The sequence below is a fragment of the Apis cerana genome, linkage group LG6 (genome assembly GCF_029169275.1).
Source record: "Apis cerana isolate GH-2021 linkage group LG6, AcerK_1.0, whole genome shotgun sequence".
In the NCBI taxonomy this organism is placed as follows: Eukaryota; Metazoa; Arthropoda; class Insecta; order Hymenoptera; family Apidae; genus Apis; species Apis cerana.
Genome location: NC_083857.1, coordinates 14,850,310 through 15,094,102, shown reverse-complemented (window position 1 = coordinate 15,094,102; position 243,793 = coordinate 14,850,310). Strand labels below are relative to the sequence as shown.

Sequence of the window (243,793 nt, the reverse complement as noted above, 5' to 3'; positions counted from 1 at the left end):
AGGTGAATTCTTAAGTGTTCCTAAAAATATTATTAAAGTTTTCGAGAATGAGATGAGATTTAAAACAAAGGAATGATATATAAAGACATTAATATCTTTTTCAATTTTAACGTTCAAAGAATAAGAAATTTGTCTTTGCATCATCTTTCATTTTTGAACAATTGAAAGAAACGAAGCTCAAAATCACATGAAGATCATGACATTATAGATCATTGAATCCGTTTCTAATAGCTCTTAAATTTAAAAGGACATTAAAATTTTAAAATTTCAAAAAATATAGCAACCGAGAAAAATTATTTTCTTAATTGTTATAATATTATCTCTTCGAAATATAATTTAATATTTTTTTTATATTTTCTTCCTTATACTTCTTTAACATGGCAATATTTGTAGGACGGATGTCGATTTGCATACAGGAATGTTAATATATTCGAACTTTCTTGGAGGATCGATTCTTGAGGCCAAAATACACACACAAAAAAAATCAAATCTTATTACAAGTTTCAATATCCTTGTACATCTTTTTATCTTGCTTCATTTAACTCTAAATAAAAATAAAAAAATAACTCTAAAAATTGGTTATCTCAATAAACAAGCAACTTTTATCTATACTGATATCGATACCTTCAAAAATGTTCCATCACGTATACAAGCTCAATAGAATCTTTCAGACAAACGATAAGATCTGAAAGATCCTATTAACTTTATACGTACATCTATATTCCTATAAATATTGTAATACAAGTGTTGAAAGAGACCGTGTGAAAGAAGCTTTAGTGTGCGGAAAATGATTGATAAAGTGGTAGCAAGAGGCACATGAAAGACCAGAGGACGCGTAAATGAGCGGGCGTCGGTTTGTCGACTGGTCGACGCCGGCGTCGTTGAGCGAGGAAGGTGTTCAAAGCGCATGCGAAGGAATTAGACGGGCGGCAAATTCTTCGGAAGCGCGGATTGCGTTTCCAGTTTATCCGACGTCGTTTCTCGTCGCGTGACGTTCCGATTCTTCTCTCGTCCCCGTATTTATTTCTCCAAAACGTGAAATCCTTCGTTCGAATCGTCGATAATTTGACAATATCTACAATTCAATAATTACAAAATTATAAAACGAAAAAAAAAAGATTATTACATATTTATCATTTTTTATTAATCGGTTTAAGAAAACTAAATTGAACTGTATAATTTAAACAAATATATATTCTATAATTGTATGGATTAATAATAACAACACAATTATAATAATATTTAAATAAATGAATAGTGAATACAAGTTTGTTCAAACCTTTACCGGTTTACCATTCAGAAAATATGAAACGAATGGCAGAGGATTTGCGTAAGATTTTTGAGATTTAGATAATCGAGAATGACTTATGAACGTTTCGTTGAATTTTAAATTCTCCATCTGAAACAATGTGTAAATTAGTAAATAATAACAATAACGATAATATTGAATAAATAAATAATTAAATAAAAAGTGAAAGAGTTGAATTAAAATTTTGGCTTTATTCGAAGATGCAGGGATAAAAGACAAAAGGCAACAGTGGTAAAAGATTCACGCGTATACATACAAGATGTCCAAAATCGGGAGTGGTCCACGAGAGATTTGGTCGAGTCGTTGAACTTTCGTTTACGTATAAACTTTCCTTCACCTTATCCGGCCACCAAGTTGAAAATTTATAGAACGACGTTACACGCCGTCAAGGCCAACCGACTTCAAGTGCAGTGATTCTTTACGAAAAAATTCCACGAGTATCGTGGATAAAAAATGAAAGGATCCAGGATCAGAGGTGAACGTGGCTCTGGTAGATCAAACGACGCGTTGGATCCTCGATGTAATACACGAGGATAAAATAAAATTCGATTCTTCGATGGACTGTTGATCGAGTGTGAATCGAGTATAATTTCGAAGAGAATTTAGAAGATGATTTTGTTGCGAAACAACAAATATTGTTGAGAAAACAAAATCTGGAAATTTCTTAAGAATTTGAATATTAAAAATTTTACAAAAAAAAAAAAAAAGAAAAATGAAATGCATATATTTCGAAAATATTCAATGATGGCTAATATTAATAAATATTTAACTGCAATAGTTATACAATAATTCTCAATTGCATAATTTACGAGTGATAAAAGATAATATAATAAAATAATTGTTTAGTAGAAAATATAATTCTTTTTAGAAAAAATATTCTAATAATAAACTAATATTAAAAGCGTGAACGAAATAAGTCCTAAAAGATTTTTGAATAATTTTTGAATAAAATTTCAAAAAAGGAAAAGTACATAAATATAAAATATAACGAAAAATTTAAAGAGAAATAAAACAAGAAAAAGGAATAAAAAGTTATGTATTTATAAACTTTTCAATTTTCACGTGTCGATGAATAGAATAAACAAATAATCGATGTTGATTGTTTAGATATACGAAAATAGTTCGCACGATCTATCGAATCAATAATATTTCGATCGAGTTCTCAATCGAGTGACGATCGAGGTAAGCCTTATTTCGGGCATCCTCAAGATCACATGGAAGAGGAAGTCAATCGTCTATCTTTTTTCCAATTCAACCTATTTGCGTATCTTACACCGCCATCTCGTTTATCCTCGAAGGAAACGAGGGATCGAATCGATGCATCTCGATAATTTGTTACCTCGTTCCGTGATACCTAGCTCTGTAATCGAACAAGCGGCAAAACTATGAATCAAACTCACTAAATTTTCGAGCGAGAGAGATTTACCTACCGATGGTACTTGGATCGCTATTTTACGGATAATTTCGAATGTAACGAGTCATAGACGAAAAACGATTAAAATGGACATGATGTAAAGATGGCCTCTATTTCGTGGTAATTAAATACGTCGAAACTGTTTCGTGGATCATTTAACAGAACTCGTTGGTCGCACAAAGATCAATTATACAGAGGGAATTGGAGGATATCGTAGAAGATCTTCGAAGAGGCTATTTTCGTGATCGACACGGTACAGTTGTTGCTCGTTTCGCTCAAGAGATTTTGGAGAATTTGATCTTATTTTAACGGACTGTTGTAGTGTTCCTTCTATTCCACTTCGAGATATTTCGTGTCCAATTTCTAAAGCACTGTGAAATATCGACGCAGTATACTGCTTTGGGTCATTTTTGTGCCCATTTATCCATGTCCAATTCTTCGAGTAGAAGAAATTTAATATTAACAAGACATCTGTCCGTGAATTATTCGTAAACATAAAAGAATAGAAGCGTTTACTGAACATATCGAATGTAATTGGTTTATGTGGAATAATTGAGAGTTTCCAGAGATCTGGAAATATCAAAGTGATCTTGCCACTTTTATGCAAGCGGTTAGAAACATTCGATGTTTATTGACATTGCCAGAGGAATTTAAAGTACAGATAACGGGAAAAATATTTGGAAGCGAGTAGTTGTAAACACTTGCCATTCATTCGAAAATTCGATACGTTTATAACACTGTTGAAGTGGACGAATATTTGTAAATAAATTATTATATAATATTTTTGATCAAAGTGATTGGTATTTATACAAATATTCTGAGAAATTTGAGCACATACTTAAAAAATATTTAAGAACATTGAATAAATAAAAATAATTAAAAAAAATACCTCGAAAGAACTTCTATAACCATCAGAATTGTGGCTGTAATAGAGTTAAAAGGGATCCATATCAACAAATTCGAACTTATTTAATCTGGAGCTTATCGATTAAAAATGATCCAAATATCGAACATATCAATGATCAATTGTCATATAAATTCTAAAATTGAAATATCGAAAAACAGCTGCAAGTAAACATTCAATAAACTTTATTATTTACACTGAACGACTTATTTTCTGAAATATTTAACAATATTAAAAAGTGGAAGAACTAGTGATCAAAAGAACATTTTTAAACGAAAATTTATTATTATATTACGTTATAAATTTAAAATAAAATAAATTCTTTTCCAATTTAAATTTTTCCTCAATATTCAAATCAAATTAAATCGGCAATTACATAGAGAATTTTTTATCTGACGAAGCGACGTTATTTTGAAATTGTCAAAGTAATTTCACGCAAATATAATAAGTAATGAAAACTGAAATACGCTTTCAAAGTGTAGACGGCGAGTAGTTAAGTCGTTCTGCTACATCGATTCGGAACTTCTATTTAAATTTACCTCGTCACGCAAGAGCAATTAGTTGTTCGTACAATATAACAAAAAAGTTTCTTAAATATGGACAGAGGTCAGATCATTGGATACGAATTCGAAAAGTCAAGAGATTGCAATAGAGAGAGATCAACATCAGCTATCTAGTAAAGATTGACAATAGATAATTAATAAAAAAGAATTCAAAATTTTGTTTGATGAATGAAAGAAATGTTTTAGTTCATCCATAGCAAATCTTTTAAATGAAATACGATTAATTAATGAATAAATTTATATTCTATTAACATAGAAATTTTTTTTTATGAAATAACGAAGATTCGAAACGAGTTAAAAATGTGACAAAAAGGATACTTCTGATTTCATATTATGTGAAGAAAGAATGCAGCAAAAGAAAATTATAAATAATTTCCAATAGTCGTCCTTTTGGATTTTTCTTTAAAATTACGAAGTCTTGGGAGGTATTCTTCCAAGTATCACGATAAATGTTTCTTTGATCATTTTGATAATCAAGGAAAACTTTTAATGTTTCTTTAATACTTTCATCAAGAAACTTTCTTCGGCAAACGAGTGTATATTGACCTAAGGAAAGAATAAAAAAAAAAAAAAAGGAAAAATCATGTTACCCATCACGTCAACATTTTACTTACACACAAGATGCGAGCAAGAATCTTCAAATATGGACGTATCTTCACGTTCCAGACGATCTGTGTCACCAACTGTATGGGCCAATTTAACATACCACGGGTTTCGAAACAAAAGTATCGACCCGGGATTAGATCTCGAAGAGAAATTCGATAATACAGCAATAGAAGCTTGTCATTCTTTGTATTTTCTATTAGACTTCTTTCATCAGTACTACATTCCTTCAATCATATTACTAGGATTGATAGGCAACCTGTTGTCTTGCGTTGTGTTCCTAAACACACATCTAAGGATACGAAGTTCCAGTTACTATTTGGCCGCACTGGCCACGGCCGACTTCACTTTCTTAGTTACATTATTGTTAGTTTGGTTGAACAACACGTTAGGATGGAAAGTGTTCAATAAAGATGGCTGGTGCGAAACATTAGTCTACGTGAGCGCTGTTTGCAGCTCTCTTAGTGTATGGTTAATCGTTGCATTTACCGTGGAGAGATTTATAGCGGTTCAGTATCCTCTGCACAGACCCCATATATGCACCATAGCGAGGGCAAAGACTATCGTATTGGTGTTGGTGATTTTAGCATTGGCCAGTCATTCGTACTCATTCGTGACGGCTGGAATGGTTATGAACAAAGACGGAGAAGAATATTGTGATATGAAAGTCGAGTACATGGAAACAATGAAGATAATCAGCATCATCGACAGTATAGCTAGCCTAATTGCGCCACTGGTTCTTATCATTGTGATGAACACCATGATCACGAGGAACTTGTTGAGGTTTAGCAGACGATTCAAACAAACATCAAGCACGTCTACAGATTGTCCAAGCAGAGAAAGATCTGACATCAATTTGAATCAAATTCCGGTGAGTAAATGTTATTTAATGTTGGAAATATGATGGTCCATCAAAATGATGGATTTTACATTTTTTTTTATTTACTAAAAATATGAAAATGTTTTTACCAAAATTAATATTTTATTTTATTAAGAAAAAAATGTAATTATGTATATATATAAATATATGTTAAAATTTGGTTACAAAGAGGTTAATTGGTAATAATATCGAATTCCGATATTTTTATGATAAAAGTAAAATGATATATTTAATTTATAAACGATATATTTATCAAAAAATTTTAATTATTTCCTGGAAATCAAATTTAATTAATTTTATTAAATGATTCCTTTCATAACATCTATAATTTTTTAAAATCCTGATTTTCGTTAAAAGTTAATTCATTTTCATCCTTTTTTTTTTATAAAAAAAAACATAAATAGACATATAAAACGTATAAACTAGTGATTTATTTTAGTGAATTACATATGAATCGTTTTTTAAATCACAAAAAGATTTATTGATTAGCATTATCTTTTTTTTTATCTTTATTGATATTTTATCTTAGTGAGTGAAGTATAGATATCCTTTTAATCTCAAACTACAAACGAAAAATCATTCTATATTTTCTTACAATTTAAATTAATTGTATCAAAAATAATATAGTCAAATTATTTATTAGCTTGGATTTATTTATATTTGCATATATATATATACATTCTTAGTAGTGAAAATTAAAACGTGAAACTTTTATCATTTATTCATATGATCTTACTGAAATCAATGTCAATTATTCAATTTTTTTTTTCTATTTAAAAGAAGTTGGAAAGAACTCGTAATTTTAATATATTTCAATATTTTTTTTTCGACTAAAATATTTAATAGTATGTGTATATATATTTTAAGCTATGAATTGCGATGAATCATGGCAGCAAAAAGCGACGCCCTATCGCGTTCAGATATTCGACAGTTAATGGACGTTACTATTTTCAATGCATACCATCGACCGGGCTTCAGTCTCGTAACTGGACTATCCTGTTATTTTTCTTGTGTGCAAAACAAACATTAGACGTAAAATGCACGCTTAGGCATTTTCTCTGTTGAATTATTTTTCAAAAAAAAAAAAAAAAAACCAACAGAACGCGTCAAGTTATTTTTTCTAATCTGTTTCAATTATAATCAAATAAAAGTTAGTTTATATTCATTCAAGCATAAAATTTGTTTTAAGCAATATTTATCTTTATCATTTATTAGAAAGAAAAACGTATTATTATTGTTTTGAAGATAATATTCTCTACTATTGATACATGATTATAAAGTGAAATAATAAAGTGAAATAACTTTCTAAGTCAATATCTACGTTGATATTTTAAAATTCATATTTAAATCAATTTCATTTTATTTCGATTTAATTATTTTTTTACTGATGATTTTATAAGAATGTATATGACTTTTATAAAAAATCCTGCTTTTAAGCAATTCGATACGTAACGAAAAGGTTAAGGAATATTTATGTTGGTACGCGTGAAGAAGGCACCAGTAGTTGGTCAAAGTTTTCCAATCACGAATCTTCTAAAAATTTTAGCTACAGTAAATTTGCATAGTTAATGTATACACGTGTAATATATAAACAGATAATAGATTATACATTGGATTTTGTGAATGCTTCGTAATCAACGAAACATTATTTCATATTTCGCTATTAAATTGTTTGCTTGGAGTGGAGAAAATTTTATATTGATAATCAACAAAATAAATTATAACTATTTTGAAGCTCAATCATAAAGCAAAATACGCAGATTATTCATGAATTATGATATTATGATTCAATGAAAACAACGTTATATACGAAGTTATGACAACTAGAGAAATATTAATACCTCTTCAGTTTATATGTATCTGGAAATTGTTCAGTTTATACGCTATAGGATTTGTAATTCGACATATGTAGTATAAGACACTTCATATAATTGATTATAATTTCGAAACGATAAAAAATTTGAAAAAAAATATAATACATAATTTAATGTTTTATATAAATATATAACTTTTTTCGAAAACAATGATATTTCAAAAATTTTAAATCATTTTAATTCACTTTTTATCGTTCTTTTTATTTCCTATATAATATCTGTTTATATAAAAAAGAAAATACATCAATTAGAAAATGAAAAATTAAATTTTATTAAAAAAACACAAAGTTAACCTCGAAATTTTGTATATATATTATTATAGATCACAATCAACAATGTTTCTGTATTATTAAAGTGGTTATTGTCAATGCATGCAATTTACAACTTTATATTTATTACAATTAATAATAATTAAAATTTTGTGTGAAAAATTTTGAAAATGAAATGTAATGGAATATAATAAATCAAAAAGAAAACGATAAATAATATTCTAATTTTAATAGATGATAAATATTTATTATTAATCTAAATTTTTATTTAAAATCCAATTGTAGCGCATTTAAATTAAATGGAAACAAAAAGAAAAAGAAATCAAATATGAAAGAAATGAAATGAAAGATTTTCCATTTAAATATGTTTCGAAGATATGTTTTTAACAAATTTCCCATTGGAATAAATGTGAACTGATTTTTAATATTTTTATTTGTTTTTCTGAAATATATGGAAAAAAATAATTGTAACAACAAGTAAACTAAATTTTAATTCTTTTCTCTATATGCAATTATTAATGCAAAATAAAATATAATCATCAATATTAAATAGAACAGAATAATTTATAAATATCTTTCACATCTATCTTTCATTTTTTGTTGAATGAAATATCTTATTTGAAAATTTCCATAAAAATCGATCTGAAATAAATTTGGTCACGTGATATGATCACATCAATATGCAACATTATTGACTCTATTATGATGTTTATAACATTCTATTATAATCCTAAATCATAAAAATAACAGAATCTTTAAATTCTTTTTGCTTTTATTGTAATTATTATTAATTATCGTTAGCCTTATATTTAAAAATATAAAACTTAAAAGATATTTTTATTTTTTCTTCACATCATAACATATCCCGTAACCATCCATGGTATCGGATCGCTATTTTTGATTCTTGTATAAATATCTCTTGCTTGCGTAATCGTCACCATTCATCTTTGCAGATTCAACTTGCATCATCTTCGACTTCTTCACAGATGTCAATGTACTATTACTGTTCCAACATCGAACCATGCTATAACAACTATTTTAAAATATATCGATATATAAATCTTGATCGAATTTCTTTCTTCTCCTATCTTCCTATATCCTTTCCTTCTTTTCTTCTTATGTCTATTTTTTTATCACTTATTCATTTATGTTTTCATTTCATAACCTCACTTTTATAATTATAATATTAAAAAGTATGACACAATTAAATATATTTGAAAAAAAAAACAGTTAAAAATGAAATATTATATAATGTTTCAACAAGTTAGAATTTTAATGGATTAATAAAAATTAATCTGTAACTGTTTAAAAATCTATGTAAAATTAAAATTAAAATTATGTTAAATAAATGATCATATTCAAATATTCTCTTCTCAATCTAATCTAATTAGGATTTTCTCTATGATATCACATTGGTTATTTTGCATAGCAAATTACTTTGTCTTCGATACGATAAATAGTGGGTGGATAGAGGGGCGGAAATGATCTCGAATGAATTGTAAAATAATTTTGTTTTTTTAATGCAACAATGATATATTCGAATTCAATGTCGATAATTTTTTTCCATTCTGTCAACGTCACTAAATCTGTCTTTAGGGAATACCAATTATTTTTGATAAATGAAATATAGCAACAGAATTGATGTTATTAAATAGAAAAGAAAAAAATGCCAGAAAAATATAATACAGACAAATACACACAAAAAAAAGATTAATTTTCAAGAAAAAATTTTTTTATAAATAAATAATAAATCATACATTTTCATATATTTTCCCATTTACTTTGGGAGATATTTAAATTTAAAGAAATGAATAAAATAATATTCATGAGAAATGAAAGATGTGATATAAAAGTTCATTAAATATGAAATGCATTAAATCAATAACAATTCATATCATGTAATATTTAACAGACTGATCATTTTAATATAAATTTAATGATGCGAATACTAATATTTTATTGTATGTGAATGCGTCAAATATAATATTTATATATTATATATCTAATTTTATGTACCTAATATTACAAGTATAACATTACAAGTATAATAATTTTCATATTAATATTAATACATTAATAATATAGTTTATACATAAATTTAATTATAAAAATAAATGATACGTGTAATCTGTAAAAATAAAATTGAAATGTAAAAATTAAATAAGTTGTAGAATATTTGATAATTAGCTAAATAAGAAATTAAATGATCAGTTTGATCAATTACTAAATATTCAAGGGAATTGCAATTCGATTTATGCAGTAGAATTTTAATAATTATTCAATGTCGGATCAAATTTAATTATAATTAATATAATAAATTAATAAATAAATTAAAAAAATTATCTCCATATAAAATATAATAAAAAGATATATATATAATAAAAAACGAGGAATAAAAATATGTGATTTTATATTCAATTGGCTTTATATAAATTGGCTTTTTAACTTTTTTATTTTTCTTTTATTTTACTTTTTACTTTTTTTTTGTTCTTTTTTTTTCTTAAAATGCATGGAACAAATTTTCACGTGTATTATTTTGAATATATCGTGATTTCTAATGTAAACAAGTTTCTTCAAACGTATAATGTTACGAATCAAAGAGAAAACAGTGAGAAAATTCGCTCAATGTGCTCTTTCGAACAGTAATCATCTCGTCTATACGGAATGACACGATTGTATTATTATGAAACAGTCGATTCGTTGATGGAAATATTTCGCCTAGATAGCGCCACTTATATTCTCAGCATGATTATAAACATGTGTACGTGCACTGTGATTACTTGTGTAGCTTTCTGATTGGAAAGATATTTGTGCAGTGAAACACACGATAAAAAAGCAGAAATCGGCGTACACTCAGTTCACTTACGTACTACTATTCTTGACTATTTCTTGACTATTTTTATTTTCTTTTCATTCAAAGTTTTATTTTTGTTTCCGATATTAAGTTTCTTTCAAATTACCGTAAATATATTTATTTGCTTTTTGAATAGAATACTTAATTTTTTCATTTTCCAAATAAAAAATTGATCTTTTTGATTTTTTCTTTTTTTTTTTTATTCAAAAAAAAGTGTCCTATTTATGAACATGTAAATTAATTCACACATGTGTGTAAATACATGTCATGCACATAATAATATATTAATAGTACCTTTGGACGAATATTAATAATTTATAACTTCAATATATTCCTTCTAATAATATTACACCTGCAAGTATTTATCGTCATCATAAATTACTCAAGTAATATACGTTTACAGGGTCATCCAACACTTGATTATTAATACCATGCAATCTGGTTTAAGTGGCGTAACTAGTTATACACCTATACATATAGCTCTTTCATAGTTGATATTACCATAAAATCTGCATAAAGCCTGATTTCACACTTGACGAGTGCTTTTTTGCCAATCTTTGAAGTGATATCGTGGAGCTTTTTTTCTCGGTTAGACCGTGACCTGATAGAAAAAAAGAAAAGAAAGGAAGAAAAAAAGGAGAGAGAAAAAAATTATCTGCCGAATCATCGGTATAAAAGTGTTTGAACATGTTTGAATTTTATTCGTTTCACGGTTGTGGGACCTCGAAGTTGCGCGGTATTGAATTATTCATCGTATCATTCGACCTTAAGAGACTATCTGAATTAACGAGATTGATTGATTGAAATTGATTTTAATATCGTTTTTTAATTTTCTTCCTTTTTTTAAAATTATTTCATGCAATATATCAGGAATAATTTTTGCCAGGATATTCAACAGCAGAATCAATACTTTAAAAATATTTTGTGAAAGAGAAAAATAATCGATGATAGCTTTGATAGCTCTTTGCACATTTTTCTATATTAATATTCGTAAAAGTATCAATTCACATTCAAATAGATTAAACATTTATGATGTATAGATTGTTGCAGGTAATATTCCTTCAATTTAAATGGAATTTTTTTGTATAACTTCATTCATTTACAATTTAGACTTCTCACTTTTTGATTTTATACAATCCATATTCATAGTTTTTCATTGTTATTTACATAAATCATTTGCAATTAGATTAACTTCTAAAACTTTCAATCAGAAGATGATTTTAATAATGCATTTAGAAATAATTTTTGTGATAGATTAATAATTATATCAATTTGAAAATAAATAGAAAATGAATACTTTAACAAAACAATTTTCTCTGAAAATACATCTGAAGATGGATAGAAAAGTATTTCATTTCTCACGATGCTTATTAATTTAACCTAAAATATGTTCCTCGTTTTTTTTTTATTATATCATCAACTTGTAGTACGAGCATTTAGAGAGATTAAGATAAACAAGGCACCCTATACAATAGTATCATTTAGTAGCCCTTGGATAAGTAACGTTCGTGTGGAAAATAGATAGTATCCTATCTAACCATACTGATAACGACTGAAACAAGATACTGTGGCTGAAAAATGATTGGCTTCCCGTGGATCTTTATTCACAGTAGATTATCCGTTGCCAGTAGCGTTGTGTAATTGAATCAGCTACTTGATATTTCTCATTTCTTGGTAAAAAATATTCTGTAACTTTGATGTAAATAATATACATATATATATATATATATAAATATATAAAAGAAATACAATTTTAATCAAACAAAATACTTACATTTGTTTTTAATAAATATCTTTTTTTCAATGTTTCAAGATTATAATTGATATATGTACTGGAATTCGAGTTTTATTTCTAGCTTTGACTTTTCAATTCAAGAGGCACCATTAAATTTCTACAAAAGATTCTTTTTCAATTTCTAGAGTGGTAGCAGTAGCAACAACGGTGCCGGTGGCATGAATCTAGGACCAATGGTCGGAGGTCGACGGCCACCCTCGCAGCAATCGTTTCATTCGTCGAAGAATAACCATTCTCATCATTCTCGGCATCAGACTACGTCCGCTCCGCCATCAACACCGAGAAACGCCTGTCAGCTACCCGAAATAGGGAATCGTTGTATACGTAAATATATATATATACATATATATATGTATGTACTACGTATAGCATTCGTATACATATACATCATCATTCACAAAAGTCTTCGTATACACAGAATGTATTGGACCGAATTGGTAGATAGAATATGTAAGAGATGATTCTAGAGATTAAAATAAGCACAGAACTTCGTATGAAAAAAATGTTCATTGAAATTATTATTTTTAATTTTTTTTTCTGTTTTTTTTTTTTTTAGAAGCAATTCAACTTTCCATTAGATGAAGAAAGATGGAAATAGAGATAGTTTTATTTCATCCAATATAAAAGTTGCTTATAATTTAGAAAATAAACTTCAATATTTTTTGCATATTTTTTATCTGTTCGAGAATCACTTAAAGTTTTTATCTACTACATTTTCTAAATACATTGTATACAAGAATTTGATACTGATGAAAATTTTATTTTTATTAAAACTATTATTTAATGATATAATAAATAAATATTTATATATAATTATTCAATGAAATAATCATATGATATTTGAATAAATATATAAATATTTTACGTTTAAAAACTATTTTATTCTAGTTACATATAAGATTTTGGTGCAGAGATTACAAATAAAACAATGATCAAATGAACAAAAGTATTATTTCAATTAGTCAAATAAATTTCTTTATTAAATGTAATTATCTCTGTTAAATAGAGGAGGTTATTTGTAATAACTTGTTAATTAATTAATATAATTGAATAATTGATGTCGAAAGAGATATAAATACCAGAAAATACTTTTATTTTTCACAATCTCTTTTTGCGTTTTATTATAATTTCCAATAGTGAATTCATATTTCTTTTTTTATTAAATTTACTTGTTTTCTTTAATTTTTTTAAAAAATAAATTGTAATATAAAAAATATAACGATTAATTTAAATTAAAAATAGACTTAATTAATTAATGTACTAAATGTAGCTATAGAGATTCAAATTTAATTCGATAATCATCAAATGGAAGAAGTTCGTTAAAATTAACATAATGTAGCTTGATTCGATTATTGAACTGTCGGAAAAATGATTGATTGAACTACTAGCTGACTAGTTTTAAAATCGTATTTCATTTCTCTTATAATTTAGTTTTTGATTCTTCGTTGAAAATTTCTTGACAAATATGGACTTTATTGATATACCTTTATTAATTTTTTTAATTTTAAAATTTGTATTTGACTTAAATTATATTTAAATATAACTTTGATTTAATTTATGATAAAACAAATTCAACTTAAATAGATTTGCTAGTTTAATTAAATCTAAATTATTTCAATTTGGAATTGAACTATGAATGATAAATATAGGAAACTAATGGATATAAATTTTGAATTATTGAATTTTTGATTTTTAAATTGTCATTTTTGTTAAATAATATTACAAGAAAAATCAATAATTAGTAATATAATTTAAAATGAAAATAAGATTTTCATTTGATTTTTGTGTTATATTATTGAGAAAAGATAGGTTATCTCCGCATTATAACACTTTTTAACTTTTAATTATTGTTGATAAAACTTCTCAAATTAGCTTAAATTTCAACAGCTATTGCCAACTATATAGAAATAGAAAGTTAAACTATTTAAGTTAAATATTAAATAATATGGTTGCAGGAATTTCTACTAACGTTTTATTGTTGTCTTTCTTGCATTTCCTTTTCTCTCTTTGTGTTACAGATATTAGATCATCGTCGAAAAACCTTGTATCCACAAGAAATCAACAAAACATCACGAAAATGCTGCTTTTAATCAGTACCGTCTTTATTCTTCTCAATTTACCAAGGTAAATAATACGCTCATACCGAACTATCTCTAATTTTTTTATAATTATAAAATTTGAATGAAATATAAATAGTAATATAGGAATATAATTATTCTTATTCTATTCATAATTTTATATTATATTTTTCAAGTATAATATAGAAATAAAGGAAGCTCTTTTTTCTATCACTACTCTAACCTGTTCAATCTGATTTTAATGCATTTCTTTTTATTTCAATTCTCACTCTTATAATTGCAATTTTACAGTTGTTAGCTAAATGTAATTTACATATTTTTTTTTTTATTTTCCAGTTATGTTATACGGTTATGCGTATTCTTCTTTACGCTCGCCCGCAAAAATACACCTGACCTGCTTTGGTGTATACAACAGTTTTTTATGCTTCTTTATTATACCAACTTCAGCATCAATTTTCTATTGTATGCAATGTGTGGTATCACGTTTCGACGTTGTTTACAGCAATTGTTACGCAAAATATTGAAAAGCATGACCAGATATCATTGCAATCCGCAACGATACATATAGAAATTATAGAAACAATTTTTGGACAATCGTACAAGAATCACAATTTCAGAAAGCGTGATATGAATAGTGTCACGTGACTATCATGGCGCTTTAGTCACGTGGTTAAATATACTACTTCAACGATATCTCGCATGTAAAAAGATCACGTCTCAGTCATTTATAACGCTGATTGTATGTAACGTATATAGGTTATGAATAAGAGTTTCTGGAAATATGATAATTATACCGATTTACTCTAAGTACAGTTAGTTTCTTTCAATGTATACTCAGTGAACAATGTATTATTCAGTGATCTCATATTCCAGTAATTGCCGTTTGATTATTTTATGCTATTGAAATAGGAAATAATGAAAAGGAAATAAAGTAAGTACAAATCTCTGAATGCTTGACGATTGTTGGATTAATAGAATAGATTTATTTCATTTGTATAAATGAGAATTATGAAAGGTTATTCATATTGTAGATTAATTTCAAAATTTTGTATGTATAATATGAATGATAGTCGAAGGTTGGAAAAAATTTCATGCGTGATTATTTGTAATGATTTAGATAAATAAAAGACAAATATACTTATGTATATTTATATTTAGATATTTATTTTTAAAAAAAAATTCAAAGTCAGTGAACAAAAGATCATTGCTTATTTTACACTATAACGAATGTTATGCTTTCAAATAGATAATGATCTTACTATTATTATATGTAATTTAATTTCTATATCCATATAAAGAATAAAAAATAAGAATTTTTTAACATATACAGAAATAATTAACTGTTAGAATTATTTCTATTATTATGAATGTTATCTTTTATAATTTCATTCTATATTTAATTGTTCGATATATTTGAAATTGTGTTTAAAATATAAAAAAAATTGAAACTTCAAGAATAATAAAAGCATTTTTGTTATTAATAACGAAACTGATACGATATAAAATACAGAATAACAACGAAAGAAATTCATTTTTAAGAATTTAATATTTTTTTAAAAAAAGAGTGATTAATTATATGTTTGTAAATTTCTAAATTATAAACAAAAACAAATTTTACAAATGAAATATATTTTAAAACATAATAATATTTAATATAATGTAAAATTATTAAAAGTAAAAGAATTTGTTAAAATTTTAATATTTCACTAGTTGATTATATTATTTTAAATTATAAATTGTTTATTTTATATTTATGAATAACATAATTAACAAAATATCGATAAATTTGATAAATAAGATATGAAAATATAATGTATAAGGACAAAAATAAAATAAAACTTGGTGTTTAATCGATGTTTTGAGTCAGATTAATTAAATGTGTGATATATCAATCATTTAATAATATAAAAGCAACAATTTTAAAAATATTTTATTATAAAAAAAATATCATTTCTTTCATCAATCTGATCGAATCAATATCTATTTTAATAAAATTCTATATATTTGTAATATTTGTAATTTTAAAAAGTTTTTAGAGTATTGGATTTCTCTGCTGTTATAAATATAGAGAAATGAATATGGACAAATCGATTTTTTTTATTTTCATTCGATATATTGCATGTATAGGATATTTCTTATGTAAATTCTCTATGATAAGAAAAATTGAAATTAAAAATTTTGTTATTATTTTTTAATCTATGCTTTTATTTTTTATTTCTTATTTAATATGTGAATTATGTAAATCATAATACAATTTCATTTTTTATATTTAATTGTAGAAATTATTTCTATTTTTTAAAATAGAATAATATACATATACTTTTTAGAAATTATAATATAAAAGTTTTTATTGTAAATATTTCAATAATTGTAAAATTTAAATATAAGAATGCAAATACTTTTAAATATAAGATATTCAAAACTAAACATGGAATAATTTGATATACCCAAATCTTAAAATATATATATTTACTATTTATACTATATATATTTATATATTTACTATATATATTTAATATTTAAAATTTTTCGTTTTTTTTTGATAGATGCAAACGATTGATCCTTATATAAAAATTCATATAATATGATCAATTATAAGACACAAGAAGAATATAAAGCGATACAAGAATATTAAATATATTAACTTAACCTAACCTTACTTTCAATGAATTAATTGATTAGATTTCAATAAATATAAGAACATTCGATTCATTGAAAAAAATATAAAATCAATTGCAAAATAGTATTACTGAAAATATGAATAATTGATATTTTTAGAACGTATAATTATAATTAAAATATAAAATTTTAATAATTAATGTTTGAAAAATCATAGATTTTTTTTTTAATATACTTTTATGGAACATTAGAATATTCTAACTTATGTGAAATAAAAACTATTAAATATTATCTATCGTATAATTTATTTATGAAAAACAAAAAAAAATCGTTAAAAAATTAATGATATTGAAGGTATAAAAGCTTGTCATTTCAACACACGATTGGTAAGTACATCAGATTAAAGAATTGAATTTTTTTACTCGTTCATTAAATTGATATCCTATCGTATAATTGTTTAAGATACGTGATTGATGTATTTGATACTTGATGATATTTGTTTATGATATGTTATTTCGTCATTTTTATGAATTGATTTTGGAAATGTATTACAACATATAATATTTTGTTACTACGAATTATTAAATATTATTTCCATTTAAGAAATGTTTTCTCGATTAATACAATTGAAACATCACAAGAAAAAATTTTGTTTTAAAAAAAATTTGATCAATGGTTATTACAGCAGAATTTTAATATGGATGAAAAATCTTTTTTTTTTTCTATTCCAGAAAACTCGTTAAAATTGATTGAATTTGTTAAAGCGAAAAAGAATTTAACATGCCAATTTATTTTTTTAAATATATCTACCTTTACATGTATACATTTAATTGAATTCATTGAATTCGTCACAAATATTTTATGACATTTCAAAAAGAATTTGTCAATTACAAGTGAAAATGATAAAAATGTATAAGTGATGAAAAAAATTTTGAATTCAAAGAAAGGTATGATCAATTAAAATATAAAAAATAATTTAAAAATTAATTTTAAAAATTTATCCAAATTCAACACACATTTTAATTAGCATATAGATAAATTCTTTCTATAAACTTAATTTTGTCTCATTATTAATAAAAAAATAAATTCATATTTTTAAAAATAATTATTTAACAGATATGTTATTTTATAATGAATCTGTACGAGAAATAATTATTTCTCATATACATATTGATATTCTTTTTTTTTTAATTTGTTAAATAAAATTAAATTCTACTTTTATTTTTAAATTACATGTTGCGTTACTTAGTTGCATGAGATATATCGGAATATATACATGGAAATGTATAATGCATATAAGAATTACTGCATATTACTTCAAGGATTTTTAAATTGTCACGTATTATGTTTTATTTTTAAAATAAACAGAGTGTTTTTAAAATCAATATACTTAACTTGTTATACAGGATATTTTTCGTAATTGAGTTAATTTAGAACTTTACAACTTAGAGAACAGATAAAAATTGCATTAGGAAAAATAGTAATAAGTGATGCAGCATATTGTATATGTGCTTTAGAAATAGAAGTATTATTAAAGATTGTAAAATAGTGTTATCAAAAAGCAAAAGAAGTAAAATATATTCTTTACGTAAATATAAATATATATTTAAAAAATATATTTAAAAAATATAAATATATATTCTTTACAGAAAAAAATATAAATATATATTTAATCAAATTAATATTTAATCAAAAATTCACTTTTGTTAATTAAATATTATGCAAATTATTTTTTATTTAAAATATTGCTTGTTATTATTATAACCGTTTGATATTGTAAATATTAAAAAATATTTAATTAGATAGTTTCTGATAGATTCTGTTTTTTATATATTATCTAAATCTACTTAAAAATAAGTTCTTCATTGTTTTATAATTAACAAGACATTTGTTTATAATTAACAAGACTATTTGAAATCGACAAGAATTTTACTTTGTTAAACTATGACAGTATTTTATTATTCTATGATAGAATAATAAATTTATAAAATATAAAATATAAAATATAATATATTATAGAATATAAAATATATTCATTTTAATTTTTTTCTTTGTTCAATTTGCCAATTTATAATTTATAAATGATATACTTAATATCACAAAGGATGTTTTGTAAAGATTAATTCAAACTAATTCTTCAGTTAATATCATTTAAATGTCACTTACCTTTGTCTTCCCCGACGCAGTTGGACCAACGAGCATTAATCCGTGTCTTACTACTGTCGTTTCATATAATTGAATAACTTTTTTCACAAATTCTGCAATTAAAAGACGTAAAGTTTAATGAAACATTTTAAATCCAAACAAAATTCCATTAAAAGATTACACTACTGTGTATTTTTTCAAAAGAATACATTTTTTGAAAAAATATATTATAGATATATATTATATTATAAATTCTATATATTTTATATATTTTTTTTATTTCAAAATTCATTAAGAATATTTTATAAATACTTTGATATTAATTTAAATTTTCTAATCATTTACGTCCTTTTTATGCAAAAGCTACACTTGAAAATTTATTATGCTTTCCATGTAAAGTAGAATTAATTTCAATATTTTTAAATATATTGAATATAAATATGAATATTAATGAAAATGATACAGCAGTGCAATCAAAGAAAAAGTGTTCATTGATAGAGGATAATGATTAATATTTTTTTTTTCTATTTATTCAGATTTAATAAGACCTCTTTAAAATTCGATATAACTGTAGAATTAATTTTAATCTCCTCTCTTTTAATGAATTTGATCATAAAGCCAGAAAAGTAAATCTTTTGATACGTAATACTACTGCAACGAGATCCCTTGTGTTTATAACGTAAACTTAGAGAAAGTATGAATATTATGTTATTACATAATAATTTAAAAAAAGCAAGATAAATAATATGAATATTTCACTGCGGAAATTATTTTTGAAATTTATTTTGTAAAATGGATCAGAAAATTTATTAAAAAGAATAATTCTTTATTAATTAAGAACTTAATTAAAGAATTTAAAAGAAAAAAAATAAGAATTAAAGAAAGCAAATATATACCATCAACATCTTCCAGACCCATTCTCAAACTTGTTGCGCGAATTTCTGCTTCCAAAATTCCATAGTCCACTGGTTTTTCCTCCAAACGAGGAAATAAATCGGATACGATACCTGAATAAAATGAAAGTATATTCTCGTTTTGAATTATTGTAAATTATTATTTTTTTATAACATATAATATGAAATTATTAATTTATAAATTAACGAGAAAAAATAAATTTTGGGAAATTTAATATAATTTAAAATAATAGTTAAAAAATTGTATTAAAAAATACATTTTTTTAATTTAAGAAATATTCAAATTATACAATATATATAACATATATACAATTATACAACAAATAAATATAATGCATAAAAATTATTAAGAAATATACTTACCATTGAATAATATAAGATCGTCTTTTAAAAACTTTGGAACGTTTACATCTTTCAAAGCACGTAAACAAATCTGTTGTTCGTTTAAATCTTTTTGTTCTCTTTTCAAATTTCCCGCCACAGCAATAACTGTTTTCACCGCTCGCATTCCAAAGTCATAATGATCCTGGATAAAAATAAATCAACGCGAATTTCTAAATAATAATTCTATACTTTAATTAATAGCCAAAAATTTTTTGAATTCTACATTAAAAAAATAAACAAATGTAGAATGAAATCTTTTTTTCTAAAAAATGTCATTTCTGAAGAAAAAAAAAATAGTACAGAATTGTATAAATATATCATTAAAGATAAATGTATAAAAAAGATAAATATATAATTAAAGAATTATTTAAATTAAATAAACTTGTAATAAAATTAATTGTCGTAGTAATATCTATATGTTTTACCTGTGTACTTAATTGTTCCGAGCTCAATTTGAATGTCGTTGTTATTTTTCCCGCCAAAGGTTTTGCATCGCAGAAACCATAAGAAAATAATGAAATTTCAGCGATCAATGAATAATCTGGCACCATCATAGCGACTGGACGGAATAGAGCTTTCAAATTGTCCGGTAATTCCGTTCGTCCCGCATAACCAGGATTCATAGTAATGAAAACCGCACAAGATGGCTTCAAAACAATTTCTTCTCCTTCGAAGATGAATCTGAGAAATTTCATTGTTATATTTTATACCAGTGTTTCCCAATCTTTTTTTTTTAAAAGTCATAATTCAAATTTATAATAATCTTTTTTTCTTTATATAAAGTAAACAAAATTAAAAGCAATGAACAATGATTCGTTTGAATTAACACGAGTTAATTGAGTTAAATAACGAGAAAATTTTAATATTCTTGTAAAATATAAAAATATTATTATATTAAAATGAATATGTAAAAATCTTTCAATAAAAATAGCGACCCCTTTTATGAGCCTTTGAATCGCGATTCGTAAATTGAGAATTTACATTTAAATAATTTTAAATCTAATATTTTATAGATATACCAAAATGTGTTGCTTGCTTATTTATGTACTCACTTATCAACCCGCATTTGTTGCGCTTGTTGGATTGTCATAATTTGCTGGGCAATGACGGACAATACTTCGATATCTATCCTATTAAATTCGTCAAAGCACGCCCATGCACCTGCGCTATGAGAATTAATATCAAGAACATGAAAAATTACTATGGAAAATACAAAGAACAAATACAATAAATAATTAAGATTGTAAATAATAATTAATAAATGCAATGCCTGTCAATGCGAAAAATTACATTTTAATTACACGAATGCAATGAAGTTGACATTAATAACCAATTGAAAACTTTCATGAATTTGCTAAAAAAAAAAACCGATATTTTCATTATGAAATTTAATGAAATTTACAATTAATAAATTTCAACGAAACTATATTTATATTATAATAATAATTTTTTCTTATACCTATAAAAAATTATCTATATTTATTTATACCTCATCGATAAATATTGACAGTAATATAATCGATAAAAATTATTCTCATCTGAGAGATAGTGTTATTAATATTCAATAAAAATATATATGTTTAACTCTGTTAAATAATTAACAGAATGAAAAGTAAAAAAAAAAAAAATCGAAAATGCTTTTTAAAACTATCACTTTTGAATCTTGATTTAAAATATTAATCCTGAAAAAAGTTACCTTGAAAGACCTTTGAAGAATTTTCCCATTGACATAAAATCTAATTGATCGGAACAATTGAATACTACACATTGTATGGCAAACGCTTTAGCAAGATCTTTTGTCGTTTCCGTTTTGCCAGTCCCAGCAGGACCAGCCGGTGCACCACCGAACTTCAAGTGCAATGCCCCAGTTAAGGTTAAGTAACATCGATCAGTTAGAGGAGTAATGACTAGTCTTCCAGTATTTCCTAAATACTCGTATCTTTGATAAATATTGATAATTAAACATTTAATATTATTGGATTAATGCCATTATACGAAAGAATATGATGTATAATACATACGTAAGAAAGAGATTAGAAAAGAATAAAAAATTGATATCTTTCTGCATATTTGTTTTCTTGTACACTTATCATTCGCGAAAAATTGCCAATATATATAGTTATTTACATACCCATATTGGAATTCCGCATTTACAGCACGAATCTTTAAATCTGAATCATCTACCCAATAATAGCGGAGCTGTGAGATCCAATTGAAATCGTTTATGTTAGTCACTTTGTCCTTTACTAATTGATACAGAACGTCTCGCGCGTGTACTTCAATCGTTATTACTGCTTCCAGCATTAGTCTCTGGATTTCGGTTTGAGGACTTCGTACTAATTCGCGTAAATCGTCTAACTGTACAATAAATTTTCCATTATTTTATTATATTAAATAATTTGAATGCGAAAAAATAATTAAAAGAATATATATTTTAATTGTTTATAAATGTTTAGAATAAAAATTACTATGAAATAAAAACTTATAATTAAGATCATTTTTGTATACTTTTTTGAATATACTACATAAATTAATAGAAAATTTGGAACTTAAATATTATTAATAATATTTAATCATTTATGTTTATTTGTTAATTTAATAAAATGATCTGATGTTTAATATTAAATTATATTCACCATAAAAAGAAATTTTATAATAAAAAATATATACAAGATAAAAACAATTTCAAATATATTAATGCTTTTGAAATAAATTTAAATTGAAGTATTTTCATATATTCCCATCTTATATAATCACGTGTAAAATTTCAAATATTTCAATTCAAACTTCATCATCATATTTTAATTAATTATGTTAATTAATTAGAAATTAGTTCCTATTAACTTATATAAGTTTTAAAAATAAAATTCATTATACAAGTTTAATTTTGAGACTATTATAAAATACTATTATAAAATTATTACAAAATACTAGTTATAGAAATAAATTTTATTTCCATAATATATTTCATTATTTGTTGTTTATAGTTGCATTTTTATGCAATATTTAAAGTAATTATTTTTTTAAAATGAATTGAAATGAAATAAAGAAGTCATAACACTATTAAATATTAAAAAAATATTTAAAACTTTAATAATTATCACGTAAAGAATTTAGAATAATAGAAATGTACAATAACTATCAAAAATTTTCAAAAGCTGTATTATAATTAATTACTCAAAAAATAAAATGCGAATGATTAATAAAAAAAAGTTTCATATTATTAATCTGTTCTCTTGTATTTAATACAAACTTCATATAATAAAAAATACTCATCAAACATATAATTATGAATCCTATTAATAAGTATCATTACTTAACATTTTTGATTTATGATATTCCATTTATATCCCAGAGAAGTTATTATAAAAGGAGCAAAGAAGTGGAAAATTTAAATCAAGATAAAATTAAACCAAATAATAAAAATAAATTATAAAAACGTCTCTTTCTATATTTCCATAAACATTCCATTCCCTATGTTAATCTAAAAAAAAAAAAATTGAAATTAAAATAAAAAGTGTGTCTTACATTTCCCAGTAGCACTTGATAATAATCATCAAGTTTTTTCTTATTGATCGCATTCTCCACTTGTGCAGCCCAATAAGTTTGGCCACAGCAAAGTGTCACTTGTCCCGGCCACATATAAACCCATACTTTCCTTGGAGTTTCATGGATGACTTTTAATGCTTTGCGAATGATCTCCTTAATGGTATTACGCATCACTTTCTCGAGATCACCCAGCCAAAACTCAACACTTCTCTCCGGATACATCGGTGGATCAAATACCACCTCTTCACCTTCCGCAGAGTACATTCGGGTAATTTGTAGATCTTCTTCGAATCTTACTCTGTATATATTCTCGAAACACTTTCTGAGATGTGGCTGTACCGTTTGTACGATCTTCGCATGGGACAAAATCTCCAATAGTTCCTCGTCGCTGAGGAAATAAAATCGGGGGAAAATCTTTCGTTTTATTTCCAGATAATTGGATAAACCTTTTTGTACAACTTCCAGGAGACTTAAACATTCTTGAAGGCTTTCAAGCAGATTTTCATCAGGGCATATTTTGATAATCTGTTGTGAAAATGTTTTTAAATTAAATCAGATTGGATTAAAGATTCAAGTACCTCAAAATTAATCTATATTTAAATGATAGAAATTTTGGAAGTTTTTGTAATTTTCAATTATATTTATTCTCGAAAATAAATTACTTTTTAAGTATATGTGAAGTTATTTACTAATTTTTTGAATGAACAATTTTATCCATAATTAATTTAATCTGAAAAATTGGTAATTTATTATCGAAATTTATTATTATCATTATGGAAAATATATTTATAAATATTTTATAGGATAAAAATAAATATTTTATACTACAATACCTATTCAATTGATAAATCGCTTAATTATTTATATTAATATCATGAATTTCAATGATTTAAATTACATGATGAAATAATCTGTATATATGTATTCATAATTGATCAAATATTTCAATTTTCAATCGTATTAAATATCGCACAATAGAATATATGTTTCATATGATAGAATATATTAAAATTAAAATTACGTAAGGATTTTCATAAGCATTTTTCATGATTCGTCTCCAGTTTCGCTCCATGGCGTTGTATTTCCTTGTTTCCAAAGGTAACTGAACTTTAATATCTTCCGAAGTAAATATTGGTTCCAGATACATCCACTCTCTATAAAAATCAAGTTTCTTATCATCAAAACAAACAAATCATTCCATATGATTCTCACCTTTGTACTTCTATCCATAGATAAAGAACTTTTTGTGTCAAATTTAACTTCCTCTCCCATTCATTGATCTCGTCCTCAAAGGCAGTCTTCAGTGGACTGTATGCAAGCTGTTGCACGTTAAGAATATGATGATCTAGCATCATCAATATTTCCTCCGCGACCTTTATTATATACGTTCCTGCAAAAACATAGAATTGTTTAATAAAAAAAAAAATTATCCAAAGATTGCAATTGGAAAATTTCGATTCAAATGATGTAATTATAATTTTATTTTTCCTTGTAACTTTTTCTTACAAATTTTCAAATTACATTTATTACACCTCTTATAGGGATGATTGATTAAAAATTGTGAAAAAAATTATTAGATTTGAAATTGATACAAGGAATTCGAAATTAAGAGTTATGATATAATAATTAAAAACTGGATAATCTAAGTCTTTGAATGATCTTATTTAAAAACTTGTCTATTATCTAGAATAAAAAGTTAGTAAAAATTAAATAAAGGAAAAGAAATATGATATATATAAAATGTATTTCGTTAGATGAAGAACAATAAACACTGATTAAGTTCATTTGTGAAAAGATATTACGTGTATTTACCGGTAGTTTTGTATGGAAGAGTCTCAAAAACAATCGTTTCCCATTCTTCGATCATTTTATTCAATGTTCGTTCTGTAGCATATTCTTTGGCCGCTGTATCGGCGACCATTTTCACCAATTCCTCAAACTCTTTAATACCGAGAATTAACAGGCTTTTAAATGTTATGGTGGGTTTAAGAGCCATTAATATTCCAGTTTGCGCGCTCAATTGCTCAAAATGGCGATCCTTCATTCCTGGCTCTCTGAGAGCTTGTATCAGAGGTATAAACGGTTTGAATTCATCTATTTGATCCCTTATCATAATTGCAACTGCCTGCACCTCTGCGTTTAGAAAAAAAGAAAATTATTTAAAAATATCTATTATAAATTATTTAAAAAAATATCACGAAACTTGAGCAAAACTTTTTTTCATCAATTATGAAATATGTATTAAAAAAATTCTAAAAAATATAGGAAAAGCTTGTTCATCAAGTTGATTGAATAAATTCAATAGATTCGTGTAAACGTATTTAAGAAATATTTTCTTAATATTTTTTAAATTCTCCTTTTATATAATTGTGCAAGTTGTAAAATGTAACTATTAATATGATATGTAACGTAACAATTTAACATCATTTCACAAACTATATATATTTTTAAATCGAGATTCTGCAACAACTTTCATTGATAATCATCAAATTATTAGATTACTTGGAAATTCTTGGAATGTTCTAATTGCTCGTGTTATTTGCCGATACATATCAGCAACAAGACCTTCAATTTGAAGGCCGTCAACATTCATTAAAGGATTATCCATCCATATGTCGTACCATTTGAGCCAATCTATAAATAACAAAGAATTAACTCCATAAGAATTATCTTTAGCTTTTAATAATTTTTTACAAATATTTTTAGGAAATTTTAATCATTTTCGAAAAATGAAAATTCTGATAACACCATTGTTTTAAATGAAATTTAATTTTTTGTATTCTATTCTTAGAGGAATAAAAAGAAATTCAAATTAACATTAAAGTTTTTCTTTGATTCATACTTTTATAGAAAATATAATTACAACTTTTATTTCTACTGTGAAAAGTTCTCAGTTCTAAAAATTTTATAGACAAAAGATAAATGTGTGTGTGTGTGTGTGTGTGTGTGTGTGTGTGTGTGTGTGTGTGTGTGTGTTATAATCTTAAATTTGTATTAGAATACAATTTATGAATTTATTAATTTCAATTATTTTTTACTCTTTACTCAATTACTTTATACTCAATTTTTACTTTTTACTCAATTATTTTTCACTATACTTCACTATAATTTATATCTCTGAAAAAAACGCTATTAAAATGAATTTAATAAAATAAAAATGGACAAATAATTGGATGCTTACCCGAAGCCGTGATCCATAAGTTTTTGTAAGGTTCGAATTCTTTTATGAGTTTATTTAGGTGTTCGAAGGGCACTACTTTTAGGCCAAATAATTTTTGTCGTTCGTTGAGCAATAAACCATTTTCTCGACACTCGAGCATAATCTTCCATATCCGCTTCACATCTAAAGCTATCTCGTGGATACGGGAGACATCGGTTTGAAGAGCAATGTTCGCCACATTGCTCACCAAAAAGTCTATTTTTTCCAACAGTAAGATCTCATCCTGTAATTGGATCTTATGGAATTTTTCTTGCTCTTCTATAAATCGTTCGTTCGTTTCCTGAATCTAGTTAAATTTTTTGATAGTTATTTCGACGTGTTAAATCTTGAATATAATTTAAAATTTAATAAATTTTGAAATAAAAAGTGATTTATATACATAAATTAACATTATTTATTTCTATTCCTGAGTATCAAAATTTCTTTGTATCTTGTATATTATTTTATAATAATTTGCAAGTAACTGTGTAATCTTGTTTTTTATAATATTATAATGTTTTATAATATTATAAAATATACAAATATAATGGAAAAAAGGAAACTAGAGAATTCTATTTTCAGAATGAATAAAAATTTTCACGGTACGCTTCACGTATTATGTAAATATATCAGAAAATATGGAGTTTTAAATGTAGTTTTATGAACCTCTCGAGACAACTTCCAATATCACCTATGAGGCATAAAATATATATACACTCATGATATTCTATGATACGTAAAAATATAACATTTATTTTATTATTATTATTTTAGCCTATTTTATATAAAATTGTACAGAGAACAGCAATTAAAAATTTATTTTTAGTAAATATTTGCTATTTTTATGTTATAATGTAATACATCTTATTTAATTATCAAAAATATTTTTGATATATTTCACATTATACACGTTGTTAAGATATTCGGTTATTTTTGAAAAAATAATGTAAATTGAGAAGCAATTTATTTTAGAAGCACTTGTATGTATGCAATCGATCGACCGATAGCTCGCTTAATTGCTAGGCGTTTATTAACAAGGTTAATGAAAAATTACAATTAAATCGTTTCTAATTTAAAATTTAAGTCTTATTTGTTACTCTTACGTATCAATTTTTGTTTTCGATATGACTCGATGCTCTTTTTTTTTTACTTATTATTCTTTCTTATATTAACTTTACGTTCGATATATAAAAGAAGAACTGATTTCTAGGTTAACCAAATCGACTAAATATGTTTTATTATAGGGATTAAATTTCCATTTTACTAATATGTAAGATATATTTATCATATGGTAAATGTATCCAAAAATTGGAATTTAAATTGTTTATTATCATAGACAGTATTGAAATTTAATTAGTAATTAAATTTAATTTTGTTGTAGGTCAGAACTCGGAATTTTCTTTGTATTTTTCCAAACGTGGAAAAGAACAATGAGCATTGCATTATTTGAGTGAATATTTAATTATAAAGGATTCGCAGAACTCTTTTATTTAATTAGCAATCTTATCAAAGTACGAGAAAAGTAATTATTGGGTTTTGCTTACTTAGTGATGCTTCTTACTATTTGACCTAAATAAAGAAAAAAGTAAACCATTTAAAAGTGGTTTGTAAGTAGAAAATATAATTGTATTTTATTGTTAATCATTATGAAAAAACAATTTATCAATTTTTTTTCCATTTCGTATGAAATATTTGTATCACAAAATCGTTCAAATTAAAAAAAATTTTTGCCAAGAAATTTTTCATTACGAACATATACATATTTCAAGAATAAAGCAGTTGAAATATTTAACGCGATGTTCACATAAAATATACATATTTATTGTAGCAAATAAAGTTGTAATTCGTGAAAATATATGTTGCAACATTAATAGAGGATATTAAAATGATTAAAAATTAAAAGATTAAAAAGACTAAAAAATGAAATTTTAATATTTAAAACTTTGAATAAATAAGTATATAAGAATATTTTTTAAAATATACGATATATTTTAGATATTGGAAGTTTTTGAAATTATGCAGATTTATATTAAAATATTTCAAATTCGTGGCAATTTAATTAATTTAATAACGAAAAAATTAATACTATATTTAAATGAACAGTTAAAATTTTAATTTATCAATTATTACCTTATTATTTCTAATTTTCATAAATTATAAACATTATTTTCAGCTAATATTTTAATACCAAAAAAATTAATTTATTAATAAATGAATTTTAATCAAATCTGACTTTTTAATTTACAACAAATATTTTACCTCTTTCTCAATTTGAAAAGGCGATCCAATCACTTCCCATTTCGCTTGAAAATCATCATCGGATATATTCCAAAGAAAACTATCCAGAATATCATAATCTATTTTCAATTTATCCATCTTTTCTTCGAGATCCTGTACTCGAAGTGGTATAGTTTCCATCCAATCCCGTATTTCGAATATGTGCTCGATACTTTGTGGCACTTCCTTCAATTTGTATCTTATCTGCCTATATTCATCCAGGATATCATCGATTTCCTTTCGTATCTTTTCCGTGAGCATAATGAGCAATGATTTAGCACATTCTGTGCGTTTGTTTATAAGAAATTCTTTCAAGGGATAAACATTCACTACAAACGCACCAATGGTAATAAAACTCGGTAAAGTAACTTGGAGATTCTGTTTCATCGTGATATGAAATGAAATTTCCTCTTTTATCTCAGCCGTAGTAAGTTCTTCTTCCTTGTATTCCCTTCAAAATGGAATTTCATTTAATCTCGATGAATAAATCAACTGCGTCTTTTGACCTCGTAGGTTATTTGACGCATTTTGCTTGACAATAGGAATAAAAATGCATTTAATTAAGCATAAAAATGATCAAAATAATCAAAATTCATTATAGATATTAGCTATACTATTATTATTACTTAGTATGGATATTAAGTCTACTATTGTATTTAGATGGTCCAATTTATTGGGATATTTCTTAACTTCGAGTTATCAATATTTATTTTTGTGAATCTGATAAATAGTTGAAAATAATATATATGTATACATTTAAATTTATACGTAAAATATAATATTTGAAAAAAATATTAAAAATATTAAAAAAACTATGATAGATATAGTTATAATAGCACATATCTATCAATCTCTGTTTTGATTCACTGATTCCCTCTGGTGGATTTCTATCGATCATATATTTATTCAGTCGGTAATGTTGACAAGAAAAGTTAAGATATTCATTATTACATTTATTTAATAAAAATAAAAATTAAGATTTAAAATTAATTTTAATTTTTAAGTACGATTTTGATGATTAAATTGATTTTTTTGATCGATTATAATTTTAATTTTTATATAAATAAAAATAAAGATAAAGAATATATATTATTTGATTATTATAAAAATAAATCATTTTTTACTATTTTAAGTTTAAAAAAGTTTAAGGAACTTTGTAATGAATATACTCACTCAATGTATTTGGCCACGTTGAGATTGAAGAATAATTGATATCGACTGAATTCTTTTGCGTAAGCTTTTAAAGGTATTACAGATTTCTTATATGCTTTTTTCAACGATTCACGAACTTTGCATACCTGATCTTCGAGCAGACCAACGGAGCTTAGATATAGGTGAATAGGAAATTTTAACTTCGGAAGTAGAAAAGGATGTATTTGCCTGATTTGATGACAGGCAGTAAGTGCGTTATCATATAAAGTAATGATACTTTCCTTGAAAAAAAAAAAAGAAACGAAGAAAGATTTATGAATGAGAGGTTTTTAATTTTAAGATAATTTATCAAGATATTTATCTTGATAATCTTGATATATCTCTTTTAAAAGAATAAAGAAAATATTATGATAAAAATATTTTAAAAAAATCCCATTAAATTCTAAAACTAATATATTGATATATTCATTTAAATTAATAATAAAGAAATAAAAAAAAATCATTGTTAATTAATACGAACGAAAATACACTTACGAGAAATTTCTCAGGATTTGTTGAGTAAAATGCTTTATGCTCATCCATTTGAAGGTCAAGGAGAAAAATAGGCATGCCAGCGGGAGAAAACTGGGTATTAATAAGATCATCTCCCCAAACAAATGATTCATCTACATGTAAGACACATAGTGCTGGAATTTCCAGAATATTTCTATAGAACTTGATCGAATCTTCTACCAAAACTCGTAGCGCATACTAATTATAAGGAGATTATAAATAATTAATTTCATTATATAAATAAAATTATGTAAAAATGAAATGTATCCTACAACTTATAATTTAAGTTACTAATAATATAGTTAACAAATTATTGTGTAAAATGCACTTGATATTTTATATTTTTTTAATTTTCTTTTAACTGGAATTTATTCAACTGAAAAAAATAACAATGTTTGTAAAAATACGATTGTCTATTATTTTTTTTTTTTTTTTTTTACGCTACGATAGACATCATCCTTTGTAAACTTTGTAAGGCTTCACTTAGACTTCATTTAGATACGCATGAAAAAACACTATCTAAAAGAAATCTAAAGCACATTATTTAAAGTATCTATTAAATTTAATATATATTACATTTTATCATCTGACAGAATTATTTAAGATAGTTATAAAAATAATATCATAATTCAAAATACTGAAATATTTTACTTTTAAAATCAAAATATTAAAACCAAGATATTAGAATTATAAAAGAATGGCATCTTTGCATTGTTAAATGTTGAAATAATTAATTCTCTACTATAATAAAAATCTATTTCCTGAAAAATTTATCTTTATTAGTTATATCAATCGAGCATCGATTTATTCATAATATATAAAATAAAAAATATAATCAAAATAAAGTTGTATAAAATAAAATCATTATATATCTAATAATAATAATATTTCTTTCTCAATGTTCAACATAGTTATATTCGTAAGCCAAACCTACGCTATTTGTGTCAACACTGTCAATAGAAGCATCATTTTCCAGTTCGTCGCGTCAATGACTTTCGAAACGGGCTCTCTCGGGTAAAAATTTTATTTTCGTGAATAAAAAGATAACACAGAGTAAGATATGTAACATCGTTGACACGTTATAGTGATTATCATATATGTCGATCAAAATTGATTTTAATTTTGTTCAAACTGATATATACACGATATTATATCATTAACAAAATCTATTCACTTCAGGAGATTTCATCCTTTTTTTCTTCCTTATATAATTTTTTTTATACAATAATCACAAGTTATTCAACTCTTAAGAAGAATACAATTTATCTCTAAAAAAAACTTTGGCTTAACTTATACATATTAATAAAAGAAAATCGACGAAAAGAATTATTTATTTCATTCGTGTTTTCGTGCTTTTTTGCTTTTTAAATTGTTATTTTAATTGTTGATTGATCGTTATTAATTTTGTGAATTGTTTTATGCAATTTAAAACATTTTCTAAAATGACCTGTAAGTGAAATTGTAACTTTGAAATGATTGCAATAAAAAAAAAATTTCATTAAACGAAATCAAATAAAAAAATTTTGAAAAACACGATATTTAATGAAATTTTTTAGAAATGAATATTTGACTTAAAAGAAAATTAATTTTAACAAAACTTTTTATTTTTTGAAAAGAAAAAAATATTTTTTCTTTCTCTTATATATTATAAATTATTTATTTTTTTCTATTTCTTATTTATATGAATAATTTAAGATATTTAAGATTTTTTTAAAATTTAAGATACAGAAGAAAGAAAAAATAGCAATATGTATATGTACATATTTTTCTGTAATTTTATACATGCTAGTTAGTCTTGTAAATAAAAGTCGAAGAAAAATGATATTATTTATATCTTTTTTTATCATCATAAAAAGTTAATTAAAAGAAACTTTTTCCAGTTTTTAAAAAAAATAAAACAAAATTTATATCTATATATAATATATAATAGACATATATTACAAATATTATAAAGGAAAACATAATAATATTATATTATTTTAGATTAACTGTTTATTTTGACTGTATTTGTATACCTACCTGCATACGAAGATTAGTGAGATTCATGAAACGTTTCAATTTCATTATGTCATACACGCTGTGGTCCTTTTGTTCGAGATTAAACCATCCTTTTCCAAGATCTCGAAGACACATTCTAACTGATTGTGTAATTTTTTCTAACCATGGTTCTTTCAAATATTTAATAACTGTGATGGTAGCCTGTATTTGCAAATCTTCGAATTCTTTTAACCTTATTTGTTTTCCGTATGAAGTGGCGAATAAATTCATAGATGCAGCTTGTTTACATTCTACTACAATACATTTCATTGCACTGTATACTTCTTCGTGAACATACAATGTTATCCAGTGAGTGTATCTTTTAATTTTCTAGATAGAAATATTATTATTTTTAATATTTATACATATACTGAGTAAACGTTTTTAAGATTATCATTTCGATAAAAGTTAGGTTATCGTAAATTTATAAAATTTTATTCACATTTACTTATATTTCTATTTTTAGTAAAAGTGAGAAATGCAAATATTTTTATTCAAAGTAATTATTAATTCAACATGATTAATTCAAAATGATATTAGGTTCTCGTGGAAGCATTATTAACGGTTACCAGAAAGTTTTTCATGCCCGTATCAAATTTTCCTTTTTTCGGCACTTTCATAGGTTCAACTTCGGGTATCCATGTGATGAATTTAAACATTTCTGGATTCGTTTGTATCATTTTTCTCCACATGAGATCACACATTGTGCGTTGATAGTCCAAGGAAATTTCATCGATCAACTAAAATAGAAACAATTATGATACAATACAATGGTACAATATTATATTAATAGAAAATTTATATATTAACCTTTATTATGTTTACTATAAAATTAAAAAAATATTTAAATTATTCTTAAATATTTTCTTTTTATATCAAATTTCATTTAAAAAAACTTTTTACGTACATGCATTATATTTTTGTATTTGTATTTAGTATTGAATTTTTGATTCATCTGAATCAAACGAATAATAGTATCTATTTGTTTTTCATCCAACTTGGTCATACCATCCATTTGCATGCAGTCCAAATAAAAATTATATCTACATATAAACATATTTAGAATAAATATTGAAAAAAAAAATTACGATTTAAAAATTCATCGAGACTAATATTTAATGATAGCTTTAATTTTTATTTCTACTATGATACGTCGAAATAAATAAATCTCTAATCGTGAACAAAAATTACTTTACAGAAGCTTCAGCGATTTTTCTTTGTTCGACAGCCGTCACCACTCTCTTTGCGTAAAGTTTAGAATCTTCGTTGATAATTCTGGGATCTTCAGCAAAGAATCGAATATAAATTCTCGGTATCTCGAATTCCCGCTTTGTACCGTCAAGTGTGAGTATACTCCATAATTTTTTATTATAATCATAATCAAAAACAGCGGCTTTAGTCCAAATGAAGAGATTATTTAAGAATTCGTCATCGAGATGGAATATTTCGTCTTCGGATCGATATCTTGGTACGAAAACGCTGGCTGGCAACGGATAACGCTTTTCATCAATGAAACCCAAGTTTATCCAATCTTCTATTGTTCTGTAACAAATATGAAAATCGATGCATATGACGTGGTGTATTATTTCAAAGTATATATTATTATAGATATTCGCTGATATTCAATGGCAAATAATTTTAAGAGATCGATTCATCTCGAAACTGTATTGTATTGTATTAATCGAAATTTATTGTAAATGAGATTTTAATACTTTCATTTACGGTCTATTTAAATTATTTAAATTTAACTAAAATTTTAATAATTGAATTTATTAAATTTTATTTATCGAAATTTGTTGCAGATTATACAACAATATAATAATATAATAATAAGTTATGTAAACAGTTTATATAACTTTTTATTTTATCACCTATCATCTATCATTTGTTATTGTTTTTTAAATCCATTATTAATTATTTCAAGGAGACGTTTAGAGAATAGAAAGGAATCTTGACATTTTGGCAAAATTTTACTAAATAAACAATTCAAATAATTCTATGTTACAGCATTTTTGCTCGCATACCTGCAATCGTAATCTTCGTCGTCAAAAATTTCCAAAGGCAGAAAATGTGCGATACTAAACAAACCATATTTCTCGTCGTAGGACAACAGAGATACTAAGGCGGATGGAGGCAACATTTCTTTTGGTATAATGTTAATACTTGCTAAAGTATCCTGAATTTTTATATGTTTGTACAATCTTCGTCTCCTTTCCATCTCAACATTTCGTGGACACTGCTTCGGCGCCACATCTTGTTCCATTTGTACTTTGGGAATGAAGGTCTCCGCAGGAAATATCTGTTCCACAAATATTTGATATTTTTTTTTTATGTGTAAAGTTAAATATAAAGATCATAGAATTTTAATACAAACAAATTCTCACATTTATCGATTTCATGAAAAACATTTCTTTTTTTTTTTTACGAATTTTCATTGAAACTTTAGATAATTTCTCTTCAAATGGAATAATTGGAATTAATTCTAAGGAAATAATTTCAATAACATGAAATAAAGAATTTATGAGTAAAATTTCTTATTTTTTGCATTATTGTTATTTGAAAGAAAAATTATAATTAAAAAATGGAGAATATTTTTTCTGTTTTATAGAAAAAACAAAAATTAATTAATTAATACTTTGAAATAAAATATTCTCATCATAGAATGAATTTTATTTCTTTTTTTTTTTGCGATATTTTTTCAAATTTAATTGATAAATAATAAAAAATTGCTAAAAAAATTTCATAAGATATCAAAAAAAAAATTAAATTTGTATCATTCTTATTTTATTTTAACTCATTTCGACAACTTAGAGAATCTTACAATCTCTTCAAATATTTTTTAATGCTCACAATTGATCGATCCAGGGGAAAACTCATCCATCTTTTAGCTTCACCAAGGAAATTATATGATTCTTCATCCAGTAATTTTCTAATGCAGACGCTATGTTGCTCGGTGGCAACTTGCCATGCAAGTTTTGCTCTTCTTGGTGCAATTGGTATAAGAACTACTTCCGGCGTAACAGGATTTTCCGTAGTTCCTATACGTGTTATTTTATTTTCATATATAGTTAAAATATATAAAAATATTGCAGATAAAAAAATGTGTTACAATAAAAATATATATTTTTGGATAAATTTAAGAATTTAAATAAATAAATTTTTAGTCATTTTAATTTACCTGTTACGATTTCGGAATAATAACCTCTTCTTTTTATTGTTTGTTTCTCCATATTTATAACTTTCGATATAATCTATCTTACTTTTAAAAATAAAATTATATTTTTACAATTTATGTACACATTAACTTTCTAAGTATTAAAATAATAAAATGTTTATTCTTCGATTAGTATTAAAAATAATAAAATACGTAATATATGACATTTTTGATATTCATTATGAATGTGAACTTGTCTATTGCATTTATCGATATTTTTATTACAATTGTTTTCAAGAAACAAATTAATCGTGATAATTTTGTATCCAAAAAGTCATTGTTGATGATTTCACTCTATTTGCACTATATCAGACAAAATACAAATGTAACGTGCGATAATTTTTCATATTATTAAAATTTTAAAATTATCTCATTATATGTTATATGCGATTATATCGATTCAGTGAAAATGATTATCGAATTATCGAGCACGTTCCTTTTTGATTCGATAATCGAAATCTCAATGTAGTCATTTAGTGTCAATAATTATTATTTAAGTGTATAATTTTTCCTTGATATGTGTTTTGTCTGTTACGTAAATTTACATTTATAATTATTCTTTATCGTCCGTACATTATGCAATTAATTTCTTTATTTTAATTATTTGGTTAAATATTTTTTTTTCTTTATTAATTTACTTGATAGAAATTGATGTTAGAATTACAGCTTATATTATGATTATATTATGATTTATATATTTTTTAAAATGAAATTTTAGATATTTGATTATTGTCTTATTTTAATTTAATCGATTTTAAACATTTATTTGAAAATTTTTTGTTTAGCTAATTATTAATCTGTTTTTGAAAGCAAAAAAATTTCAATGTAGATTTTTTAACCGTGCGTAATTGGAATTCATAATTAAAACGTATTATAAATATTATTAAATACTTCGATTTAAAATAAAGTGCAATTCAACCAATCAAGAAATTGCTAAAATCCAAGCACAAGATGAATCAATGCGCATTATAGTGCGCATAACCTAGTCTAGAATTGGAAATTGTGGCGTTGACATGTGTTTCTCCGGCTGAGATTCGTAATTATATAAAATTTTTACTTATAAGCTACTGTATTATATTTTTTAAGTTTAGTTAATAAATTATTAAGCTTTTTTAAATGTTATATGTATTCATTAATATAATTATTATAAAAATTGAATGTTCTTATGCAGTTGATTGTAACTTTGAAAGTAGGATGGTTTTGAAAGTTTTTATGCACATCATAATAATTAAAAGATATTCGACGATTTTCATGCAAATATAGTAAGACTTTATTTATTTTAATGAAACGTAATTCTCATAAATTTCTTTGTCTCTTTTTATATATATATGAGATGGCTAGATTGGTTAATATGTATTTCTTTCATCAATGCATCATCCGTATGTTCAACTATGTATTATTATTTTTATTTGTTTTAAGTTTGAAGCTCCAACATTGAAAACATTTTTTATAAATCAGCTTTTTTCGAAAATTGATCGCGTTCATGTCACGTTTGACAAATTTCAACTTGTCAAATTATTGACAATATTCTCCCCCCTTTATGATTCGATATATCGATTACTATGCAAGAAATCATTCTCTTGTCGAGATTCATTCCGATTAAATATTTTGCTTCAGATGACTAATTTATTTCATTATGATATTTAATATTTTATTATATTTTATTTTTTTACTTTTTATTAATATTTCATTGATACGCGTTTCATTGATACAGCAAAAATTGAATCAAAATTAAAAAATTATGAAATTGTAAAAAATTATTAGGCAAATTAAATTAGATTTATAATTAAATAGAATATTTTTAATTACAATTAAATTTAAGAATTAGTAAACTTTTTTAAGTAATTTTCTACATGAGAATTTTAATAATAATAAAATTGAATTTAGAAAAAAAATTCAAATATTCATAATTATTCAATTCTGCAATTTAATAATTTTTTCAAATTTAATCTTTTAATTCTGATTTTTTTTTCATTTTATCAATAAAAAAAGAAATCAATCGAAAGGATTTTAAAAAATATTTTGTTACAAATACGAAATAGGAAATTTTATATGATTATATCTATTATATTTTTTATATTCATAAAATTTATATTATATAAAATTTTATATAATATTTATATTATATAAAATATTTATATTATATAAAATTTTTTATATTATATTATATAAAATAATAAGATCGAAGAAATTAGTTATTAGATATTAAATGAGATTAATCATAAGAATATAAATCTAATAATAATGAATAAAATACATTTTTGAGATATTCTATCGTTTATTATTGTTTATTTTTGAATCAATATTTTTTTCTTTTTCACGACTCATATTTAAAAACATATGTCGTCATTAAAAATAATTACTAGATAGTAATATTTATATTTTAAAAAAAAATAGTATATAAATAGAATATACAATATAATATGCAAAAAAAAAATAGAACACTCGTTACAATATTTGATAGTTGAAACGAATCTCTATTTAAATTCTATTTTTTAAATTAAATTATATTTATAAAAATATGAAATTTACATAAACATTTACAATCTAGTAATTATAATTACATACATTTCCATTATAACTTTTACATTAATTTTTCGCATTTTAAAACCACGAAATAAATATTTTTGATTTTTTTTTCGTTATTCAAGATTTCAATTGCATCTCTTCATTTTTATGTATAGAATTAGTTACGGACTTCTGTTAAACAGAAGAATTACAAATCGGGTTTCATAGATAGTCTACATGATGCCTCACTAAGATTAATTGAATGTCATTTAAGAATTTATTTTTTGAAGGACTGAAAATCATAATAACATAACTCATACTTTAAAAAATTCATATTTTTAAATTAATATTTAAGAAAAGAATAACTTTCTAAATATTTTTATATTTTTCAGTATTGAGTTAGCTTTCATTTTTATATTAAAATAATTTATATTAAATAACTTAAAATAAAATAAAATTCTAAAATTATAATTTAATTTTTTATCATTTGAATTTATATCACTGATTTTCAGGCCTATTTGTTGATTTATGATCATTTTTAAAGCAAGTACATAATTTAATTATATCTTTTCATTATTCATATAAATATTTGATTCTTATCTTTATAAAATTTCTAACTAACGTTTCAATAATGTAATTACAATATACAATATAATTTATATATCCAAAATCATTTTTTCTAAATATATGTTTACACATATTTTGTAACAATCTATTTTTTTGATATTTTTCACATAATTGATTAATTACATAATTAAATTAATAATATAGATTTCATAATATCGATCTTACAATTACTGAACTTTATTCTTCATTACACGTTTTAATTGTCAATCTAATTTTCTATTTTTTTATTTATTCTATCATATAATGAAATTGTACTATTATTTTGTTTTTACTATTATGCATTATTTTACAGTCATCAATCATATGTTTCTCATTACAAGGTACAAATGTAATCTTCATAGATTCATATTATGAAGATGATATAAATACATGTATAAAAATACAAAATACGTAATAAAAAATTCATTACGATGGATGATGTGAAAATGAAAAAAATTTACTTATTGAAACTATTTTGTAAAAAAGGATCGTTAATAATTTGTTGTAGTTTTTGAATTATATTTGAGCAATCTAATCGTTTAAATAATTAAAATTTAAATTTTTTCTTCGATTATATAATCAACTATTACTTGATCAAAAATGATTTTGTAGTTATAAATGTCTATATCATTATAACTAATCTTTATAATATATGGTATGCACATATTTACAATAAAAAATTTTACGAATAACGATCGCTTTTATGAAATATGGCAGATTTTCTACCATTATTATTTTTATAAGTAAATAATTAATTCCAAAATGAATTTCGATTTATAAAAGAATCGATAATAGCATCAATACTAATAATAATAGCAATATTAATGGCAGTGGTAGTAGCAGTCATAGTAATAATTTTAACTCTGAAAACTACATATCACGAAATTAAATTTCCATTACTATTTTTAAAGTATCTTGAAATACAATCTATAAATTATAGTTCACATTTTTGGTTATAATGTTTAATTAAATATTTAAGTAAATAAAAACCAGCATAAATTATTTTATACTTTCATGCATACGAAAAATATTTATAAAAATTTCGAAAAAATTAAATATTTTGAAATTATATTTATATTTAATTATGCTTAATTATTCTCTATTATTTGCATTTTTTGTTCTTTGCATTGTTAATCTATCAGAATCGAAAAAAATAATTTCATTGAAATAAGTATAAAATACCAAATAATTATGAATGAAAATTCTCTGAAAAATTATTTCATTTGATGCTATTATAAAATTCTTATATGTATTTATGTATATAAAATATACATATTTGGTAACTGTAAGAAATTATGTTCATTGATACGAAACGCTATAAACGTATTATATAATTCTTCTAGAAAAATTTGTGTAAGCCTCTATATCGTTATTGTTGTTGGTCCTTTCGGTTTAATCATCATTGTAGCACGTTTCAAAGTATAATCCCAACCTCTCCAACGGAACCATACAATACCTTTGAAAAGAGAATTTTTTATTGAATAAATTAAATTGTGAACAAGTACGTAAATATAAATAAATATATATGCGTATATATCACCTTGTCGAGCAGTTAAATCCTGAGGATCATTCAAATAAAGACCATTTAATCCTCGTCCGCACGATTTCCACCACCAGCCACCTTTCAACATGGAAGCACAATTCAACGATGATCTATCATTATCCCTGTAAAATAAGATTTCGATTCAATATAGTCACTTTTAAATGAATATCACGTTTCTTTCAAAATATAGACGTTATATATCTATTTAATTATTTTTTCTATACAATTTGCTTTGATATAATTCACAATTTTTACAATTGTTGCGTATAAACTAACTATGTTTTAAATTAATAATAGTTAATAAATAAATATAAATAGAAGAAATAACTCAAAAAACATAGCTGATTATCAAGATACGATATTACATGTAATTGTACTTAAATTCATATATAACTTTATGAAATATTATTTAACAAATGAAAAAGAATTATTACCTGTTATATGTGGAGAAGGGACTATTGTTTGAACCATACCAAGGATCATTCAATGAATCACCAGCATTTCCATCATAACCATCAATTTCTAATTTGTAATATTCTGCTTCTGAATAGATTTTGAAGTGAGAATATTGCGCATATCTATAAAAAATATATATATATAATATTTATACAGAAACATTCAAAAATGTAATTATCAAAATTGAACAGATTCAAATATTTCTCAAATTATATAATATTTCGAAAGCAAAATAAAATACTCCTGTTGCTATTGTTATTTTTACCTTTTGTTACCTTCAAAATCTTCAAGTTCTACTCTGAGCATGTAATCTTCGTTATTCGTTAACATATATATATTTTCATTGCCAAGCCAGAACTCTCGAGCAGGATCACCAAAACCATTTTTATAATCCGCCCAATCTCGATTGAAATTTTCTCTTGGCTCTCCAAAATCATCTCTTCTTTGAATGACCTATGCAAAAAAAAAAGAAATTAATGAAAGTTGTTTTTGATGAGAGTTGTGTTAAATAGAATTTCTAATCCGAAAGATTGAAGAAAATAAATTGAAAGGAATGTATCAATCATTATTGAATGATTTATTATTATTATATATTTCAAGAAATTGAACTGTACATCGTGACATGCGTTAAAAAAATTCTTTAAATGAATTGCTTACTGTCCAACCTCCTTCAGCAATATCTTGTTCACAATAAACCTTGAGAAACCAGTAAGTTGTTCCGCGAATTTGAAGGTAATAAACACCGCTATCTCTCATTCCTGCATTTAATAAATCAACGCACGAGTAACCCTATAACATTGAACAAGATATGATACATACATAATGTATATTGTATACATAAAACATTGAGGGAAAAAATTTTTTCTTCTTAGATCTTTCATTATAAATAAATACCATTATATTATGGATCATTATTACCATTATATTAGATTATTAATTTTTCATTAAAATTCCTATATATTTAACTTTTATATTTTGTAATTGTATGGTGAAAAATATATCTGTAATTGAAAGTATTAAAAGTGAAAAAAATAATCTAAAATATTAGTTTAACCATAGAATAATAATAAATAAAAAAATAATAAATTTAAATATCCGTGAAAAAAATAATAATAGAATCATTATTATTTAATAAGTACATATAATTCTATTACAAAAATTCAATAATATGTGAATTATCGGTATAATGACTTTTATATGCTATTTATACATTCGAGACAACTAATCAAAAAACTATAAAATGATTAAATAAAATCCCCAAAACACACGTATAATCAATTTACGTAATAAATTTTCAATCATTAACAATATATGCGCGACATAAATATTCATTTTATGTATATATATATATTATAAGCATTTTCTCTTTCGTTCCTAATATATTTATCAATGGAATAAATTCGTGTTTTCTTTACCTTAACATCTTTGTAACTAAGAAATCCATCTGTGTTAAATGTTGAATTTGCTGGACTTGGTTTGTTTTTTACACTTGGAAATATAACGCCACGATTTTTGGACGAGGATCGTTGTGAACTCGAAGGTGACGATATTCCAGGGCTGGCGGTAGAATTAAAGAAATTTGCGAAACCGGTGACATTGGTCGAATTATTGAAATTATTGAGTGACACGGTATTCGACGAAGTCGAGGAAGAAATGGACATCGACACCGATGAAACGATCGTAGTTGGATTCACAGGTGGTACCGTTGTTTCTCCTGGGACGTCATCGGTGAGACCAACGTATCTACAGATTCAAAAAAATTTATTCTTCGTTAAAGATCGATGTCATATTAGCGAGTAATAGAATTTTATTTCGTACGAAAAGGAGAAAACCTGTTCGAGTCATATTCAACTAGACGATCGATCGTGGGATCGAGCAGCAATTCTGCAGGAATTGGACGCTGAGCAAAATTAGCAACATCATCCTCCTGCTTCCGCAATCTATTCTCAACTCCTTCCAAATTTTCAATAATCTTGTTCGTTTTCAATCTTAAATCCGTATGAATTTCGTTAATCGCCCTTTCTTGTCTTTGCGTTTGTGTAAGTAATTCATCAGATTTTGGCAAAAGATCGTCCACGGAACTTTTTGTACCAACCTGTTGACAAAAATATTCTTATTCGCGGAATTCGAAATGAATTTGAAATATAAATGTAAAGTACAAGTTTGAAATATGAATAAAAATTTTTTTAAAAAAATTGCGAAGGGTTTTGCGGATACAAAAAAGAATTCAAAAAATAAAAACCACTGAACTCGTAACAATATCACGTGATAGATTTAAAATAATGGTAACTAATAATATAACGGCATGACGTGCAATTACGTCATATTCGTACGTACGTTCGCGTACACAAAATATTTCAAATCCACGAACGAATCATTTTATGAGATCTATGTCCTTGACTTTCGAAACAAAACGTGTAAAAGTATGATCGAATTAAAATAAACGATTAAGTTTCAGCTTACTACAATATTCCAAACTTCGTCCATTTTTTCCGAAACGGTTAACATTGGATACATTTGCTCGACGAGTCGATCTATTTTACTTTGCTTTGGAGGTTGTTCGGTAGTTGTCGTTGTTGTGATGTTGAACGGTGATCGCGTATTAGTGGTGCCTCTTACTAATATCGCATCGTGCACGTCTGTCATCATGTTATAAATGGTTCCCAAACGATCAGAGACTAAATTGACGTGGAATTGTAATTTCCTGTCCATATTATTGGTCGCTTGCCTTAAATTTTCTATCTCGATCGTAATGTGATTTATTATTTCGTTGCTCATCGCTTTTGTTATCTCGATTACACTCATGCTAATCGGCTTCTTTTCACTGGCTTCAGCATTTATGTCGTCATTTTGTAAAAAATTATTATCCAATTGGTGTTTCAAATCGATCAATTTATTATCTATGTCCGATACCTTTTGATCGAGCGATAATAATTTTTCGCCAAGTGTTTCCGACGATGGATTTTCTCGTTTTTGATGAATCGATTGCAATTTCGAGCCTATTTTACCGAATAGATTTAAATTTATATACATATATATATATATATATAATAAACTTGAATAATGAAAGATAAATACAAAGGAAGAAAAGAAGCAGAAGCATTAGCAAGAAGATAAAAGTGAGGGAAAAAGATGAAAAGAAATAGGAAAAAGAAAAATATAGGGAAAACAGGATTGTATACAGGCATATACATATATGTATATCTATAAACATAATAGATAATATATATGAAAAAAATTAACTATTAATTTATATAGGATTAATTCACAAATACATGTTCATACGCGATGAATTTATATGACAAAATGACAAAAAAGGCCTATAAATATATTTCCTATGTATAAGTTTTCAAATTGTGGATAATTAAAGAAAATATTTGAAGTATTTTCCTTGTGTCTCAATACATGTTAAAACACGCCTTTATCGAACATTCACTTGAACATTCTACGTATTCTTTGAATAGTTTCAAATCTATTTTAAAACATTTCTTCTTTAAATCCTATTTTACATCACATATATTGTTCACTTAAACAATACATTTTAAATGTTTCAAAAAATAAAAATTTAAAAAAAGTCAGGTTGTAATATTGATCATATTTATCCATTTTACTTATCCATAATTTATAAATTAAGGTTATGTAGAACATACATCATAGGATTTTTTTATAATATATATAGATTCTAAAGTATGAATATATTTGATACATAGAATGAACAGCAACTTTTGTTTATTGTTGATAAATATTCTAATAAACAATTGTATATTATTTATAGATATTTCATTATCGGCATTGTGTATACATACATACCACTTCTAATTTCACTGTCGTTTTTATCATCGATCGTTCTTGCCGAAAATGCAGATTCAGTCGAAGGAAATTCAATTGTATGAGAATTGAAAAGCTTTAGATCTAATGTTCTTAACTTCGTAATAACCGCATCAGTTTTATCGATATTATCATTGACACGTGAATCCAAAGCTTCCACTCTTCTCATCAAATGTTCTACCGCCTTATCCAAGTTTTCGATTCGTTGTAATTTCGATTCCAATGTCGAAACTATTACTTCGAAAACATTGAAGAGGTATTGCTCTCTGGAAACAAATTATAAGATAATATAACGATCCATGATAATGAAATACACTTTCATTTTAATTAAAAACTTTTTTATTTAAATTAAGAATTAAAAAACAGAACGAACTGATAAAGATTTATGCTATTAAGATAATATATATTTTTTTACATTATTCATATTATATTAATCATCTTATATTATATCTATATATTATATCACCTATTTCTATCTATATTTCATTAGCATTTTTATTTCAACTACAACTTGTTTGTTATTTTTTCGATTTTAAAATGCATATCAAATCAAAAAGACGGCACAATATACACATATGAGTGTCTATAGACATCGATGTATGTATGTATAAGTATTTAAGTACTACTTGCGTGGTGGACCAGAAGTGAAAGTGTACTTTTTTTAATCGGTTACAGAGTTCGTATCACGAATCTCGACACGTTGCTTCAGATACATTCGCTTTTTGAAAATCATTTTTTTAAAAAAAAAAAAAAAAAAAAAAAAATACAAATTTTTTTAATTAAAAACATAAATTCATATATAAACGATAAATGTTCCCAATATGTATATTTTAAACCGTGGTATGTAGTACATTATTTGATGTATAAAATTTTGATTTCATCATATTTCCAGTAAAAAATTAAATTTTAAATACAACTTTTTTAAGTAAGTGCTTTGCGTGCTTTTTATTAGTTTTCAAAATTTTGCTTGAGAAATTAACGATAATTTATAAAATAATATATAAAACAATTTAATTCATGACTTATTTGTAAAAAACGAATAAATATTTATTAATTAATTTTTTTTTTGAGATCTATGATGATAGAGGGGAATATTGATTATTATAAAAAAAAATTAATCTTTTCCAATAAATAATACAATATTAATAATTTATATCCTTTTTTTCATAAGTTAATATCATATCTAAAATAAAATTGAACCTAAAACAACTTGCAGAGATATATCCTTTCTCTCTTACCATGTAATTTTACGCAATCAGTTCGCAGGTAGGTCAATAGTCGTACTCTCTGTCCTTATTACGGTCCTTTCGAATCTTATGATTCTGTAAAACTTAAATATGTGTACGTACTTACTTGCAGTAGAATGAAAAGAATGTGTGTAAGAATGTACACTCGTTCACAATTAAAAGATTATTAAATTTTGATCAAAAAATTTTTATTTTTCATTTTTAAAAATATTTCAATTGCTATAACTTCATCAGGCAGAAATATTGTATAACAATCTATTTAAAATCATTTTAAAGGATAAAGCTTCTACTTTCACGTACTGAATTTTCCTTTTTATATTGAAAAACGAATGAAGAAAATTGAAAATAATTTTCTTCTTAAATATTGTGCAAATTGTATAAAATCGATTCTACAATATTGAAAATATATTATTTATTGTTTAGGTATATTATAATATAGATATTTAAATTATAATAGAATAAATGTTTTATATTATGATTTATTAAACTGCTTCTATATATATATATAAAATTGTTTCATAAATAAACATTTTTATTAATGAGCATACAGTGAAAGTGAGCATGGATATTATCAGAATTATTCGTGTAAAAGTATTCTAAAGCGAAACGGATGAGCAAAAACTAGCAACCGACTTGAAAGCTGGAAGCGGAATTATAGCGGGAGTTTACAACAGGTGACATTCCATGAGTGATAATTCCTTCCGTTAAAAAAGAAAGCCAACAAATTATGAAACAAATACTATGACAAATTTAATAGAACGATTAAAAAGTGATATAAAGATAAAAAGTCTTTAGATAAATAATCTTTCCTAAAAAATTATAAAACTTTCGTTATATTTTCATGTATTAAACATTGAAAAAAATTAAAACCTAACCTAACCTTGCTATTGATTAATATTAATTTGATAATTCGTGAAAAATAAAAAAGTTTGACACACTAATATAATAATAATAAAAAATGTACATATTTAAAATCCGCAATGATTATAAAATTTTAAATGATTTTATTTTACGTATAGAATATTATTTTATTTTATATAAGATTTACGAGTTAGAATACAAAATAAAAAATGCAATATGTAAGAAAAAGAGAAAGAAGTCTTTCTTTTTCCTTAACATTGAAAAAATAATTATTTAAATTGAATTTGTTTTATATGAGGCAATAAATTATTCTGTTACATTATCGTTTGTTCCTTCCGAAGAATGTTGCGCAACCGTATTGTTATAAGTAGATCTTACAGATTTGTTACGCAACTGAAGGAAAACTAGAGCTCCGCATCGTCCTTTCTATCCTTGCGATCAATTCTTTTTCTGTTTGCATTCCTTTTATGTCCTTCTTTTTATGTCCTCGTTTCGAATAGCTATCTATTTATCTCATTTCATAGATTCATTATTATATTTGATGATTTATGATTTGTTATGAAATCATCATAACAATAATCGTATTATTGACAATGAGAATATATTAAATTAGATTATTAGATAATTAAATGAAATGCGATTCAATAATGAAAATTAAAAAATTGAATAATGTCGAAAATTGCATATAAAAATTAAAGATACAGAGGAACAATGAATATAATATGAATTATTATAAAATTTATATTGAAATTAATCTTATTAAATATTATGATGAAAAAATTTATCTCTTTTTAATTAATTTTTAATTAATATTTATCATAATGAAAGAATTAAGATATATCTAAGAAGATTATCTAAAATAATAATTAATTTAAATGTTATTATCGTGAGAATTTAAGTACAATGGTAATTGTATAAAGTAGAATACGATTGAAAAATGAAGGAAAAAAAATGGAAATCAACAAGTTATATTTCTAAAAAAGAAAGTAATGTTTACAATCGAGATGATTTGATAAAATTCATAAAATGTAACTTACTTACGTAAGTGATAAAAAAAATATTCTTGAGCATTTTTGCTGTTACTATTGAAAACCAACCTTTCGCGTTGTTCTGCGAAATTACATAAGCGAAAGTCTAACATGAACCAAAAGAACGACAACATAACGTGAGACAACACGACCCAACAATTTATAGTGGTATGCTATAGATGGTATATACGCTACTACACACCGCGTGAATTGAGAGGATGAAAAGAGAAAGTGAGAAAAAGGTGAATATAAACCTGTTTGAGACAATAGCGGAAATTCTTGCTTTAATTTCTTACGATTAAAGTTTAATTAAAGTATTAAGTCAATTATATCTGAATTACCATCATTTGTATTCATTTCATGATAAATAAATAACTTGTTTTATCTTTAACATAACATTAATTAATTAATGTAACAAAGAAATCAAGAATATATGTTTCAAAATAGCAAATTGAAGAAAATATAAAAAAAAACAAAGTAGAGAATTAATTGTATTTTTTTTACAATTATAAATAATCATTGTAACTAAAACAAAAATTTATATATTATAATTAAAAAAAGTAAGAAAAAGAATATTTAAAAAAAATTTATGTTTCATTATTAAAATAAAAAATAAAGATTTATATGATAAATGAAAAAAAAATACAAAAGAAACTCTATCCCAGGATTTCTAGCTAAAAAATTAAAATTATACAGCTACAGCTTATTTCTTATCATTTTATATCACTATATATATAATCTAGAATATATTTATATTTATATATCCATATGCAAAATATTACAATTATTCTTTTTTTCTTTTATGTTTCTACATGTTAAATTTGTCAAAATTATAAAAAAATTAATTTAATTTTTTAAAATTTAAAATTAATTTTGTCAAACGTTTATGATTGATCAATAAATTGAACGCTATAAAAACCTAACAAAAGATTACAAATATAGCCATTTTTCATTCCATAATTCATTTCAATATTTATTCAATTCTAATATTCTAGAAAAAAAATATTGATAAACTTAACTATTTTTTATAACAACTTACCTATTTCGTTGAGAATTGCGGCTAGGTACCGGTATCGTGTTTCCAGTGATGTTGCCTCCATTGTTACTAACATTGCGGGTATTACGTTCATCAGCAGAGGTCCTGGGTAGTCTAGGACTTCCAGCGAACACGATACCCAGTAGACATGTGGTAAGTATTACGGCTTCTCTCATGATCGAACAATCGAAGAGTATTTAAAGGAATATGAAAGATAAGGACAAATGGATATAACAAATTATGAATATCAACGAGGAAATGAAAGGAAAAGGGAAAAAAACAAAAAAAAAAGAAGAAAATGAAGATGAAGAAGAAAAAGAGAAGGAAGAAGAAAATAAAGAGAAAGAAAGAAAGAGTAGGGCAGAGATGAAGAACGGAACGAAATAAAAAATACGCGATTTTAAAAATTCACGTACCAACGACACTCCCGACGAAGATCACTTAATGTTCGATTAGCTGTTTGCATGCAAGTTTTCTTTCTTCTTTTTAAGCCGAACATCCATTTATTGTTTTTTAACGTATTAAAAAAAAAATAAGTAAATTCGCACTAAACGATCTTCAAATTGAAGATTTGAACATGTACACAAAAATATTAGACTTCAACTTAGTCCAAATTATATTAATTTAATCGAAGCACGAATCACATAGAAAGATAGAACAGCTGTTGTAATGTACACGATTTTTAATGATCTTTAATGATTACTCATTTATAATTCAATAGGGATTTGTTATTGTAACAAATATGTTGATCACAACAATTTTCTTCCGATTCTCTCCTTTGATGCAGCACAATGATCACATATGAAAATAAGAAACTATAAACATAGCTTGATTTTATAATGTTTTTATAGTAAAACTATTACTTGTTCCATTTATATCACTCTTTTTAATGTCCGTTCACCTTGATCGAACGACATAGGATTGTTATCTTCATATACATCTCCCTGATGAAGAAAGATATGTATGACAAACATTTAAATAATACAATTAATATTTTTTTCTCGTTGAATATTGATAAATGAAAATTCAAATAAAAAATAGAAAAAATAAATTAAATAAATATATCAACGCGTATTATACGTATATATTTCAGAAACGACTTTCGCTCGAGATGCGAACCAAAATTGACAGATTAAGGAACACGACATATTTTACAAGTATACAAAAAAAATAAAAAATAAAAAAAAATATTGAATCGATGAATTATACGCATATAATTGAATCACAGACAAAATCAGTATCTTTATTTAATTCTATTGAATTTAAATTGTATTATATTATTCGTTCGCGCTAATGAAACAGGTTCCATTCTTTACCGAAGTTCAACAATCTATCTGTTTCCCTGTTCTTCCTAACTGTATTATTTTGATACGAAACGATTGACAGACAAAAAGTTTACATTATATGAAGGCTGTCTATCATTCTTTCTTATTCTTATGTTTTTTTTCACTTTGTCATTCATATATATCCTGAAATAACGAACAAAATACACAACGATATAAAGCTATACGCAGCGTACTTTAACCTCGATACAAGCAACCAGACTACCGACACCATAAAGCACCAAGAAGTACCCGATCACCGCTGAATTGTAAGAGTTACTTTCACGTTACATACGTGTCTACGCTGAAAGAGTACCTATGTCTCTCCCCACTGATCTACCGGCCATTCTGGTCTCTTTCCGTCCTTTCCCTCTGTTAAAGCTGTGATCCGATCTGAAACGATTCGATCCGTTTGAATTCGTTCCCTGTTCCGTTTCGTTGCAACTTCTTCCCCTTCCTTTCCCTTCACTTCCCTTCTCTTTCTTTCCCTTCCCCATACCCCCTTCCGATCGATGTTGCAGGTGACGAGAAACGAAGAGGGATAACATTCGATTAGAATGAAAGAAGTGTAGCAATCCGGAATTAAAAATCTTTCCTCTACTACCGCATAAATCTTAATCGGCCAGCTGCAACGAACAGCGTTAAAAAAAACTTCATCTTTTTAAATGAAGATAAGCGAGTATTATAATACGTTAGCTTGTAATTATGTCACATCAATATTCTTCGAAATGATTATATGTTATAATAATACAAATATTTTTTCATCAAAATCACAAATAATTTATATACAATGATATAACAATTATATTAAAATTATAAATACAATAATGTATTTAATTTATTGCGAATTAAATTTAATTTAAATGCAGAATGAAAATTGTTTTTAAATAAAACAAGTAATAATGGTGAATTATAATTAAATTCAGCTTCATATTTCAGATTTTTTATTTTTTAAATGTAATAATAAGAAAAATTTATGTAAAAATGATTAATTCGAGAATGTTTCTTACATTCTAAGAGAATGTTTCAGACTTTTCACCTTGATCGAGTGTCGATACAATTGTCGATCGAGAAACGAGAACATACTTGATATTACTGTGAAATGTACATTCCATGATTATCAGGGCACATCGATATAAAATATGCTATAAAATATGTAAAACAATATTAAGGATAGATAAATGAAATAATTAAAAATCAGAAAAATGTAATACGTATAAAACTAAAAATAAAATAATTTGGAAAACTTGTCAAAAATAGAAAAGATATAAATCGGATAAAAGTGAAGGTAAGCAAAGAGAAGGAAACAGAAATAAGAGAGGGAGAAAAAAAGAGTGCATGTGCATATCTGTATAAATTATGTATAAAAAAATAAATATATAAATGTAAATCGATATGATGAATTTGAAAACTTTATAAATGATTAAAATATTTCGTATAAGTTGGATAATCACATGAAAGTAATGTAAAAGCGATTAAAGTGAACGAACCGGTTATTTATCTGCTTGTTAGTCAATTATCCTTGCCTGCTCAAAAACGGTATAAGAACAAGCAATATTCCATCATAACGTGAACTATGAATATAATATAACTATTGAATATGTTATATAAATAATTCGTTATTTAATTTTTCTACATTACTTTATTATGTATATTTTTAATGTAATTTATTTTAAAGTTATTTTAAATCTAAGTTAAATTATTATTATTTATTAAATTGAATAGTAATAATTGATATTAATTTATGAAATAATTAACATAATTATTAAATATTAATATAGGTATAAAATAAAAAAGAAAAGATACAAAAATTAGAAACAAGTTTATGATTTTATTTATTATATTATCACGCATTTAGAGCATAACATGGTTTATAACTGTAATCTTATTACATTTACAGTATTTCAAATATACAAAATAACGACAATTTTTTTCCAACTAGATGGAAAATATTAATATATAATGCCATAAATATGATCTATCAATTTTTTTTCAATAATAAGGTCGTCGAGGATTATTCTGAAAATAAAAAAAATGAAAAAAATTTATTAATATTATAAATAAGAAGAACGCTTATTCTATATTTATCATTGAATATATTTCATACATATGGAGAAGTTATTACCAAAGGATTAGGCCTAAATCTATAGGCAAGCATCATTCTCTTTCTGTAGGCATCAAATTCATCATCATCTCTGGACACACCATCAGGTCTTTCAGAACCTAAACCAGCGCTATCAAATCTATTAGTTGCTCTGTTAAAAAAAATAATAGATGTTAAAAAAATTAATTAAAAGATAAAAAATAAAACTAAAAGAAAATAAAAACAATAGCTTAAAATGAATAATAAAATCGAATAATAATAATGAAAAGAGATTCTCTAAAAAAAATAATTATCACTTACATGCACCTGAAAGTAATATAAAGATTATAAGAACGATATAAGAATGAATTACTTATTAATGGGTTCAATGCGACCATTGCCCTCACTACCTAATCCTTGTCCTTCGCTCCAACCAAGTTTTTGTAACATCTGAAATCCTAAACAATTAAAATTTATATAAATCCTAAACATTAATAGTTTATCTATTGAATAAAATTGTTAAAAAATTATATTATATCATATGTGTGCGCATAAATACACATTTTCACACATACGTATGTAAAATAAGTACCTATATTGTCTTCTTTCAGTTTGTACTCCTTATAATCACTAAGATCAGGTTCTTTCCCTTGCTTAACTGCATTATATTGTTCCATAAATTTTTTAAGTTCATCTGGCGGTAAGAAATCACCAATATGATGTTTTCCTTCCGCTTGCGCTGTTAATTCTTCTGCCCACATTTGTGTTGCTTCCATTTCGGCAGATCTAAGTTTATGCTCCCAAGTACCACCTTCTGTTTCTTCATCACTATCATATTCATATTTGTGTTTACCCTGTGCTTCCAAACGTCTTACTTCTTCTCGTTTTCTTAATAAATTTTGATATAGAAGATTTATCTAAATATAAGTTATAATGAAAAATGAGTCGATACAATTCGAGAAATTTAATCAAAATAATGAATTTGAGATCAAATTTTATATTCAATTTTATTACCTTATAATGATCTTCGGCTTTTTTCCATTGTTCCTCGGTGAGATCCAAAGTACCAAAAGTTTGTCGAGCATATTGTATCAAAGCTGGATCGTTTCTTGATATTTTAGTCAACATAGGATTTTTTGTTTCAGTACGTTGCACTTTCGGCGGAGGTATTATAACAGCAGGTTGTCCAATTTGTCCAGGAATTGCAATACCTGGCTGTGAGAAACTACCACTACTTTGTTGTTTACTATGAGTGGTTATCGTGTTTATTTCTGATATGGGCACTTTATTATCTGGATCACCCCATCGGCTACGTCTTTTTCGTTTACGTTCTTCCTTATTATCCTCTTTTGTAGAATTATCCTCATTTTCTCTTTCTCGCTTTTTTTCTGCTCATACAAAAAATAAAGTAAATATCAAAATCATAACATCATGATAACTCGATTCAAAATACAATATATATATATTACTTACCTTGTGAAGAAATATGTTTGTTAGAAATGGGGCCTTGATCACTATCGTCATTGTCGCTGAGAGCTTCTTCCGGACAATAGAGTTCCGCACCACTGTTTTTACTTTCCTTAGAGGATTTATCGGCGCGAAATTTTGCCACCAATCCCCTGTACTGCAGATAGGCTGCACTTTGCTTTTGGTGCAGAAACCTTGATTAAAATAATACTTAAGACTCTGACGAGTAACATAGTCTCCTAAATTAGATTCCTTTAGATTGAAAGAAATATAGTAACTTTATAAGAAAACGATTCGTAAATTTGCATTGCATGTGTAAAATAATAAATTTATTTTAATTTACTCGTTAATATTCAAATCTTCGACTATTATCTCCATCTCGTGAAAGAAATAAATTAGAATAAATATTATAATATATATTAAAAAAAAAATTGTATCCTTATTAAGAAAAAGAAAGAAATAAAATAATAAGAAAGAAAGAAAGGCATTTTACGTATCGTTAAATATTATTATATTATCGATATAATTTCATTATTCATAAAAAAAAAAAAAATACGGAACGATACTATTCGACAAGTTTTGTTGATTATTAATACATTATTTTACTTATTTAGAGTATTAAAAATTAAAAAAAAAAAAAAGAAAAAACGGCATATAAGTTGAAATAAAGAAAATATGATAAATGATAACGCGACACGTTAAGAGACTACAGATGGAGACCAGTGAGGACAGTAGTTACCATAATTTAGGATCTTGGGCATTCTTCTCTCGCGCTTCCTGTTCGATTTCATCCCCACACTCAGCGACGATGCGTGCCAACTGCTCAGCCTCTACGGGACACACTTAGAAGCCTTTGTCAGACATGCGTAACAACGCTAAAACTCTGGTTTTTGTTTTTGTTTCTGTAGTGTAGAACACGATATTCGTCTACACGAATAGATCAATCTTGCACGAATTTGCTTTTCGCAAGTTTCGTATTTGCCCACGATTGTCTTGTATTCGGCGTATCGCGCGCGCACACACGCACGCATACTCTGGATTGCGTGAACAAGTGATCCGTTTTATAGGGAACAACTTGTTCTTCATGAATGTAAACACGCGGCGATACGTCGAAATGAAGAAATTAAATGAAAATAATCGACATATCGTACCTAGCTGCTCAGAGGCTCGTAGACCAGTCAATGGCCTCACTGGTGGTGGCACTTGTATGTTAGGTGGTCCCATAGGTACCTGAGCGACTTGATTAGGAAGAGGATAACTGGTTGACATTAAAGAAAGTGGCGGTGGCCCAGCATTTTGGATTAAGGAAGGAGGCGGCACATTCGGAGGTGGAATATTCAAATTAGGCGGAGGAACTGAATTTATACTCGACGGCACATTGTGAACTGGTGGTGGAGCGGACATCATCACGGATGGTATCACATTTGGCGGTGGAACATTTGGAACATTTGGCACGTTTGATGCATTCGGTACACTGACCACAATTGTCTGTGACGCCGGAATTGACATTATACTTGGTGGTATTTGCGTCATTGTTGGTAACAAATTCGGAGGAGGAATGTTTGGAGGCGGTAAATTCATAGGTTGCAATGGTGTTGGAGGTGGTACACCACACTGCGGTCCGGTTGAAAGTACATGTTGTCGGGTGTCTGATTCTGATGACACTAATAACGTAGACGACAACGAAGATAGTGGCAATTGATTCGATGACGATGATGCTGACAACGACGACGTTGATGATGACGGTAGTGACGATAACGATGATGACGACGATGGCGATGGCGACGACGATGTTATCGATGAGGGAAGTTGTAAGCCAGTTGATATCAATGTAGAAGAGGAAGAAGAAGAGGTGGTGATAGAGGAGGATGAAGAGGAGATAATGGAGGAAGTGGAACAGGAAGCAGAGGAAGAAGATAACGATAATAAAGGTGGTGGTGGAGGCGGTGATGACAACAATAATGACGATGTTGACGATGTTGATGATGTCGAAGAAGATGATAAAGGTGCTAGTGGATTTGGTGAAGGTAGTGGTGGTGGTGGTAAACTTTGTAAATTGGACGATATTGTTCGAGACATATGAATATTTGGTGGAGGTATATTAGTATTTGGAACAGGTTGAGGAGGTTGCACAGGAAGAGGAGGTAGAGGTGGAGGTGGAGGTGGAGGTGGACGAATCGTATGAGGTGATGATATTTGCATTCGTGGATCTCCAGATCGATCATCAAGTCTAGGAAAAGTGTTACACATATTTTTTGGAGGAGGCATTTTTGATAGATTCGGAGGAGGTATATTGGTTACAATATTCCTCATATTAGGTGATGGTACGCCAGTAAGATGTGTCATAGGTTGAGATGCAGGAGAAGGAACAGTAGATAGATTTCCATTCCGAGAAATAAATTGTGGATGGTTGTGCTGCATACGCTGTCCATTAGAAGTTACTTGATTAAATGAACGTCTGGCTTCTGGACTTTGAGATGTTGGACGTCTAGTCGGAGATGGACTGGAAGAAGAGCTATGTCTGTTCTCAGAACTCTTCTCCCAATGAATATCTTCTCTTCTACGTTCTTTTTTATTCTCCCAATCTTTATTTCTGTCATTATTTCTTCTTCGTTCCTTGTCCTGTGAAATATCCTTAATTTTTTCTTCCTTTTTCTCTTCCAATTTCAAAGGAAACATCAATTCTCCTTTTCCTGTTCCTTTGTTACTTGCAATTTTCTTGAATTGATCCAAAAAGCTACCATCATTGGCAAATAAATTAATTGTTTGAGACACTGGTTTATCTTCATCTTTTCTGGAAAAAAATATAATCTATTTAAAAGAAATTATTATATAAAAGTATCAAATCAACAAGTAATAATTTTTAAGAAATCACAATAAATATTATTATTAGTATTTTACACAATATTAGTTAATTATTAGTAAAATATATTATATTTAATATATAACAAATTTATTAGCAATACTTTGACATTTATACACATGTCCATACACAAGCACGCGCGCGCGCACATACATATACACACATTATATTTCATTCACAATATAAAGCTAAATGAGTAACAGGATTAAATTACAAAAAGAATAATAAAGATGTTTGCGATATTTTAACACACTTATGCACTAATATATTTGAAATGATTTAGATAGATATTAACGTAATAGTTACTCACTTGGAAGAATTCATTTTATTTTCTATCAAATTCGGAGCTAGCGCGTTCGTTTTTTTCAAGTTTTCCACAGCTTCTTTTGCTTTTTGCTCTTGCATTTTTGCCTGTATTTCAAGCTTTTTTTGTTGAATAATCTGTTCTTGTTTTGACATTTGCGCAAAACGTTCATTTCGGGATGTTTTTGATACGAATGGATCAGAACCTTTTACACCGCGGTACGCCATATTTATTATATCGCAGACGACTCCCTATACACTTAACGATATTTCGATCTAAAGCCAACTAATACCTGTTAGCAATTGCATCGACGTAGCAGCACCAGCGTTCTAGCATCAACACTAGCGCAACCAAGCGACAGATGATTTAACTAAAACAATTAACAATTATACAATGGATTATGAAAAAAAAATTTAGATTCAAAGCATTATTACATAAGGTATGTTGTTTAGCTCACGTATAGTTAATAATTTGTTTACATTGAAGAAAAAGCATTAATAATTCAAATTTTCTAAAATAATATTGTATTTCATTAAATATTCTAAAGTACTTTTAAATCCGAAATTTATTTTCTACTATATACACAACATTCATATTTATATTGTACTATAAAACATAACTTGCTTATATGAATATATAATATATACAATAGTTATATATAATTTTGTAATTAAATTTTATTTTACTTGATTTTTATAACAAAAAATTCTATTTTGTATAATAGTATGTTTTTAAATGAAGTTTATTGTATTTAAATCAAAATAAATAAATCTGATTATGGAAATTATGGAATTATGGAAATAACTATATCAACTCGTAACTATGGACACAGAAAACTTTAAACCTTTATTACGTATGCACTGTATATATATATACGAACAAATATCAACGATCATGTACATAGTGTAACCAAACATTTAGTTTAATTGCATTTTATACAGGATTAATTAATTTAGAGAAGAAATATCAAATTAATATCGATTAAATGGATAAATGTTTAACGATATTCACGAAAAAAGTAAGTAATTGATAAATAATTAATTAATTAATAATTGATTAATTAATTAATTATTAATAATATATGTAGTATTTAAATAGAAGGAAATAAATAATATACACGAAAAAAAAATAATAATAAAATGTGAATCATTATTTAAAGTGTATCATATTTTTTTTATTTTTGGACATAATATTTTGTTTTTAATCATGGTTTAGTATAAAAATTCTAATTCTAATTCTAATCTAAGCGCTTAACATATGATAATTTTATATTTTGTCAAATTAAATATACATAATAAATAAAAAAAGCAATGAAATTAATAAATTAATATACATAACATATAATTATACAGCATGTTGGAATCGAGAAGAGAATCAATCAAGATTTTTATTCACGAAAGAAAATACTGATTGAAAAACTTAAGTTATTCTGTCATTTGATCGAGAACAATGCGAAGCAGCACCTAAAAAAGGAAACAATATGGGATGAAAGTAATAAATTGTGCGATATTGAGAAAGCTAAACATGAAATGATACGTATGTAAATTTTTATGTAAATACGTCCGTGTTAATAATATTAAATAATTTAAAAATAAATATTAAAAAATATATTTATTTATTTAACTTTTGTTGTGTAAATTTTGAAAAAAGATTTAAAGACAAACAATATATTATTTTCAATAGAACGGAAGAGTCTTCTTCATAAAGAAAGTTTAAATTTTAAGCAATTTCAACGAAATGTCGAATTAGAATTGGAAGCAATAAAACTTGCAAAAGAGAATATCGAAGAAAATTTGAAAGAGACAATAAAAAAACGAACGTAAGTAATTTTCTATATATTCTTTCTATTCTAACAAATTAAAACTAAAATAAATATAATCCTTGAATATATGAGTGAAAAATATATATTTATTTTTAACAATTTAACATATATTTATTCTATACATATACATACAGTACTTAATAAAGTTTTATTGATAAAAAATTATTTTTGATACTCTTTTAGAGAAGAATTCTCATCCAAGATTTTAGATGCAAATTTAAAGAATAAAATAAAAATAAAATCTATGGAAATGGAAATCGAAAAGTTCGATCTCCGTTTAAAATCTAATCAAGAAATAAACCAATTGGAAATTAATGATTTATACAAGAAACGGTAAGAAAATAATCTTATTATTATACTATCGATTTATAAAATTATATTAAAACTAGAAACTGTAAAATATAAAAGAATTGTTAAATAAATAACACTTAATTATATATAATAAACTATAATATACAGATATAAAATGAAAAAACTATATCTAGATGAAATGGTAAAATATGACAAAGATATCGAATCACTTTATACGTATAAAAGTACTCTTTTAACTGAAAAAGATTGTATCAATAACGAATACGCCATTATTCAGGTGAGCCAAAAATATTTTAATATTTATTTTATATATTTACAAATCAAATTTATGATAAAAATTTTAAATTCTATTCATACATACATCTTGAAGGATCAGCTCATCGCACAACGTAATTTATATAAACAATTAAAGGAGGAACAGGAGCTAAACGAGAAAAAGGCTTTTCTAGAAAGGATAGAAAATTTTCGTCGAAATCACGCGGCGAAAATTATTCAACAAAATTGGAAATTATATTACATGCGTGTATCTATGAGAAAAAAGAAAGGTAGAAAATAATTTGCAATCAATTAAATTTCCATATTTCAATTTTATCCTTTTTAAGTAACACAGATAAAACTTCAATATACGTACGTATATTTTGCTTGAATAATTTTTCTTGTGTCATCGATAAATTATTACACTTACAAAATATTTATCTTGAATGACAGTAATATATATTATAATTCCAATGCATAAATTTTAAACAGAAATTATTAAATGTCTAACTATATTGATCTTTTACTATGTTTAGAAATCTCCCTTTCTCTCCTTCCCTCTCTTTCTTGTTATCCTTTTCTCTTCTTTTCTTTAGCCCTCCTCGTAACGTCACTCTGTTGCTCACCCTTGCTGGATTTTCGCTCTTATCGCGATCGTGTTTGCATTTCGATAATATAACTTGCAGAGAACAAACAAAATGTTCTCTCTCTATTTTGAAAGAAAAATATGGAACTAAATTACATATATCTCTCCTACAATTTTATGTATCTGTCTTCCAAAATGCAAAATGATAGGCAAAAATAAACTGTAACTTCATTAACACGTTCAATTATCATTTATTTAACACAGAAATGCAAATTAAGATAGATAAAATGGGACAGATAAAAAAACGAATGGAAAAAGCTTGAAATTTAAAAAGGGAAAAAAAAAGAGAGTGAAAAAGTGAAAGAAAATGTATCGTTAACAGCATTGAAAAATAACTTTACCTAAAAGCTAAAAGGTGATGAACCGCGCAACTGGAAAACGAATAAGTTAATAGTCACGCGGAGGTTGACGCATGCTCTGTAACGTTTCCCCGGGGTGATATTCAGTCAGGCAAACTGAGCCAGGAGCCGAGGCTAGTAGACGTTCGATCGTTACGAGGTGAATCAGTGGTCGGGAGTACCGCGAAACAAACAATTTTGGACATGCGTATCGATCGTTATCGTTCGCACCTACGTATGGCCACTTATTTCTGGAAAATATCTTCCATTATTAGCATCAATTCTAATATTTAGTTTGCACATCAATAATAACCTTTTGCTTCGTCACGAGGAAAAAACGGTTGAGCAAGAGAAGAGAGGGCGGAAGAAAGAAGAGAAGGGAGATAGAAAGAGAAAGAGAGATAGAGAGAAAAAGCGAAATCTAAACAAGAAAAATAATATCGAAAATATTCTCTTATACTATACTGTATGAAATGAGAAAAATTCCCAATTGAAGATTTGGATCAGTTGCTTGAAACGGATTCGAATTTTGGAAAAGTTGAAAGAAAATTAATTAGGGTGAGATCGAAGCAATCCTAGCATGATATTATTAGATAAAAACCATTTAGATGCATGCCGACATTGGATAGTCGGTCTCCAATTTTCCCCGTAGAACGAATGCGCACCACCTGTAGCTCGATATCTATGCTCGAAAGGTCAATCACCTTTTCATTATGTTTTTTTGCAAATGTAAGTAAAACAAATATTTTTTTTTTTTGAGAATCAATCATTAGATATTATTAATATCTTGGTATATTTTATGCGTTTATTTATCAATTATGATGATCTTTTCAATTAGATAATGACAAGATGTTTATTGAAAATTAAAAGGGTATATTTGAAAACTTAAGCAATAAAGATTTTATGTTATTAAATTTTTTTACAATTATTGTGCTTATTTTATAATTTTAATTTTTTTTATTTATGAAAAAAAATTATTTAAAAAAAATGATGATTAATATGAAAGGATAAATATTAACGTTTTAATAAAATTGGAATATAAGATTGTTTTGTAATCATTATAATATTTAATAATATTTATTATTTTATTATTCAATTATTTTATACAGATAATTAATATTATTTATAGCAGGAAATGAGGAAAATATAGAAATAAAATAGAAGAAAGGAAGGGAAGGACGAGAAATAAGAGGGAAAAAATAATAGTAGAAATAAAAGAAAAAGAAAGAAAACGCGATAGAAAAGACAAAGGCTATCCCTGCTATTCTTTATTTCACTGCGACAAATTGAGCAATACAGTTTAATATCTATGTATATATATTACATAATTATATAATACAAAGTAATGTATAGCGAGTTTGCATTATTTTTAAATTATTTTAATAACAAATATACTCGTTTGCAGTTTCAAGGATGTTTACTTTACATAAATATTCTAAATATATCACAAATGAAAATTAATCGGATTCGAAATCATTAAAGGAGAAATTATGACTGAAGAAAGTAACAATACCGTTTCTTGCAAATGGAGCATGGAAGAACGGGAAAAGATATTAACTACAGGAACGCTAGAACAAAAAAAAGAAGCTTTCAGAGATGATGAAGAATTAATGAAAGAAACAACCAAATTTGTAAGTGATGTTATACAAACGGCGATCTCGGAAGCTTCAAAAAGGAAGATGGAGGTTTGTTATTTTTCGTTTGTAATCTTTATTCAAGACGGATATTGCCGAATGCAAACTATTCATTATGTTAATTTTACGTTTCAGAAAGGTGATGATAGTGAAGGTAATCATAAAAAAAGAATTATATTTGCCAGCAGAGAACGAATCGATTGCATTTCATCAGAAAAGCATATCGTGAAAAAAAGATATATTTTAGATAGATTAAAGATAGATTTTATTTCAAAATTTATTTTTATTCATAATTTTTTTGATAATTAAAATATTTGTCTGTGTAGGAAGTAGATTAAAAGGTATCGGTAGCATCACTGGTTGGAATCGTCGTGCACGTGGATTTTGCAGTCGAATATTCAACGCGCTATGTCCGTGCTTCACTAGCAATGGTAAATCGTAGAGCGTATCGAATTTAGATTACGCGCGATTGTGCAGCCATGTTCAAACATTGTAGCTTTGCATCGCTCTTGTAGCGACTCACTTCCTTAACCTAATCATCAAGTTGATTAGTCATAAATTTCGTTTACACTACTGCTCATGATTATCCGGAAATTTGTTTGCTTCTGGCAGGATGTAATTTAACTACAAAATCATGAAAAAATTAATTTTACTTTTTGTGATTATAACAATACAATAAATTTGGTTAAATTTATATATCATTTCTACGAAAAATCATAATATTGACCAACTGAATATTCATAGTAGTGTACGTGTTATTTATGATAATGTATGATTCCATGTTCGAGGACGGAACGAAAACTTTGCTATCGTTATACTTTGATGTTACAGTATTTCAATATTATTATATTCCAATTGAATTCGAGATTTGGAACTCCATCGATTGATAAATTTCTTAACTTTTTCTCTATTTCATACTATTCAGTATATTCATATTGTTAACTGAATGTTTTGTTTTGTAAAAGACAAGCAATCAACAACATAGGTAGTGGAATAATATATAATAAGGTAAAATATATATTAAGATAATATAAGCGAAGATAAAAGAAAGCAAAAATATAAGGTAACTATTGTTATAACAATTATTGTATCGATCACAGGTTGATATGCATTTTACAATATTAATATATATGTATACAAAAAATTCGATGGATGAGTGAATATCTCAATTTTCATATATTAAAAACGTATGCGTTATATAAATTTTCATATTATATCGAAAATTTCACGAGGAACACGCGTATTAATTCGAGATCTCCAAAGACTCGATTCCTGAAAAATAATCAGGACGTCCTCGTTCATTTTCATTGTTAAATAATTAACGCATGCTCGACATTCAACTCATCCTCTATCTTATCCTCGTGCCCTGTAGTTACGCAGCTATTACATGTAGCAGCAGCCTATAAGATCACTTAGCATGCGTGACGACGCATACTAACGCGTGTCATCGAAACGCGCTCATAGTTTGAATATATCCATCGATATACATCTATTAATGTGATTATATACATACATAATTCATAATATCGTGTTAAATTATTTTTAAAATGTCTCGATACTCTTTTCATATGATGATAATACGGATACAAATATAGAATAATTTAGAGAGTAAATATACATAACCTATCTTTCTAGAAAATCATATATACCAATGTATACCAATTTAGGAAAATTACAGAGATATGTGAAATAGTGTATCGAGACGCGATTATGCACGTTGTAACCACTAGGGATAACACATGCTTAAAATGCTGTTATACTATAATATTAGTATATTATATTATTATATCTATTCTTTTCATAGAATTATTCGCCTGGACACCGTACCGATATCGCTTCACAAGACCGTAATTGTTTGCTGCCTACCAGAATTACCATGTTTTGCCGAGCAACCAATCCTATTGATAAGATAATAGATATCACGAATATTCGTGTATGCAAAATTAAAAGAAATTAGTGAATCGCGGTCAACGGTCGGTTCTTGATCCTATCTGCTATTGGATTTAAACAATTACAATTTTGTATCATAAATTGTCAATAATTTCTACATTATTGATTTATGTTTCTAAAATGTCTTATCAGAATTCTAGTCAATTCGAATATCTATACACGTATGTATGAATGTATATTCGTATACATATATGTGTACTACAACTTATGATATGTAGTTGTTCCCGAATTTGTATTAAAATTTTAATTAGGTATCCTTTCCATAATCTGAGATTACGAAGAGATGTTGATGTCTGAAATATCTTTCTTTGCAATATTGCGTGTTATGAGCGATGGATATGCGATTCTGTTTCCTTTCGTGTCCCTATACGTACTTATATGTACTTAGTTCATCAAACAGAATGCGATTATAAATAATGAAGAAAAAAAAAATGATGTCAATGTGGAAAGAAAATTAATTGTACGTATTTACATCAACTGCTAATCCTTTGTGTAATAATTTTGTGCTAATCAAGAAATAAAAAGAGAAATAAAAATGAAGGAATGAAGATGTACGAGTGAGACAAAGTAAGAAAAATAATGAGAGAGAGAGAGAGAGAGAGAGAGAGAGAGAGAGAGAGAGAGAGAGAGAGAGAGAGAGAGAGAATGAAAGAGAAAGAGATTAACTTAGAGATTATATATATTCAGTGTACAATTACTTGATGTGGGATCAAAAAAAAAAGCCTATTAACTGACAATCAAAAAGAAATGCATTGTACATGCATGGAAATTTATTTACACAAACAAGATTGCAATATCTTTGTTGCGAATTTGTTGTAAGAAACAATCAAATTGATTAAACTTTTCAATTATTACATGGCCGAATCATCAAGACACAATGAAATAATTAATATATAGTATACGTATGCGAGTGCATACGTATATAACTGAAGTTATATGTATGTATGTACAAATAGACGCAATTACTATTCTCGTGCATCTGTAATAAATATACAAATGTAAATAAAATGTCGTTAATAAGTTGTGTGTTAATTGTATTTAAAATTTTTTTAGAAGTTTGATACACATTTACATATGCATGTATATCCAATTAATATTTCTAAAATGAAATAAATTAAATTATAATAGAAATCATTTCACAATTTGGATTCTACTTATGAAAACAAGAAATTATATCATTATTACTTAATGATTTAATTCTTTTAGATGAAGAATAGATTTAGACAATGATAAGTTATTCTTGCAGTATTGTAATTTAATAATTTTTAATAAATTAAGTACAAATAATTTTTAAACAGAGAGAGTTACAATTTAGAAAGACCTGAGATATTGGAAATAAGAAATTATTAAATTATACGTAAATGTAATATATGCAAACTGGTTACCATGGAAAGTTACATATTCTATAGGTTAACAGATGGTTATTGAGAAATCAATTATCACATTGCCTTAAATATACTAAAAAAGTATGACAAGAAGTGTAAAAATAGTTTTTTAAATTAAGAAATAGAAATAATCGACTTTTACCTATTATTACCTATTATTTTTTCTATTTCATTGTTGAAATAGAATTGATGTGTATAGTGATTTGCGTGATTTTAGATTTTATCAAATCGATCAAGAGGAAGTATAATATTCTCTGCTGCTAACCATATATTTGTAAAGAAAGTAGAAAAGAAAATAATTTGTATAAATATAACTTGAGTAATTTTTATAGAACAAAATATGTGTCAATATATTATATGCAAACAACATATCTCCAATGATGTAAATTACAAGATTTGTATTATAGGGATTAAATTTATTTTATAATTTATCTTGATATATTAACTATTAATTTTTATTTATTTTTATTTTTAATTGAATATATTCAACAAAAAATCATAGAAGAAAAAAAATTAAAAAAAAGTGTATGTACATTTTATGAAAACACATGAAAAATCTGTATTGAACGTATAAAGGAAAAAATGCATAAATACACAAAAAATAAATTTAAATATTTGTCACTATGTGAAGAAAGAGTAAAATTTCGAGATCGACTTATTGATGCAATAAAGAGAAAAGTATTGGAAGAAAAAGAAAAGGAAAAAAGAGAGCAGGAATTTTATGAATTTGATATAAAAGAAATAGAAAAAAGGGATGAAGATATAATTATAAAAGACGAAAATGAGATTTTACGATACTATTATTATTTGATACAAGGTATCGATGATGTTTACATAGGATCAATAGATATCAATCTTTTGAAAAATATACTGAACCGTATTCCAACCAAATGGAAAGAAGTATTCAAAAATACTTTAGATAATTTAGTGAAAGAAGTAAAAGATGAATATTTATTCAGTATAAAGAAAGCAGTCATAGAATTCGTTATAGGGGAGTCGCCATATCCCTCGTTATATGAGGTATGAGTTTAAATATTTCTAATCTATAATATTTATATATATACATTTGAAACGTATTATTTAAAGAAGAAAATGTTTTGGATTAGAAGAAATAGATTAGCTTAGGTATTAATTCATTAAGCGTTATAAAATGCAAATTATCAAAAATTAATTTTGACAAGGAAATAAAATATTTCTTAACAATACGAAACTGCGTCTCTCTTAATAAATCTCTTAATAAATACTTGCGTATACTTGCGTACATTGTTATTATAACATTGTACATTCTTGTACAATACGAAAAAAATGAAAGGAAAAATATTAATAATAGGAAGAAGAACGGTGGTTAGTAGGGAAGAAAAGATGAAGATTCAAGAAACTACTATAATTTTCAGTTTGCTGCAATTGAGAAGTTTCAATTTAAAGGAGTACGATTTTCAAAAGAGCATGAAGTTCAATATCATTGGAACAGAGCGAAGATCGAGAGAAAGCTGGTACTATATCATCCTATTATACGACGAATTTTTGATTTGTGGCATCGGGAATTCAGGTTGGTTTCTTGTGCAAACTGTTTCCATAATATTATTCATGGATAAGTTCGATGCACATATTATTAAAGATAAACATATATATATTATATATAAAAAGATTTTTTTTATACATAAAGTTATTAAAGTAAAAGAAAAATTATTCTATTTATTTGGTATAAAAGTTTTGTTTGCGTATATCTAATGAACTTGACATTATAAATTATGAAATATGCAATTCGTTCATTATATATCGTTTAATGATACAACAGTGACTGCAAGCTTTTATGCGAAGTGGAATTGGCAAACCGGGAATATATTACGGATCTTGAAGTATTCGAGAGAACTGTTTCAAAAATGTATCATAAGACAAAGGAGGATCTTCTAAAATATTGGTTACCAAAAATTCAAGCGTTTTTCATTACGGTATTACAAATAATTTATATAATACAAAAGTTCAATTATTGAAGTAAAAATAACGCGATATTTTTACGAACATCGAAATTAGATGAGATATTTTATCTATATTTAATATATTAAATTTTTAAAATCAAAAAATCTTCTATAAGAAATATTATAATATAATGTATTTAAGATATTATTTCATTTTATATATATTACATTGTTCATTAAGGCACTCCATCGAGACGAGTTACCACGTCGAAGCTCTGCAAAGTATCGAAAATTCTTTAATTGCGTCGCTGTCATCATGGAAGAACAATTACGAGGAGTTTTTTTGCGTTCGGTAGAAGAGTTTTTCAATTATCTTCACGACAAAAACGTGAGTTATATTTTTGCAATTGAGAAGAGATTGGAAAGAAAAGAAACCAGGGAAAGAAATCATCATGAAATTATGGCATTCTATTATTAAAATTAGATACCATTTATCTTTTTCCTATTTTATATTCAATTTATCATATTTTGTATTATTATCGTATTGTCGAAAAAGAAACCTAACCTAAAAATTTGATTTATGTTATTATTTATTATAGCAAATGCGTCGTGGCTTTGATATAAAAATAGTAGTACGAAACGAACGGATAATATTCGAACCAACGTTTAGCGGGTTTGTGGAAACGTTTTCGACGATATTAAATTTTTTGCGAGAGACTATTAACGTGTTTCCACGCATTGAAACACTGTTGAATGAAACTTTTGATCCTAATAAAAAATTACTCCAGGTATTCTCTGTTTTGCACTTAACATTTGTTATAACTTATAACGATCAGAAATTGAATTTTGCCTTAACTTACCTTAACCTATTTTTATCGAATGACTCATCTTTACACAAAAGTTTGAAATCCTAAAAGAATTAACGATTGAATTTTCCACTTCAATTTTCACTCTTCTCAAATTTATATACATTTAAATATAACGTTTTCGTATCGTCACAGCCGTATATACCGACAGAATTTTTGAACAAGTGCAAAGAAGACATCGAGCAACTAATCGAGAAAGAAAAAGTTGGCCCGATCGAACATTTGAAAATATTTGATAAGTATGAGAATTTTATAATCGAATTAGAATCGAACAAAGTCGAAGAATTTAAAAAACTCGATACCTCGGAAAACTTCGATAAATATCACGATCTAATAGACTATTACGATCGTTTATCCCGCGATGTAACAATCGAATATACTGAAACTTATTATGTCGGATTTTTCATTCTACGCCGAAAAGATATTGTTAAATATATTTCTATGATGGCACAAAAATTTAAAAATATGTTGGTCACCAAAATGATTAGCGAGTATCAGCAAAAATCTCGAGCGTAAGCGAATTTTATCTTCTCTTTGCTCAAATAAAATTCAAACGTTCCGAATAAATAATCGAAGCATTTTAATGTACACGTTCATAGCGTGGGGAATGAATATCAACGAATCGTGGACCGTGCGCTAACCGTTCCAGCGAACACGAAGGAATTGGTGGAGCTGCGAAAATTCATACATACCACGGAAACAGAAACTATTTCCGAATTAGAAACTCGATTAAGAGAAATTATTAAATATATCGTTATGCTATCGGATTATTCCCTCTTAAGCGCTATCGAGCTTAAACTCAATAATTTCGCTTTCCAATGGTGAGTAAGCGAGAAAAGAAGAAAATGATAAAACGATTATAAAAACGAGGATTCGTTAAATTTTTTATATTTTGTTGCATGCAAGGTTTGACAAGCTTCCGGATATTTTCGAGGAACACAGAAAAATAGTTGCAAGCAAAATTGGAGAATTTCAAAATACTCTTAAGAGGAAAATCGAGCAGTTTACGCGGGATCTCGAGCTGTACGCAAAATATTGCAACGAATTACAGTATTGGGGCAACATAGAAGAGATATTTCGATATAGAGATAAAGCTATATATTTGGAAAACAAATTGATCACAGCGATGGATACGATCGATGAATTTAACGAGGAAGAGGAATTGTTCGGTTGGGAATTGTCCCAATATCCTTTACGGAAAGCGGTAAGTTTGACAGTACTATCCTACCTACCTAACCTAAAATAGCAAAAACTTTATTCAAACAAATTTTATATAATATAATCGTTCTATGCGACGATTATATCCACTGAATTCATTTTTGATGGTTGAATTTATTCGTTAGACAGCCGACAAATTGGTGCCATTTAAAAGATTGTACGATATATCTTGTGACTTTTTAAACAACTACGAAAAATGGATGAATTCGATGATAGGTACTTACGAGCCGGATGAGATCGACATGGAAACAGGAACCGCTTTTCGTACAATCTACAGATTGGAAAAGATTATACAAGAACCGATAGCGAAAAGTCTCGCTGAAACTGTGCGATTAAAGATAGAGGAATTCAAAGAGCACATGCCTATTATATATACTCTTGGAAATACCTCTATGAAGAGCCGTCACTGGGAACAAGTGTCGGAAATTGTCGGCTTTCCTATAAAGATCGACGAGACGATGACACTTGCCAAGGTAAATTATATATATCTTATTTCTTAAATAATAGCGAATAAATATTTTATTCGTAATGCTTTGCAGATTCTTGATTTCAACTTGATGGACTACGTTGCGAAATTCGAAGCAATAGCGGAAGCAGCCACGAAAGAAGGTACCTTGGAAAAATCATTGGAGCGAATGCATCGGGATTGGGAAGAAATATCATTCACTGTTAATCCTTATCGCGATACTGGCACCTATGTAATCGCCAGTGTAGACGAAATACAAATACTCTTGGACGATCACTTGATCAAGACTCAAACGATGAAGAATTCTCTTTATATCAAACCATTCGAAAAAGAGACGTTGTTAGTAGTCGTTTTTTTTTCTTTCTTTTCTTTTACTTCTCTTTTTTTCAATTAACAACGATTCAATGCGCACTCCAATTACAATTCTTTGTCATTTAGAGAATGGGAGGCCAAACTATTATTGTTACAAAACATCATGGATTATTGGTTAATAGTACAATCAACGTGGATGTATCTGGAACCGATATATTCGTCACCCGATATTCAAAAGCAAATGCCAGAGGAAAGTCGACGTTTTAGTGCTGTGGACAAAGTACATAATTTACATATATCATTTATTCCTACTTTTTAAGAACTTGCACACGATCAATAATATTGTCAATAATATCGATAATAAGTATTGATCGTGTATAATTTTATTGACTTGGATTGAATTGATATTATTATAAAGCCTTATTGACGATATTATTTTCAATATTATTGATCGTGCGAATTCTTTTATTTGAAAGCGCAATTTAATTCTTACATGAGACAAGGAAAGAGAAAAAGAATTGTTGATTAACTGCTTGTTCGTATAGATTTGGAAGGAAATTATGTCAATTGTAGTGGAGGATCCTCGAGTTATGTCAGTCGTTGCAATCGATAAAATGCTGGAAAAACTTAAGAAATGTACAAACTTGCTAGATTTAATACAGAAAGGACTTACCGCCTATTTGGAAAAGAAAAGATTATACTTTCCACGATTCTTTTTCTTGTCGAATGATGAACTCTTGGAAATATTATCGGAAACAAAAGATCCTACCAGGTATAATTTTAACAAAGCATTAAATTATTCTTTTAATTCTTATCTTTCTATTTATTGTCAGAGTTCAACCGCATCTAAAGAAATGCTTTGAAGGAATTGCAGAAGTTAAGTTTACCGAGTATGATTATATAATAACAGCTATGAGATCTTCTGAAGGAGAGGAAATTGTCCTTGAGGTCACTATTGATACAATGGCTGCTCGAGGTCAAGTTGAAAAATGGTTACTCGAGCTTGAATTTGCTATGAAGAAAAGCGTTAAAGCACAAGTAAGATACGAATCGTTGAAACGATAATGATTCGATCGAAAATTTAGAGAATAATAATCAAGAAAAGAAACATATTCATTTCAATTTTCTCATAGAAAAGAAATAAGATTTTTTTAATATACATACATATGTATATAACATACAAATGTATTAATATATTTTTAACAGGTAATTCGAGCAAAGGATGCATATTTAATAGAGGTTAGAACGCAATGGGCTTTACATTGGCCCGGTCAGACTATTCTCTGTATCAGTAAACTTTATTGGACAACCGATGTGACAGCGGCCTTATCAAAATCTTTACAAGCTGTAAAAGATTACATTGATGTTTGTACACACGAATTGAACGAAATAGTAAAATTAGTACGTGGTAAATTAACAAAACAGAACCGTGTAACATTAGGTAATAATATATGAAATATTGTGTATAAAAAGTAATGTAAAATTTTTAAATCGTACTTATATAATGTAATGTAACTTGTTCATAAAATGTAACAGAGGCATTAGTTACAATGGACGTCCACAGTCGAGATGTTGTATCTGGATTGTACGAAAAACGAATTTCCCAACCGACGAATTTCCAGTGGTTGGCTCAATTAAGATACTATTGGATAGTAAATAGACATAATAATAGAATATAAAAAAATACATAAAATACAAACAATCTCATGATCGCCTGTAAACATTATTATTTTTATTATGTCCTCTTTTAGGAAGATAATTTATGGTCAACGATGATAAATACGTCTTTAAGATACGCATACGAGTATCTGGGCAACACATCTAGGTTGGTCATAACACCGTTAACGGATAGATGCTATCGAACTTTATTCAGTGCTCTAAGCTTGCATCTTGGTGGTGCGCCTGAAGGTCCAGCCGGAACTGGGAAGACTGAGACTACTAAAGATTTAGCTAAGGCTGTAGCCAAGCAATGTGTTGTATTTAATTGTTCAGAAGGTTTGGATTACATAGCTTTGGGTAAATTTTTTAAGGTAAATTACTTCACATTATTATCTTTCATGCATTATATTCAATACTTTCATATTTTACCTCTTTCAAATTTTACAATTCTGATATTATTATACTTGCTATACGTATTATTATAACATGAACTATATAATATGTATGTATAATAACTATATATATTTCATCTCGATCAAATTTATTTTACAATTGTGATATTATTATATTTATTGTACGTGTATTATAATGAAATAATTAAATAAAAAAATAACGTGTATAACACGAATGATATAATATGTATTATAGGGGTTGGCAAGTACCGGAGCATGGTCTTGTTTCGATGAATTTAATCGAATCGATTTGGAAGTATTGTCAGTGGTGGCGCAGCAAATCTTAACAATTCAACGAGCCATTAATGCTGGACACGATTCAATAATTTTTGAAGGTACCGAGATCTCGTTAGATCCTACCTGTGCTGTTTTTATTACGATGAATCCCGGTTATGCTGGAAGAACTGAGCTTCCTGATAACTTGAAAGCGCTATTTAGGCCAGTTGCAATGATGGTACAGACAGATAATTTCTAAAACTTTTTATTAGAATTTTTTTAGCAAGAAAAAATTAATTTTTCTTCGTTCTCCAGGTGCCAGATTATGCTTTAATCGCCGAAAATACGTTATACTCGTACGGATTTTACGAGGCACGACCACTCTCCGTAAAGATCGTAACAGCTTACACGTTATGCTCGGAACAATTGTCCAGTCAAAATCATTACGATTATGGAATGAGAGCGGTGAAATCCGTTTTGATAGCTGCTGGTAACTTAAAAATAAAATATCCGGATGTGGATGAGAATATTTTAATACTGCGCAGTATCAAAGACGTTAATTTACCCAAGTTTCTTAGCGAAGACTTACCATTATTCAACGTATATATATCACTTTATTGTTTAATTCAAAATTTGTTTCTTTACTCGTTTTCTTAGTCCCGTTCTTATTCGATTTAGGGTATCACATCCGATCTATTTCCTGGTGTGATACTTCCAGAGGCCGATTATACCGATTTGAATTTGTGTATCACAGACGCTTGTACAACGACCAATTTGCAATGTACACCATGGTTTTTGGAGAAAATACATCAAATTTTCGAAATGATGATCGTTCGTCATGGATTTATGATCGTCGGCTTTCCATTCGCTGGAAAAACAGAAGCGTATAGGACTTTAGCTAATGCATTAACCCTTTGCGAAGAGAGGGTAAGTTCCTTACTTGTTACAAGTACAAAATAGATTTATATATATATATATATATTTTAGAATTTAATGAATGAACGTAGAGTAGAAACTTTCGTGATGAATCCTAAAGCAATTACATTGGGTCAATTGTACGGTCAATTTGATCCTGTATCTTACGAATGGACTGATGGTGTTTTGGCAATTAGTTATCGTGCTTTCGCAACATCGACCACTCCAAATCGCAAATGGTTGATATTTGACGGTCCAATAGACGCGGTATGGATAGAAAGTATGAATACCGTATTGGATGACAATAAAAAGCTTTGTCTAATGAGCGGAGAAATTATCCAATTAGCACCATATACCAATTTAGTGTTCGAGACGATGGATTTGGAACATGCCTCACCGGCAACAGTTTCTCGTTGCGGTATGTTTTTCGTTATTATCGTTATCTTAATTATTATTCCCTATTATTCTCTATTCCAATGAATATTATAAGGATATTTAATGTTTGAATTTTTTCTTGTTTGAATTTAGGCATGATCTACATGGAACCAAATGATCTTGGCTGGGATCCTTTACTTCAATCTTGGATAAATACTCTTCCTGTTGTTATAAGTCCATGGTTAAGAAACTTTATATACGAGTCATTATTTCGAAGATTTTGCGATCCTATACTTTATTGGTTACATCAGGGTAACACCGAAGTTTGTATTTTTAAAGCTTTTCGTTTTTTTTCAGTTTATTTATTCCATATGTAAGTACTCGGATTGATCAAGTATAATTTTTCAACTTTATAGATAATATGTCCCATGCAGGATACAAATCTTGTACGTTCACTGACCTATCTGATGGATTGTTTTATCGATGAATATCACGATGAAAAAATTGCCAAAAATATCGATGAATTAGATCTTCGAGCACAAATCGAGGTTAGATTGTTATACATATACGTATATTTTAACCTTCAAATAAGATTATAACCTTCAAATAATAAGAAATATAAAATATAATTCTCTTATTTATTCTAACATAAATCAAATTCAAATTTATGAATTTATTTTTCAGGGTTCATTTTTCTTTTCTTGTATATGGGGTCTGGGAGGTAATGTGCATACAAAATCGAGAGAAAACTTTAGCAATCTCTTCCGTGGTTTTCTCGAAAAAACTTTTCCTCCTGATTTGATAAAAAGTTATAAATTGAAAGCCCCAATAGATCCACCTTTAAAGCCATATATATTTCTTATGCCACGATATGGTCTGATTTTTGATTATAGATTCATCAAAGAGGTAAGTTATGTTTAATCGATATATACGATTTCGAAATAATTAAAACAATTTTTTTTATCATTACGTAACGATACGATTAGGGCAAAGGAAAATGGAAACTGTGGTCCGATGATTTGATCGATAGTCCACCAATCCCTCGAGACATACCTGTGAACCAAATAATAGTGCCTACTGTCGAGACGATACGATACATAGCTTTATTTCGTTTATTAGTAGGAAATAAAAAACCTGTGTTGCTTGTGGGTCCAACCGGAACGGGAAAATCAGTTTATATAATCGATTTTCTATTGAAGAAAAATAATCCTCAGGACAATAAACCGTTGATCATAAATTTTTCCGCACAAACTACGGCGAATCAGACTCAAGACACAATTATGGGAAAGTTAGATAGACGACGGAAAGGTGTTTACGGAGCGCCGATAGGCAAAAAGTGGATCATTTTTGTTGATGATCTTTCAATGCCATTGAGAGAAATTTACGGGGCGCAACCTCCAATCGAGTTGTTACGACAATGGCTAGATCACGGAGAATGGTGAAAAAATTTCTTTGGATCCTGTTTGTTAATTGATATATACATATAGTATAATATAGTTTCAAATTTGTCGCAGGTTCGATAGAAAAGAAAGAACCATGATAAAATTGATCGATGTACAGCTAATGTGTGCCATGGATCGACCATATCGTGGTGGAAAAGATGTTACACCTCGATTTAAAAGGCATATGGTCGTTTTAGCAATATCAGAGTTTGAAGACGAAGTAATGTTTACGATATTCAGTAAAATCTTTCTTTGGCATCTTGACACCAGGTGAGATATAAATTTTCTTCTTTTTCTCTGTTACTATATAAATCTTTTCTTTTCTTTTCTTTCGTAAACAAAATTAATTTTTTTTTTAGAGGATTCAGCAAGGATTTCGACCCATGTATGGAAGAAGTTGTTATGGGTACGTTAGATGTGTACAAGGAAAGTCTAATTAATCTTTTACCAACTCCAGCCAAGTGTCATTATGTCTTCAATCTTCGTGATTTCTCCAAAGTGATACAGGTTCCTTTAATTTTAAAAGTGTTTTTCTGCTGTCAATAGTATTTTTGTTTTTATTATTTTTTTTATTATTTTTTGATCTATTTCATATATATAATAATAATTAATTTGAATATTGTATAGGGCGTGCTATTGTCAGTGCCAGAAACTACACAAACTATATCCCACATGAGGAGACTTTGGGTTCACGAGATACTTCGAGTGTTCGGAGATCGTTTAATAGATCAATCCGATATTTCTTGGCTTGTGAAGCAAATACGTGTTACTCTAGCAAACCGAATGCTCGTGGATATAGATGATTTGTTTGAAGATCTTATTATTTCACGCGACAAAGTAAATCTTTTTTTAATCTAATGTTTTAACCTAATTTCTTTTTTTTAATATCATTATACATCATTGCTTTATTGCATATATCTATTTCTTTTAAACCAAGCCTGAATTAATCACCGACTTAGAACTTCGAAATTTAATATGTTGCGACTTCGCGGACACGAAAGCGGAGATACGACTTTATCAAGAGGTTCAGAATCTTGAAGAGTTACGAGAAGTAGTAGAAAATTATTTGTCTGAATATAATACGGTGTCAAGAAAGCCGATGAATTTAGTCTTATTTCGGTAAGTGTATCGTACTTGTGACGTGGACGAATATATTTGAGGATAAAATTCTTGAAAATTTTTCTCATGATCTATTTATCCATAAATTTGACAATTTTAATCACTCTGAACGTTCAATTAGATGTACTAAAATACTTTCGAGAACAATTCGAAAAGAATTTTCTTTTCAAATGAATATACGTACATATTCATGCGTATGATTTAAAAGGTTAGTAAAGATTAAAAATTAAATTTAAATTTTGATTAAAAATCTTTTCGAATATGCTAACTTTTAGATATGCTATCGAACATTTGTCTCGAATTTGCCGTATTATCAAACAACCACGAAATCACGGACTTCTTGTCGGAGTTGGAGGTACAGGAAGACAATCGTTAACTAGGTTAGCTTCACATATATGCGATTATGAGGTTTTTCAAGTTGAAGTCACTCAAGTATACGGAATGGCCGCATGGCACGAGGATGTAAAAGCAATTTTAAGACGCGCCACTGCCACTGATCTTCATTCTACCTTCCTCTTTTCCGATACCCAAATTAAAGAGGAAAGTTTCCTCGAAGATATCAGTAATTTGCTCAATTCTGGAGAGGTAAATTAAATAAAATTATTCGTAAACATAGATTCTATAGAATTGAAGACAAATTTTGACAATGTAAATTCTAAGGAATTATAAAATAATACGAAAAAAATAATTATAGTTGTTATAATAATAATTAATATAATAATAATATAATAATAATTAATATAACAATAAAATTTATTGATAAAAAAAAATTGAACAATATTTTTGACTCTTATGCTTTGAATTTAATATTCTAATTTAGATACCAAACATATTTAACATCGATGAATTAGCAGAAATATACGAACAAATGAAGCAAATAGATAGACAGCGGGATCGAGCACTACAAACGGATGGAAGCGCGGTGGCTCTGTTCAATCTTTTTGTTGAGATAACACGTGATCAACTCCACATCGTTATAGTAATGTCTCCTATAGGAACTAATTTCCGAAATAGGATCAGAAAATTTCCAGCACTAGTGAATTGTTGTACCATCGATTGGCTTCAGGTATTTTTTCATACAATAATAATGAAAATAACAATAATGTGTATGATGATAATTATAATATAACAGCCATGGCCGCCAGATGCCCTGTTAGCAGTTGCAACTAGATTTTTATCAGCGATAGAACTTACGGATAATGAAAGAAGCGCCGGTATCGACATGTGTCAATACTTTCATGTTTCCACCGAAAATTTGAGCACAGAATTCTTAAACCGGTTAGACAGATATGTTTACGTCACTCCAACTTCGTATCTTGAAATGATAAATACATTTAAATATTTATTAACCAAAAAACGAGAGTAAGTAATACTATTGAATAAATAATTGGTTCGAATTGTTTTTTTTTTTTAAATTTTTCAATATAATAGGGAAATAATAAACGCGAAAACTCGATACGAACGTGGTTTGGAACAGTTAGACGATACGCAAAAACAAGTCGTAATGATGCAAGATATGCTTAAGTTATTACAACCGCAACTAATAACCGCCACTCAAGACGTTGAAAGGATGTTACTTGAGGTTGAAAAAGAAAGTCACGATGTTGAAGAATTTGAGAAAATTGTAAAAATTGACGAAGCTGCAGCCGCGGTCAGTAAATACATCCTATATATTTAGCTATAATAATGATATATTTCAAAATTGAAATTTTCGAGTTATTGTCATAGAGTTATTTTTTCGCTTGTATTTTGTATTGGTAAAGTATTATAAGTATTGATAACTATATTTTACTTATAGCAAATAATAATCATATATGTAGTATAGTATATATAAAAATTAAAATCCATTTAAAAAAAACATTTATACTTGATAAAGTATTGATCAATTGATAATACCGCTTAAATCTATGTTTTTAGGTTTATGCAAATGAAGCGGCCGCAATTAAAGCTGAATGTGATGCCGATTTAGCTCAAGCATTGCCGATTCTAAGACGTGCGCAAAGCGCTTTGGATACTCTGACAACAGCTGATATTGCTATAGTAAGAGCAATGAAGAAACCACCAGGAGGAGTGAGATTAATCCTCGAAAGCGTTTGCGTTCTCAAGGTTGATAACTTATTATGTTCACTAACGTTACGGATCGATCATTTCCTTTTTTTTTTTCCTTTTCTTTATTTCTTCACATTGCATAGCAAATCAAACCAGAGCGAGTTCAACAACCTGATGGTACATATATCGAGGATTATTGGAGGTCGTCCCTAAGAATGTTGAGCGATGCAAGATTTCTCGATTCGTTGCTCAATTTTGATAAGGATAATATCCCCGATCACGTGATTGAAAAAATCCGGAAACAATACTTGACCAATCCGGATTTCGATCCTGAAAAAATAAAGAAAGTATCCACGGCATGCGAGGGATTATGTCGATGGGTGTTTGCAATGTCTGAATACGATATAGTGACGAAAATGGTTGCTCCCAAGAGAAAAGCTCTAGCAGAGGCGCAGAGCGTTTACGACAAAGCCATGGAAACTTTGGAAGCGAAACAAAAACAACTTCGACAAGTACAGGTATGCAAGTTTTCGCAAATGTGTGATAGTTTTCAATTGTGAAATATTTTATATATAAAACGAAACATTTTGTATAGGAAAAATTAAAAATATTGGAAAATCTTTTGGAAGAAAGGAGAGCAGCTTTTCAAGAAATGTCTGATAAAGTGATGGATTGCGAAACAAAATTAAAACGTGCGGAAGATTTAATTGGAGGATTAGGCGGAGAATACACGCGTTGGTATGAAACCGCAATAGCTTTGGGAGAAAGGTAAAATTCACGTACAATACATGCATCCATATATATTTCGAGCTAAATGAGTTATTACAAGTTTATTGTTTCATAGATACCATCGATTAATGGGTGATATTATAATTGCTTCTGGTATTGTTGCATATTTGGGTCCTTTCACAATGCCTTTTCGAATTCAACAAATTGTTCTATGGGTGGAACGATGTACCAATTTACAAGTGATTTGCACTTCAGATTTTCAGCTACGTGATATACTTGGAGATCCAGCTTTAATTAGATCTTGGAATATTTTTGGACTTCCAAATGATGCATTTTCCATCGATAATGGCATTATTATTAAGTAAAATATTCTATTTGTGTTTTTTCGTTTTCCAAATCTTCTTATACAAACCAGAAAATATATATTCTCCTTTTTTTTTGTCTCTTTAATAATTTCTTTTATAATGTTTATGTGATTAAATAATAATACTAAAAAATTTACGTTTTAGAAATTCAAGAAGGTGGCCATTGATAATAGATCCTCAAGGTCAAGCCAATAGATGGATAAAAAACATGGAAAAGGAGAATAACTTGAATATTATTCGGTTAACTCAAGCTGATTATGGACGAGCATTGGAAAATGCATTGCAATTTGGACAACCAGTATTGCTAGAACATATTGGCGAAGAACTGGATGCTATACTTGAACCGATTTTACTTAAGGAAACATTTAGACAAGCTGGTGCAATCTGTATAAAATTTGGTGATGCGATTATTGAATACAATGATAACTTTAGGTACTTTTTTATAATAATTTTGATATTACAATAATATTAAAGTATATGACGAAATAAAGTAGATTATTTATTATAACGGCAATAATTATTATTATTAATTTGTTTTGTTTTTAGATTCTACATCACTACGAGATTAAGAAATCCACATTATCTACCAGAAATAGCAGTTAAAGTAACACTATTGAATTTCATGATAACACCAACAGGATTAGAAGATCAGTTATTGGGTATTGTCGTAGCAAAGGAAAGACCAGATTTGGAATCGGAAAAAAACATTTTGATTGTGCAAGGAGCCGCGAACAAGAAGTATGTTTAGCTTTAATATTATAAATATGCATTTAAGATACTATTTAAGGCTTCTGTTTCTATATATTTTTCATCAATTCTTTTTTTTATTATTGTTGCAAATTAGATTGTTAAAAGAAACGGAAGACAAAATTTTGGAAGTATTATCGGCAGCTGAAGGTAATATATTAGAGGATGAAGAAGCGATAAATATTTTAACATCGTCTAAAAATTTAAGCGACGAAATTCAAATAAAACAAGCGGTAGCTGAACAGACAGAAAAGTCAATCGACCAAGCTAGATTGGAATACACTCCTATCGCAATATATTCAACCGTATTATTTTTTACCACTGGTAATAAGTTTGACATTATATTATTTTTTTCTTTTGATCATACAGATGTGTGTATTTCTTATTTTCATTTTATTAATTGATAAAAAACAATAAAAAATACGAATTTGTTTCAGCTATGTTAATAAATATCGATCCAATGTATCAATATTCGTTATCATGGTTCGTAAATTTATTCGAATTGGCTATTGATCATACAGAACCAGCGGACACTGTTGAAAATCGACTAAGAGATCTTACAAAATATTTCACATATTCTCTTTATGCAAATGTTTGTAGATCTTTATTCGAGAAAGATAAGCTATTGTTTTCTTTCTTATTGACGTTCAATTTGCTAGAACAACGAGGACAAATTTCTCGAGCACATTGGGGATTTTTACTATCGGGTGGACTCGCTATCGAAAATCCACATATAAATCCAACAACATGGCTACCGACTAAACAATGGAATGAATTATGCAATCTTGATGAAGTCGAGAATTTTTTGGTTAGTTTGTGAATGATATTCAACTTAAAAAAAAATATTATTTATAAAAATTTAATTTTCAATCGTTATTTCTTTAGGGTATTCGAATAACATTTACTGAAAATACTAGAAAGTGGAAAGAATTATTCGATGCTAGAGAACCGCAAAATGCGGACATCCCTTATCCATTTCACGATGTGAATCTATTTAAAAGATTGTTGATATTAAGATGCATTCGTCCTGATAAAATCATTCCTGCAGTGCAAAATTTTGTAGCAGGTATTGATATTTAATTTAACTCGTGTATGCTTGAAATTAATATGTTATATTTACGTATTATAATATAACACATATAATGTCGAATTATTTTCAGATGAACTTGGCGAACAATTTATTATACCACCACCATTCGATTTGGCCTCATCTTACGCTGATTCGAACAGCTGCATTCCATTGATATTCATATTAACACCTGGTACAGATCCAGCGCAATTGTTACTCTCGTTTGCAAATGAACAAGGTTACGGCGTGAGTCGTCTTTTTTACATTTCTCTTGGTCAAGGTAATTGCTTATTTCTAATGAAATTTTTTAATCAACAATTAAATATTTTTAAGAAAGTTTGAAAAAAAGGGATATAGGTGAAAAAATAAAAAGAAAATAAGGGATATATAGGGATATATAGGTGAACAAATAAAAGGAAAAAAAGAAGAAAAAGAAAGAATAATTAAAAATAAATTTGATGTATATTCGGTAGGACAAGGACCAATTGCCGAAGAAATGATTCAATCAGCTGTTATTGTTGGTAATTGGATCGTTTTGCAAAACTGTCATTTGGCAATTAGTTGGATGGCAACTTTGGAAAAAATTTGTGAAGGCTTTATGCCAGATACAATCCATCCAGAATTTCGTTTGTGGTTGACAAGTTATCCGTCAGAACATTTCCCCTCCCTGGTTTTGGAAAGCAGTATAAAAATGACTAACGAACCACCTAAAGGTCTAAGAGCTAATATTATTAGATCGTACTTGAGTGATCCAATCAGCGATCCGGACTTTTTCGAATCTTGCGTACAAACTGAGTATTTCAAAAAACTTCTTTACTCCTTGTGTTTCTTCCACGCTGTGATTCAAGAGAGAAGAAATTTTGGTCCGATTGGTTGGAATATTACGTACGAATTCAACGAGACCGATCTTCGAATCAGTGTTTTACAATTACATCTTTTTCTCGATGAATTCCCGGATGTGAGATTCGATGCACTCAAGTATTTGACCGGAGAATGTAATTATGGTGGAAAAGTAACGGATAGTTGGGACCGCAGAACTTTAAATACTATCTTGATGAAATTTTATTGCGAGTAACTTCATATTTTTATATTTTTATTTACATTCGATTAAATAAAATGAAATAATTTTCTGCATAACATGATTATTGACTTTTTAGAGAGCTACTTACTGAGAAGCGTTATTATTTCGATGATACCTCAACGATTTATTATTGTCCAATTGTAAGAGAATATGAAGCTTTTTTGGAATACACAAGGAATTTGCCCTTAATTACTCCACCAAGTGTCTTTGGTATGAACGAAAATGCTGATATTATTAAAGAGCAACAAGAAACGGATCTTTTATTTTCATCACTTCTATTAACTCAGGTAATTTACTAATTCATTTTGATATGTTGTTATTTTATATCTTTTTACACTTACACAGAATTCATTAATCAGATTAAAAATGTTTACGCATAGTGAAATTTTTATGAATATGATTAAAAAAATAAAATTTAAATAAAGATTTTCCTTTTTTTTCAAATGCACATTTGAATATTTTTAATTTCTTTTTATATTTCTTTTTTTTTTTTTGCATATCATGTGCATTATGTAGATTTCTATACATTTAAATTTTGTATAAGTTTATTCATTATATTGATAATTTAATATAATCTGTATATGGCAACCTTATTCAGGATCGTTTGGTATGTATTATTATTATACAATAAGTACAAATAAATTGTGCGAAAATTATACTTATATTTAAGATTTTTATAATTTTCTATTTTTATAAGTATGTCTTTGTTTCCTTGTATTTTTGCTAAATTAGGATCTCTGGCAATTAAAACAGGTTAGTAAATTCATATCGTTCAAATATATATTACAAAGAATTTATGACAATATTTCTTGATATAAAAATGTTTGAATGATAATCAAAATTAAAATTCAATTAAATTCTATATTTCTATACTATTCTATAATTCTACTTTTTATCTTTTTAGGAAAGAATTAAAACTGGAACAGGAGAAGATATTAATAATGAAATAGTGCTTAGAATGGCGAATGATATTTTAAAAAAATTACCGGAAGATTTTAATATTGCAGCAGCGCTCAGAAGATATCCAATGTCTTATAGACAAAGTATGAATACTGTATTAGTACAAGAAATGGGAAGATTTAATAAACTTCTTGGCTATATAAGAATGAGTTTAGAAAATATCATAAAAGCTATAAAAGGTTTCTGTGATTTTGTCAAAATTTCCATGTATATTATATTTTTAGTCAACTCATATTCTCATTTATTTATATGCATACATAGGTCTTGTTGTCATGTCATTTGAACTAGAAGATGTTTATGACGCAATTTTAACTAACAAAATACCTTGTTTATGGCAACAATATTCATATCCATCCTTAAAACCACTTGGTAGTTACGTACTTGATTTATTAAATCGCATAATTTTTCTTGAAGTAAGATATTACGTTTTCTGAATTTATTTTTATAATTAGTGATTGGTTATTTAAATTAGAATCCATTCTATCGATTTCAATTATTAAAATGTATTAAAAGAATCAATAATTAGGAATAATGTTCTTTTAAATATATATATTTACACAGAGTGCCATTCTAATTCGAACATTTTGAATATCTTATTTATTATTGATAAAAGAATTACTCTTATTGAGAAAAAAATATCAGAGAAAAATATTATTTTATTCAAAAATAAAAAAAAAATAAAATCTGCAATTTGAAATATTTGAATGTTTATTTCAATAAAAGAAAAAATAACAAGTGTAAATCATGAGATATTAAAATGCTAAAACAAACAATATATGCGTGCATGCAATCATCATATTAATAAATGCATGTTAAATATATGTTCATATCTTTGCATTTTATTTAATTATTCTTATTTTTTCAGAATTAATTGTATTTATATATTATGTATTATTACATTCATTCCTCTGTAATATTTAACAATTAATATTAAAATATTTATAAATGTTGTTCGTGAGCGCTTGTCTCGCTTTGCTCGTGAGATTTATAAACAGCTTATTCGAAAATTCTTTATAGAAATCCCTTTTTATTATTATCGTTCGCAGATTTCTATTAAGCCTAAATAAAAATTGAGAAGACTGTCATTTTTAAGAATTTAGTCGACGTTTTTAATTCTTTTTGACACTTTAGTCTGCCTGGAGTAGAGCTCGATCCCAAGAGTGACATGCTTTAAACACGGCTGATTCAACGGCAACCAACATCATTCTAATTCAACTCTAACTTAGGAGTATTGCGAGTCAGATATTGACTGATGTTATTGTTATTATTGTGCTCCACCGAGAAACTGAGATCCTTCCAATTGAACTAAGAAAGGATTTTTTGAGGGCATGAATTTTATGGTGGACACATCGAAGCTGACCGCTGGATGCGACAATAGTTTCTTTATAATTATGCTCTGAGGATACGATTACCTGCTATGAGAAATATTGTGAGAAACTCTGCTTTCTTATAGACACGCGCACTGCACGTCTAATCGCTTATACACCACTCATTTTAAGAAATAGAATTAACAATCATCAGCACCAGCTTTTTTCACACATACACACTTCAGTCGAAAAAGTATTCGACATATATATACACTTAAATCCATTACAATACTGCGAATGTGAACAAATATCATATTTATGATATGTTATAAAATAGGAATAAGATATATGTATGTAAAAATTTACTTATATTCGCATATATTTATATTTTTACATCGATAAGTTTTTATCAATGTATATACGTATAATTTTCATGAATATTGAAATTTCGTTTACATATCTTATTATTTGTTTCTTCTTATTTAAAATAATATATATTAAAAAATGTATTTCGAAAATTTAAAAAGTTTAATAGTAATTCATGAAATTAGAATATTAAATTTGAAAAATTGAATGGTTGTAATCAATGGAATAGATTCTAATATGATTAATTAAACAAATTATTGCAAAAAATTTAAATTATTTTAATAATTTTTAATCAATATTTTTAATTATCAATTTTAAAAATTATATACATATATATATAAAATTTATTGTAGGAATGGTATGAAAAAGGACCACCAGTTGTATTTTGGATGTCAGGATTCTTTTTTACTCAAGCATTTCTAACAGGAAGTAGACAAAATTATGCTAGAAAATATCAAATTCCTATAGATCTTTTGGTTTTTGATTATCTCGTATTACAATTTGAAAGAACACCTACAGTTCCTCCTGATGATGGAGTATACATATATGGATTATTTTTAGATGGCGCTAGATTTAATAAAGAAGAAATGATTTTAGATGAAAGTTTTCCAAAAGTACTTTACGAACCTATGCTTCCTGTACGTATTTATATAATATATATATATTTTTAATATATCTGTTATATTCTTTATTTATTTATTCTTTATTATTTTTCATTGTATTTCACGTTTTATAATTTATTATTATTATCGTTCTAGATATGGTTTATACCTATAAAAAAAGAAGATATAAAAGAAAGAACAATATATTCATGTCCTGTATATAAAACTTCTGAAAGACGAGGAGTTTTATCTACCACCGGACATTCAACAAATTTTGTTATCGCTATATCTTTACCTACATTAAAATCGTCAGAACATTGGATTTTGAGAGGAGTTGCGTTACTTTGTCAACTTTCTGAATAAATTTTTCATTTTTTTCTTAGATTTTTCTTAATTTTTTAAAAAAAGAATAAATAAATTTCTAATTTAAAAAAAAGATTTAAATTTGAAATAAAATAAAAAAATGTTTATTATGAATATAAATTATATGCATTACAAATATTCAAAAAATAAAAATTGTATGTATAAAATTATTAAATTATTTTTGTAATTCCATTTATATATGTAAGTATATGTATACATAATATTTTAAATATATAAAATATAAATATAAAATATAAACATAATATCTGAAAAAAATGAAGAAAGATTCAAATATATATTATATGTTGAATATCTTACTCAAGCATAAATTAATAATATTGAAATCTAATAATATAAAATTAATAGTAAAATTAAATATTTTAAATTCTTCTATTGGTACTCTATGATCAGATGACAAATAATAATATATACATATTACACACACACACACGCACACACACACACACGTAATAAGTAACAAGTATACTTAAGTGTTGCATCGTATTGAGAAAATCCATTTAAAGATGGCTGCTAATCGAGCAAGATACTGCCGTGTGATGTCACTTTCGGATAGCATTTTGACGTTGTAGCTTACAAAAATTTCTTAAAAACGGTTAGCCAAAGTTAACAAAATCAATTTATCCAATAAAAAAATCAATTTAACAAAGGATGATCTAATATTTGATTGAAAAAATGAATTGTCATCAAATATTAAGTGGAGCTTGCAATGCAGGTGATCGGTGCTACGCTGTAGGTTCTGTCGAAGGTATTTCTTTTACTGTAAGTAATTTTTGACTTAATTAACTTTTTTCATTATTAATCCAGTTCTGATATTGATCATTTATTAACATATGTGATTATTATATTTTATGTTCATATCGTTCAATATATTTTATATTCTGTAAAAAATTTGTGGAACATTTTCAAATTTTCAAATTTATATGTAATTAAATTAATATACTTTGTATTAAATTATTATTAATTTGTTGTATAATATATTAAATATAAAATATATAATATATTTTAATTGTTAATGATTATGAATATAATTATAAAATTTTTATTATTTTCATATAAAATCAAATATATTTTTACACAAATGATTTTATGTGCAATATAATTATCAATATTATTAATAAATATTTATGAATTATGAACTTTTTTTAATTATACTATAATGGAATAAATTGTTGCAGGCATATGCAGCTGGTTGTAATATAGTAATTTTGGCCAGTAATTTCGAACGAGTTCAAATAATACCTGGAGCTGTACATAATTATATAAGAATCAGTTGTTTGGATTGCAGTACTGACACAGGAAAAATAGCTGCAGCTTATGAAAATCAAGTTTGCATTTTTGAGCCTACTCCTCTTATTCATAGTACATGCTCTCATGTATGTATTTTTTATTTTATCACGTTTAATTTTAATAATTATCCTTATATATTTTATTATTTTATATATAAATTTTTTTATATAACTTATAGCAGTTAGAATATAGATGGGTTCAAACTGGTAGTCTGACAACGGAATCAAATATTAGTTCATTATCATGGAATTTAGAAGGAACAAGATTATTAACTGGTGGAGAACTTTTACAATTGTGGCATCAAAATATAACCCCATTTCAAGAAGAACATAGTAAGTTCTTTTTTAATTTTATTTAATTTATATTTAATAATTATTAATAGTTCTTTTAATTTCATTTATTGATTGTATAATTATGTATTTTTGTGTTTTATCACAATAATAAAATTATGTATAGTGATGAAGATAAGTATGTTACGGCCTCAAGAAAGTATTATAACTGGCCATGAAGAAAATACTTCAAATATTCTACAAGACCGTGAGTTTTGTTATTTAGGAAAAGTATATACAGATATGAAAAATAATGTTTGAATTTAATTTTCATAAGCTTTGATTTTGCAAAAATTGTTTAACAAATAGCATTATATTTTAAATATATATTCTAAAATTAAAATTTATCACTTTGCTCTTTTATACACAATAATTTTAAAAAAAATTGCTTTTTGCAATCCAGTATGTTTTAAACACTCTAGCTTGATGCTGTTACACCTTTATGCTATAATATAATAAAAAGCCTTAAAATATCATTTTCCTTATATTCCAATATTTAAAAGAGAAAAAAATTATCTGATTTATTTATTTTGTATTTTTCAAAATTAAATAAACATATATAATCATATAAATAAAATAAAATCAATTTTTTTCAGCTGGTACAGTTACTTTTTCAATTGGAGATGCTGAAAGTCCAGCCCCTGGTGATTCTAATAGTGGAAATGAACCTGGAGCATGGAATTGTGTTTGGAAATGTCGTACAGCTACACCAGTACATCTTATGAGTTTTAGTCCAGATGGTACATTATTTGCAACAACTGGATTTAATGATAGATTAGTAAAAATATGGTTTGAAAACAAACAATGTAAGATTTTTATAAAAATGAAATATTTTAATTTTATAAATTAACTTAACAATGATTCTAATACAAATATATTTAAAATTATTCAGTGTTTTCTACAAGAAATATAGATCATACAAATGTCACTCAGTCTATGGGTAATGACAGTTATAGTTTTGTTTATGTTGCTCATCCTCGTGCGGTAACACATTTATCTTGGCGTAAAACTAGTAAATATATGCCAAAGTATGTAAACAAATTTTTTACATTAATTTACATTAATTATTGTTTAATCAATTATTGAATTAATATGGGATTTGATTTTTTTCTAGAGGATCTGTTTCCAATATGCTGGTTACATCTTGTAGAGATAATATTTGTCGAGTATGGGCAGAAACTATACCTCCTGAAGTGGAAGGCTTAGCAAATATGAGTCAATTTGAAGGTTCTGATAGACATGGTCATCATGGAAAACATAGACATCATAATATGCATAAACATCGATTCATGCAACGGCTCAAACATATGAAGTGCGTGAAATATCAAAGTTTTATTTATATTTTATTCATAAAATGGAATGTATACTTTTTTGTAGGACTTGCTTTCATATCCGTCGCCATGCAAAACAGCAACATCAAGCAGGTCATACAGCACCAACTTTACCAACTTTACCATCAACATATTCAGTTCATGATTTTCACAATAATTATCAGGGGACAAGTCATTATCCAGGAATGCATTTTCATTTAGCAGCAAGTATTAATGCAGAAACTGGTATGATGATTATATATAATCATATTATATTAGATTAACAATCATGTCAATAATATTTGTTGTCTACTACAGATATACCATTAGTACCAAGCTTAATCACAGGTGATCCTGAAAGAGAACCAAATTTTATTTTACATTGGTTAAACAATAAGGAAATGCATTTTACAATGCAGGCAGAAAGTATTTTACAAGAACTTACTCGTAAAGTGGTAGAAAAAGAAGAAGGATTGCATCAACAAGATGTAGATCATATGGAACATGATTCTGAAGAAGAAGGTTTATCCAGTATGTTTTCCATATTTAATATATATTTTACATTTCAGAAAAATATCAAATAATTCAATAATTGCGTATAATTATAGAAAAAGGAGTAAGATTACAACCCATTCAAAAGACGAGTAGTACAATTCGATCGATGAGTCAAGAAGATCATAGTAGCGACGAACATCATACAACTCATACAATTTCATCGCATCATAGTTTACCACATAGTGCACATTCTCACCAAAGCCTCAGGTATAATATTCTTAAGTATCCAAAAATATTTTTTCTGTTATATTTATTCTATTATATTCTATTTAATATTATTATATCAAAACTCACTGATTTGCAAGAGAAACTTTTTTCTTACAGCAATACTACATCCATTAATTCAATTGCGACAGATGTAACGGCCTCAATAAATCATGCTCCAGATTCTCTAGATACAAAAATAGAAACCTTATTACGCGATTGGCATCATAATCCAGATTTACTCTTTTCAATCCATCCAATAGATGGAAGTTTTTTAATTTGGCATATTGAATGGTTAGACGAGTATCATCCAGGATCATTTCGACAAGCACAAATATCATTTTCTACACGAATACCTAATGCATTTCCTCTTGGCGATGCTTCTACAATGAGTCATAGCGTATCAATGTATTCGCATAATACTGGCGGTCCATTATTAAATATACGAGAAGTAGCAAAATCATCCACAAAACCATCAAACGAAACTACTGATATTGCGACGCCATTACCGAGTTTAATTGAACAAGATGAAGAACAATCAACATTAACATCAAAAGCAGGCCAGGAACTTTTAAAAAATATTGAAAATTCATCTGATCCAAATCAAAATATAAAAGAAAAAGACAGTCATTTAGAAAATGGAAAAACAAATCAAGAAACGGTTAATGATTTATTGACTCATCCAAGTCCAATTGTATCTATGGTGTCAAAGCACTCAAATGGAACCTTAAATTTATGGCAATTAACATTTGCTGATAAAACAAAATTTTCACAAGTATTAAGTATTGGGCACGCGTCAAGAGCTTCAGGACATCGATTTCGAGTGAACGATATTACTTGTCATCCAGTATTGCCCTTATTAGTAACAACATCGCATCACAATATACCAGAATCAGGATCTCAATGTCGAAATGCTGATTCAAATGAAAATGTTATTAATAAATCAGATTCTAGTAAAACAACTTTAAAAGATATCTCATCTACTGGTTTTTGTAGTGAATTAATATTGTGGCGCGTAGACACAGTTGGACCTTTGTCAAAGAGCGGTGGAGTTTCCGAATTAGCACGTATTAATTCTCCTGAAATCTCAGCATTCTGTAATGTAGCATGGATTCCAACCCTTTTACCAAGTACCACTTTAGGTAATTTATCAAATTCTCCAAGTGCATGTTTCGTTGCTAGTGATGGCGAATGTTTAAGAGTATATCAAGCTGTTATCGATGCTAGAACATTATTGGCAGAAGTATCGATTAGTGAAAGACGAAGTAGAATGATGGATTCTATGGCAAGCCTTTCAACAGACATGTCATCAGATGATGGTGTAAGACAATCAATCCATGATAGGATAAAGATAGTATCTCAACAATCTACAGCTAGACCAGGTTGCGTTATACAATTGGATGCTATTGCTGATGCTACACATGATTGGCAAAATACACAATTTTTACATGTATTTCAAGAACAACTAATTACTGGAGATAGAAATGACGAAAAACAAACAGGAGTAGACACATCAATAAATGATTTAGGTTTAATGGAATCTACTTTAGATGCTATGGTTGATTTACAGCAATCCGCAATTTTCGAAGAACCATTCTACATAGTAGTTTTAGAGAGAACACAACAAGGTACAACAGTACATATGTGGCGTTTAGTGATTGCCTCTCAACCTGAGACTACAGGTTTATCAGAATCGATGATGTATGTTCCGGATTCTCATTTAGTACAAGATGAAGATGAAGAGGGAACACCTGGACGTTATAACCATCCAGAAGGTAAAAGATCTCGAAGACCAAGTCAATCTCGTCGTGACAGTCAAAGTGAATTGGATATGTTTTTGCAAAGGCGACCTCAAAATAGTCATGTTCTTATTACTACTACAAAAGTATGTACTCAAGAATTACCATTACCAGATAGTGTTGAAGTAATACATGCAGCACCAGCAGCTGGACATTTAAGCAGCTCTTCCATTTATCCTGCTTGTTTTGCACCATATATCGTTGTAACAGCATGTAGCGATAGTACTATACGCTTTTGGAAATGTAAAGTGACAAAAACTCAATCAAACACCAAATTACATTATGAATGGTGCGAATGGGAAATGATACGAAAAGATCAAGAATCAACAATTGACATTACTGGACAACCATTAAATATAAGTGCTGCATATAGTGGACGTATCGCATGTGCGTATAAATATGGAAAATCGTTTACACGTCCTACTAAAAATGATCCCGACTCTCGATACGTAAATCTATGCGTTGCTATATATGAATGCGAAAGTACTGGTGGAAGTGAATGGATTCTAGAAGATACCATCCATTTAAAGAATATACATTTACCGAGAATTCCTGTTGATCAGCATTTGGACTTAAGCTATCTTTATGATAGCAAATTTTTACAAAAGAAACAGAGACTTACTCAAGTTTTGCAAACGCTTAGTCACGAAGATGTAAGATCATCGAGAAATGGAGAAAATGGAGAAAATGCGAAACCAAATGCAGGTTTATTGGCTGTTCCATCATTCAGCACACTTCAATCATTGCGAAAATCAATCATAGAAAATGGTAATACTTGTCCACTTACGCAGAAACATTTAGTTCAATTAGATTGGGTGTCCAAAGAAGATGGTTCTCATATATTGACCGTTGCCGTTGGATCGAAAATTATGCTCTTCACACCTGTATGTTCAGATCTTGCACAAGCAAATATGAAAGCAATGAAAGAATCACAAAGCAATAACCGACCGATATTACGGAAAGCTTCGTCATTGGCACAGCCTCAATTCGTTGACGAAATTCGATGGATGAAATTACGAAAAATTGAATTAACCACAGCAGATGGTCTACCTCCATTGCCGATGCAAATATCTTGGGTAAGAGATGGCATTTTAGTAGTTGGCATGGATTCGGAGATGCATGTCTATTCGCAATGGAAGCCAAATCCGAAAAAAGATTGTTTTCATTCAAATTTACAACATCAAGAATCAGATGAATTTCAAGCTAGTCGAAATTTACGAGATGAGGATTTGCGAACGTTAGCACACGAAACATCACAGAGACGATTAGCAAATGTATCTTCAATGCCTCATCTCTCTCGAGTTAGCAGTATTAATTTAACAATGCTTGATGCTAAAAAGAAACGTGGAATACAAAATGAAAATTTAAATTTTGACTACATGCCGGATTATGGTTTGTTCGAGGCATCGAGAATCGCTTGTCCCGTTTTACCTCAGTATCATCCAAAACAATTAATGGAATTGTTAAATTCTGGCAAAATTCGATGGGTAAAAGCTATATTGGCACATCTTGTCCGATGCATAGGAAGTTCTTGTTCTTTAAGAGCTGATGATGAGAATTTAGTGAAACAACGTGGCGGTGGATGGTCGCGTTCTAGAACAATGTCAGTTAGTTACGTAGGTACAACATCGCCTCTAGAACCAAGAGGTTCAACTACACAGATACCAGAAGAACTTACGTTAGATTATGCGGAGATAACTTCAATATCTCCATTGCCTCTTTGGACTTTATTGATCGCAGACAAAGAAACAAATGTACCGCTTCAACACAAAACTGAAGACAAACAAGATTACAATGAATTATTTGATAGTAATTTGGACGAAGGTGAGTCACTAGATGACATGTTAGAAGAGGATTATGATTGTTCACGACAAAAAGATAGACGTTCGTCGGTACCAGAAAGACAAGGGATATCTCATTTCGGACCAAGGCAAGGAAGATTATTATCACGATTATTAACACATACTCATTTGCCCGGTTTATCGAGTCTCGATCAAATGCATTTGCTTGCTTTAGCTGATACCGTTTCCACTTGTAATGTAGATTTTGCGGAAAGATTTGCAATAGATGCTGCAAAGAATGCAATTGCGAAAGAAAATTTGACTGGTATTCCTGACGGTGAAACAGTCTCAACTGATTCATTAGACGATTGTGGTCTTCGATTTTTATTGGCCATGAAGCATTATAATTATTTGATTCGTTGTCTGCCATTAGCACAAAGAGCGCAGTTTCAAAAACAAGGTATTTCATCGAATAATCTTGTTTGGGCGTTTCATTCCGAATCTGAAGAAGAATTGTTAGGTTTAATACCTTCTTATGCAAAAGGACAACCTAAATGGAGCATTTTAAAGGAACTTGGTATAGGTTGGTGGATCAGAAATAACACTATATTGAAAAGATGTGTTGAGAAAATTGCCAAAGCAGCATATCAACAAAAACAAGATCCTCTCGATTCCGCACTCTATTATTTGGCTATGAAAAAGAAAAATCTCGTTTGGGGGTTGTTTAGAAATAAACGGGATGAAAGAATGACAACTTTCTTTGCAAATAATTTTACAGAAGATCGTTGGAGAAAAGCAGCCTTGAAAAATGCATTTGCTTTGCTTGGTAAACAAAGATTTGAACATGCTGCAGCATTTTTCTTATTAGCAAATGCACTCAAAGATGCTATCGACGTATGTTTAAATAAATTGAACGATATACAATTAGCAATGGTTATTGCTAGACTTTATGATGATGATACTAATTCTCCGAATTTGAGAAGATTGCTCTATGAAGAAATTTTAGGTTGTGATAAAGATGGACAAAATCAAGATATTAACAAAGTTCATCCAGATCCATTTTTACGTAGTATGGCTCTTTGGATTCTTAAAGATTATGCAGGATCATTGAATACTTTGTTGATAACAAATGTTGGAACTTTACATCCACAATATAATGATGAATCTGATAAACCAGAAGGTGCAACAGGTAATAAAATATAATAAATTAACTTATTTTTTTTATTTATTTTATTTTCATTTTTTCTCTTTATCTTCTTTTCAAGTATTCAAGTATAATTAATATATTAATTTTTTTCTAAAAAATATTATTCATTATATTTATATTGTTATCATTTATTTTTTTATTTCAGCAAATCCAAATGTTTTCAATTTTTATGTTTATCTTCGAACACATCCATTACTAATTAGACAATATATTGCATCTACTGCTCAAGATAAGAAAAAAGGTCATTCGGTAGTCATATCTGGATTCAGTTATGGTACAGATATAAAATCACAACCTGACAAACAATTAACTTTAGAAGATAGTATTACACCTTTGGAAAGACAATTGTACTTCACAACAGCACATGCACATTTTAAGGCAGGATGTCCTGCTCTTGCTCTTGAGGTTTTATCTAAGTTACCTAATAAAGTGATGGAGACAAATTGCGAAGATTCTCCTAGTATGTAACTGATACTTTTGCAATTTTTTTGAATATAAATTTATGAATACCATGGATTTTTTAGGTCTGTTAAATAGTCCAAGTAAATCAAGAACACAAGATTTTCAAATAGATACTGGAATTATTAGTTGGGATGATAATGCAAAGAAAACCAATGATGATGGAGGTAAAATTTTTTAATTTTCTATAATTTTTTTTTCATTTAAATAGATAAGAAAAAAAATTTTTCCAACTTATTTCTAATATTTTAGATTTTGATTGGTCTCAACCTGTGACACGTCAAGCAGAGGATGAACTAGTATTAAATTGGGATGATAATGATGAAGCTGAAAACGATGACGGTGATAGCCCGCCTTTAAGTATGAAATTAGATAAAAAAGAAACTATTGATGGTAGCTAATATAATTTATTCATTTATTTTTTTGATTTATTTTTAACAGAATGATTTAGTGATATTTATATTTCAAACTTTTTCAGATAAACTCATTAAATCATCAGGACAATTAGATATTATGGCACAACAATTAAAATTTGTAGCATGTTTAAAAATTTTAATGGAAGAATTATCAACATTAGCAACGGGTTTTGAAGTAGATGGAGGTCAACTTCGGTACCAACTATATGTATGGCTCGAACGAGAAGTAGATGCTCTTAGGCAGCTTTGTAATTATAGCGTCAGTTCGGATGGAGATGCAAACAATGTCTCAGAATGTAAGTAGAAAAGCTTATTAGCTTTTAATAATATATTACATGATTTTTGATAATATTAATTTAATTCGTACTGTTTTAAAATAATAAAATAATTATATTTTCAGACGAAGGTGGTATGGTGGATGATATACAACCATGTAAGCCTGGTGAACAGCCAACTTTACATGAAATATTGATGGCTGAAAAATTAGATTTCGAAGCCAAGGTACAACGAGCTGCTAAAAGAAAAAAATGGTTAAAAGGTATTCCATCAATGTATATATATATATATTCTCAAAACTTAAGTTTTTTTTATCAAAATTTTATTATTATTTAAGTATAAGTGAAATCACTAAATGCATGACTAATATGATATATTATATCATATCATATCTATGTATTTACAGCAAATGAAACATTATTACGAACGTTATTATCCTATTGCTCTTTGCACGGAGCATCTGGTGGTGGTTTAGCATCTGTAAGAATGGAACTTGTTCTTCTATTACAAGAATTACAGCAAGAAAAAACTCAACAACAATTACTCAGTCCTCTTCCATTTCCAACTACTCTTCCTCTTCTAAGTGCTAGTGTAGCATGCAATAAAACTGTTGTGGCAGATCCTGTCAGACATTTGCAAGTTAGTATAATATAATGATAAATTAAAAATAAAAAAAATTTTTCAAATTTTTCAATAAATCTGATATTAAATTTTTTTTGCAGTCTCTAGCTCACGATATGTTACAAACATTGGTTGAATTACGTAATCCACCAATGCCTTCAAGAAATACACATTATTGCGAAGTATTTATAATGAGGGATTTAGCGGTGGCTCTAAGTGCTTGTATTTATCAATCACTTTGTGATTCTGATACTTTTGTTACGAAACATCAACAGCCAGATAGGTGAATTTAATAAATCATAAAATTCATAAGAAAATCTTAAAATTATATTTAATTATAAAATTTTCTTTTTTTTTTTTTTTAAAGTTTTCCAGCATTTGCAGAAATAGAAACATTTTCCGGTGGACACTTAGTAGCATCAAATCGATTTCATCGGAGATATTCAACGGATGATGGTGTATGCATTACTACATCTCCTTCTAAATGGCCAGGTGTAACTAATTTGCGAGCATTGTTAGCTCGTGAAAAAGATGAAGATACGCCAAAATTGAATATTCTTCTTTGCGAAGCTTTCGTAGCAACTTATATGAGCTTATTTGTTTATGCATTGTGGAGTTGCGATAGTCATATACTTTATAGACTCGTAGGTCAACATTTTGGTAACAACACTTGGTCCTGTTTATTTGGAGGTGGAGTCAAAAAATTGTTGCGTGTCGCAAGCACCAGCGGTCAGGTATAGTTTCATTTATTTATTTTTTCTTTTTTTTTTATGTTATTAATATGTACACTATATTTAACTATTAATATATATATTATATATACTATATTTGTATTTATATATTTTTAATCATTTGTGTAAACTTTTTTAATTCTATAAAAATGAATCTTTACATTCTATAGAAACGAAATTAACCAAAAATATTAAATATTAATATAATTTTAAATAATAGTAACTCTTTAAATATATATGTACAATCTATATTTAATTTAGACGAGTGGAGTAGTAGGTGCAATAGAAAGAAGTGATAGTACAAATGAAGCACAAAGTACTGCAGGAACTGTATGGAATACTATGACGTCATTAACTAAACAACGTGTAAAATTAAATATGAAATTATTGGGACAATTTACTGGTCAACAACCAAATATGAAAGAAGATAAACCCACATACAGAGAACAATTTGTTTCTCCTCAAATGAGCATGATATCATACTTTTTAATGAAAGTAAGTTATTTAATATAAATAATAGTTATTTCCCAATATTAATTTTAATTTAACAATTGAAATTTTTATCTATTTAATAGCCACAAATAGATAGAGAATATGCAGATGAAATCGATTACGATTCTTCTGATTCCGCAGTGTCGGATTTAGATTCTTCTGAAGACGAGGAAGATGTATTCGACACCAATTCAAAACCAAAGAATAAACCAAAGGACAACATTGAACATATAAATCCAAATTCATACAGTTGGTGCGTTATGAGATTAGCTATAGTCAAAATATTGCAACAACAACTTCAGGAGTTTTTAAATGTTGCTGGTATAGAAATGCAAGGTATTTTATTTTGATATTTGATAGAATCATCAATGAAAAATATTTTATATATTATTTATTTTTTTTTCTTTATATTAGAATTACCTGTGAACAGTCCTCTAATTCATGGAACGTTAGCTGTCGTAGCGCAATGGCAAGAAACATTGCGTGAAGAATTAGACAACAGAGGGCCACCAATTAATTACATTCCTGGTTGTGCACCAGATCCAACGCCTACCCCGGGAAAGCCAGCGATTCATAAATATCGATCTTTACTTGAAAAAAGCAATACTCCTTTCAAGTAAGATTGTAAATCAAAAAATTTAGAAATCTAATATTGGAATCAACAGTTTGAATTGAAATGTGATAATTTATGAATGTTTTATTTTTTATATTTAGTACACGTTTGGCATCAGCGGCTCCTGCTAATCGATTATGGTGTTATTTAGTTCGACAAGAACCAGTACAAGACATTTTTATTCGAGCTGTATTCGGCAAACGTAGATCTTTATCATCGATTTTGGAGAACAATCAAACAGCAATGGATAATTTGAATCGTGGAACTGTAGATGACAAAGGTAGCGATAGCGGAACTACCAGTTTACCAGAACCTGTTCGAATTATTCACAAAGAACAAGATAGCATTAGTGCCTTTTGCCTAAATCAGGTTTGATCAATATATTTATATTCTATTTGAAAATGATTTGATTGAATAAAAATTGATTATTACTATCTATTTATATATATCTATAATATATCTATAATATATATCTATAATAATCTAGGTAAATCCAGGTTTAATGGCCTTGGCAACTCCTCGAGAAGTACAAGAAATGAATATATCATTATTACTCGAACTCCCATCCTGGTTAGAAGATGAATGTGAATTCGATATTATAAATTTGAACAAACAACCAGAACCAGAACCAGTACAACCAACTAGTTTCTTAGTTATTCAGGTTAGTTAGTTTAGTTATTAAACATATATATATTTTGATTATGAAAATCATACATAATAATATGAATTTTTATAAAAATTTTTGTTCTTTTTATCTTTCCCATTTGTTCTTTTTTCCTCTTTTTTTATAATAATATATGTAATATAATTTTAATTTTAATATGCACATTATTATAGACAGCAGCAGATAGACCGTTACTCGCTCAAAGTCCTCAAACAAATAGTCCTCAACCTCAATCCGGCATCGCGAGTCAAAGTGGAAGAGGAGCAAGTGTGGTAAGTTTCCTTCAAGATTATAATTAATTATAGAAAATCTAACTCGTATATTTAAATATCTAGCACTGTACAGTCATATGTTTGTCTTCTAAAACATTTTACATGTGTTATATCCCTTGGATTTAACCCAGATGTTTCTGATTTGTTATTATTCAATGTTTTTTTTTTTCATATGTATATATTCATATGTTATTAAAATACGAAAAAAATGAAAAAAACATATTTCAGGAATATTTGGGTTAAAAAAATTATATAATATAAATAACAAGTAACATTAAATTTGATAAAATTATGATAAACATATGATTTATTTTTTTTTTATTTAATTTTTTTATTTTATTTTATTTTATTTTTTTTTTTTCATTTACCTATGATTCTTATAAAAGTGTTTTGCAACTTATTAAATAATACTTATTAAATAGAAAATTGAAATCTCTAATTGAAAATAAAATTTTATATTTCTTTTTATTTTGTTGCCAAATTGTTAATATTTTCAATATAGTATATTTTTGGGATTAAAGAAAAATTAATTTGTTATATTTATATAACATTATTTTCTTTATATTTGTAAATCAATGATTAAATTTATGAATTTTCTTTAATTATACTATTTATTAATTATGAACATACATTAAGTTTAAATATTTTAATCTATTCATTTACTTATAAATTTATGTTGTTAATGCTTTCTAATAACATTATAAATTCTCTGAAAAGGAGAATAAATTTAATCTTATTATTTATATCCTTAATATTATTAACAAATAATATTAACATTTTTAACATTATCAAACATTATTAATTTGATCTGAATTTTGATCGAGTGTGAATTTTGAGATGTGTAACCCAAATAGATTCAAGTTGTAATTTTAGGCGTCGAAACTATAATGGGTATACATATAAGTAGTACTTCTTATTCCCTATTCTTTAAAAGATTCAAAGGAACTTATTGTTGCATGCATATGTAAACAAGTTTGCACACTACAAATCACTTTTCTTAAAAAACACACGGTTCGAGCACGGCTATTTTCAGGCTTATTTCTTATGAAAAATCACCTATTGTGAAAAAAATTTGAAAGTTAAAATAGGAATTATATAGAAAACAAATAAAATATATGAATTTGAAATTGAATTATTCGAAATTAATTAAATAATAGGAAAATAATAAAAGGAAAATAAGAAATCGTAAGAAGAAAGTCTTGATGGCCGTACATGTGTTGAGTGTCGAGTAGTCGACGCATTGGGTCGCGTCAAAGTAGCACATCTGGTGACGGAAACAATGTTCCTTGTTCAATGCTTGCCTAACATCTAACTTGGTTTGCGTCTGACTGACGTTACTGACCTGGTGGCTCGTTCGTTCGCTCAGATGAAGGGGATGCCTGCTTTCCCTGGCTCCCACGACCTGCGTTTCTGTCAATTTGTTGCCGATAGGAGCAAACACTTATTGCAACCGGTGAGATTAACTTCTAACAGACCCTAGCCTGTATATCCTAGTATCCTTAGAACCAATTTTTAATTCCAATTTCCTTTTTTTTTATTTTTTTTATTTTTTATTTTATTTTTTTTTTATTTCATTTTATTTTATTGTACTTTATTTTATTCTATTTCGTTTTCTTTATTATTTTACATATATATATATATATATCGTTAATGCTCTATTTCGTAATATTCTAAGCATTATAAACATTAATAATTAATAATATATTGATTTTAGTAATTTTTTTTTATATTATATAACGAAAGTATTAATGGTTTGTAGATTTAAGAAAGTAATTAGCAACATAGAATTAAAGTAAAAATTATATATATAAAATTATATGTGTGAAAAATTTCCTTTGATACAATTGATACAATTGAGCATTAATTTAATTAATATTTAATATTGTCACGAAAATACAATATATTTATTTTTTCAATTCAAAAATTCTAATTTAGAATATTATATAACAAATGATAAAAAGATCATTTATTCAATGTGATAAAAAAATTAATCGATTATTTTCAAATACGTGTATTAATGTATTAAATACATGTATTATTATAGCTAATGTATCATTAAAAATTAATCAAATTATCGCTTTTATATTTTACGAATGAGTAACCGTTTATATAAACAAATATGATATGACAGATATGATATATTAATACGTTTCATATATTTTTAATATCATGTTTTTTTTATTAATATTTATTATTATTATTATGGTTGCTATTAAATTTTTATCTACGTTATTATCATTTTCGTCGTCATCGTCATCGTTGTTATCATCGCCGTGATCGTTGTCGATTATAATCATCATCATTATCATCATTTCCATGAACATTACACCACCATCACTATCTTCACCAACACCAACATCACAATTATCGTCATCATCATTATCAATTATTTTACAGTAAATGAAAAAGTTTTCTGTAATATTATAATTATTGCTATACATTAATTCGATTTTCACTTTATTAAAGTTTAATATTTTGTACATCTTTAAAAAAAGTAAATTTTACTTCTGCAGAGTACTCTCTATTATTAATTTATTAATTTTACGTTACCAAAATAATATTGGTAAATTTACTGTAAATAAGTTAAGCTGATCGATAAAAATATTCAGACTCTCAATTTTTTTTTCATAACACTGCATGTCTAATGAATGTACAAAAATCTCATTGATAAATCGATGCCCTTTGATTGCCATTGTCTTGAGTGTTGCCTCTAATTATTATGTTATTATGCTTTCCTTCAAATTAATTATTCACTTTGAACAAAAGAATCAAGCATTCTTTTTCATTCGAATTCCAAAATGGGTTCGCTAGTTTTCGTTTTAAAAATTTGCAATAAGAATTTTTTTCTCTTTTTTTGTTGAAAATAGAAAATTATACGAAACCAGTAAAAAAATAATTGGAAATCTAGTGAACCCAAAAAATACGTATCGAGCCTATTTAGCAAGCCTATTGAGCCTAGATTAGATCAATAGATGAACGCTTTTTAAACAAACACATTGAAAGGGAAAAAGGTACAAAATAAATAAGGGATATTTTATTATTATGTGCAACTCAATACGTTTTGTTTCGTTAATTTATCAATATATCTATCCAAAAAAGCGATCGTTTAATCTCAAATTTTAACTTCCTAATTGGCAACGAAAAAAAAAAATATTAAAAAACTTGATAGCATGCGTTTGTAAAACATACAACCAGGAATCAGACTAATTAATACTAAGTTATTTAATATTAAGTTTTATACATATACATGCATATGTATACGTATTATATATACATATATTAGCATTGAATGCCCCTCTATTTATTTATTTATTTATTTTTTTTTTTTTTTTCATTTTCTAATACATGTGCGCCAAGATTTATAGAATTACATAGGGTAGTTCTTTTTTTTCTTTTCTAAGAAAATTTGTAACATACGTATTGTTTGTGAATAATTGTTCATTAATAATTATATAATCTCTATATGCATAACAACATTCAAAATTTTATTTCTACAGATCCTGAAGCATAAAATCGATGGTATAAGAAGAATCTCCTCGCATCCACTTTTACCATTATGTAAGTATATTATTTATAATATATTTTGAACAATTTCAAACAAAATATAACTATTCGATATGTAAACAAACTTTTTTAATAAAATTTTAAACAATTATTATTGATATAGCTGGATGATAATTCTCTAATGTATAAATGAATAGACTTGACTGGTTCTCAAGATGGTTCAGTATCTCTTTGGGAATGGGGACATCAAACAGCAGTAGCAACTCCTAGACCACCAGGCACTTTTGCCAAAGTAACACGTGTACGTTTCTCACAGCATGGAAATAAGTTTGGTGTTGCAGATTCTGATGGACATTTAAGTTTATTTCAAGTAGCTTGCAGAGAAGGAACTGCACGACCATTTTTCGTAAGAATTTTTATCTTTAATCATAATTTAATTAATTTTTTTACTTTTAGATATATTACAAAAATTAAATTAAATGAAAATAATTTGTCCCATTTCTGTCACCAGAATTATCAATGTCATAGTAAGGTGACAGCCGATTTTGTCTTCCTTGGTGCTTGCAGTTTAATAGCAACTGCTGGTCATGGTTCTGAAGGACGTAATGTTGCACTTTGGGATACTTTACTTCCACAAAATAAATCTTTAATTCAAGGTGCATAATTCAAAGTTATTTTGTTTACATATTTTTGAAACATGCCGATAATCATAAATTTTATATTATAGGATGTTTATTTATTTTAATCTTTCTATTTATTAGGTTTCACGTGTCATGAACAAGGAGCTAGCTCTTTAATACTTGCACCTCAACATCAGTTATTAATTAGCGGTGGAAAGAAAGGTGATATTAATATATTTGATGTTCGACAACGACAGCAGCGACATCGTTTTCAGGCTCATGAATCGGCTATCAAATGTTTAGCTCTTGATCCACATGAAGAATTTTTTGTGAGTGGAGCAGGAGATGGTGATATTAAGGTAATATATTAAATATTAAAATATAACATAAAATATTTATATTTATAATATATATTAATAATAAATATTAATATTTAGTATATAATAATTAATATTAATTATTTTCCATCAGATATGGGGTTTAACCGTCCATTCTTTGCTTTATTCTTTTCCCGGAGAGCATCCGCGATCTAGTTTCTTTAAAAATATTGGACAAGTAAGTTAACTTAATTTCAATAATGTATGTTATAATAAATAATGATATTAATGATTTTTTCTTAGGGTGTAACACAATTACACGTCGATTCTGCTGGTCGTTTATTTTCATGTGGTGCAGATGGATCTATGAAAGTTCGTCAGTTACCAGAACGCGATTGCGTCGTACATACTTTATACTAAAGTAACTTAAAAACATAATAACATTCTGTTAGCAAAATATTTTAACAATAAGTCCATTTGCCTATAAAACAATTACTATTAGTATAATTACCAAATATACAATTATATATTTTTCTTGTTAACTCTTTCTTAATCGTTTGAGATTGATTGTTGAATACAATGAAATAATAAACTTTAAATATCAGTATATAACAATATAAAAGAAGAAAAAAGAGAAAAATTATACTCATATTATAAATATGAATATATTCAAATTGTTAAGAAGATAAAATAATCATTGAAAATATTTTTTCCGCGTTCAAATGTAAATTTATTTACTATTAAAATGTGTTTCTCTTATTGTAAGTAGAATTAAATATTTTTATCTGTATTATGTTACTTCATCGAATATTATTAAACATATTTATGCGCGTCTAAGTAATTCTATATTATACTTTTTTGATTTTCCAACTTGGACATCATATTAATTATTATTTCTTTACATAATGTATATTTCTGTACTATAAAAGTACATAAAATTAAAAATTAGCAAAAAATTAATTAAATAATAAGTATAATATACTTATATTATCTTCTTTCTACATTCGCAATCTAGTATTATATAATTTTCTGTCATAAGATATAATTGTTTCCGTATTTATTAATTCCGTATTTACATTATAAAATTTTTGTTAGAGATTTTTTCTTATAAAGAAATATTTAAATGTATTATTCGATAAATGTGTAAATTGATATAATGAAAATATAGATGAAATAGAACATTTATTATTTATCGTATTGTATCATTTGTGTACATACGATATAAAATATAAAAGAAAAAAATATAGAACTGAGAAAGAAAAGAAAAAAAAATAGTTATAAACTATTTACAACTAACTTTTGTGTATATAAAATATGTAGCATTGTCAAAACGATTATTTTATGAAATATAATTTCATTAAAAATAAGTTTCTTTATGATATATTTGATTCTCTTTAATATATTTTGCATTTTTAATGTCAATTTATAATCATAACTTTAAAAAAACTTATCTTAGTTTTCTCTTTTTTAATTTATTAATTTATATTTTCTCTTTTTTGACTCTCTTTTTAAATTCTTACATTTATTTTATCAGATATTATTGTCATTTTTTTTTCGATATTTATTTCAGAAACAGTTTATTTCGATTTTTTTTAGGATAAGGATTTATGATTAATTTATTTATCCTGCATTTTATATGTTACTATAACTTTTTATGTATTCTATTTAAAATAAAAAATATAAAATTATAGATTTATAAATGAAACAAAAGTTACATAAGTATATGTTTTAATCATGAAATATTTTTATAATTGAATTAATTAATTTAAAAGCTTAGATAATTTATCTATAATAGATTTAATTTTTATATAAATATTCGATATAAATATGCAATATTTATATATAAATAATGCAATTTAAGGTCGACAACGTTCCAAAAATCGTGGATAAAGACATACTTCGCGTATGTGATACCTATTGAGAAGCCAACATAAAAATCTTTCAAGACCTAATCCGAATCCTCCGTGGGGACAAGTTCCATATTTTCGCTAAAAAAAGATTGCATGAAAAATTAATTCATATATTTATCATGTATGAAAATTGATACCTACCTGATCAGTATACCAATAATATGGTTTTGGATCAATATTTGCGTTAGAATAGCCTTCCAATAATTCATCATAATTGCATATACGCATCGAACCTCCAATTATTTCACCAACATTCGGTAAAAGTACATCCACTGATTCTGTAAGACGTTTGTTATCAGCACAACGTTGCATATAAAATGACTTAATTTCTGCAGGAAATTTGCACAACATTATAGGTTCATTTATTGTGTCAGTCATTTTTCTCTCTGGCATTTCTGGAATGTCCTATAAATTAAAAAAATTAATGGATAAAATTATTAATTCCGTCATTGTGAAATAATAATTAAAAAATTTAAAAAATATTGAACATACTTCACCAAATTCATAAAATGTTCCATCATCTTTGGTTATATTATTAGCCCGAAGATATTCAATTGCATCTTTGTAATCCATTCTTTTAAATGGCCTTTTTGGTATTTTAAAATCGGGATTTAATTCTTTAATAAGATAACCAAGATTTGAATTAAGCACACGATCAACGACATCACATATCATATCTTCTAATCGATTCAATAAGTCTTCAAATGTAATAAATGCATATTCTGCTTCCACATGTGTATATCTGAAAGATAAAAATTTGATTTATATAACAATTGTAATATCAATAATATCTATATATCTATATATCTATATATATAAATAAAAATACCACTAAAAAATATAAAGAAGCTTCAAATTCTGTATATTTACTCTGCAAGATGTCTTCGAGTCCTAGATTGTTCTGCTCTATAAGATTGTGCAATACAATATACATCGCCCATTGCTGGAAGACAAGTTTCTAAATAAAGCTGTGAGCTTTGAGTCAAAAATGCTTCTTCACTATAATGAAAGATTACATTGTCGAATAATAATTAAATTATATTAAAAATACAATATTTTTAAATGAACAAATTAAATTTAAATACTGCTTACCCAAAGTAATCTAACTTAAATAATGTTGAACCTCCTTCTACTTGCGTTTGTACTAACGTCGGTGGTGTTACTTCATAACAACCTCTTTCATTGAAATGATCTCTAAATGCTTGAGTCAACACAGACCGTAGACGTAATATACGTGATGTCTAAAATACATTATAATTTGTTACATTATATATGATATCATGTAATAAAAATTATTCTGTAATAAATAATAAATTATAATGTTACTCCTTTATCTCAATTTTTTCTTTTGTAGTTTTTACATTTTTTTAATTAAAATTATCCATAATAATAATTGAATAGTAAAAATTAAACTTTACTATACTTTTTATATATAACTTATTATATATTACATATATTATATATATATATATATATATATATATATATATATATATATATATTATATATATGTATATTATATATTATCATAATTATCATACATTTTCACCACGAATCATAATATGTCTATTATCTAGCTGGACATCAGGAAGAGCTTCTTCATTTAAAATGGAATCTGCACCACCAGGAGGAGATGTTCCTATTAATCTCCAAAAATCAATATGCAATTCATGCCCATCTGGAGCCTAAAAAAATTGAATTAAAAGTTAAAAAAATTAAAAAGCTTTTATTAAAATTATAAATACATTTGAAATAATACATTTTTCCCCTCTGGCACAATCTTGAGAGTTCCAAATACTTCAATGGAAGCTTCAGTAGACAAGGTTAGTGCATCATATGTTTGACACAAAGTATCAGTAAATACACATTGCAAAAAACCTGTTCCATCTCTCAAAGTGATAAACATAAGTGCTCTTCCTAAAAATATTATATAATTAATTTCTAAAGTAAATATAATTCATAATATATAAATTATATTACCTTGACGTCTAAGTCTATGTACCCATCCTAAAACTTTTATCCGTTGATCCCGATACTTAATACTTTCTCGAATTTTTATACAAATTGCAGATGGCAAAGTATTATCTTCATGAATTATAATTGTTTTAGCTTCTTCCAAATTTTTCAATCTTTTTTCTTCATCCTCTAATAATTTTTTTTGTTTATCTTCATTTTTATACTCTTTCCTTGCCCAAATTTTATGCATTTTTTTTAATTGAGATTTTGATACTAATTCATATTCTTTATCATCCTTAGGAGAATTTTGATAAATTGGTGGAAAAGGTTCTTTTCCTGCATGACACATTGCTTTTAAAATTGTCTTAAAAGGATTAGTTTTAGAACCATCACCTGTCTCATCATTTCCATTCTTTTGAGAAATATAAATTGCATCTAAAGAAAAAAATATAAAACTTTTTTATTCCTTTACGAAATAATAATAATTATGATAAATTTTATTTTCAAAAATTTAAAAAAACAAATATTTTACCCAATAATGATTCAGAAGACTCCATCGCCGGCATATTATTTTTTAATTATAATTTTTTTAAATTTATTGTATTATAATTAATTATTTTAAATAATATAATTTTGTAATAACACAATTTTACCATATAAGATTATAATTTTATGATACAAGAATATAAGATTCAATATAATTTGAAAATATTGAAACTTGAATGATGTAATTTCCACGTCGATGATACAATATAGATATGCATACTTATGTAGAACTTATTTCGATAAAGTTCAGCATATCTTAAATACACTAAATATATTTTTATCATATACTAAGTTGCATAAAAGCATTGCACTTCTATATAAGTATAGATAATGAAATTATTATTTACTTTTATGTATTATATTGTAATTCAAATTTATATAATATTTATATGATTTGATTAAAATATAATATACTTATTTTTTTATATATTAAACAATAATTATTAAATTATTTTATTTATATTTTATAATGTTGTAATAAAAATAAATAATTATAATAAAGAATATATTGTTTATCAAAAATATTGATTAAACAATCTTAATATTCGAAACAAACAAATTACTATTGTTACATTAATTGAATGATATTTAACATTATATACAAGATGGAAAAATTGAAATACTTAAATTTACCTTAAAAAATAATAATTTTTTAGTTACGTTTGCTTTTTTGTAATTCACTAGATTGCGCGATGTGATGATCGTATATCATATATACCAACTTTACAAGTGGTATAGAAGAACATCATTTTGGAGTCGACTCAAAAGAAATGAGAAATTGATTGAATTACATAGTTTTAATACAGAATGTATAGAATTACAATTTTTAAGAATTAATCTCTTAAACAATGGCGGGATTGGAAAGTTACGAAAGAGTATATCGAGGAAAACCTATTAAATCTTGGGAAACTGAAAGTAATTTTCCTCATACTTACCTTACACAAGAGGTTATTCGTCCTTTGGAAGTTCCTGCTGTGCATCCTTTAGTTGAAGATAGTCCTCCTTCTGAAGGAGGTCAGTTTTAATCAAAATATGAAATTTATTAAAATATAGTAGAAATATCATTTTAAACAGAAAATTTTTTAATTTTTAATCTTTGATGAAGTTAAAAAAATAAATATCTTGTACAGATCTTGCTGTAAAAAAATATATGGTTGCTGGTTGTGGATTAGCAACTTTAATTACTGAAACTTTATTAGTTCATCCACTTATTGTTCTAAGGAGACAATGTCAAGTAAATCCTGGATTGAACAAATATCATATAATACCAATTACTTTAGTACCTGTAGTTGTACGGCTTCATCAAACTCAAGGAATAAATACATTATGGAAAGGAATTGGATCAGTACTGCTTGTAAAAGGAATGTTATTAGCTATTGAAGATTTCATTTCTAAAATAACACCATGGCCAAAGTAAGGTGATCTTTGTATGATCTTAAATATATAAAAATTTCTCTTAAATTTTTATAATAGATATAAAATAATAACAATAATAATAATAATGAAATATTTATTAATTTCAGAGAAATAACATGTAATAGTTCACTGAAAGCATTTGGTCAACATGTGCTTCTTAAATGGTAATAATATACCAATATTATTACATTTCTCTTGTTTTAAAAATTACAGAAGAAATTAATAGAAAATATGACAGTGTTTCTATAGGTTTAGTAACACCATTTTATTCTGCATCATTAGTGGAAACAGTACAATCTGAAATTGCATCTGAAAGTCCTGGAATATTAGATGTTTTTCGAGATGGTGCAATTCGTTTAGTTGAAGTGAGCAATAAAGGCAGATTAATTCCCATTTATTCTCTTCTGCCACCTACAGTTGCTTATGGAGTATCCAAATATCTTTTTACTCTAGCTGTTCAAGGAGTTACTAGTCGTATTATGCATATTAGGCAAAAACAGTCTCAAGAATTAAGGGTATGTTTTATTTATTAATAAAATAAAATTTTATCTTGAATTTATATAAAATTATGTATTTAAATGTTATTTATATTTATATCAAGGGTGCATATAGCAGAGACTTGCTGTCAGAAACTGTTGCACAAGATATAGAATTACAGTCATCATTAATTTCTACATTTATGGCAGAAGCATTGTTTTATCCTTGGGAAACAGTGATTCACAGACTTCATCTTCAGGGTACACGAACTATTATTGATAACCTGGATACAGGACGTAGCGTAACACCATTATTAACAGGATATAGTGGTGCAAGCGATTGTTACAGTACAATTATATCTACTGAAGGTCCTCTTGGTTTATATAAAGGATTTGGTGCTCTTATTTTGGAATTTTCCATAAATCTTGTTATAGTGCGGGTTGTTAAATGGGTACTGACAGAATTAAGAACAATATTAAGACCAAAACCAAAATCAACACGTGATCCACCACAATGGTATTATAATGATATATAAAAGAGCATTAATATTAGTTTAGTAATATCCTTTGCGTGTATTGATCAATCTAGATATATAATACATATTGTATTTATATATATACATATATATATATATATATATATAAAATTGTTATACTATATTAATTATTTTTTTCATTTACTATTATTAAATCAAATCAATAATGTAACACTTTCAGTAATTTTAAACACTTTAATCTCTTTCGGTTTATTGCAAAACAAAAAAACAAATTAAATTTCTCCAAATTATTGTATATATAATTTATGAAACTTAAATATACATATTTAAATAAGAAATAAAAAAATATTATTATTAAAATCGTATATATGAAAAAATTATATTTATTTTATATATATTTATTTTATAAATTTTTTGCAAAAATTCATTTTATATTTTATTTAAAATACTTACGTCATAAAAATTAAAAATTGTAAAGATGCAAGTTATGAAATCATTCTAAATTAGCTAGAAAATTGTTTTACGCTTTATGATTTTCAAGTCTTTATAATGGAAAAATAAATATATTGGTATTTTTTGAAAATATAACATAATATTTACTTTCAACATTTGTTTACAATTTTATATGTATACAGTTTTTTTTTAACTTGCATCATATATTACACAGCCTTTCATTTACATCTAGTTTTCATATATGTAAAATGAAATGAAATAACTGACAATAAAATCTGTCACTAAGAAGTACTTAATGATCATTTTCAGAAAATACATGCAGTTTTTTAGATTTTTTAAAATCTTATTTTTTTTTTTTCCATTTTATTCGACAATAAAATTTGTCATCTATATTTAAATATATTCACTCTCAATTTTAAAATATGTTTTATTTAGTATTTGATAAAAAATTTTTCTTCTAAATTTTTGTTTAAATTCTTTCAATCATTTAGAAATAGTATCAAAGTAAAAGTTGAATCTATTTTAGATTATTTTGTTTTCTACAAGATATATTTATGTAACAATATATAATGTATCTGTACTAGTTTCGTGCAATTTTGATCATATATTTGTAACTTTTGTATATTTTTAAATAGTTTTAATATGGTATGTATAGAAACCATTTATATTACATAATATTATATAGTATCCATAAAGTAACAGATATTAATTTTGTTTTCTATCTGTAATAATAGCATATAGAGTAATCACATAAATTATAATTAGAGATGCAAAAAGAAGATGTAAAAATATTGCATTTACAACTTATTTTTGCATTATAATATACTAATCTAGTATATTTAATTGATATAAAGTATATTTAAATGATTTTAATTTAGAAAAATCACAATTTTTTCTTCATTTTGTAAAATGAAATTTTTTTATATAGTTTTTATATATATGTGTTTACACACACATATCTTTATATATAATCTTTATATATATATTTAAGAACAACTCAGTAACAAAATCTTTTATATTGTTACGAATTACTTGAACACAAAATACATACCACAATTGATTTGATTTACCTATCTATAACTTTTTATGAAATAAGTTAATATAGAATTATAATTGCCATATATATAATCTGTGTGATGTAATCTTTTGTTTTTTTTTCATTAAAAAAACATAGATTACAGCAACACATTATTTACAAATTTATATTAGATCAAAAAATATTGCAGAATGTGAATTTTGAACAATTTTTTTAAAAAATCGATCAAATATGTGATGTATCTTCAACATGAATTATTTGTTAATTATGTATATGCTGAGCATGTAATTCTTCCTCAGTAACATCACCTTTTCTGATATATTGTGGCTTTTCTTGTCCTCGCACACATCCTTCAGTTACATGAACAGACATTACATCACTACCTGGTACTTCGAACATAGGTTCCAAGAGTAGTGATTCCATAATAGCTCGAAGCCCTCTTGCACCAGTTTTTTTTTCCATTGCTAATGAAGCAATTGCATTTAAAGCTTCAGATGTAAAAGTTAAGTCTACCTATGAATATATACAAACAACTTAAAAATCTTAAAGTGCATATATGCAAGAATTAAATAAATATAATTTTAAATGTAATTAACAAATGTAATTATTAAATCATATGATATGCTATATTAATATAGTAATTAATATAGTAATATAGTAAGAGATTATTAAAACGATAATTTGTACCTTATCCATTGAAAATAACATTTGATATTGAGGTATCATAGCATTTTGCGGCTCGGTTAATATTCTAACGAGCATATTTTTGTCAAGAGTGTGAAACGGTACCAAAACTGGAAATCTGCCAACAAATTCAGGAATCATACCAAAATCAATCAAATCTCTTGCTTCAACTTGCTGAAGCAATACATCTTTCTCTTTATTATCCTTTTCCGTAGAAGGTGACATGTTTGCAACATCTGCTAAATTTGCAGCTCTTCTTCCTGGACTCTCAAAAGATCGTGATGCACCAAATCCTAAATATTTTTCAGTTTTACGCCGTGAAATCAACCTATCTAATCCATTATAAGCACCAGAAGCAACAAATAAAATATTTGTAGTATCAATTTGCAATGTATCTCCACGTAATTTTCTAGAGCTATTTCTTTCAGGTACATTCACAATCGTACCCTCTAACATTTTCAGCATTCCTTGTTGGACACCTTCTCCGCCAACATCGCGCAGTTGATGTATGCCAGGAACAGCACCAATTTTATCAACTTCGTCTAAGAATACAATACCCATTTGCGCTCTATCTACTACGTAATTGGCATCCTGAAGTAGTTTTGCAATAACGCTTTCTATATCTTCACCGACATATCCTGCTTGTGTCAGTGTCGTGCAATCACAAATTGCAAAAGGTACATCCAAACATTGAGCTATTGTTTGCGCGAGCAATGTTTTTCCACTTCCAGTTGGACCAAGTAATAAAATATTACTTTTTTCTAATTTTAATTGATGTTGCTTACTATCAAGAATATCAGATCCGGAAATTGATTGATTTTCAGCTGATTTATGTTCGTTTCCTGCAGGATATTGTTGAAATCCAACACCAAGCGAATTTCCAATTGTTGAAATGTGTAATAAATCTATGATAATAAAAGATAAATATTATTAAACTTTCTATATTGAAATAATTAATTTAATTTACATATTAATTTAAAAATTATTTTAATAACAATTTAAATTAAAAACAAAAAACATTATATTGGAAAAACCATATAAGTTGAATATTAGTTATTATCAAAAAAACATATTATTGTACATATAAAATGAAAAATTATTATTTACGTGGTTTAAGACCTCTATGTGTGAAAGGATGATTTAAATCTTGTGAACCAGTTGTATTAATAGAACTTTGCATTGAATTTTGTACTGGAAAATTATTGTAGATTCGTTTATAATGATTATAAACAGCAACACTTAGAACTTTTTTAGCATATTCTTGACCTATAACATGCTTGTTTAGGTACTCAAAAATCTGTAAAATATATACATTAATAGATATAATATAATAATATATTGTAAAATTATATATGAAATCCTTTGTTCTTTTAAAATTTACTTTTTTTGGTGGTGGTGGAGGTTTCCTGTAAAATCCTTGTTTGGTATCATCTGGTCTTAAAGCTTCCTTAAGGCTTCTTTTCGAATCTACCTCTGATAATACAACAAAAAAGTGATGGCATTTTTCACATTTAACGAATCTTGTTGATGCTGATAAAAAAGATATTTTTATGATGAAAAAAATATTATTTTTATATTTAATTTATGCGGAAAAAGTTATTAAGGAATTATTTACTTACACACAAAAGTTTCAACATGTGTGCAAGGATCACCACATTTTGGACAAGTAAGAGTATTTTTCTTTCCTCCACCATTTCCAACAGAAGACACACCACTACTATTATCTTTACCAGGTGGAGTGGGTTCACTAGGTGCTTTTCCCAAAGTATTACCAATTGTTAATGATCTAATAACAGCAACCCTCACAATTTTGTGAACTATACAATATATAAACAATATATAATATAAATATATATAAATATATAATAAACAAATAATTATTTTTTATTAAAATAAATCAAATAATTAATAATATATATTTTGAAATATTATATATATTATATGCTCACCATGATTTGTTACATGATTTGAAGATGCAATACGACCAGCATTGATGACACAGCAACGAACACAACTCATCTTTGTTTGTTTTTCTTACACAAATATAATGTAGAAGACAAAAAGAAAGATTTTGTAGTAATTATTAAAGTGTGCACTTGAAACAAAGCCTAAATCAAAGTAAAATATATTAGAATGAAATAGTTTTATATTTTTTACAAAAATATATTTATATTGTATTATTTAAAAAAACTTGAACAATAAAAAATCTAATATATTATTATTTATATAATAAAAATATTATACAAATAAATTAAAATAATATAATATTGTATATATAACAATTCATAAAATAAACTTTATGATATAGTGCAATTTTATGACTTTATATTTTATAAATAATTCTAAATTTTATTTTGTATAAATTCAAATAAAATTAAATAAAATTTAAGAGAAAAATAAGAAAGAAAAAGAGTTATTCAAATAGCATAAAATATTTTCATTCAATATTTTTTTTATCAAATAATCAATAATAATAATCATTAATCAACAAACAAAAATCAAATCAAAATAGAAAAGGAATAATACTGCGAATTGGATTTTTGGATAATGAAAATATAATTATAATGTATGCATCGGAAAGCAAAATATAAATATTTGTTAATATAAAAATAAACATTAGAATGGCAACTTTCAATGAACGAAAGTACTAAAATATCGAAAATACTAACCTGCCAAATAAACATTAATGTATAAATCGTTCGTTATTATTCATAATTTATTCATTTCTTCCACAAAATATAACAAATCCAATGATCCAAAAAAATCTTGTATAAATAAATTATCGAAAATGGATCAAATAAATAAATTAATCTAAAAACACGAATGTCTGACACATCGCACTACGAAGTGCAACAATCACTCAAAACATGATTCAAGGTCATTTGTTGACTTTCTTTCGAAACTTTCCGATACTACATTTGCTATTTTAAAATTCGTTTGAAAACAATGTTCAATTTACCTCCATATTAATGAAATATCTAGAAACCACCAAAATGTTGAAGAATTATATGGTATGATCTTGTACACACGTACCTACATACGTGGCGAATATATATGTGCAGTCAATCACGATCACGATCTCTTGCTGATGGCTGGTGCGTTGTTTTCAATAACTCAAGTAGATAATTGTTTCATGTCAATTCACTCACTTTATTTTTTGAATAGATATCAATTTTCATATATTTACTGTAAGATTTTGTAATAAAAGTTTATCAACATTCTTACACGAGCACACTCTAAAAGTAATGACGTTTTTATGAAATAACAAAACGTCAGTAAATCTGTACACACGGTCACTCGAGGGCGCTTGATATGTTGTGTATACTTTGTATAAAAAAATATATCTATATATATAAAAAATATTTGAATGTATTCCAATAATCACACTTCTATTTATTTAGCTCTTTATCAATTTTTTAATTATTTTTTTAAACAATTTCTACCAATAATAAATTTAACTTAAGTTCAGCTTTTTTTTCCATATCTTATCTTCTTTTTCCATTATTCCTACCTTTTTTCTCCCACTTCTATATCTTATTATGAATAACTTATTCTGTATGATTGTATCATATTGTCATGTATATTTTGATGTGTAAGCAATCATTTTATATTTAAACGTTTGTTTAAGTTTAATATTTATAACTATAAATAATATTTATATATAAAATAATCTCTTTTAAGTACTTAAATATATAATATGAAAGCGCATTTGTAAAAAGAGAAAAAAAAGTCATATATTATTAAATAGTGATTATTAATTTAAGGTTTGCTAACCTTTTTGATGACCTTTTTGACAAAGTAACAGGAAAAAATGGAAATAAATAACGAGGTACGTTTTGAATATACTTGATAACCTTTTCATTTGTTGAAATTAATAAACAATTAGTTATAATTTTAGTTATATGATATACTTTATTATTTATTGATATTATTAATTTTTTAGATTATTCTATTGAGACAATCCGTTCGTCAAGCTCGCATTTGTGTAATAAATAAATTAATTAGAGAAGCGAAAAGGTTACGTACTAATAGTAACGAAAAGCAATTGGAAAAAAATAAGAATAAAGCAGAGAAACTTTTAAAGGAAGTATTTGCATTAAAACATATCAAAGATGATGAAATATCAAAATTCGGAATTGTTAAGTTCGAATATCTGCAGAATATATTACAAAATCCACAGACTGATGATGGAACTCGAGCTATGATAAAAGTTGTTCGTCATAAATCTTTAAGTTTGAGAATAATAGAATTTCAGAAAAAATTTCCAGATTATAGTAAATATATTTCTTGGAGAAAAAAAAAATCTTCAATAAAAGGAAAAAAAGGAAATTGTTATACAGATTTAGAGAAAAATTCAAAACGATTAAAAAATGATGCAAATAACATTTTAAAAAAAGAAAAAAAACAAAACTGTTTTACAGATTTTTCAGAAAAAAATTTAAAACAATTAAAAAATGATTCAAGTAATATCATAGAAAAAATAAATAAAGAGAATATGAAAGATGCAGACAATAATTGTACTGCTTATATACAACAAACAACAAATGTTGAAGAAAATAATGATAATTCGATGAAAAAATCAAAAATTGAAGATATAGAAATACAATCTATAAATAATGATCAAAGTTTTAAGATTACTACTAAAGTCATTAGTAATGAAGCCACTGTTAAAAGATTTACAGAAATTTTACAAGAAACAAAAGAACAAAATTATATATGTAAAGATACTGAAAATCCACAATCTTTTAACGAATCCATGGAATTCATAGATTCATCAACTAAAATAGATGATTTCTTTCTACCTGCAAATGAAGTAACTTCATGTTCAAATGAAACACTTTTTTCTAAAGAGAAAAGCATGCGTAGTGAACAAATTAATCACGTATTTAAATCACGAAAAAACATTCAAATTGAAAACAAGAATAAATTATATAGTAAAAAAATAAGCAAAGAAAAAAAGCATAGTAGAAAACAATTTATAAACAATGCAGGTTTTCACAATCCAAATGATATGATAGAAAAAACTAATACATATAGAAAACAAAATGAAAAAAATATACAAATTGGAAAAAAAAAGAAAATCAATAAAGAAAGCACATGTATCGCAGAAGACGATAATTTACATCCTTCTTGGGCTGCAAAAAAAAAACAACAAAATATTATGAAACAAGAATTTCAAGGAAAAAAGATTAAATTTGATGAAGATTAAAAATGGATAATGAATTTCAATATTTATATTAAATACATTTTTTTATATATAAGATTAATATCATCAACATTAGTAAAAAAAAAAATACATATGTTCAATGCATTTTTCATGCTTTTTTTCTTAATGATAAAAAAGCATTTTATTTATTAAATTAATAACTAGTATGTAATAAAAAAAGAATTAATATTTTAAAGTAAAATTAATTTTTTTGTAAATTGAATGTAGTTCAAAATTATTATTAAGTCATTAATAACTATAGGATATTGTATATTTTTATTTTTATTTAAATAATTTAATTTTCATACAAAATGAGTAAGATATTTCATAAAAGTCATATTGTAATTGAAAATGTATTTTCAATTATATGGGCGTCCAGCGCTTAAAAATGATTTTTATAATTTCTGTATGACCAGTTTGTTACAATGATGATTCTATTTTTCTTTCTTTCTTTCTGTCTCAACATATATTATATTCGTTGTTAGTTAATTGATCTTTAGATCCATCATATTAATGAGGGTTATATAGGAACATCATATATAATGTATATCAACGTATATCAATGTATTTTGAGGCATATCTATTGATTGTAGTCGACGATAATTGCATTTTTCATTAAACAATTGAGAATATTTTGTTCTTACTCAAATATTGTACATTGCAATATCATATGTATTAATTATAGAATCATGAAAAAAAATAATTATAAAAATTTTATTTTTATGTTGACCAAAATCTTTATAAACCGCGTTTGCAAATTAATTGAATTTAATATTAATTTTTTCCACATTTTTTTTGTTTTGCATGAATTGTTTTAAATCTATTATTTATTAAAGGTATAGTTTTTATATTATAAAATAGAGATAGAATTTTTATATTTTTTATAAGTTTAAGAAATATTTTACTTTTTCTTAAATTATAATATATGTAGTGTTTACATAACATTTTGTAAGATCTTTTACAATTTTTATATATATATATATATATATATATATATATATTTATCATTAGTTTTGTTATATTTGACAAAATAAGGCAATAAGATAAAAAAATTCTAAATTGTAAAAAATTTAATTTTTATAAATTAATTATTTAATCATAAGAAATTAATTTTTTAATATATAATAAGGATTTCTTATTATTGTTTTTTTTTTTTTTGTATAAGGAATTTTATATAAAGAAATATTTTTTTCTGAAAATTTTTTCATATCATAGTTTTTAAAACTTTTTTTTTTAATCTTTATATTTTTATTATACTTTTTTTTAATTGCATAAATTTCTAACAAGAATAGGAAAGGTTAACTTATTATAGAAAGGTTAGTTTAATATATTTTGTAATATCATTAGAAAATTTGGGAATAAAATACATTTAAAAAGTTTTTACATATATAATGTATTTAATCAACTTGTTTGTTTGTGATATAAACTACATATAATTTACATATTTGTATTCTTTTTTCATTCAATATAATTTATTTCCAAATTTTCAAAAAAATTGCATGATATTACTTTAATATAATAATAACTTTTAAAATAAATCAACATTATAAATAATTGATATCATATAGGATTTTTTTGTTTCTTATATTATAATTACCAATAAGTATAACTAATAGTATTAATGAAAAATTTACCTTCATATAAATCTTCATTTATTATTATTATATTTGTTATTATTATTCAAAATAATTTATTAAAATAATTAATATAATTAATCACTTGTAAAATTTCATTAATATCATTAGTTAAATTGTGCAAAAGGGTTTAGGAAATGGAAGATTTTTACAAATTAAATAAAACTCGAACTATTGGTTAAATTGTTATATTCAGGCTGTTGATATATCCAATGTGTATATAAAAGAAACGTAATGCCGCATGCGCTGGATGATATATACAGCCTGAATGGAAAATCGCACGAAGAAAAGTATAACATAGTTTAGTAATCCAGGATTACTTGTTCTTGGAAAGAGTACGTTGTTTTTCCGCATGCGTAACAAGTTGAGAATCCACAGGTAAACCTTTGCGTCGACGGACTGCATCTATATATTTCTTAGCTCTATTTTCACTATCTGCTTTGTCACCAAAATGTAGATATTCCTCGTCCGTGGAAGGCGTCCAATAAGGATCTTGCTCGATTATCTACGAATAAAATAATTAATATTATATTAATTTATATAATATTATTACTATATTATAAAATTCATTTAATACTATCAATACCAGTCAGTAATAATAGTAGTTTTTTAATATTGATATTTTTGCAAAATTTTTATTTTTAATATATGACATTAAATTATTAAACGCATATAATAGTTTAAATCGATAGTTTTAGCTTTTAATAAGATATATATATATATATATATATATACATATACGTAAGTATATTACAATATATTATATTAAATAAGCGAAAATATATATATGTTGCTACATAGTCTTGTTAAGCGGATTATATTTCTTGATATTTTTATAAAATCATGAAATGCTAATTTATTCATATTTAGAATATATATATATATAACTTTATGTATATCATTTTATTCGTGAAATAATTAGAAAAATAAAAATAAATAAGGATTTACATATAGATAAACAAATGATTATTATAAATGATAGTATATTTATTGGGAAAAAAATCATTTTGATTTTTGCAGTTAATTAATAATTGATTAATTATAATATAGAACCGACCAAAGAAAAACAAAGAATATTTCTATATATTTTTGCGAATATTTAATAATTACTTCGTGATATTGAAAAGTGGAAAAATATCGAGATATTGACCGCGTGTTCCCTTTACATGGAAAAACTTGCCTCCCAATGACTGAAAACCAGTTGAGGACTGGCCAGCCCGGATGTCTGAGTTCGCAGTTCCCTGGCAAGTTGAAAACTCTCCGGTACAGGTAAAGTTGCAAGTACGCGAAATTGTCCACCAAATCCGAGGGCACTTTCCGCGGCAATCACCCGTCCTTGTCTTTTTCCAAACACTGCATATAATTTCCCTGAAACAAAATTGTTTTTTCTTTTCTGTTTCTTTATTATTATTTTTTTTTTTATTATTTAAACAATATAGAAAATTAAAAAATTTTACATTAATTTTGAATTATGCTTTTCTAAAATATGATAGATTTTGAAACAGTATATTTAAACGAAATTTCACATACTGTATAAAAAATATATAGGAGATGTTTTATCAAAAAAGATTTCTAGGTTATATGGATAATGTCTCCCTTCCCAGTTAAGACGATCTATTTCTCCGTCGGTCGACAGATTCTTCGCTAGGACGGTAAAGACATAGAGTTGTACAGCATTTACAATCAAAGAGTAAAGAACATAGTTTCCGGTCGTAGGTTGCGGCACCTGCACTCACCTGCCCTTTTCCATCCTTCTCCCATTGCCGGTACATGCAAGAATCTGGTGTATCCCCTTTTTTTACCTACTCGTGGTAACGTTACGATCTCACCGCGTATCACATGCATACATACAAACACATTTCCCTCTCTCCTTCGCTATTTCCTTTTCTCTCGCTACTATGCTGCAATCTCTTTGAGAGTTTCACCTCTATAACTTTACTTCCAACGCTACAATTCCCCTCTCTACTAGCTTCTCTACCTCGATGCTCTACTCTCTCAACCCCACCTTGTTTTCAAACTCCTCGTCGAATCGTAAGCAAGTCTTGCTCCTCTCTCAACGGGCAAGAATTCATTCATGCCACACACACAGTGGTTCTCTAAGTGGAGATGGAGCGAATTTATTAAAACGTTATAATGAATTGTCGCCAACATAGGAAAACAAATCTTCAAAGGTAAAAATAACATAGAACTCAGGTCTTAAACACGCATGTATTATTTATGAGTTAAAAGATTGCATATGAAATCGCAGTAATTAAACGTAAAGGAAAAAGATCACAGATTAGAGATCACAGATTTAGCCTTTTTTTAACGAGGTTATCTATCGTACATCTATCGTTATTCCGAGTTCTTTTCTCGCATATTTACACGTTTAAATTTACACTTTATACATAGATGCATCAAAGGAAAAGAAAGAAAAGTTAAAATGAGAAAAAGTTCGTAGCAAGCAAATAGAAACGGAAAGGAATGAACGAATGAATTATTAAATATATATAAATCGTGAAATAATCTTATTTTACTCGCTTTGACTTATATATATTCCGTTCTATTCTTCGATCTGACGCGACGAGATAAAATCAGATAGAATCGGGATCTTATCTCTTTTCCTATTCGTTTTTATAAATAAAGGAGAGTAAGAGTACAGCAATGCAGGTAGACAGAGGGAACAAATGAGAGAAGAGTGAAGAACTGTAAAGGAAAAGAGAAAAAGTATGAGTGAATGGATCGCGGCCTCAATCAATGAAACAGCGATCCTCAAACTCACGATCGCTCTTTGGAAAATCTTATATGATTTGGGGCCGTATATTTTGTAACTTTAAACGTTGATTTTAATTAGAGCGATAAAATAACGATGAAATTTAAGATATTTAAGAGGTTAAAGAGAGATCAAAAAATTTAATAACCAACATTTTTAACATTATACATTAACTATCAATATATTTTATATATACATATACATATAAATATATATATTGTTTATTCTTTCAAATGCGTAAATATTTTGCAAATACAAGTAATTTTTATTATTACCGTCGCGTAATTAGATTTATTGCCTCTATGTTACACAACTGGCCGCTTATAATAGAGTGGCAGCACGCAACAATCGTTCGTACACGACGGTAATTTGAACGAGCGACTATGGCGACTGGATACGAATCTGCTATTGGAATATATATTATAATTGTCGATCATCTTTGAACGTTCGACTTTGAACGAATACTCGAAATGAAAAAAATACATCCAAAGTGTGCAGCACGGTCCATTTTGACAGTTTAACCCAACCAAGTTTAATTCGATTCGACGGTAATATCTTTTCGAATACAAACCCGTGAGATGATCTTGAGAACCGCGTCGACCAACCACCACCCACACGTTTTTACGCGCTACGTAGTGGACTGTGCCGATTACTTATGTGTTTCGCGTTGTCCCTATCCCGAGATATTTCCAAGTATGCTTGGTAAATGTTACACGTGACACGGGCCTCTTTTCCTATTCTTGTATTAGCATCGTGTTTCTGCGTTCCATACAAACGAGAACAGCAAGTTAATTCCATCGTGGTATTGTAACGCGTTCGAGAGTAAAAATTCTCGAGGGAAGAATAAACACCGTTTTTTCTTTTGCACGGTAAAAATTACTAAATCGCGAAGAGGACGAGGAGCTGTACAGACAGATATAAAGGCGAGTTGAGCTATTAAAAAATAAACGAAGGCGGAAGCAAAGGGACAAAAGGATAAAAGAAAGGATAAAGGAGAGGAGATAAAAGTTGACGAAAAAAAGCAAGAGGAAGTATGAGCAGGGGGGAAAGAAAGGCGAATAGGATAAAGGAGGACGAAGAATAAACCTGAGAGAGAGATGGCAAAGCAGAGCAAGAAAAGTCTAAGTAACGAGTGTGGCTTGGACTCGGTGGTTGCATCCGAAGGAGAAGGATGGAAGAAAAGAAGAGAGTCGAAGTGGAGTGGAGTGGAGTAGATTGGAATGGAATAGAGTGATGCGGTGTGGTATGGTGTGGTGTGGTGGAGTGGAATGGAGCGAAGAGCACGGGGTGGAGTGGAGTGGAGTGGAGTGGAGTGGAGTGGAGTGGAGTGGAGTAGAGTGTAGTAGAGTGGAGTGGAGAGTAGAATGGAGTGGGGTGGAGTGGGGTAGTATGGAACGGAGTGGAATGGAGTGGAGTAAAGTGGAATGGAGTGGAAAAAGAAGAGCAGAGAAGGGAGACTCATTCATGTTTTGCCTCTAGCTGTTAGAAGTTCAGTCGAACGAATAGTATAGGCACGACGCACCGCGAATGTTGCGAGTCGTTTAACCTCGGACTAAATCGAATCGTGTTGCAAAACATTAATCGTAAGACCGTTCGAACGTAGGATGCTGAGTACGTAGGACGTATGATAAAGAAGATAGAACGCGGAGAACGCAAGGACACGAGAAATAGCGTGAGGTATATCGTGCATTAACGATCGTGTACACTGAGAGCTGTGACTGTTTCGAGAGCGTGTGCAGCAACAGCCACGTTGCTGTTGTTTCACTGTCGGTGAATGTGTTTTCTGTCACTGAACGCGATAAGGGGATTGAAACACTGGAAAATTCGATTTTACGCACGGAGAGAAGATCGAATCAATTTTAATTACTGTTCAGTTTCGTTCGATGGATAAGCAGAGAGGATGGTTAAGAAAAAAAATAGTTTTCGAAAATTGATATTTCTCTTTCGATCGACTAACGCTCTTTTGAACTGAAAGATATTCTATTATGCTCAGCGACGCAACAATTTGTGCGAGGAACAATTATGGGAAAATGATTAGTAACGTTTACGTATCTCTGTTAAACTATTATTAACAGCTGTAGAAATACAATATCTCGAGTCGAGTTCATTGAAACGGTATATTATAAGAAATCGAGATCGATTTCAATATATTATGCGTCGATGAAAAATGGAAAATAAATGGTTACAATGAATCGTGATATATTTATGTGCAAATGTATCCTATTGACGATATTATTTTGACTTTTCACCTTTCATTTTCTTCGAAAATTGGCGACCACATTGTTTACATAGCGATAGAGGCATTCGTTCGATGATCGGTGATCGCAACGATCACCGATCAGTAAAAACTTACGTATCGGATATATTATTTTGTTGGACGCGGAGAAGAGGAAAAAGGAAGGAAGAAAGAGGAAAGAGAAGGAAGGAAAAGGCCAGGAAGAATCGCGCGTGCGCGAAAGAATGGCCGATTTGATCTGTTTTTTGTTAGCAATGTTCGGGCAATTGCTCGTTCGTGAGAGCAAAGGTAGCCTCCTTGGCGTGGAACTCGACGAAACTGGACAAAAATTTCTCAATGAATATTTGTCTTTCGACGACGGGAAGTATCTCGCAAAGTTGCAAGAGTTCGAAGACACAGCGATTGAACTTGATTTGATCGATCAGAAGAGAAAACATCGACCAATACATCAACCGCCTAGAGTCCTTTATCAAATCGGGGTAAGTTCCTGTTGATTCGAATCAATATATTATCTTCGATTTTTTTTCTCTTATTAAGTTATTATTATTAATGTATTTATAACGTTTTGTCCACCTTTTGTTCACCTGTTACGTTATGAATTATTCTATGTATTCGCTGATATATAAAACATATCATTTTTAACAACTACATTAAAATTTATACTTCATAGAAAAAATAATTACCGTGATTATTCAAATGATTTAAATAATAAATTTTTGTAACGAATGATCTCGTTAAAAAATATATCATTGATTTTATATTAAATCTTGCTTTCTACTTATTTCGAAAAATTTGTTATTTAATTTACGATTATAAGAAGACAGTCAAGTTTTTTAATCGTGAAAAATTATCGTAAGAGATAAATATCTCTATTTAAAATTTGTACGTCGTGGTCCTCCATGTTAATGGAAAATGTTAATGAAAAAGAATAAATACTCTTAAATTCTTAAACAAAAAGATATTTGTACAATACTTATTATTATACTCTTCGAATTATCTAATGTAAAGAGAAAAGAGAAAGTGATCGTGTGATCAATTTGAAAATGACATTCCTTCGGCATTTTTCCCATCGCTATTATCAAACATTTATATGACCAAGTTTCTTCAATTCATTCTCTTTCGTTATTCCATTATTTTATGAAATTTTTAAATATACAAGTATATTCCGTGCAATTATAAAATAATAAATAATAAAATAACGAATAAATTATCTTGAAAATTGCATTATAATATGAGATAAAGTTATAGTGTATATTTGCATAATTTGGCAATTTGGAATAGGAAAATAAGCGAATAACAATATACCATACAATGTAAAAAGTTTCATAAAAATTATGAGAAACGATATAAAGACAAGAGAAAGAGATAAAATTCTAAGCTCACATCTTTAATTGATCGCCGCGTATATTCCTTGGATTATCTGTCATAATACGTAACTATATATACATATATATATATATACGTATACATATATATATAAATATACACGGAACGCGGAACACATACATACACGCACACGAGCGCATAGTTATTATACATACTATGGCTCAAGAACCAGGTGTCATTTTCACTGTGGCTATGAGAGAAGCGAGAGACGCGTGAGAACTTCCGGATGGAACGCGCAGCCTTTCCGGCCTCCCTATTATCCCATTTTAGTTTGCAGCCACCGAAGGTTTTAATACGTACGATCTTCTGGGAACGGTAAGGCAGAGGTAAGGTGGGGATGGAAGAAAGAGAAGGGAATATGGGAGAACGGAAGGGACTCGGCAATAAGAAGGTACAGAGAAAGGAAAAAGTGGCCAATCATTTTAAAAGAGGCTTGGTTGCCCGATATACTTATAATATTAACACAGTTCTTCTTAAAATTGATTCTATTTTATTCTATCGTGTTTTTCATTTTTCATGATATAAATATTCGAATTTTCATGAATCTTTTAACGTAATCTATACGAATTTTATAGAAATCGAGAAAGGCAAAAGCAAAGAAAATGATTTCTCGAATATTTCGAAACGATAGAGTATTTTAAGATTTTAAAGATGAAGATAGTTATAGTATTTATAATAAATAGATTTATATTAATGATGAGATATTGGAAACTTGGAAAGTGAAATTCGATTTTTATAAATTAAAGCTCGGATTTCAATGTCATTATAAGGATCAATTTTTATATGAATAAAATTGAAGTTAAATACGTAATGTTCGATACATGTTCATCGATATTTCTAAGTATTTGTATATTTCTTAATTGCATAATTGTTACAACTGTGATTATTGTTGTTAAAATCGGAAGATGAGAATTTAAATTCCTTTTCGTTGTCTCTTATTTATTTCTATACTTAATTTGATAGTTTTAAATATGAAGATTAAAAGAGATGTGGAATAGAGGTGAAAAGAAGACGTATACTGGTAAAAATCTAAGAAAGGGAATTTGAGATGTTTAGCTTAGGTGCTCGAACAGCACGTAGATTGCAAACGACGAGTCGACAGGACGTACGTGATTGCCTCATTCAGCGGATTGACCGACGCCGTTTGAATAGTGTAGTTAGACCAGATGTCTATTCTTTAACAGAGAGGCACGTACCTCTTGAGCATGTTACACAGAACTTCCTTTGCTCAATCGGTTTTTCTCTCTTGCACACGTGCTCGCAAATTCTTTTCTTATTTAATGCAATCTTGGATTTTCTTTGATTCATTTTTTATTCATGGTACAGTTATTCAAAAATCGAGAATTAATCGATTTATCAATCAATAAATCGTATATAATGTATTTTTTTAAGATCTTAAATTATAAAAATTATATAAATGAAAATTGCCTAATGCGTTAAACGTGATGATATATCTTCTTCCGAGAGATATTCCAAAATTATTTTCAAAATCGAAGTTATCGATGATACGATCAAAATAATGTTTAACGATATGACAATGTAATCGTCAAATCACATTCTACGGCTTTTTTATTTCAAATAGATTAAGTTAAATGTTAAAAATTATGATTTGCAAAACATAAACAGAAATGAAATGTGAAACAAAAATGAGGAAATAATAAATAAATATATTGAGTAGATATTCAAGGTACTAAGCATGTATATCTTCTCTGGTCCTTTATCTGTCCTTTATAGGCCGAACGTTTCTTGTGAAGCGGGGTCAAGCTGAGAACGGTACGTGGTGACCGTGATCCGCTATCGATCGTGTTGTTGCTTTTATTAGTCTTCATTTCAAAGGACTAACGGATCTTTGTGTTGTTTTTCGTTCTTCGGTCGATTAACTCTTATAGTTCGAAATTAAAAATTTGTTAAAATCGATTTTTAACAAAATCGAGAACTAATATAACAATATCGAACACGACAATCGAATTATTTCTAGATCAGCGATATAATGAAGTGAAGTAAGTCGAATTATTCTTAACCTTAATCAATTATTTCAAATCTGATTATAAAATAGATTTTCAGAATCTTCGATTAAACGTTAATTATATTTACGTTTTATGCATAAAATGCTAATAGAGATGTATCTCTCTTTGATTATAATTTTTCAGGACAGTGAAGATGAACTGCCCGAATGTTCGGACCGAAGTGAAGTTTGCAGCAAAGTGGATTTATACGGATCACCTTGGGTCGAGAGGCAATGCCGTTGTCCGGATGGTCGTACTTGTCCCAGTAGTTTACACGGAGATGACGGACATACGATAGTTGATAAAACACGGCAGTACAAGCTTTGCGAGCCGGTGAAACGTCTACCCATCTGTCGTTACTTCAAGTTAGTCGCGATCGTCCGTCTAATCGAGAGTATACATCAAGTAGCGGAACGATCAAACGTACCGATTCGCGAATGCTTTACGCGTCTAACACAGATATACACGCGTCTCGTATACAAGATGGCCGTTTACTGTTTACAGAGACGTCACATGGACCTTAGCTCCTGGAGGGGGACCGGCTAATGCAACGGTTCAGCGAGTTTATTGCCGATGCCGACCAGGCAGCGTACCTTATCTAGTTCGAAGACAAGCCTATAGGTCTTCCGAGGGAAACCCAGGATTTATTTATGCATTTGCGTGCTCTCCTCAAAGTGTAAGTCTTTTTCATTCGTCCGTATTCGCATTTGTGTTGGTGTATGCATTCTCATTCCCTTTTCCGCTTCCGTACGTGGTAAATATACATATGTATGGTATATTTATTCGTTACAAGCTCACAGTTCGTGCTAGGGATACGGAACTCTAACCTCATTTCATCTTTCTCGATAATATGATTACAGAGAATAAAAGAAAAATTTAGATTTCAAGTATATTTGAAAAAATTTAAATGCATTATTCGCTTCATTGGATCCGAAAAAGATTCCAATCCTTCTCAATAATGAGAATGATTTTCCGAATGTAGTATATTCGCGAGAAAAGTTCGAGTAACGAAAAAATATGTATATGTATCTCGCATACATGCATATATTTTGAATATCCTTGTATATGTTTGAATAGAAGAATGTCAATTTTGAACTAAATTAATCTTTTCAGAGATTACGTTGTCAGCACAAAGAACCTTGTCGATTGTTTACTGTACGAAAGAGACGGAGTTCGCAGCTTGAAGAGGTGAATGCATCGCCTCTTTGTCAGTGCCCAAAAGGTCATCGATGTCCAAGAAGGCACACCGATCCAGGTTCACTTCCAGCAAGATCCTATTCCGGTGTATTAGAGATTAAAACGTATAGTGGGTATTGCGTACCTTCGCAATCGCATCATTCCGAAGCGATTTATAACGTTTGAATTTAAAAAATTTAAAACGTATCGCACTATTATATGTACATGATCGTATAATGAAATAAGAGAAAACATCCATTGTGATATTTGTGATCGGCATATGCATTGTTGATTTATGAAACTGTCAAAGCATTTTTCAAACAAGAAGAACAAGAACAAGAACAAGAAAAAAATCACGGAAAACGATTAACTTCAATTGATCCCAACTTTTGTATCAAACTTGGATCTTTTTGAATAATTTCCGTTCATTTTGAATCTATAAGTTTACCGTCCAGAGAGAGAGAGAGAGAGAGAGAGAGAGAGAGAGAGAGAGAGAGAGAGAGAGAGAGAGAGAGAGAGAGAGAGAGAGAGAGAGAGAGAGAGAGAATAGAACTCATTAAATACGTTAAACACCGCATTATTCTCTTGATTTATATATACTTATACATCGAAATATGATACCATTTTGATGAGGAAATTTAAATTTTTCTCGTTTCTAATCGAAAATAATAAAAAATATTGAACGTTAAATATTCCGTTCGGTTTTGATGGGAAATATTTGTTATATATATTTGTATTGTATTATATAGGATGTCATATAATGATCACATATTTAAACTAAAAAACATTACTTATAACATCCCTATTTACTGATTGTTTTGGGAACGATGTTATCTGTGAATTGTATTCGGTATATTATATTGCTAAGAATTATGTAATATCGTGTTTGTAAATATTTAATTTTTAAAAAAGTGAAATAAATAAATTTCACTATTAACTGCGCCATCACTATTAATATATTATATAATTGTCATTTATTAATAAATTACAATTACTAATAGATTATTATTATTAAGATTATATAATAAGATCATCAATTTTCTATTTCTTTAACAATATACGAATTAAAACAGAACAATAATTAAATTAGATTATGTCAAAGTTTAAATTAAAAAAAAATCATATGAATTAATAAATATTAAATAAAATAATAACAATTTTAAAGAATAAAATTTGTTTCCCATTTTTTTCACTTTTCATAAAAATAAATAAATTTTCTTCAGTCGATAAATTAAATGTTTGATACAAGTTTCCAACATGCAACGCTAGATGGCGAAAGTTTTCAAGTTGTAAAGTATTAACGCTTTCTTTACATAGCTAAGAATTTGAAAGTTACCGATTAGAAATGAATGAATTGTGAATCCATGAATTGTGAGCAATAAAGTTAAACCATGTTCGAATATTAATTTTTTGCATTTAAAATATATAATTTAATATTGCATCTTTTTATGTATCAAGCTACATTAATAATTAAATTACCAGTTGATAATGTGCTATTATAATTATATATACGCGTTCGTATTCATTCGTAACAATTTGTGCTCAAAAAAATATGAACGTTGTAAAAAGCAAATTTATCAAAAAATTATGATGTAAGAAAATTTGTAAGAAAATATAAAAATAATATGGAAAAGTGAAAAAAAAAAGAGATATTCAAAAATATCATTGATAAAAATTGATTAAAAATATTATGTGAATGCAATAATAATTAAAATAATTAAAATTTGCAATAATTTATTACGCGTATATTAACACGTTTCGATATTGGTTGCTCAAGTATAACATGTAAATTTAATTAAATCACTATTGTAGATAGTACGTATCATTTACACATGCATTATAATGTGTAAGTGGATACATTAAAGAAATCGTTATATAGATTGGTTACATTTGCAAGGGGAGGATCAGCATGTTACAGAGATCGGAGATGTAGGGCTAGAGTATGCAAAAAATCAAGACCATGTCAGATTACAAATCTATCGTTCACTGATCTGGTTTCGACGGTGCATAGATAAAATAAACTGGTAACTAGTTTCCCGATGAGAACCAGAATGATTTCATGCTCGATATATTTTTCTGGTATTCGATCGAACGCGTGAAAAGTAGCGGTACCGTTGCTATCGATGTTACTCGATTTGCTTCCGTTTTCGCTTTTTTCGAGTACGGTTCATGCGCATGCGCAATTAACTCCATGTAAATTTAAATACTTGGCTCATACGTTTGTTAATTTAACGGTAATACTAATTCAATTGACATTTGCAACGAAAAAAGAATAAGAATACGAATATTTTCTTATCGAAGTAAGGGTATTTTATTAATCCCTATGAGATCAAAATTAAGAGGAAGAGAGATATTAATTAAAAAGAAAAGATACAGATACAGAATAAGAAAAAGATAAAGAAGATAAAGCAAGAAACAAGGAAAAGGAAGTAAAGCGTGGGAACGGAATAAGACGAGAAGGGGAAAAAAGATTGCATTTATTGCTTCGATCATCGAGTACCGCATATTTTTTTTTTTTTAACGATCCTGTACGTAAGTTTCTTCTACAACCAGGTTCGTTACGATTCTCTTCTGTCAAATTTCGCCCCTAATAGCTCTCTCTTCGCAAGGATGAAAATAATATATCTACAGGTATCGATCTAGAGTATTCAGTCGGCAGTGGATAGGTAGATGTGTCGATGGAGGAGCAAAGGAAGGTAGAGGATTGGCGGAGATGCAGCTTAGGATTCCACGCATAGTCAAGGAGTCTCTGGTTGGTTGGTAAGTGGGACTAGTCGGGACTCATAGGCAGCATGTCTCTTCTACGAGGCTCACAGTCCCATTCGAAACTCTGAAACGCGTCTAAGCGTGGCGTTCGCTTCCTCGGGCAAGTTCCGTCGTAAGCTCGTATATAATATATCTCCTTCTCTTTTAAGATTCTCGATGGAACCAAAATCTCTGGATGAAATGCGGAAATATTTGAACGATAAGACCGTAGTTTGAATCGCTCGAAACTCCGTCGAGTGTCGAGCGTTCGATATAAATATTATCGTGAAACTTTTGATCATCGAAATATCGCCGGTTAACGAATAATTTGATCGAAAGAGATCTATTTCTCGCCCTATTATCGATCTTTTTTTCTCACATAAGAAAGGTGGTCGGCCACAGTCCAACTTTAGTCGCAGCCCGGGAAAACTGCTATTATAACAGGCAACACTGCGAAGAATCGAAACTAGCCAGAAGACTAGATCGAGGTTGTGCTCGGGGGTCGGGGTCGAGGTCGAGACCCAGATCAAGATCAAGATCAAGATCGAAATCGAGGTCGTGGTTGGATGGTCGAGGGTGAGTTCTGAGGGTCTATTTATCCTTGATATTTTCTCGTCTTCTATATTCTATGAGATCATATATCACGACAATAAAGTATATCCTCTTATTTTTTTCCTCGTTCACTAAGATCATTTACTTTCTCCAAGCAAGGAAACGATTATGCACACTTTCAAATTACTAGCGTTAAAATTTTATTTAATTTTTAATCCATTTTAAACCGTTGAGACATTTATTTGTCTTTTATGGCAGAAACATTTAGGATGTGATCAATTAGAAATGGAAATAATTCCTTTATTCGGGATAAAAAGAAAAAAAAAGAAAGAAATTACATACTTGAGAAGTTGAAAGTAATCTTTTTTCTTGATCGAGGTCATGCGAACCACACGTACAAATTCCACAAATTCTCATAGATTCTCCGTGCAATAATTAAAAATGTTGGACAGGAATGAAGAAAAAAACAAATACAGGAAGAGAGAGTGAGATATATTCATTGAACGAAACGAACTCGCTTCAAAGCTTCCTAGATAAATCAATCATATTTCTGACTTCTATTGAGAGAAAAAAAAGAACATAGGGATGCGATAAACTTCGAATATTTTCACGTTTGATTTCCATATGACGCGTGATGGGATACCGTTCGTTATAAGTGTCGACGATGAAACAGGTGCGAATAAAAGAAATAAAATGAATGTATAAAGTTTATAAGTGTAAAAGTCTTCAGCTTTATCCTCATCAGAATTATCTCTTGATCACAGTTCTCAACTTGCTGTTGTAATTCATCTGATAATATTTATACGTATAACTGTTTCATTGTACTTTTGAAATGCGCATAAAAGCTAATCCAACGGATTTAAATCTTATGAAAGGAGTGAATAAACATATTTGTTATGCTGTCACAGGCCCATAATTTTGACATTAATAATATTTGATCTATTAGAATTTTTTTGTATATTTTATAGATATTACATATTTCTAAAAAAAAAAAACTCAGAAAATAAAGAAGTTTCCGTAATAATAATCGTTCTAGATAATAGAAAGTAACAAATAAATAACTTGATGATTCGTAATAAAAGTGAGGTTAGGTTTCTCTTCATTGGATAGACATTTTAGATGTATTTAGATCGCAGTGTAGATTGAAATTTAAAAAATTATATGTTAAAAAGAAATATATAAATAAAAGAAAAATCTAAAAATAAAATAATATTTATTTTATCGTCATTAGAATTTGCGCGTAAAAGAAATCGAAAATAAGTGAAAGAAAAAGCGCGTACGTATAACGCATTGAGGGTTGTAATTAAGTGGATACAGTTGATCCCAAAAGTATTCAGCCTCTGTAAATATTTCGCTAGTTACTTCTTAATAAGTATAATTTTTTTCATTTTATTCACTCTATTCCATTTTCTATGTGGAATAATTATATTATAGAAGTAATATATATAAACATCTTGAAAATTGACATTCACTTTTTTCCAATCGATATATAATTCTTCGTGATACACAGAATAACTTATAATATCTTTGAAATCAACTGTAACTACGTTAACTGCTCGAGTGAATTTTACATGGTCATTGCATGCCGCGGCCTTGAACATGCAAAGGAAGATAACGGCTCGCGAGAAATGTAACAGGTTAACCTGATTTCACTGCATCCGCATGGTGAATATGCGCGGTGCTATAATTACCGCGACACGAGCGACACGAGCGACGTAGAATGTAACGAGCAAATGAATCGTAAAAACGTCAAATATAATATATTAGAAACGCTTATTATGCTCACTATTACTTATATATTATATAGTTTGCACTTTTTCGATCAATTTCCAGTACATACAACAACAAAAGGCAAGATTTATCAAATGGATCCTCCCACTTTTCACTCTCACTCTATACGTATATCTGCATGCGATTCTCATTCGAATTAGAAACGAAGGGAAAAAATTTCTTCGAAACTTCGAATTCGCGAATTCTGGAACGCGGTTTCAAAAAAAAAGAAGAAAAAAAAGAAAAATAGAGGGAAAGGCGAACAGAAGAAAGAAAGGAAAGATAGATGGTTGACGAGGAAAACAAAAGAGACGAGATCAAAGGTGAAGATTCCGTGGTATAATGGCAGAGAAGAATAGGAGGCACACGTGACCCGCGTACACAAGCACGCTATAGTGTGTTCAAATTTAACGATTCAATTGAATGTCGAGAAAATCGCGCCCCATTATTTCTCTCCCCCTCTGCCCCCTCCCCCCTCTCACTCTTCGATGCATAAAAAAATTCCGATACCGTTAAGGAAGCTTGAACTTTCCCTCTGCATTCGATGTTTTCCTTCTTTTTTTTTCTTCCTCCTCTTTTATATCATTTTTCCCTCCCTTCTAATAGACTCTTTCCGACACAGTCTACTACTCTTTTCGTTTAGAAAGACGAGAAGATGGTATTCCCGGTATACCGTGAAAGCTAGAGAGGAAAGAAGTGAGGCGCGTGAGAAAGGAAGATATCTGAGACGAGATTCCACGCGATCTCTCGTTCTATCATCTTACAATCTGCATCTCCGATTCACGCTTCGTGCCATGTCTCTCTTTCCGCGGGTGTAAAAATAACTCAAACGAAATTGTTCGAAATAAATTCAATATTACCGACCGAGCAATCCCTCTTTATCCTTCAAGTACTTTTCCAATGAGATGAAAAATCCACTTACCGAGGGAGGGGAAAAAACAACGTCGAATAAAGAGAAATCTATGCTAACGCGCGATGTCGTTTCTTTCAATTTCTAGAAGATACTCGGAGCTTCGTTCGAGAAAAGTCACGTTGAAGAAAATCTATCCCCCCCGATCTATCCTCCAATCTTTCAACCCAAAGAAGAACGACATGAATCCCACTATTCGAGCGGCCATATGGTTAGTTCCGTTGGCGGTTGGATGCATGGCTCTGCCGCCGCAATTGCAGGCCGATCTGATGAGTGGCGGCAAGATGAAATACCGGCGCGCGAAGGCGCCATCGTATTTCAACGAAGAGGAGTCGAGCAGTTCGGTGATTGCGTCGAGCAGCGACGAGAACAGCATCGGCCCAACCACCATCACCAACGTTGCGAAAATCAGCAACGGCACCAAGAACGTCGATGCCATTATATCTAACCCGCTTCCTCCTCGCGGAGTCGTTTCCGCCGCGATTCAGGCAGGCGACTCGATCACGACGCTCTCCTCCTCCTCCTCCTCCTCCTCCTCCGTGGCATCGTCGTCGACTGCGACCTCGACGCCAGCGGTGTCGTCGTCCGTCGAGCTCGCGTCACCGACGGGAGGCTTGCCATCGTCGACCTTGTCGATCGCGGAAGCGAAAACGGAATTGGGAGGCTCCTTGCCGTCGGCGAGCAACCGCGGCACGACAACCACGAGGACGACGATGAAGATGTCGACAACGGCGATAAATACAAGCGGTTCCAATTTGACCACGTTTCCTACCGAGGCCTCCTCGAGAACGATCGCCTCGAATCGGGACGCGAGCACCTTTTTACCTTCCTCGAAGAAGTCGACGACCAGCTTCAACGAAATTACCACTACTCCCGCCTCGACCTCGTCGAAAGAGATGCGGGAATCCACGGGCAAGATCCGCCCCCAGATCAAATTGACGATGAATTACACGAATCTTGGCGAGGTGAGTAAAATTATTATTTCAGATTCGTTTGTTCATTTTGCAAGATCCATCTTCCTTTTCCTTTATTCTCTCCATTTTTTTCGTTGCGAGTTTCCATCTTTTGTATAAACAATTCTTTGACTCGAGTTGTAAAAAAAAAAAGAAAAAGGAAAAAAAAAACCTATTTGCATAGGTTTTCGAATTTTATGGTTCTGTAAAAATATTAATTTAAAAATGCAAATGATAGAATGAATATAGGATTATAAGGAAAAATGATCAACTACTTTCTAAAAGTAATATTATCCAAGAACATCGGATTGCAGATAGATCGTATAATATGATTGTGTAGTTAGAAGCAATAATAATGAACCATTCATACTAAATTGTATTCTCTTTAAAATCTTCTCTTTTTCTAACTCTTAATTGATTCATGTATGGATCTTTCACACTCTATGTCTTTGTATATCTACACGTGCTCGCTCTCACTCACATTCACTCGTTTAATCACTCATTCATTCGTTTGTTCAATTCAAACAAATTATGCAATGATTCTTGAAAAATATTTAACTGTATCCATTCAATAACACGGATAATCGGAAATTCAACGTTCAGCGTATTAAAATTTCACGTATAAAAAAAAATTATTAAAATTTATACGTGCCTATTATTCTAGATCAATCAATCTCTTCATTTACGGTACATCCATTATTCTTTCAAAAAATTCTATACCTTTTCTTGCTCGAACTGAAATTCGAGATAAAATAAATGATAAAAATTTTATCTTGATTGATTCGAGAAGGGCAAATAAATTATAGATTCAGGAAATATTCGATCATTTTGAACGATTATTCAAAAATTGCACTTTTCTCACAAGAATGAATCATCTTATTTCATTTGTGTACTTTTAAACAGGATGGATTCTATACGCGGAACATTTCACGCGCAAAATATAACTGTTTAAGCTATAACTATGTTTAACTATACCATAAGTACCGTAACTACACTGCTATAAAGCGGTTAAGTTTCACAGGTCAAAGATGTGTTGCAACTAAATCATGCACTTTGTTTAACGAAAACAAACAATTCTTCTCCTGTAATGAACTTCGCTATTTTTTTTTTTTTTTTTTTTTTTTGCCTGAACAATTTCGTTTTCCTTTATCTATTTCTTATTTTATCCTTTCTCATCCTCTTTCATCCTAAGTCATTGACACGATATCCGGTAATTATTTTAATAAGGATCAAGTTGCGTTTTACCCGGAAAATAATTTCACACGAAATATATATTACTATCTCATGATTGGAAAACCAGATTGCATCTAATGTGAAACATTCTCATGTGTATTATATTTTGAACAATTAATAATTTTTTATAATCGACTTTATTTTATAAACGATAAAAAATAGAGCAAAAACGTGTAGCAAGTATAGTATTCAAAATTTAAAAAATTTTTCTATTTTTATCATTCGATATTTTCTTTAAAAAATGGAAAAGAAAAAAAGTGTAAAAAAGATAAATATTTTCAGTTTCAATTTTTAATAATTCATATATGAGATTGAGATTAAAAAGAAGATAGGAAAATGGAAATAAAATGTGATAAACGCATAATCTCATTTAATAAAATAGCAATGATACTAAAGTAATAGATAAATAGTAAATTTCTTGCGAGTTATTTTAAGTTGGAGTTGAGAAACGATTTCAAATAAAATAAATGCCAAAATTTTTGTTTGCAAGCAATTTACACTGGAAGGAAAGAAAAAACCATTAAAAATGGCCTAAAAGTTTTCATTTCAAATATGAGATTATTTTGATAGAATATAGTATTAAAAACAATATTATATACATTTTGTAACGATAGACATGTAACATTAAAATATTGCACGTATAATATATTATTTTGATAATAAAAAAAAAAGAGAGAAAATTAGTTTTAATCAAGATAATTATGCCTTAAGATCAATTATCAAGAAAGAAAAATGAACAAAATTATAATTATGTTACGATTACGATTATAAAATATTATATCGATCATATCCTCCGATAAAATCGAATCAATCGATTCTTCTGAATGTATTTCGATATTATCAACGCCATCTACGAATTTAGTGAATTTATCGAAACAGTTCGCGCGCAAAACTCGTGAATCGTCGCAACATAACCTATATATAAGTTAAAGGGATGGGACAAGATTCTAAATACTTCTAAATACTTGCATTCTTCGAGTGGTTCAGCTTGGATATTGATATTAAATTCAATGTTTTTTTTAGAAGATTGTCATGAATCGCATTGCTCGTTTTAACGTTTCAAAAGGAGGGCAAGTGTTCATGACCGTGACGTGCGAGCGGATCGGCTGATGTTAATATCGGTAGTGGAACGTGACGATACCAAAACAAGCAGAAAAGAATGAAAAGGAGAAGAGTATGAAGGGAAAAGAAATAAAAAAAAAAAAAAAAAGAGGGTAAAGAAGGAATCGAACGACTTTGCTACACGCTTTTATTGTAATTGCTCATTCAACTGTACGTGTTCATAAATTATATCTATATACTACATAGATAGTATATGTGTTCGTAAGACAATTTTCTCGATCCGCTTCGAATGATGAAATGTATTCAGTTATGAAAATAGCCGTTCTAGATTAATATTATACGTGGTACATTTTAAGCAAAAAATAATCGTTAATTATCAATCTTACGATTAACTGGATGAAAAACCGGACTAATGAAATGTAACGATAAAAATAAGAATTTAATTTCTTTAACGGCATTCTATTAAGTAAGAAATAAATAGCTACTTTGTACGATACAACGAAAAATATTTATAGCGAAAAAGAAAATAATGATGGTTATTGAAACAGTTCTTTGTTCGTAACGTAAAATTCGATTATTCCAAGATTTGAGAAGATTCTTAGAAATTGGTAAAGAATTGGAGAATACCGGACATTAATGTCGGCACCCGTACTGAAATGCTCTTGGAAATTATAGCTTTAGCAATATTATCATAATGGAACAATCAAGTTTGTGGTTCACCAAGAATCATCAAGAATCATCACGATCGCGAATTCACGACACGACAATTTCTATTCTAGTCTCTCCTATTTCTTTTTTCATTTCTTTTTTTACGTTCTTAAAAATTTCGGTTTCAAGTTTAATTTTCATCGTATCTAGAAATTCGATGCCATGTCTAACGAAAATGCTTGTTTATCGATCGATTCATAGACTGGGGTACGATTACCGGAGGGTGCGAGCGCAGCTCTTGCAAAACCAACCAAGTATCACTACTATCCACACAATCAGCATATCTACTTGTTACCAGAGTGCGCGGTACAGCAGGTTTGCAATGCCGTTTACGTTAGGCTGAACTTTACTCAGCCTCTGTGCGCTTGTCCAGGAAGATACCGCGACCCTTGCAGCGCCTCACTCGACAGCGACGATCTCCACACTACCGAGCTGGTCACCGACCCACGAACCAAGGTTAGTCGCCTTGCCGCACTATCCTCTTTACTAGACCTTTCTTTATTCCTTTGCTTCACCGTGTATCTCTTCTCTCGAGTCTAGAATGTTTCTCTTTTTCTCGTTACGCCTATCGAACCTCGTTACGCTTAACACAACGAAACGAAAGGAAAAGAAACGAACGGAACGATACGGAACGGAAGTCAATTCGGTCCAATTCATCGAATCGCCGGATTTTGCGCGTAATTCAAATTTTCTTCAAATTACTCGCCACTCTTACGTAAATCGTGCAACGAAAATTGGATTTTTATCGTCGAAGCGTGTAAAGCGAAAAAACGTATATTATCACTTACACGTATTAATTTTTTTTTTTAATTCCAGATTGACGCAACGTAAATTTAATCTTTGACATTTCATCATCTTTCGTAACTCTTCTTTTTCTTTTAATTTTTTTTTTTTCGTATATCCGATTAATTTTTTTTTTTTAAATGATTAATTTTAAAATCTCGATCGTCAATTTCACAGGCACGTTTTCTCTTTGCCGACCAAAAAAAAAAAAAAAACGTCATACGACTTTGGGACTATTAGTTACGATGACTATCATTAAACGTTTGATACACGATAAGTTGTTCGAACGTTTAGAAAGTTAATAATACCGAGATATAAACAATTTATGTATACTACTTATTATGTGGGATTATGGGAACTGGATGTGGATAGATAAAATCGTGTAGGTGTTTCAAGATTCCGAGACGAAAGCAATCTCTCTCTCTCTCTCTCTCTCTTCTTTCTTTCTTTCTCTTACTTTTCTTTAACATCATACACGATAATCATTTATTTTTATTTATTTATTTATGTAATTAATTAAATTACGTCAATTCTATGAGAAGATAAGAAATTGAAAACAATCTTGTCTATTAAAGTACATACTTCAATTCATAATCTTAAGAATAACTTTCAAATTTTAAACTCGATTAATCTTCTCTTCGACCATCTACATTTTTTTCTCTCGTCTCCTCATTTATCCTCGAGAATATATATATATCATATACCCGTTGCAACAACGAAAGTCAGACGTACGAGAGAAAAAAAAGCGACAGAATGATGGCAGAAACCTTTCTAGAGAGCATAGCGCATAAAAAAAAAAAAAAAAGTACGCTTGTTCACTTTCAACCAGTATAACGAGTTTTCGAAATGTTAAACTAATGTTTTTTTATCCTAAATAATCGTGATAAATTCTAATAATTATCTTAAATAAACTATCCTCTTTCAACGATGACACGTTGAAAGACCAACTCAAATATCTTCATTTTTAATTAGAATTTGAAAGTTAGTTTCTAAATTTAATCGTTTAAATTTAATTTAACCGATCAGAATGATCTTTCTTAATTGAAAAATAAATATTTTTGTATTTTGTATTTGCGAATTTGTTCCAAAAAGGAACTTAAAAAAAAAAAAGAAAGAAAAGAAAAATGATGCATTTGTTAATTTTGAAATTTTCTCTCTCTCTCTCTCTCTCGATTTAGGCTCTAACATTGGTGAAAACATGTGAACCGGTGGCGGAAATGCGCGAATGCAGAATACCAAGAGACTGGTCTCTCCTCGCGCTACAAAATGTACGAACAGGGAAATCTCATTATCTCGTGATATGTCGTTGTCCCGACGCTAATATATTGGGTAAGAAATACGAGGAAGAAACAATATTTTCTAATTTTGATAATATTCTTGTGAAACAACACGTGAACTAAAATCTCTTTGGAATATTTCGAAAACGATTACACGTGAATGTGATGTAACATATTTTACACGACTTTATATTTTAATACGAAACTTGATACTATATGTCTGTGTGTGTGTGTGTTTGTGTATAGAAGGTCCTATGAGCCACGATCAGCCAACATACGCGAGTGTACCAGGAATTCGTGTTTATGGGATGATGTGCGTGCAAGGAAACCGAAAAGGACGACCATTAAGATATAAGCGCGGTGTTTCAGGTATGCACAATAGATTTTTACAAAAATTAATACGATATACGATTATACCGATAGATAGATTTCAAGAAATTTCGCCTCTACAGATCATTTCCATCGAGAAATTGACGAGGAGTCTGCTGCATACGACAGAGAAGAGACGAGCGAACGATTGAAATTTCCATGGTACAAAGTACGGCAACTAATGGATTCAATTATTTGGGATTAGATTTATTAGCTGAACTTTCGAAACAAAAAAGAAAAAAAAAAAAGATACGATAAATAATTACATTATGCTTAGCGTCATTTCATATTTTTATTTATTAAGCATCTCTCCCTGCTTCGCTTCGCTTCGTTTATTTATCGATCCATCTATTTTTAAATGTTTATTTATATATCGTTTTATATATATGTTATATTGTATCAATTGTACGTCAATACACCCGTAACATCCATTCCGACATATTGAAGTAATGCGACAAGAGTGTCAAAAGCCATTTCTTTGATAGACTTCTATTTTGTAATTCGGATTACACGACGTGATCGTATATAACGATCGAATGTGCAACGAACGTTGAATGTATAATTGCTATTACCATGTTATTATGCCCTGGTTCATTTGAACAGTGAACTACGTTCCTTTGAGGTGATGAATCGGTATAGAAACTTCTTGGCACCGTTCCAAATGTGCCCACTTTATCAACCGAAGATAAATATGAAAAATCGTAATACTTTTTTTTCGCGACCAAACACATCTCATTATTTATTCTAACATTTTATTAAATGTCGATAACATTTTAAATATCGGATAACACGTTATTCTATGATTCTTATTTATGATTTTTTTTTTTTAAGAAAGAATAAAAAAAAGATCAAAGATATCTTCACATTATTTCACACGATAAATTGCTTTTGATTTTTCATAGAACAAAAATAACTGTTAAAATAAAATTTTTTTCCAAAATTATTATTTTTCAGCTCGTATTTTGATTTTGTGTCGATGCGTTATTCAATGAAACCAATGAACGATGCACAAAAATCGTGATTACATCGAATAATATATTTTTTGTACTTGATTATTTAATGGCCGCTATGTAAAAATGATAAAAAAATCAAGAGACAAAAATTTATTAGATAGATTAGAGTTTAATATCATATTCGATTATATTCTATTAAATTAACTCTCTCTAATATCTCTCTAATAACGATTCTTTTATCTATTGAGCAGATTTTTCTACATTTTTATGAATTTAAATTACTTAATTTACTATAATATTTTAAAACAATACTATATATAAAAATTTCTTACAAATTTATAAATGTTTATGTTTCTTTGTATTCTTGTTTGCAAATTTTTTCGTTTTAATAATGAAAGATGTATATAGAAAAATTCGATAATATAATATCTTCTAATTGATCTAATAATAATATTCATGAACTCATGATAATCAATCCCTTTTCCCATTCATTATAATTTCAAATAGGAAAGGTAGCAAACAAACAATCGAAGAAATCGAAGAAATAAATAAAAATACAAAAATATTTGTTTAGAATTCATCTCACTTACCCAATACGTCCGAATTAACTAAAACGCTGCAGCTATACATAGGTGTAACTAGTCGAGGATGTCTTGAATTGAAAGCACGGCGGCAAGCTTCTTTGCATGTCGACATCAAATGACCACCATCCACATGTCCTTGATTTTGATGTCCGTTATTTTCACTAATAACATATTTTCTTTTCAATATTCGATTCTATCATCGAATTAAATAAAAAGTAATAATACGAAGAAAATAGATAAATGTGAAGAAACACTAATTTATTATATGAATGAAATGTATTTATACCTCTGAGAATCTTGATAAATTTCCCATTTCTTCACAACAAAACAGACACCCATCATAGGTTCCTCGCATAGAGGCCCAGCAAGCGTTGCCAATTGAAAACCGTTGACCATACCACTTTCGTAACTATACATCACAGATAATATAAATTTAAGTGTCAATTTAAGATGTTTTATTAATGACGATAAAATATTTTAAATTTATTTCGCTTAATTGTTTTATTTAATTAATAAGAGGAATATAATACGTGAAGTCAAAAACGAATATTTATTATAATTATATATTAGTTTTCTTTTAAAATTTAATTTTTCTACATTAATGAATACTTACGGAGCACGTGAATCCGTAGACTTCGAATGGCCTTCCCAAAATTTTCTCTGTTTGTAGTCGGTTTCGTTTAACAAGATGTTAAGACCACAATTTCGTGGCCCGAACGACCATATTTTATCTAACACATCCTTTTGTCCCGCCTCTCGAAATGCAATCGCCAATTCAGTTTTAAACGTTTCTAATGCCCGTTGTTTCTTTTCCGACATCGAACACAATGATTCCACTTTAAGGTCCAATGCAATTTTTCCACTTTCGTCCTCTTTGTCTGAACGTGATTTATCATAATGATAGAACAGCTTTATTAAATCCACGTTTTTTTCCAAAATCTTAGTTACCTTTTCTGGTAAAGGTCTCGCGTCGATTTCAAAGTAACACTGTCGATTCGCTGTCCAAGTAGCAAAACTAACATCCTCGGGTTTTTTTTCAATCGCTTCGTTCACCATATCAACTTTCGGAGGAGGCACAACCGTTTCTCTAAATGGCACGATAGGTTCCGATACATTTACGTCAACTTTCGCATATCGTAACTTCAAATCTTCCAAACACCTTTCCAAATGCACTTCTCCAGCAGTGTTCAATACTATTTCCCCACTCTCTTGAATGTGAACAATGGCACAGGCATCTGCTTGATTAAGCAATTTCAAGCCGTTGATCAATGGCTGCAAATCATTCGGATGTTTTGGTTCGAGTGCAACACGCATTATGGGTACACCGAGTGAAGTTAGTTCCGAAAAAGACGGACAAGCAATGGTGGTAGAAAGGGTCGCTGTCTTTAATACATGATCCTCCAGATCACCAATTCCGAATACGTTACCAGAAAATATTTTATCGGCAGGTTCTAATTCTCTGCCCATCAAAAGGTACAGTTTTCGTATAGTAACTTTAGTCACGTGTTTTCCAGGTTTCAAATCTTTTAACGTGGCATCCTCGTCTATCACAGATTCACCCGCTTTTTGCCGTTTCAATATTTCACGTGGATCATGTTTTGGACCTAAAACGTATACACTGCATCCCTCTCTTAAACATCCAGAATAAATCCGAGCGAACGCTATTAACGTAGTTTCGGAATTTTCATCTTCCTCGTCGATTTCTTTCGAAACCATATTTTCTGATTGCGAAGATTGACCGCCGTTTAAATTGCTGGTATTAACATCTTGCTCTGTATTTTCACCCATTTGTTGTTTCATCATTTTCTCCGCGTGTTTTGTTCGTGCTATTTCTCTTCGTTGAGCCAACTCTTCCGAGGTTAAAGGTTTCGGTTTATTTTCTGGTAATACTTTTTTCTCTACTGGAAACATTTTCGATATGAATACAACGATAGGTGAATCAGGGGAAGGATCGCAAGCTAAAAATATCTCTTTTAATTGTCTCGTTTCTTCTGGTAATGTAGAGAAATCAAAGTTTCCGCTTAGTAAACGTTCTACTTTCTCCGAAGTTAAATTATGCGGCGCTGGAACTTTTTCACATATAACATCGAGGCAAGCACGAGCCAAAGGTAACCACTGGGAACAAACTGCTTGTAATTGAGCCCTACAATCTGTATGCCTTAAATCTCTTGTTGTCAATTTAATATCCATTTTTTTAGCCATTGAAGCTATTTTTTCTTTATCCTTACGAACAGTTATTGTTTCATATAAAGACCAAATATTATCCAAAATAAGTTGAACAAATAGAGGTTTTTTCGCTTTCTCTTGAGCTCCTTTCATTATTCTTTTTGTTTTAGTATTTACATAATAATCTCCCCAAAGTGTTTTCAATAGAACCTTTTCACTAAAGCCTAATTTGGCTGAAAATATATTGGCAAATTCTTTGATGCCAAATCCCCAGCCATCTGTAGCACTGGAAAATAAGACGTTACCTTGTTCAGGAGAAAAATATAAGTTGGAATCATCTATATCTTCTAGTACAGATTGCCAATCTGCTAGATTTCTTTCAGAAATGTTTTCCATTTTTTCCTTTCTCAATTCTTCTTTTTCTTCACGTTCCATTACATCACTGGCAAATAATTCTCCCATTACAGCATTGACCTGCTCTAAAACTTGCGTTAGATGCACATAAGCATCTAATGCAGACAATTTCATTTCTGTAATCAATCTATCTATTTTATTTAGTACTAAAATTGGTTTTAAACCTTCTGTATAAGAAATAGATAATGCGCTACGTGTTTGTGGACATACACCTTCTACCACATCAATCACAATGATGGCACCATCACAAAGTCTAACAGCTGTTGAGACTTCTGAAGCAAAATCTACATGCCCTGGAGAATCAATCAAATTGATAGCAAATTCTTGACAATTATATTTATGATAAAGAGTAATAGAGCTCGATTTCATTGTAATTCCTCTAAGTTGTTCATCGGGACGACTATCTAAATATCGTAATTTACCAGCAAGTTTATTAGAAATAATTCCGTTGCTAGCAACCAAGGAATCTGCCAAAGTCGTTTTGCCATGATCTACATGAGCTAATATACAAATATTTCTTATATTAGCTGGTTTGCTTTGAATTTCACTTAATTTTTCTGGGCTAATGAGTCGCATTATGTGATTAATTGTGATTCTGTGATTAATTCATAAGCAAATATAAATATGAATTTTTGAAGCATTGATAAATGTACAAATATAAAATACAATATGAATATTAAACTGAATGATGAATCTTGAAGATTATAAGATGCGTAACACTGTCGATTTTATCAAACAAACGAAGAAATGATATAAGTACGTCAAAAAATAAAGTCTAATGTACAATATATTTTTATGTATACGATGTACTTATGAATGTATTAGCTTGATAAAATAATAGTAAACACTATTTCACTTTATTTTGTTTCCACAGTACGTAACGTTCGACAAACACAAGGATGTATCGTAGCTTTGTTGACATCGTCGTCGTCTTCCAAAGCATACCACTTGTTTCAGTTGCTCAATTGGTCGCAACACTGACAGATTATTAGTCAGAAAATGACGGTTGTAATTATTTCTTTTTTTCTTAATCTCACTGGACATATATTTGCTAAAGGAGAAATCTTTTTGACACTTTTCTTTATCTTCACAGGTTAGAACCATTAATATAAAATATTGCCTTGTAGCTTGATCTTTTATCTTTTAGAACCTTCGATTGTGTAACCAAATATTGTTTTCAATCGTTACAAAAAAATTAATTTTAGCATTGCTTCGAAAAATTCCGAAATAAAAAACGTGTCGAAAATTTAGCGTGCACCAAAAAACATATATGTAGTCATAACACGTAACGAATAAATGCTCGAATTGTTTCTACTTTATTACTTTTATCAATTAGTCATGAAAATTGCTCGAAAACAATCGTTATTTGCTTTATCAGAAATTGATAAACAATATTAAAACCTTAAGCAAGAAAATTTCAGTTATAAGACATGTGTTATGTGATATAAATGCACATGCGCAGAAGTATGATATTTTGTGCCATCTATGACTATCTTCTTTAGCGCATTTATATAGGAAAAAAAATGATAAATTTTAGAATAAATATAATATTTGTTAAATCGAATAAAGTTATTTAACATGGATCAAAAAATTAAGATTATAAAAAGATAAATCATTTTTTATTTTCATTTATAAATAACTTTTTGAATGATTTATTATTTCACATGGAAATAATTATCTTAACATTTTTTCTTTACTTATTTATTTCTTATATAAATATATAAAAAATTGGCTCGAACAGATAACTTTCTTAATATTTTATATTAATAAGTTAAAAGATAATAAATGCAATGTAATGAAATGCAAAATTATTATTAAATTTTGCAGAATAAAAGAAAAAGGTAAATAATGGAAAGAGATAAAGATAAAATAGGAAAAATTATGCAATTAGCGTCATCTTTAGTGTTATAGATAAAACAAACTAGAGAAGAAAAGGAAATAATAAACGTTGATAAAAGATGGAGATTAAAACTATTCAAATCAGCGCCATCTGCACACTGTTATAAATGAAACACACAGAAAAGGACAAGAAGAGATAGAAAGATAGAGATAAAGTAAGAATTGATCACCAGCTCTATCTCTTGAGAGAAAGATTCTTCAACTATAGAATAAAATAGTATAAGAATTGAAGATTAGCATCATCTCTTGATTTTTTAACACATGTGTTTGGTATTCAAAAAATGACGATGATCCTCAATTTTTATTATCTTATTTTACTTTTGATATCTTAATTATTTAAAAGATGACGTTAATAATTTTTATTATATTCTGTCTTTTTTATATGTATTTCATTTGCAACACTCTAAATATAAAGCTGATTCTTCAAATTTTTATCTTATCTCTCATTATTTTCTTTGCTCTTCTTATACTTACTCTTATAATATTCGCAGTTACAATATTAATAATTTTATATGATTAATTATAGATAAAATACTTCGTCTATGATTACTTATAAATGAATAAAAAAATTATTATTAACCGAAAATGGATAAGAAAATATTCAAATATCTTTTAATTCGTTAAATAATTGATATTCTTGAAATAATCTGTTTAAAAATAAATAAGCAAATTATCCAGGAAAATAATATAAGAAAAAAACTGTAATAAATTTTATTATACAATAATTATATATAAATACAATACCGATTATATGTACAAAAATTTTTATAAATAATTTAAAAACGATAATAGTTTAGAAATTGATTTAAAGAAAATAACAATTTAACAATTTATTAATTTGATAAAATTATATTTTAATATAATTCAGAAAAGATTTCGAATTTCTTATTATTTACATTGTACGTTTTAATTAAGTGTTATCGCATTTTAATTTAATTTATGAAACATGAATATAGATATATATAAAATACATATCTAAAATATACATATAAAATACATTATGCCTATCATATTTTTAACTATGGAATAAAATTACAAAGAGCAAAAAAGACAAAAAAAAAAAATAAGATAAATAAAGAACAGAAAAGGAAAGAATAATGGATAAAAGAAGAAACAAAATAAAGAGAAGAAATTGAATTTAGGATATCATTTAGTAATAACTGATGTTTCTTCATTAGCTATTTTTTCTATCACTTTTTCTTTCTTTTTCAATGCACGCTTTCTTATATTACACATGGTCTTACAAACTAACCAAAGCGTACCTTTTTCGCATATGTAACGTAAAGCATTTACAGAGGCGACTAATAAACCATGAGGCAAATAACCTGATGTACACAATTCAAGACCAATTGTTTTTAATGTATGTTTTACATATTTCTCCGGAGTTGGCGCCATCCAAGTCGGTTTCCTAAAAATATATTTATATGTATAATATATGAAAGATATTTTTATTATTTATTTTAAATCTCTTAATATATAATCTTTGATAGTTTCGATTAGTCATTAATTTCACTGATAAAAAAATTATGTCACGATAGTGTTATTTCGTTTGAAATGACAAATATTGTGATAATGACAAGGCTTTTTTCACGACTCGAATTTATATAATTGTTATTGCTTAAGAACTTCAAGAAGTGAGCATGGTTTATATTTGGAAATAATTATATTATGGGTCATATAATTTTTTTTTTTCATTTTCTCCAATTCTTATCGTTATTTAAATTTTTTTATTACTATAGCTATATAATATAATAAAGAATAAATTTTAAATAAAGTTTATTCTCGATACGATTATCTCATTACCATTATTATTATATGCAATGACCATTTAAAAATAAAATAAAATTAATAAAGTTAGACGGAGTATATATAGAGGATTATAGAGTTAAAACAAATATAAAGATTAGTATATTTATATAAAAATTTTGGTTGAAGCTTATTTATTAAAAATTTAAGTTTATCAAAAATTTAAGTTAAATCAAAATGTAATTTAATTTGAATTGAGTTTTATAACCTTTTGTATCAAATTTAAATAGGTCATATATACACATACATATAAAATTGATGCAATGCGACGACATTGGTGACGATAAAAAATAAAACATGGAAATTAACGTATGCAAAAAAAAGATATATGCATGCAAATTTTATTACGCAGAAAATTTTTATATTAGATTTATAAAATCTAGATACAAAAAATTAAAATTTGTATAAAAAATGCACAATTAATGTATAATTATTGATAGTTATTTATATGTAGAATAATATATAATAAAATAAATAATATTTCTCCGTTCAATTAAAAATTAAATAGTTTTAAGAATAATTTTTCTGAATAATTGTTATAAATAAAATTTTTAATATAATTAAAATTTTTATAAAATACATGTATAAAAAATATTTTTAAAAGATAAACAAATAAAAATAATTTTTTTAAAAATATAATTATACATTTTAGGTTATTCAATTGATTTTGTAGATCTAATCTAAAAATAATAATCTATAAAAAAATATTATCATATATTAAAGTTTGTATAAAAGAATGATTAATTTAAGAATTATTTTAATTTAAATTTTATAAAACTCATCCTATGAAAGATAAGACTAAAAAATGAAACTATTTCGTATATTCCGTTTTGCAATACGATAAAAATTTCGTTATAATCGTAGCTTTTTATGTTTTCAATTTATATTATTTAAAAAAAAAATCAAATAAAAAACAAATATTATCATGCGACTGTTCATCATATTCGCGAATCCAGCAATTAAAAATGTTTCATTTAGAAAAATTAAAAAAACATTCTATAATACATATTTTATAATTAATTAAACAATGTTTAATTTTCTTTTTTTTTTTTTTAATTATCATAGATTATCTTTCTTACTGTTCATCGTTTGAAAAGAAATGTAAATTTGAAAAATGATTAATCATTAATATTTATTTATTTCTATAAATGAAAGAATTTGTACCGATAATTGTACCGATTTTTCAGATCGGCAAACGTAAGCCAAGATATTAAAAAGCAGAAAATAAATGAAATAAAGAATTGTCCTCGATGACGAATGAAATAAAAATATTCACGTATTTAAATTTGTTTAAACGTATTTAACTTGCAAATGAATGTACGTGCATATATAATAAAATATATACGTAATTAAAAAAAAAGAAGGAAGGAAAATATTTGGATTTTTTTTTTTTTTTCTTTTCACTTACGTGATCTTTGACATCTTAGTCGCCACTGGGCCAGGAATTATACATTGTACAGTAACACCGTATGGCGCGGCTTCAGCGGCTAAATCTTCGCTGAGCTTGATAACGTAACTCTTGCTGGCTGCGTACACAGTTAAGTAAGGAGATGGCATAACAGCCGTAGCCGAGCTGATATTTATCAAAATGCCCTTTTTGCGTTCGAACATTTGAGGGAGAAGGGCCCTTGCGACTCCTGTCATTGACGCCACATTCAACTGCAAGATCTGAGCTATGCTTTCCTCCGAGACATTCGTGAATAATTCAGGATGATTATAACTAGCTCCTGCATTATTTACCACTATTGCAATCTAGAATTTTAATTAATTACTTCTAATTATTTGTTGAAAATATCAATGAGAAAAATAGCATAATTTTTATATTATGCTATTATATAATTATAATTATAATTTTAATTTTTATATTATAATTATAATTTTTATATTATAATCGTTAGAACGGAATAAATTTTCTAATGAATAATGTTTCCCAATTTTTTAAATTCAAGTAATTTATATAGCTAACACAATTTTATCGATATTATCTTAATAATTATATCATTAATTATTTTATAGAATATGACGATGTAATTGTGTTAAAATATCTGTTAAAATAATATATATTTCCATTTAAAAAATAATTAAATAATAGTTTAGAAATTCGAGAAGACGAAATTGAGAATCATTTCGTCTTAATATTCTTATTTAACAATCCGACATTAATTTGAAGAGTTTTACAAATAAAATTATATATATATATATGTCAATCTTTATATATATTATTTTATAAGGAAACTCATTTAATCCGAAAATTTAATAATAATTTGTGCATATAAAGTATATATTTAGAAAATTTTTGATATGAAATCACTTGAACTTGAAGCATCTTTTCAAATATCAATTTTTATAAGCTAATTAACACATTTGCTATTATTTAAAGAAAAATATTTTATCATATTAATTTTACATAATATAAATAAAAATAAGAATATAATTAGTAAATATAGTCAGGTTGTTTTTTAGTTTTAATTATTTTGTCATAAATATTAACAAATGAAAATAAACAATTTTGATGATAAAAGTAACATAACGACTCATTGTAATAACGAACGTTGAAAGAATAAGAATAAAAAGACGGATAAGATAAAATATTAAAGAAAAAATACCTCGAGCTCTTCAGTGGCTTTGGCAATTTTGGCATAAACCGCTTGTCCCCCGGTCAAATCTGCATCCACGATTCGAACTTGAACTCCATATCGTTCTTTGATCTCCTTCGCGACTTCTTCGAGTTTTGACAGGGATCGCGAAACTAGCACAATATCCAAACCCTTTTTCGCTAACTGTTCCGCGTACGCTTTCCCGATACCGCTTGTAGCACCTGTGATCACTGCCCATTTACCCTGTGTTTTTGGATCAACACCGAATCCAAAGTTCGGTCCTATTAATTTCTTCCATACGATGACACTTATTCGCCATAGAATCCGCAATCCAAACAATCCTAATAGAACGAACGATATTTTTTCCCAACACGTTAACGTCATCCTGAAACGACGAAAAAATCAACTTGGCCGTCACTTGAAATTTACTTCGGTGGAAACGATACTCTCGAAGAATTACGATTGTCTATCGATGTTATCGAATCGCGACGCAAATCTGTTTTCCCCCTTTGTAACGTCTTCTTTTCATACTCCTACTTAATGCCATAATGCAATGATCAAACGAACTTAACCATTGGTCGGTTCTGATGATCGTAGTCGTGACATTGGACCTCTATTATCACATTGTATAATATATTGGATATGATGATTTATTCAAGAGTTCTTTCAACCCAATTTTTTTTTATTCGATTTTTATTCTTTTTAATAAAAATTTATTATATCATTATCTATTAATTTGGGAGTAATAAAAAAATATTTAAAAATTTTCTATTAATCATTTGATTTCAAAATTGCATGAATCGAAGACGGATGTTTAACTTGAATTTACATGTGTAAATATTTTTTTACTTGTTCTAAAATGAATAGTGTTAAATATTTTTTTATCTATTTATTATTTTTTATCTACTTATATATTATTAAATACATTTTGTTAAATTATATTTTTCAGTCAGAATATTAATGATCGGAATATTAATGATAGCCAAATCTCTAAATTTCTAGGCTTAATGTCTCTATAAATAATTTGTTAATGTAAATTATTATTTCTATTTTTTTAAAGAATTTTTTAATTGAAAAATAAAATGATAATGTACAAATCTAGACTAAAATATATTTCGTGCAAAAATGATTAAAAAAATCACGACACTAAAGAAAACAAAAAATTTTTAAATTTTAAAAATGTAAAATGTAAAAAATTTAAAATGTATTCAATGTAACATATAATACGTAAAAATTAAAATTTCAAACTGAAAATTTATTGACATAGACAATAATGTTTCAATTAACTAGTAAATACATATATTTATTCTCCGAAATACATATATTTTATTAAATTAGATTTAAGTTATTTTTTGAAAGGAAATATTATGTTTTTCGTAAAAATTTCATGGAATCAAAATTTGTAAAATTTAATCGATTATTAATATATTTATTTTTTAGAAAACTATTTATTTTTTTCATGCATATATGGACACTAATGTAAATATGATCAGTATATTATATATCATCATATTTTAACATCTTTTAAAAAAAAAAGTTACAGCAATTATAAATAGAAATTCTGACAAAAAAATTTCAAAAAATATATACAAATTAAGTTACGATTAAGTTTTAAACTAAATTTAGTTTATGTTATTTAATGAAACAAATTTATACAACAGATTAAAATTTATTTTATATCTATAAACATTATGTGAATTGGAAAAATGCAAATCGCTACATCATATCTGATTATACCAAATATTACATTTTGATACAGAAATATTTATTATATTTTATATAAATTTTTTTTTCACGTATAAACAGAATTTATTTCACTATTGTTCACTATTTGTAGATATTAATTAACGATTTTAGTGCACCATGTGAGAATAATATTTACGATACTATATATACATTGAATTGAATATATATACGTAAACAAATGAACAAGTAAGTAGTACGTATTCGTGAAATATTTATTTTACTTACTTTTATTTGTGATATTGTTGAAATTAATAAAGATGATAGTAATAACGTTGATAATGAAGTTACTTTCTTGATTTGATGTATTCCTCTTCAATAAAAACGTAGTGGATATGAAACGTTTGAATTCATTAATATGTAAAAATTTGAAGAAATAAGCAAAAACTCATGTAATTCGATGCATCTGATTTCGATGCTCTCGTGTTATTATTATCGCAAGAATTGGATTAATTAATCAAATTCAATTATTCAAAATATCAACGAGGAAATGAAAAATAGAAAACAAATGACATATTAAGAATGAGGTACTAAAAAGATACTTTCAAAGATACTGAACAAACTAGACTAAATCGGATCACGGAAATATACGAAGAGAGTATCGAAGAGAGTACGAAGAGAAAGCGGAAAAGGGAAGAGAAAGGTAACGTGAAAGGTGGAAGGGGAAGAGATAGAGATTGGTGAAAAGGAGGAGTGGAGGGGAGTAGAGGAGAGAAGGAAGCAACTAAATATTAGGGGAAGAGATGGGTAGTTGAAGGAAAGCGAGGAAGTGAGAAGATATAATATCATGGTACGGTCGATGTTGGAAGCAAATGTGGGGAGTTTGCGCGGGCGCAGAACATTGTAGATGCGAATTCACGTGATCGGGCACGTAATATATGTTCCGTTCGATGCATGTGTATTGGAAATATGTGATTTGGATATTTAGATGTCAGCGTTTAAAAGAAAGTCATTGCTTACTTCTTTTCTTTGTTAAAAGTGGGGGATAGTTTATTTCTTCTTCGACACATTTCATTTTGACATACTTCTCCGTAATAATAAAATATTCTCGATTAAAAAGAATAAAATGCTGTCAATGTTGATAATTTATCTTTGCATTTTTCTTTACTTATGTTATGTTATTATGTATTTGCTTGAATATATCGAGAAATATCCAATATATAAAACGGTCCGATATATAAAACTATTTAAATATATATTGCAAAAAATAATGAATTCAAATCGGTTTTTATTTCGATTATAGATCGATTATAATATAATTTATTATTTAGATTTATATATCAAATAAAAATTTTGTTTTATTTTTCTTTTATTTTCTTATTTATAAATTATGAAAGTTTCTATATTTTTTTGTTTTCGCTTTTATATTTTTCCTTGCTTTGATTATTGTTTGATTGTGGTGAATAAGATAATTTATTATTAAACTTGTGATTAAATGATTGATATCACATGTATCTCAAATATTAATTAAATATTATTGTGCTTAATATAATATAATATTTGAATTTCACATAATATGTAATAATATCATATGTATAATTGAATTGTGTTTTATGCATTTACACGAATTCATACATATGTATAAATACATATATGTTTTGTAGTATCTAAGTAAAGAATAGAAAGAAAAACAGTAAAAAAAGTTTGAAAAGAATGACAAAATCAATAGATATCACGTGTTAAGCGCGCAAATCTGTAGTATTAATTAAACGTTCTGAAATATCGGGCATAAGTGCTTTTGATCTCTTTTTCGACAGTGTTCCTGTTTTAACAATACGTCGACCAATTAACATTGTACGATTACGATTTGCTTGATGCAGAGTTTGTAAATGAAAACGTCTCCAAAGTAAAGCTTTGGTATCAATAGATTTTGTCCAATCATGCCATTCTCCACGAGTAATCTTCTCACTTTCCATTTCCAATATCTTCTCGATTACACTGCGTAACCATATGTTCCAATCTTTAGCTACATCACTGATATACTCTAACCATCTAGTCCAATCCCTAATTTCTAGAGATTCTACTTCTGGCATATATTGTTCCATGAATGCAAGCTGCGATTGAGTTAATAGCGATCTTAACCAAGTTGCAATTTTTCCACATACTATATTCATAGTAATCTTTAAATCCTCCGTTAAAAGATCTGGATTTTCCAATCTTACTATATTACTCAACTTTTCGTAGATTGCACGATGTATGCCATTTGTTATTGGATCTTCACCCGTATTTTCCGGTGCACTTTCTATCATTTTATAAATAGTATCAATTATTTTGTCAAAAGTAAGATAGGGAAGATCGGTTTTAAATACGTCCTCCAAAGTCTTCATAATATCTATTTCTTTAGGTACTTCCATAGGTTCTAACGAAATCTTTTTTGGAGATACCCTTACTTCGATTTCTTTTTCTTTTATTTTTGGTACATCTTCTATCTTTTCTTCAACTTTTGGTTCTGCCTCTTTTTCCTTCAATTCTTCCTCTTTTTCTCTTTTTATTATTTCTGCCTCTTCACTTGGCTCTTCAAGTTCTGCTTCTGGTTTTGCCTCTGGTGTATCTGCTTCTATTTCTAATTCTGGTTTTGTAATTTCTTCCGGTTTTATACCTTCTTCTATTTCTGGTTTTTCTGTAACTTCTTCCGCTTTTGTAATTTCTTCTGGTTTTGCATTTTCTTCTACTTCTGCTGCATTTTCATCTGGTTTTGTATTTTCTTCTGGTTTTGCTGCTTCTAATTCAAGTTCTTCAGCTGTCTTAGGTGTTTCTACTTCTGTTTCTGTTTCCATTTCTTGTATTGTTTCTGATTCTGGTTCTGTTCCTATTTCTTGTATTGGTTCTACTTCTGTTTCTGTTTCTGTTTCTTGAATTGCTTCTGATTCTGTTTCCGTTTCCACTTCTTGTGGTGCTTCAGCTTCTGATTCTGTTTCTGTTTCCACTTCTAATACCAGCTCTAATTCTGGCTCTGTTGGTTCTGTATCCTCTATGCGTCGAGCTTCTACTTCTGCTTCAACTTGCGGTTGTGGTTCCGTTTGTATCTCTGTCTCTTGTTCTTCCGGTTGTATTTGAACTTCTCTTTCAATTTCTTCTGGTTTATCCGCTTCATCTACTGCTTCATCCACTGTTTCAAGTTTAACCTCTTCTTCTTTCTCCGTTATTTCTTTCTCCGGTATTTCTGCTTCTTTTTTCTCTTCTTCGATCCTTTTTGCATCTTCGTCCCAATCATAGTCCTCATCGTCATCCTCATCTGGATATTTCTTTTCATCTTCCTCCTCCGCTTCTTCCTCCTCATCCTCCTCTTCTTCCTCTTCCTCTTCATCTATTCTCATTTCTTCCTCTCTCTTTTTACATCGTTCCAGAAGTTTTTCTTCTTGATATTGAGCAACTTCAAATAGCACTCCGGTCACCCAACAGGCTAATACATCAGCCAAATAACGTACCTGTTGCGATTTGCGATCTTCATCTTTTGGTTGGCTGTATTCAAGAACATTTATCAATCGTCGAACTATCACTTCCGCGATATCTTTGATCTCTGATTTAGGGAATGGACATTTCCATTTTAAGATACTTCGAACGAAACGCTCAGCTATCAGATATTGAGAAGAAACCGAGTCTTTCTCGAAAGATCCTACCGTTGTGATACCTATATTTGGTCTTTTTATTTTGTTTGTCTCTTTAAATTGCCATTGATCCGTTCTCTTTTTTCTTTTCTTTCCACGCGTTTTCTTCTTTCTACGTGAGATCGTTGCAGCTTGCCTATAATAAATATTTCGTCCTAGCTATAATGATACTTAAAAATATTCCAATATTATTTTTGAATTCGTTTATTTCTTTTATTATATATACCTCAATGAAAAATAAAAAAAAAACTGTTTACATAAAAAATTATTTAAATCGATACATTACTCAGGAGTTAAACATGTTTCCTTTTCCACAGTTCGAACGAGATTATCCAAAAGAGCCGGAGGTAATATTGACGCGCCTTGTTGTAAAGTTATTAACATTTTGTGTCTTGTTGGTTGAGCCAATTCTTTGATTCGTTGTGATACAGGTTTCAATTTTCTAAGCACCATTTTCTTTTCACATTCTGGTGGACATTTACGGCTATATGAAAGTATTAAAATTGTTTGTATATAGCTCTAAAATTAATCAAATTGTATCATTAATAAACATAAAACTTTTACCTTGGAGTTGCTAATATATCGATATAATCTTGTTTTGTCAAACAATGCCTAGGTATAACTTTCAATTTCGGAAATGTACAAGGTTCTCCAACTACCGAAACCATCGCAAATCTATCTTTTTTTCTTCTTCTTCCTCTTTGTGTTTTGCGACAATCAAGATCATTTATTTTATCCACATGCTACTGAATAAATTTGTCATAAAGTTATGTAGATAAATCTTTTATTAATCTAATGATAAATATAAAATATCAATTTATTAAGATTAATTATTATTAAGATATTAATGTGATTACAAATTATTGTGAATTGTTTTCACATAGAAAATAATTAATAGTTTAAACAATAGAAAAATATAATAAAAATTAAAAATGAACAAAAAAAAATATGTAAACGTATATATGTTTATATATTTACATACATTCTATTATAAATTCTATTATCAATTTATTATTATTATTATTATTTGATAGCTTTTAATAAAAATTATATCGAAAACCAAATACTGTTTCAGAATATATATCGTACATTTTAACTAATTAAAATCGATTTGATTATTTTTTATGAAAAATCATTTGGAAAGAGAATATTAAAAAAAAAACTTTGTTGCAATAGTATCTTTCGAAATCTTAAAAAATATAAAAAAAAAATTTTCGTTTATTCGAATATAAAAACATTATAATAAATTTTTAAAATTATCTTAAAAATTAACATAAGTTGAAAAGAACTTTGATGATAATTTAATATTTTATAAATTTATATAAAATAAAGAATGATTATTTGAATAATACCCTTCAAATTCTTATTTATTATATTTATATTATGTAATAATTTATATGTATGTAATAAAACTTATGATAGGATAAATATAATAAATAATTTTGTTGTATTCAAGATAAAAAAAAATAGAACTATTTTAAAAATATCGAAAATATTTAATTTGCCTTAGGTTTTTTTGGAACTTTCTCGGGTTTATCGCAATGCACCCATCTTTTCTTTTTTTCTACTATTCGTGGATAACCTTCGAATGTATCATCCTTTTGCCCTCTTTTTATTTCACGGTCGACAGAAGTAGCCCGTTTAATATCTTCGGGAGAATCATCAGTCTTTTCCATACTCATCTTTTTCTATAAATAATATGTATATAATTTTATTATATAATAAAACAAACACATGTAATATTTTATTCTTATTCTTTTTATAATTTAAATATAAAGATATATTTTTGAATAATTTTTTCTTCTTATTCATAAAATACTGATCATACCTATGTATGTGTATAATGTGCAATTACTATTTATAAAATCTGATCGAAAATGCAAACCGTTACGATATTTTATATTTTTATTATTATCTCTTTATACGCTTTGATCTTGAATCTTTGTTTGATGTTTGAAGAGGGAGTATTGAGTTAGATGTACTTGAAATTTGTATTACATTTTACTTGGGACCGTTAAATATGATAGGTTAAATGAGAGGTTAGAGAAAGAGGTCTGTTTTGTTTCAGAAATATAGATTTTCATCTCGTTCGATGTATCTCGCATTTGAATTAATGTATGTATAATATAATATGAAATCAAACAACAACATGAATAAGAATTTAAATAGATAAAAAAAATGAAAAAAATGAAAGAAGAGAAAAAAAGAAAGGAAAAGAGAATAAAAGAGAATAATATATATGGTAAAATGATAGAGAATCGAAGAAGAATATTTGTGTAAACGAGGTAATTCGACTACAGTGGGTAAAGTCACTAGAGAACATGCTGGTGACTGAGGCACCAAAATAATGATGATTCCTATTCCTACAAACTACAGCAGCAACTCGAAGATGGCAGTAGTTACGATATCAGTGCTCGACACCGATAGCTGCTCCGTTTACTAATCGATCATTCCGGGTGTCGGGAGTCGGTGCAAAGTAGATGCAAGTTGGTGTGCCTATTTGAGAGAACGCATACTGCACAAGGAGATACTTGGAAGTAAAAGAAGTGTTTCTAAGATATGCGGGTGTGTGAAAATAACTGTTGCTCCTGTATAAGCGACCCGTGATACAGGTGTTTAATACAAGATGCTAATTTGAATTGTGTCATGAAAAATGTTGGAAATCAACGAGAGCAACTCAATGGAACGAAATACCATTTGAAACTTCCAAGGATATCTTTACTTTTTTACTGCACTGTGCCGAATGATTATGATTATGATGAGATAACAAACGCAGAATGAAATACAGTGGCAGTAACCTTCTCGGTTATGCAGTTTACGCGTTTATTCTATTTTTTAATGGTAAGTAAAATATGAAACTTTTTTTCTTCATAATACCGATCTTCCTATTGTTTTAGTTAAATGCTTTTTTATTTTTATTATTTCCTCTTTTTTTAGTCAATTTTTTTATTTTTATTACAGATTATCAGAACTTTTTATTCCACAGATTTGATTAAGTCGATTAATCCTGATTAACCCTAATTTAAAGCTATGCATTTATAATTCAATAAATGAATGAGATATTATTTGTTATCATTTAAAAGTTTTAAATTTTGTCTTTATTCTGTACATCAATTAATTCTTTTTATCATTACATATACATTTAAAAGTGTATATTCAAGCTATAAATTTATTTTTTTTCTTCCTTTTTTTTACTTTGAATGTTTATATCAGGCGGCAATTTTTAACAGTCTCTACTTGTTAATTTGTTCGATTGACGTAACGTGTATATGACGTATATATTGCCGCTTATTTGATGACTTCAAACGATATGCGCGTGCTATTTTTTTATTCGTATTATATAAATTTATTATATATATATATATATATAATCAATAGTTATTAATTATAAAATAAATTAAATAAATTCATATATATTATTAAACAAATATTTAATTTATAAATTTAATTTCTCTTATTTTCATTATTCAACAATCAAATAAATAAATAAATAATAGATTTTTATAATTATTTTTATATATATAATATAATTATAAATATTATTATTACAGTTATTCATGCAGAAAGTGGTGTTACCTGCAAAGATCAACAAGGACGATCCTATGAAAATACTTTTATATACATTCCTGGTCCAGAACCTTGTACATTATGTGTATGTGATAATGGCAATCCAAAATGGTGTAAAGCACTTGTTTGCAAGTATGCAGAGGTATTTCAAATGCTAAAATAATTACATTGCTTTGCATTTATATTATTTTTTTTCTATGTGATTAAAAATTTATTCATAATTCATATACATCAAACAGGAATATTGTAAATCTTCCCGGCATATTTGTTGTCAATATATTTGTTTGGATGATACATTATTATCTATACCAAATGATAAAACTGATGGGATTGGGAGCAATACCACTGATGCTACTACAAATTATGATATAGGACTACGATCTGTTGCTAGCTTTGTAACAGCTGTATTGTCATTGAGTTTGTTATTTTTTTTAATACATCGATTACGCCAAAGAAAGATACGAGGTATTTTTGTTTTATAATTTGTCAATTGTTTTTTTTCTTATAGTAGATAAAAAATGTTGATTATTTTGTAAAAGTTTGTGTGGCAGGAAGGCAGAATAGACAGTTAGCAGAGGACCAAAGAAATTTAGGTAGTATGGGATATTTAGACCGAGATGGATTATCACATGGTGTTCCTATGGATGACATTCCATGTGGAGCTAGTTACCCATTATGGAAACCACCTAACAATTACTTTCCTCGTGGCGAAGCTCCACCACCTTATGAAGAGGCAGTAGCAGCAGCACGGGCAGAACAAGCTCTTTTATCAATGAATCCACAAACGCTTCCACAACTAAGTTTTCCAAATACCTATTTGCCAAATACTAATAGTCGTACAAGTATATCATTAGTAGGGAGTACACAAAGTGGCATAAATGGTAATTCATCAACATTAATTTGCGACAATGGTATAACAGATCAAAGTGGCTTAATCTCAACACCAAGTAGACCAATATCAAATCCAAATATATATTCTAGTTATCATCAATCGAATCAAAATGAAACATTATCTCCAAGTGTTAGTGTAGGAACTTCAACGACGAGTTTTACAATGGGAACAAGTACTTATGAAAATTTACCTACTCCCATTGGAATTTCAAATTTTGTTAATCAGCGTCCTAATATAACTGTGCAACCTTTACCTAACATGCAATCTACTATTCCAAAAAGTTATCAAACACATACTACTCTCCCTCGTCAAACTGAAGCATTTACAATATCTGCAACTTTACCAAATTCTAGTGTAACTACTCATCGTACAATTCCTAGAACTTTGACAACTCGTACTGGTGCAAAGTTACAAGATATTATAAATGATTGCACTCAAAAGGAATTTTTACGACCTACGATAACAACCGATCTTACAACACCGAATTTATCACATTCCACGCAACAAAATGCTATGATTAAATTAGAAAATACAAGAGAAAATGCAAATACATTTTCTGAAGATATACAAATACAGCCTTCTCCTGCATCTTCTTCAGGATTGCAACAAATTGAAAGACAACCATTGGATCATAAAATAGATATAAAATCTCATGATTTTAAGGTGTAGTACAAAATGTAGTGTTGATATTGTATTTTTATATTCAAAACATTATAAAAATTTAATTTTTTAATTTTTTTATGTTATATAATAATTTTCATACATTTCAGCCACCATTGAATATAGCTAATGATATTAATGAAGAAGGAAGCTTTGAATCAGTAGCATGCACTTGTAGCATGCAAGCTCTTTCTACTCTTCACGATGATACAGATGATTATAGAAGCGAATGTGAAAACTGTAAAAGCGCAACAGGTTCTCGTTATTATTTAGATAACGAAGATGAATTGATTACTTCTCCTCATGAAACTATGACATTACATAGAAGACCAGATGAAACAACTTCAAATGCTACTCCTCAATATTATAGAACTTCACTCACACTGCCTATAAGTACCCGTCAACGAACAAGGTAATTATAAAAACAAGTTATTCTTCTCTTCTATTAATATTTCATCACATTGAATATTTATTAAAATATATAAAAAATATATAAAATTATAAAAAATTATGAATATAAATATATTATTAAATAAAAAAGATTTATTTTCTGTTTTTTCACTTTTTATTATTATTTTTTTTGTATTTTTATTTTTTAATAATATCTTTTTTTACTATCTTCTTAAAATATAAAATTTATAAAATATATTTTTAAAAATTAGTAAACTAAAAAAAATGAATGTAATTTTTTTATAAAATTCATGCTGTGATACTGATTATATCTATTAGGATATAATTTATCAACATTTCTTTATATTTAGGAGCATCGGCGTTCGAGAAAATTGGTTCAACCCTATGCCACAAAGTTCTACAGAATCTTCAGATGAAAATTGATTGCAGTTATATGTTTCCCATACATCATATAATTATTAAGATGATTTATAATACACTGTCAATGATCAAAATTCAGTATTATGACAAATGAACAATGTTCATATTTTATTGCGTTGCAGAACACCAGTTATTGTTAAACAGTGTTACATTATCAAATTTTAGTATACAAATGAAATTTTTTCTATCTTGTTCACTGTGTATAAACTGTTTATACATATTCATACATATTCAAACTATGTATGATCTATGAAAAAAATGAATCACATTTTTGCTCTCATAGTTTTTCTTTATATGTTATTAAACTATGAGAGCAAAATTTAAATATATTTATTATATAACTTCGATATTTAAGTTAAAAAACAACAGCTAAGGAGCAAAATAACAATTTATATTTCTAAAATTTTTTTAACTATGTTCGATGCATATCATTTGTTAGAAATTAATCAAAATTATTGTTAAAAATGCAATTTTTATCCTTTAATCCCTGCGGAGTTGAATAATATAGTATATATATATATATATATATTTCTAGGTACTGAATAACGCAATAAAATATAAAGAACAAATTGGTTCACACTATATACATTATATGTATTTTTTATTATTTGATTAGTAATCATTGATTTGCTTATTTGATAAAATGATTTTAATGTTTATCATTCAATAACATAAACAAAATATGACTAATAGGATAAAATATAAAGGTAAGTTTCTTAATAACAATTTGATAAATTTTTGAAATATTTATATGTCATTATATGTACATATATTATATTAGTATTTATATTACTATTAAATTTATAAAGTTTGTTATAACTTTTTTTTATTTGAATTTTTTTGTATAGAAATTTTTATTCAACTATTATTTGAATATAATATTTTAAATGAATTATAAATATTACTTTTATATTAATTTTCATTTTATTCTCATATTTTTAACAAAAATAATTAAAAATATAATTGTTATATATTAATATTCTCTGACATTTCAAATTGCTTTGAATATGTAAGTGGCGAAAAATTTAAATTGCATTGAACATAATTTAATTCTTAAAATTTGAGTTTTAATTTTTAATGTTTCGATTAATTGTAAAAAATTTTAAGAATCTTAATAGTTTTTAAAATGTTAAAATTTCAATGGTTATTTAATATTTTGTATATTATAAAATACTAAACAATCATTAATATTTTTAAACTTATGAAGACTTTCGAAATTTGAAAAATTTTTAAATATCGAATCATATTCGAGATGATTGGAATTTTCAGTACTAAAAAATTTCGAATCATTTTAAAGTTAAGATTCGAGCACCTATCATATATACCTATCGTATATTCAACGTGCAGTGTACAAATATATGTTTTGAAATTTTTTAAAAATACATATCACTATTAAGTACAACCGCCACACATATACAATTTATATCAAAATTATATAAATATATTCGTTTCAGTTAATTTTTGATATATTTATTATTTCTCAGTTCTTTTAATACAAAGCAAATAAATATGCATTATGTTAAATAATTAAAATGTTTTGGTGATTTTGTGTATATATATATATGTACACACACACACACACACACAATGTAATATATATATATATGCATGCTTGAAACAGATCTATTAGTCTAAATGAAGCAACCTTAGTATATATATTTACATTATATGCATGTTTATGTTATACTTCTTTTTATCTATGATGTAAAAATTTTGTTTTTTTTTTATTACAGTGCATGATATAATTATTCATGTTGTAAGTCATGTTATCATAAAATTTTAAATCATAAATTAAGATTTTGATTATATTTATTTTTTATATATGTAAAAGTTTTTTCATAATCTATTTAAGATTTTCAATGAAAAGTTTGACTATAACTATTCAGAAATTCAAACAGTTTATTTGCATATAATATAATAAAAATTTTTATTGACTGATTTTAAAATTCTGATATAAGAACAAACATTTTTAAACCTATACAATCTTATTTTAGTAGAATAAAAAGAAAAATTTTGCATGATAATAATAAAATATTTGATATCTCTAAATATAATGACTAAAATTGTTATTTTTGATTATATTGATATAATTTTTTAACATATATATATAACAAAATATAAAATGATACTGATTTTCTAAAGTGCGCAATTTTTAGCAATTCTAATATTTGTTTATGAATAGAATTTAAGAATTAGACTGATTATAATTAGTAATGTCAAAATATCATATTTCAATTTTTAATCAAATTAAAAATATATAAAATCTTATTCGTATAATACATTTTCATTTCTATTCACAATATATTATTTATTTTTTTACATTAGTATGAATATTCTATAAAGTTTTAGCATGATTAATTATTGATAATGTATTTTCTAATAATCACAAACATAATATGTATTTTATTATTTGAGAATAATTTTAATTATATTATTATAATTTATATTATATTATATATTATTATTATATATTATATTTATAAAATATTTTGATTTATAAATTAATTAATTTATAAATTATTTTACTACAAAATACTAAAAATACAATTTTAAAAATATTATTTTTAATCATAATTATTTTCATAAATTTTAATCTAAATTTAGATATTACTTATTTTATTTATATATATATTAGAGTATATATTATATTATACATATAATTATTATTTATACTCCAAAGGGTATAGAAATAGGTATAGAAATATAAAAAATAATTAACAATTATTATTAGTTATTTTTCTTTAATAATTAAATAATTATTATTTTATGTTAAGTGAATAAACACAGTTCATTTTGCTGCTTTGCTGCTGTTAAAAATATAATATAAAGATATATAAAAATACAACTAATTGAGAAAATGGATAAGTTTAAAAGGATGAATGTAATAATGATAAAAATTTGCTTCAAAAAACAAAAATTATTTTATTATATAAAAAAATTATATTTATGTATTTCATGTAACAGCATACAATTTTCATAGTAAAATTATATAATTTTTATAATATATATAAGAAGTGATATTACAAATCGTAATATTACTAGTATTTAAATAATTTAATTCATAGCATTTAAATGATTTAAAGATAAAAATATTTTCAAAACAGAATAAAAGTAATAAAATAAGAAGAAATTTTTTTTTATTAATAAGAATTTAGGAATTTAATAAACTAATTAAAATTAAAAATTAAGAACTTTTAATTACTGATTAATTTATATTGATTATGAATCATATAATAATTGAATAATTATAAATAATAAAGAAAAATAGAGAAAAAGAGCTAATTTTATAATTTAATAAATAAATAAAAATAATTTTAAACAGAAAATTAATTCTGTAAAATAAAAAATTTAAAAGTATTGGATTATTTATTGGGGCAATATTTTTATTATAATTACATTCATTTCATCGAACTATGCAATCATCTTTCTCGTTGATTACCCTTTGATGTGTTCAGTCTAGTGGAGATATACATTACATTTAAGATGTTTATATATCTTTAAAAATCTACGATTTTTTTGCTACGAATTTCATAATTTGAGTGAATTATGTGTATAAGATAAATATCGATAAAATAAAAATTATTTCCCTAACATTTAATTTATAATATTTATTAAAATTTGAAATATAGAATTAATAAAAAAAAAAGAATAGATCTGTTTGAAGTTTTTAATTTTTTTCACCGTAGCCGTTATCACGGATAAGTATTTAAGAAAATGATAATAAAAGAAATCATAGTATTAGTATATGGAAAGTAATATTGGTAATAATTAAAAAAAATAAAAATTTTTTTTAAATATAGTCTTCTATTGCGCCTATCATAATACCAAGAATTTCAAATTATTCATTCTACTGTGTCTCTAGAATGTTATAAATGATTCTGCATCAAGTTATATTCTATAATATATCTTGATATATATATATATATACATACAATGTGTTAAAAATTAAATTTAATTTATTCAAAATCCTTATAATTTAATAAGAATTAATTATGTATATTTTTAATATTAAAATTACCACATTATAGTTACAATGAGTCTGATAATGAATTCCTAGATTTTATTTGGAATTTAAAACATTTTTTTACATAAAATATTCTATATTATTATTTAAATGTAATTAAAATTTTTGTTATTATTTTTTTATAAAATTTTGAAACATAAACGAATTTTTCTGCGTATATATAAATACCCATAGAGAAAAAAGTTAAAATTACTTAATATTTAATGCGCAAATTTGAAAATGTTTTTATAATTATCACAATTTACATTAATTATTATTAAAAATATTAATATAATAAATACAATTTTTTATTATATATTATATATTATTTTTTGAAATTATGAAATCAATAATAGAGAAATCATGAAAAGAAATAATGATAAACATCGAACTAACATACTAAGTTATGAATTATCTTTGATAATTATTAGGTATTGAGATAATTGAATGCAAAAGAAAAACAAAAAAAAAAGAATATAAGATGATGAAACGTAATATTTTATAATTTGTTGTAATTTTAAATAAAAATATATCCAAACTTTTTTTTGCGAGGAAAACAATTATTCATTTCCTTATATGTGTATATATAGAGAATTCATGAGTAATAATAAATTTTTTAATTAAATTTAAATAAAACAGACATGATATGATTTTACATAGTATATAATGTAGAAATAAGATACAGTTGTAAAATCAGCACTTTACAAATAATATTACATTTTAAAAAAACAAAAGTATACATATAAAAGCCATATTCAGATATACGTATCCACCTGTAAACAAATTCTGTAAAAATCAAAATCTCTCTTCTCGTAATCATAATTCGTGTGTTCATTAAATTCGACTATATCTTGAAAAAAATGTGTTCATTATATAATAAATCACTTTCTATATGCATACAGTCACTTAATGAAAAAAGGTACAAGCTGGACTTAAAATAAATTTGAGAAATGTTCAAGATTCAAGACTCTTGTAGTTCAAACGGTACAAAAATTTGAATTATTTAATTGTTCATCTAATGATCAAAATATTGTAATATATTTATCTAAATAGATTTAGAATAATGTCTTTATTGCTTATTTGTTAAATATTATAAAATAATATAAGTTGTATTAAAATATTTGTGTCACTAGGCTATCATTTAATTGTAATAAATCAGTACTTTACATAAATTATTCGTTAACTACTCTTTGTTATATATACAAGGTGTTAATATATTTATTATTAATTAATTATGGGATACCTTTGAAAGGTCAATTTTAGAGATTATAAATATAAAAATTAGTTTACAAAAATATTAGTTCAGAGTTACTTATTAAATTATAAATAATTCAAGTTTCTCTTAAAAACGAAGCAGAATTAGGGCGAAACGGCGAGATAGAACTCTCACTTTATAACACCCTGTATATACATATACATATATAATTTTACATTAATTTATTTACTTTATTGAATTATTGTATCATTGTATGTAGGTAATTTAAAAGATAAAATTTGTTAATAAAAAAAATACTTTAGATATTAATAAAAAATTTTAATATAATTTGGTATTAAAATTTTATAACATAATAATATATAATTTAATATAATATTTCTAAAATTGGATATTATAACATTATTACATGTAATATTTTATTATTTTTAAATTTTATAATTTTATAAATGCATATATAAAAAATTTTCAAATTTGAATAACATATAAAATTTAATATAAAAATTTACTATAAAAATATATAGATAAAAATATGTACATACACATGAAATTCGAAAATTTCATATGATATATCATCATGCATATACTATACATCAGCGTGACACCATTTAGATATAATATACTAGATAATAACTAGATAATAATTTAATATATTTAAATTTTCTCTCAAAATTTATACATATCAATCGTATTTTATTAAGAACTATGTTGTTATAATACATTTTTTATTAACATTCTTCTTTTTTAAGCAACTTAAATAAAATAATCATAGGTATTTTTAACAGAATACGTTACTTCCAAAAGGATTACTTACATAAAACACTCGCGTGTACACACATGCGCAGACATGCCTAACCTTCAATACATATTTTTTCCATTAAGGTACATATGTAATATTTGAAATAAATGAACAATATGGGTATACATATTTAACGATCGATAAAGTAATTATTTACATATATTTGATATATTTTTTGTTGTGAAATATAAAAAAATTTAATTTCATACACGTAAGAAAAAAAATATTATTTATTTTTTAGCAATCAAATTATTCCTTCAAATTATACTCGGAAAATATTTTCATGTGTTACAAGTGAATATAGTTTACAAGTGAAAATAAAAGATAAAGTCATAAAGAATTAATGTATAAAATTAATAATTGACAAGAGAAGAAAAAATATTTTAATTTCGGTGAAAGCTAAAAAATAAAAAAGTAAAACCAAAGAACGCAATAATGAGTGTTTGGTACGCAATTAATTAATTTAATCAAACGCCATCTCGTGCTACGTAAAGGTATCATTTAAAATCAGTAGTTTTCCAGTTCTGTTTCGGCATTCGCTTAAAACGTAATCAAGTACACCAAGAATTGTGACGGATTACGATCCATCACGATAGTCAGAAATAGGCAAGAGGAGCAAAGAGGACACGTAAAAGATGGCGGAAGCCGTTGTAGACGGGGCAATGTCCCGATTTTTTTGTCACAAATGCAGTATCGAAATTGAACGTTTATTACCTGTAAGTATATTTATCCATTTTTTATACATTAATACTTATATTAATAAACGTAACAATATAAAATCGCAAATTTTGTATTTTGTGCTGTCATTTTGTATCACGCGTAAAAATTCTTTTCTTTTTGCCTTTCGTTCCGTATAGAAAATGGTATAAATATTACTATTTTCAAATTAAACATTTTTACTTTCACTATTATATGTTTATATTAAAAATAGTTAATATTCAAATATTATGAAAAATAACGTTATTTTGAAATATAAAATTTAATTACGTGGAAGAATCTGTATATTTTATATTTATTTTCTTAAACTTTTTATTTTTTCATTTTTATAAAAATCTATATATAATATTCATAATTTACTTTTTTCAGAAATTGTTTAATAAGTGTTTTATTTTTTAAATATACTGTTAAATATAATTATATAATGTATTGTTTTAATAAAATAATATTTTAGGGGAAATAAATATAAAAATAATTTGATATGTATTGATCGACTAAATTTTCAGGTTTTTTGATGTATGAAAATTCTTTAGAAATTTTAAGATATATTCTATAAAATGTATATAATGTTTGTTATAAGAATATAGAATTATTAAAATATATTTGTAGATACATAATAATATTTTTATATGCATAATTCAACATTATTTAATCCTTTTTTAGGATTACACATGCCCAAGATGCTCAAGTGGTTTCATAGAGGAATTGGAAAGTGACAGCAGTGATAGTGGATCTGGAATGCACATCAATAGTGACATAGATGATGTAAATAACAATTTTCATAGATGATGTAATAATAACTAAACATAATAGTAAATAGTGTTATAACCAATTGTGTTATAAATGATATAAATAATGTTAAATCTTACTACTCTTCTGTTTTTTAATTTTATTATATTCCTAGATATTTTTATTTTTATTAAATATTTATTATGTAGCTTTGGGAACGCTATGCAGATGTTCCTCTGAGGGGGGAATATGAGATGGAATTTTCCAATCAATTTGAAACACCAGTTAGTTCTAGCAGAAATAATGGTCCTGCTGGTAGAAGACGAGTTCATTGGTCACGTAATGCCCAAGATACACGTCGCTCTAATAGGTATGTAATTTAAATATTTTTAAAAACACAAAATTTTATATATAGTATATATATAAAAATTAAAATATAGATTAAAATATTTCTGTTATTTTTTAACTTAAATATATTTATTTCCATTGCATCTGTTTAAATTAATTTTAATTAAATATATCTTTATTTATAAGTATTTGAACACTTGCTTGTTTTATATAAAACATTATAATTCATCTAATAAATAATTCCTATTTGATTATTTCTATGTTGAACAGCAGTCGTGGAAGACAGGAAGTAGTTCCTGTATCTGTAGAGAACTTCATACAAGATTTTATACTTAATCTCTCAGAAGGAGTAGCACAAGCTGCACAACTACCTGTGTATGTACAATATTTATTATAAATTCATTATTTATATAAATTATTTAAGATGGATGGATAATAAATAAGAGTGATTCTATATGCAAAAATGAATAGAAAAAAAAAATATTTTTTTGTTCAAAACATTTTTAGTAAGTCAAATTTAAAATATTTTCAAATATAAATGAAATTGACTAAATGAATATTTCTAATTAGAAATAAATAAATTATTTGTAAAAAATTGAAAATGAATAAAAAATAGAATAAAATTTTTTCGTTTTTGAAAAAATTTTAATAGAAAATATATAAGAAGAAAAGTAAGATACTTCTAAAATCAATGAATTTTCAATATTCTCAAAAATTAATTTTGCAAAAAAAATTTTATTCTACATTTTTTATTTTAATATGTATTCATATAATATTAAAAATTATCCAATTTTATTTATATTTTATATAAAAATTTTTCAAATTTGATCTACAAATAAAGTTTTTTACAAAATTTAATTTTTTTTTAACTATTTTTGCATATAATCGTCTTTTATTTATTTATATCATTCATCATGTATTTATGTATGCAAATTTGAATGTATTCAATTTTATATTATTTCTATATTTCTTAACAAGTATAGAATATTAAATGAATTGAATAATATAAATTTAAAAATTATTATATGTATGTCGTTTTCGTTTATGAATTTTATTTATGTTAAATATTATCCTGAGTGAATTTAGAAGCATATTTTAATTTCTAATTTATTTACAAATTCTTTTGTTTGTTATATAAAAGAATGTTATGGTATATATTCTTAATAAGAATTTTAATGACATTAAAATCAAATTTTTAATATTAATTTCAATTTTTTATTTACGATATATTTATTTATTTATTAGAAAAAATAATATTTGATATACAGTGAGTTTTAATAACTGTATAGTATAAATAAGAAATAGTTTTGAAAAAAGTAATCAAAATATAGAATAAAATTTTTCTATTTTAAGCGTTATTTTCAAAAAATTAAAATTAAAACAGTTTGAAAAATATTCAAGTATAATTAAAATTAGCTATTTCTATTAAACATGAATGAATTATTGATAGATGGTTATTCTTTATATAAAAATAAAAAATGTAGAATAAATTTTTTTCATTTAAAAATTAGTTTGAGAAAATTGAATTTGAAAATTCATTGATTTCTTGACTATATGTTTATGTATCTCTAAAAATAAGAAGTTAAAAAATATAATTTTATTCTACATTTTTTTTCTTATTTTTACATATATAAAATTAATATATTTATATATATTATAATCAAAAAATAATCAATTTTAATTATATTTGAAAATTTGTTTAATTTGTTTTACTCAGAAAGAAGTCTTAAATAAAAAAATTTCATTTTATATTTTCTACTTATTTTTTTATGTAGAATTATAATGATATACCTACCCAATTTGTACTGTTACAAGACACTCTCTGTATTTTAGCATTTATTTTTTATTATATTAATATTATTAAAAATCCTATAATTAAAATATATATGTTTCAATTAAACATATAAATTTATAGATGAAAATAATACATTTTATACTTGCATGTATTATGCATATGTGTGCATATATGCGTGCTTGTATATGTATATGTATTCATTTATTTTTTTAAAATAATATAAAATTGATTGATTTCATATTATGAAAAAATTATATGTATATATTATTTCATTATATATAATAATTATACATATATTTATTATGTTAAAAAATGAAAATAATTAGATTAGAATAAATAAAAATAATTTAAGAATGTATTATATAAAAACATCAGAAATATTATTAATGATATTTTAATAAAATTATTATGATAATTTATCTTTTTTGCAAAATTTTAATGTCTAAAATATACTATTACATTGTACAATAATAATCATTTATTATATAATCATTTATCATACATAAAACAATGGATTAAATTGAAGAATATTATAAATACTAGATAAAAAGTTCATTTATATATACATATAGATAAAAATAAATATATATATATATATGTATATATATATATAAAAAATGAAACAATAGCAAAAGAAGAAGAACGCTTGTTCACACAGGATAAAAGTCATTATATTTTATTTATATTTAGTATTACTAAAATAAAACACAATAATGTAGATTCAATATTAGACTGTTCTTGGGAAATCCTGGAGATTATGTTTGGGGTCAAGATGGCTTAGATGCGATTGTAACACAATTATTAAATCAAATTGATGGAACTGGACCACCTCCTTTACCAAGAAAACAAATTGATGAAATACCAACTGTAACTGTGAATCAATATCATGTTGGTAAGTAAAATATATATTGTAATTCATAAAAAATAAAATTAAACTAAATATTAATAATAAAATTTTTATCAAATTATATAAACTATATAGATAGTAAACTTCAATGTTCCGTTTGTTGGGAAGATTTCAAACTTTCTGAACCAGTTAAGCAACTTCCTTGTTTACATCTATATCATGCACCATGCATTGTACCATGGTTAGAATTGGTAAATAAAAAGATACATAAAGAAATGAATTTTAATTTAAAATTACACAACTCTTTTTTGTCAATACTAATATTCCATGATATTTTTCCTTATTTCGTTGTTTAGCATGGTACTTGCCCTATTTGTAGACAGCATTTGGGAAGTCAGAATTCAACCGAAGTACATCAGGATAATACCGTAGGACGTAGCTTAGTCGCTCTCTTTAGGTAAATTATGTACATCATTTATATACATTTTATATTTCCTATTTAAAAATAATATATAAAGATTTAAGTACTTATTCTATAAAAATATTGAAAGAATTCGTAAATATATTTATGTGCTTTTAGGGCAACCAATGAATCGAACAATACTAGAACATCATCAACTTCATCCTCGAGTGGTAATAATTCCAGTAGTAACTCGTCGAGTGAGATTTGAGATTGATTATCACGACTTATTATTTTCTCTACCTAGCAGGACACACAAATATACACACACAACACGCATCTATTTTTCACTTTTTTCAAATTTGTTTTCTGGCACTATTCATTTGAGCGATGCTCATATATACTTCATCAATATTGTATCTCGATACTAATATAAATTTCAAGCTTTATACTTCAATTCATGATGTAATATGAATCACACAAAAAATAATGCAGTATCAAATTACAACTTGCATGTGTTGCTTTGCTTGAATTATAATGAAATATGAACATTAAAAGTTAAAGAAAGACGTGCGTATTTATAGTTGAAATAATCCTTATTGCTATATATATGTATATATTTATTTATGCGCGCGCCCAGACATTATTTTATAATTTGCAAAAACATGCAATTCATGGAATTTTCTAAACAAATTTGTCCAAAATTTATATAAGAAGAGAATGTATGTTTCTTTATAAAAATTTAAATTTGGATGTTTAATAAATTTAACATAACACAATGATGTTTACAAAAAGAAAAAAAAATACACTGTAACATAATCTAAGCGTAGGAAGTGTGTTATACATAAAAATAATAGAACAAATATTAGTGGTTTTAATTATGTACAGTTTAACTGAACATTTATGCACGTGATTAGAGCATCAAATTCATATTCAGCATACTTTTTTCATTTATATGATTTTAATTTTTGATGTCACTTAATTATATCATATTTCTTTGAGTTTAAAAATTGTTAAAAAATTAGTCATATTATTCTTATTTACATAGTTTTCTTGATGTTCGCATCAATATTGCTTTATAAGGAGTCACTCATATTTTATTTTGACTATTAATAAATATTCAATTTAGTTATATATAATACTGATGCATAAAGTATACAAGAATAAGCTGTAAAACAAGATTAGTTAAACAAAATTACAAATTACAAAAATCCAATGAAAATTATGAAAAATAGGAAGGTAAATGAGCTATAATATTTGTGTTTGAAGTTGTATTTTATTTTTCTTAAAATGGTTGTATATTACGCTATATAATTTATGCTACTCTCTTTTTATCATAAAATCATACATAAATATATCAACTATTAGTATAGTATTGTTTATTTATATTCAAATTTCTACAGGTTTGGTACAGATGCAAATTTGATCGTCCATAATTCACAGTTGGTAATTAAAATATATTAGGTATAATAATATGGTAGATAATGTGAATAGCATTTAGATACGATTACGTATCATGTTAAACTTTATAGATTCCAATATAGTATACAATTCAGGTAATAATTATCTGCAATATGAATAAACAAACACTATTTCGATTTGCCATATTATATAGTATGTAATAAACTTTAATGTTGTTGTTCTTATAGATCAGTGAAATTTAATTTGTTTCCATGATATGTATAACAAAATACAAAAAATCATTAATTTTTTGTATTGTCTGTTTTTAAATATAATGAGTGGGGAAAATGAAAGATTGTAATTAAAAAAAAAAAGAAGATTGTATTCAATTTACATAATTAAATATTACTTAATTGCAAAATAATTGTAAACAAGCTTGATAATAAATAAATGGTTTTTGTTTAGAAAATTTTTAATTTAAATTTGATTTTTAACAAATAACAAAAATACCATTTATAGTGATAATAATAACAATAATAGTATTAATAGTAGTTAGAAATTTTTCAAAAATATTTTGTATATAATTGAATATGTAGAAGTTATATAAATACTTTTGAAAAAAATTATGTAAAAAGATATGAATGATTGAAATATTTAATGTAAAAATTCATATTTAAAGAATTTAATACAATATTATATTAAAAAATAAAAATCAAAATTTAAAATTTTTTTATGAATTTTTCTTTTTTTGTTTTTTTATGACAAATAATTATAAAAGATTTGATATCTATCTTAAATTTATATAATTCATATAAATTAATCAGTATTCACATATTATATATATATATATATTTGTATATGCAATATGTACACATAATATTTGTAATAATAAAATAATTCTTTTAAAATGTTATCTAATTATAAAGTGATTGTTAAATATAATAATAAAAACAAAAAGAAGGAAAAAATATATATTTTAAATTTTAAATTAGGTTATGGTTATACAAGTTAGACTGTTAGAAAATAAACAGATAATACTCAGATTTAAGTGCAAAATATATTTAAATTGACATAACAAATTGTTTTTTATAGAAAATTTAAAGAAAATTTATATTGATACCAAATATTTAAATTTTAATTAAATAATTAATAATATCAATAATAATATAAGAAATAGAATTTTTTTCGTTAATAATATAAAATTAATTTAGGTTTTAAAATTAAACGTAATCGAGTGAAATATGAAACATAACCAAGAAACAAATATTTAAATTTATTTCTATTAAGAAGAAAAATAAAACACTTAAATGAATACAGTTTACAAGTTCGTATACATTAAGTGAAATGAATATTTTGATATATTCCAAATTTGCAAAGGAATGGCAGAAAAGGAGGCAAAGATTGAATACGTGACAGAACCTTGCCCTATTAAACCTCGTAAAATAGGTCCACAAAATATAATATTACGTTTAAAGCGTCGAGAAACATTTGGTTGTCCTTATCCAGGGACACATGTACACTGTGCTAGACAATTTTATCAAAATGTATTTCCAAATTTCACTGTTATGAATGTGGAGAAACCTCCATGTTTTCTTAGAAAATTTAGTCCTGATGGTCATTATTTAATAGCATTTAGTTCTGATCAAACTTCTATAGAAGTTTATGAATATCGTGGTGCATCTGCAGCTGCTGATTTACTAGCAAATTCAGAAGGTGAATATATTGGTCATAAGAATGATGAATGTAGTTTCCAAATTAGAAGAAACATTTTTAATAGATTTTTTAAGGTATACTATATTATTTGTAATTTTTTAATATAAACATTGAGTTATAAATGATTTTTAAAAATAATAATAAATATATTGTCATATTTATAGGCTAAATGGATTGTTAATGTAGTTCAAAGTAATGAACAATTGAATAGAGAATGTAGTTTATTTACAGATGATGGTCGGTATGTAATTGTTGGTTCAGCTGCTCATATTCCAGATGAATTGAGACCACATTTCTATCAAGTAAGATGTTGAATAATAACTTTCATTCTTAATTCATTATTTCATTCATATTCATTATATTATATATAATTTATTATTTATTATTTATTATATATTATATATAATATTATTATATTTTATATATAATTTTAAATTTTATTCTTTAAGATTTATTCTAACAATGAAGCACTGACTCCAAATCCTAGATCACCACTTGAAGATTACAGTTTACATCTTGTTGATTTACATGGAGGAAAATTATGTGATACTAGACATTTTAAAGTAGATAAAATATATTTATCTCATAATCAAGGTAATAATTCATGAATATGTTTATTTTGTTTATTTAGATTCATTCAATAAACATTATTATTTATATAGGTCTCTATCTTTATAAAGATATATTAGCAGTATTATCAGTACAGCATCAAACCATTCATATATTTCAAATTCTTGATGGAATGTTTATTAATGTTAGAACAATAGGAAGGTATTTATTTACTTATTTGCAAAAATATTTTTTATTTTAAATTTGTTTCAATAATAATTTTTATACTATTAATAATTGATTTTAATAATTGATTTGAAATAGATTTTGTTTAGAGGATGATGCTTATTTGGTTAGAAGTGCATGTCCTGGAGTAAATTGTCGCCCATTTAGAGATGTTACAATAAACTGTCTTAAACATAAATTATTAGTTTATTTGTATAAAAGAGCAGCATATATTAGTGATACAACAAAGGATCCATATGAATTAAGGCGTTTTTATCAATATTTTGACCAAGTATGTAAAATATATTTATTATAATATTTTTAAGGTCAGTAATATTTTAAATGATTTTAATAAATATTTCAGTTAAATGCATTACGAATGTGGAAAATGCAGTTATTAGATACAAATCATATTCTTGTAAGATTTGCAAGTGAAGAAGTAGCAACTCTTCAAGCAAATGAACCTAATGTACAACCTGCACTTTTAGTAGTCTATGATATGGTTACTGCTAAAATATTAGCTGCATATGATAACACATCTACCCAATTATTAACACAATTTGAAAATTTCAGTGATTTCTTCAGGAATGCTAGAATGAATGGCGATTGTCAATATATGTGTTCCCCATCTAACAATATATATGCAAGGTATAACATTCATGAAAATATTATAACGTAATGTATGTCCCAATATTATGAAATAAAATAGAAAAATATCGAAAGATATTTTATTATTTTATAATTTGAAATTCTTTTTTAAAATATAAATATTTAAAATATATGCGAAAAATTAAATTATTTTTTTTGTATATATATCATATAATTTTGGGACATTCTTTGCAAAATGGAATATACTTTATTCTCAATTCTCAGTTTCATTCTTAAAAATTAATAATTAATCATATTAATTTATAATTGTTATTTAGATTGTTACAACAGAGATTTAAACAAACAATAATAAGTGCCAGATATGGTGGTGTTACTGAAGCTACAAAAAGATTACTTGCTCAATTGCCAATATGCGCTCAATCTTATTCTAGTTCTCCATATCTGGATTTGTCTTTGTTTTGTTATGATGATAAATGGGTATCTATGATGGAACGTCCTAAAGCTTGCGGCGAGCATCCTATACGGTATAATTTTCATTTGATTTTTTATATTTACAAAAATTATGTATTAAAATCATAAATATTTTATGAATTTTATAGAAAAAATATCATGAATTGTTAAAACTATTTTTATATAAATTTTTCACAATAATTGATATAGATAATAGATATTGCTTATTTAATATTATCGCATTATTTTAAAGGTTTTATGCTCGTGATTCTGGTCTTCTAAAATTTCGAATGTATGCGGGAATGTTAGGTCGTACCACACCTACAGCTGCAAGACGTTTAGTTGCATTTACCTTTCATCCAACAGATCCATTTGCTATTTCTGTTCAACGAACGAATGCTGAATACATCGTCAGTTTTCATGTTAGACATGTTTAAATTTTCATTAAAAATATTTTAATATATGTTATTTTACATTTTTCCAATGAATACGATCTCATTGTACAGTTTTAATAATAATTATTGATAATTTTTGAACTAAATCACATTTTTAAAAAAAAATTGATGTAAATGTAAATAGTTTTATTAAAAAAGATTAATTAGATTTTGTAATTTATTAATACTTTCTTTGTTTATGTGATATTTTGTATATTTATAATTTTAATTTATTAGAATAATATAAATATAAAGATATGTTTTTTTATAAAAATTGTTATTATACACTTTTCGTGTTATATATATAAAATGTTATATATATATATATATATATATATTGAGGTTATTGAGATAAAAATTTAATATTATAAATTTTATAAAACAAATTTCATTTTATAATAATTCTATTATTAAAAAAAAGATAATAATTGATTTTTTTATAAAATTAAATATTTATATTTTAATATTATAAAAATAGTTTAATATTCAATTAAATCAAAATTATTTTTAATATGTTTTATAAATTTGGAAATTCGATTATATATATATATATATATATAGAGAGAGAGAGAGAGAGAGAGAAAGAGAAAGAAATGTTTATATATTTATAGATAATAATAAATAAAAATATAATATATATATTACATACTTTTTTATATATTTAATTACATATATATATATGAAAGAAACATCAGATATGATGATAACGAAATTAAATATATTTTTTATTTTTACGGATATTTTATTAAAATCAATTTAATTTAGAATTTTGTAGGAAAGAAAAAATAAAACTATAAATTCACTTATGTTTATATGTAATTATAATATAATTGTATATGCAGTAATATGCATATATTTTTTAATTTGCAAAGTTTACTACGATAAAAATCTCTTTTATATATTAAAAATTTCATAATTTTTTTTTATTATCAATACTATTATTAAAAAAATTACAATATAAAATAAATTTCTGTGTAGAAAAATTTAATATTTAGAGGAAACAATATTTAAGAAGAAATATACACCGCCATCTATTTTATACACTATATCGACATATCAAAATGCTTAAAGAAGTCATGTGAAGCCATACTAGGTTTTGTATTAAATTGAGTGCCTAATAATTGAAATCGACGTCTTTTATATATATGTATAATCAAATAAATAAAATTTTGGATTTTAGTATATATAATTTGATATTAAAGAGAAAAAAAAGAATATAATAAAGAAAGAATTGATTTGTACTTTATGGTTGAATTTTCCATATGAAGATAGCCAGTTTATATTATTTTGGGCAAATATTATTTAAATTGTAAGTAATGTATTATATTTTACTTATTTTGTAACTATAATATACAATTAATTATGTATATTTGTATTGTAAATCAAAATTATATCTAATGTGCATTTGCATGCATGCATTATATCGTATGTATCTTATAGGAATGCGAATTACATACACATCACATACGTATAAAATATCTAAGATAATGCAAATATGTGCAAATGTACTACATAAGTATTATATGTTGACTACTTTAAAAATAAGTTTTTAAAAATTTATAATATATTTTAATATATAAAAATTTCGTGAATTTAATAAAATTTTTATTAAATGAGAAGTCAAGATTTTGAATATTAAACTATAAGAAATAAAACATATAAAAATGTATATCTTTTAATATTTTATGAGATAGATTTATTTTATATCATTTTAATATTTAATTTTTTGTTTTGTTTACAGTGAAATAAAATGGAAATTATATATAATTTGAAAGAAAATTAAGTAAGTCGTTCATTATAGTAAAACTATGATATAATAGTAAAACTATAATATTGATTTAATATTAATATTTTTTTAGTAATTATTACAATTTATTTACATATATATAAAAATAAAAATTTACAATCATATGGGGTTGTGAATGAAAAAAATATTTTCCATATATATTTACATAATAATCTTTATGTTTAAAACATATTGAATAAAACTATGTTTGATGATTGTACAACTATTACAAAAATGAATATTGATAAAAATAAAGAAGATTATGTTATTCATAATGGTGAATTAAATCAAAAATGTTATATTGCATGGAGTCCTCCAAAAGATAAAAAAATTTCATATAAACAAAGATATGTAACATGTAGTAGATCAGTTCCACATAAAAGTAAACATTTTATTAAATATAGAATAAGCAGATCTTTGAATTTTGATGGAAGTGCTTGTAATTCCAGTTCAGAGAACAGTTCTTTTGAAGAAGATAAACATTTATCTAGATCTGCTAAAATAATGAGAGCTTTAAATTTTAATAGCAGTCCCTCTTATTATGGGAAAACAAAAATTAGAAAATCATTGAATTTCAATTTAACTCCAAGTCCAAAAAGTTTTCGGTGCATAAAAAAAGGTATACGAAAATCTGTGAGCCTTAACTTTAATTCTCCTTTATCTGCTTCTAGGAAATTTTTAAATCTTGATGATAATCCTAATATTTCTGCAAATAGTAGTTTATTATTTTCATCTTCTGATTCTATTGATGAAAATCAAAATGAAACACCCTCACAATCAAGTACAAAAGAACATGAAATTCTACATTATTCTACACCTAATACAAAGTCAACTAAAAAATCATTATGTTCAGCAAGTTTTACACCATTATTATGTAATCAATTAAAAGAAACTATTGATAATATTGTTTATGTTAATGCAACACCTAATTCACAGTCATTAAAACGCATCAAAGGTAGATCAAAATATACAAATAATATTCCCATGAATACTTCAAGAAATTTATTTCATGAATTTCATGATAATGATGAAAGTAGATCATGTACACCTAAAAATTTAGTCTGTATAATTCCAGAAAGCATGAGTGCAATTAAAAGAAGTCATAAAAAGGTAAGCAAATAAAATTCAATAAATTTTTATCTTAATTAATATTTTTCATATTTTTTTTAAATAAAATAATTTGCTATTAATTTTTCCAAGTAAAATTTTTCATATTGCTTTTATTAAAGAAATTAAATCAATTTTATAAAAATGTTGAGTTTTTAAAATAAAATAGGAAATTTGAGAGAAAAGAAAAGATATCATTTAGATATTAAATAGAGATTAAATAGTTAAATATTTACAATAATGTTATTTACAGTATTTATAATAATTTGATGATTATTAATTTTTATACTAATATTATGTATAGGAAAGATCATCAAGACGAAATGAACGTTGCACATCACAATATACAAATAATTTTGTAAATGATGAAACTATACTTCAGGATAAAAATAATCTTCTATTAATTCAACATGGAAAATATATTGATCCATTACAAGATTCTAAATCAGATATAAATTCTATAAATCAATCTATTAATGAGAATATTAATGAATTAATATTAAGTCATTCTGAAGGTGATATGTCAGATACTGGTTCACTTTTTGACTATACCGAAGAAAAGCAAAATAATGTTTTAAAAGAATCTAAAATATCAGATTGGACATTAAATTACACTAATGTCATACCTAAAATAGATAATTTTGATGTTGAAGTAAAATTAGAAAAGAATATGAAATGTCTTTCAAAACTTGAAAATGAAAATGAATTATTTCAAAATTTTAGCAATATTGATGCAAATAATTTATCTAATCAAAATATCAATGTAACAAATGATATTAGATCAGTAACTCCAGAATCAGTAAAAGAAATTGTATCAGAATCGCAAACATCAGTTACTCCTGAGAATTCTATAAATATTTTACAAAATATTGTTAAAGATTCTATAAAAAAATCTCATAAAAAAATTAAGGATGATAATAAAAGAAAATTATTCAGTCCGAAAGTTTTACAAAATAAACTTGAAACAACAGAAGAACAAGAAAATATAAAATGTTGGAAAAATTTTGAAAATATTGAAAAAAATATAATATCCATTGAAACAAATTATCATAATACATCAAAAGAGGAGCGATCATCTACTCCTGAAAAAGTGAACTCTAGTAGACTTTTATTGTCACAATTTAATTCTGTTAAAAAATCTCATAAAAAGGATAAACATAATAAAATATTATCTGGATTTTTAAAACGACAAGAATATTTTAATAAAGATATGGATTTAGATATTAATAACAAATATAAAACATTTAATGTTGATGATACATCTGAATGTAAATACAGAATGGAAGATTTTTCTTCAAATTTGGATGTTACAAATATCGGAGATTCTTCTTTAATTTCATCTGAGAACTTAAATATATCATTGGATAAATTATCTCCAAGTAAAAAACAGAAATCACAAGATCTATCATTGAATTGTGAAATGAATATGTTGTATGATTCTGAGTTACAAGAATTGGATACATCTAAAGAAGAATTTAAAATTTTCACTCCCCTTAAAAGGAAAAGATCATCAATTGCTTCTATTGCTTGCAAAGAATATTTGTGTTTTTATGATTTATCACCTGAAAAAAATGAATATTCAGAAGATGGTAATATTAGTTTTTCACGATGTTTAACGCCAGTACCAAACTTTTCAAATTTTTGCGCAAAAATAAAAGAAAATAATATTACAACAGTAAAACTCGATAATGATATTAACAATGAAAATACGAAAGAAGTATATGATTCTGATAATGATGTAACAGGCAGATTGACTCCAAGAAATATGTCAACTACAGAATTATATCCTAATTTAGATTCCATTAAAAAATCTCATAAAAAAAATAAACGTGGAAATATCTCAAGAAAAGATTTCACTTTAATCAGAAATGACCATTATGTAAATGAAAGACATGAAACGTCTATGGAAAATATTATAAATGAAACAGATAATCTATCAGATTTTTCGAATGATTTTGTTACTGTAGATGATGTAATAAATAAATCAATACATGAAAAACCGATTAGTAATAATACAGAAATAAAAGATTCGACAAATCTTGTTGATGATAATCAGAGTTGTCCAAATAATAATTCGAAAAATACAACTGTAACACCACCAAATTGTTTAAAGACAAAAAGTTATATCAAATTATTAGGAGAAACTTCTATTAAGCGATCACATAAAAAAGTTCGAGATAAAAGGAAAGAAGAATTAATAATTAATACGAACGAATTATCAGACGATGGATCAATATTTGGTGATGAAGAAAATTTGATTTTTACCGAAGATAAATCCATGCGTGATTAATAATATCTAAGTTGATAAAATGAATCACACATTTTTAAAAATATCTTACCGGTAAGTGTAGTTGTAGCTTTTATGATTAATATGTAGCATGTACATCAAACATTTGTCGAATTTTTTGTATAAAAAATACTTGAAATTTTTCCTGAATTATTCTTAAAGTATATCAAATAATGTTTTTATTCTATAATATGATATTTGTTCTATAAAATCATTTTCCGAATACTTAATTTCTAAAATATAACATTATAAAAATTGTATTGTATACAATAACGAAACAAGTATATGTAATTAGTTTAATATCTATGTATGTATACTGGAAACAATATCGTCCTTAAGTTTCGTACGATATTTACTAACACTTACATTAGAAATATATTTATTAGAAATGCTTACGTTACACGTAATCATATCTATATACTCTATATCACAAAAATCTATGATAATATCATAGAATTGTGTTACATTACACATTGAAGATATAAATTGAAATCAAATTGTATTGACTCCATAACATATTTGAAACTGATTACTTTTTTGCTTTATTTTAATATAAAGTCTGATAATAATGTTATGCATCTTTATTATTACATATATTTGTCCGATATGTTGTTACTAACATTTATAAAATAATGGATTTATAATAACATGGAAATAAATAGGATTTTCTTTTTAATTTTACTAGTTATTTTCTAACGTTGTTCTAGTATAAACTTTGTTTATTTTAATTAGATCATTTGTGCGATTTATTAATTCAAATAAAAATAATTTTGTAAAACGATATATATTATTAATGACTGAAAAACAGAGATGTAAGATGTATTCAATTTGTATATTAGAATAGTTATGTTACGAACTACAAGATGATTTATTGATTAAGTTAAATACATATTATTGAATAGAATTAATATTTACATTTTTTTCTTTTTTTTTAATTTCTAATTTGTATTTTCCTTTTTCTTTTCTAAGGTATTTCTCAATGCTTTAAAATACGTATATTATTCTTAAAATATGACAATTAATTTACTAGATAATACTTATAAAAATTTAATTAAACTATGGAAAAATAATATTGAACAAACTTCAAAGATATTCATCTTTGTGGCAATATGCGTGTGCATTATGATATTGTATAATATGGGACACTAATACAACGTAGAAATCAATGGTGCGATTTTAAGCTACGTTGTCGTGCGTAATTTTTACTTATATAATTTTTCTTTTAGGGTCTTCCTCTTTAAATCTAATGTTGAAAATAATATAGAATAATAATATTTGTACTCAATGCGTCAATTTTTACGTAAATTAATTGTATATGCGATATATCCATGATAAAAAAAAAACATTAGCTTATTTCAATAAGAATGTATTAAATATGTGTGAAATCGGATATTGTTTTTAATTAGTTAGCATTCAAATGTAATTGTACAAAGTTTATGGAACTAAAAAAATGAAAGAATCTCATTCAAATTATATTATTATTAAATTTGAAATAAATGTATAACATATATATAATGAATAATTAATTAATGAATAAATATTAGTTGAATTGTACATGTACTATTAAAATAAAATTGATTCTTTATTATAACATTTAAATTTTATATACATACGAGTGATTTTTGGATGTATATGAATTAAAAATAAATTGAATTGTTAATTTTTTACTATTGGAAAATCTGTGACAATAAGTTGTTTTTTATGATATATAATATAATAAACTTTAATAGCAATTTATATAAATACATAAATTATATATTATCTATATCTATATTCTATAATGTATGTTTTTTTTAAACTTCTCAATGCTGAGTTATTTCATTACAAAAAGATAATTTCAATGAATGAAATGGAATGTTCCATAAACTATGACTTTTTATGTTGATCTCGCGTTTGTAATTAATTGTTTGAATATCACATTAAGTTACAAAAATAATAAATAAATGAATCGATACAAATTAGTAATAAGCTTGTTTATGAAAATTTCGAAAATTTTACTGTACAATTGATTTATGTTCGATGTTACAAACAGTTCGATTGATTACTGTTTTTAAATATAATCAATTTGTAGAAATATATGTACTTTTGATAATTATCTTTTATTTTGTTTTTTTTCAAATAATAATAATAATTTCGTAAATTTATCATTGAATTAAGATCTTGATTTATAATATTAATTTAGAAAATTTTTGAATTAGTACTTCGTTTTATGCAGCATTATTTTGCAATATCATTTAATTTTTTGTACTGTACAAATATTACTATTACAATTTTCTTATTGTTTTAAAAAATTTTGTATTTCAATGTATGTTCAAAAGTATTTTTAATATTAATATTTAGATATAACAATCATAAATTTTTATTTTACTACTTGATTAATTGAATTTTTATCTGATATATATTTAATTAATTATTTTCTTTCAAATTTAAAATAGTAGTATTAATATTATTCATTACTAATTTATTTAGTAAATTTTAAAATAAAGTAATTTTTTATTTTTATTCACTTATAATTTAATGTTATTTTAAAAAATTTAATTTTAAAATGTAATTTTATGTTACTATATGTTACTATACTGTACTATAGGTAAATATTTATTTCTTCTGTTTAAAAATACCTAAATGTTACGTAAAAAGATTTTATTAGTAATCTATTAATATGATAAATTAATTTTAAATTAATTAATTATTAACATGATAGTAACAAAATAATTTTTGTACATGTTTAATTTATAGATAAATAATAATTTTTTAATTAAATATAATATTTAAATTTATTGTTTAATAATTCTATATATTTTGAATTAATAATATATTATTAATTTTAAAATGTAAATTAAATTATAGTAATTAATTTTGGATAAAATAATAAATTATATTCGATTTTTATAAATATTTTTATATAAATATATTTTAACGATAAGTATTTAAATATATATAGAGGTTAGTTACGTGTATGTCTAGCATCTAATAAATCTTCTATCCATGATTCGGGAATTCGTGAAGCATTGAAGCCTGAAATAAACATGGGAAAATTAAATGTAACAATTTTACGATATTTAACTCGAGATGATTTTCGAGTTTTAACAGCGGTAAATATTAATTATTTATTATTAATTATATATGATTAAATTAAAACTATATTTTCACTTTTTCACATGCAATACTTAAGTTTAAGTTTATATACAAAATATTGTATAAGGTTATATAAAAATTTTGAAATTTTATATTTCGATAATAAATTCATATATGTTATCAGATTTTTTTATTATTTTTAATATAAAATGTATTTTATTATATTATATTATAAATGTATATTATAAATGTATATTCTTTATAATTTTTAAAATTTTATTATAAAATAATTTATTATTGTAGATTGAAATGGGAATGAAGAATCATGAACTTGTTCCTGCTTCATTAGCTGCGCAAATAGCAAATTTACGTTATGGCGGAGTACATAAATTATTGAAAGAACTATGCAAGCATAAACTTCTCAGTTATGAACGTGGAAAACATTGTTAGTTGAAAATTTAAATAATATATAATATTATTTAAATTATAATTTATAATTTATAATTATAATTTATAATTAATATATAATAAAAAAAATAATAAAATATTTATTTTATCTTTCTAGATGATGGTTATCGTTTAACAAATGCTGGTTATGATTATTTAGCTTTGAAGGTTTTGGCACAAAGAGGTACTATTAATTCTTTTGGTAATCAAATTGGAGTGGGAAAAGAATCTAATATATATATAGTTGCAAGTGATAATGGAAATCAAGTATGCTTGAAACTACATAGATTAGGAAGAACTTGTTTCAGAAATATTAAAGGTAAAAGAGATTATCATCAACACAGAAAATCAGCATCATGGTTATATCTATCTAGAATATCAGCAACAAGAGAATATGCATATATGAAAGCACTTTTTGATAGAGGATTTCCGGTACCTGAACCAATTGATCTCAATAGACATTGTGTTGTTATGGAGCTGGTTGAAGGTGGACCTCTGTAAGTGAAATTATTGTTATATATTATAATATATTTATAATATATATATTTTCATAATAAAATTTTTATACTTTTATATTTTTAATATTACATTATTCAGTATTTTTGAATTATGTTATATTCAGTATTATGAATTATATTGATGTTCTAGATGTGGTGTGTACAAGATAGATGATGTTGAATCATTATACGATGAATTAATGAATATGATTGTAAAACTTGGAAATCATGGTGTTATTCATGGAGATTTTAATGAATTTAATATTATGATAACAAACAGTGGAAAAGCAATTCTTATTGACTTTCCACAAATGATTTCCACTGAGCATGTAGATGCTAAATTTTATTTCGAAAGAGATGTAAATTGTGTTCGTGATTTTTTTAAAAGACGTTTTGGTTATGAAAGTGAATTATATCCAATGTTCGAAGATATTTTGTAAGTGGTAATAAAAATTTAAAAGCAAATATTAATAATGCAAGTTTTTAATTTAAATTATGTAATTAAATTTATGTTTAGAAGAGAAGATTGTATAGATGTGGAAATTAAAGCCAGTGGTCTTACAAAACAAATGGAGAAGGATCTTTTGAAAGAAATGGGAATGATTGAATCTGAAGATGAAGAAATTGAGGAAGAATGTAAAGAGAATGTGGATGAAGAAAATAGTATAAATGATAGTGAAATTAATAATTTAAGACTTCAAGTCGAGAATTCTGTGAAAAGTGAATTTACATGTACATCGGAGGAAACATTTGTAAATGCGGTAACAAATGAAGAGAGAAATTTATTTGTATCATCTGCAGAAAATCATATTATAGCAGAAGGTGTTAAAAATATCGATATATGTAATTCAAATGAAAATGTGATAAATTCAAATTCACATAATTTAAATGTGACAAATAATGAAGAAACGAATTCATTTTTTACTACAGAAACATTTAATTTAGATGATGAACATGTAGAAAAATTAAGTGATTCCAAAAGTATGTATAGTACTACTACAGCTGCCACAATTGCTCCTGAAATTATTAAAAAAAAAGTGAAAGCAGCTTTACAGAAACGTGAAAAAAGAGAGCATTCTAGAAGAATTCTTGTGAAAGGAGAGGCAAATGCAGTAACTAGAATTAGAAGGGAGAATAGGGATACAATTAAACAATCGACAGGAATATGGGGTTGGGAATAAAAATCATAATAATCATTTTTATATGATTATTATTCATTATAGATAATTTATTTGATGGAAAAAAAAAAAAAAGAAATAATAAAAAGAAAAGAAAATAAAACGAAAAAAAATATATATTAATATATTAATAAAAATTCAATCATTTTTATATTAATAGTAAGCTTTTTTCTTCCCAAAATTTGTTAAATTATACTTTATAATTTGAATATTTATAAAATTAATATTTTATAAATATAATTTTATATATTGTAAATTTTTTATTTAAAATACATAACTTGATTCAATGATTATTTTTATATATAAACATAACACGAAGATAATAAAAGAAAAGAAAAATAAGATGAGAATAAATGAAATTTGAATTATTTAATATATTTAATAATATTGTAAGTTTATCAAATGTGGTATGTATCAATTCTTAATATTGTTTTTTTTTTATAATAAAGCATATAGATATATTAAATATATATAAGTTTACATAAGAGATACACGAAGATTTTAGTGAGTAATTTGTATATAGATTTGTATGATTATACTTAGATGCATTCTTTTTTTCTCTCTCTAATTATGTAAATCTGTTATAGATAATAATAATTATTTTTAATATAACGAATTATATAATTATATTTTGTCTTTCTGATTATGTAAATCTATTATAGATAATAATAATAATTTTTAATATAACGAATCACATAATTATATATAATTAATATATATTAATAGAACAAACTTAAAATAAAAATTAAAATGTTAATTATTTTATTAAATACATTCAATCATATGTATGATATCCACATTTATGGTATTTTGCACATATAATGGGTTCTTTCTTCAGTTAAATCTATAGATTGTGATTCTTTTGTAGCAGTTATTGTGTTTTTATATGTCTTCATTATTATTATATGTTAATATATGATATTATTGATTTTATTTGTAAAAAATTTATATATATTATTTTTATTTATAATCTATAAATAATATTAATAACCGACAATTCGTTTCGATTGAGTTTTAAGAGATGTACATACACATACATACATGTATAAACTAATTTGAAAAAAAGAAAAAAAAAGGAAAAGAAAAAAATTCCAATAAATATTTTCATATTTTAAAATTATGTTTTTGTTGAAATCTAATGAGATACACTTTAAAATTATTGTATAATTAATTTTATCTCTGTAAATGAGATATATATAAAAATTTGATCGTATGTTTCTTTCCATTCTTAGCAAAGCTTTATTTGATAATTTTATTCATATAATAAGAGAATTAAAAGAAATATATCATTTTAAGAAAAAAATTATAATTATAATAGCATTTATACGAAATTTAACAGATAAAATGTGGTTTTTAATTTTTTGAAATTTTTTGAATACAAAGATTGAAAATTGCTTAAAAATATTAAGATAAATATTAATTTTGTTTATATTTAAAAATCAATATTTACAATTATTTCAATAAATTCTTGAGAATTAAAATTAATATCAGTATATCAATTGGTGAATATATATCGTTCATTTTCATCATAAATTCTATTTGTAGATATTTTATATAATAAGATTTAATTTTGCTAGTATATACATTAATAAATATTTGTGCATATGTTCGTAAAAATGAATAAGCAAATAAACGAATAAATAAATAAATAAAAATAAAATATTTACGAACATTGTGATATCTTAAAGATAATAAACATGTTGCAGGATGTTTCAGTGGAAATTTTGAGAAAAAATTTTCCCAAGTAGCAGCGCATAACATTCAATTATCATAAACATATTATTTTGTAATGGAGCAACGATCTTGAACTTTGAACTGAATTGACGAAAACTAAGTTTTCACTCCAGCGGTCGTTCGATTCGAAAAAAAATAGTTTCAAACGAAAAGTCGAGTGTTGAATGTTATGTATGTAAATTTTTGAAAAAAAAAAAAAGAAAAAAGAAAAAAAGGAGAAAGAAAGGGGAAAGATTTTTCGATAAAAATACGAAATGAGACAAAAGTAGCACATATCGTGAAAATTTGCCTAGATACATCGATATTTTTTTCATAAAAATGATTACAGGGTACGGATGATAAGGTAGCTCGTATGTGGCGATCGCGAGACTGCTTATATATAAAGTCGCGCGAGCTCTTCTTTTCTAGTTCGAGTTTCATTTCAGTGCTCCTCTGTTAAATATTCCTGATACCGGGAGACCACTTCTTCTAAAGTGTTTGTTTCTATACTGTCCAAACGCGATATCTTAGCATGGCCAAGGACAATTTGACAGCTATCCTTTACGGTATCAACGATATTAGACTGGTCAGTATTGCAAATTTTTATATCCTTCATCCCTGTTCTCAACTTTTTCATCCCGATGATAAACGTTTTTTTATGTGATAAATCGATTATTTTAACGCGCCTCTGTAGCATAAAGTGCGATATATGACTCGGAGTAAAGTACTTACATACATATGCACATACAGTTGGTGATGAAAGTATTTGACCGCATTATTTGATACGGCCTTACGTAAAAAATTATATCGTATCATTAAGAAAGAGACTTGAAATTTAATGTTTGATAAACATTTACTACTTTATTCTGTTTTATTACCGTTTTAAGATAAAATTACAATGTAAAGATAAATTTTCTGTTGAAGAACAGGACGACGAAAGTGGAATACTTCTGCAACCAACTGTACGTATCTGTACGTATATCTCCTTAAGAAATAAAAATAAATAATTGTTCATAATCATAATCATAATCATATAATTAAGATTCGTTTATATAAAATGTGTTGTTAATGAAAATATTTCGATCTCTTATATGTTATCTTTTCTTTCGATGATTATAAAAATGCGCCGTTTACATCACAGTTCACCTTAGTTACGGTTAATGAAAAAAAAAAAAGAAAAGAAAAGGAAAGAAAACACAGGAACATAGGAATGAAAAAAGAGAGAAACGTAAACGATATTACACGAGACGAGTTCACGGCGTGTTTTGAAGAGGCGATTTAGCTTAACTCCTTTGTTTCCTGTCCTATCAATTGAAATTGCCGTTAATACGATTAACATTTAGAACGTCAGAGACGGGACGTCGGTGTACGTCGGTACTTGCAAGGACAGGGTTCGCCATTTTCGTCATTATTCCTTCTCTGGTTATTTGCGATTACCAATCTGTTCCGCATTATCTATATATAACAGGCGTCTATTCTAATGTTATGTTGCCTCAGAGATGGGTGAAAATCTGATTTCTGGATTTGCTAAAATTTTTTTTTTTCCAAAATTCCTTCTCTATTCCTTTTTCTCTCTCTAGGGAAAAAAGATTCGGTTCGAGAATTTAAAATTTCTTGGATTTCGAAGAAGAAATTTCAAGTATCCTCAATTCCTCTTAATCTTATATCTTATATCTAGAAATAAAACTTTATTACAATTTAAATGAAAATATATATATTTATTCCTTATTTATTTTTATCGAATATAATTATACGTATTTATATATTATTACATAAATTATTGTTGATTAAGTTTATTGTTAAAAAAAAACGCAGAATTAGAAAAATGAAGAAATTTTAAATTATGCCATTACGTTCGTATCTAATCTTCTATGACGTTTCGCATTCTATTAAAATAGATATTTGATCGAACATACTTATGTATGATAAGCATCTTAATTCTATTTGATGAAAAACCCTTTAAAACTTAAATTTTCTTGAAAATATGATACGTTATCGTTATACACGATTTAATTTTTAACTTTATCATTATTTTTTTTTTTTTTTAATTTTAGGAACAAACTCCGATCGAGGAACCAAACCAGGATGGTAAGCTTTCAGTTTTGTTTAATGAATAAATATCTACGATACAATGATATATGAAAAAACGAATATTTAGTTCGATTGTTCTCTTCGTCACATCATAAAATTTTTAATAAAATTTTTAATAATAGATAAAATTTTTATTGAAATTATCACTAATAATATTTATTTTTATATGCAACTTAGACCGAAGGAATTGTAATAAATGGATATAATTTTTCGACAACTGGTTCTCTTTCAGAGGTGCTCATTCAAATGGGCTGCGTTGGAATTTGCGGATCCGACGTTCATTATTTGGTGAACGGAAGAATCGGTGATTTTGTAGTGCACAAACCTATGATAATGGGCCATGAGTCTTCCGGAGTGGTCGTCAAACTTGGAAAAAATGTGAAAAATTTGAAGGTACACACATTATTATATCTATTATATGTTGTCATGAGATTTTAAAAATTTTTTTATATTTAAAATCAATATTTAAAATTTTTATTAAGTGATTGAAAAAACGAAGATTCGTTTTATTCATTCAAATATCATAAGAGTTATTTTAAGGCTTTTTGCATGTCACGTGAATCTTAGTAAATTTTTTATTAAAAGTTAAAACTTTCCATAATAAATGCATAAATTCGTAATCTATGTATCATTACATAATTTCGAAATAGTTATTTTGCATCTAAGATATTGTAATGTGAAATCGAGAAATTATTATTGGTTTCGATATCGATGTATGCTCTACTTATATAATTATCTATATGTAGAATTATACTTTGCAATTATTCGTTGCATGGATAAAATAATCTCTATAAAATTTTTTATCACATAAATACGATGAAAAAATTTATTGAGATATATATTCCAATTGAAATAAATATGATAAAAATTATCATACATATATGGCAATAGTATTATTCGCGAAATAAGAATTATTTAATTAGATAATTTGGAGATAGTATGATAAATATGACATACATTGTTTATTGCTTCTATACATCTATTAAATTTAATTAAATAATTATTCATATGATATATACATACATTAATATCTCTTTTTACTCATTTTGGAATTCTATATCACGAGACTATTATATTTAATTGCAATAATAATTTTATAACGTTTTAATTTTAACACATAAGGTTGGCGATAGAGTGGCCATCGAACCTGGAGTATCCTGTAGATATTGTAAGTTTTGTAAGGAAGGACGTTACAACTTGTGCAAAGAAATGGTATTTTGCGCTACTCCTCCAGTGCATGGTAGCCTGAGACGTTTCTACAAACATGCCGCTGATTTTTGCTTCAAGTGAGTCAACGTCTTTTACTTTCCTCCCTTCTCTTTCTCCGTCATGCGCAATACGATTTAATTTATACGCGAAGAAAAATAACGTTTCTAACCGTGAAAATTATTGGTTTACATCACAGATTACCGGATCACGTGTCACTGGCTGAAGGAGCACTGTTGGAACCGTTGTCGGTCGGTGTTCATGCTTGCAAACGTGCGAACATTGGCATCGGTTCAAAAGTTTTAATTTTGGGAGCCGGACCTATCGGTTTGGTATCGTTATTAGTAGCAAAAGCTATGGGAGCTAGTAAAATTGTTATCACCGGTATGTTTCATTTTATCTCACTCTTTTATCTCCTATTTGAATTGTGATTTCTTTTTTGTAATATTAAAATAATTTATTTCTATGTGGGTTGGAAATTAAGAAAGTTAATTAGAGAGAATGTTCAATCATATTAAAATAAATGAATGTTAAAAAATATTAAGTTGAATGTTAAAATTATTGTTCAATTCCAATGAGATATATAGATAAGAAAATAAATAAATAATAAGGTTTATTTTATTAGTTATTTAAAGTGGATTAAACATTAATAAGTCCAATAAAACGATTAAAGTTTTTTATGCAGTTATCAACGTAGATATTATATATAGATATTTGCAATCTAAAAATACCAATCTATCTTTCCCTTTTTTAGATCTGATGCAAAGTAGATTAGATCTTGCGAAACAACTCGGTGCTAACGAAACGTTATTGATAAAAAAAGATGATGTGGAGGAAAAGACTGTACAAAAAATTATTGAACTTTTTGGAGAAGAACCGGACAAGACAATTGATGCTTGTGGAGCTGAGTCTTCGATACGCTTAGCAATTTTCGTAAGTTTTTTTTTTTTTCAAAAAATTAAAAAAATATAAGAATATAAAAAATATAAGAATTATTTTATTATATTGAGTTATTAATTGAATAAAATATATTTATTCAATTTTATATATATAATTTTTAGGCGACTAAATCCGGCGGAGTGGCTGTTTTAGTAGGAATGGGCCCACCAGAAGTTCGAATTCCATTGATAAATGCACTCATAAGAGAAGTTGATATTAGAGGTGTATTTCGATATGCAAACGAGTACGTATTAAGTTTTTTTTTTCTTATAAATAAAAGAAGAGAGATATCTTTGTTCCGATCTCATTGTTGATTCATACTAATTTAAATTTTTAATTTTCTTTATTAAATGCTATGCACATAAGTAACATTCATGTATCAGTCGTCATAATATATTCTCGCTTGTCATTTGTTTAACAAGATTTGTTTAAGAGAGGAAAAATTACTAAAGATACATTTTTAGTAATTTCAGTACTCTATTTAAGTTTTTAAAACGACATGGAGATAATAGAATAACGTAAGAATATTTCTTTGTATCCAATATCCAATATGTTGTCGCATTCATATCAATTATATCTATGAATATAATTTTAAATAATATTTTCCATTTTATTTTTCCTCAGTTATGCCGACGCATTGGATCTCTTGGCTTCCCGAAAAATAGATGTGAAACCATTGATAACGCACAATTATAAATTAGAAGATACTGTTCAAGCTTTCGAGACTTCGAAGTCGGGCCAGAATGTTGTCAAAGTTATGATACATTGCAATTAAAAAAGTAAAAATGACGAACGAAAGGAATTATGACATGATCCAGTGATATATGTATACGAGAATTGAAAAATTAATTTAACTGAAAAATATATCCATTATTAATACGAAAGATTTGAAGAGGATTTGACAATACATTTATGTTTTTAAATGACATTTTTATTGGATATATTTACAAAACATTAAATGTTTTGTGGACTTCTAAGGTTAACGATGAATAATTCACGCTTAATATGCGTGTTTAATTATGCGTTTTGTGTACATATATATATTTTGACATATATTGTGTTGCATACACGCGGCAGGCACGCGTAGGCATAAATTGTCGATTTATTTTAACATTTGACATTGATGTAAATATGCATACGTAGATTTTGTTTTTTTATCATTCAATTATACAAACTGTGTGTATTGTAAGAAGAATGTTGCGTAGTATAGTTCGCGTTTTTAAAATATTAACTATACAATCACCACTAAATAACCTTTAAATTCTTATATTCAATACGATTTTACCATGTGATGCACATTTATCATTTTATTGTAAAACTTATGAATAATATTATGATAAAAAAATACATATGTCGCTGTGTTGTGATCAATATGTTGTGATACGATTCACATCGAAATTTAATGGAAATTATATACATATGTAGTATACGTAAACGATAACTCGCTAATAATAATATATAATATAAAATACATACACTCGTATTGTATATTGTAAATACATATATTTTTCATCTTTCAAGAAGTAAATGGTTGTGAATGAATCGAATATCTACTGCATGATATTTTTTTTATTGTTCATTATCAATCATTATTATCTATGTATAAAGATGAATAAATTATATATTATTCCCTTATTATTCCCTTTACTTGTATGAAATAAATTTAATCTTTATTCGAATAATTAAAATTTCTATAAATAGATGAAAAAAAAAATTTTATTACCTCTAATTAGTGATTAACATTGTGTTTTAAGGTAAGAAAAAAAAATAGAAGGAAATAAAATTAAATTGGAAACATGCAATATAACGTATATTGCAAATTGAACATATAAGGTTAAGTAAGTAACACTAATAACATAATAAAGTAGATAAACAATTTTAACATATTTAATACTAACTATAATTAGCTTATATTTTAACCATATAACGATTGATCTCACAAATTGGCTAAGATTATTATTTTGATAAGTTTTAATAAGTTTCTTTAATTTTTTTTATTGCATGAAATTAGTTTTTGTTTGATTAAAATTTTATAAATATAAATCGATTTTGAAGAAGAATACAGTAAAATGATATTTATAAAAAAAAAAACGTTTGATACGTTGCAAATATTATGGAGAATGCACGATAGAAGGTATGTTGAGTACTGGTTTTCAATGGTTTTCAATGAATCACAAATATTCGTGTAGAGAAACTTAACCATCTGTGATATTGTCTACCAACAATGACACTGCATGACTTCTTCTATTAGCCTTCTACGTTACACAAGTGGCACTTAAAACATGCAGTCTGTTTTCCAGTCACTCTCATGTTCAAGTTTTGTCTTTTGTCGAAATACGCGACATGAACAAATATACCAGTACTTCATTTTATTTTTATATTTATATTTTTCTATATTATAAAAAAATATAGAATTCTTCCAGTTTTTAAAAATTTTATTTTGATAAATATATAAATATAATTTTATGAATATAATTTCGTACAGATTACAAAAATGTAAGATCTTTTCGATTTTTTTAAATTTTATTCTGATAAGTTTAAAAAAAAAAGATTTAGAATGCTTTATGATTATGAGAATTATTAAATTGAAGTAATATTACGTTAAATTTCATAATTGTTTAGCGATTTGAAAATTTCTATAATAATAATTTCCTCATATGATGTCATATATTCTTCGTATTGATCAGACAAGACTGTGTTTGATACCATTTACTGTTATTTGGAAAAGTGCTATTCGCACATAGGTATATAACGTAATTACTCTAACGCAATTACCAGCGCATCGCTACGACCTGCTTCTTGTCTTGTGAAAATGGATTACCTTTCAACTGATTCCATTAACACGTCCGCCGATCATTCTCATGTTTAACTCGATACCGAAAATCGACAAATTAGAGGAACGTTGATTAAAATTTTGAAATCGTTAACATTTATAGAATTTGACAATTTAAAGAAAAATTACACTAGAAATTTATTAACTTAAAATATTCTTATAAAATCTAATTAAATTAAATTAAGTTAGATTAGATAAAATTAATAATAATATTTATATAATAATTATTTGTTCGTAAAATTTGATATAGTTATAATTATTAATAACATTCAATAACAATTATCGTAAATAAATAACGAAACATAAAATATGGTTATTATCAATTAGCGATTTTAATATAATATAATGTGATTGATTATTGACAATTTTATTGGTTTTATAGGTTTTAAACACGTGTTTTATATCGCCAATATTATAAATAGATATTCATTTAAAGAGTTAACATATTAGACTTTACACAATTTAGTGAATTTCATACATAAATTTCATATTATTCCTATTTAATATAATATTGCAGATATGATAGATTTGTATTTTCAAATATTGAATGAATATGTATAGTTAAACAAAATATCGTAATTGAGAGACCGCAATGTGAAGACATATCGCGCCACTTCCGCCATCTATACATCCTAAATCATATATCCTTCCGCTTCTAAAGTAAAATATCTTTCCGTGAAATATCATGCTTTCCCGCATGCGCCAGAAAACCGCAGAGTGAAAGGGAATCTACTTGTGGTTTACCAACCCATACACGATATAAACTGTCCAGCTTCGTTTCGTATGTACTTACGTATAATATATTACTGTGACGTATTCCTATAAATCGAATAGATACTACGCCATTTGAATTTCTAATAAACTAAATTCCTTCATCGAAAACGTTCAACGATTAATCGAAATATATATTATACTTTGAATTAGTAATTATAAAATTATTAAATATAGAAAAATATTAAGGAACTGTTTCGAATCGATTTCGAATTATTTTGGGCGAACGAATTCCGGAGTTCGCCTCGGAAAATAAGAAGGAGGAATTGATAAAAATAATATATAATTACTACACTTATTGAGGATAAACATATTTCATGAAATTTATGTTTCGTTGTTGGAATTGATAAAAATAAGAAAGAAGAGGAAGTGATAAAAATAAAGAGAAGGAGGAATAATTTATAAATTTAAATGTATTTATATTATATAATATAATATATAATGATATTATGAATTTAGAGAAGAGAAAGAATTGATAAAAATAAGAAAGAAGAGAAAGTGATAAAAATAAAGAGGAGGAATAATTTATAAATTTAAATGTATTTATATTACATAATATAATATATAATGATATTATGAATTTAGAGAAGAGAAGGAATTGATAAAAATGAGGAGGAGGAGGAATTGATGAAAATAAGGAGGAGGAGAAATTGATAAAAATAAGGAGGAGGAGGAGGAATTGATAAAAATAAGGAGGAGGAGGAATTGATAAAAATAAGGAGGAGAAGGAATTATTTATAAATTTAGAGATATTTATTTTATATAATATAATATATAATTATATTTTAAAGAAGAGACAGAAGAAGGAATTGATAAAAATTATATATAATTACTACATTTATTGAGATTAAAGATATTTCATAAAATTTATGTTTCGTTATTGATGAAAATAAGGAAGAGGAGGAATTGATAAAAATAAGGAAGAGGAGGAATTGATAAAAGTAAGGAAGTGGTGGAATGGATAAAAATAAGGAGGAGGAGGAATTGATGAAAATAAGGAGGTGGAGGAATTGATGAAAATAAAGAGGAGGAGGAATCGATAAAAATAAAGAGGAATTGATAAAAATAAGATGGAGAAGGAATTATTTATAAATTTAGATATGTTTATATAATATAATATAATATAATATGTATATTATATAATATAATTATATTATGAATTTAGAGAGAAGAAGGAATTGATAAGAATAATATATAATTACTATATTTGAGGATAAACATATTTCTTAAAATTTATGTTTCGTTATTGATAAAAATAAGGAAGAGGAGGAATTGGTAAAAGTATGGAAGAGGTGGAATGGATAAAAATAAGGAGGAGGAGGAATTGATGAATTTGGGAAGGAAATGGAATTATTTTTAAATTTAGAGATATTTATATTATATAATATAATATATAATTATATTATAAATTTAGACAGGAGAAGGAATTGATAAAAGTTATATAATTATTATATTTATTGAGGATAAACATATTTCATAAAATTTATGTTTCGTTATTTATTATAAGTAATAAAAAGTTTAAATGTAAGTAGATAAATTGTAATAGATAAATAATATAAATAGATGAACATAAAGGATAACGAATCACAAAGGAAAAATTAATTAATATTGTCTTTAATTATAGTACTATTTTTATTAAACTATTTTTCGATCCTCCATTTGAAATTCCATTCCGACATTCATTTGTGAATGATATTTGCGTGCGCATATTTACTTTTAAATATTGATAGTACTAATGGAAATTAATATTAATTGGTCGCAAAGAAATAGTTGGCAGAAAATTTTCAAACGACAGAATCGATCTATTCTGCTAGTGTGATCAAATATTAAATATTGCGTACGCATTAGACATATATATATATATATACACATATATGTTTGAAAATGACCAATCATAACGCAAATAGAGAGATCGAACGACCATCTGTGCAATTATTTCATCGCGGAGAACCGACAACTTTTGGCGATGATCGAGAGAAACTTAGCTTCTCTCTCGAACAGATTCGCGCGTCCATTTCGTCGCCAACTATGTCGAGACATCGACGTCGACGATTCTCAAGGGAGAACGCATCGACGTCGATTATGTTTGCCCCAAAGACCAAACCGAATACACCGAAATCTTCCAGTCGGCCGAACTGAATCTACCGCTTCGCCGACTGAATGTCTGTTTACATTGCCGCCGCTGCCACTCTAATTAATTATCAAACCATCCTCAATAATGCACCGCTTGATCCTTTTTCAAACGTGTTGATTCTCTTTTGCTTGTCCTTCCTCATTTAATACGAGAAATCCATTTATTGCTTCGTTAATCTCTTTACGAAGAGTCAATGCTGGAAATTTTTTATCACAAAATTTGTAAATGTAAGATATACATACGATTATCTATAAATCATTGGATAAATGAATATTATAGTTACGATACGATTTATGTTGAATTTGTGAAAAACAATCGAATTTATAATATTAAGATAGGTTATGACAAATTAGGTTAGATTACAATTCATTTTTCAATTTGTTTCTTTATAATAAAATAATATTTAACACGTATTCACGTTGTTTTTAATTGATGCACATCAAATAGGATTATTAAGAAATGGATCGAAATGATATGAATTCGACAAATTTACATAACTTGCGATTGGTCGATATTCTTTGTTATCAATAACTCGAAGCAAAAATTTTTGTAAAAAAAGAACTTATTCAATTTTATTCTTTTAGATATTCTTTAAACGATAAAACGTTATTTTACATTTCCTATTTTCTTCATCAATTTTCATACGTATCATTTATTAACACTACCTTTTACCTACCTTTAAATTGCCACAATTATAAATATATATATATCCTATTTACTAATTTTACAAAGAATCAAATTATTATTTCAACAACCGAATAATTCACCCAATTATCCAGCTAATAATCAGAGTAACCGCCTTTCTCTGCAAATCTCGATGGCATTGTGGGCCAAGGTTAAGAGAAGAGGCTTAAAAGAACATGATATGAGATGGTAGTTACGGCCACGATTGCTTGGAAGATGATAGGATAGAAAGGACGAACCGGTGTGCTGTGAGCGAAACCCGGAAAAGGTGGAAGGGTAGTAGTTATCTCGCGGGTTCGCGTGGGAGGTCACGTTGGATGGAGGGTAGGTGAGGCGACCCACGACCTTCGACCAATCACGAATCCAGCTCGAAACTGGGCTGCCAATGGGGACGCCGGTCGGTGTGACCTCGTGCGCGATTCTCCTTGCACTTTATCACCGAGAAACCACCCCCATCAAGTGGAAAGGTGGAAGCTCACCTTTCCACGCCGGCAACGTTCCTCCTTTCGCCAAATCGCTCGAAACGATCGAGGCGATAGGTTGGACAGTGAAATACGACTCTCTCGCCTTTTTCCCTTTCTTTAGACGCGTTCTTCACGCGTAAATTGTAAAACTTAAATTATTTATATCAATAATTTTGCTTTATTTACTTATTATTTTTATCGCTTTTTGGTTTTTAAATGTTCAAAATATTCTTTTTTTTTGCGGATGCAGATCGTATATACATATTGATTACAGCAAATTTCATAAAATTTAAAACTGAATGGAACCGATAAGATGGATACATGTGCTCGTAGAATCCTTTCTTTCGAGTTTGATATTTTCGTCGAGTTCATTTCCAGGTTGCTCAGCAGGGACAAAAGGGAAGGAAAATGATATGAAAGCGACACCAGGGAGTAGCAAGGGTGTGTCTTTATCTTCGTTATTACCAGTCCTTACCGATTATTAAACTGCCTTCATTAAGAAAGATACAGATCCAGGACATTAGAAAGCTCGAAGGAAATTTATTTTTATATCAAAAAAGGGGGAGGGGAACGGGAACACTTGATGTGTTTTTAATTTTTTCCTTTTTTTATTTTCAGGCGCATCTCGTTGAAACGCCAATTACCAGCTATAAAAGGCCGAATCGAGACAATGAATTTGAATAATCGATCTACCTCGAGCAAGGCGATTAACTAATCGACAGAGATCGTCACACTCGGCATCCTTCTCTCCTCCAGAGAAACCTCCTTCCAGAAGATTCTCTCAAGGAGGATACGTCCCGATCCGACGTTTCATTAGTTCCTTAATGCATCCTGGGGGTCGTTGCTGCTCTCAAGGAAAGGATCAACAGTTTTTTGCTTCGAGAGGATGCGTCAGGGATGCACGGCTCTTATGTGCCAGAGTGACTGATGAACCATCGACTAATTACCTCCTCTATGTGCCCTGTAATACGAACGTATTAATAACCTGCATTTATATATATCCGTGAAAAATGACCGCTTATCTCGCTTCAAAAGGATCCGTTGTGTTTAGAAAACGAGTGGAGAGTACGATGGAATTATACGAGTCTGGTTCGTTGGAACGAAATTTTGTCAATGATTCACCCCGTTATCTGCCATCGATATTCAAATTTTATTTTTGTTCCATCGTTGTTGCGTCATTGTCGAGTTTATAGCGGCGATTTAATTATATCTCGTTGTCGACAAACAATTTGGAAATTTTCCTCCGATCGATTAATTTATTGCCACGATACGTCAAATTTTATTTTTATGTTTTATCGGGTTACACGAATTTATACGAATTTTTTTTGTAAGAAAATTTTATTTGGAAAGAATTCACTCGAGGTTAATTATACAGAGGAAAATTTTTGGTACGAAATCGAAGTTTTTATATGCTTTTCTATATATTTGTTTATTCGATCTAGAAAAAGTAGATTCGAAAAAAGACGTTTCGAAAAGATCAAAGCTTGTACTCGTTCTACTTCGGCTTTGAGTAAATAAAAAGCGAGCTTTGCATTTTTTACAGGCGACTGCGCTTAGAAAGCGACCAGAGACGCTGAAAGTTGAACGACCACCACCTTCGTCTTAACCGTAATCCCGAAGAGTGACGAGCGTCAAAGCAACGCGGGGATTCTTCAACTATATTACTATCCTCTCTGTGTCGCCTTCCTTCCTTCGTTTATCAACTTTCTCCGTCTCTCCACCTCGCAAGAAATCCGTAAGAAACGTGTCCAACTTGCGACTAATTTGATCTTGAAACGGTACGAATACGAATTTCGATCGAAAGTGAAAATTAACGATCGCTTTAACAGTAAATAGTTTCTACCTGCGAAAAAATATCGAGAGTTTTATTCTCAAAATCATCTATGTATGTTCATAATAAGACTTCAAGAAGGTTCGAGAAATATATTCTAAATATAGAATTTTACTAGAAAAATTTCGAGTACTTCCATTTCCTTAAATTATTACATGTATTCAATCTAATCAGGATCGATGAAGCGAGTCAAAAGAACATCATCCGCTATATCTATTTCAGTGATTCAGTCGATTTTCCTCGAAGCACTTTGGAAATATTAAACGGTGGGATGCAATGCTGTCGAGTATGGAACGTAGGGTGTAAGAGATACGCGACAAAGCTGCGGCAAGTTCAAAGCATTCCTAACTCGGTACTCACCAGTTTTGCTCCTCTCTAGCGCGAGCATTACTCTCCTCATTGTCGAACCACCCATCTCGAATCTCGTTTCGTCGAGCTTTTACCGATCGAGCGTTCAATTTACCGACGAGGCTCGAAGCTACACGTACTATACACGTTTCGAAAGCGAGAAGTGCGCGAAACGCGTGTTAACGCGATGATTGTGTGTGAAAGAGAGAGAGAGAGAGAGAGAAAAAATATTAAAGGATTCGAGCAGATGTGTGGGACGTCGTCCTCCGCGCAGATTCGACTCGTGATATTCCGGATATACGTGTATCGAGCGACGCGAACGACCGACCGGAAGTAATTAGATCCGCATACAAAACTCCCTCCGGAAGGGTCGAGTCCTGGGGAGGGCAACCGCCGATCAGGTCTAAATCGATAATTTCGATCGTGCTTTCGAATATTTCGCGTGAGATTTTTGACATTTAATCGAAATTGTGAAAAGGTTATGCTAGAAAATACGCAATTTAAAATTTACTTGGCCGTTAAATAGGTATTTACAAAAATAACTAGGTTAGTTTTAAATCAGGTTAGTTTTAATCTGACTTATTGTTACGAACGATTGATTAACCAGATTAAGAAAACTAGTTTAAACACGTAGCAAATATATCGTAATTAAATTAACGATTGATAATTAAATAAGTTTTCGTTTAATTTTAATCTAGGATAAAATTAGACTTAATGTTAAGCGTTTATTTAATTTCACAATATCAAAGCGATAATCTTAATAATAGTATTAAAAAAATTATCGATAATTTTTGTTTAATAAGGATCTTTTCTATTTGGCGAACAATTATCGTTTACGTTTCAATGTTACGTTTATTAAAAGTAGGTGGCTCGTCACGATCTTTAACCTGTCGAAAAAGAGGAGAGGAAGCAAGTTTGAGCGGGCCTTTTTATGAAAATGACCACTTAAGGGAGGGAAGAGCGAAACGAAATAAAAACTAATGTATGCGGATCGTGGTTGAGATGGGATATCGGCCCGATTTACATAGTCCGCTTGAACCGACTTGACTCGATTTGCCGCGGGACGAATACACTCTGCTGAGAATATATCGATGCTCCGTTACGTGAAGCAACACAAAATTGCTTTTACCACCTATTAACAATTCATATTTCTTATGCGGGAAATCGTCCGTGGTAAAAAGTTAGCGACAGGGGGATTTTTCTTTTTTGAGGAAAATCGAGGAAGGGAAGATCGAGGGAGGGAGAGAGAAAGAGAAAAAGTGAAGACGGTTGAAGTAGAAAAGTTAAAGAGCGGTTCAATTTGAGTGTATTATAGATACGTGAAAAGAAATTCTATATTAAGTGTTGTTGCATGTAAAGACAGATATTGATAAAAAGGAGCGAAGTTTTGGTACGGATTTTGGATCGTTTTCTAATTTTAATTTCGTTGAAGTAACTTATGAATAAAATAAGTAATTAGATAATTTTCGCGAAAATTTGTATTCTTTTGATGTGAATAAGTTTAAGAACAAATCACAAGATGATTATTTAAGTAAGCACTATTTTATTTATCCCTACTTTTGTTAATATATCAATTAAAATAATCTTCACAAGGACTTCACTTTATAAAAAAATCTATATACGAAGAATGTAATTTTAATAAAAATTTGAATTGAATTGGATGCATGAAATCAACTTTGAAAATTTTAAAATATTTTTCACGATATTTCGCATAAAATATTTTATAGAATAACAATAAAACGCATCTTCTATGACCGATTACATTCAACTTCTTTTTGTCTAAACGTATCTTGACGATTCTTTCGTTACAGAAGTGATAAGATAAGACGGTTCGACGACATTTTTTCAACGGGAAAGAGGAATTTAATACTATCAGTGGTATGATCGATGCGAGATAGTTGACACGGAATAGCGAAGATTACGTGTCGGAGATGGAGGGTGTATGACCGCGCGGTGAACAAACGGTGTTTCGAGAGATGAGCGATCGTTCCCTCGAGAGCAAACGAGAACTAAACGGGAAAAGACGAGATGGGACGCGAACGCTTCACCACCCTGTCGAAAGTCGCTCGCCTTATCGCCTCCTAAGGGTCTATTGTCGACCCGGCCACTAATGGAACGATATCCAGTCAAGATCACCAGTATCGCTGCACTCTCTTCGATTTTATTAGATCGGTCTCTTCTAACCTTTTGGAATCACGACTTGTAATATTCTTAACAACTTAACCTATACGCGACAAGGAAAAAATTTAAAGAAATTAGTATTAACGAAATTATTTTAATTTGAAGTGGAAAAATTTTAATATATCTATAGAATATAATGGCAATGTATTGATTGAAACAAATAAGTAATTATATTGAAACAATAAGTATACTTTAACCTGGTATCGTGAATTCTGGAAGACTTCTGTATATTTGATATATTACAACTCTTCGATTTTATTAGATCAGTCTCTTCTAACCTTTTGGAATCGCGACTTGTAATATTCTTAACAACTTAACCTATACGCGACAAGGAAAAAATTTAAAGAAATTAGTATTAACGAAATTATTTTAATTTAAAGTGGAAAAATTTTAATATATCTATAGAATATAATGGCAATGTATTGATTGAAACAAATAAGTAATTATATCGAAACAATAAGTGTATTTTAACCTGTACTGGCATTCTGGATTCTGGAAGACTTCTGTATATTTGATATATTACAAGTTCTAAACACGTGCTTTGAATAAAGTATAAAAAAATATATAACAAATTCTTATTACTATATTCTAATTATATTATATTAGAAGATTTAAACTTGATAATGTCGAATATTTTTTGAGCGAGTTTCTAAGATTCGACAACGCCATTTACGTCACAAACGAGACGATATTGGTTATGTTATATTCGTTTATTAAAAATTCCTTTGTAAGACATGACTTATAGATTGAGAACCATTGTACATTGATTATAAATTCGTGCATCCTTTATTTCATTTCTAAATTTAATTATTTACAAAAATAAAAAAATGATACGTTCATTACCAAATATAATTAAACAATTTATATTTTTTCCAGTTTTATTAGGCAACCACTGGCAAAGCAAACGAAAGCAATCCCTCTTCTCTCTAAGCATAGAAGAAAAAATTACTGGAATAAAACGAAGTGGAATAATAGAATAGACAGTCATGAATGCAAAGAATTCGAAACGCCAATACGTGAGTGAGGCGAACAGCAGACAAGCCTGCTAACGAAACGAAACGAAGTAAAAGAGAGCGGGAACGATACTGTTGGGTTTAGAGGGTATAGCCGCAGGTGTTTACGAACGAGTAACCGAGAATCGGAAGCCGCGAATCGGAAAGCCGATCGAACGAATCTGGAATAGCATCTGCGGGGTGGACCACGGCCACTGCACCCCCTCTGAATGTGACAATCGCGTCGCGTCGCGTCGCGTCCGTCAACGAGAAGGGAATAAAAAGAACCCGGGGTGGGTTTTGCTCAGCGGAAAGGGGGGACGGAGGGCTAGCGTTGGAGACCGACGAATCGACACACAGGCTGTTTTAAAACGAGTGCTATCGATAATCGAAATCGCTCGGGGGGTTGCGGTTGCCCGGGGCTCTGGGGTAAATCTCGCTGTTCCGACCCCCTTCCTCCTTCGATTGTGCGGACGTACGAATCGGCTGTTCTCGTCTGCACGATATCGTATGCGTATTTCTCGTGAAACATGGAGAAACCTTACCTAGAAATTACAATCGGTGAGTTGTATTGAGGTAAGGTTATTAAGGAATCGTTTCGATGTTTCGTGATTTTTGATGTTTATGGAATGATATCTTCATCGATTTCGATGATCTTGAAATATTTTATTGAACATGCTATTTTTAATGATGTTTCTATGTATGTACAGTGATTCGTAAATTTATATAGATTTTTTTTTATTAACCTAACCTAACTTGAATTAATCTATTCGATTATCAATAACATCATGTAATATATTTTAAGAAACGTGTCTCTTATTTTTGAATAAATTTATAAGCGAATATTATGTTCGACAAATTTCTTTACATTTATCTTTAAAAAAAAGTTATTTTATTGATGTATGGAGTTTCATTTTATTATTATTATTAGGATGTTTATGCATTTATGAAAAATTTAAATGTTCAAAAATCTAAAATGCATAATAAAATATTCAAAGTAAAATGTACATTATAATATTTAAAGAATGAAAAAATTTTTTATTTAAATTTTATATTTATAGCTGTGTTTATATCAAATTCAGTAACATTTGTCATATAATTATCACAAAAAAGACACTGTTATATCATATAATTTATATCTATATATTCTAAACTGTTATATACTTTTGAATCTTCACACAAATGTCACAAAAGTAGAAGAAAAATTCAAACGAACTGACGAATCTCGATCGTTTATTTACATATTCCGGAAGTGGCTAACGATTCAATGCGATGCAACGAAAGATATTTGAACAGGAAATCCGATAAGCGACACGGTGAAACGAAACAAAACTGAAGTCGATTCGCGGCCATGTCCATCTGGTATACCGCTCGTTGTCAACCTAACGTGCGACCGAAACGATCGCGGAACAATCGATGAGTCGCACAGGATCGATAGTTATCGCAAGGCAGATGCACGGTCGAAAATCAGGACGCGTTCACACGCGAGCATTTGGACAGAACATTGGTTACGAGCGTAAATCGTACGCACCACCTGTTTGCACGATTGCCACTATGTGTATACTGTAGCGAAATGATTCGATCGCGAGTTGCATCTACTTGAATCGTGTATATGATAATAATCATACAAACATAACATTGTGATCGATTTAATTCCAGCTAAAGATCATGGTTAAATCTGTTGTGAGAAACGAAACTGAATGAGAGATATGCTAGTACGTATTATTTATTGAATATGAATTTGCATACATTACTGCTTGATATTAATAATCATATAATTCAAAAAATTTCAAATTTGTTTTTATTGAATATAATTTCTATTTTTATATAAATTTATGAAAAACCATAATTAATTAATAATTGTATACATTAATTTTAATAATAATAATTAATAAGATTTGTATTTGATATTTTTAAAAATGTAAATTCAGTCTCTCTATAATTTATATTTTGAATTATATCTTTATTAATGCTAAGCAGTGATATACTATTTATAGAACATATTTTTATATATTCAAGAATAAAGTATAAAATCGATATATTTTTTCTTTTTCTCATTTTTTTAAAAAAACTCAAATAAAATCATATGATAAACCTAACCTAAATTAACCAAACTTGTCTTCCTCATTTATATTATACATTTATGCCCTTTTAAATTAATATCTCGAATTATGTAAACGTAAACTTTATGTCGAATCATAAATCCAATATAAATCCAAAAACAATACGATTAAACGAGTGATAATATTAATATTCACTTTGCTTAAAAATAAGAGAAACTCATTCCTTAAAATATATGATATGTGATAATGAATCTATATACTATTAACTTTAAGAAATGGTTTATCTTTTATTTCTAACCAAACTTACAAATAAATATTAATATTTATTATATTTAATTATCATTGTATAATCTTTTTATTTATTTTTATCATTTCAGAAAGATACTAAAAAAAATCAATATTAAAAAAAAACAAATGTGGTTCCATATTGCCATTGTTAATGGCTCGAAATAACTCGAAAAATTTCAAATTTAATTTTGTTAAGTATAACGTTCGCATTATATTTCTATTTATATATAAATTTACTAAAAATCACAATACTTAATTAATAATTATTTTAAAAAATTTTTTGTTAAAAATTTTATTGTTAAAAATTTATTGTTAAAAATTTTGAATCAATAACGAAATATGATATGCACATTGTTAATGTTTGAATAAAAAAAGAATATTAACTTTCAGAATACGACATATATATATATATATATATATATACAAAGGGAGAGACAATCGAATTCTATTTCATCCCTTCATCTAACTTCTCAACCGATGGAAAGATTCCTCTGGTTGGGAATGCGCATCTCTCGTATTGCCCCCTTTGGTGGAACGATGGTGAGTTAAATGTACCGAAGTTCAGATAATAAACAACAACAATAATACGCTGTCGAAATAAATAACGGGCGACGAATACCGCGGGAATACGAAACTTTTGTCCTCGAGTGGCACGCACGGCCGTTCGTCATTCCCGGGAGTCGTTTCACCACATCGGAATCGATAGCCTGCGAAACGATATACTCGTCCTTTTTTTCTCATCCTTTCCACCTTTTTCATCTTTGTTTCAACCATCTCTAGTGGAAATTTCGTCGACGAAAATGAATCGAAAGAAGCGGTCAGATTCGAGGACGAGTAACAACTCTACAAGCAAAAGTGAGAGTGACATCTTGAAAAAAGAAGAAATAAATTCGAAGATATATTTTGCATATAGCGTGAATTTTCGAAAATTGAATATAATTTGATGTATATGCATGTTTCATCAAGAATCATGAAATTTCAACTTTAAAATAATCGGTATCATTGTCATTTATATATCATTACATCATATCTTATGTATCATATATATCATTACCTTTCAAAATTTCAAATACATATTTGTAACAAATGAGTCACGAAATTGAACTAATTATTATTTTTTAAAATTTCAGATAATATATATTACAATTACAAAAATTGCATTTTGATCATTGTTTTAAGAAAACTCACTATTGGAATAACCTCCAAATTTGGTCATAATTTAAAGAAAAGTTATTATTGAAGATCGAATTAAGATCAATTTTTTGATAAAAAATCGAAGATCGGTATATTTGACCAAAGAACGAGAAAGGTACGTATACTTATGAAAATATTATGCAAAATCAAAAGATGGTAACAAAGTTATGTTGCAGAGACATCGGAAGATGTGGATGAAGAGACATGGAGGAGTAGTCGAAAGAGAGGCAGCTCGGTTCAATTTGACGAGGTGTAGGTAAACAGGGGAGATCCGGCAAGTTTGTTTGGCTGTGGAGGCAACTACGACGACGTCCTTTAATTTACGTTAGCACGTAACATCGATGTAACCGGGGTTCAGAGTATCGGTTCTCTTCGCGAACTTAGTGACGACGAATGGCGTGTACGCGTTCACCATCGCCTTTAACCGTGCTTCGCGACTCGTGATTTAACGCTGTCTGCGTAAACAAAAGGGGTGCCCTTTACAAATAGTTATCGTTTCTGTCTGTTATAGGAAGCTAAAAAAAGATATTTATACATTTAATTTTTTTTGCGATAATTCTGCAAATAAGTGTGTAAATATAAATTTAAATATAAATATATTAAACATAAATATGTAGGAAAAATGCAAATTTTTAATACAAAAAGTAAAAGAATATTGTATAAATTATTATTTGTAATAATTTTATATGAACTGATATGCATATGTATGCATATTATTATATATATATAAAAATGAAAATACAAATAATAATATGAGAATATTATTATTATATAATATTTTAATAATATGAGAAATAGAAGAATTAAAAAATTAGAAAATTATTTATGTATTTATAATTTTAAAAAATCTATTTTTAAGTGCTTAAAAATTATCTAATATAACATATGAGAGATTTTATATTCTGCTGAAATATATGGTAGAACTGTGAAAAAAAATAGAAATATGAATAATATCAAGGAAATTTATGTATTTAAGTTAATAAAAATTTATCTAATGGAAATTATTGGAATGTAAAAGAAAATTATTATAAATTTTTTCATCGAAAAAAAATTTTAATCAAATATATCTTACAATTATAAAATAAAAAAACCATATTTTTGTAAACAAAATTTAATTGTTAATTTGAGATACTTTCGATGTATTTTTAAAACCTAACGAGTTAGATTGCACAGTATCATTTAAAAAAACAAAACCTCAAACTGGTATACGAAAAAAGAATGCTTAAAACTATGATACCGATAAAGGAATAGGATTAAAAGAATAGGGGGATGAAGACGAGCAGAAAATCCAAGAGGAAGAGAAGAGATGAGAAAAAAAGGAAGAAAGTACGAAAAGGCGCGCGCGTATCTTACATTCAAAATAGCAGGGATAAGGCTAAGCTCAGGGATGTGACGAAGGCGGACAGTGGCAGGAGTGTCGAAGTGGTCCAAGTCGAAAGTCTACCGCTAGGGAAAATCCATGAGGTGGGGTACGTAGGTTGTAACATGCAAATTTGAACCTTAAGGGTTTTATGTCGCGGCGATATCTCTGAATCATCTCCCCTTCCTTTGGCCACCGCGTCGATGGTGGCCCTTAGAGGATTTCGACCGATTTTATCCCAAGTAGAATTGTCTGTCGCGTTTCGAGAAGAAGGGGGAGATCGTTTTCATCGGTCGATTCCTCTTTTGGATCGCGTCGTTAGCAGATGCTATCCATGGTTATCTTTCCGGTTGGTTTAAGGAGCTACGAAGGCTCGTTTCGATGATCGTCGATCACTGGTGAACTGTACGAGATTCGATAATAAAATTTGAAACTCTTTGAACTTATTCTTATTATACTTATTATACTTATATATTATTATTCTATTATATTTATACTTATTTTTCTTCTTAATTTTATGAATCTGGAATTCCATCTATTGATACGTATTTGGCCAGTTTATGAACTAAAAAGAAAGATAGATTATGACTATTTTCATCATTTGTAGAACCAAAATTATAATCGTGTTTCTCTTGATGTTGATTAATATTAATTTATTATTAAAATCTTTTTTTTTTTATTGATTAATAAGAAATAATTGGTAATAGTGCTTTACCTATGGTTCCAAAAAATTTTAGAAATGATTTTGTCGAATAATCTTGATATCATTGGTTTCATTAGAATTACAATGGAATTTTTGTTAGTAAAAAAAAATAATTATATTGAAATATTATAATAACAATAAAAATAGTGAGAATTGTTATAAAGATTATTTCATAAAATATATATATCTAAAATATCGATAGCTTCCTAATAAAAATATTAATGTAAATGTGACCATAATGAAAATCAACAATGTATAATAATAAAGTATCGGTGGATTCCTAATAAGCGTAATAATTTAAAGATGACTACAGTGACATCTAACAACGAATGAAATAATAATATTACTAGAAAAAATTCACGAATTTTATCGTATATCAGATCTCATACACGTATTATCAAGAGAAAATCGTATATATTTGAAGGGGTATTTAGTGATTTCAAAGTTTCACATGGATCGTTTCACGAGTTGTCGGAAACGCGTCGACGCGGTGTTATCGGGGACTTTTCGAAGTTGATTTTGGCAGTAGGAGAATGACGTAAAAATATTGGATTTGGTGGTTTGGGTTTCGTGGGTGCGTGTGGCGTGTTTATGAAAACGAAACATGGCGTATCCGATTCAATTTAGATCGTTATCTCGATCGGCGCATACCAATAAAAATGCGGCGTCCCATGAATTACGAGGCGACCGTATTAAAATGGTTCGCAATTCCATATCTGATTCTGGTTTCCGGTAGATGCTATATAACCGACTGGGTTAATTTTTTCATCGGGAAATCATTGTTTTCCCGATTCATTCGATGGGAAGTACATAAAATAATGGCTAGATAACACTAGCGATATTAATTGTGAGTGCATTGGTAATTATCATTGGCGAATTTCGTGATTGCTAAAATGTTTGTTTAAAAAATTTTTTTCTAAATAATTGGAAATCAATATATCATACAGTGAAAATAATAATGACGAATAATTGATTGATAATTATCGTAGATTAACTTTATGCTGAAATGTTCGTTTATAAAGCATTCGAAAGAATAGATCGTATCATAGATAAATATTTGGGTACATATAAGGATGATTTAATGATTTAATGAAAAATTTGACAAGACTTGTTCTGTTTACATGTCGAGTGAATCTTGTTCATTTGTTATAGTATTGATATAATTTAAAAATTAGAAAAAACGATTTTAAATGTTACTAAGATTGCTATTAAGATTTCATAGAAATTCATATTTCATAGAAATTCATAGAAATTTGCCAAACTGTAATCTGATAGGAACTCGCCAAATTTACTTCATAATACATTCCCGTATAAAAATTTCAAATTAGAAATATACAATTTACAGCAATGATTTTTCTTATGATTCAAAAACTGCAAATTATTAATTCTTTCAGATCACCTTTGCGATACAATGATATAAATCTCGCAATCAATCCAAGTATCACCAACCGTTTCGAACGTATGGACGAAACAAATTCAAAGATTGGATTAAAGTATCTTATAAATCGGTGTGGTTGGTATGCGTATCGAGGCAATGTAGGACCTAAGTAAGTAGTAGTTACCTAGGACGTAGATCGATCACGCGGATTTTAATATCTGGGGCCACATTGGCCAGGCATTCGGTAGTCACGAGGCGCTTCGCCCATTCATCATAGTAACGTAGTAGGTTAGAGCGCGGAGGGCGCGCGATTAGAATCAGTTACCCTTTACTTGCGCGCGATGGTGATGGGTAACCCTTGATATCCTGGACAAGGATATCCCCTCGGGTGCCATCTGCCAAGGCCTGTTCCTTCTATCTTCTACCCCGTTTTCGACCCGCCATTTCACCGCGAAAGAGACCGTGCACTCCAAAAATTAATAACCCCTGTCCCTTGGCCCCCTGCGACCATCCATCCCTTACATCTTCTTTTTCTATTCGATACATCCAATGATAATACCGATTTCATCGATAGTCGTTCACGAAGTGTTCTAATTACACGTGTCGTAACAACATTAAAAAGTTGTTTAATAACTTGATAATAATGAACGAAAAAAATTTTAATATTTCTAAATTGTTGACACAGGTACATTGTTTGTAATTGAATTGTAAAAAGAGAGAAATTTTAGGTATAAGGATATTATGTTTTATTGTCAATCAATTGACATTGATTAGGTTAGGGAAGAACCGTTTGATGTTGATTAATATCCGTTTCATTTTTTATATTATAAAATATTAACTTTTTTTTTTAATAACAATTGAATACATTATTATAATTTAATTAATTGTTACTTTCCTATTGTATTATTTTCTTATTTATATTTTATCATTGTAAGATATGTTGCAATATTGAAAGTTTTACATGTATTTAAGTAAAATTAGAATTTTGTGGAAATCTGGAGAAATAATTTAATTTATTATTCATTTATTTCAGAGATTTCTTTGACGTTTCGAAATGGCGGATAGAATATTTTAATTATAGAAATAAGAGCTACTATATGGTAAGTAGATGTGTAGTTATATATATTAAGCTGCGGACATTCATGCATATTTCATTGGCGGTAATCACCCACGAACTTACGATATTTACGAGCGTGTTGAGCATCGTGTTGTAAAATCTATTATTTAAGCTATCCATGGAGATAGAAAATCGAGTCGAAGCTGAACTCGAATTGGAAATTTAAAAGCGATGGCGGAATTAAATGAAATGGAAAGAAAAATCAAAAGGATTAAATTGAATGGTTAAATCAAAAAAATATATATATACATATATTTATATTAATTATAATCAATTCTCGCAGAAAACAAATACGTATCACATTTTCGAAAATTTATAAGGAAATTTTTGTGTTCACAGAGAATCACATTTCTATTCAGTGAAATGTAATATTACGCAAAAAATAAATAAATAAAAAAAAAAAATATTATAAAAAAACAAATTGATACATATGCGACATACATCTTTTCTGTCTTCTCAATTAAAATAATTTTAAATTAAAAATAATTTCAGTTACAATTTTTGTGACAAGATTTATTATGTATTTCAAATAATGATAATATTTATATAATTCTAATAATGTTTTCTAAATCTATCAATATTTTTAAAATAATATTCATAGAAAAAAATGAGAACACTGGTTGGAAAATTTGGATAATTAAATCCGTAATATAAAGAAAAAAAATATACGTAAACCGAAAAATTTCGAACGATTAAAACAACGATTTTTGACTTATATCGGAGAAAAAAATCGAAGAAAAGAGAGGAAAAGATGTAAAGTCGCATAGTCCTGTTGGCATTTTTCACAAACTACTCTTTTGTTCCTTATTTATTGCGACATGAATAAAACACGGGGGTAGTAAACGGGAGATCGAGAGAGGGGAGGCGAGGGAGGGAAGGATGGTGAATTAAATGCGGTATAATTTTCAAATTTTGGGAAATAAATAACGTGTAAGCGATAGGCTGACTCGCGTGGTCCCCCACCCTTCCTCGTCCCCTTCGAAAACGCGCATAAATTTTCGAGGACGATGCGGAACTTGAATCTGAAGGAAAATTCTCCCGGGAAGGGAGAGAATTGCTTTTGAAAGTATCCTATTATGTTCGCATTGTTGCGGCGGAATCGACCAACAAGTGTTTCCTGTCATATGGAGTTTGACACGGTGTGAACAATCTTGATGATTCGTCCATCGAATGTTTGTGATCAATGATATATTCTTTGATAAAAAGATACATTAAAAATTTATTTATTAATTAAGATGAAGAAAATTTAGCATCGTATTCGTAGAAAAGAGATTATTTGTTGTTTAATTTTTAATTGATGAAGTGGAGATTAGGTTAGATTAGGTTAAGTTAATAAAAAAGTATTCTATTACGTTTGCATTGTTGCGGTGAAATCGACCGGCAAGTGCTTCCTGTGGAGAGAATTGATACAGTGTGAACAATTTTTACGATTCATCCATTGAATATTTGTGATCAATAATGTTCTTTAATAAAAAGATAGATTAGAAATCTTCTAATTAGGATGAAGAATATTTAACATCATATTCATAGAAAAAATTGACGAAATGAAAATTAGGTTAGGTTGAATCATTATAAATATATATTTTTATATAAATTTTGTGTTTCTGTGGAAGAATTATATTTTTCACAAGTCGATTTTGATTTTTATATAAAGTTATAATCCTAGCTTACTTTTCCATCGAAAAATATGAATTTCTATTTACACATTGACATACAACGAGAAAAAGATAAAAATTCGTATCATTTTTATTTCCAAGATTGCTTGATTGCATAATATATCAAATTCCAATATTTCATTTTGTTTACTAATTAAATCATAACCAACTAAAAAAATTTTCTCTCATAAAGAAGCATGAAATGGAGAAAGGAAGGAAGGAAGGAAACGAGTAATTAACGAACCGAGACGAGAATCGGGCGAAAGGTACAACGAAAAAGAAACAGAAAAAAGAGATCGGTACAAACGTTTCCACCGAGTTTCTTTAATTGGTGACATTAATCACACGTAATTACCGTGAATCTTGTAACAGTGCTAACGGCTGGTACGTAAGCGTCTCCACAGCCGAGTTTACCGCAATTCTTTGACCGCAAAGGCGTAGCGATCGTCGAAAAACGGTCGTTCGTGGTCGACTGTACACATTTCGTTCACGTTCTTACGCTACTGAGGATTAACCCCGTGGAGCAGTAACCGGCATCCGCGGCTGCAATTAGTACGATACCGCATGGAGTGGTTACCGACACTCCCATCCAAAAGGGTCCAACCACAGCTACCAACATTTTGATCGGCCGAGTTAACGAACGGTTAACTGCCTGTCTTTTTACGCGGCACGCATTTTCTAACCTCCTCGATCGTTTCGTCTTTTTCTTTTCTTTCTTGTGAAATATAATATATCGTGTTAATAAAATTGCGAATATTTGTGCATTTACTTTCATGAAATTTAAAATATTTGTAAAAATAGATTTGGAAGAAATTACAAAATATTGAAAGTTGTTTGTTAAGTGTAATATTCGAAAAGTGAAGCGAATTTTTATTTAATAGAAATAGAACTTGAATATTCGATTAGAATTACGAGTGTTTATGCGTTTATTTTTATTCTCACAGAATCTGAATGTAGGAAATGAAAATTTATAAAGTGTATATGATTCGGAAAAAGTGTTAGAAGTATAGTATTTTGCGTGATTGTTTGAATAAAGCAAATTTTTATTTTAACTCTTTCGAGAATTTTTTTCAATCATAAATTCAGTACTATAGTATTATAACTTATTATAAATTAAAGAAAATAGAATCTATTTTTAAAATTCGATCTCATTTGCAACAAATTTCGCATTTATCTTTTCTTTTAATTTTTAATCTTTAATTTTTCTATCTTTTTAGGTATATCAAGTAAATATAAATATAAATACAAATATGGCTCACAAGTGAATTTTGCAAAATTTCGTTTAGAGAATACGATTTCATGAAAGAATGTATGTGGTAATTTGATTCGCAATCGAAAAAGAAAGAAAGAGCCGGAAAGCGGATGACTTTGTCGCAGCGACGAAATCGAGTCTATGGTAGAAGGGTTGGCATTAACGAGACCGGCACGCATTAGCTTTGCCCTGCAATATTAAACAGAGCACGAGTGTTTTCCACCAAACTTGGCCAGGACCGTACCAGCTATCGATTTTAACCCGTAGAATGGACGAGGTCATCTCTCTATGCTCGTTTTCGTTTTGACGCGAGCTTTTTCTTTCTTATCAACGTCTTTCCTCGATAAGGATACCAATATATTTAATAAGTAAAATTCTCGAAATAATTGCTCAAATAATTTTCACAAGACACTGTGATAATTTTCACTCCTAATCTATTAATGCAAAATAACTCTTGATGATAATTTTTAAAAGTTTTACTATTATCGATTGGAGGCATTTACAATGTATTTAGGAGAAAATATTCTCGAGAATTTTTATTTCTTAAAAATCTATTCTATAGCCGTTAAATTATTCTCTCCTCGTCGAGAGTGTTTTTCTTTCTTCGTTTTTCTTTCTCATTGTTACATTTGGCAAATTTTCAGTCGCTTATGAAGCTTTAACGGATTGCGCGGTCTGCACACCGGCTCGGGTCACGACGGGAGTAGAAGATGAAATATTCAAGTGCTTTCCATTAACGGGACCGGTTTATACTTATCAAGGCTAAAGTCAAAGGGGTGGTTCGGCCAGTCACGCTTCGGTAGAAAATAAAGGGTAGCTGGTTTCTGCCTTTGCAACATCGGACAGATAGAAGGTGGACAAAAAGTGTCAATCGTGTCGGCGGATTGGTCGATGGCCTACTGGATTGTTTCATCAAGTATATATCCCCGTCATTTCTTTAATTTCCTTTTCAACGACATTTCTAAAAATTTTTTATTCAAAATTATAATTCTTTCGACGAGAAATAATAAAATTAATGTAAGAAATTAAAAGAAATATTTCGAAATTTCAGATAGAATTATATTAATCAAAGAGAGCGGAATAAAGAGCGGAAAAGAAATGAACCGAAGTTGGCCGTGATGGATTACGGATAACGGTTGATGGACAATGGACCCAGGAGAACAGGTCGGTAGAAATAAGCGGAAGAGAGCGGGGTTGGTACAGCTCCCGTATGGGGCGTAATAGTTTAATTCATATGTAAATGGAGTGGCGAAGCACGGGAGAAAAGTCGCAGGACTACGTGGAAATGGCGTGTAAGTGATTCGTACACATGTATGGCTGACCTCGTAAATCTGGAACGGGATACCCTACGTAATTAGAATTACACCCTCGACTAACGACTATCACGCGCCATAACGACTCTCTTTTCTTTCCAGTAGCCACGTCCTTTATCCGTCTTCGTCCACTCTTTTTTGATATATCTCTCAGGTATGTACGCACCATATAACCGTTATTACTACTATTATTTTAAATTTTAAACTTTCCACAATTAAAATTATAATAATATTTTCCAGACTCGAGAAATTATTTTTAATTTTTACCTTACACCGTTCACGAAGCTTAAGTTTAAAAAATTTTGGATATTGGAAAATTTTTATTACGCAAACTGATATACTTTTTTTAGAGTATAATCGCAGTAAGTACAAAAAATAGCGTATTATATGCAGCATCAATTTGAATTACTACATATACTACTCCTATTTCTGAAACGCATATTTTCTAATTACTTCTTTTAATTTATACATTCCTTTTACCTCTACTAAATTTTAAAAATTATATCAGTTTCTTTTATCCAAATGAATCTGTATGCCAATCGATTAAAATAATCTGTTATGATCCCACTAGGTGTAATCAAGAAAGGATAAGGACACGATCATTTACAATTAAGACACGAGAGAAGAGAAAGAAGAGACTTGGAGACTAGAGCTAAGGACACAGATACGTAGGAAGGAGTCAACGGCGGACACAGGTCCGGCAATTAGTTTAACCGAACCGCGGCGAGCGGATCATCGTCGACAGAGAGTTTCGCGTAGTATGTACGCCCGTCCGTATACCGTGATTTATGTTTGCCATACATTACCCACCGAATAATCCCACGAAAGGGTATACCGCGCGCGAGACATCCCCCAGGCACGACGCCTAGCCCTTTCGTCGGAGGGTCGGTTACGCGACGCACACGCCGTTTAACCGCTACTCGCTGATCGCTCTATCTGTTTCAATTAAAACTGCGCTCGTCACTCGCGTGGAACGCTGCTCGAGCCCATGGAAAAAGAGTGGAAGAAAGATTTTGAATTAACGCGTACGTATTTTCTAGATTTCTTTCTTTGTAAATTATGTAATGAGTTATTGCCTCTGAAAGTTGCATATGATGGTATTCATATCTATTTTTGTACCTTAACATTAAAATTACTTATAACGGAGTTTTGATAGTTGCAGAGAATCCATAAGGAAATTTTGTATAAATAATATTCCAATTTCCAAAAGTCATCGACTAAAAATATTATCAATATCTACTTTTTTCTGGATTCAAAATACAGATATATATATCATGTAATACACGATGAATAAGCGTTATGAATATGTACAGAATAAATAGCATATGAGCCATCACAATTAAATTAGAGACGCGCAGAGTAATCAACATTCAACTTACTTAACCTATTTTTCCCACATTAACTAGAAACATCAATAACGATCTCTTTTCGTTTCAGGCGTCACCGATTTCCAAGAAGAAAAAGAAGAAGACCAAAACACTCGTTTCGAGATGCACCGCGAACAATCGACATCGCGACTTACTAGATACAAGCGATCACAATTGCACGGTTTTAGAAAACAGGTAGCACAGTCTTTGTCCCCGATGTTCCTTGCCATTAACCGTCTGGATTAGGCACTCGGGTTGCGCGAACCTCGCCCGTTACCTTCTCTCTAAATGGCGGTACTCGGCGGAAGCAGTCATTTGCGATAAGGGCTCGTTTTCGCGCGAAGAACACGCCACGAACATACGCCACTTTCTTTCGTTCCCTTGTATCGTGCTGCAAGTGGCCGTGGAGAAGGGAGAAATAGCGCGAAACGAGGGTGAAAATAGCCGCGGAAAAACGGATATGGTCGCGGTGGCCTTGTCGGGTTGCATTCGCGCGGCGCGCATCCGTGGAGCGGTGGAGGGGGGAGGGAGTGGTGGGGCGGGGAGGAAGCGGCTCAAAGTTGGAGAAGAGGTACAAAGGAGTTGCGATGGAGCGGGCGATATCGACTGCCGAGAGCGAAACGGAAGTGAATAGCGACGTCACGGCCGATGGTGCTTTCAAAGGGAGCGCAAGATTTGGGCTAAGGCCGGTGACACGAGATACGTTAAAGATTTTTAACAATAATTTAATGGTAGTAATAATTTTGTAAATAAGCAAATTTTTCTTATACCTGTCTGCATTAATAATCGTTAATCATTTTGTTCCAGATAATTTTAATAACAACCTCTTAAGTACTTGAGAGTGTGAAATGATCTGAATATTTTTGGCTGGTTAAGTGAATAGCGACGTCACGGCCGATGGTGCTTTCAAAGGGAGCGCAAGATTTGGGCTAAGGCCGGTGACACGAGATACGTTAAAGATTTTTAACAATAATTTAATGGTAGTAATAATTTTGTAAATAAGCAAATTTTTCTTATACCTGTCTGCATTAATAATCGTTAATCATTTTGTTCCAGATAATTTTAATAACAACCTCTTAAGTACTTGAGAGTGTGAAATGATCTGAATATTTTTGGCTGGTTAAGTAATACCAGCAGGATGAGAACACTGATCAATGATCCATCATCGATAGTCTAAGAAAATTTACGTTGATCAATAATACATCGTTTATCATGAATTCACAAGAGTCCAAGGAAACATTTAATCAATAATAAATCGTCTATTCGCGACGAAAGAAACGAACGAATCAAATTGAGAATTTATGTACGAGTATCGATATTTAAGAAAATTAATAACTCGAGACAAATGAAAGAAACGATTTCCCCGATTGACACGGGAGCAAAGTCAGAATCGGGATAATACATACGGTCTGGGTACTGTGGCGTGGCGGGGTGCGTTGCGATCGAGCTAAGGCGCTGGGGAGCAATTCCCTTAAATGCCCTGTCGTCCGCAAAAAGCCACTTCGTGTAAAAAACAGCCCGGCTTGGTGCGTTCGTGCGAGTTCCCTCGTTCGGTCTATCGCGTTTCGCCCTCTCTTTCTCCTTCTCCGGATTATATTAGTCTTTATGGCATCGATAAAGTGCACCGTCGATTCCTCTACTTTTCCGCGGTTGCTCGACCCTCCTATTCGACCCCGATCGAGCGCCTCTTTCAGCCCACTGTCTGAATTTGACGTTTCACTGACCTTCTCTGTGATTTCCTTTTTTCTTTCTTTTTCTCCACCTCCAAGAGGTGAGGGGGAGAAGAGAGGGTTTTGAGTAAGATTGCGATTACCGAAAGTTCTCGAAAGTAAGTGAAAATGTATAATGTATAAGAGGGAGAAGTATCGACTGCGTGTCTTTTTAAGAAATTTTACAGAATTTGGATACGGAAACTCGCATCGAACAAAATATTTTCTTATCTAGAAAAATAATTTTTTTCAAATCTTCAAAGATCTCTTCCTGGAAAGAATAAAAATTATCATTAAAATGAATTATTATTACCGATATATATGCACGCTTATTTAATCACTTATATTTTTATATTGAATCGAGACGAATTAATATTACCGATATATATGCACGCTTATTTAAATCACTTATATTTTTATATTGAATCGAGACGAATCGGATCGAACGTTTCTGGTCAACGTTTTTCAGACTCGTCAATAAAATCGGTTGGAATCGATGATCTCGCGGTTGAAATTGAACGAGCCGCGATATTTCCAATATTTGAAGCCACGACGGAAATCGCAGTCGCTTCAGGAAATGAAACGTGTGTCTAATTTCCAATGCTCGTTCTACGCCCGCGTATAATCACATTCGTGTCCGCGTTCCCTTCCTACGACCCTTTTTCCGTGCACAGCGCGACCCATCCATCGCCTCATCATCGAAATTCGCTCGTCTTTTGGTTGCACGAAAAAAAAAAAAAAAAGAAAAAAAGGAACAAAAATGAAAAAGAAACGGCCATTCTCCTTACTTATCCTCGTTTATTATTATCGATCAGATCGTTTACTTTGTATAAGAGAGAACGATAAAATAAATTAAAAAATATAACATTCGTATTATTTCTAAAAAAAAAAAAATTTTGAATAAGGTGTAAACTTCATCTATCGAATTATTCCATTCAATGTTATATATCATTTTTTATTGTACAAATCTGTCGTATATATACGTACAGAAAAGTTACGCACAAAATAATTATCGATATTATTATTCGATGTTATTATCGATATTGAATTTTCAACAGAAAAAAAAAAAAAATACGTATCCATTTTATTCGATAAAAATTATTTCAAAAATTGTAAACGTACGAATTGTCGCTTTCTCTCTTTCTCTCTCTCTCTCGCAGGCACGTTCCGCGCGTAAACATCCATTAACGTTTCTATTTTGGAAGGGGAAGCAAGAGCAAGGAGAACAAAACAAGGGGAAATCGTTGATCGTTCGCCATTGTCTCGTCGATCCTCGCCGGCGAAACACCTCGATCCGCCTTCCGTTTCCGTTACTTCGATACACGTTCCAAGGTTGATGGAAAGCGTACGCTGTTTCGCGAATGGAATCGACGGATCGCGAGAAGGAGAGGAGGAAATACCCATCCTGCCCTCATCCCACGCGTTATATGCGTATGCGGTGGAATGAAAGTGGCCGATCCGCCGCATTATCGTCTATCGAAAAAATATGAATAAGCTTTCCAATTTCCGACGTTTCGTGACATTTCGCCGGGAGGAGGGTGGCCGGTGGCGGCGTTTTCAATGAGACGAGAACGATACAGCGGAACGCCATCCGATATTTCGTTCGCCGCATACGAGATCTCACGCTTTTGCCATGCGTGTCGGTAAGGAGGAGAGGTGGTTTTCTTTGTGGATACACAAAGCTTCGCTCGATAATGGTAGGTAGACTCGTAAGTTTTAAGCAAGTGTGGTTATGATTGATATCTTTGAATGATAGTTTAGTTGTTACATATATGATCACGTATGTGTGTACAATATGAGTATAATTTAGTTGGTTATCATTTCGCGCGTTTCTTATCTTTCATAATGACAAGTTTAACGAAATTTCGAGTTACGATAATTTTTACGATTGATAAATAGTTTTGTAGATTTTTTTTTATAGAAAATAACGAGTAATATAATATGTGATATAATGATATATTTTTTTCGTATTTTCATTCATATATTTCAGCATTTCCAAACATCAAAGTTTCGAGCGTTACGACACTTTCCTAGCTTATCCAATTAGTTTTCCAATTTAATTATCTCGCAATCGCGGATAATAAATTGATCGTAAGAGATGGAGGAAAAATTCGAAAATTGGAGAGGAGGCAGCCCAGTCCAGTTTCGTTCCAAAGCTCACGATCGCTTTAGGAAGGAATGTTTAAGAGTGATTTTATAGTGTCCGGCGCAGAGGTCAACCTATCCTCGGATACATCACCCCAAACCCTTGTGTCTTCTTGATGGATCGCGGTTCTCGTCCCCATTCTCCTTCCTCCACCCTCATCCTCCCTTACCCTTACGCTTCTCTCCACTTGCTCCGCGCCATCACACCCTTCACCGTCGATTTCTCATCCCTTCCGATGGATTATGCATCGCTTTTATCTCTCTCTCTCTCTCCTTGTATCGATTACCATCGATCGAAATTTCGAAAATTTCTTAAATCGTAGTGATTCTCCACCGTTGATTATGCATCCAGTCCCTTATCTCTCTCTCTCTCTCCCGCGAGAAGAGAAGGAAAATTACTTCACTCCTCGATAATTCGATCCACTATCCACCGATTTTACCATCGATCCCATTTTCGATCACATTATTCATTCACCGATTTCGTCCTTCGATAAATCATTTACAGTATTTTTCCACTCTCTCTCTGTTCACGCCACAACATTTTCACTCCCTCGATTTCTCTGTTCCGATAGATGGCGCGCATCGTAATCTTATTCCCTACTCCCCCACTCTTACTTCTCTTACTCTCCTCCCTCCTCTCCCGAGTACACTACAATCGACCACGATCGATTTACTTCGCGAGCGATCACGAAAATCGATTTCGAGAACGAAAACGAAAACGAGAAAAGGGAAACGAAGGTGAGGAGTGAAAAGGAGCAGCTGGGGGATAACTCGAGAAGGAGACACGCTCACGTTCGGCCGAAGTATCCTGTGCAATTTCTCCACGGGGAAGACGTGTACCTCGTCCCGAACCTCGCGTCTTTTTTACTTTGAAATTCCGTCGATACATCACGCCTCTGAAACTCGCCTCGCTCCGCCCCCGCCACCTCCACGCTCCGCCTTGCCACAGCCGGCCAACCTTTCCTTCCTTGCCTTCTTTCACCTTTCTCGCTCCTCTTGCCACGCTTCTTCTTCTTCTTCTTCTCCTCCTCCTCCTGTCTTCCCTGTATGCGTTGTACACCCTTGTCGCCGATTTTCGCGCACCACTGATTTTCCTCCCCTCTCTTCCCCTCCCCTTGATTGAAGGTGATCTTTGATAAAGTAAATGTCTCGACGGCAGGTGAATGTAAATTTTCGAATATAGATAGATTGATTCTCTTCGCGTGATAATCCTTGATCGATGATAAAGCAAAATCCGATGACAGTTGAGTATAGATATTTTATCTATTTTGATGAATATCAGATATTCGGATAATTGGAGTTTTTTTGGATTAGGTGAATTTATAAAGTAATAATCTAATCTATGATAAATAAAGAAATTATATTTAAATAATTTTTTGAATTTAGATTTTGGTAGTGATCAGACTTAAAGAAAAGTTTGTTTGATGCGACACGTAAGAATTTTTTTCACGTTATTCGATTGAAAATGTGTCGAGAAAAAGAAAAGAAAGAAGGAGAACAATAAAGTTTCGTAAAATTAAACGAACGATGAAAATAAATTTGAAAAGATCGGAAAATTTAAGAGCGACGATTTAATTAAGAAAACTTTCGAAAAATGAAAGAAAATCTTCGCGGGCGAATATCTGGTGCGGATAAAAAAAAAGGGGGGAGAAAAATCATCGTCTAAAATAGAAGACAAAAAGAAAGGAACTTGACGGACTATCGATTAGCTGTCGTTTTATTTGGGAAAAGTAAAAGAAGAACGGGCTCTGGGGAGTTGGCAGAGTCGAGACGGATCCTCGAACCTCTGGCAGGTTACACGGGAATACTCCTAAAATCGTCTTCGATTTCGTCGGATTCTCTCTTCGAAGCCAGTTCGTCACCGAAAGAGACGTTAAACCTCCGCCATATCTGCGAGGATATTCAAATTCAAGGTTAACACTCTTTATATAACACTAATTAAAAATAATAAACTTGTTAAAAGACGACGAAACGTTATCAATACATTAATAAAAATATCAAAGATAATAAACGAATCGTTTATACGTAAAGAGGAAAGAATTCGCGGATATCGAGGTTATGAATCGTCCAATATGCGTGAAGTCGAGATCATTTTTAGGTTAGGTTAAGAGTTACCAGTTTGCATATTTATTCGTCGTCCAAGATGTCCAAGTATGTCGTTTTTAGGTCGATCCCGCATGCGTGGCTCTTTTAATTAAACCAACCATTCTCAGTGAAGGTTTATCGACCTCGTGAGAATAATTCAAGTCGAGCGAACGCGCGTTAAACACCCTCATAATCGTAACGCGCCTTACAGTTGCCTCTATCGTGAGCCGCCGTCTTGCCAGCACTTTCCACTTTTCCACTTTTCCCCCTCCACTCATTCTCTCGAATCGAAAGGATTTTTTCGTAACTGTTACAATTAAATCTTCAAACAAAATCTTCTGATCGTACGTGTATCGAAAACAATTCGAAATATCGCATAAACGGTTCGACTGGTGTTTCGAAATCGAAAAGAAAGAAAGAGAGAGAGAGAAACGGAGGGAGAGGGAGAGGGAATGGCCCGGTTGCCAAGTGGCCGCTCATTCTGGAACGGTCGATGAATAGGATCGGGATACGAATCGTCTCGAGATAAAAGGGGCAGTTTGGGTGGTCCTCAATTGGACGGGGCCGTTTGCATGTTAGCAAGCAGTCGACTTAAGCCCGTTGTCCGTTAATTTGCCTTTGAATTGAGGCAATCGTTTAATAACGCGGCTATTTCGACATGCGGACCTTGTTGTTACGCGTTTTAAAAGACGACGGAATACCCATATTGCTCGGATCACTCGCGCATCGGTTAAAATTCTTCTCCATTTTTCCGTAAGCGTGTACGAAAAACTCGTTGATAATTAAAATTCCTTTCTATAGAGAATAATAGCAATAGGTATCGATACAAATAAAAGGAAAGATCGAGGTGGATCGATCTCGATTGGAAACGGATCTCGTGTCAAGTGTGAAAGAGAAGAGAATTGGGTGGCTGGCTCGGAGGAGTAGTGGGCACGACTAACAAGATAATTAAGAGTAGGAGCACTCGGTCGAGTTTTTTGTTGGTCGCGTGCTCGTGTCAACTCGTGTCGGACCTCCTCCCTCCCTCCACTCCCCTCTCCACACTATTTTTCTTCCTCCCGTACAAATATTTTATACGCTCACGTATACGAACCTTGAATCTCTCTCTCTTTCTTTCTCTCTTACGAAGTAAAAATAAAATTTCTTTATTTATCGTTCGTTGTTGTATATGCTTTTTTCTTTTTGCTATATTTCCTTCGATCGCAATAGAATATTAATTACCATAGTATCTTTCGTACATGGCAGTTTCTTTCCAGAGCGTCGTGGAAATGGCGATAAGCCAAGAGGGAGGAGTCGTTGTAAGCTGGTGATTACGAGCGAATCGTTAGGATAAGAATCTATTAGAGGAAGAAGGAGGAGGAGGTAAGGCGACTATTGCCTCTGTATCCCGGATACAGAGAAGAAATCATATTCAGAACCAGACAGAAGGAAAAGGCGTTCTTCCCGCGGGAAGCGTTCCTTATCACGCTTCGTGTCGCTATCTCGCGAATACCCGGATTCAAATCTCAAATCTCCACACTCTGCTTCCTCGCTCGTTCTTTTTTTTTCTTTCCTTCTTTCTTGAATTTCTATTTTTTTCGAATCGCGCGCGCCAAATTCTTCTTCTCGAATTCTTCTGTGTTTACATCGAGCCTCGAATCTTTGCAACTCTCAAGAATAAAAATTCGAGAATAAAATTTTCGTGAGAGCAATTTTTGATTAAATCTAAATCGAATGAATGTTTCGAGGTTGAGTTTGGTAAAGTAAGCTTCGATTCTGAGCGTTGATATATTTTAGGGCAAAAGAGAGAAATTTTTGGATAGAAAAAAAGCAATCTCTCGAAAGCAATTTTTCAAACGTTTTGGATTCGAGATTAGATAAAAAATTGTAGAGAACGATTCATTGATGAACGATCGTGATAATTTCGTTAGATCAGTTGAGTTTAAAATTGAGTGATGTAAAATATTGGAATAGCATCGATAGATTTCGTTATATAACTTTCGACGTTAAATCTCGGTTTAAAGCAAGTTTTTGATATTGAGAGCAGCATTAATCCACCGAATAGATCGTAAAATTCTCGAATGCAGCTTTCGTTAAGTTTAGATTCGAGAGTAAAACTGTCGAGAGCAACTCCCGATATAAATTGGACTATCGATAGATTTGATGGTAAAACTCGAGGACAGTAGCCTTAATGTTGGACTTATAGATTATAAAACTTTCGAGAGCAACTTTCCACGCTAAATTTAGGTAAAGTTTTGACATTAGAGCGCCGATAGATTCGAAAATAAAACTATCTATCGAGAGCAGTTCTCGATATTAATCCATCGAAATTTAAATTTGATTTCGATGGGAACGACTTTCCATGTTCTAAGTTTAAATTCGAGAGTAAAACTGTCTGGAGAGCAAATTGAACTATTTTAGAGATTTGATCTATCTCTAAAACTCGAATCTTAAAGTCTGTTAGGCTGTCAATTAGATTACCAAAAATTTCGAAATTAAATTTTCAAATAAAATATAAATAAATATAAATAATAAATATTCAAATAAATTTTTTTATTTAAATAATATATAATAAATCATATAAATTTTCAAATAAATAATCGAGAACAATTTTCAGTATCGATACGATTATAAAACTCTCGAGTTTTCGAGTTAACTTTTTTAAGATTCGAGAGCAATTCTCAATATTGACAGGTTCCATTGCAAAATTCGAATGCAACGTTAGGCTTAACTTTTACCATCGATAGGTTTCATTATAAAACTTTAATAAGTAATTTCAAATTTAAATAAAACAAGTTTTGAAGTTAGAGAGTCGATAGATTCGAAAATAAAACTATCGAGACAACTTCCGACGTTAAAGCGCCGAAACAGTTAAGAATAAAATTCTCAAAAGCTACTTTCGATGCCATTAGATTCGATCGTAAAACTCGGGAACAATAATCTTAATATCATACACTATCGATAGATTCAACCTTTCTCAACCGAAATTCTCAAAAATTCTACTTCGATTCTACTCCAAATATTAATCCACTAAATAAAACGGCTGACAAAATTAATTTTCATCCACTGACGATTTCAATTTAAAGATGGAAAAATCATCCTATCCGACCGCTTTCTTTCGTTATTGCATCGCCAAAATCCATCCTCGAGCCGAGCGAAATTACCTCCGTTCGTCTTTTCTTCCCCGTAGATAAGGCCCAGCGCGAAATCCCCCTCCTCCCCCCTCAAAACCGCGCGCTTCCGCCCACCACCTCCCCGAGATAAGATTTCAAACGAACTTGACAGTTTATAAGTGACAAGCGGTCCTCGGACTTTGAAAGAGGAGCGAGAGAGGCGGGGGGGATGGGCACGAAGCGAAGTTTGCCGCAACTTTGCTTGGAGAGAGCATAACTTTAATTACAGAAGTTGGCCGCATTGTCTAGGAAGCGTAGTAGGCGCGCGCGCGCGCGCGGCAAGAAACCGAGCTCTTTCCGCAAAGTTTTCCGCGCGTGTCCCGGGGACAAAAGCCCTTGCCAGGTCCCAGCCCCGTAAAGAGGATCAGAGGCGGGGGGAAGGGATATCGAGTCTCCTCTCCTGCTCGCCCCTCCGCCTCCCCCACTCTTTTACCGTTCGTACTGACGCGAGGAGTGGGGATGGTGGAGTTGGTTGCTTGCCTATAAAAAGAATATTCACAATTATATAGTTCGTTCGACACATCGTGGAAAAGGAATTCGTTCGAAAGCGAAAAGCGGCGAGAGTTTCTGGATTCCTTTCTCTTTGGGGAATTTGGCGAAAACGTGGACAAAAGGATAGATATAGATAAGAGAGAGAGAGAGGGAGAAAGGAAGGGAGGAAGAGGGTGCGAGACGCAGGAAATGTCAAGATCGGGACGAGAGCAGGTTCGGTTACGACGGCAATATCGCATCTGTCCGATCGCATCTAGTCCAACGTGCTCATCCGCCCTTCACATCCTTCTGCTACCTACCACGTATTTCTCGCCCTCCATTACTCCCTGATCCACTACTCTGAATCGCCCCTCTCTCTCTCTCTCTCTCTCTCTCTGTTCGAATTATTGGATTCGATACGTTCGAATATAGCGTTCTTGGATCAGGTGAAAAAAGAAAAAAAAAGAAATAAAGATAACGATCATAGCAGACGGGAGGTCTCTGCTTCGAGATTTCTGAAATACGATATTCATTAGAAATTTATATTACATGTAATAATAATAATAATAATAATCCGTACGGGTGTGAATATACGCGCGTAAATGTAGTTCTTTCTAACAGAGAAAAGATAGGCGTGGATTCGTTGCTAAACAGTCCGATGTAAGAAGGAGGAGCACGTGCGCGTCTTCGATGCAAGCTGCGGTCGAATAATCGTTCTTTTTACCGACCGAACGAAGGAAAACGAGACATCTGGATGGGACAAAATGTTCGATTCTGGGGCGTGCCACTTTTGCCACTAAAAGTGGGCGAGTATCGCGTAACGAGGTTCGAACGACCTTGCAACGACGAAAAGTCTTTATATATATATATATATTTGACGTGTCGGTCGAATCGGTGGAAAAAATCTTGGAAAAGAATTCGGAAACATCGGAAGCATCGTTGGACACGCGCTTCGAAATCTGCACGACCGACCGGCTGACAGTTTTTCAAAGCAGACGATAAACGTCTCGCTTTGCCCACCTTCGGTCACGCCTCGTTGCAACGAGACCCTTAATAATCGTCTCTTTCAGCCCGACAATACACAACGTTAGCACCGTGGAACGGATATTTTTTCGATCATTTTCGCCGTCGTTCCATTCCAATCTTGATTTATATTCCTCCATCCATGTTCGTGTAGAATTCGTGATGGAAGGAAACGAATATAAAGATCGTATTCTTTGGGATTGTGTGTAAGTGTTAATCGTTTTTAATTGAGAATAAAACGTCGCGATTTGACGAGCCATAGACCTCTCTCTCTCTCTCTCTCTCTCTCTCTCTCTCTCTCTCTCTCTCTCTCTCTCTCTCTCTCTCTCTCTCATTCACGTGAAACGGAGCCATGTTTAATCGGTGTCGCGCTACGAAATAAAAATATAATATATTTCGATTATTGTTCCAGATCGAAAGAATTCGAGGATCTATATAACCAGAGTGTCTCATTCCGTTTTCTTAATTATTATAATCTGATATTTCGATTTCGATTTTTGTAAAATTCGTTTGAAAGACAAAGAAAGAAAGAAAGATGCTATTTTGGAAATTATAATTTTCACTCGATCGAAAATTATTATTTATATCATTAGTTTTAGATATTGGAGTGAATTTTAAATTATGCAATTTTTATTTTCAACAATAACAGTTTCGTTTGAAATTAATCTATTCTTTTAGAGTTTGATACTCTTTTATAAGAATATTGATTTATTCGAATTCTGTTTGATTTAATTTGAATCAGAATCGGTGTTTGGATTCAATATTGAACCTTTATTCGAAAATACGAGCCATGTTCCATTTTTATAAAAATTACAGCTCCTCGAATATTTTATTTTTTAAAAACAACTGCGAATGCTAGGAAACGAGTGACAATCCGACCAGTATTTTTCTTCACTTTTTATCCGTTTATCCTAATCATTCCGATATGCTTAAACTCGTATAATTGCACCCACAAAAAAGAAACTTATTGCACGAGGGAAGCACCAGAGGACAAGAAACGCGAATATTAAAATTATTTAACATTGTATCAAAGTGTGTTCACGTGTCACATTTTTTTTTTTATATTAAATCATTAATCATTCAGATTTTTCGGACGCCGATAAGGAGGATTTCTTATTTTTGAGCAAATATAAATAAACGGGGGACGATAAACAACGATTGGAAGAAGCGCGCAGCGATAACATACGGCGGCCACTTGCTTATGCGCCGTGTGTCGTCCGTCCCTTGCCACCGATATCCACCCACCCACGGCACACAGCAACCCTCCTACGGATCTCTTCATCCAGCACGAGAGCTGTCGCGTAACACAACTCGATTCCATATTCCCGCGGCGGCGGTTGCGTCGCCTCGTGAAGAAGAATTGAATGAAATAAAATAAAGCTGTGGTGGATTCACCGCGTGTTTTATGGCCGAGCATCGTTCCTTCCGCCGCCGCCTATCGCAACCCTCGCCTATTCGTTCGCCTCGTGCCTCCGCTCGAACGATCTAACAACCTGTACGATAATCCTCCACGATCCTTTTCACAAACGGATCAGCCTGTTTAAATGTCGAGAATCCGTGTTAAACTTGCAGAAGGAAAGAAAAAAATACCAGCGAGGTGTAAACCGAGTCCAGGATCTTTGACCGAGGGCAGAGAATAAGATCCTTCGATGTTGCACTTGTTAAAAAAAGGGGGAAAAAGGAATGGAGGAAAAATAGGGTAGGAGTCGTGCAGCAAGGTATACACAGTTTGGTAGGTACATATAGGAGGACGAGATGGATGGAGTGGGTAGTACGGAAAACGGAGGAGGAGGAAGAGTGGGAAAAAAGCGATGCCGTAAAGCACTCAGCGGGGAGCGTGATCCGCTTACGAAAGTCAGGTGGGCCCGCGTTACCAAGTTACCGCTTCACCTAGCTAGCGAGCACGTCCATATACGTTGTTACGGTGACGATGTTTTACTTTTACCCCCTCCCTCTGGGCCGAAAAAATTTCCCACCCACCTTCCCCTCGATAGTTCCGCTCAGAGCGTTGAACTTGTTATGCGAAATTTTGTTGGGTTTCTTTTTAAGCGCGCGCTTGTAAAGGAGGCGAAAAGAGAAGAAATGACGGCAAAATCGTCGTCGCGATTTTAACTTGTAATTGAGTAAGAATTTATTAAAAGATCGAAGAGGAAACACGCATTTATTTCGTATATATATTTTCCACTCTGAAGCGCGAAATATCCACGTTCGTAGATAAACTGCGCATCGAGTCGTTTCTAGGAACGCTATTCTCTCCTTGTGCTTCGTTAAAATGTGTCAATTTATTGCGCGTTTCAAGCGTTACTCCAATCAAAGCCACCTTTGAAACAATTGAAAACGATGATCTTGGTACGAAAGAGTGTACAGTGCACAACCTTTCTACCACAAACTAAGAAATAAACCGATCGTTCGCAAGTTATTACTTCGTGTCATTCGTTTAACTTATACAATATAGGATGAGAAATATAAAAAAAATGGTCGTTTCTTCGAATTTCTTTGAAGACGAGTCAAATTGGTCGTCTCCGATTGATTGAGAATAAAAGATCAAGAATCGAACGAGTGGATCGAAAAGGAAACGTAATCGCATCATCGATATCGTTACGTTAATACCGAGCGAAGCACGCGATGCTTTTCGAAGCTGGCCGCTTCGAGCGTGTCGTTTAATAAGTTAAGAGACGGCGACGGCGCAGCTGCTCGTCTTAATGAAACATTAGCTTGGATCTCGACGCAGCATCGCCCTCTGTACTTTCTTGCCCGCCTCAACCTCTAGTAATAAACTCTCTCTTTGCACCTCTTTCACCTCATCCTCCATCGTTCTCTCCTATTTCTCACCCAATTGTGCGTCCTTTCTTATCCTTCCTACTCGTAAGCGAGACAGCTGACGTACGTCGAGAAAGAGAAGAAGGATCGGTGACACGGTTATGTAAAGAGGCAACGTGAAATATTATCGCTAAACGCGTTCAATTGCCGTTCTAGGACATTCTGATTCTCGCTCAATCCGACCCGTGATCAACATCGCGACGCAACCAACTTCTTTACTCTCCCTCCCCCCTCCTTCCCCCACCTCGTGCTTCTAATCTTTAACCATCGTCGCATCGAATCTCCGCGAGGAGGCTCGAGCGTCGAGGTCAACATTGTAGCATCTAGTTTGTTGCTCGCCAATCGTCGAGCTTCTTCTCCTTCCGTTTTCAAAAATTACGATAGAAATTTGTTTTTTCCAAAGTTTGATATCATTGACTCGAATTTCAAAGTTACAATAGATTTATCGACACTTTGTACAAAGTGTATAGAAATTTAATTCTTTTGCCAATTCAAGTTGGATCGTTTGAGAAGGGAACAATTTAATCGCGTAAACACAAAAATTATCGATTTATTTATTTAGAATACGAACTGACACGAGCGTAAATTGCCGTGTAACTTAACCAACTTTCCACGTTCGTTTCAATCCTTCCTCGAAGATGAATCTTCGAAAAGTGTTGCACGAATACAATGAAACAATTTATCATTTCCACGTTCGTTTTAATCTCCACGAATCGATGTTGGAAAGACGCGTCGTCCCGCGAGCAGTGTGTATCCAATACAGGTAACAGTACACGGTGTGCAGGTTGGAAAGGGAAAGTCGCTGCATAAAAACGGAGCGTCGCACGTCAAATTGGACGTGGTGGGTGGCTTGTATACATTTTCGCTGCGTAGATAGGCGCGCACAAGCCACGTCTCATTGGTGGACGCAACTTTTTTGCGCTTGCGGATCCGCATTATTACGGGTGTGCGGCTAGTGATATCGCGAATCCTCCTCGTCCATCGTCGTGGTCTCGGCATAAAGGCGCGGCATACACGGGGACACGGTCTATTCAGAACGTAATTAAAAGCTGGATTCATAGAGGCAGAGCCGTGGATGTTCCCCCGTGGCCGAGCCTTTCCTTCGCGACAGACTTCTGGAAGTCAACCGCGACAATGCATCTCTTCGTGGCCTATTGTTCCTTCCCGTGACATCTCTGCCTCTTTTAGCCGCCGCTCGAGCGCCAACGTCGACCGCCTCGTTTATCGTTTCCACCGTTCCGCGGCACAGAGGAAAAGAATAACGGTGTCGACGCGTCGAAACGACGCTTTTTTTCAACCGCTTCCGCCGAATCCGTTGAAAAACACCGCGCGGAGCTTCGATTCCTTTCTTTCTTCTCATTTCTGTCCACTTATTCACCGAATATATATATATATTTATTTTTTTCCAAGCCTGTCAATAGAGATAAATATATATATATATGGAAAAAAAGTTGGAGAAACTTTTTGATCGTTCGAATTCAATCTTTGGTGCGGGCAAAGCTGTGGTCGCCACGTTAACCAGTAGCGTTGGTCGATGTCCCGGCAAATATATGGGTGACATCAGCATATGCATGAAAGAAGGGTAGAGTCGCTGTCGATGTGGGTGCCTAGCTGCTATCGATTGCCTTTCGACTCTTGCACGAGAGTCGTGTCACGATCCTAGGACTCGACCTAGGGTCCAAACCTTAGCCCAAAGGGAAAAAAGGAGAAACGTTGTGGCGGTTGTCGAGGATTAGGCGCGCGTTGCATTTTCTTACGCGATCCTGGGCGGAGGAACTCGATTTTCTCTCGTATTTATTTACTTTTTTTTCGGGAGAGGGAGAAAGTTACGCTGTGATTAATTAGAGAAAGTCGATTTATATTTATGAGGAAGACCGTCCCGAGGAAATTCCGTCTCGAGAAACTTTGGTAATACTGGTTGAAAGAATCTATATATATATATATATAAGTATCGCTTTTCAACGTCTTCTTTTTATCGACACGTAGAATTTTATTATCCTCGAACGGATGGATATTTTTTCCCAATCCTTCTTTCCCTCGAAGAAAGAAGAACGGATAATGGAAAAGGAAGGAAAAGACAATACTTGACTTTGGTTGCGGCTCGTTAGCGGCTCTGGGGAGTTAATTAGCGAAAAAGTTAATTTCTTGTCCGCTCATAATCGGACGCCCCTGATGAAATACGAGCTTGATAAAGACGGTTGAAACCAGAGTTTTTGGAAGGTGGGGAAAAGAAGGAAGGGTACGTCAGCCGGTAAATAGATTAACATCGTTCCAACCCCCCTTCTTCCTTACCCTCCAAGTATTAGAAACTATCACCTCCACGGATTTCCTCAAAACCAGAAATTAGACTTAGCCACAATTTTTCCTCTTTTCCTTCCCTTCTTCTCCTCGAAGAGAGGGAGGAGGAGTCCTTCCTTTCCCGACGGAATGGAGGCTCCCGAAGAAGAAAAATATTTTTGTTTCGTTCCGCGCGGATCGCCCGTTGGCGATGAACTTTCTGAATAATTACCACCCGGTATGAGCTTGATTCATCACCCAAGTTCGCCTACCTAAGATGCTTTATCTGCGCGTCGCAGTCTCTGCGAAATTAATATGCTAATACCCGTGTGGCTCCCCCTGCTTCAACCCCCGGAGCGCTACCTCTCAACCTTGTCGCCCCTGTCCCCCGCCCCCACATCGAACCCCTTAAACCGGAACGGATCGGCAAACACGAGTAGCAGTGGCCTGTCTCATTTATGAGCTCTGCGAGTTCCTTGATCACGCTAATTTCTCATGCTCCCTCTCCTTCTATCTCTCTTCCTATGCGTCTAGCTGTCCTTCACCGTTTATTTTTGCCATTCTTCGAGTCGATCGTCCTTCTCTGTCGTTCTTCGTTTTTTTTTTCTTCTTTATATTTCTGTTGGTTAATAGATTGCTTCTTATATAATCTTTTTTATCGCTCTGTTTATCGTCGTCTTTCTCCCGAGTAACGAGCTGTTTTGTTGTATTCTTCCTATTGATCGATAGGTTTAGATCGTTTTATAATCGTTTTACACGTTCTTTCATTCCTTTTTTTCAATCTACACGCGATTCATTTCGAGTTATTTATTATATCGAGGCAGATCGATAAGATGTTTTGCTTCTTCTTGATGTGTACAATTATGTATGTGTATATATATATATATCTTTATATATCTTTATCTTATCTTATTAATTTTTAACACACGCTCGTTATGACACACATTGATAACGTGTGTTTTGCTTCTTCGATACACGTACAAGTTTTGTAATTCGATTCACTATTTCGAAGAAATAAGACGAACACGGGGCGACGACTATTAGCGATCGAGGTGATTTCGCGCCGTTGCCACGATTTACCGCGTATCTACATACGTGATATAAAGTGGCCAGTAACGCGCCAATTATCTCTCGTTCCCTTTAATTAACGGTTAACAGCTTCTCTGGAACGGCATTGAATCCGGCAACAAAGAGTTAAAATCGAGAGTTGAAGAAGGGGATGGGTGGATTCCGTTGAAAACAGAATCTTTTTCTCTTTCCTTCCTTTTAAGAGCGAATAATTCTTCGATCGAATTATATCTTTCCACCGTTGATTCTAATTCCAATTGTAAAAGAAGAAGAAGAAAAAAGGAAGATATATTTTCAAATAGGTGATAAACGCGATAAGTCGTTGTACGTGTACGAAAATATGATGACGTACGCAACGCTACATCCACGCGCAGATACGCTATATTTTTCCTTTCAGCGATGTACGCGGCGGATAATGTACGAGGCGAGGAAGAATGTCGCGTTTATCGATGCCCCCACTCCTCTGAGGGTCAGATTAAACGGGAGGGGGAAAGAGAGAGAGAGAGAGAGAGAGCGGGCCACGCATCCCCGCGATTAACCACGGATCACGGTAATTGAACCGAGGCCTCGGCGAAACCGGGAAAAAATTGATCCACCGACGGCCGGCCTATTGTGTAATTTAGTAATGAAGTCTGTGCGCGGTTCGAGCGCGCGCCACTAAATCACAGGACGTAGATTGGGGCGCGCTCGGCCAGCTGTGACCCAGTGCTTTCCGCTAATTTGCCGTAACTCTCGTCCCACCACTCCCCTCCCTCCGCCTTGCCGTAAAAAACGCGCGCGCCACGCGCTTTTTCCCCGATCTTCTACTCGAAACGGTCGACGAACGGAACGAGCTCGAAACTCGTGCCAGATAGCGCTGGCGTCGGTTAAAGTTAATGGAAAAAATTAAGCGACGATCGATCTAATAGTTTTGGAGATTATGAGAATATATGTGTATATATATATATATGTATGTGTGTATGTCGTTTATCTGAGATAATTGAAATTAAGAAATGGTTATCGGAATGTTCTCGAAACAGATGCCGTGACGATTATTTGAATTAATTGGAATTAAGAAATAGTTCTGGAAACTTATAATGAGGGAATAAGTTTGCAATTATAATAGAGCGTTCGAAGTAATTAAGCGGTAGCTGTCGGTGCTCTCGAAACCTTGAAATAATTGAAACCTCGAAATAATTAATATTTTTGGAACTATCATGTAAAATCGAATTTCGAATCATTTGAAATAATTTGGAATTAAAATAGTTGACAATGTTTTCGAAACTTTGGATCTTGGAACTATAGTGGATTATTTGAAAGTGGAAATTAATCCAAGTTAAAAAGTCTTTATATTGTTAATTGTTTTTTAAAGATTTTATAATTCTAGTAAAACTCTAATGGATTATTTCTCGAGACTTTCGATTCTTACGATTACGAAAACGTCGTTTATTTGATGTAATTGAAATTAAGAAATTTTATTTATTCTTAGAAGAATAAATGTAACACTGGATCGTTCGAATCAACCTTGGATTTTGAAACATTCAACAACGTGAAGCAATTATGAGATTAAGAAATAAAACTGTACAAACTAAGTTCTCTCGATATAAACGCGATAAAATAGTCTGATTCGGTGATTTTTCTTAAAATAATACGTTTACAAACAAGGATTCTTAAAAAAATATTTAATCCCCCCTCCTCTTGCTCGAATAACCGTTCGAACAAGACTCGAAAATTCATTCGTTGAAATTAAAAAATTATCCGCACACCGAACGGTCAAATATAAGATCACGCCTTTTTACGTATTATTTACGTGAAAGGAGAGAGAGAGAGAGAGAGGGAAGACTCGCAGTCGTATAACACGCATACACACACACATGCACGTTGCCGTGGGCCGTTGGTATGTTGAATATGCTCGCTATGTCGACTTGTGTTCCGGTTTTGATGCGTGCACGAGATAAGATTGCCCTTTGTTACCACGATTCGTGTCTTCTTGTGGAGGACCCAGGAACCACCACCGCGGCTTTTTACCTACGATCTCTCCTTCTTTTTCTTCCTTTTTATCTTCCCTCCCCTCTCCTCCTCCTCTCTTCCTCGAGTTGCTGTTGTTGTTGTTGTTGTTGTTGCTGCTGCTCCTCTCCTCACCCATGCTAGATTCTGTCGAATCGTGCACCCACCTCCCGCGGCGCGGCATAATACTTTCGGATCGCGCGCGCCATCGTAAACTTTCGTCGCGTTGCATGTTCCCTCTCGTGCAAGAAACGAGAACTTTTCTTTCCCGTCGAAAGAAGGATGCGCTCGCTCTCGAACTCGAACGGTTCCTTTCTTTTTTTCGACCCTCGTATGTAATTATCATAATATACATACGACGGATTATACACGGATTCGTTTTGATGAATGTTTTATATATATATATGTTTTTGGGACGAGTATTTTTTGCAATAATATTTGGATTCGATATTTGTCGATGAGCACGGTATGATAATGCGAGTATTACGTACCTTTTTGGGACGAATATTTTTGCAATATGGTATAATAATGGTGGTGTATGTGAGTATCACCATTTTGGAACGAGTATTTTGGCGATAATATTCTGATTTAATAATTATCGATGAATATATATATATATATATATATGTGTGTGTGTGTGTGTGTGTGTGTGTGTGTGTGTGTGTGTGTGAATATTACCTTTTTTTGCAATATACGAATATTTTTGCAAAATGGTATAATAATGCTGGTGTATGTGAGAGTATTACCTTTTTGGAACGAGTATTTTCATCCAAGTATAATAATGGTGGTTTTTTGGGGCGAATATTTTTGCAATATGGTATAATAATGGTGTATGTGAATATTATCTTTTTGGAACGAGTATTTTGGCGATAATATTCTGACTTAATAATTATCGATGAATATGTATAACAATATCTTTATACTTTTTTGGAACAAATATTTTTGCAATATGGTATAATAATGCTGGTATACATTTTGCAATAATATTCTGATTTAATAATTATTGATGAGTATAATAACGTATACACGCGGATATCACTTTTTCGGAACAAAAATTATCGATGAATAATAAATAACGTTGGATCTGGATAAGTAAACATTTTAGTAAACAAGTTATCCCCCTTAATGTAATATGTAATAACTCGTCAGGTTCTTCGTTGTACAAAGTAGATAAGGCCTTGACCAGCGAGAGAGGCTTGACTTTGAGTTTTTTTTGTTGTTGACTCGTCGATGGAAAGCAACCGCGATGAAAACTTGAGATCGATTTTTATTTACTGGACGGTGTTATCTTCTTCTGGAACGTTCGTCGAAGGGGCAAAAAAAAAAAAAAAAAAAAAGAAAAGAAAAGAAGGAAAAAAAAGCAAGCAGTGGAAAATAACCGAAGAAGCGAGACTTGTGCGTGAGTTCTCAGAGAGTAGAAGAAGAATTGAAATGACGCATCGTTTCCAAGCGCTTTGTAACGCGTTTTCCAACGACAAATTGACTTGTCATCCTCGATTAACGGTTCAAGTTAAACGACCATTCGATACGAGCACCGTGACGTTCGCATCACCACGATCCGCGTACTGAAATTATTTACTTATTTAACGAGGTGTTTAATCCTTCGGGATTAAAGGAACAAGAAAATTCTGTCCTCCTGTTTTTTCTAGCTCGCTGCGTATAAAGATGTATATATACATTTCGATGTTTCATTGGACTTACATACTTACGTAACGCGAGTTCGAAAGGTTATCTTTGCTGTTCGATTCCGTTATTGGTTCGCCGATATCAATAATCGAGAAGTTAAAAAAAAAAATATATGGTTTTTTAACACGACGAGCCAGTTCGATCGAAATAAATAACGAAACGCTTCTTTCCAATCAAGATCGAAGATAAACGGAAAAAATCGGGGATAAAAAATCCAGGAACGCGCAGATTTCTCTTATTTGTATTTTCATCAATTACAAAACTTTGTAGACAATTTGTATGAGTACGAAAGGAGGATCGCACCGAAATAAAAAGTGTTATTTAATTACACGATGCGCAGACCTCGATGCGCAACTATTCCATTCCAACAGGAGCGAACAGCATAACCTCCAAATGGCTAAACAATTATATTTCAACAAAAATATAAATAGACCGATTCGTGTGATCGATCAAAATTATATGACATTTATACAACTACAAATAGATCATACCACCTGCAAATTCCTTTTCCTCGATATCAAAAATATACGTGCATGTATATTGGCTCGTTCGGAAAGTAGTTTCGTTTTTCCACACGAGTGTCGCTAGTTGACCGTTTGCCCAACCGACTCGAAACGCGTGTACGCCGTGTTAAAAGTGTTCGTTTCGTGTGCGTCACAGAGAAAAAGAAACGAAATTACTTTCCGTACAACCCGCTGTATATACCACGAATCCAACGTTTGTTTGAGACAAAGTCAGGGTTAAAGCGAGGCTGAGTCTGTGGAAGCAGGGCGTAGCGAGGTTGGCGAAGCCAAGACAGCGAGCGAGGGGATGGGGTGAGCGGAGAAGAGAGACGAGGCGAGGTGAGACGAGGGGAGGGGAGAGGAGGAGAGAAACGGCACAGGATACGTTCGTTCGTACCGAACGAACGGTACGGAACGGAACTGTGCACCGTGCGACTCGTATGTGTGTGTGTGTGTTTGTGTGTATACGCCGAAGGAGAGGAGTGAAGAGGAGAGGAGAGGAGAGAGAAAGACAGAGAGAGAGAGCCAGGTCGAGATATGCCCTGCCTACGGGTGCAACGACCCCGGTGACCTTTGTCCGGTCCGTGCTCCGGCCTGGCCCCGCTCGATTCCACCGTCTCCTACCTCCAGGAGGGACGACGATGCGCATCAACCCACCACCGGCCAATCTTCTTCCCGCTCGCCTTTCTAACCTGTGCCCGGTGTCGGCGAGAATCGGCGATCGCAGCAACGGGCTGCTCGAGCCTCTCGCGAAAGGATTTGCACGATGAAATTTT

At 28.5% G+C, this 243,793-nt stretch overlaps 24 protein-coding genes and 5 long non-coding RNA genes across 87 annotated transcripts; 16 read left to right on the top strand and 13 right to left on the bottom strand.

Moving 5' to 3' along the window:
• The first annotated feature begins 4,691 nt into the window (after positions 1-4,691).
• On the top strand, positions 4,692-35,523 carry LOC107999721 (thyrotropin-releasing hormone receptor-like). Of its 4 annotated transcripts, XR_009830329.1 has the most exons (6): positions 4,692-5,664; positions 12,591-12,789; positions 14,484-14,589; positions 14,880-15,474; positions 34,570-34,715; positions 35,379-35,523. XR_009830329.1 is itself a non-coding variant. In XM_017059729.3 (4 exons), the coding sequence occupies exons 1-4, from the start codon at positions 4,774-4,776 to the stop codon at positions 15,109-15,111; spliced, it is 1,428 nt and encodes a 475-aa protein (XP_016915218.1). In that variant the 5' UTR covers positions 4,692-4,773; the 3' UTR covers positions 15,112-15,686. The 4 variants fall into 4 exon arrangements, 1 of the variants encoding a protein (XP_016915218.1); XR_009830330.1 differs by lacking the exons at positions 34,570-34,715; positions 35,379-35,523 and adding an exon at positions 21,132-22,039; XR_003698091.2 differs by lacking the exons at positions 34,570-34,715; positions 35,379-35,523 and adding an exon at positions 17,090-17,453.
• Positions 19,933-24,632, bottom strand: LOC133666192 (dynein axonemal heavy chain 1-like). The gene is made up of 8 exons (XM_062075871.1): positions 24,601-24,632; positions 24,134-24,542; positions 22,737-22,963; positions 22,302-22,544; positions 21,658-21,771; positions 21,031-21,286; positions 20,585-20,747; positions 19,933-20,314 (listed from the first exon to the last, which is right to left on the bottom strand). Exons 1-8 carry the CDS (start codon positions 24,630-24,632, stop codon positions 20,088-20,090), a joined length of 1,671 nt encoding a protein of 556 aa, XP_061931855.1. The 3' UTR covers positions 19,933-20,087.
• LOC133666315 (dynein axonemal heavy chain 1-like) lies at positions 24,879-26,783 on the bottom strand. Its single transcript, XM_062076683.1, has 4 exons — positions 26,657-26,783; positions 25,967-26,287; positions 25,367-25,544; positions 24,879-25,308 (listed from the first exon to the last, which is right to left on the bottom strand). The coding sequence occupies exons 1-4, from the start codon at positions 26,760-26,762 to the stop codon at positions 25,143-25,145; spliced, it is 771 nt and encodes a 256-aa protein (XP_061932667.1). The 5' UTR covers positions 26,763-26,783; the 3' UTR covers positions 24,879-25,142.
• Positions 27,298-36,537, bottom strand: LOC107999635 (dynein axonemal heavy chain 1). The gene is made up of 8 exons (XM_062075869.1): positions 35,396-36,537; positions 34,568-34,913; positions 33,941-34,111; positions 33,354-33,701; positions 31,317-31,532; positions 30,804-31,063; positions 29,613-30,081; positions 27,298-27,660 (listed from the first exon to the last, which is right to left on the bottom strand). The coding sequence occupies exons 1-8, from the start codon at positions 35,632-35,634 to the stop codon at positions 27,298-27,300; spliced, it is 2,412 nt and encodes an 803-aa protein (XP_061931853.1). The 5' UTR covers positions 35,635-36,537.
• Positions 36,538-38,843: 2,306 nt separating this feature from the next.
• On the bottom strand, positions 38,844-51,487 carry LOC107999732 (uncharacterized). Of its 7 annotated transcripts, none has more exons than XM_062076657.1 (11): positions 51,015-51,487; positions 49,702-50,642; positions 45,509-45,792; positions 44,162-44,697; positions 43,531-43,793; positions 43,114-43,441; positions 42,356-42,487; positions 41,964-42,151; positions 41,677-41,820; positions 41,240-41,364; positions 38,844-41,155 (listed from the first exon to the last, which is right to left on the bottom strand). In XM_062076657.1, exons 2-11 carry the CDS (start codon positions 49,872-49,874, stop codon positions 41,061-41,063), a joined length of 2,268 nt encoding a protein of 755 aa, XP_061932641.1. In that variant the 5' UTR covers positions 49,875-50,642; positions 51,015-51,487; the 3' UTR covers positions 38,844-41,060. The 7 variants fall into 7 exon arrangements, with proteins under 7 accessions (XP_061932641.1, XP_061932642.1, XP_061932643.1 ...); XM_062076658.1 differs by having other exon boundaries at positions 51,098-51,487; XM_062076659.1 differs by having other exon boundaries at positions 51,218-51,487.
• Positions 51,488-52,831: 1,344 nt separating this feature from the next.
• On the bottom strand, positions 52,832-58,102 carry LOC107999698 (uncharacterized). 3 transcript variants are annotated; one of them, XM_017059689.3, is made up of 9 exons: positions 57,744-58,102; positions 55,722-57,364; positions 55,310-55,400; positions 54,577-54,764; positions 54,118-54,491; positions 53,696-54,020; positions 53,477-53,561; positions 53,146-53,275; positions 52,832-53,039 (listed from the first exon to the last, which is right to left on the bottom strand). In XM_017059689.3, exons 1-9 carry the CDS (start codon positions 57,962-57,964, stop codon positions 53,013-53,015), a joined length of 3,084 nt encoding a protein of 1,027 aa, XP_016915178.2. In that variant the 5' UTR covers positions 57,965-58,102; the 3' UTR covers positions 52,832-53,012. The 3 variants fall into 3 exon arrangements, with proteins under 3 accessions (XP_016915178.2, XP_016915177.2, XP_016915179.2); XM_017059688.3 differs by having other exon boundaries at positions 55,310-55,412; positions 57,744-58,039; XM_017059690.3 differs by lacking the exon at positions 52,832-53,039 and having other exon boundaries at positions 53,195-53,275; positions 53,425-53,561; positions 55,310-55,412; positions 57,744-58,040.
• Positions 58,039-62,365, top strand: LOC107999636 (uncharacterized). Of its 4 annotated transcripts, none has more exons than XM_062076655.1 (10): positions 58,060-58,176; positions 58,462-58,590; positions 58,679-58,755; positions 59,090-59,273; positions 59,421-59,556; positions 59,743-59,892; positions 60,019-60,148; positions 60,242-60,416; positions 60,977-61,839; positions 62,243-62,365. In XM_062076655.1, the coding sequence occupies exons 3-9, from the start codon at positions 58,723-58,725 to the stop codon at positions 61,033-61,035; spliced, it is 867 nt and encodes a 288-aa protein (XP_061932639.1). In that variant the 5' UTR covers positions 58,060-58,176; positions 58,462-58,590; positions 58,679-58,722; the 3' UTR covers positions 61,036-61,839; positions 62,243-62,365. The 4 variants fall into 4 exon arrangements, with proteins under 4 accessions (XP_061932638.1, XP_061932639.1, XP_028523404.2 ...); XM_028667603.2 differs by having other exon boundaries at positions 62,240-62,365; XM_062076654.1 differs by lacking the exon at positions 58,462-58,590 and having other exon boundaries at positions 58,039-58,176; positions 62,240-62,365.
• A 310-nt stretch (positions 62,366-62,675) lies between these two features.
• LOC107999697 (dynein axonemal heavy chain 7-like) lies at positions 62,676-86,843 on the top strand. Of its 7 annotated transcripts, none has more exons than XM_062076619.1 (52): positions 62,676-62,795; positions 62,880-62,898; positions 64,549-67,099; positions 67,474-67,628; positions 67,878-68,031; positions 68,240-68,386; positions 68,598-68,786; positions 69,000-69,376; positions 69,464-69,685; positions 69,771-70,068; positions 70,208-70,555; positions 70,622-70,887; positions 70,987-71,140; positions 71,406-71,632; positions 71,694-71,898; positions 72,067-72,301; positions 72,397-72,512; positions 72,612-72,890; positions 73,168-73,425; positions 73,503-73,787; positions 73,866-74,114; positions 74,175-74,520; positions 74,631-74,800; positions 74,894-75,025; positions 75,162-75,383; positions 75,464-75,915; positions 75,992-76,189; positions 76,279-76,426; positions 76,547-76,756; positions 76,857-77,038; positions 77,314-77,623; positions 77,859-78,104; positions 78,171-78,400; positions 78,470-78,689; positions 78,956-79,144; positions 79,231-79,605; positions 79,683-79,855; positions 79,932-80,177; positions 80,326-80,613; positions 80,728-80,919; positions 81,026-81,252; positions 81,366-81,736; positions 81,814-81,994; positions 82,089-82,277; positions 82,471-83,068; positions 83,155-83,365; positions 83,677-83,685; positions 83,811-83,831; positions 83,983-84,217; positions 84,300-84,451; positions 86,065-86,349; positions 86,470-86,843. In XM_062076619.1, exons 3-52 carry the CDS (start codon positions 66,662-66,664, stop codon positions 86,674-86,676), a joined length of 11,817 nt encoding a protein of 3,938 aa, XP_061932603.1. In that variant the 5' UTR covers positions 62,676-62,795; positions 62,880-62,898; positions 64,549-66,661; the 3' UTR covers positions 86,677-86,843. The 7 variants fall into 7 exon arrangements, 6 of the variants coding, with proteins under 6 accessions (XP_061932603.1, XP_061932604.1, XP_061932602.1 ...); XM_062076620.1 differs by lacking the exons at positions 62,676-62,795; positions 62,880-62,898 and having other exon boundaries at positions 63,368-64,855; positions 64,946-65,261; positions 65,382-67,099; XM_062076618.1 differs by lacking the exons at positions 62,676-62,795; positions 62,880-62,898 and adding an exon at positions 63,368-63,752.
• LOC133666312 (uncharacterized) lies at positions 62,982-69,003 on the bottom strand. The gene is made up of 2 exons (XR_009830325.1): positions 68,859-69,003; positions 62,982-63,368 (listed from the first exon to the last, which is right to left on the bottom strand). It is a non-coding gene; the product is annotated as an uncharacterized LOC133666312 (long non-coding RNA).
• A 331-nt stretch (positions 86,844-87,174) lies between the features above and the next one.
• LOC107999703 (dmX-like protein 2) lies at positions 87,175-105,521 on the top strand. Of its 8 annotated transcripts, none has more exons than XM_062076624.1 (32): positions 87,175-87,456; positions 87,873-88,070; positions 88,166-88,316; positions 88,441-88,521; positions 88,910-89,119; positions 89,206-89,341; positions 89,428-89,625; positions 89,691-89,869; positions 89,942-90,154; positions 90,232-90,385; positions 90,503-95,151; positions 95,315-95,629; positions 95,694-95,795; positions 95,881-96,021; positions 96,107-96,340; positions 96,445-96,582; positions 96,727-96,959; positions 97,043-97,224; positions 97,309-97,675; positions 97,934-98,167; positions 98,248-98,500; positions 98,579-98,780; positions 98,879-99,146; positions 99,265-99,438; positions 99,615-99,713; positions 101,080-101,166; positions 103,211-103,271; positions 103,415-103,623; positions 103,729-103,873; positions 103,979-104,196; positions 104,309-104,392; positions 104,458-105,521. In XM_062076624.1, exons 1-32 carry the CDS (start codon positions 87,370-87,372, stop codon positions 104,572-104,574), a joined length of 10,119 nt encoding a protein of 3,372 aa, XP_061932608.1. In that variant the 5' UTR covers positions 87,175-87,369; the 3' UTR covers positions 104,575-105,521. The 8 variants fall into 8 exon arrangements, with proteins under 8 accessions (XP_061932608.1, XP_016915186.1, XP_061932609.1 ...); XM_017059697.3 differs by having other exon boundaries at positions 88,163-88,316; XM_062076625.1 differs by lacking the exon at positions 88,441-88,521.
• A 344-nt stretch (positions 105,522-105,865) lies between these two features.
• LOC107999711 (asparagine--tRNA ligase, cytoplasmic) lies at positions 105,866-109,337 on the bottom strand. 4 transcript variants are annotated; one of them, XM_062076636.1, is made up of 10 exons: positions 109,200-109,337; positions 108,553-108,879; positions 108,045-108,455; positions 107,824-107,981; positions 107,606-107,749; positions 107,157-107,305; positions 106,935-107,063; positions 106,557-106,806; positions 106,206-106,469; positions 105,866-106,142 (listed from the first exon to the last, which is right to left on the bottom strand). In XM_062076636.1, exons 2-10 carry the CDS (start codon positions 108,584-108,586, stop codon positions 106,011-106,013), a joined length of 1,671 nt encoding a protein of 556 aa, XP_061932620.1. In that variant the 5' UTR covers positions 108,587-108,879; positions 109,200-109,337; the 3' UTR covers positions 105,866-106,010. The 4 variants fall into 4 exon arrangements, with proteins under 4 accessions (XP_061932620.1, XP_061932621.1, XP_061932622.1 ...); XM_062076637.1 differs by having other exon boundaries at positions 108,553-108,831; positions 109,200-109,327; XM_062076638.1 differs by lacking the exon at positions 108,553-108,879 and having other exon boundaries at positions 109,200-109,219.
• A 77-nt stretch (positions 109,338-109,414) lies between these two features.
• On the top strand, positions 109,415-111,320 carry LOC107999713 (mitochondrial outer membrane protein SLC25A46). The gene is made up of 5 exons (XM_017059711.3): positions 109,415-109,580; positions 109,697-109,979; positions 110,090-110,146; positions 110,221-110,497; positions 110,584-111,320. Exons 1-5 carry the CDS (start codon positions 109,415-109,417, stop codon positions 110,992-110,994), a joined length of 1,194 nt encoding a protein of 397 aa, XP_016915200.1. The 3' UTR covers positions 110,995-111,320.
• Positions 111,321-111,527: 207 nt separating this feature from the next.
• Positions 111,528-116,303, bottom strand: LOC107999709 (ATP-dependent Clp protease ATP-binding subunit clpX-like, mitochondrial). Of its 10 annotated transcripts, none has more exons than XM_017059705.3 (7): positions 116,162-116,303; positions 115,078-115,236; positions 114,748-114,945; positions 114,510-114,658; positions 114,236-114,425; positions 113,132-114,033; positions 111,528-112,957 (listed from the first exon to the last, which is right to left on the bottom strand). In XM_017059705.3, exons 2-7 carry the CDS (start codon positions 115,145-115,147, stop codon positions 112,706-112,708), a joined length of 1,761 nt encoding a protein of 586 aa, XP_016915194.1. In that variant the 5' UTR covers positions 115,148-115,236; positions 116,162-116,303; the 3' UTR covers positions 111,528-112,705. The 10 variants fall into 10 exon arrangements, with proteins under 10 accessions (XP_016915194.1, XP_061932617.1, XP_061932615.1 ...); XM_062076633.1 differs by having other exon boundaries at positions 111,528-112,953; XM_062076631.1 differs by having other exon boundaries at positions 114,248-114,425.
• Positions 116,304-116,817: 514 nt separating this feature from the next.
• LOC107999712 (uncharacterized) lies at positions 116,818-118,966 on the top strand. The gene is made up of 2 exons (XM_017059709.3): positions 116,818-116,957; positions 117,072-118,966. The coding sequence occupies exons 1-2, from the start codon at positions 116,940-116,942 to the stop codon at positions 118,335-118,337; spliced, it is 1,284 nt and encodes a 427-aa protein (XP_016915198.1). The 5' UTR covers positions 116,818-116,939; the 3' UTR covers positions 118,338-118,966.
• Positions 118,967-120,140: 1,174 nt separating this feature from the next.
• Positions 120,141-147,489, bottom strand: LOC107999700 (elongation factor-like GTPase 1). The gene is made up of 5 exons (XM_017059694.3): positions 144,037-147,489; positions 143,710-143,832; positions 143,430-143,584; positions 121,149-121,336; positions 120,141-120,473 (listed from the first exon to the last, which is right to left on the bottom strand). Exons 1-5 carry the CDS (start codon positions 146,577-146,579, stop codon positions 120,285-120,287), a joined length of 3,198 nt encoding a protein of 1,065 aa, XP_016915183.1. The 5' UTR covers positions 146,580-147,489; the 3' UTR covers positions 120,141-120,284.
• Positions 121,335-129,978, top strand: LOC107999702 (protein giant-lens). Of its 2 annotated transcripts, XM_062076653.1 has the most exons (5): positions 121,670-122,139; positions 122,360-125,435; positions 128,493-128,713; positions 128,853-129,024; positions 129,462-129,978. In XM_062076653.1, exons 2-5 carry the CDS (start codon positions 125,181-125,183, stop codon positions 129,708-129,710), a joined length of 897 nt encoding a protein of 298 aa, XP_061932637.1. In that variant the 5' UTR covers positions 121,670-122,139; positions 122,360-125,180; the 3' UTR covers positions 129,711-129,978. The 2 variants fall into 2 exon arrangements, with proteins under 2 accessions (XP_016915185.1, XP_061932637.1); XM_017059696.3 differs by having other exon boundaries at positions 121,335-125,435.
• Positions 132,158-142,754, top strand: LOC114577778 (uncharacterized). Of its 2 annotated transcripts, XM_062076639.1 has the most exons (7): positions 132,158-132,284; positions 132,654-132,845; positions 135,590-136,466; positions 139,659-139,913; positions 141,419-141,569; positions 141,764-141,886; positions 141,970-142,754. In XM_062076639.1, the coding sequence occupies exons 3-7, from the start codon at positions 135,684-135,686 to the stop codon at positions 142,089-142,091; spliced, it is 1,434 nt and encodes a 477-aa protein (XP_061932623.1). In that variant the 5' UTR covers positions 132,158-132,284; positions 132,654-132,845; positions 135,590-135,683; the 3' UTR covers positions 142,092-142,754. The 2 variants fall into 2 exon arrangements, with proteins under 2 accessions (XP_061932623.1, XP_028523418.2); XM_028667617.2 differs by lacking the exon at positions 132,158-132,284 and having other exon boundaries at positions 132,316-132,845.
• Positions 147,490-148,598: 1,109 nt separating the features above from the next.
• On the bottom strand, positions 148,599-154,894 carry LOC107999730 (very-long-chain 3-oxoacyl-CoA reductase). Its single transcript, XM_017059744.3, has 4 exons — positions 154,277-154,894; positions 152,315-152,690; positions 151,117-151,460; positions 148,599-149,310 (listed from the first exon to the last, which is right to left on the bottom strand). Exons 2-4 carry the CDS (start codon positions 152,687-152,689, stop codon positions 149,049-149,051), a joined length of 981 nt encoding a protein of 326 aa, XP_016915233.2. The 5' UTR covers position 152,690; positions 154,277-154,894; the 3' UTR covers positions 148,599-149,048.
• Positions 154,895-155,259: 365 nt separating this feature from the next.
• On the bottom strand, positions 155,260-159,908 carry LOC107999640 (trichohyalin-like). Its single transcript, XM_017059598.3, has 5 exons — positions 159,485-159,908; positions 159,162-159,344; positions 158,221-158,399; positions 157,943-158,140; positions 155,260-157,792 (listed from the first exon to the last, which is right to left on the bottom strand). Exons 2-5 carry the CDS (start codon positions 159,336-159,338, stop codon positions 155,728-155,730), a joined length of 2,619 nt encoding a protein of 872 aa, XP_016915087.2. The 5' UTR covers positions 159,339-159,344; positions 159,485-159,908; the 3' UTR covers positions 155,260-155,727.
• Positions 159,909-160,106: 198 nt separating this feature from the next.
• LOC107999729 (uncharacterized) lies at positions 160,107-169,152 on the top strand. 3 transcript variants are annotated; one of them, XM_017059742.3, is made up of 6 exons: positions 160,107-160,497; positions 161,208-161,365; positions 161,463-161,688; positions 161,763-162,778; positions 162,886-163,187; positions 163,537-169,152. In XM_017059742.3, the coding sequence occupies exons 1-6, from the start codon at positions 160,434-160,436 to the stop codon at positions 163,607-163,609; spliced, it is 1,839 nt and encodes a 612-aa protein (XP_016915231.1). In that variant the 5' UTR covers positions 160,107-160,433; the 3' UTR covers positions 163,610-169,152. The 3 variants fall into 3 exon arrangements, with proteins under 3 accessions (XP_016915231.1, XP_061932614.1, XP_016915232.1); XM_017059743.3 differs by having other exon boundaries at positions 160,112-160,497; positions 161,775-162,778; XM_062076630.1 differs by lacking the exon at positions 163,537-169,152 and having other exon boundaries at positions 161,763-162,792; positions 162,886-163,027.
• On the top strand, positions 166,068-176,327 carry LOC107999719 (E3 ubiquitin-protein ligase RNF126). Of its 15 annotated transcripts, none has more exons than XM_062076648.1 (10): positions 166,068-169,704; positions 169,863-170,067; positions 170,144-170,337; positions 171,002-171,103; positions 171,277-171,437; positions 171,686-171,790; positions 173,942-174,102; positions 174,193-174,308; positions 174,414-174,514; positions 174,638-176,327. In XM_062076648.1, the coding sequence occupies exons 3-10, from the start codon at positions 170,257-170,259 to the stop codon at positions 174,726-174,728; spliced, it is 918 nt and encodes a 305-aa protein (XP_061932632.1). In that variant the 5' UTR covers positions 166,068-169,704; positions 169,863-170,067; positions 170,144-170,256; the 3' UTR covers positions 174,729-176,327. The 15 variants fall into 15 exon arrangements, with proteins under 15 accessions (XP_061932632.1, XP_061932624.1, XP_061932635.1 ...); XM_062076640.1 differs by having other exon boundaries at positions 173,930-174,102; XM_062076651.1 differs by having other exon boundaries at positions 166,068-169,766; positions 171,689-171,790.
• A 443-nt stretch (positions 176,328-176,770) lies between these two features.
• LOC107999720 (DET1 homolog) lies at positions 176,771-180,007 on the top strand. Its single transcript, XM_017059728.3, has 8 exons — positions 176,771-177,645; positions 177,736-177,873; positions 178,021-178,165; positions 178,234-178,342; positions 178,445-178,637; positions 178,710-178,993; positions 179,272-179,478; positions 179,658-180,007. The coding sequence occupies exons 1-8, from the start codon at positions 177,238-177,240 to the stop codon at positions 179,839-179,841; spliced, it is 1,668 nt and encodes a 555-aa protein (XP_016915217.1). The 5' UTR covers positions 176,771-177,237; the 3' UTR covers positions 179,842-180,007.
• Positions 180,008-180,132: 125 nt separating this feature from the next.
• LOC107999727 (repetitive organellar protein) lies at positions 180,133-187,113 on the top strand. Of its 2 annotated transcripts, XR_009830320.1 has the most exons (5): positions 180,133-181,147; positions 181,580-181,621; positions 181,698-182,734; positions 183,036-185,072; positions 185,988-187,113. XR_009830320.1 is itself a non-coding variant. In XM_062076629.1 (4 exons), exons 3-4 carry the CDS (start codon positions 181,829-181,831, stop codon positions 185,019-185,021), a joined length of 2,892 nt encoding a protein of 963 aa, XP_061932613.1. In that variant the 5' UTR covers positions 180,133-181,147; positions 181,580-181,621; positions 181,698-181,828; the 3' UTR covers positions 185,022-187,113. The 2 variants fall into 2 exon arrangements, 1 of the variants encoding a protein (XP_061932613.1); XM_062076629.1 differs by having other exon boundaries at positions 183,036-187,113.
• An 861-nt stretch (positions 187,114-187,974) lies between these two features.
• On the top strand, positions 187,975-192,515 carry LOC107999639 (uncharacterized). Its single transcript, XM_017059597.3, has 5 exons — positions 187,975-188,110; positions 188,397-188,538; positions 188,659-189,037; positions 189,189-189,473; positions 189,555-192,515. Exons 1-5 carry the CDS (start codon positions 188,045-188,047, stop codon positions 190,216-190,218), a joined length of 1,536 nt encoding a protein of 511 aa, XP_016915086.1. The 5' UTR covers positions 187,975-188,044; the 3' UTR covers positions 190,219-192,515.
• Positions 192,305-197,799, top strand: LOC107999724 (sorbitol dehydrogenase). The gene is made up of 8 exons (XM_017059733.3): positions 192,305-192,514; positions 193,983-194,016; positions 194,252-194,412; positions 195,142-195,305; positions 195,425-195,609; positions 195,980-196,158; positions 196,287-196,408; positions 196,789-197,799. The coding sequence occupies exons 1-8, from the start codon at positions 192,461-192,463 to the stop codon at positions 196,937-196,939; spliced, it is 1,050 nt and encodes a 349-aa protein (XP_016915222.2). The 5' UTR covers positions 192,305-192,460; the 3' UTR covers positions 196,940-197,799.
• A 3,409-nt stretch (positions 197,800-201,208) lies between these two features.
• On the bottom strand, positions 201,209-206,007 carry LOC133666311 (uncharacterized). The gene is made up of 3 exons (XR_009830324.1): positions 205,242-206,007; positions 203,744-204,011; positions 201,209-202,098 (listed from the first exon to the last, which is right to left on the bottom strand). It is a non-coding gene; the product is annotated as an uncharacterized LOC133666311 (long non-coding RNA).
• A 5,878-nt stretch (positions 206,008-211,885) lies between these two features.
• Positions 211,886-212,565, top strand: LOC107999665 (uncharacterized). The gene is made up of 2 exons (XR_001766395.3): positions 211,886-212,062; positions 212,124-212,565. It is a non-coding gene; the product is annotated as an uncharacterized LOC107999665 (long non-coding RNA).
• Positions 212,566-219,329: 6,764 nt separating this feature from the next.
• LOC114577776 (uncharacterized) lies at positions 219,330-225,758 on the top strand. The gene is made up of 8 exons (XR_009830318.1): positions 219,330-220,328; positions 220,464-220,704; positions 220,828-220,879; positions 220,966-221,087; positions 221,297-221,750; positions 222,163-222,823; positions 222,900-223,072; positions 223,149-225,758. It is a non-coding gene; the product is annotated as an uncharacterized LOC114577776 (long non-coding RNA).
• Positions 225,739-229,057, bottom strand: LOC114578167 (uncharacterized). Its single transcript, XR_003698869.2, has 2 exons — positions 228,062-229,057; positions 225,739-227,836 (listed from the first exon to the last, which is right to left on the bottom strand). It is a non-coding gene; the product is annotated as an uncharacterized LOC114578167 (long non-coding RNA).
• Positions 229,058-243,793: the final 14,736 nt, after the last annotated feature.

What these genes read in the sequence shown, in the direction of transcription:
- LOC107999721 (XM_017059729.3), top strand. Translation starts at nt 4,774, where the DNA reads ATGTTACCCATCACGTCAACATTTTACTTACACACAAGATGCGAGCAA. An exon ending in TCAATTTGAATCAAATTCCG is followed by an intron (nt 5,665 to 12,590) that starts GTGAGTAAATGT and finishes TTCAATTTCTAG; the next exon opens with AGTGGTAGCAGTAGCAACAA. An exon ending in ATTCTTCTCAATTTACCAAG is followed by an intron (nt 14,590 to 14,879) that starts GTAAATAATACG and finishes TTTATTTTCCAG; the next exon opens with TTATGTTATACGGTTATGCG.
- LOC133666192 (XM_062075871.1), bottom strand. Translation starts at nt 24,632, where the DNA reads ATGTTTAAGTCTCCTGGAAGTTGTACAAAAAG. An exon ending in AATGCGGAATTCCAATATGG is followed by an intron (nt 22,545 to 22,736) that starts GTATGTAAATAA and finishes TATTTATCAAAG; the next exon opens with ATACGAGTATTTAGGAAATA. An exon ending in CGGAACAATTAAGTACACAG is followed by an intron (nt 20,748 to 21,030) that starts GTAAAACATATA and finishes ATTTTTATCCAG; the next exon opens with GATCATTATGACTTTGGAAT.
- LOC133666315 (XM_062076683.1), bottom strand. Translation starts at nt 26,762, where the DNA reads ATGGATAATCCTTTAATGAATGTTGACGGCCTTCAAATTGAAGGTCTT. An exon ending in TCTTCCATACAAAACTACCG is followed by an intron (nt 25,545 to 25,966) that starts GTAAATACACGT and finishes ATGTTTTTGCAG; the next exon opens with GAACGTATATAATAAAGGTC. An exon ending in CTATGGATAGAAGTACAAAG is followed by an intron (nt 25,309 to 25,366) that starts GTGAGAATCATA and finishes TGATTTTTATAG; the next exon opens with AGAGTGGATGTATCTGGAAC.
- LOC107999635 (XM_062075869.1), bottom strand. Translation starts at nt 35,634, where the DNA reads ATGGAACAAGATGTGGCGCCGAAGCAGTGTCCACGAAATGTTGAGATG. An exon ending in GAAAAATCGCTGAAGCTTCT is followed by an intron (nt 34,112 to 34,567) that starts GTAAAGTAATTT and finishes TTTCTATTTTAG; the next exon opens with TTGATCGATGAAATTTCCTT. An exon ending in CTTTTCAAATTGAGAAAGAG is followed by an intron (nt 27,661 to 29,612) that starts GTAAAATATTTG and finishes AAATTTAACTAG; the next exon opens with ATTCAGGAAACGAACGAACG.
- LOC107999732 (XM_017059747.3), bottom strand. Translation starts at nt 49,874, where the DNA reads ATGAGAGAAGCCGTAATACTTACCACATGTCTACTGGGTATCGTGTTC. An exon ending in CCCTTCTCCACATATAACAG is followed by an intron (nt 41,365 to 41,676) that starts GTAATAATTCTT and finishes CTTATTTTACAG; the next exon opens with GGATAATGATAGATCATCGT. An exon ending in GGATTTAACTGCTCGACAAG is followed by an intron (nt 41,156 to 41,239) that starts GTGATATATACG and finishes CTCTTTTCAAAG; the next exon opens with GTATTGTATGGTTCCGTTGG.
- LOC107999698 (XM_017059688.3), bottom strand. Translation starts at nt 57,964, where the DNA reads ATGGCGTACCGCGGTGTAAAAGGTTCTGATCCATTCGTATCAAAAACA. An exon ending in CGCATTGAACCCATTAATAA is followed by an intron (nt 53,276 to 53,476) that starts GTAATTCATTCT and finishes TTTTTTTAACAG; the next exon opens with AGCAACTAATAGATTTGATA. An exon ending in GATTTAGGCCTAATCCTTTG is followed by an intron (nt 53,040 to 53,145) that starts GTAATAACTTCT and finishes TTTTATTTTCAG; the next exon opens with AATAATCCTCGACGACCTTA.
- LOC107999636 (XM_062076654.1), top strand. Translation starts at nt 58,723, where the DNA reads ATGGATAAATGTTTAACGATATTCACGAAAAAA. An exon ending in TAACGATATTCACGAAAAAA is followed by an intron (nt 58,756 to 59,089) that starts GTAAGTAATTGA and finishes ATAATTATACAG; the next exon opens with CATGTTGGAATCGAGAAGAG. An exon ending in ACGAATACGCCATTATTCAG is followed by an intron (nt 60,149 to 60,241) that starts GTGAGCCAAAAA and finishes TACATCTTGAAG; the next exon opens with GATCAGCTCATCGCACAACG.
- LOC107999697 (XM_062076619.1), top strand. Translation starts at nt 66,662, where the DNA reads ATGCATAAATACACAAAAAATAAATTTAAATATTTGTCACTATGTGAA. An exon ending in GGCAACAGTTTCTCGTTGCG is followed by an intron (nt 74,521 to 74,630) that starts GTATGTTTTTCG and finishes GTTTGAATTTAG; the next exon opens with GCATGATCTACATGGAACCA. An exon ending in CGTATTATTTTTTACCACTG is followed by an intron (nt 81,253 to 81,365) that starts GTAATAAGTTTG and finishes AATTTGTTTCAG; the next exon opens with CTATGTTAATAAATATCGAT.
- LOC107999703 (XM_017059697.3), top strand. Translation starts at nt 87,370, where the DNA reads ATGAATTGTCATCAAATATTAAGTGGAGCTTGCAATGCAGGTGATCGG. An exon ending in AAATTGCGAAGATTCTCCTA is followed by an intron (nt 95,630 to 95,693) that starts GTATGTAACTGA and finishes TGGATTTTTTAG; the next exon opens with GTCTGTTAAATAGTCCAAGT. An exon ending in TCGCAAGCACCAGCGGTCAG is followed by an intron (nt 97,676 to 97,933) that starts GTATAGTTTCAT and finishes TATTTAATTTAG; the next exon opens with ACGAGTGGAGTAGTAGGTGC.
- LOC107999711 (XM_062076636.1), bottom strand. Translation starts at nt 108,586, where the DNA reads ATGCCGGCGATGGAGTCTTCTGAATCATTATTGG. An exon ending in ACTCGAAGACATCTTGCAGA is followed by an intron (nt 106,807 to 106,934) that starts GTAAATATACAG and finishes TTTATCTTTCAG; the next exon opens with ATATACACATGTGGAAGCAG. An exon ending in CATTTTATGAATTTGGTGAA is followed by an intron (nt 106,470 to 106,556) that starts GTATGTTCAATA and finishes TTTAATTTATAG; the next exon opens with GACATTCCAGAAATGCCAGA.
- LOC107999713 (XM_017059711.3), top strand. Translation starts at nt 109,415, where the DNA reads ATGGCGGGATTGGAAAGTTACGAAAGAGTATATCGAGGAAAACCTATT. An exon ending in CAACATGTGCTTCTTAAATG is followed by an intron (nt 110,147 to 110,220) that starts GTAATAATATAC and finishes AAAATATGACAG; the next exon opens with TGTTTCTATAGGTTTAGTAA. An exon ending in AACAGTCTCAAGAATTAAGG is followed by an intron (nt 110,498 to 110,583) that starts GTATGTTTTATT and finishes ATTTATATCAAG; the next exon opens with GGTGCATATAGCAGAGACTT.
- LOC107999709 (XM_017059705.3), bottom strand. Translation starts at nt 115,147, where the DNA reads ATGAGTTGTGTTCGTTGCTGTGTCATCAATGCTGGTCGTATTGCATCT. An exon ending in CTCCACCACCACCAAAAAAA is followed by an intron (nt 114,426 to 114,509) that starts GTAAATTTTAAA and finishes TATATTTTACAG; the next exon opens with ATTTTTGAGTACCTAAACAA. An exon ending in TGTTATTTTCAATGGATAAG is followed by an intron (nt 112,958 to 113,131) that starts GTACAAATTATC and finishes ATATATTCATAG; the next exon opens with GTAGACTTAACTTTTACATC.
- LOC107999702 (XM_017059696.3), top strand. Translation starts at nt 125,181, where the DNA reads ATGGCCGATTTGATCTGTTTTTTGTTAGCAATGTTCGGGCAATTGCTC. An exon ending in CCCATCTGTCGTTACTTCAA is followed by an intron (nt 128,714 to 128,852) that starts GTTAGTCGCGAT and finishes TACTGTTTACAG; the next exon opens with AGACGTCACATGGACCTTAG. An exon ending in TTGCGTGCTCTCCTCAAAGT is followed by an intron (nt 129,025 to 129,461) that starts GTAAGTCTTTTT and finishes TAATCTTTTCAG; the next exon opens with AGATTACGTTGTCAGCACAA.
- LOC114577778 (XM_062076639.1), top strand. Translation starts at nt 135,684, where the DNA reads ATGAATCCCACTATTCGAGCGGCCATATGGTTAGTTCCGTTGGCGGTT. An exon ending in ATTACACGAATCTTGGCGAG is followed by an intron (nt 136,467 to 139,658) that starts GTGAGTAAAATT and finishes ATCGATTCATAG; the next exon opens with ACTGGGGTACGATTACCGGA. An exon ending in TCCCGACGCTAATATATTGG is followed by an intron (nt 141,570 to 141,763) that starts GTAAGAAATACG and finishes GTTTGTGTATAG; the next exon opens with AAGGTCCTATGAGCCACGAT.
- LOC107999700 (XM_017059694.3), bottom strand. Translation starts at nt 146,579, where the DNA reads ATGCGACTCATTAGCCCAGAAAAATTAAGTGAAATTCAAAGCAAACCA. An exon ending in TCTACGGATTCACGTGCTCC is followed by an intron (nt 143,833 to 144,036) that starts GTAAGTATTCAT and finishes TGTGATGTATAG; the next exon opens with TTACGAAAGTGGTATGGTCA. An exon ending in TGGTTTTCAGTCATTGGGAG is followed by an intron (nt 120,474 to 121,148) that starts GCAAGTTTTTCC and finishes TTTTATTCGTAG; the next exon opens with ATAATCGAGCAAGATCCTTA.
- LOC107999730 (XM_017059744.3), bottom strand. Translation starts at nt 152,689, where the DNA reads ATGACGTTAACGTGTTGGGAAAAAATATCGTTCGTTCTATTAGGATTG. An exon ending in AAGCCACTGAAGAGCTCGAG is followed by an intron (nt 151,461 to 152,314) that starts GTATTTTTTCTT and finishes TTAAAATTCTAG; the next exon opens with ATTGCAATAGTGGTAAATAA. An exon ending in ACTAAGATGTCAAAGATCAC is followed by an intron (nt 149,311 to 151,116) that starts GTAAGTGAAAAG and finishes ATATATTTTTAG; the next exon opens with GAAACCGACTTGGATGGCGC.
- LOC107999640 (XM_017059598.3), bottom strand. Translation starts at nt 159,338, where the DNA reads ATGAGTATGGAAAAGACTGATGATTCTCCCGAAGATATTAAACGGGCT. An exon ending in AAGTTCCAAAAAAACCTAAG is followed by an intron (nt 158,400 to 159,161) that starts GCAAATTAAATA and finishes TTTATTCAGTAG; the next exon opens with CATGTGGATAAAATAAATGA. An exon ending in GAAACATGTTTAACTCCTGA is followed by an intron (nt 157,793 to 157,942) that starts GTAATGTATCGA and finishes TATTTATTATAG; the next exon opens with GCAAGCTGCAACGATCTCAC.
- LOC107999729 (XM_017059742.3), top strand. Translation starts at nt 160,434, where the DNA reads ATGAAATACAGTGGCAGTAACCTTCTCGGTTATGCAGTTTACGCGTTT. An exon ending in ACGCCAAAGAAAGATACGAG is followed by an intron (nt 161,689 to 161,762) that starts GTATTTTTGTTT and finishes ATTTTGTAAAAG; the next exon opens with TTTGTGTGGCAGGAAGGCAG. An exon ending in AGTACCCGTCAACGAACAAG is followed by an intron (nt 163,188 to 163,536) that starts GTAATTATAAAA and finishes CTTTATATTTAG; the next exon opens with GAGCATCGGCGTTCGAGAAA.
- LOC107999719 (XM_062076640.1), top strand. Translation starts at nt 170,257, where the DNA reads ATGGCGGAAGCCGTTGTAGACGGGGCAATGTCCCGATTTTTTTGTCAC. An exon ending in GATACACGTCGCTCTAATAG is followed by an intron (nt 171,438 to 171,685) that starts GTATGTAATTTA and finishes TATGTTGAACAG; the next exon opens with CAGTCGTGGAAGACAGGAAG. An exon ending in TGTGAATCAATATCATGTTG is followed by an intron (nt 174,103 to 174,192) that starts GTAAGTAAAATA and finishes TAAACTATATAG; the next exon opens with ATAGTAAACTTCAATGTTCC.
- LOC107999720 (XM_017059728.3), top strand. Translation starts at nt 177,238, where the DNA reads ATGGCAGAAAAGGAGGCAAAGATTGAATACGTGACAGAACCTTGCCCT. An exon ending in AATGTTAGAACAATAGGAAG is followed by an intron (nt 178,343 to 178,444) that starts GTATTTATTTAC and finishes GATTTGAAATAG; the next exon opens with ATTTTGTTTAGAGGATGATG. An exon ending in TCTAACAATATATATGCAAG is followed by an intron (nt 178,994 to 179,271) that starts GTATAACATTCA and finishes ATTGTTATTTAG; the next exon opens with ATTGTTACAACAGAGATTTA.
- LOC107999727 (XM_062076629.1), top strand. Translation starts at nt 181,829, where the DNA reads ATGTTTGATGATTGTACAACTATTACAAAAATGAATATTGATAAAAAT. An exon ending in TTAAAAGAAGTCATAAAAAG is followed by an intron (nt 182,735 to 183,035) that starts GTAAGCAAATAA and finishes TATTATGTATAG; the next exon opens with GAAAGATCATCAAGACGAAA.
- LOC107999639 (XM_017059597.3), top strand. Translation starts at nt 188,045, where the DNA reads ATGGGAAAATTAAATGTAACAATTTTACGATATTTAACTCGAGATGAT. An exon ending in ATTTTCGAGTTTTAACAGCG is followed by an intron (nt 188,111 to 188,396) that starts GTAAATATTAAT and finishes TTATTATTGTAG; the next exon opens with ATTGAAATGGGAATGAAGAA. An exon ending in CTGGTTGAAGGTGGACCTCT is followed by an intron (nt 189,038 to 189,188) that starts GTAAGTGAAATT and finishes TTGATGTTCTAG; the next exon opens with ATGTGGTGTGTACAAGATAG.
- LOC107999724 (XM_017059733.3), top strand. Translation starts at nt 192,461, where the DNA reads ATGGCCAAGGACAATTTGACAGCTATCCTTTACGGTATCAACGATATT. An exon ending in GTATCAACGATATTAGACTG is followed by an intron (nt 192,515 to 193,982) that starts GTCAGTATTGCA and finishes TTTTAATTTTAG; the next exon opens with GAACAAACTCCGATCGAGGA. An exon ending in CGATACGCTTAGCAATTTTC is followed by an intron (nt 196,159 to 196,286) that starts GTAAGTTTTTTT and finishes TATAATTTTTAG; the next exon opens with GCGACTAAATCCGGCGGAGT.